Source organism: Macrotis lagotis, chromosome X, assembly GCF_037893015.1.
Source record: "Macrotis lagotis isolate mMagLag1 chromosome X, bilby.v1.9.chrom.fasta, whole genome shotgun sequence".
Lineage (NCBI taxonomy): Eukaryota > Metazoa > Chordata > Mammalia > Peramelemorphia > Peramelidae > Macrotis > Macrotis lagotis.
In genome coordinates, this window is record NC_133666.1 from 498,346,966 (window position 1) to 498,635,323 (window position 288,358).

The 288,358-nt window shown below is 33.9% G+C and overlaps 1 non-coding gene and 1 pseudogene across 1 annotated transcript; one reads left to right on the forward strand and one right to left on the reverse strand.

The window, feature by feature from the left end:
- Nucleotides 1-97,528: 97,528 nt before the first annotated feature.
- LOC141503836 (U6atac minor spliceosomal RNA) lies at nucleotides 97,529-97,656 on the reverse strand. Its single transcript, XR_012473136.1, has one exon. It is a non-coding gene; the product is annotated as a U6atac minor spliceosomal RNA (small nuclear RNA).
- Nucleotides 97,657-103,171: 5,515 nt separating this feature from the next.
- Nucleotides 103,172-224,462, forward strand: LOC141499305 (cullin-2-like; annotated as a pseudogene).
- The last annotated feature ends 63,896 nt before the right edge of the window (nucleotides 224,463-288,358 follow it).

The following is a 288,358-nucleotide window of genomic DNA, read 5'->3' on the forward strand; positions in this document are numbered from 1 at the left end:
ACTTGCTCAAGGTCACACAGCCAAGCAATTATTAAGTGTCTGAGGCTGGATTTGAACTCAAGTCCTCCTGACTCCAGCTGGTGCTCTATCCACTGTGCCACTTGGCTGCCCCTTGTCACTTATTATTGATCTCAATTTTTCTGAGTCTGTTAAATACCAGTTTGCGATTTTTATCATGTCCATTTTTGCACAAAACATTTCCTTGATATCTCTTATTTTCCTGAAGAGATTTATTGTTTCCCATTTCACTGTTATTCTTTATTCTTTGCTCTGTTCATTTAAGAAAATCTTCTTTATTTCTTTTTTATTATTTAATAATTCTTGCCAGGCAGTAATAGAGCCTGGCAAAGCACCAGAGTGCTTTGTCATTTCCTTCTTCAGTGTAGGTAAAGTATTTTGTTTTTGCCACACTTGTGTGGAAGTCATGATGTAAGACCTTTCAATTATTTTCCTTATCAAAGGGTAATGATGGAGACAGAATCATTAATTAATAATTATTAATATTATTAACTATTGTATTATATATTTAAAATATACATTATAATAATTATAGTAAAATATTAATGAATCACTCTCAGTAGTTCAGAGAGCTAGGACAACCACCTCAGATTGGCTATGAACAATGTTATCCCCATCCAGAAGAAAAACAAAACAAAACAAAGCAGAAAAGAACAAACAATCCTTCAGAATCTGATGAACACTTTATAAAAATTATCTCTTATATATCTCTTTCCCTTAATCCTAATTCCTCATACCACAAATGACTAATATATAAACATGTTTATCCAAAATATGCATATATAATGCTAGCCTTACTTCATCACTGAGGGGACAGATGTTGGAAGGGAGAGTGGAAAGAAATTTTGTAACTTGAAACTATACATGGCATATGGATGAAAATAAATAAATTAATTAATTAAAAAAAACAAAGCAATGATTCAAAATAGTTAAAAGTAAGTTGGAAGGTTAAGTTCCTACTCTTTTCTTTTAATTGGAGAGCCACATGCTGAGATAAAAACTTAGTTAGAAAATTTGGAGTCCAGTGATGTTTTCAGATACAAGATAGGCAGAGAACAATTACAAAATACATTTCTTCCACAAAATATGAGACTGAGACTAATATGTCTTCTTATCCCTTTCTGTCCCCTTATTTTTTCAGATGCAATAATGTGTTTAAAATGCTTTTCAAATCATAGAATACTATATCTTAAAATTTTACCAACAACATTTATTATTTTATTTCTCTCCTGTTGTTCAGTAGGTTTCAGTTAAATGTCATACTGATATAGGTCACTGTTTTGTTATTTTATGTTTTATATTTAATGTTCCATATATTGTTACCCTGGTAGATAAAACAGATAAATTTCTTATTTCTTAAAAAATTTTCAAACTGATTTTTTTTTTGTCTGAGGGATTTGGTCAAATGCTTTGTCAGTGATATCAGTCTGTTTCTAGCATCATTAATTTGTTTAATTTTAAAGGATTTTTTTTTTGAGATCTCCATTTGTAGTACAGAGATTAGGTTGGTTATTGAAAATTAAAGACAGCAAGTTTCTGGGAATCTCACCCATGGAGAATTTCTTTCTGCCTGGGACTTTCTTTCTTTCTCTCTCTCTTTCTTTCTTTCTTCCTTCCTTTCTCTCTCGATCGGGACTCAAAAGGCTGAAAAGAACACAGCATTCCCTCAGCCACGGACTGTTCAGATTTGGTGCTCCCCCGAATTGATGCCCATGCCAGTGTGGACACTCTGGAATGTGAATATAATGTCCAAGGTGATGAACTCTTAAAAGTAGAAGAAAAATCCCTGCAAATGATGCCCCTGGAGAATAGGGACGATTTGACGCTGGGAAAATGGATTCACATTACTGGAGGTCATCTTGGTGCTCTTGCATCTTACAGTGCTTTATAGGCTTCTGGCTTTATACGGAAGTGCTGACTTGGACTCCAGGAGCTCAATTAGAAAATTCAGGAATCCAGATCCAGTTGACATGGAAATACGCCACTAAATCTAGACACCAAGGATATTTCATCTGTCCTGCATACAGCAAATGTAATATTGCTAATTGGACTATTGCTAATTGGTCTACTACTGATGCTAAATTTTATAGAGCCCTATTACCTATGTCTGCCCTCCTAACAGGACCCTCTCCTATAACTATTCTTATCTCTTCATTGGTTAATATCTCATGTTGTATCATTCCTCTCCACTTTAAGCTCCCAACATTATGGGATAAAGTAATAAGACAAAGATTAACTGATAATTGTACTACATGGAATATAAATAACTCCACCCTTAGTATAACTATTCCCGTTAATAATCAATATTTGTTTTGTGCCAATGCTTCTGTAATAACCAATCGCGATGCTTCAGTACATTATTCATTGTTATTGCCCAAAACACCACCCACCAATCATCCTTGATCTGTTTTCATGTCCCAAAATCATGTATTAATGCTTCTATTGCTCACCACAAAATTGTAGTTCATTATAATGTGTCCTTTCCACCTTTATTGCCCTGTACTAGATTTAAAAGAGCCTGGTATTACACCCTACTTGGTGGGGCAGGAACAGGTTTGGCTATAGAAAATTCTATAGATCTTGAGATCTTGGCCAGCAGACTGCGCAGTGCTGGGCGGGATGTATCTCAAGCTTTGACAATTAATGCTAATTGGCTGCCCACTACAATCCTGCTACACCAAAATACTTTAAAATACCAAGGCCAATTCTTACAAGTTTTTAATGATAGCATTCCAGCTAATATACTGATTGATACTAATATAAGTGCCCTGTTTAATTGGACCAAATGTTCTTTGCAAAACATGTATACTTTAATACAAAAAGAGAATGCTCAAAGGTTATTACAAGAAGGAGATACTAACATTTGGGAAGTAGCATTACCCTATATGGCAAATTATTGGAAACAGATCAAGCCTGAATGAGCTCAGTGTACCTCCCTTTGGTGTAGTGGGACTGTAGTATATTATCAAGTTCATATATGGAAAATGATGTGTCAATTCTATGTGATTCCTTTTGTGTTACATGATTATTTTGCTTTACCACGTATAAATAGTAACTATATAGATCAAGACAATGTAACTCATACTTAACAGGACTGTACTTTCACTAATAAAGGCATCGTGTGTGGGATGATGACTAGGCAGATGGAGCCCTGCCTTCTCTCACACTCCTCTAACCTTTGTGACTTAACTGTCTATCCTCTTTCTAACTTTTCAATGTTATATGAAGTATCTTCTCAACACATTTGTTTAACCTCTAATAATAGTACTGATTTAGCCTCTGTCTCTCAGAAAACTCCCTTTTCTGGATGTTTTACTATCATCTCTTTCTTAAACTGGCAGGGTGATGATTTTTACTTTTCCCCCGATACAGATGTTGTTAGAAATTTGACTTGCATACCCAGATTGTTACCTCTTCCCCATACTTCTTTATCTCTACAACCTTTGATTGCTATTCTTAATCAATCTCATGTCCTGAAGAAACTATTAGAGTCCAATCAGCGCGCTTTGAATAAACATCGAATACAGACTCACATAGTTGCAGGACATTTGGTCGAGGCTTCTCATTTAGTAACTTCTGATACTAATCACCATTGCTATGATTTCCTGTTTAAATCAGCAATTGCTACTAGATATTTTAACAATTTAGCTATTCCTATATTGTTGTTAATGATTTTCTTGTTATTATTATGCATTTGTACTCATATAGTCCCATCCTCATACATTTCTCATGCCCTTAAAGCCAAATGAATAAGAAAATGAAGTTTTCTTTTAAGTAAGTTCTCTCCAGCCTGTATGAGGATGTGCCTTCCTCAGGAATTTACCCCCCCCCCCCAGGCATTCCATAGGTGATTTGGCCGCATTCCAAAGATTCCAGGAGCCAGCCACTCCTGGGAATACACAGGTAGTACTGGGGAGAACTGGCTATTCTCACAATATTGACTTTATTCAAATCTTCCGGCCCCCTATGGCATTTCCTTGAAGTCTTCAAACTGATAGACTTGTAGACTTTTCCCATATTTCTATTAAAGGAACTCAGGAATCCCTCCCAACCAAATTAGCAACTAGCCTTCTTTGTTCTCCACTGATAAATACTCTGAGGCTCCAAGCATTGATGGGAATCTCACCCATGGAGAATTTTTTTCTGCCTGGGACTTTCTTTCTCTCTCTCTCTCTCTCTCTCTCTCTCTCTCTCTCTTTCTTTCTTCCTTTCTCTCCCAATTGGGACTCAAAAGGCTGAAAAGAACACACGGGATTCCCCCAGCCACGGATTGTTCAGAGTTGGTGCTCCCCCAAATTGGTGATGTTATCTTTATCTTTTTCTTCTACTTTGATTATAGTATTACTAACCCTTTGTCTTTAATGTATTAGTTGCTGTATTGGATGTTATTGTAATCAATCTATTCCTTGTGTTGTGTAATTAAAATACTTTCATTCTCATGAAAAAAAAAGATAGCAGGATTCTGATGGATCTTTTTATTTTTCAGGTTGAATTTTTACTTTGCCATGCTAATTTTTTGCAAGTTGGAATGACGATGAAGATTTTAATGGTGGTAGTGATATGATGAAGACACTGACAATTTCTTTCTTTTAATCTTTATACTCAATGGAGTTCATAAAATAATGGTTCTACGACAAGTCACTACCCTTCTTTTTTCTTTTTTGTTTAGTGTTTGGTGAAATATTTTCTAAATGTATTAAATGATTTTTTTATTATTAAATGAAAATATTGGGTTGTAAGCTAATATTTTATACATTTATTGAAATCATCCTCATAATAAATAGTCATAAATGGGATTACCAATAACTCTTCCTCTTTTGATTTGTTTTTTCTTCTCTTAAGTCTCTATTTTGAAAAAAATAGAGTTAAATAACTTGCCCAAGGTCACATAATTGCCTAAGTGACTTGCCCAAGACACAAGATAATAAGTGTCTGCGGCCAAATTTGAACTCACAAAAGAGGAATCTTGCTGAATCTTGGTCCTCTAGCTGCTGCACCATCTAACTACCTCAAAGAGGGGAAATTACAAATTTCAATTGAAATAGTCCCACCAAATAGGGAAATGGAAAAAATGATTAAACTTATTAAGACACGATCAGTGTATTGGAGAAAGGTACAAAAAAAGGCTTATTCTCATAGTATGTATAAGAAATTTTTGGTAGAAAGTAGGAACAGAAAAGACATTTGGAAAAGATAAATAGAAATAGATCAAGTGAAAAGAAGGAGAAATAAAATGCCTGGTATAGGGGAACAAATCAAAGAATGACTAAATGCATAGGACATGTTCAAAGGCTAGAGAATAGTCCAATTTTATTATAGTATTCAATCCATAGGAAGAAGTGTTGTAGATGACCAAAACCAGTTAGAAGTTTGGAAGCTGGGGGTTGGGAATGAAGAGATGGTTACAAATTTTACATTTAACTGTGGAACAATAGGAGTCAATTTACATCTCAGAAGCAGACAATAGTCTACACCCTAACAAAATTTAACAGCATAAAAGATTACAAAATCTGTTTCCAATCACAGATCTCCCACGGTCACAATTCTCTGCATCAGAAGTAATTAAGATACAGCTGGAAAGTTAAGGTTGTACCAGATAATGGTTCTTTCCTCACCTTATTTATTATATTCTCTTTGAATTAGGTATATATTATCAAGAACCACATTTTATTGCAGCATATCATTTACCAAGTTTCAATGATACTTCGTCATGAAACTGAATCCATTTTGATTTCAAAGCCCTAGTTCACCTTACTTATTGTCCATTTCTTTTCCATTTATATATAGAAATAAGAAATCATGGTTGTTATTGAATGTGCTCCACTTGAATTTTATCTTCTATGAATTAGATGAATATGAGCTAGATATTAAAGTATCACAGAACTCCATCTCTTTCTCTTTTTCATTTTCATTGTAAAGTCATGTTTATCAGATTCATGAGATTCCAAGCAAATATTTTTTATCTTCTTAGGTATTCATCATCTCTGGATACAAGTCCATCACTTTTAGATTTGATGCTATATTCTGCAAATCAAAATGTTATTTTCAGGTGTCATCTTCATAGTTAGAAGCTAGCTTTCTAAAGCCATTGCTATTTTGGAATGCCCCAACATAAATCAGAAGTAGAGAAGAAAACATTCTCTGTGCTCTAAAATATACTTCTGAACAAAAAGTATGGTCTTCTTGTAGTGATATAATTTGTGCTTTAATCACAGAAATTGAAAGTGATGATTATATTGGCTAAGATTTTCAGGGCTCCTTTTCGAATCCTGAATTCCTGCCCTCTCTGGTGATTATGTCAACTGAACAGATAACAACCTGGGACCTTTCAGTAGGAAATGAATTGCATCCTTTTTCACTGATCACTACTTGATCTTACTGAATGGTATCTATGTATCTATCCTTGGCAAATTAATGCAAATAAATCAATAATAATAAAAAAAATCTGAGGTATTCCAGCACTAATCTCTCTAGGGCAACCCCCAATTTCCACATCTATCAATTGACAATAATAATAATAATACCCTTAAAAGAAGCAATGGGGTGACTCAGTAGATAGAGTACAGGATTAAGGATGAGGAAACACTGAGTTCAAATCCTGCTAAGAAATATACTAGCTATGTGACCTTGGAATTAACCTTTTTTTATCCTTCAACTGTAAAGTGGAGATAATGATAGCACCCATCATTATTGTGAGGATCAAATGTGATAACATTTATTATACATTTTGCAAATATTAAAATGCCTTTTAAACCTTAATGTTTTATATAAATGCTAGCTATTATGTATATATATATATATATATACATATATATGTATGTATATATATAATTTTCTTTCTTAGTAATAACAGTAGTAACAATAGCACCAACAACTCTATACTTTCCTGCATTGTTGCTGATGGAATACTAGTCCTAGGCCATGTCCTCCCCTGCCCTCGATTTAGGAAATTTTTTTTTAAATCTTGGGAAAAAAGACTTTAAATAACATTTGAACTTTAAAAAATTGCCAGGAGATATTGCTTTAAAAATAATTTATCCTCATGAAATAAAAATATTTGAAATGCAAATCTCCCATTTCACAGGAAGGACTCAAGTTTTCCAACACTTTCATTTTCTAATACCTAATCAATGTATCCTTCTAATAGAAAAGTAAACAGACCTGATTTGCAAATTAGATCTTTGAGTTTTCCAACTACAAAACAAAGATCATATGGCAATGCCAATGAATGTGAGGGTAAAATGCTCTTAAACTTTAAAATACTATGTAAGCATAAATCTGAATTTTTTCCTCTTAATAGTGTTTCCCCTGTTCTCCTACCTTTCTAAGGATAACAACATTAACCAGAATGAGAATGAAGAAATGTGTGGTCTCTTTGATGAACAGATACTAAATTATTTTATTCCATGCAAACTATTTGTCTTGTTGTGTATCTTAAACTAAATAAACATCCTAGATTTCTTCATAATCTAAAAATTTGAAATAATGAATTTAACAACTTTTTTAGATCACTGACTGTGGGAGTATTTTTTCATTTGCTTAATTATTTATTTAATAAAACTATACCCTAAAGAACAAAAGAGTTTTGATCTCTTCAGGGAAAAACAGGATTTTTGTTTGGTTGGTTTTTTCCCAGAGCAAAATTATAATCACAAAATTGTAGTGGAGGTGGAAGACAGTTATTATTTTATTATTTTTATTATTATAATTATTATTCTTAGACCTCTTGTTTTTCACTTGCATGGGAAGCAAGTTAATATTAAGCATCCTTTTTAAATCTTTACAAAATAAATTTCCTAGATCTATTAATGCCTAGTATGTCAATTAATACCATTTCTTCCACCAACTATATATATTTTTCTTTTATGTCCTTCCAGTCCAATCAATTATTCACTATCTTTAACAAAGTATATAAACTGATAGAAGAATTGTTTCAGTGAACAAATTTTGAGAAGCACGTTTTATTTTAAGACTTAAGTTTTCCACATTTTGTTGACTTCTTGATATTTCACTTTCTTAGATTTTAGAAAAGCTCTCTTTAAGTAGTTTGCATTAAAAAGTGTTTATGCCTATATATTAACAAAATTTACAAAAATTGTACAACTACCAATTTTTGATCCATTTATTAGACTCTAAATACTTCCAATATATATTACAATTAAATGAATTGATGCAAAGTGAAGTGAGCAGAACTAGGAGAATATAATATACAGTAATAGCAATATTATACAATGAAGAATTATGAATGGCTTAGCTAATCTCAGCAGTACAAGGATCCAAGACAATCCCAAAGAATTCAAGATGAAACATTTTATCTCCCTCCAGAGAAAGGACCCATATCATCTTAAAGCAAACCAAATAATTTTCTTTCTTTCTTCTTTTCCTTTTTCAAACCTTTTTTCTTTTTGTTTTTACAAGGCAATGGGATTTTCTCAGGTCACACAGCTAAGTAATGAGGTCGGACTATTACTCCACCCAACTGCCCCTCTTCAAAGTCTTCTTGTACAAAATGGCTTATATGGAAATATTTTAAAGGATTACATGTGTATCATTTATATCAGATTTCCTACCATCTCAAGGATCTAAAAAGGATTGCGCAAGTTCTTTTTGGATATCTATAAATATCTGTAATTTTAAGTTTTTCTTCATTCATAATGTTTATCTTTTTTAATTTTGGTGACTGATTTTGCTTTGTTTTTAATGTTCAAGGTCCAACACCCTGGTAACCAGTAATCCCACATGTAGCTCTGCTAGCCAGAGTAATACCTAGATGTGTGAGCTCACGGGTAGTTCCTATGCCCAGATGCATAGGAGAGGGAGGAAACTCCACTCCTACAGGGAGTATGTCATTTTAAACAGTGAAAAACCTGTTATTTCATCTAAGAAGACCTGGAAACCTAGAAATATTTCAACTCATTCATTCTTTCTTTAATTTACTATATTTTACATGGAGTGTTATGGTGATCAAATTAAATAAAGTAATTGAAACACATAGATAAAACATTATAGAAGTTTATTCTATCCACAGACTTTCAATATATATATATATATATTTAGTCACAGATGTTTGGGTGATCTCTCAAATTGGTTTCATTCATCTGGAATGATAGTTTCTCATTTCTTTTCCTAGAAGCACAAAACTATGACTATATATTTTGCCTCACTAAGACATGACAATGAAGAAAGGATTCATGAATTTTTTAGAACTCACAAAGAGAATCTCATGGCTGTTTAACTTGAAAATCAGCACTGTAGTTATTGTGCAGTCAAAAGTCAATGACACGGAAACACATTTTTCTAAAATCTAAAAAAAACTTTCCTTTTATCTTCAGCCCATGTAAATAATCTTTCAGATTGAATGTGATAGCTCTTGCATGAATACATACTTTTTGATACTTAATTTCAAAAGTGCAAGTGCATTTGGTCAACATATCTTGGTTTCTGATTGGCACAAAATATAATCTCCCTGAACAAGAAACAAACTGTCCTCTTAATCTGGTGCAGGGAATTATGCTGTGATTAGAAACAAATTTTGTTGAAAGAATAATATTGTTGGTGCCTATCTGGGAAGCTACCTGATGTTCAAAGTGACTTATTGTTAAATGTGAATTTGTCAAGATGGGAACAGCCTTAGCTTGTTCACCTTCCTTCAGCTTCTGGTTTCCAGTCTACCTGACCTTGGACTTTGATGGGTCAAGTTTACTTTGGTGTGACAGGAAATGACGTTTTGTACTCAGAGGTCACACACCTTGGGACAGTACCTAGCTTGCTTATAGGAGAATAACTGGAGTAGTGCATGCTCCCAGCCTAGGCTCCCTGGAGAATCATGGGTCTCTATGTCATATGACCAGACTAAGCCAGCACTTATGGCTCTCTCTCCTCCCCCTTCACATTCAGCTCAATCAAGTCTCCTGGTTATTTTCCTTTTTTTAACTTTCATTTTACCTCAGAAACCTGGCCTTGTTCTTTACTATTTAATCTGTCCTCAAGAAGAGCAAAGATTTTAATCTATATATTTTGCAGACTTTTATAATAAATCCTGAGCAGTTTTAAAATTCCAGAGCTGTATGTGAATTCTTTCACCTTCAAGATCTCTCAATCTTAAATTGGAGACTCCAATCCCTGGCAACAAATCTACAATACCAGACAGTGCCTGACATGTAGGAAGTATCGAAGAAACAGTTACTGAATAGAGATAAATTTAGACAAATAAAAGGTTATTAAGTTTTTCTTTTAAGTTTTACTGGGAACACTTATTCAGGAGTTATCTCATAATTGAAGATTCTTAGTTTTCAAAAAGAAATAAAAATCACTGAAGAACATAGCTTCTATAATTGGTTTTATCTGGTTGAAAAAAAGCAATACTAAAATGTGGTCAGTGGGAGAAATGTCCAAAGAATGATTCACACAGCTTATCTCGCTTCATGCCTCCTTTCCTACCTCCCTTCCTACCCTCCTCCCTCGCTACCTCCCTTTCTCCCTCTCTCCTTCCCTCCTTTCCTCCCTCCCTTCCTTCCTTCCTTCCTTCCTTCCTTCCTTCCTTCCTTCCTTCCTTCCTTCCTTCCTTCCTTCCTCTCTATTATTCTATTATCTGTTCAGTTACCTGGTTATCATGTATCTGTGTCTTTGATCTTCATGTTAAGTAGAAAATAATATTGACTCCAAATGACATTTAAAATTAAATTAGCATTGGATGCATGTAATTCTATCTGATGAAAACTTTACAAACTCCCTTTCAAATAGCCTTATTTAGTTGCTCTATAACTGAGAACATTACCTTCATATTCTTTTTGTCTATTGAATAGAAGTATGCCATGGGAAACTTTATATTTCAAGATAAACTCAGCAGGTGATACCATTCAATCATATTTATCCACACCTAAATTCTTCTCGGTACAGATTCCCAAATATATTTTTTCCAGTTTTTTTTCCTGAAAGTGATAGTCTCTCCAATTCCATTTTCTTTTCTTGCCCTACTTTCCCCTCTTCAGAACTTACACAAAATTAGAGGTTTCAAAGTAAAGTAAGTAGTTGAAAAATAAGAAGCTATTTTTTAAACTATTTTTTCTTCCTAAAGGCTGAGATTTTTTGTTTTTCTTTTAAGTTAAAACCAAGGGTATATCATTTTGAGAATTTTTTAAAATTCAGTGGTCCCTCCAAAGAGTAAAATGTTTAGAGCAAGGATGCAAAGAAAATATCTGGATTATTTTTTCAAACACTATATCCTTTTGGTCATAATATTATGACATTATAGTTGTAAACACCCTGTATTAGTTAACTAGTTAAATTTCTTGTTATTATAGAAGATAAATGTTGGTCTCAGTTAAGACAAGTGACTTGCCCAGAGTTATATAATAAATAGTATATCCATGAAGTCCCATGTCACAAATAGTCCTCTTCCCATTATCTTGACCTAATACTCAGGTTAAGGAAGTCTTGATGTAGCTCAAACCAAGGGCTCAGCATATTTGAAAGACATTCTGTTTAGTGCTATTGCTTAACTTTTCATTATAGTATTAATTTTTAAATTAATACCTGCTCATTAAAATCATATTTAAATGTTATTTAATATTTAATTTTACTCAAATAACTAATTATTGATTATATTGAATGGCAATATTTTATTAAACAATTATGATTAATTAATATAAACTATTATTCAAATATGTAATTTAATATTATTTAATATTTAAAATATTTGAATAATTCAATTTTTATATTTTAATATTTAAATAATAAATTTTAATTACTCATTTAATTCTCACTCCCTATTCTACATTTCCCAAGATAACATAATTTGAAATATTTATTAGTTTATTTTTTATTAAAAATTTATTTATTTATTTTGAATTTTACAATTTTTCCCCTGATCTCTCTTCCTTTCCCCCATCCCCCCACAAAAGGCAGTCTATTAGTCTTTACATTGTTTCCATGGTATACAGTGATCTAAGTTGAAAGTGATGAGAGAGAAATCATATCCTTAACAGGAAAACATAAAATATAAGAGATAGCAAAATTGCATAATAAGATAATGATTATTTTAAAATTGAAGGTAATAGTCTTTGTTCAAACTCCACAATTCTTTCTCTGGATACAGATTGTATTCTCCATTGCAGATATCCCCAAATTGTCACGTTGGTGGAATGAGCAAGTCCATTAAGGTTGGTTACCTTTCCCATGTTGCTGTTAGGGTGTACAATATTCTTCTGGTTCTGCTCATCTCAACCAGCATCAATTCATGCAAATCCTTCCAGGCTTCCTTAAATTCTCGGGGGAAAATTTTTGCATTCTAAAAGAAGGTATTAGAGCAAGTTTCTTCCTCTTTTTTAAATTTATTTTTTTATTTTTGTATAAATGATATTTTTATACATTACTAAACTATTTTTGTTTAAGAGCAAACATGATACCCCCTCCCTCCAAAAAATAGACCCTCATGACCAATATAGTAAAGGAAAGAGAAAAAATAAAAATAAAAATAATAAAAAATGTACTTCAGTCTGTGTTTCAACACAACCAGCTCTGTCATGGGTGGATCACATTCTTTATGATAAGTCCATCACAAAAGCTATTTCCATATTTTTTCACCATTGCAATTGCTGATCACAACTCCCTCCATTCATACCTCCTCACTACCATATACTATATTTTCTCTCTCCTTTCACTCTGTCCCTCTTCGTAAATGTGCTGTAGGGAAGCTGAGTGGCACAGTAGACTGGACACTAGCCCTGGGGCCAAGAGGCCCTGAGCCCACATACCAACCCTTAGACCCAGCAACCACCTGACCCTGTGGTCCTGGACAGGCCACGCAATCCCACCCCCTTGCAAGAAGTAAAGAAGAAAATGTGTTATATATGACCACTCTCCCCCACATTCCACCCTCTCCTCCATCACTCACATCCCCTTCTTCCCCTGTCCTATTTCTCTCCTTTTTACCCTAGATGTCTATACCCCAATGAGTATATATGCTGTTTCCTCTCTGAGCCACATCTGTTGAAAGCAAATGTTCCCTCATTCTCCCTTGTCTGCTCCCTTCCATATCATTGCAATAGCTCATTGCAATGATTTTAAAAAATCTTACTATATGAAATATCTTAGCCTATTCCACCTCTCCTTTCTCTTACTCCCATTACATTTACATTTTAGCCATTGACTCCATTTATACAATATATAATATAGTCAAATTAACCTCTCTTCTGTGCTTCATCTATAAAAGCTCCTTCTACCTGCTCTATTAAATGAGAAGTTTCTTATGAGTATTATCAGTATCATTTTTCTATGCAGGAATACATGCAGTTCTTCATCATTAAGTCCCTCATATTTTACCCTTCTCCTCTGCTTTCTATGCTTCACCTGAGTCCTGCATTTGAATATCAAACTTTCTGTTTATCTCTGGTTGTTTCAACAGGAACAATTGAATTTCCCCTGGTTCATTGAGAGCCCATCTTTTCCCCTGGAAGAGGATGTTCAGTTTTGCTGTGTAGTTGATTCTTGGTTGCATTCCAAGCCCCATGAGCCCTTAATATAGTTGCTGTTAAGTCCTGTGTGATCCTGACTACAGCTCCATGATATCTAATTTGTGTCCTTCTGGCTGCTTATAATATTTTCTCTTTGACTTGGGAGTTCTGGAACTTGGCTATAATATTCCTGGGGGTTGGGGTTTTTTTTGGATCTCTTTCGGGGGGGGGGGATTGGTGGATTCTCTCATTTTCTATTTTGCCCTCTGCTTCTAGAATATCTGGGCAATTTTCCTGTAGGAATTCTTTAAAAATTATGTCAAGGCTATTTTCCTGATCATGACTTTCAAGTATCCCAATAATTTTTAAATTATCTGACCTGAATCTGTTTTCCAGATCAGTTATTATTTCAGTGAGATGTTTCAGATTTTCTTATAATTTTTCATTCTTTTGTTGTTGAAGTATTGTATCTTGACTTCTTATAAAGTCAACAGCTTCCTTTAGCTCCATTCTAGATCTGAAGGATTTGTTTTCCTCAGGGAGCTTTCTTATCTCTTTTTCAATCTGGCCAATTCTGCTTTTTAAAGCATTTAAAGCATTCTTCTCCTCAATAACTTTTTGAACTGTTGTATTCATTTGACCTATGCTGGTTTTTAACATGTTATTTTCTTCAGCATTTGTTTTGGATCTCCTCGACTAAGTTGCTAACTTCTTTTTCATGTTTTTCTTGCATCTCTCATTTCTTTTCCCAATTTTTCTTCTATCTCCCTTACTTGATTTTCAAAATCTTTTTTGAGCTCTGTCATAGCCTGAGCCCAATTTCTGTTTTTCTTGGAGTCTTTAGATGCAGAAGCTTGTACTTCCTCATCTTCAGATTGAGTATTTTGATCCTTCTTGTGATAATAGACAATATATTTCTCAATGGTGTTCCTCTTTTTACTCTACTAATTTTACCAGCCTGTGCCTGGTTTTGGGGTGCTTCCTGAGCTTTTGAGTATTATCGGGACACCCCCCTCACAAGGATCTCAGTGTGTGAAGCTATCTTCCCTCCTGGTCTGTGAATGACTGACCGCAAGTGCCCAGCATGGGGCTGAGGTTAGGAGGGGGCACTGCTGTTCTATGGCGGACCTAGACTGTGATCAGGATCTGAATGTGGTCAGAGCCCCAGAGTCCTGTTCCAGGTACAGAGGACAGACCTTGGAAATCTCTCTCTACTCACCTACCTTTGGTAGGCTGAGCACTCAAGGCTGAGGGGCTCCTGCTTACCAGCTGTACCTGCTTCCTTTTCCTGGATCTTAGCTGCAGCTGCCACCTTTGCTCACTGAGTGCCCTGAGGTCTGGGCTTCACACACACACTCTGGCAGAGTTCCGCCTGCTGACCTTCTAAGTTGTGCCTGGTACTACCTGGGGTGTAGATCAGGAAATTGCCCCCACTGCTGTGAGCCCACTCCCAGGTGACCTGGGCCTGCCTCCGGGAGGCTAAAGTTCCTTCACTCTGGTGGGCTGTCCCTCTAACCCCATGGAGCAGAGCCTTTCTACTATTTTCCAGGTTACCTTGGGCTGGAGAATTGTCTCACTGGATTCCTCTGTGGGTTCTGTCTCTCAAAAATTTAGTTAGAGTCATAATTTTATGATTTTTTTAATATCATAGAGAGAGCACCTAGGAGAGGCTCTCCTCCTGTCGCCATCTTGGTTACACCTCTTCCTCTTTTTCTTCTTACTTTCTTTATAGAATCACTACACTGGGTAGGACTTCAGACATCATTCATCCTGTACCTAATAACTGAATAGCAACCTCAATTTAAAACTTCTTCAGAAGTGTTCATCTAGCTTCTTGATCTTCAACAAGAATAAAAGCCACTCCTTTTTGAAGTAAACCTTTGTACTTTGATAACTCTAATTGTTTTTAAATGCTTACTTAAAATAACCCCCATAATCATCTATTTAACCTATAATTTTGATCTATTTTGTCTTTTGAATTCAATAAGAAGTCTTAGCACTCCTCCAAGTGACAGCTTTCCAAATGGTTTAAGATATTCTCCTTCAGTTGTCTTTTCCAGGTTAGTACCTTAGGTCTGTCAATGAACTCACATATAATATGGCTTCCATTTCTAATTATCCTGATCACTTTCTTCTCACAGATTTTTTTTTTTAATTGGGGCAGTTAGGTGGCATAGTGGATAGAACACTGGCCCTGGAGTCAGGAGTACCTGAGTTCAAATCCAGTCTCATATACTTTATAACCCCATTGCTTTGCAAAAACTAAAAAAAAAAAAAAATGGCCATTTACCTTGTAGAAAAATGAGCCTGGGAGCAATAGATTCCAACCCCTTCCTACCCTATTTCCTCATATATATACATAATTTATTTCAATGAAGATAAACTTATTTAAACACCTACAAACACCAAAATGGCATTTAGAGATACCTAATTGCTCTCATTGGAAATTGGCCAGCAATATTAGATACTGAATCATTTCTTGAAGCTTTTTTTCACAACATAATAAAATGCAGGGAAACAGATATAAAAAGACAAATTTGTGAATATTATAATAATCATTCTTCAGTTTTAACAGTTGGTAGAAAACTTGGCACTAAAATCTTAATGTACATCTTTGGAATCATTAAAATCAAATTTGAAATACATAAACCATAAATTCTTTTTTAGTTGCATATCCCTTTAAGTGATTTATATATTTAACATAATTCAAATTTTTACAGATAGGGACTGAATCCCTTTGGTTCTTTAAATGAATTGTTGGCTACAAACTAGCTCTGCAATCTTAAATAACAGGCAGAGGTAAAAAAACGAAACAAAAAATAAATAATGAGTTCCCAAGTTACTAAACAAATGTAATTTGAAATGGCAACACAAAGTGGTGTTTATTAAATGAAAAAATTGAAAAAATATACAAAAAAAACCTTGAGTCACCTGGTCATTTCCTGGATAAATACCCAAGATTGTTTTTTTGTTTTGGGTGGATAGTAAGTAGCAGTTGTTCTTCCCTTGATAAACATCAGCACAACCTCCTTAACATAGATCAGTTAAAGTGTTATATTTGTTACCTCCTAATGTTCAAGTTACTTTTATTTCTATTATGCTTTCACAAAAGGAATACTGTTTTTCTCCTTACCACAATTTACCATGATCAAGCCAATATTAAAAGTATTTAATTAAATTTTAATTATTTAATTAAATAATAGTCAGGGATTAATTTAACTATATTACTCTACTTTTTTCAAAAGGGATGTTTACTTGCACAAAATTCTCTATAGGTTAGTATTACATTTGTCACCATTCAATTCCTTGAAAATGTAGATATCTTCCTCTCAAAAACTGCTTCAACTTCAATAGGTCAGAGTTTTCAAATTGAAAACCTGGGTTAGAGAAAGGTGGAAAGGTATGGCAAAAAATAGAGGTGATCAGAGGGTCCTAAGTATCTCATAAATATTAGGAATGAAACATTATTGGAAAGATAATAATTTGCTTTTAAGTATATTTCATTATTTTGTAATATAATAAAATGAGAGTTGTGACCTTTTAAGGAACTCCTAACTTTTTACAATATATGAAATATTTCAAAATATCTATTTAAATATTTCAATATCACTATTAGTCAAATTAGTTATAAAAGCCGGTGTTGATGATTTTCCAAAGGATTAATTCTCCTTACATCAGATTTTTCTAGGCAAAAATATTGTAAAGAAGATATTTAACAGAAGAAGAAAGAATAAAATTTGAATATCACCAAGAAAAATATTGACCTTTTCTTTGCATAGAACAAAATGTTTCAATACAAGAAAAAAATCCAATGTATTCTGTAATTACTGAAAATTATCTAAATAAATAAAGGTTATTATTTAGGGCTTCTACTTCTTCAAACAATGTTATCTCCCTCAGTGTTAGGTTTTATACTTTCCCCAGTTTCAAGGTATCGTTTATGAAATTTAACTCTGATTTAAATGTTAGATATCATGATGCATGTTTAGGATGCTACACATTTGGAATCAACAATTCAAATCTCTTCAGAAACACTAGATATGTGATGGTGGGCAAATAATCTCTCAGTCTTTTTTTCCTCTGTAACATAGAGTTAATAGTAAGGGCAAAACATACCAGTATGTTTTGGTTTCAAGGTTGTTGTGAGTATTACATAAGGTAAAGTTGATACAGAGAACCATGGGGAATATTGAAATCAATTGGAAACAAATTTTGTAAATTTTTTGTTTGCATTGTTTTTTTTAAATTTTTTTTTAGGAAGACTCAACATTTATTAAGCACCTTTAGTTGTGAAAGGTACAGTGCTGAGCACTGTACCAAGATACATAGAGTGACACAGACAAACATTCAGCCCATGAGAGGGCTTAAAGGCTAATATGGATTTATGAAACACAAACAAACGATGTAAAATGAAAAACATTCTCTACTGTTCAACATCTTGCCCAGCTGTCATTCCTACCTCTCCCTAAACATAATTTTTATCAATTTTCAATTCACAGGGATTTCAATCACTATTGATTAGTTCACAGAGAATTCAACCTTGAAATGGGAAGTCACTTCATTAATACTTTGAGAACAGGGTATGAATGAGTTTGACTAATAAATGACCAGGCAGTTCAATCATTAATATTTTTCAAACAGGGCAGCCCCTAAAAGTGATGAATTAAGTACTTTTAATTTGCTGAAAGTCTATAATAGGAATAAAATTTTCCTGTATTTTTATTAGTGATTTTTAAATTGATTTATATTCCTAATTTATCAAACTTTCAAGCTGCCTAGGAATCCAGGCTGTCAGCAACTATGTTAGCCATAGTCCTAACAACCAAGTTCTCCAGGCTCCTCCCCTAATGATCAGCTGGATTTTCTCTCTATAACATAAATCTCATTTAAGTAGATGATTAAATTACAACATTCGGTCACATCTTCAAAAACTATTCCTATGTGGGAACAGCTTCACATAGTATCAGACTTGGTTTTTTTCCTCAAGTCTTTTCCTTTCCAAGACAAAAAACACAAAAACCAAGGAATGGAATGAGATGGGTTTTTTCCCTATCAAGAAGAAAACAATGAAATTCAGAACTGGATCACTTGGCCCTTTCTCTTCTTAACTCCTCCCAGTTCAAAATGCTTAAACCTCTTCATGGCAAGCTTCCTCTTAGACCTGCAGCTGGGTTCCACACAGTCAAGCCTCAGTACAATCTTTTTGGGTTTTTTTTCCCTCCCATCTGTTCAGGAGTAATCCTAGAAGCAGAGGCTTTGCCACAAACATGGGCTGCTTCAGGAACAACATAAAGGCCACTTTTTCTGAAAACTTTCTTTTGTCTGCCCACCACAACCGCTCTGCTTCCTATGGTTTCGTCTTTTCCCCAGTTCCTTCAGGGAATCCTGGCTTTTCTCTAACTGCGTCACTTTCTGAGGCTTGCCGCACTTTTTGCACAAAGTTCTGCGGATTCAGGGACGTTCACCAAAGGACAACGCCGGCTTTCCACCAAGGCTCCTCCTGTGGCCAGGCCGCGGGGGTCCCTCGGCCGAGCGCTCAGAGACGAGCGCCCGGCCGAGGACGAGGACGAGCTGCAGAAGACGAGCGACTTCGAGGGCTGACAGCGGAACACTGTTTGCTTTGTTAAAAAAAATATTCACTTTTACTCTCTCTTACTCTGTTGAAGTACTCCTCTTGACTCAGTTTGACCTTGGCCACATTCTCTTTGGGAAGTAAAGCTAGATTACACAGGGTTGAAACAACAAACACAGGCTCAGAAACCACCCAGAATGGAATCCTTGACTCCTCCCCAAAAGGCAAACTCTCCCATGTGGGACGTGGGCAACTCCCAAGTAACCACTTATTCCCATGGACCCTGAGGGGGGATTTAAGGAGAATTAGGGCAAAACTCCCCTTCTCTCTTTTCTTTGCTGAACCTGGCAGCTGGCCTGCCAAGATTAATCAGCAATCCAATTACCTTTTCTTTACTCTTCTCTTTACTTCTCTATTAAGTTCTTTTATATTCAAACTTCTTTTAATAAATCTTTATTTTCTTTTTACACCTGCATTCCTGGACTAGTAAGTGATTTTTCAAGGGAAAATACTGAACCCAGGGTAGGAATATAATTATAAAGTACTTTGCAAGTCTCAAAATGCATCAAAATACTTTGATGACCAAGAAACCATTTTGCCTTCTTCTATAAAACACTTTAAAAATTGAATCACAATGTTTTATCTTTGTGATGTTGCTGTAAATTGTTTTAAATTTTCCTTTCTTCCTTTAAACCAAATTAAACTATTTAGTGATTTTATTTCCACCTTTCAAAATAGTGCCTCATTTTAATCATCATTTTAACATTTTATGCTTTCAATTTTGCTACTCTCTCTTCTGATTTCCATGATTTCTATTTTTAAGGGTTATTTGATCTTTTAATTTCTTTGTTATTTTTAAATTGAATCTCTACTCTATTGATATGTTCTTTCTCTTTTTTTGTTGAAAGCATTTAAAAAATATAAAAATTTCCTTAAATGTCTTTACCTGTATCTTTACAATTCTGCTCTCTTATCATACTTTTATCATTTTCTTTAATGATAGTTTTGATTATTTCTATAATTTGCTCTTTTATTCTTTCTTTATACTCAATTCATTTTGTTTTGATTAATTTTGATTTTTCCAATGTTTCTACTGAATATAATTTTTTAAATATTAGAGTTGATCAAATGTACATTTATTTTTTTCTGCATTTGTCTTCGAAGCTTTTATATCTTAATCCAAGGTCAATTTTCTGTAGGTGCAATATACATCTGAAAGGTAAGTATAATCATTTTATTTCTATTTTATATTTTCAATAGGTCTAACATATCTACTTCTAAAAAATTCTTTTGAAGGTCTTCATTTATCCTTTGCTTATTTTGGATACAATTTCTCTGGGGGAAGGGGGAAAACTGAGTTTTCCCCAATTATGATTTCACTGTCCATTTCTCCTTGCAAATCAATTTTCTTTTCCCTAAAAATTTTAGATTCTATGTCATTTAACACATTTTTAGTATTTAGATTAATTCATTATGTCTTTTAATTATATCTATTTTTGCTATTGTTTTGTCAGATTGTGAAAGCTATATATTTTTCATAGAATCACCACGCTGGAAAGGGCTTCTACTTTATCTCCAACAAAGACAAAAGCCACTCCCTTTTGAAGTAGGCCTCTGTACTTTGATAGTTGTAATTGTTTTCAAATGCTTACTTAAAATAATGTCTATATTCACCTTTATTGCCTATACCTATGATCTATTTATTCTTTGAATTCATTAACAGTTCTAATCTCTTCTCCAAGTGACAGCTCTCCAAATATTTTGAGATATTCTCCTTCAGTTGTCTTTTCCCCAGGTTAGTACCTTTAGTTTCTAGCAATGGATTCTCATTTATAATATAACCTCTACCTCTAATCATCTGAACACCTTCTTCTGGCAGATATTAAAAGAATGATCATTTCTCTTATGGGAATAATAAAGGCCAAATAAACTTATTAAACACCTGCAACCACCAAAATGGCATTTGGAGATACTTAATTGCTCTCATTGGGGACTGACAGGCTCTATTAAGTACTGAATCATTTCTTCAAGTTGTTCATAATATAATAACCCCCTGGATTCCTAGTAGTAGTTAAGTCATAGGTCGTGATTTTATTCTCATCCAAAAACAACTTGGCAAAACTATCTAGGTAAAGTTGGTCCACCATGATGTGGGACTCATCTTCTTCAACTCTTTCCCTCCACACCATGGCAGCCATCACCACTACTGCTATATTTCTACTCTATCTACTCATTTTCTTTTAATATTCAGTCAATAAGCAATTATTAAGTGCCTCAAACTGTTCCATGTACTAGATTTACAAAGAAAGATTAAACACAGTTCCTGTTCTCATGAAGCTCACAAACTAATGTGGGAGACAACAAATTAATATGCACTAACAGACTATACATATAGTGTAAGTAGGAAATAATCAACACAGAGAAGACACTAAAACACTAAATTTAAGAGGGATTAAGAAAGGCATCCTCTAAGAGATGAACTTTTAGATGTGACTTAAAGGAGTCAAGGAACTTAGAGGTAGAGATGAGGAAAGAGCATTCTTGGCATGAGACAGAGAAAATGTTCACTGCTAAGAAATAGACAGATTTGGAGGAAAGTGTGGAGTGAATCAATGTTTTGGCAAGCTAAGAAGACTAGAAAGATGCCTGTGTGGAAGGTTATGAAGGGCTTTAAATACCAAAGAATTTTTTATTTAATTCTGGAGGTGAGAGGAAACTACTGGCATTTATTTTTATATGGAGATGACATGATTGGATTGTTCTTGAGGAAAAGTTCTTTGGTAGCTAAGTGGAAGATGAACTTTTAAGATGATCAAACACAATAATAAAATCATTTCCATACCCTCTATTTAATCAGATTCCCTCTATGACTTCCCAAATCTGATAGAATGTTGAGGTGATAAATCTGTTGTCTCCTCATATAAAATGCTTATTCTCTTATGATTTCTTACCTATAGTTATCTTTATATGCTTCTTGAAACCTATTTGTGTATTCTAATTTTGCTTTTTTTTTCAGTTTTTCTTGAAAGCCTTCTATTTAATTTAAAGTTCTATTTTTTTTTTTCCTTTCCAAACTCTTTGCCTCTTTATATGACTGGTTGTTAAGTCTTTTGTGGCCCTGAACAGTGTCTCCACAGTATTTATTTCCTTCTGGTCCATTGTAGTAATTTTTACTTAGAGTTAAGATCTCCAGATTTGAGTTATAATATTATTGGGACTTTTCATTTTACATTTGACTTTAGGAATAACAAACACACTCAGTTGTGCATAGAAATCTACCTTACCTTACAAGGAAGAATAAGGGCATAGGAGAAGCCATAATAGAAGATAAAAGGGAGAGAGAGGGAGAAAGAGACAGAGACAGAGAGACAGAAAGAGACACACACACAGAGACAGAGAGAGACAGAAAGGCAGACAGAGTGAGAGAGCAAAAGAGCGAGAGCATGAGCGAGAGAGAGAGAGAGAGAGAGAGAGAGAGAGAGAGAGAGGCAGCATGGGAGAAATATGCAGTTAATAACCATAAATGTGAATGTAACTATAGCAGAAACTATTCAGTTTATTAAAAAAAATAAGCAGGATAGAAACCATGGTCCCAGACATAGCAAAAGAAAAATAGACCTAATTAAGGAGATGATCAAGGAAACTGCATATTACTAAAATATGCTGTAGGCAATTAAGTAATGTCAATCCTAAATTGATATTCACAAAATGGCATTGCATATAAATTCTTAAAGAAAAAGTTAATTGTGTTATAGGAAGAAACAATAAAAGTATACTAGTGGGGTCCTCAACAAATCATAGAAGCAATCAATAATTTCATTAAAGAGAATGAAAACAATGATACAACACACAAATATTTTATGAGATGAAGACAAAGCTGTATTTAGGGAAAATTTTATTTCTCCAAATGATTACATAAACAAAACAGAGAAAACAAAAGATTAATGAATTGGCATGCAACTAAAAACAGCCCTAGAAAAATGCCACATTCATCTCTATTTTAGCCTCAACACATTTTTTTTCCTCTTAACCCCTCTATTGAGGAGCATTTCCTTAGATTCCAAATTGAAAGAGATAGAGATCTTTGCTTCCAAAATCCTTGGAAGTTCTATGATCTTCTGATCCTTGAGGGAGTGAACATGTATTTTCCTTCTTTGTCTTTCTTGCACCTGAGCACAGAAGATCTGTGATGACTTCAAGAAAGAGAATTTACTATAGAGTTGGTTTTCTTTTTTCAACTCTCATGAACCATCTGCTATAATTTTTTGTTTTCGAAAAGGAAGTCTTTCTTTGACAGATATAAAGAAGCTATAATTATGGAGAATTAATCATCTGTTTTAAAACTAAAAGGAGGGGGCAATTAGGTGGTGCAGTAGATAGAGCACCAGCCCTGGAGTCAGGAGGACCTGCCTTCAAATCCGACCCCAGACACTTAATTACCTAGCTGTGTGGCCTTGGGAAAGCCACTTCACCCCCATTGCCTTGGGGGAAAAAACAAATTTAAAATAAATAAAATTAAAAAGAAATAATTACTTTGTGATTGTTTTCAATTACCCATGTCACTATCTTCACTCTTTAGATTGTATAGTTCATAATTTTTGCAATGTCCTAGAAGTATTCAATATTTCCTTTTAAATCAGCACTAAAGTTTATAACTTACTATACTTTTTCTTCTATTTCTCCTCCTTAAATATTGTCAAGTTTTGAGTCCTTTGCAAGCATTTAACATGAACTATCACATTTCATTAGTAGTTGAATCTGTGTAGAAGGATGTCTTTCCTGTTGTGATCAGCTATTTACTTTAAAAGATTCTTTTTTTAATAATCTGTAATAAACTTTTTTATAAACTGTAATCTTATATAAAGAATAAGAAGGAAAATTTGCTGTTGGAGGAAATAAATTATCATAAAAGAGAAATGGAATGTGAGAGCACTGGACAAAAAAAATAAAAAAAGAAACGCACTTTTCCATTTGAATATCTTGTTAAATTTCCAAAGCAGAAAGCAATATCATACTTCTTTTTAGTTTTATTTTTCACTTTTTCTTCTTAATACATTTTGTGCCAAGAAATTATATTCCTTTAGATTATAAAATATTTCACCAATTCACCACTTCCTCACATCCACTCAGGAGAAAAAATAGCTTGGAGTTATATTGCCAGATCATTTGTTGTATTGCCAAGTCATATTGTATTATTTCTATGTTGCATTAAAATGCTGAGATTACATTTATTCCATCCAAATTTATTGGATTTACCTTTTCTTTTCCTTTAATAATATCAGAATAACTATTTTATTGGCATTTTCAATTGATTCAGACAAGATTTGGAAATGATACATATCTGGGTTAGAATGACTGTCTACAATAAGTGAGAACTTTGTTTTTTAACCTTTCTAAAAGATGTCTGTAAATATCCTTAAGAAGAGGTTACATTAATTGGTTCATCAAACAATGTGGAAGATACACATAATCATGAAGGGAGAGGGCATCTATTACTGGCTAGTGCAAAAATTGATGTGATACGGTGATTTCCTTTAAGGAGTTATTAGTACAACTGTATAGTTTGAAATGTTTGAAAGTTTGAAAAGTTTGAAAATTTTGGGGGGTTCATGTCAAGAATATTGTAGACTCTTGAGAAACATCAAGCCTGATGATTTACTTCTGTTGATTCATGCTTCAAAAAATAACCGCCAATAGGTACCTGGAGAACATCTCTAGAATTAATATCCCATGGACTAGAAACTTAGGAGCAGAAATGATTTTTGTCATTTCTGGTGTTGACTCAAAGAAGGAGCTTTATAAAGACTGTATTTGGGAAGATTCATATTCCTGGACCAGGGTTTCAAATACACTAGAACTGGAATTTGGACAATGAATGGCATATATTCTATAAGAGCTTAAAATGATTGCATTTACCTGAATCTAATCGAGTGCTCTAAACTTAAAATAAAAGGGAAGGAAAGCATTTTCCTGTGCAAATATGTCAAATTAGATACTATTGAGAGTATAAAAATTAATATTTTAGAAAAAAGAGACATTATACAAGTGTATAGTATATGTTTCTTCACCATATAAGGCTTGTGTGTTTACATTGTACTGTCTAGATATAGCTCAAAGAAAGGCAATATCTCCCATTGTCCTGATTCATATCTGGTCACTGGACCCAGATGTCTCTGGAGGAGAAAGTGAGGCTGGTAAGTAAGCACAGCTCCCTTCACTCAAATTCAATTCATGTGCTTGTCATGGCATCACCTCCATGATGTTGTGAACTTCTTTGAGAATAAAGGACAAACATTATCAGCAAGGCATGAGTAGATTTGAGTAGAGTGTCCTCAAACAATCCTCTCTAAGGGACATTGATATTTGTTTTCTTGTGAAAATTTGTATTTCTGAGGCCTCAATTACAATGAAATAACCAGTGCTTCAATTACAAAAAAAAGCAGGGCTTCAATTACAGCAAAATTGGGATTTGGATGAAAGATGGAATATATCAGTACAAGAAAAGATACCTGGAGATTGATGTCAGATGCTGATCACTTTGCTTCTCTTAGATAACTTATTGAGTACAAGGTTAGAATGCTATATCTTTGTCTCTTAAATAATTGATATTTCTTTTAAAGGTTCAAGCTACACTGCTGATTACTATCCCTTAATGTGAAAGGAATGATCCAAAACTATAGAGAGCCTTTTTTTTTTCCTTCATAAAGGAATTTTCTCTGAAGAAGATCTGAAGTCTTAGGTCACCAATCTTACATTTACATGTAAAAATACTAAGACAGCTCTTTTTTTTTGAGCTATCTCTAGTTTTGTCTCTCTCACAGATATGGGCCATTGAGTAATTAATCTCCAAAATGAATCTCATGTCTTGGACTCCCTGGTCACCCAAGAAAATGTGACATAATAATATTCTTGGTTCATACTCTATTGCATAAATATGAGAGTATGGATGTTAAAAAATTATTGCAAGAACTTTTGATAGAAATCATCAATGAAGTCCTCCCTGTCACTGAGGTTTGGTGGATGTGACCTGCAACTTACATGTAACAAAAGAGATATATACTCTCCTTACATTGGGACATACTAGGCAAAATAGACTGGGAAGTATCACCATAGATCAGAAAGAAGAAATTCACAGGTGAGAACTTGGAATCAATGTGGAAAGAATTTATATGAGTATTAATAGATGAAAAATAAGAAATAATTCTTTGACAAAACCATATAATAACTATAATAACAGGAAAAAAAAGAATGGTTTCAGAAGAAGATCCCAAATCTTGGGCAAAGTAGAGCTTTCTCTTGGCTGAAAGTGTTTTGATTATAATTCCATTCTTCAAGATACTGAGAAAATGATGGATGGAAATTTTATTCTGGACATAATCTGTCTAATTAAACAGAAATTGAGGTTTTTGAAATAAAAAAAGAGAATGCTTGAAAAATAATCATTAAACTACCTGAAATTTGTGATAGATAAGGAAAGGGGAAAAACAATCTGAGCAGACTGGAGAGCAATCTAAGAACTATGCTTAAAGAGCAATAAAATTGATCATACCTTTTGAGCTAGCAATACCAATACTAGACTATATCCAAAAGAAACCACAAAAAAGTTCCACATGTTCAAAATATTTATAGCAGCTCTTTTCATAGTGGCAAAGAATTGGAAATTGAGGGGATGCCCATAAATTAGGAATGGCTGAACAAGTTATGCCATACAAATGTTATGGCATACTATTGTTCTATAATAAACCATGAATGGTCTAACTTTGGAGAAGCATGGAAAGAATTACATGAACTGATCCTGAGCAAAGGGAGCAGAACCAAGAGAACACACATTAACAACAGCATTATGAGTTGATCAACTATAATGAATGCAACTCCTCTCAGCACTTCAAGAGACCAAGGACAATGCAGGGATACTTGTTTTGGACAATGCCATCCACATCCAGAGGGCAAGAAGCCATAAAAACCACAGAATCTGAATGTATAATATGAACATTTTTTAAAAGCTTTTCTTATTTTTTCCTTCCTCTCTCATGGTTTTCTTTCTTTTCCTTTAGATCTAATTCCTCTTACACAAAGTGATTAATATTTAAATAAGTTAAGCACAGATGTACATGTACAACTTTTAACAGACTGTTCACTTCCAAGAGGAGGGGAAAGGAAAGGGAGCGTGGTAGAAAAATGCAAAACTTATAAATTTGTAAATGGATGTAATTGGAAAAATAAAATAAAAGTCAAAAAACCCTGAACAGAGTCTGAATCGTACTCTAGATTTTTAAAGAACATATTTCAAAAAGTTTAGATGAAAGAAATGAGGATACATGGTTCAAAGTTCTAATGAATTAGGAGAGAAGACTCTTTAGAAAAAAAATACTTGTACTTAATCCCATTGCCTTAATTTTTTTTTAAAAAAAGAAAAAAAATGCTTGGTGATTGTCAAAAACATAAATGATTCCAATATGAGGAAAAAGTTTAATATATTTAAAGAGACTTAAATGAAAAAAAGGTACTCATTTATCAATAGATTTTTAAAACTTTGAACAAAAATGTAAGTAAGATTTGGCAATCAAGAAAGAAGAGTAGTTTGCCTGTAAGTATAATAACATCAATAAAGCTAGGGCTGAGAAAAAAAACCTGAAAATACAGTATATGACAAAAATAAAAGGAAGGAATTTTTCTTAATACTGTTTGAGATAGAAAGATGAGAGAAAGAATATCTGAGAATGATAAAAGACAACTCACAAAAGATAAAGATACTTAACCTCTTGATTTACTTTTTTTAAATGAATTATTGGATCTAAAAAGTAAAGAACGATGAAATTGAAAAACCAAATTAAATACCCTCCTACATTTAAGTCACAAGGTCAAATGAATGCCTATATCCAAGGCTTCTGACAGACCACACCGGTATTAGTGCTCAGTCAATTTTGGTAGTGAATGTGATTCAACAGGAATGGAGAAAAGTCAATGTTAAACCAGTTCTCAAATAGAAATAAATAAGACACACTTAATTTTTAGTACAATTCAAAAAATATAAAATATAATTTTCAACATTTTCAAGTGATCCCATGATCCAGCATAATTTTATCAAGCTGTCATTCCAGACTATATATCTCATATATTTTGATGTGTGTATACATACTCTATGGTACTACTAGATATAAATATATGTCTGTGTGTATGTGTACCTATACACATAAGCATAAGCATGTATGAAGATAGATATTGGTATATATATATATATATATATATATATATATATGTATACATATATCACTCTATAGTTTTCTCCAGTTATTTAGACATAGATATATGCCTGTCTATCCAGGCAAATATCTCACAAGAATTCAGGCATATTATGTCTATATCATTTTCCTGAACAAATCTTTAACTAAATATAGATAAATACTTGGGAATGGCTAAGCAAGTTATGGTACATGAATACTATGGAATATTATTGTTCTATTGTAGAAACTGAACTCAATAGTAAAAAGCACTAAGGGTGTTGCTGGTGGGAAATAGACCATGAGGGGAAGATATAAAAAATGTTGAGGAAATGAAATGAAGAGCATTCAGTAACTGATGAAAACTGAGTTTGAAGAGTCCAAGAGAACACAAAAGGTTTCAGTATATGAGAATGAGTGAGAGATGGTTCCTTTGACAGAAATAATAAAGCCATAACCAGAAGCAGAAAGAATATTCCAGGAAAGATAGTAAGTTCAGTTAGGGAAATGCTGAATCTTCATTCTTACCTGACATTTAGACTATATCTTTGCCACATCAAAATATTTGTGCAATTCTGTTCATTTGTTTGTAAATATCTTTAAGCACCTGAGGTCAAATAGTTTGATTGTATTTTGCCTGATTTGATGTCTTATTTTCAATTATGTAATCCTTAAACTAATACCTGGTTAATTTAGTTACATCAATGAAGCAAATTATGACAACTCAGGTTAAAAAATCAATTAGTTTTTCAGCTAAACTATTCATTTTTCTTCTGTGGTTTTAACATGTAGACATGGCCACAGCCACAACAAGTCTAGTCAATAAAATTTAAATATTCAAATTCTCTGTTTTTATTAGATTTTATCTTTTCTTAGTATTCTACCTTATGTCCATGATAATCTGTTAACAAGCAATATTTATGTAGCTCTTGAGGTCAGCCCAAAACTTTCAGGTTGTATTCTCCAGATAAGATTCTTATGTATCTAAGTATGCTATGGTGTTGTAGTCATTGTAAAATTATGCCTGTCAAAGTTATACAGATGTGACTACTTTTAATGGTCAGTCAGACTACACAATTCTTTCAAGACAAAGATACTTAATGATGTGGCATAGCAAGAAATATAGCAATAAAACCCTCTTAAGCCTAGGCGATGTTATTCTACAAATGCACATGCACACACACACACACACACACACACACACACACACACACTCATACAGTCACTGGGTAATAATAGATACAAGCAGGGAATATGTATGGAGAGGTATATCCAAAGAAATTATATGTGGCCAGAGTGCATATTTTAGGGTCACAATGTAAAATAACTTACAAGATTTCCTGCTTCAACCACTCCCAATTCTTTAAGAAATACCCTGTCCTCTTCTTTTAAGAGTCTTGGAAAGAGGCATTTTATCTCCAGTAAGATAATCTTTACCACAGCTGCCAATAGAGAAGAGGATATTACCAGCAAATTATCATTGCTTAATTCACTCAACAGTTGCTAAAAAACATCTTGGAAGTTTATATTTCCTCCATACTAAATTCTAAAATCTCCTCTGTCATCCCATGTTGATAAAGAGGATGGGGAAAGGTATAAAAAAAAAAAAAGCTAACCAAGGAAAGCAAGGTCACACTCTCTCTAAATAGGCTAGCCATATTACTAAACATTTGTATTAACAAATAACCTCCCAAAGTTTTAAGCTCACTCTTATAGTAATGTTGGTTTTGACTATTTCTTTAACTAACAAAGTGAATAGAAAACAAATTTAAGCCAAAGATGTTTCTTACTTCATTCCTATTAAAATATTGCATGGCTTTATCAATTCCTTGAAACTTCTTTGAGAAGACATTAAATGATATTTTTAAGAAACATTCAATTTTCAGGCACTAAAATGAAAATTTTATTTTATAATACTATATTTTAATGACAAAGAAAAATATTGAATTTTTTCATTCTTCTTGTAATATCACTTATTACTAAATGGGCTCTATCTCCCAGGAATTCTCTTTAGGTCAATGGCCTTGAAAGATAATATGGAACAATTCACAGAGAGCTGATATCAAAGCCAAGAAACCCTGGGTTCAAGGTTTATCACTCACACATCTTGGAGGAGTAACCTTAGGTAAGTCATTTAACCTTTCATGGGCCTAAACTAAATACTAAAAGTAATAGACCAGGAAATGTTCTATATTAATTATGTAAATGTTCTAAATTAAAAATAAATTCAGATAAATATTGTGTATGGTCACCCTTAGAGGATTTGTTGCTTTAGTCAATATTCATCACATTATGAAAGGGGGTTTTTGTCCTTAGTTGCTTATGATTCCAGTTACAATTGCTAAATTTCTAAACGAACATCTAAAAAAAAGTCGGTATAAATATGGAGACACATTTGAACCAGAAAATTTTCAGGAAATAAGATACCAAATTAAAGAAAATTCAATTAGCCATTCTGAGATATTCAGCTTCCCATGATGTCTCTCTAATATCATTAGCTATTTTCTTTTGCCATGGTTCTGAGTCTGAATTGACCCTTCCCTCTGTATCTGCCCCTTCAGAGTTTATGAACTTGTAAGTTCTCTATTTAAAACTTCATTTGCAGGTCCTTGAAGCTGCATCTGAATCAGTCAATTTTAAAGCAACTTTTTACTTTAGAGAGGGAGGACTTATATTGTCCAACTATATTTAGTTATTCTCTTGAGAATATTTCCTTAAAGAAAATGGAGAATCGCCTGCTATAGTCTTCTTATTTATGTTCTGAACTTTATTAGAAATCATTCCTCAGCTAAGGTGGGGCTCAATAATTTCTGTTGGTTATGTGATTTCATTTTTTCCAAGAAGGCAGAATTTGTCCCTGAAAGGAGATCAGTCTCCTGACTCATACAGCTGAAAATCCAGAATATTGGAAAATAGCCTTTAGATATTTCCGCTTCACATATCTTTTTTTCATTCTGGAAATATTATTATAAAGAGACACATTTTGTCTTTAAAGCAACATAGGTCCCAATACTGACTAAATTTGTTTTTTAAAGGATAAAGAACTTTTGTGAAAATTTTCATATTTAATTAGGTTTTAGGAAACACTTGAGCTTGAGTTCCCCTGTAATGTAAAAAATATTAATAATAATAATAATTCCTTTTAAGGTTGCCATGTACTCTTTGGATTGTGAAATTTCATCAGTGATGCAAAATTATGTTAGTAAATTGATCAGAATAAGTTTGCTAAGGTGTTTTTGGTTACCTTGGTAATTGACATTAATCACTCTTCCAAGTGCATGTACATACATTTCATTTAAAGTAAAAAAAGCATAATAAAGAAAAGCAGGCACCTATGTTCATTAAACTATTAAATCTATTTCACACACACACTGCCAAAAAGTTGTTGATTACTGTTTCTAATTTTGTGGGGAGATAAAATGCATAAACATCTTCTTGAGCATTTAACAATCTCTATTTGAACAGAAAATCAGTTTCAGTGATAGTCCTAAAAATGAACATGCATGGCAAATTACTTTAATTCTTAGATTTTTTACAAAACAGCTGCATAATAACATTAGCAAAAGGGAATCTGATTAAAGAAATGAATACACTACCATTTCTTTTTTTAAATTTCCAGATAGTATGAACTTGAAAGAATATCATATGAATACCCGTGTTTCTCTTTTACTGAGAATTTTTTATCCAAACAAAGTTTAATGTACAGAAGTAAGTCCCAACTATTTGTGATATAGGGGACTATTCTGAGCTTTACCAAAATGCAAATTCCCTCAAATTCAATTATCTTGTCCTTGCATTTTTCCAGTAAACAGTGCAAAATTCAACTCAAGCTCTTATTCATTTAAACTCAGTGATCAAATCATTATTATCTAAAATAATGTATTAAATGCTCAAATATACATGTTTCCATGTGACTATCACAGAGGACATTCTGGATATCTCTTGCTTTTTTAGTAGAACTGAAACTTGGAGTATCATGATGGCAATATAGCTAACATTTACGTACTGTTTTATACATATATATCTCATATGTAATCATATTTATGCATTTATATTTGTGTGTGTGCATTTATGTACTACAATGTGTATTTGGGTATGCAACATATTTGTATCTATAGCTATCAATCTATTACTCTTAATGCAAACTAAAATATAAATAATTTTTTCCTTTCTTTCTTTTGGTTCTTATGCCTTACTTCTGGCCTATATAAATCTTGAAGTTCACTAAAAGCCATATGTTTGTCTTCATATATATTACCCCTAAATTAAATTTTAGCATATTTAAACCATTGTTATAATCTGTAGGGATCCTTTTGCTTACTAATCATGTCATCTAAAATGTTAGCTATCCTTTTGTAAAACTTTTTTTTTTTTATCTAACACAATGGAGTTAAGAATGACTTGCCCAAGGTAACATAGCTAGGCAACTATTATTAAGTATCTGAGGTAGGATTTGAATTCAGGTCCTCCTGACTCCAGGGCCAGTGTTCTATGTACTGTGTCAACTAGCTGCCCTACTATCCTTCTTAATTTCATGGCATCTGCCAACTTGGTAAGTATACCATCTTGCTTTATTGAAGTCATTGAAAAACATAAATAGGGCCAGAAGCACTGTGGTACAAAATACATATAAGTTGACATTTTTAAGTTGACATTAATTTTTTAATGACTCAAACCAAATTTCAATCCAACTAATTTCATTATCATTTATTTATCCATTTTTTCTACATGGATAAATGCAAGACTCCCCAAATACTTTGTTAATTGAAAAGCATAAGAAATCTATTATATTATCCTGTTCTAAACTAAGCATAAATTTATGTTAAAGTTCCATAGTTAATTTGCAGCTAAAGTAAGGGTTACCCATATCAGAAGAGCATGTAGCAAATTCACCAAATATCTATTGATAGTTTTTGCTTAACTTAGAGTAAAGGTGTTAAACATGGAAAAGATTTAGCTAAACATATGGTTTCATAACATGAAATTCTAACCTTTATACAACATAATTTCCATTTATTAATTAATTTTACTTAAGAACAGCATCTTACTCAAAATAAAGAATCATTCTCAAAAATGATGTTAGTCAGGAATGAACTAGATCTTTATCATTTTATCTCCTTTTTCCTACAATGACTCATTCTAAAATTTTGTCACAGTAAGACCACTAGACTATAATTGAAGGCTCTATAGAGGCAATATGATGGATATATATAGTGAAATGTAGTGGGAAAAGGATGAAACTTGGTGATATCTTTGAAAATGATATCTTTTGAAAATGAAGGACAAAACAATTGTGTGACGCTGAGAAAATCATCTAACCTCTCTGAGTTTTAGTTCTTCTACTTATAAAATAAGGGTTTGGCTAAAATTCATTAAATGGTACGTGACCTTTGACCCAGTTATAGCATTAATATGTCCATACCTGTGATGAGGAGTGGGGTCCCTGAATGTGGTGGCAGGAACAGTATCAGTCAGTATTTGCACTGTATGAGCCTAATAGAAGGAGTACACACTGACCTCTTTCAGTGAGAAGATGTACCAACAGCCTTACCTGTTGGATTTTTTGGGAGATTATAATCAAGATCAGCAAAACCCAATGTCTTATACACATATGTAAAGTTCATCATCCAGCCCATGGAAAATGATCCTTAAAAAAGGATTTACATCTTACTGTCTGACCGTACTATCTCTTATACTTTATGTTTCCTCCTTAAGGATATGATTTCTCTCTCATCACATTCAATTTGGATCAATGTATACCATAGAAACAATGTAAAGACTGACAAAGCCTTCTGTGGGGTGGTGGGGGAGGGAAATAAGATTGGGGGAAAATTGTAAAACTCAAAATAAATAAAATTTTTTAAGAAAAGGATCTACAAAGATTATCCTAGTGATATATAGACAAATACCAATAGGCATGTGCTTATTATATGTTTAACCCATTTTGTGAAGTATTGTGTAATCTTGCAGCTGCCTTATTTCCTCTTTCCCTGTGTTAGAGTTAAAATATGCAAATTCAGCTGATTTGTCTATAAAAATGTCTGAAATCATACATAAATTACATGTATGGAAGATCAGTGAGTATTTATATGCATTTATTTTATAATTATTTTTTTCCTTACTTTTCATAATATCAAGGGAGGCTCTGCTTCCACTAACCACACATCTCTGGCCATAAGCCAAAGTGATCAAGGCAAAAGATCCATAATTTTCAAGAAAGTTTATAGTGGTTCTTTTTATTAGTAGTAAAAAAAACCCCTAGGAATTAAGGTAGTGATCACCTTTGGGGGCTTGAGTAAACAAATGGTGGTATATAAATATAATGGTTATTGCTATGCCATAAGAAATAATGAAATGAACAACTTCAGAAGAAATTGTGAAGATCTCAACTGAAGTGGGCAGAATCAGAACAATTTGTACAATAGTAACATTATAGAGAACAAAAATTTTGAAAGATTCCACACCGGTGAAGAAAGCAATAAACTGTTTGCCAAGCAAACTAGAGATGAAACATACTACCAATACCCTGTTACAGAAATGTACTGAAAATGCAAAAAAAAAAAAAAATGATGTTTCTGAACATTACCAAATGAGGCGAGAGATTTGTTTTGCTAAAGTTTAAATATTTTTATGATGATCATTTTCATCCTTTTTTCTTTAACAAATTGTTTAAATTAGAAAGGGCTAGCTGGAAAAATATATCTTTCAAAAGCAAGCAAAGAAACAGTTTATTTTTAAAAGCATATCTAAAAAGTAAAGAAGACTGAAATAAATTGCTTTGAAGATTTTTTACAGTTCTTAAAATATAATTATTTCTTTCTCAAACACGATATTTGTTTATTCATTCAATTATATTTATCTTTTGATTAATCAATTGATCGATTGATAATTGGAAATTTTAACCATATAGATATAGTCACCTTTCTTATTCTCTGCTTTTTAAAAAAAATTTATCTTAAAGATTTTTTTCATTTTGAGTTTTACAATTTTACCTCTAATCTTACGTCCCTCCCCCCCGAAGGCAATTTGCCAATCTTTACATTGTTTCCATGGTACACATTGATCCAAATTGAATGTGATGAGAGAGAAATCATATCCTTAAGGAAGAAACATAAAGTATAAGAGATAGCAAGATCAGACAATAAGATATCATTTTTTTTATCTAAATTAAATAGTCCTTGGTCTTTGTTCAAACTCCACAGTTGTTTCCCTGGATACAGATGGTATTCTCCATTGCAGACAGTCCCAAATTGTCCCTGATTATTGCACCAATGGAATGAGCAAGTCCATCAAGGTTGATCATCGCCCCAATGTTACTGTTAGGGTGTACAGTGTTTTTCTGGTTCTGCTCATCTCACTCAGCATCAATTCATGCAAATCCCTCCAGACTTTCCTGAATTCCCATGCCTCCTCTTTTCTAATAGAGCAATTAGTGCTCCATGACATTCATATACCACAGTTTGCTAAGCCATTCTCCAATTGAAGGATTTACTTGCTTTCCAAGTCTTTGCCACCACAAACAGATTTCTATGATTATTTTTGTAGAAGTGATGTTTTTACCCTTTTTCATCATCTCTTCAGGGTATAGGCCCAGTAGTGATATTGCTGGATCAAATGGTATGCACATTTTTGTCGCCCTTTGGGCATAATTCCAAATTGCTCTCCAGAAAGGTTGGATGAGTTCACAACTTCACCAACAATGTAATAGTGTCCCAGATTTCCCACAGCACTTCCAACAATGATCATTATCCTTTCTTGTCACATTGACCAGTCTGAGAGCTGTGAGGTGGTACCTCAGAGAAGCTTTAATTTGCATTTCTGTAATAAGTGATGATTTAGAGCATTTTTTCAAATTTCTTTGGATTGCTTTGATCTCCTCATCTGTAAATTGCCTTTACATATCCTTTGCCCATTTGTCAACTGGGGAATGGCTTTATTTTTCAAATATGGCTCAGTTATCTGTATATTTTAGAAATGAGTCCTTTGTCAGAAACATTAGTTGTAAAGATTGTTTCCCAGTTTACTACATTTCTTTTGATCTTGGTTACAGTGCTTTTGTCTGTGCAAAAGTTCTTTAATTTAATGTAATCAAAATCATCTAGTTTGTATTAGTGATGTTCTCCATCTCTTTCTTAGTCATAAACTGCTTCCCTTTCCATAGATCTGACAGGTAAACTAGTCCTTAATCTTCTAGTTTGCTTATAGTATTGTTGTTTTTATGTCTAAATCCTGTATCCATTTGGATTCTATCTTGGTACAGGGTGTAAGGTGTTGGTCTAATCTTACTTTCTTCCATACTAACTTCCAATTTTCCCAGCAGTTTTTATCAAAGAAAGAGGTTTTATCCCAATAGCTGGACTCTTTGTGTTTATCAAGCAGCAAATTATTGCAATCATTTCCTGCTATTGCACCTACTCTGTTTCACTGGTCCACTACTCTATTTCTCAGCCAATACCAGACAGTTTTGATGACTGATGCTTTATAATATAATTTTAGAACAGGTAGGGCTATGCCACCTTCTTTTGCACATTTTTCCTAGGAAATTCATGACTTTTTATTTCTCCATATGAATTTTCTCACAATTTTTCTAATTCATTAAAGTAATTTTTTGGAATTTTGATTGGTAGGGCACTAAACAGGTAGTTTAGTTTTGGTGGAGTTGTCATTGTTATTGTATGAGTTCAACCTAACCATGAGTAGATGTTTGCCCAATTATTTAAATATTTAAATCTGATTTAATTTGTGTGGGAAGTGTTTTGTAATTGTTTTCAAAAAGTTTCTGAGTCTGCCTTGGCAAGTAGACTCTCAGGCATTTTATATTGTCTGAGTTTACTTTGAATGGGGTTACTCTTTCTAGCTCTTCCTGCTATATCTTGCGAGTCACATATAGTAAAGTTGAAGATTCATGTGGATTTATTTTATATCCTGCAACTTTGCTAAAATTACTAATTGTTTCCATTAGTTTTTTCGATGATTTCTTGAAATTTTCTAGGCAGACCATTATGTCATCTGTAAAGAGTGTGAGTTTTGTCTCTTCCTTCCCAATTCTAATTACTTCAATTTCTTTTTTCTTCTCTAATTGCTGAAGCTAACATTTCTAATACAATATTGAATAGTAGTGGTGATAATGGGCATCCTTATTTCACCTATGATCTTATTGGGAATGCTTCTAGCCTCTCCCCTTTGAATATAATGCTTGTTGATGGTTTCAGAGAGATGCTGCTTATTATTCTAAAGAACAGTCCATTTATTCCTACACTCTCTAGTATTTTTAGTAGGAATGGGTACTGTATTTTGTCAAAAGCTTTTTCAACATTTATTGATATAATCATATAATTGCTGATAGGTTTGTTGTTGATATAATCAATTATACTTAAACTTTTCCTAATATTGAACCAACCCTGCATTCCTGGGGAGATAGGTTTATAATTTTTCTTTCTTTGTTTTAACTCTTCCTGGTTTATGTATCAGTACCATATTGGTGTTATAGAGTTAGACAGAGTTCTGTCTTCCCCTACTTTTCCAAAGAGTTTATATTGAATTGGAACTAATTGTTCCTTAACTGTTTGGTAGACTTCTCTTGTGAGAATCAGGCCCTGGAGATTTTTTTCTTAGGGAGTTCAATGATGGTTTGTTAAATTTATTTTTATGAGATAGTGTTGTTTAGTATTTAATCTCCTCTTCATTTAGCCTAGGAAACTTATATTTTTGTAAATATTTGTCAGTTTCACTTAGATTGTTAAATTTATTGGCATATAGTTGGGCAAAATAATTCTGAAATATTACTTTAATTTCCTCCTCATTGGTGGTCAGTTCACCTTTTTCATTTATGATACTAACAATTTGATTTTCTTCTTTCTTTTTTTAATCAAATTTATCAGAGGTTTATCAATTCTATTAGTTTTTTTATAAAACAACCTCCTAGTTTTATTTATTAATTCAATAGGGTTTTTGCATTCAATTTTATTAATTTCTCCTTAAATTTTTAAAATTCCTAATTTGGTATTTAATTAGAGGTTTTTAATTTCTTCTTTCTCTAATTTTTTTAGTTGTATATTTAATCCATTGATTTCTTCTGTCTCTAATTTATTCATGTAAGCATTTAAAGATATAATTTATCCCCAGACTTCTGCTTTGAGTGACTCCCATAGGTTTTGGTATGTTGTTTCTTTATTGTCATTATCTAGGATAAAATAATTAATTATTACTATAATTTACTGTTTGTTCCACTCATTCTTTAAAATGAGATTATTCAGTTTATCATTATTATGATTATGATTATTATTCAGTTTCCAATTACTTCTGGGTCTATATCTCTCTGGCTCAATATTGCATTTGGTTTTTATTGCATTGTGATCCGAGAAAGATATATTCACTATTTCTGCCTTTCTGAATTTTATTAGGTTTTTATGCCCTAGTACATGGTCAATTTTTGTATAAGTGCCATGTACTGCAGAGAAAAATGTATAGTCCTTTCTATTCCCATTCAGTTTCCTCCATCAGTCTATCATGTCTATGTTTTCTAACAATTTATTTACCTCCTTGATTTCTTTCTTGTTTATTTTATGATTTGATTTGTCTAAATTTGAGAGTGGGAGTTTGACATCTCCCACTAGTACTGTCTTCCTGTAGTTCTTTCAGCTTCTTCTCTAATAATTTGGATGCTATTCCATTGGATGCATACATATTTAGTATTGAAATCAATTTATTACCTGTGTTACCTTTTAGGAGGATATAATTTCCTTTCTTATTCCTTATTTCTTTTAACACTATCTATTTTTTGCAGCTGCTTTGTCTGAGATAAGGATTGCGACCCCTGCTTTTTTCAGTTTAGCTGAAGCAAAATATATTTTGCTCCAACCTTTTACTTTTACTCTATATGTATCTCTTTGCTTCAAATGAGTTTCTTGTAAGCAGCATATTGACGGTTTCTATTTTTTAATCCACTCTGCTATTTGCTTATGTTTTAATGGAGATTTCATCCCATTCACATTCATAGTTATAATTACTAACCCTTTATTGCCCTCCATGCTATTTTCCCTCTGTTTGTATCCCTCCCCTTTCCCCCTTTATCTGTATTCCCCAGTATTTTATTTCTGAATACTGCTACCTTTAGTGTGTTTGCCCTCCTATATCCACCCCATCCCCTTTTTTCCCCTTTCCCTTTGTCCATTTTCCCTTTCTTTCCTTCTATTAGTTCCCCTTTTCCTCCCCCTCCTTGCCTATATCTCCCTCCCTTTTTCCCCTTTTAATACTTGAAAGGTTAGATGTTTTTTAAGTTAACTGAGTATGTGTATAAGTTAACTTTAAGCCAAGTCTGATGAGAGGAAGATTCAGGTGTTTCTCATCTCTTCCCTTCTTCCCCTCTATTACCATAGGTCTTTTGTACTTCTTAATGTAATGAGATTCACCCCCATTTAATCCCCCTACCTCCTTTGGTCTCCTTCCTGTCCCTCTTTTTAAGGTGGAAGTATTTTTAAATCATTCTGAGTCATAGAAAATTATGGGTAGCCATCACTTCTGGCTAAGTATATTCTCCGTAATAGAGTTACAATTCTTTTTTTTTTAGATTTTTGCAAGGCAAATGGGGTTAAGTGCTTGTCCAAGGCCACACAGCTAGGTAATTATTAAGTGTCTGAGGCCAGATTTGAACTCAGGTACTCCTGACACCGGGGCAAGTGCTCTATCCACTGTGCCACCTAGGCACCCCTAGAGTTACAATTCTTGAGAGTTATTACAGTCTTTCTCCCAAGTAGGCTTATAGCCAGTTTCATCGCATTGGATAGCAGGCTCATGGTTAAGTCATGAGTTTACATCACATCTGGCTAGGTGTATTCTCTCTGTTATAACTACAATTCTCAAGAGTTATGAGAATCTTTTTCCCATACTTAGATATAGCCAATTTCATCTTATTGGATAGCAGTTTTTTCCTACCCCTCGCCTTTTTTTAACCTTTCCATGTGTCTCTTGAACCTCCTACTTGATGTCCAGATTTTCTATTTAACTCTGGTCTTTTCATCAGGATTTTTTGGAATTCTTCCATTTCATTAAATTCCACATTTTCCCCTTAAAAAAGAAGGCTCAGCTTTGTTGATTGATATTGACAGTAAATTCTTGGTTGCATTCCAAGCTCCATTGCTCTTCAGAATATTTCATTCCAGGCTCTTCAATTCCTTAATTTTGATGCAGCCAGGTCTTACATAGTCCTTACTGTGGCTCCTTGGTATTTAGATAGCTCTTTTTTGGCTGCTTGCAGGATTTTCTCTTTTATCTGATAGTTCGCGAATTTGGCCACAACATTACTTAGTGTTTTCATTTTAGGATCTCTTTCCAGAGGGGATCAATCTATTCTTTCTAGAACTATTTTTCCCTCTGGTTCCATGATATCAGGGCAATTTTCTAGCATTAAATCTTGTAATATTAAGTCCAGACTTTGTTTTCTCTTCAATATTTTCAGGAAAACCAATAATTCTTAGCTTGTTCCTCCTTGATCTATTCTGGAAGTAATTTATTTTCCTGTTGAGGTATTTTATATTTTCTTCTATTTTTTATATTTTTTTGGTTTTGTTTAACAGGCTCTTGCTGTCTCATGAAGTCATTAGTTTCCACAGACTCCATTCTTTTTTTTAGAGGGGAGTTTTCTTCATTTACCTTTTGCAACTTGTTTTCCAATTGGTCAACTCTATTTTTGAAAGAGCTTTCCATTTGACCAATTGAGGTTTTGAGAGAATTATTTTCTTTTTGCATTTGCCCAATTGATGATCTGAGAGATTTAGTCTCATTTTTGTATTTTTTCCAATTGTATTTTCCAATGATTTGTTTTCTTGTTGCAAGGTGTTAATTGTCTCTCCCAAATTTTCCAATTGATTTTTAAACTTCTTCCTGATTTCTTCAAGGAAGACTTTATGTGCTGGAGACCAGATCATATTCTCCTCAGAGATTCTAGGTCTCTCTGAGTTAGGGTCATTTCCTTCCAAGAATATATATTTTTTTTTATGGATCCACCTTTCATCTGGCCTTTCTTCATTTTGCTAAGACCTTGAGTTGGGGAGGGGCTGGTTCACAGGGGTTTGGTGTTGGGATCGCTAGAGGCTTTAGGCACTGAGTGTCATATCTCCAACTGACCAGTAGGGGGGTGCTGGTTGCTTTCTTTGGAGAGTCTGTGACCTTGATTGAGGTGCTCTCCCTTGGCCTGAAGAAAGTGATTTAAGTTGTTAAATACTTTTGTCTTCAATCAGTGTTGGACTCTACCCTGAGGTGAAGTCATCCTTCTCCCTATTGTCAGCTGGGGTGGTAATTCACTGCTCACACACCTGCACCTGGCGGTGGAAGGTCTGAGTTTGTTCTGGGAAGAGGCTTCAGCAAAAATGGAGGCATGGACTCGGAGTTCTTCTGGACCACAGGAGCCCAGGGATGGTGTCTGCAGCTCTCCTGCCCCAGAACTCTCCCCCCAGCCCTGCTGGCTGGCTCTAGATAGTCAGCACCAACACCAATGCCTCTGCTACCTAGTTGAACCAAGTCCCCTTGGTTGACCAGGTTCTAGCCCTGCTGCTGATCAAGCAGTTTCTCAGGCCCTCAGGCTCCCAGACTCTAACCCTGCCTCTAATCAGGTTTTCCTCAGCTGATCTGCCCTCTGTGCCTGGACTCACCCATGACTGCAGAAGACAAATCCTGAGGTAGATGTTTTTCTCCTGGCTTTTCTTTCTGGGTTTTGTTGAGTAGATTTCTGTGAAGAGGTTTGTTTCCTATCATGTAGGGGGAAAGATCAGAAGATTTTAGAACTATGTCTGTCTTCTTTCTGCCATCTTGGCTGGAAGTCTCTGCTTTTCCCCAAAAAAATCATTGAGAGTAGCTCCTGAGTTTTTAGCTCTTATAAATATGGGGTTCAAAGATCGTTGAAGACATTTAGGTTTAATAATCCTTTCCCCGATTATCTTGGATTTTAATCTGTTCTTTTCTGTCTGGTCCAAAAATTGCTGTACTTGGTAGAACAAATAGGAACAAAAAAAGAGTGAATAGTTTCCTCTTCTCTCTACTGCCATTTATCACTTGAACATTTTTGGTGGAGAGTTCTCTAATGTATGACAATAAGGTGGCACAATAAATAGAATAGTGGACCTGAAGTCAGGACAACCCGAGTGCAAAACTGGCTTTAGTTTCTTAACTAGCCACGTGATTCTGAGCAAGTCACTTAAGGGTTATTTTCCTCAATTGTCATTAGGATGAATTGTCAAGAACTTCATGCAGTGCTTAGCACATAGTAAGCATTATGGGAATAATAATGCTAGTTATTTTAATTTTGATGTCCTTGTATTTATTATACTTCCTTTTTAATTTTTTCTCTTTAAAAATTTTATATATTTATTTTAAAAATGCTTTTCTTGTCCTGGGGAAGAGACAAGATGATGGCATAAAGCCATCATGCTCTTGGAACTTTTCCCTACAGAACATTAAATGAAGCCTCCATGCAGACATTAATGCTACAGATCCTACCAAAATTAAAGAGCAACACAAATTCTCAACTCTGGACACCATGAAGGATCTTCAGTGAAGGTTTGTTTTTTTGGGAGAAAGGAGGAAGTGGAATCCAGCTGGCTGAAATAGTGTGAAAGCCAGAAGGTGGCTTCAAACAGCAGCACAACCCAGGTCCCAGAAGTTAAATAGCTGCTCAAGTCCTAGCTCAGCTGGCCAACAGGGAAGGTCCCAACCCTGCAAACTCTGAGGCAGGGAATAAATCACTGCATAGGTAAAGCTTGGTCATAAAGGAGTAAATAAATTCTGAATAGACAATGCTTGAGTTGCATAGGTAATGTCTTGAAAGCAATATGCCAGGAACTAGATCCCAACCTCAGCCCAAAAAAACTCAGGACAATACTCTCTATACCTAGGAGTAGAACTATATTATTAAAATGAGCAAAAAAATAAAAAGAACAATAACTATAGAAAGCTACTATTCAGATAGAGATGATAAAAATGCCATCTCAGAAGAAGAAAGCAGTGATAAATTATCTACATCGGAATTCTCAAAGGAGTTTATAAATTGAATGCAAATCTGAAATCTCATGGAAGAGTTAAAAATATATTTTAAGAGCCAAATAAAACAGGAAGATGAAAAATGGAGAAAAAAAAAGAAATGAGAGCCCTGCAGGAGAGTTATAAAAAAATTGACAAAAGAAATCAACTTCTTTAAAGGAAAATTGAACAACAGGAAAAAGAATATTACTCATCAAAAAACAAAATTGACCAACTAGAGAGGGAATGCAACTCTTCAAAAAGTAACACTAACCAACTAGAAAAGAAAAAAAAACTCATTTAAAAGTAAAATTAACCAACTGAAAAAGGAAACAAAAAAGCTAACTGAGGAAAATAAAACTATAAAATTAGAATTGAATAATCAGAAACTAATTAATGTAGGTGACACCAAGATTCCATCAAACAAAATCAAAAGACAGAAGAAATTGAAGAAAAGGTAAAGTACCATTTAGGAAAAACAACTGACCTGGAAAATAGATCCAGAAGAAATAATTTAAAAAGTATTGGTCTACACAAAAGCTTTTATCAAAAGAAAAAAAGAGTCTGAACAATATCTTTCAGGAAATTATCATTGAAATATGTCTTGATATACTAGATCAAGCGGAAAAAGTAGTCCTTAAAGAATACACACACCACTTCCAAAAAGTGACCCCCATAATAAAATTCCAGAGTTCTCAAATGAAGTAGAAAATATTGAAAGTAGCCAAAATGAAGCCACTTAAATACAAAAACAAACCCCAAGCATCTTATCAGTTTCAACATTAAAGAATTGGAGGTCCTGGAATATGATTTTTCGGAGGGCATTGTAATTCAACCAAGAATTAGCTACCATACATAATTCAGTATATTCAGTCTGGGGAAAAGATTGATTTTCAGTAAAATATAGGACTTCCAAAATTTCCTGATAAAAAGACCAGAACTGAATAGACAATTCAGTCTTCAAATACAAGATAAGATTCTCAAGAAATACATAAAAATGTGGGGAAAAAAAACACTAGTCAAGAACATTATACTGTATTCATCCTTACAAGGGAAGATAACACTTGTATCTATTGAGAACTGCATTGTTTTTAGAATAGTTAAGTATTTGAAGTGATTGTACTTAGAGAATATGGGTATTAATTGAGAAATGAAGTGATGCTGATTATGAAGGTAGTATTTCCTATAGAGAGCAAGGGAAGGAGAATTCTTAGAGACTCTCTAGAAAACTAAATCCTGAAATGACCTTTCTTTATTAGATACTTTAGTTAAGGAGAGTTGTAGTACATTAGATCTAGAAGATAGGAGCATACTTAGAAGGGTTGGGCATAAATAAAATAAATAAATAATGACTTGGTCTTAAACCATACTTTTGTAAATAGGAGTTATATTAGAGTGCTAAAAAGGGACAGAGGGAGAAAGCTTACCTGATACTTTGGCTGGCAAGGATTATGGAGTAATGATTGGAGTACTATAGAGAGGCAAGGATAGATTATAATTAGTAGGACTGGACATGAATAGATTGTGAAGTGATTTTGCTTTGCTTGATTCTTTGACTCCAATTGGGGGACATGTATTTGGGGGCAGGGGTTTGGGGAGTTATAAATTGTCCATGAAATCATTTGACTTTCTATGGTACTTTGGCTCTTCTCAGCAGTTCAGAGAGTTAGGACAACTGTATTAGACTTGGCTATGGACCTTGTTATCCCCATCCAGAGGAAGAAAAGCAAAACAAAACAAAACAACACACATACACACATACACATACACAAAACACTTCAGAATCTGATGAACACTTTATAAAAATGATTTCTTAGGTATCTCTTTCCCTTGATCTTTATTCTTCATACTGAAAATAACTAATACTAAACTTTAAACATGTTTATCAAAATATGTATATATAATGCTAACCTGCCTGTTTGCGGCTAACGGGAGGGGAGTGGGAAGGGAGGGTGGAAGGAAATTTTGTAACTTGAAAATGTGCATGTGTAAATGGATGAAAATCAATCTATCAATAAATAAAACAACTACTGGGAAAACTGGAAAACTGTATGGCAAAAGCCAAGAACAACATCTCACAGCCTATACCAAATTAAGGTAAAAATGGGTATAGGATTTAAACAAAAAAGGGCGATACCATAGATCAATTAACAGATCAAGAAATACTCTTTTGGACTTTCAGCCAAATGGTAGAGAAGTCAGGCACTATCTTAAGCTCTCCTGACTTTCCTTCAAAACTAATATGAACTAGGCCTCTTAATGGATTTTGGATCCACAGAAGCCAAGTAGAAGAACCTCTACCAACAAGGTCTGTTAGAAAGGAGCATGGAATAGCCTAAGGCAGAGATTACAGAGACAGGGTAGGGATGGTGGAGTGAGGCCAGGGGACTGACCTGAGAACAGCAGGGGAAATGTTTCTGTATGTATGGTGGAATACAGACAAAGCAGTCATTAGGGGATGTATTATATCTCTAAATGCTTACATGAATAAAATAGAGAAAGAGGAAATCAATGAACTTAATATGCAACTAAAAAAGTTAGAGAAAGAACAAATCAAAAACCCACAATTAAATACCAAATTAGAAAGTCTAAAAATTAAAGAAGAAATTAATAAAATTGAAAGCAAGAAACTATTGAGCTAATAAATAAAATTGAGTTGGTTTTATGAAAAAATAACAAAAAATAGACAAAACTTTGGTTACTTTGATTAAAAAAAGAAAGAAGAAAACCAAATGACTAGTGTCAAAAATAAAAAAGGTGAGCTCACCACGAATGAGGAGAAAATTAAAGTAATAATCCACAACTATTTTGCCCAACGGTATGCCAATAAATTTGTTAATCTAAGTGAAATGGATGAATATTTACAAAAAATATAAATTGCTTAGGTTAAATGAAGAGAAAATTAAATACCTAAATAACAATATATCAGAAAAAAAAATTCAACAAATCATCAATGACATCCCTAGGAAAAAATCTCCAGGGCCAGATGGATTCACAAGTGAATTCTGTTAAACATTCATGGAACAATTGGTTTCAATTTTATACAAACATTTTGGAAAAATAAGTGAGGATGAAACCTACTTAATTCATTTTATGATACCAAAATGATGCTGAGGAGGAGTCAAAACAGAAAGAAAATTCCAAACCAATTTCTCTAATGAATATGGATGCAAGAAGATTCTTAAACAAAACATTAACAAAGTGATTACAGAAAGTTATCACCAGGATAATATAATATGACCAATCAGGATTTATTCCAGAAATGCAGAATTTCTGGCTGAAAATTAGGAAAACTCTCAGTATAATTGACTATATAAATAATAAACCTAACAGAAATCATATGATTATCTCAAAAGATGCTGAAAAAGCCTTTCTCAAAATAAAGCACCCAGTCATAATAAAAACTTTACAGATCAGAAGAACAAATGGATTGTTCCTTAAAATGATAAGTAGTATCTATCTGAAATCATCAACACGTTTTTATATGCAATGGGGATAAGTTAGAGGCATTCCCAATAAGATCAGGTGTGAAACAAGGATGCCTGTTATCACCAGTACTATTCAATACTGTATTAGAAATGTTAGCTTTGGGGTGTCTAGGTTGCATAGTGGATAGAGCACTGGCCCTGGAGTCTGGAGTGCCTGAGTTCAAAGCTAACCTCAGACACTTAATAATTACCTAGCTATGTGTCCTTGGGCAAGCCACTTAACCTTGATTGCCTTGCAAAACAAAAAAAGATTTACAAAAAGAAATGCTAGCTTCAACAATAAAAGCAATAGAGATTAAAGGAATTAGAACTGAGAAGGAAGAAGCCAAGCTCTCACTCTTTGCAGATGACATGATGCATATCTTCAGAACTGCAACAAATCATCTTATAAAACTACTGAAAACATTTAGTATCTTTAGCAGAATCACACAATATATAATAAATCCACATAAATCCTCAGCATTTCTATATATTATTAAAAGATACAGCAGCAAGAGTTAGAAAGAGAAATGTCATTTAAAGTAACTTCAGAAAACAGAAAATACTTGGGAGTCTTCCTGCCAAGTCAGACTCAGAAACTCTATGAAAACAACTATAAAACATTTTTCACACAAATGAAATCCGATCCAAATATATGGGCAAATACCAACTGCTCATGGATAGACAAAGCCAATATAATAAAAATGGCAATTCTGCCTAAATTTATTGCCATGCCAATCAAGCTTCCAAAAATTACTTTAGTGAACTAGAAAAAAATTGCAACTAAATTCATATGGAGAAACAAAAAGTCAAAAATATTTAGAGATTTAATAAAAAATGCAAAAGGAGGCAACTTAGGCTTACTATAACTAAAATTATATTATAAAGCATCAGTCACCAAAACTGTCTGGTACTGGCTAGAGTTGTGGATCAGTGGAATAGATTAAGTGCAAAAGAGACAGCAGGAAATGATCATAGTTAGTAATCTACTGTTTGATAAACCCAAAGAGTCCAGGTAGTGGGATAAGAACTCACTCTTTGATTAAAAACTGCTGGGAAAACTAGAAGATAGTATGACAGAAACTAAGATTAGACCAACATCTCATACCCTATACTAAGATAAGATCAAAATGGCTGCAGGATGTAGATGTAAAAGACAATATTATAAGTAAATTAGGAGAACAAGGAATAGTTTACCTCTCAGATCTTTAGGAAAGGGAGCAGTTTATGACCAAGGAAGAAATAGAGAACACTATAAAAAAACAAACTGGATAATTTTTTATTGCATTAAAAGAAAATTTTTTTGCACAAACAAAATGACTCTAACCAAGATCAAAAGAAATATAAATTGGGAAACAATTTTTACAACTAGTGTTTGTATAAAGGACTCATTTCTAAAATATCTAGAGAACTGAGTCAAATTTATTAAAAAAACAAGCCATTACCCAATTGATAAATGGTCAAAGGCTATACAAATTCAATTTTTAGAAGAGGAAATCAAAGCTATCTACAGTCATCTGAAAAATTGCTCTAAATCATCACTAATAAGAGAAATGCAAGTTAAAGCATCTCACAACTCTCAGATTGGCCAATATGACCAGAAAGGATAATGATCAATGCCAGAAGGGTTTTGGAAAATCTGGGACACTAATGCATGTTGAGGGAGTTGTGAACTGATCTACCCTTTCTAGAGAGCAATTTGGAATTATGCTCAAAGGACAATAAAAATGTGCAAAACCATTGATCTAGCAATACGAATCTTGGATCTATATCCTATTAAGATCATGAAAAGGGGTAAAAACCTCACAAGTACAAAAATATTCATAGCAGCTCTGTTTGTAGTGGCAAAGAATTGGAAATCAAGGTGATGTCCATCATTTGGGGAATGGCTAAGCAAATTGTGGTATATGTATGTGATGGAACACTATTGTTCTATTAGAAATCAGACAGAGTGGGATTTCAAAAAAGCTTAGAAAGAGTGGTATGAATTGATGCTGAGTGAGATGAGCAGAACCAGAAGAGCATTCATCTCCTTAACAATAATGATGGTGGTGATGATCAATTTTGATGGATTTGCTCACTCTGTCAGTGCAATAATCATGGACAGTTTGGGGGGGATCTGTGATAGAGAATACCATCTATATCAAGAGAAAGATCTGTGGAGTTTCAGTGAAGAACAAAGATTATCATGCTCAATTAGAAAAAGTTATCTTAAGCATTACATAACTTTGCTATTCCTAATATTGTCTTTCTTCCTTAAGGATATATTTTTTCTTTCAACACATTCAATATTGAACTATGCATATCATGGAAACTATGGAAAATGGAAACTATGGAAAAGACTATCAGATTGCCTTCTCTTGGGAGGAAGTGGGGGAGGGAGGGAAGCTTGGAGTGGGAAAAATTGCAAAACCTTGCATAAATGATTGGTAAAAACTACCATTAAATATAATTGGAAAATGTATATTAAAACAATTATGAGATATCATCTCACATTTATCAGATTGGTTCTGGTGACTAAAAGGAAAAATGATCAATATTGGAGTGGTTGTGGGATAATCAGGATATTAATGCACTGCTGGTGGAGTTGTGTACTGATCCAATCATTCTGGAGAGCAATCTGGAGCCATGCCCAAAGAACAATAAAACTTACCATAACCTTTGACCCACAAATGTCAATATCCATACCAATATCTATATTCAAAAGAAATAATAATATATGGGGAAATTTCTGCATGTTCAACAATATTTAGAGTAGCTTTTTTTTGTAGTGGCAAAGAATTGAAAATTGAAGGGATGCCCATCAATTGAGGAATGGCTGAACAAGTTATGATATATGACTATTATGGAGTACTATTTTTTCCTGTAAGAAGTCATGAATAATTGTACTTTAGAGAAACATGGAAAGAATTACATGGCTGATATTGAGCAAAGGGAGTAGAAAAAAGAGAACACTGTACACATTAATAACAACAAAATTGACCAACTGTAATGGATGGAACTCCTTTCATCAGTTCAGAGCTCTAGAGCAACCTCGGGAGACCTACTATGGACAAAGGCATCCACATACAGAAGAAAAAATAATAAACAAAGAAACCCCATAGAATCCAAATGGATACTATGTTCATTTTTTTAAAACTTCTCTAGTACTTGTCCTTCTTAACCAATATTTTTCCTTTTTTCTTTCTTTGATTATAATTTCTCTTTCACAAAATAACTAATTTGCACACAGGTTAAGCACAAATGTTTAACACAAGCACAACTTTTACAAAATAATTTGCTACCTAGGGGATGGGTGGGAAGGGAAGGTGATAGAAAACTGTGTAACTTATAAATTTGCAAGTGGAGGAATGTTGAAAAACTTTCATATAATGTAATTGGAATAATAAAGTAAAATATCAATAAAATATTCTTTTTTCTTTGAATTTTGAGTTACAGATTCTCTCCTCTTCTATCCCTCTCCTATCCATTTCAAAGACAAGCTATGATATCAATTTTTCATGTGAAATAATGCAAAAGAGATTTCTATATCAATCATCTTGTAAAACGAAGCAAAAAGAACAAAGGGAGAAAATTATACTTCAATTTGCACTCAGAGTAAATCAATTTTCTCTCTGGATGTAGATAGCATTTTTCATCAGGGGTCTTTTAGAATTCTTTTGAATCAGAATTGTCAAGACTTTCACAGTTGATTTATTATTTCTTTAAGTCTCATGGAGTCATTAATTCTTAAGGAATTATTTTCCTTAGTGACCCTTGTATCCCTTCTTTTCAATGAAATCTATTTGTCTTTTTATGTAGTTCTTTATTTGTGTCTCTCTCCTACCATTAGACCAATTCTGTTTTTAAGGTGTATTTTCTTCAGTATTTTTTGTGCCTCTTTTTATCAAGCTAATTTTCTTTTCCTAATTTTCTTGTGTCACTCACATTTCTTTTCTCAATTTCCTCCTCTATTATTCATCTCTTTCATTAATCCTTCCATTAATTTTTGCAGTCCTTGAGTCCATTAAACATTTTCCTTTGAGACATTGTCTGAAGCTATGTTCACATTGTTGGTTTTTTTTAATTCATGTCTTGATGTTCCATATCATCGTAGAAGTTTTTTTTTTTTTATCATCAAATCTCTTTTGTCATTTGCTCATTTTCTAAACTAATTTCTTCACTTTTCAAAGATAGTTCTTTGATTCTGCAAGTTTTCATTGTTTCCCAAGTAGTGTGATCTTGGGTGGGGAATGGTGACTACTTGCCTGGTCAGTGATCTGGTCTTTACTCAGAAAATATTCCTGATTTCCTTGACCCATAAGAACTAGAACTTTCATTGACCCTGGACCTGTAGCACAGAACTGCTTATGGGCAATAGAATTAACAATTATACCCAGTGCCAGCAAAGAGTACTTCTTGATAAGTTGTACTATCACGCTTATTGTTTCTAGGTTGAGAGTTCCCAAAGCTGTGGTTGCTTCTGTCAAAGCTGCCTCCAAAACCCAACACTGGTATTGCTTCCACTCTGAACCTGAAACCACCCTGGTGTTACAAACCTGTCTTCTGGTTCTCCTAAAATGATAAGATAATAGTCTCCCTCTGACTTTTTCCCCTCTCCATTACTCCAAAATATAATTTGTGATATTATTTTAGAGATCTTTAGAAGGGAATGTTGGGAGAGGGCTACCCTTTTTTAATATTCTTTTCAAAAATTTAGCTAATCCTTTCACTGGAAACTCTTCATTTTACCTAAGAACTGTAGTTTCTTCAAGTCAAATTCAAGTGTTTATTTTTTAAGGAGAAAAAAAGCAAAACTGCATGCTATTCTTTAATCTCAAATCAAAAATGTCTCGATATAGGCTATAGGCAACCTGTGGAAATTTGTTTATTTTTATGAATATACTTAAATATCTTCTCTAAAGGACTCAACTTTACTTATTTTATGATAATTCAGATAATGATTTTAGAAAAATTCAACAAACAGTTAATGTCCACTACATGCAAGATACTTTTAATTTTGTGAAAACAGCACACTTTATCTTATAGGAATTTTGAACTAGGAGAGACAGAACAGAATTTTTCTTTTCTCTAAAACCCTATTTTGACATGTTCAATCAATCAAAAATTATTGAGCTCTGTACTTAAGGGTATCCCCATCCTTCCAGTCAGCCCAGATATGCAATTTCAGTATAATTCTTGAATCGTCATTATCACTAAATTCACATGTCTAATTAGTTTTTACATCTTTTCATTTCTTTCTCCTGAACCTCTCTTGTATATACCTAGTTCCAGTCATTACTAATTCTTCATTAAACTTCTAACATTTCCTCCTAATTGGTCCTTCTTTCTCATCTTTCCCATTCCAATCTATCCTCCACCCAGTCAACAAAATGAATTTCCTAAACTACAGGTTTAATGATGTGTCTCACCCACATTCAATAAACTTCCATGATTCCATGATTCCCAGTTTCTCTAATTCACAATAAAATCCTTTTTTTAAATAAAAACTTACTCCATCCTTTTTTAAAAATTCCTCTTACATATTTCTCTCTGCCATATATTCTATGGGCCAATCTTGTTGAACTACCTGCTTCTTTTAGAAAATACCTCATTTCCCATGTTTATATCTTTGTCCTAAATGTCCTCTTTTCCTGGAAGGCTATGTCTGTGCAGCTTAAATGCCCTATCCTTCATAAGATTTTTCCTGTTCTCTGTAGTGCCTTCACCTCCAAGGTTACATGTCAATACGTATGTCCTGTCTTCCCCATTAGAATGTAGGAGGACAGGGGAGGCTAGGTGGCACAGTGAATAAAGCACCGGCCTGGAGTTAGGAGTATCTGGGTTCAAATCCAATCTCAGACATTTAATAATTACCTAGCTGTGTGGCCTTGGGCAAGCCACTTAACCCCCTTTGCCTTGCAAAAAACCTAGAAAAAATGTAGGAGGACAGTGACTCTTTATCTTTTGCCTTTAGGAACCCAACACTTCACATAATTCCTGGCAATACTTAATATTTATTTAATGGAACAAATATTTATTTGATGGAACCTATCAGAACTTAACCTAATGTAAGACAGAGCATGAAGAAAAATGATAATACAGTCATCAATAAAAATCAAAAAATGCAAAAATTAAATTCTTATAAAGTGTAACTTAATTCATTTTGTGTTCAAAAATAGAATTTATCTTGAATATACTAAAAGAACACACAATTTATAAAACAAATATAAAGTGCTTATTATGGATAAAATATTGTTTTGGGAACTGTAAAAGAAAGGGGAATATAAGAAACAGACTACCAGTAGCTTATAAGCTAGTTGAGAAGTTAAACGATGTAAAAAAATAAATACATTAGTGTATGTTTAGTGGGATATAGTAGAAAATGAGAATATTGAATTTAATTCAATTAAGCAAAATTTTAAGTTTATATATTTTGCAAAGCATTGTGTAACTTACTTATTCTTTTTTGATTTGATTTGATAATACCAAAGATCTGAATTTTGAATTGATAAGAGATCATTTTTGACTGAAATGATTACAGAAGTGATGTGTTTGAGCTGTCTTAAATAAATGAATTGGAATAGACTGTCCCCCAAATTACTGTGAACACCCAATTGTTGGTTTCTAAAGAAAATTGTCTTAATCACTAAGCAAACACTTTCTAAAAGCTTTCTATGTGACTACAACTGGGTATAAAAAGAAATTCAAAAGCTGTCTCTACCCTCAAGGTAACTTACATTTTAATAGTACTATGAAACTAAAGAAAGCTGATTTACTTCTTAAAAGGATAAAGTAGGAAACTTCAATATATAATTAATTTTCTTTGCTTATTGACTGAATTTAAATCATGAACTATAGAAGCATACTTCAGTTTTTACATTTAAGATTTAAATTTTAGAATTCTATTCAATGATTTGAATTTCACCACTTTTTTGGATGTGTGTCTGTGATCATATCTATCCCCTTTTCCTTCTACTATTATAAAATCAATCATGAAGATTTACTTCAAGTATGCATATGTACTTAAAAGATCATATACTTGACTGTAAATTAAGCAGTTGGTTTCCTGGTACCATGATAATACATTAAGATAAAAAATTCTGTACTCTTTCCACTTGTTTGCCCTCTTCTGTCTTACCTTTTCTCTGTCTATTCCAACTGCACTTATTCCTTAAGGTCCAATTCAAACTTTTTTTTTAAGTTTATACCATAACCTAGGCTCATTGCTTATTTCTCTGTCAACACATCTTACTATAAAATCACACATTTTGGCAGTTAAACTCACTTTGTCATGTATTGTTATATAGCATCCTCTAATGTTTCCAATTGGAATGGCTTGACTTTTCATTAAGTTTCCTTAGAACAGGAACAGTGAAAAAACTCCTTTAATTCCCAAAGGCATTCTGAGCCCCCACCCATCTCTATTTTTTTTCCAGACAAGATATATATGGGTGTGGGGGAGCAGAGGAAAGGGACTAATGGATCTTGGTCTGGGTTTTTGTGTAACTTAGCTAATAATAATAAAATAAACCAGAATCTAATTGAATAGAATAAGCAGATAAACATCTATATAATAAGGTGCACAGTGAATATATCATTTGTTTTTGGTAAATATGATGTCATGTTAATCATAGCTTATGAATTCTTCTCTAATGTTGTATCTGTCTTTTATTTCCATTTAAAATTGTGACTCATAAAAGTAAGGAGAAATAAAGCACTAAGGAAAGAATTTTTTAGAAAATTATTCGGTTGGTAAAATACAATCTTATTTAATCAGAAAAAAATTTATAAGAATGCAAAGGACAGATAAAATATGAAGCAAAGGAACTCAGAAGAGTGAATTGACATAAGTACTAAAAATTCAAAGTTGAATATCAATATATCTCAAAATAAATCTTATTCTACTAATTGAAAGAAATAAAAGGTAAAAAATGTGGTAGGTTGGAGAATTAGAAGAAAAGTTACTTAGGTAATGCAATGACTATAAATCAATAATGAAAAATTTTCATTAAAATGAAAGGAAAACCATCATAAAAAGACAAATTTTAAAATCATTTGGCATTCTAGATAATTTTTCTTTTGTGAATTGACTTTGTGATTATGTAGCAAAGTAAGAAAAATCCATTCTCTGAGACAAATCATCTTCTTTGTAACTTAGAGACTTAATCATTAACCTAGGGCACTGAAAAATTAAGTGCTTTACTCATGATTATATAAGATATAGTGGATCAGAGCAGGACCTAAACCTATGCCTTCCTGGTTCTAATTTGGACTTAATCTCCATTATGTCTTAGTCTCTCAATTAAATGGGCACCTCACAAAAGCAAGAGGTAGGTAGGTAGCAAGAATTTGTTTTTCTCCCCCACAAAGAAAAAAATCAATAGTTGAAACAATTCTATGACTACCTAACAGAGCAACAAAATGTTTTCTCTAAAGTGTAAAGGTTTCTGAAAGGACATTAAAAAATGCAGTGCTGAGTGTAGAGACTTAAATGTTTGTGTTATAGCAGAATTACTAGGAGAAATCAATTTGAAAACAACACAACTGGCACAATCGCATGAGAAATAGAATAAAAGGAAAGAGATAAAAGCTTCGTGTTTTGGGGTGGGAGTGGGTGAGATAGAGGAATGGGCAGAGAAAGAATCACTTCTCAGATAAGCGGAATTTCAGATAGGTTATAGCATGGGTCACTTGCTTCCTATTAGATACCATTGGCAAGAAAAGTAAATCCATTTCCTGCAGAGTTTCTATGGAAGCTGATTGTATATTTGAGATTCCCCTTGGGATATAATTTCTGTTTCCTCTATAAAGACAATGTGACTCCCTCCCCTAAGCTTGTCATGCCACAAACATAAAGCAGTGCTTTTGATTCACTTATCACTAAGCAAGGGAAGTCTGGTTTCTAGGCACTACTTTGTTACCATGGATTCCATGTTGAGAGCATTTCTTAGTTATTAAGTTAGAGATCCAACTTCAATTAAGATTGTATCACCATATCAAACACAGCAGTCTCCCAAGTCTAACTTTGTGCATCAGGATGTTAGATATTTACATTTTATAATCATTTTCCCTGACCTTAAATGTGGAACTTATCTTTTGAATGAGTGAGCAACAAGACAACAATAATTACTTGAACCCATTTAACTTTTTGAGATCTGCCCATTACTTTACATAAGACATTTCTTTGGAGACAGATGAAGATGATCTGGAAATAGTATCTTCCATCCATTAAACCATTTCCCTATAGCAATAGAATTATGTCTATTTTCCAAAATTCAACACAAAATATAGTCTATGTAACAGTCTTTTACTTATGACTAGCACACAGAATAAAATGTAATTTTAATAAAGATTTCTTAAGAATATTATTCAACATTTTTATAGCCCAGATTTGACAGTTCATGCCTGTAATCCCTGGTACGGGAGAGACTGAAGTTGATAGATCCCTTGAGTCCTGGGAATTCTGAGCTATTCAACTTGGTTTCAACAACAGATTTATCACCAATATAGTGAGTCCTCTTTGAGGAGATTAGATCATCAAATGGTTAATTGTGGGAATTGAGTGCACCAATGACTCCATCTTGTGATTTAGTCTGGAGCTAACATTCCCTTTCTATTCAATTATAGGTATAGTCGAACTTTTATCCTGTGAGAAAACTTTATTCAATTGAAGGAACTGAGAGAATGTCTTAACGCATTATTTGAACCTATCCTTGTGTGGCTAGGAAGCAGAACCTCCTCCTCATTTATTTAGAGATCCTTATCTAAAGACCTAGGTTATACTAATCAGAAACTCAGATCCAAAGATTGGGTTTTCTCACAATTATTAGTCTCAAACAACCCATATATCTGATCTGAAGACTGGTCCTGTATTGATCAAATATTATTAACATGTTTCCTTGAATATTCACAGACACCTCTTTTTTTCGGATTTCAGAGAATTGTGGCTGTTCATTCCTCTCTCCCTTCTACCTTGGAAAGTCCCTAATCTTCTTTTCCATTAAATTACTTTATGTTGTATCCTGGTTAATTGGTTTCTTTTAATTAATTGACCATACTTAATTCATTGTTTTTAATATATAAAAATCTATCTCCTTTTGTATTCAAGGTCCATCCCTAAGCTGAGGAAGGGGTCTGGTTCTGATTTTTTGGGGTAATTGGCATACATTGCTTGATAAAATGATATGTTCAGAAGCTCGAACTTTTGTTGCTTGTCATGTCATCTTTCATCCACCACAGAACTCAATAACTTTTGAGGTCACTCATTCTACTTTTGAAATCTAGACTCACAATGACCAGACAATTACTGTTTTCATATTCTTTGATTGTTTACAGAGGCTTGGGGGGGAGTGGGATATCTCCTTTTCTGATTTCAGGAAATTGCACCTTTTCACTTTTCCCCTTCTCAACTTGTACTTAATCTTTCCTCCAGTTAGAAAACAGATTACCTAATTTTGTATTGTTTCCTTTTAATTAATAGACTGTTTGATTAATTGATTTTAATGTATAAAATTTTGTCTCCCCCTGTAGTCAGGGTCCAACCCTGATGTCTCTAGGGCAATTGATGTGCATTGCTTAATAAATTAATATGCTGGAAAAGATCAAACCTATGTTTCCTTAGTCTTTTTATCTTTCACACTTTACACTTGGATCAGGAACCAGTGAGCTTGTGAGCTGCCTACAGAAAAGTGAGGTGTACCTAGTTGGATGCAGGAAAAAGAGATGAGAGAGAGGGAGACAGAGAGAGAGAGAGAGAGAGAGACAGGCAGGGGGAAGAGGTGGGGATAGAGCATTTTAGAACTTTCTTATTGCTTTTATATACATCACAACCTTAGTATCAATAATAAGATTAGAAGCTGTAATTATACCAACTTCACAGTTAAGGAAATTGAGGCACATGAAAGTTAACTTGACAAATGTCAGATAACAGCTAAGATTAGATAGAGCTAAGATTAAAATTTAGAGTCCCTGGATTATAGATGTCTATTATACAACACTACTTTATATATTAAAGTTAAATATTGCAAAAAAGTTTAAAGTTTTTTTCTTTATTTAATCCCTCATAAATAGTATATTATACTGGTATTCTTTTCTAGGTTTAACTAAATGGTTGTAGAGAATTCTTTTTTTCTCAAGTTTCTTAATTTTTTAATAGAGTAAATGGAAATTTCTTGATATTTCCAAAAAATTAAAAAACTGAAACTTTAGTCAATTTTAAAGATTGTTTAGTACTTTACAGATGTCTCATTTGAGATATATGAAGGTGCTCTGAAAATGGTCTCCATTCAATTGGACCATTTCTGTGCAGCAGTAGAATTGTGTCTCGCACAATATTTCTCAAAGTATTATGTAAAATTTAGACTCTGTGACTCAGTCTTTGAAATTTGTTGCTTATGTATATAACACATTGTATTTGGTCCTAAGGAAGAGACCTGATTTCAAAGATCTTAGATGAGACCTATGCTTACATACACATACACACATACTCATATATATATATATGTATATATATATATATATATACACATACATACATACCACACACATGCATACACATATACTTGGACACATACATACAATATACACCATTCAATACAGAAACACACAATACACATATACATTCATACACATACCACATGCAAACACAATATATATGTGCACATACCACACACATACACAAACACCTACAATATAAGAGAGGTAGAAATAAAATGTTCTAGGTTCTGAAGATGGAGCTATTCTCCTCACTCTCTACTCTATGTGTACTAATGTTTGCTACTCTACAGGAAAAGCAAACCAGTAACTTGAGATTTTTCTTTCATTATAATGTTTTGGAGATAGTTCAATGTAGTGGAATGAACTCTCATTTCCTGGGTCACAAGGTATGAATTCAAATCTACCTTTGATATTTGAGATCTACATGACCTTGAACAAGTTATTTAATATTTCTGAGCCTCATTTTCATTATATATAAAATGATGGGTGCACAATAGGTGACATCTTAGATCTCTTCTAGTTCTTTATGATAACAAAGATCATCTTTAAAATATAAAAACCAGGTTGTTTGTTCTGGGCAGGCAGTGAGACAAGGCAGGTTTGCCTTTTATTATTCAAATCATAAATTCTTGTCTCAATCTTTCTTTCTCTTTTTTCCCCTTTCTATAATCTCCTGCCAAATGACCAACGTCTAACTACAGGTCCTCAAAAATAGTATAAACAAAATGCCCAATATGAATTTTTGCCCTTCTAAACTGGAGAATTTTTTTCATTTGTCCTTCCTTTCTTCCTTCCTTCCCAGTACTCCTCTCTTGGTTTCCTTCTGTCTCTGTCTCTGTCTCTCTCTGTCTCTGTCTGTCTGTCTGTTTCTCTCTTTCCCTTCCTTATTCACCTCATCCTTTCTCAATAGCACTTCAAACATTCAGAAACTGGGCTAACACCACTATTAGCAAAAAAAATTAAGTTAACTGAAAGCATAAACCTACTGTTTTTCACTTCTAGTTGAGCATTAATCTATTTCCTGTATACTTATTTTAGGTAGAACTCACATAATGAATAGTCAGTGCAATTTTGCTGGTTGTAGAAGATCTTAATAAAGTTACACTGATTTAAGAAGAAGGAGTAATCAATCACTTTATAAATTGGAGGTAAACACGATATTGTTTATATGAATGGATCAAGTCCTTCTCTTTGTTCTCAAAATGGAAGATGATCATCCTTTTGGTCTCCCTGGTCTCTGTAGTCTATTAGATGGACAGGAGAGGCTTCAATAATCTTGAGGGATCACCAAAACAAAATGGTGAAACAAAATAGCCAAATGGTAGTTTTGGGGGAAGCTAGGTCGTGCAGTGGATAGTGCACTAGCCCTGGAGTCAAGAGGACCTGAGTTCAAATGCAGTTTCAAACACAATAATTGGCTACTGGGTGACCTCTGGCAAGTCATTTAACCCCATTACCTAAAATAAATTAAAAACAAAACAACTACTGCTCCTCTATCCAATTTTGATGATTTTTTTTATCCTAATCCTGTAGTTGTTACTTCATGCAGGCTATGCCCACCTATAGGAACATAACTGACAATATGCAATACTTCACATACAAGTCTTCTGTCTCACCTTTGATTTCTCTGTCTCATAGCAAACAATGCTATTTTTTTTAGGAAATCCCTTTCCTTTTCAAAATTTATCAATTTTATTTCACATTCCTTCAGCGCCCTACTCCTCAGATGGCAACTGCATTATATATACATATATGTATATGTATATATACATATATGTATATATCGATGTGTATTTTAGTAGTCATTTCCTAGAGATAATGTTTTAACTTTAAGATCTCTCCATGTGTGAAATTTCAAGTACTGTAGTTGAATTACTTTCAAATTGTGGTGGTAGAGAAGACTTTCAAGAGTCCTTTGGAGAGCAAGGAATCAATCAATATTTATAATGTTTTTAGATTTATTTAAGGCAATGGCATTAAGTGACTTGCCCAAGGTCACGCAATTAGGCAATTATTAAGGGTCTGAGGTCGGATTTGAACTCAGGCCCTCCTGATTCCAGGACTAGTGACATTGTGCCACCTGGCTGCCCTCAATCAATGTTTAAGAAAATTAATTCATACTATTCATTGGAAGATCAAATACTAAAGTTCAAACTTCAGTACTTTGGTCATATAATGATCAGAATCATTTATAAAGACCCTGATATTGGGGAAGATTGAAGGCAAAAGGGAAAGTGGATGAGAAGAATTTAATATGTCATGGGAACAATGAAAGTGAACTTCGGCAGCCTTCAGGAAACAGTAGAGGATAAAAGGGTCTGCAATAGCTCTGTTCCATGGAGTCACAAGATATGAACATATCTAAATGACTTAAAAAAATTAAAAAACCTCTTTATCTGTTATTTATTACTATTATTTATTATTTATATATATTTGTATATTCATTATTATTTATAATTTATGTCATATTATTATTATTATTATTGTTATTATTATTATTATTTACTTCTCCTTTTTGGGAGATCCTAGACATGAGCCAAAATTGTTATTTAAGTAATTTCCTCCAGGAATTATGGGTGCATATATAATGAACCAAAGAGCTAGAGGTTTAGTACATCAGTTTAGGAGTCAGGGTACCTCAAGTCTAAATCTACGTGCTCCACTAAATGTTTGAATACAGAGCTAATGAATTCACTCATTAGAGACTAAGAGGGTGAATATCTTAGGCCCTAGTTCTGGTTATTTATTGTTACAAACTGTTAAAAGCCTTGAGCATTTTTATTACTATTTCCTCCTCTCCAGTACTTGAAGAAGTGATCCTTGATATCATAACCTGCATCTTTTGCAGCAGCTTGTTCTAACCATCATCCTTACTTTTTCTTGGTAATCGTCATTCTCCTCCTATTTATTTATTTCCTTCTGTCTAAAATGTTGCCATGTCTTCAAAATCCTTAAAGGAACCTCACAAAACCCTCTTCTACCCAATAGTTGTTGCCCTTTCTCTCTTTCTTCCTCTTTTCAGCTTAATTTGAAAAAAAATGTCTACTCTCAGTGCCATCTCACTCTATATCATCTGAAATATAGTTTCTGATGTAATCATTCAATTTCAACTATTTTAATTTTTATTCCATGATAGTACAATTCATTGACATTCTAAGGCCTCATCCTTTTTGATTTCTTGATAGCATTTGACACCAATGACTACCTCCTTCCAGATACACTCTCCACTCAGAGGTTCTGAGATTCATTTTTCTCTTGGTTGTACTCTTAAGAACCTGTTCCCTTGTTGTCTAATTTGACATATTTTTATCTGTATTATAATTATTAACTGTGGCTATCCTTTAAAATTCTGTCCAGGGTTCACTTCTCATTTACTTCTGTATCATATAATTTAGTGATTTCAACTCCTATTTCTTTGAAATCCTATTTGTACAGGAGAACTTCCCCACTGGCTGGTGCCAATGACTTTAAGGCTACCTTATACCTACTCTGTATGTATCTTATATGTAAATGGTTCATGTATATAATTGTGTCCTCCATTTGTAAGTAAGCTCTATGAGAGCAAGGTTTGTTTTTGCTTTTTACTTGTATTTGCAGAGGTTAGCATATAGCTAGCACATAGTGAATGCTTCCTAATGCTTACCAGAGCAACACTTACATCCTTAGTCTGTCTCCTGAGCCCATTTTACTAACTCCTTTTTGAACTTCTTAAATGAAATATGTCTTAAAGAGAACTAATTATTTGTACCCCTAATCCACAGCTATACATGCTTTCCCCATAGGAATCTGTAACCTTTCCTGGAAGTCTCTTAACTTGTTGAGAGATATCTTTCAGTGAGGATTTAATGACTGTGGGTCAAAGATAGGAAGTAAAATAAATTTATTGGCATGCTAAGGAATCTACTTTCACTGATTGCAAATTGAATTCTTCAGACACTGAATACTTTTATTTTTTGTTTTATTTTTACACCAATACTTTTATTTTTTTTAGGGCAGTTAGGTGACACAGTGGGTAGAGTACCAGCCCTGGAGCCAGTAAACTATGAGTTCAAATCTGGCCTCAGATACTTAATAATTTCCTAGCTGTGTGACCTTGGGCAAGTCACTTAACCACAATGGCATAAGGTAAACAAATTTTTTTTTAAAAGGGAGAAATGTTGTTACTTTTTTTCTTAATTGACTCTAACTCCTCCCTTCTGTGCTTTAAATATTTTCTTATCCCCTGAAACCATTACTATAGCATCTCTCTTTTTGTCATTCCCCATCTTTTCTAGTTGAAGAAATTTTCTCTTCCATTAGAGGATGGTAACTACTCTGCAACTTAGTCTTGGTTGCTAAGAACATAGAAAGATGAAGTTTATTTAGTAAAAGTCACGTAGATTGTCTCTTTCAGAGACAAGACTTGACTCAGAGCTTCTTGTCTTACAGGCCAGAACTATCTATTATGCAAAACTACTTCTCATTCATTGCCAAAACCTTTACTAATAATTGAGGTCATTTTTTAAAACTCCCTCTTCTGACTTATTTTACATACCAAATTAATTGGACATTGTTACTCAGTCTTCTCCTTTGCTCCAATCTCTTTTTTTTTTTAGGTTTTTGCAAGGCAAATGGGGTTAAGTGGCTTGCCCAAATCCACACAGCTAAGTAATTATTGTCTGAGACCAGATTTGAACCCAGGTACTCCTGACTCCAAGGCCGGTGCTTTATCCACTATGCCACCTAGCTGCCCTTCCTTTGCTCCAATCTCAGAAAAAAAGTGCTACTTTTGTAAATGTCATAGTCTCCTCTCATCTTGTGCCCTTGATTCCATTCCATTCTTTCTCATCCTTTCTAGCAACTTATCTCTTCTCTTATCCCCTCTCTCTTTTATATTTTCAGTATTTTGTCTACTGTCTTTCCCTACTGATTATAAGTATGCTTAGATTTCCCCATCTTTAAAATCTTCACTTCATTCCATCATTTACTCAGTGACATTCTATGTCTTTCTCTTTCTTTCCAAAACAAACTGAAAAAAAATCATCTACCTTCATTTTCTTGAATTCTTACTTCTAAAGTTCATGCTATTTGGTTTCTGACTTCATCACTCAAATAAAATTATTATCCCTAATGTTACCATTCATCTCATAATCACCAGGGTTGACAGTCTTTTCTCAGTCTTCATCTTTCTTCACTTCTCTGAATACTCTCTTCTCTCTGAGTTTCTTTCAGATTGCTCTTTTTGATCTGTTCCTATACTCTTTAGACTTCTGGGGAAGAGCCAAGATGGCTAGGAAGTTCCCAGAGCTTTTCCCAAAACAAGTTTGAATGAAACCTCTTAAACAGATTCTATAGCAACACCCCCTACACCTCCAAATAGTGGAACAACTTTTCAGTGAGATATCTTGGAGGAATTTCAGGAAAAGGTTTGTCACAAGGATAAAAGAAATAGTACAAAATGGAAAATATCACTAAGGAAAATGATTGACCTGGGAAATATATCCAGGAGAGATAATTTATGAATTGTTGGTCTACTTGAAATTCAGGATCAGAAAATTAGCCTCAACAAAAGCTGCCCTATTATCCTAGAACAAGATGATAAAATAGTCCTTGAAAGAATCCATCAATCTTACCCAGAAAGAGATCCCAAAATAAAAAAAAAAATCCAAGGAATATTTTAGCAAAATTTCACTCAGTCATCTCAGCTAAATGAGAAAATAGTATAATTTACCAAAAAGAAGCAATTTAAATTAAGGGATCCACAGTTAGTATTATACAATACTTATCAGCATCAACACTGAAAGATAGGAGGAATTGTAAAATGATATTTCATAAGGCAAAGGAATTTGAATTACAACCAAGAATCAACTATCCTATAAAATTTAGCATATTTTTTCAGGGGAAAAGATGATTTTTCAATGAACTAGAAGGCTTTCAAACTTAGCTGATAAGAGGACCAGAACTGAACAGAAAATTTCATCTTCAGATATAAGATGCAAGAAATATGTAAAAAGGCAAACAAAGGGTGGGTAAATGTTGAGAACGATATTTCTCTTATGTCAATTGAAAGGAACATATTTAGACAAGGAATATGGGTATAAACTGACTGTGATGTGATGAAACTTTCATTTCTTGAGTGATTTTTATTTACATAATGCTTTCAATCATGAGGATTTTATTTCTATAGAGGGCGCTTGGAAAGAGGTTGTGGGAATGAAGTTACTACTTCATAAAGTAATGTTTATAAATCAGTCAGTTAACTGAGAATTGCACTTCTATCAGGACAGATAAAAGGAGTTGATCTTGATGGAGGTTGTGGATACAAGACAGATTTAAAACAATCAAGACAATAAAAGGATTATACTTCGAGAAAGCAAGTCATTAGAGAATAAAAACCACATGAACAGGCACAAAGTCCTATTTAAGTAGAAAGAAGGAAGGTGGAGCACTACATCTTACTCTCAACAGATTTGACCAAAAGATGGAATAATATATATTTTCAATTGGGTTTAAAAATTTATCCTACCCTACAGGGAAATAGTGGGGGGAGAAGAAAGAAAGAGGAAGAAGGTACTGATAAAAGAGTGGGTGAAAGTAAAAGTAAAGGTAAAATTGAAGTTAAAAAGGAAGGAAAGCATAAAGGATTGATAGAAAGAAGGGCTGATCAAGAGGTAGCAATCAGAATCAAGATACTGGTAAGGAGGGATAAGGGGAAAAGAAAGAGAAAAGTATAAAAAGGAAAAGATAGCAAATGGAGGGAAATATAAACTTAGTAATCATTACTAAATATGAATGGGATTTTTTTTCTTTCTCAAGGTTTTTTTGCCCCTTTGTTGTGACTCTTCTTTCACTAACATGACTAATAGGGAAATAGTTAAACAGAAACGTAGAAGTACAACTTTTATGAGATTGTTCACTGCCATGGAGAGGGGAGAGGGAAGGGAGAGTGGTAGAAAAATGTGAAACTTCGGGCAGCTAGGTGGTGCAATGGATAGAGCACCAGGACGACCTGAGTTCTAATCCTACCTCAGACACTTAATAATTACCCAGCTGTGTGACCTTGGGCAAGTTTCTTAATCCCATTGCCTTGCAAAAACAAAACAAAACAAAAAGAACATTGTACACACTAAAGGCAATATTGCAAGATGATCAATAATGATACACTTGCTCTCAGCAGTACAATAATCATTGACAATTCTAAATGACATATGATGGCAAATACCATCTACATGCAGAGAAGGAACTACTGAGTCTGAATGCAGACCAAAGCTTACCATTTAAAATTTTTAAAATTTGTTTTATGAATTATGGGGTTTCTCCCTCTCATTTTCCACTTCTTAATTATTTTTTCTTTCCCAAGATTATTAATATGGATCTATGTTTTAAAATGTTTAAATGACTAAAAGCAATAGAGTGAAAAAACAGAAAGTGATTATCTTTGTTTCACTGTCTGTTTCAGTGTTCTCTTTTGATCCCTCTTCCTCTCTATACTTTTGGCAATCTCGTCAACTCTCATGCCAGGGGTTATTTATTATCTATATCTATACCTTTATCTATTTCTATATCTATAACTATGTCCAGATATAAGCATATATGTATATATACATATATATATATATATATATATTTAGCTCATTCTCTTTCTTGACTTCTAGCCATTGTATCAATTATATCCTGTACACATTTTAAACTCAAGACATCCACAAAAGGATTCAATATTTTATTTCAAATGGTTAATAAATTTTTCAATTCCTTTTGAAGATGCTACTGATTTTCCAGTCACCCAAGTCTGAAATCTTGGAGTTTTCCATGATTCTTTCTTCTCTCTTACCTCATTCCACATTCAATTACTTACCAAGTCCTGTCAATTCTTCTCAGTAATATATTGGAAAGAGGTTGTGGGAATGAAGTTACTACTTCATAAAGTAATGTTTATAAATCAGTCAGTTAACTGAGAATTGCACTTCTATCAGGACAGCTGACTCCTTTTTAAAGATATGGCTCTTGTTCCAGCATTCAATAACTATCTCCTGGACTACTGCAATAATTTGGTTGTTTTTCCTCAAGTTACTCCCTCAGCTTTATGCACAAAACTTTCCAATTGACTATTCTAAAGTATATGTCTGATAATGTCATACCTATGCTCAAGAAATTATATAAATGAAATTCCCCATTTGAGTTTTATGGTTCTTTTGAGTTTAAATACAACTTTTATAAAGTTATTACACATTATTCTTTCTTCTTCACATATTCTACATTTCATGTTCAGCCCTGAAGTATATATATCCTCCTAACTTGCTAGTCAGAATGCCTTGCTTATTCCAAAGCTAAGTTCATTTCACTTCCCAAAGGAAGCCTATCTTCATCTGGCCTGTTACTAAATGCATTCTTTTTTTTTAAGGTTTTTGCAAGGCAAATGGGGTTAAGTGGCTTGCCCAAGGCCACACAGCTAGGTAATTATTAAGTGTCTGAGACCGGATTTGAACCCAGGTACTCCTAACTCCAAGGCCGGTGCTTTATCCACTGTGCCACCTAGCCACTAAATGCATTTTTCTTTGATGTTATTTTGCATATATTTTGCATTGAAATGTGTTTATTTATCTTCCCCTTCTCTAAGAGAGAATATAAGTTTCCTTAGAGTAAGGGTTATTTCATTTTTTTCTTTATTTTCCCATCATCTAATTGAGTGACTGGTACAACAGGTGCTTGATAGAAGTTTCTTGAATTGAATTCAGTGGAAGACTGTTTATTTCTGTACAATCCAATAAATTCCCAGAGAATTATTTTATTCAAGTGATCAGTGTTTATAATTTCCTGAGTAATTTGTATTTGAAAAGGGTTAAATTAAATTCAGAACTTTAGAAATCATTTAATTCTGCTACTTCATTTTAGATTTAAAGATATTAAGGTTCAGAGAAATGAAATAATTTGCCTAAGGCCTTTAGCTTAAAGCTTATTAATGACCCAAGAAGAACTGGAATTTACTTTTACTGACTCTCAGTTTAGTGATTTTCCCAAAACATGTATATACATATATGTGACATATATGCATACTTATTGAAGACTTAGAGAAACAAAGAGTCAAACAGATTAACACAGAAGTGTTCATGTCCAAATCCTAAGATAGGAAAATTTAAAATAAAGCTCCAAGGTCAAATTTTCTTGTTCCTTAAATGTCTTTCTATCTTTCAAAAAATGTCAATTGATAAATTATTTCCCCATGTTTCAGGAGTTCTGATCTCCTTAACTACAGAGTCCTCATAGCTGAGACAAGACAGTTATAATATGACCAGGTTAGCCTTTTTGAGTCTGAGTTTTTTAACTTCCTTTCTCTGTCTTTCCCCTTCTCTACCTTCTCTGAATGAATAACTGCCCAAATAAGACACACTATGATGCTTTCAACCTTCCTGTCAAGATTTTTTGGAATAAAAATGCTTATTGTTCCTAATCACACCTTGTCTCCAATATTGTTTTCCTAAACTGATAAGCTTTGGCATTGCTTGATGCAACTTCAAGATGTACTTTAATCTTAAAGCTTTTTTGCTCTTTCATCAGAAAGGAATTTGTGGGAATTGAAAATTTTTTACAATTTACAGGGGGATCTTTTCTCATGTCCTACTGGTTGGAAGAGAGATTTTGTTGTCTTGATGATATCATGGAAAAAAAGTGATTTATTTGACAACAATGAAAGTCAAAACCAATATGTCTCTGGATCGAAGCTTATCTTGATCTTAGAGATAAGAACATATATATTAAATTTACTTAAAAATACAAAGTTTTAAAGAAACTGTGGGATAGATGTACGTGGGGACATGTTTATATGGTCTTTGGGTACTTGGGGCACCCAGATTTGAAAACACTTCCACTGGTTTGCTTATTCACTTAATTTGATAAGACTTTTTTTTTTTATCTAGAATACTAATTGCTTTGTTTTGTCTTGGCTTGTCTGCTTTAAAGTGTAGAATGAAATGCCAGAATAAAAAACAACTCCAGAGTTTGAAGGAGAATTTCTAGAAAATAAAGGAATTTTATCACTTAATCAATAAGTATATTAAAGTATCTATTATATTCCAGGAACCACATTAGACACTGGGGATACAAATATAATGAAGGAAATAACCTTTTGTAATTTTTCTTGTAGTTATTTCACCAAATTTATTGACTTATGCATATAAATCTTCTATATGCTGATGTAAATAACAGTGTATTGAATTAATATATGAGGGACTTTTCTTTTTGGTAAGCCCAAGAGAAATAATCTGGCATGTGTCTGTCTCTATTTCTGCTTCTAGAACTTTGACTAATTACATGAAAGTCATTTAACTTCATAATGTATAATGCTATTGGGTAATACAATTGCAAAAATAAAACCTTTCATATCTCATTGTTAATTGATTGAATGGTACTGTTTTCTTATAAATTCTTTTTTCAAACTTTGAAATCTCAAGTTAGTTAAACCACTTGTACTACTATAGATTATATAGTTTATTTCTCTGTGTTATAATCATCCCCCCATGTCAGAAGGGGGAAATGCATTGAGTATCAATGTATTCTTTTTTTAATTAATATAAACAAGTGATAAGACATGCAAGGAAGCCCAGCACTAGTTAATTCAGATATAGACTTTTCTAGTTGCCACTGAAAAATGCTGAGTATAAAATGATCTCTTCTATATCAAATGACAAATGAAATCTTTTATAGAAAGGGACAGTAAAAAAGATTTCTTTTCCACCCTCATTCTCCAATTTTAAGTAACTTTTGGTTAAAGAAGATTTTTAACCATATGCCTCTACTTCCATTTCCAAAAGGAGAAAAGATAAAAGTATTACTATTTTAGGAATTGTTATAAATTAGTAGATTAACTGATCTCTTCTTTCATGTTCATAGTATTATACTGAAGTATCAGGAAAAAGCAAAACAAAAACAAAAGTAAAGATATCTTTTCTTCCCCTTAGGAAGATAGGAGGAATTCTTATCTCAGGAAATAAATAATTTGATAATACATTTTTGGATAATTTTTGGACCAATCATATGATTATAGTTTAATGAATGACTATATCATTATGGTTGGAAAATATATTAGGGTTGTAAAATATCCTAGTGAGGCCAGGAAATCTGGTCACATGGAACTGATTTCTAATGAAAAAAAAGCCAATACTTTGGAGTTTCATTAAAAATTCTAAAAAAAAATGTTAAAAATCAGTGTTTTAGCAGAATATGAATTGTATAGCAACAGGATTTACAGTACTTTTATTATATTATTATTAGTCTTATATGAATAGATTGAAGTCTAGAAATATATACTGAACTCAATCATTTATAGTAGTTGTTATAAGAGATGCAAAAATAAGTCATGAAGCTCTTTGAATTTGTATTCAAAGGATTATATCCCTACACACATAACTCTACTATAAAATAGAAACAAACAAACGTGAGTTAATATCATATCACATACTAATCCTGGATTATCTCCTCACCATCTGCATCCTATGTATATAATAAATAATTAGAAAAAAAATTATTATTTAGCATATATTGTAGCACTTATTTAATAGATCACATCTGTAAATATATCAAATACTTAGGCCATCAGTGCTGTGACTTGTCTGCTATAAAGAATAGAACAAAATATCAGGCACTAATCAACCCCAGGCATACATAATTAATCCAATAGACCTTCAGGGAGAAGGCTAGGAGAATATCTCAGGATTGAACATGATACTACTGAAGAATACATGACTAAACATATAGTTGAAGCATGATTTATGGCTTAAGGCTGATGGGCTAATAAACTAGGTGAATTTGAAAAAGTTGTCAAAAAAAAAAACTGAACCTCTAGGGCATAGATATTCCTGCCAAGTCTTGGCTTAAGGTCTAGGAAGAGTTAGCATATTCTAGGAAGAATTAACAGATATGGTGTTCCTTTGCACATATTTAAGCTGGAGAATGTTGATAATCTTGAATAAGAGTCAAAGATTATGTGAGTTTCTGGGGTAATCCTTTAACATCATTTTATAACAAACTTTTCTATGAGGGATTTCAGTGGGCCACCAATATTACCAGTTAAGAAAAAAGGAAAGCCACTTTGGTGAAACATTAGAAAATAATTCTAAGTAGTGTCGAGGAGTAATTTAAACTTGATCAAGAATGCTAAAACTTTCCACTTGCCCAGAAGCAGAGAAACTAATTTTTCTATCTGTGAGAAACATAAATTTAATTCTTAAAACCAAACATTCTGCCTTGAATTTAATGAGTTCCTTGGAGATCTGCTCCAATTATTGCTCACCTATGGTCTATGAAGCATCATGCTGGAATATTGCCAGATCAGTAAGAAACCCTGCTATTAAAAGTCAAAGGTTAATCTTTGAAAATTGTTAAACAATAATATTATTTTCTCCATTGCTAGAATTGACAGTGATGGTGATTAGGGCAATCACAAGTGTAGCATACTTACTTGGGAATTATTCTATTGGCCACATTTTTCCCTCTCTCCCAGAGCTCTAGGGCATCCTAGGCTTTGGGATATAACTTTTCTAATGTCATTTTCTAGAGTCCCCACTTTGTGTTCAGTCATTGTCAGATGCTCATAATTAGTCATTTAATGAACATTTATAAATCACCTATTATGTTCTTCTCATGGTCCTAAATGCTAAGATAACAATGAACAGTGTAAAGATAAGTCCTGCCCTCAAAAAAACTTAAAATATGACTTGGTCCTGTTTCCATCAAATAGCTATTACAAAGGGGATTATTTATTCCAAGTTATAGCAAGAAAATAATCACAAGCATCTACAAATACTTTTGGAATACACTTTTTTTTTCCTATAGAAATTTTGTTATTTCATTTTTCCAATTACATGCATAGGTATTTTTTTAACATTCATCCATCTGCAAGTTTGAGCTCCACAGTTTTCTCCCACTTTCTTTTCCTCCTACCTCCTCATAGTAGAAGGGGATACTCTTAACTCAGGTTCTTCATATCATCAGTAGCTTCAAGTTCACTTCTAGGTTTGCATAATTGTCTGCTGATACCTAGTGTCATCTTCCATCGTGCTTCTCTGCCATCATCCACAGATTACCATGTTACTGGGCTGCCCTTCTGACCTAAAACTCACAAGGTCAGAGGTTCCATCATCTCTCCCAGAATAGAAAAATCAGTTTCTGGGAACAAGGACTGAGACTTGTTTTCAAGGCCATATGGCCTCAAAGGAGAAAAGGCTCCACAATCCACCATGTTTTCTACTTTCTCTTACCTGACATTATATTAGAAGGACTTTCACTAAGTTTGTAGTGAAAGAGAGAATAGGTCAACATTGACTCATGCTTTTATGAAATTATAAATCATACAAAATAGCCAACTGAAAAGCCTCTTAGTAACCACATACTTAGTAAGGAAAAATCATATACAAAATGCCTATGCAGTCTACCCCACAGAATCTCAAAAACACTTTTATTCCATATTATCATAATTTATCCAGAACCAGAATTCCCAGCATCAATTCCATTTGAGGAGATGCTATGAGAGGCACTCTGCATATGATCCAGGGATTGTTTCCCTACAAAGTGAAGAAAACCATCTCCCTTAGATTAAAACAGTTTCAGGTACATATTGTGATCTAGCTGAACATAAACAAGAGGCTAAACTAAATTAAAAAGCAGGGTGTCAGAGGACCACCAATCTCTAATGGATTAGGGGTGACAATATCAAGTGAAGGAAGTTTACACATGCTAAGACTTGAGGAAGTGCCTTTTTTTCATTTAACCTTTCTCAAGTGTCTTGAGCATAATGGTGGTATAGTCTAAGAAAAAGAACTTTATAATCTAGACAATGTGTTTTATAAGTTGTGTTATGGTGCACAATGTGGTATACTTTATTTTGTGGTTCATAAAAATGTATTATACAGAGAATTCAAAGCCAAATTGATTTCTATTGCTTTATGTCAGAAACATCTACTTAGCTTATGATTTCTAATTCTTTATAGATCTTTATAAAATATTGACAAGAAAAAAATACATGAAATTTCCCCATTAAAGTTCTACTGAAATTATTGTTATAGATTATATTTTAATATTTTATTAAATATTAGGATTAGGTTAAAAAACCTATGTCTAATTCAGTGAGTTTTGAAGGGGATAATCATTATTCTGTGTTTTTAAAAGTGTTTCTAATGTCACTTTTATAATTCCATTTTAGCTATCCACATCCCATAATAACCCAGGAATTTTCTTTTCTAGAAGTTTCAGAATCTTATTTTGCTTTAATAATTTGATCTGCATGGCTTGGAGAATATGCATTTTGTAAACATCTTTAACTTTTAATGCTTTACTTGGCAGTTTTTTAATCTAATAAATATTATTACTTTCAGCAATTACGTTAAAAAGAATTGCATTAGATCCATTTATTAGTCAAGTATATTTCTACTAGGATAATCTTATGCTAGTTAAGCTATTTTGAATTTTTGATTCTTTACGCCAATTATCCATGGAATTAATTTATTAATTAGGGATCACCTCTTGCCTGAAATTCTAAGTTCTCATTCAATTATGGAAGCTCATATATCTTCATATTGTTTTTTAATTTCACAATATTAATTATAAATTTTCTGGACTTAGAGCATAAAAAATGGAACCATGAGGAAAGATATAATTTACTAATCATGAACTGTGATTTAAAAATAGATATATTACCCATCAAATGTCTCTTAAGGATCAGATTTTTATTCTATATATGGTTTGAAGGATATAAGAAGACTGTGAAGGCAGGAATGGGCCAAGGTACGGAAAGTTTCAAAAAGTCATAGCTGCTTGTAACACTGAGATATTTAATCTCTATCTGGGGATCCTCTAGCCAATGATCAGAGACATGACCTAAAGCCAGTTCTTGCTGACTCCAAGACTTTCAGCAACTTATATCATGATACAATAAAGGGCCTACAATAAGTTAAACCATAGTTCAAGGGCTTATAACTGATTCAATATTCAGCTATCACAAAGTATCAATAGTTTCACTTTCCTGTCCAGTAAGAAAAAACAAATATAACTGTAATGAATATAAATTGTTATGAGTTTTCCTGTGTCACCCTCTCAACTGCTTTCAATGAATAAAATAAACTATTTACATGAAACTTTTCTTCTATTGCTTATTGCATCATTTCCCCTTTTTGAACTCCTATGGCAAATAAAATGAAGAAATAATCATAGATTACTGTTCCCATGCCAAATCATATTATAAAGCTCTTAATGATAGGATTCTTTTCCTTCCCCTTTCCTTTCTTTTCTGCTTTCCTTTCTCCCTCCCTTCATTTCTTCTTTCCTTGCTTGCCTTGTCCTTTTCTTCTTTTCTGCCCTCTTGATTGCCTTTAAAATAATTCCTCATAATGCTAGGAACATAGTCAGTACTGATATAATTTTAAAAATTATAATTTTACTCAATGAGGCACTAGACTTGAAGTCAATAGATCCGAGTTTGAATCCTGCCTCAGAATAGTTCTTTGGCTCTGGGCATGTCATTTATCCCCCTTCTCAGTCTCAGTTTCTAATTCTGTAATATGGTGATAATAATAATAATAATAATAGACCTTCTAAGGTTTTTGTAAAAATCAAGTGTGACAATGCACAGCACTTCTAAACATTAAGATCAGTAGGATATCTTACTTTAATGTTATTTTACTCCTATTTAAGACATTCAGCAATAATGCAGAAAACATTTGCTAAAAATGCATGGGAGCCAATACATATCCCTGCTTTCCTCAATTGAAGACTGGGAAAGTGTGAGAGTATCATTCATTATTTAGAACCCATGAAAGTAAACCATCATGAAATTGGTGAGCAATACTAATAAAAATATTTCTCCAAGCAAATAAATTTTTCTATGATCTTCCATAAGCCCTCATGATGGACAGTATCAACAATCTTTGTTGGATTAGCTACTGTTGTGTACAAACCTTTCTTCTGCTCCAGATATTTCTCTTGGAGTTATCAGTTATCAAATATCATATCTCTTCTTCCTCAGTCCTTTATAGAGTCACAATGACCCTTAGGTAAATAATAACTTTTTGGGTAAAGGATCAGCTGATCAAGAAGGAGGAAGAGAGAGAGATTCCTTGTGATATTCACAGAACAATCTAGTTCAGTTTCTTTCAGAGTTGGATAATAGAGACAATCATGAACTCCTACAGAATTGCCTCCTTTTGCCATGTAACCAATATTTCATTCAGTTTTGATATGAGGGGTAGACACCTCATCTTGTAAATCTCAGCTGGAATAAAATCATCACCAGACCATTTGCCACATGAGAGGACCTTAATGAAATTGAAAACTTCATCTTCATTCAGAAGTTCCACTAGAGAAGGATTGACGTCAACCTGAGCTAGAAAGTCAGTGACTTTGGAATTGAATGATCCTGGTCTGTTGAGAATACTAAGAAAATATTCAGTTCATCTCTCCAGGATCATATCCTTATCATTGATCAAGGTGATTCTCCCAGCTCTGAGTAATTGCAATGCACTATAGTTCTTTGATTCATATGTAGACTTCAGGGCATCATAAAAAAATTCTATAGATTGTTATTGTCAACATAAAACTTAATTTCAACTGACTGTTTACCTATCCAAGAATCCTGAATCTCCCTAAGCTTCACTTGTACTTTATTTTTGATGGAGTTAAATATTACCTTCTTAGAAACAGTTGATCTTTCTTGATAGTAAGCCCTGTTAAGTGTTGTTAGTAGCTTCTGAATTTCCCCAGCATTTGATCAAATCAGTGTTTTGTGTTTGTAAGTGTTCTAGCTCAGATGAATAAATGCATTGTTGTACACCATATCTAAGAAAGCTACCCACTCCTCTACTCCACTGTTGCCATCTGTATGTTGGTCTAGCTTTCTCTCCAAATTAGTGATAAACTGTTCATACATGGAAAATGCTTTAATTTGTTGTCATTGAATCTTCTGGTAGCTGTCTTGCCTTCTATATGACTGTTTAGTTTAGAAAAAATAAGTCTAAGGGCTTTCTAGGGTAGAGTCAAGATGAAGCTAACATGCCTCCTAAACTTTTCCCTATCAAAGATAAATGAAGCCTCTATTCTCACATTCAAACTACAGATTCCATCAAGAAAAAGAGAAGACTCATAGAAGCTTTCAATTGTACTCATCATAGAGCATCTTCAGTGAAGTTCTCTCTCTTTGGAGGAAAAAGTAAAGTCCAGGAGATGGGAGAGCAGGAAAGCCAGCAGGAGGCTTTTAGCCATAGTGCAGTCCATGTCCCTATAGCTTAACAATAGCATAGGTCCCAGCTGCTAGAAAGAAAGCCAGCAGGGAGGACTTTAACCTCAAAGTCTGAACCCTGAGAACACCAGGTAAAAAACAGGACTAGGTTGGGAACAAACCACTATTAAGTCAGAACCTGGACATAAAGGAGGAAAAGAAACCTCTGCAAAGGCAAAGCTTGAACTGCATAGGAAACATCTTGGCCAACAATAAACCAGGGACTAGCAAAAACTAATTTGCATCCATATTCCCTTTACCCCAGGAGCCGAGCTAAAAAACAAAGATGAACAAAAAAACTTAAAGAGTGCTCACTATATAGAAAACTACTTTCAGACAAAGATGACAATTCCATGTCTGAAGAAGAAAGCAGTGAAAAATCACTCACAAGGAAAGTATCAAAACAGTCTACAAATTGGACTCAGATATAAAAACTCATTGAAGAGATTAAAAAAGAATTTAAAACCAAAAGAAGAGAGGAAGAAGGAAAAATGAAAAAAAGAAATGAAAAAATTGACCAAAGAAATAAACTCTACTAAAAATAAAAATAAGCAATAGGAAAAGGAAAAATAGAACCTAATTGAAGAAAATAAAACCCTAAAAATTAGAATTGAGAAAAACACAAACCAATGAGTCTACAAGACTACAAGATTCCATCAAACAAAATAAAAAGACTCAAAAAATTAAAGAATTTTTAGGGAAAATGAATACCCTAGAAAATAGATACAGGAAAGACAATCTATGAATCATTGGACTACTAGAATGCCTAGATCAAGAAAAGAACCTGGAATACAACATGCAGGAAATTATAATGGAAAACTGTCCAAATCTATTATAACAAGATAACAGTATGACCATTGAAAGAATCTACAAAAACCCTCCAGAAAGAAACCCCCTAATGAAAACTCCAGGAGCTGTAATAGCCAAATTCCAGAACTTTCAAATAAAGAAGAGAATATTGTAAGCAGCAAAGAAGAAAACAATTCAAATACAAAGGCAATACAATCAGACTCAAATAGGACAATGTAGCATCACAAGACCTGGAGTAGCATATTTCAGAAAGAAAATGATCTGGGATTACAACCCAGAATATACTACCTTGCAAAATTTAGCATATACTGTCAGGGAAAAAGATGGATGTTCAATGAATTAGAGGACTTCCAGAATTCTCTGACAAAGACCAGAAATGAACTGAAAATTCAATCACTAAATACAGAATTCATGAGTTGTAAAAAGAAAAAAAAGTAAATGAAAAGGGGAAGAAAAAACAAAACAAAATGAAACAAATTTTGGTCAAGACCATCAAATTCTATACAACTCTAAATGGGAAGATATAATACTTCCATTTATTTAGAACATAACTTCTGTTAGGATAATTAAAGGGTAGAATATATTTGAAGAGAATGAACCTAAGTGTTATAGGTATAATTCTGTCTTATTTCTCAGTTGATTAGGTCTAAAATGACATCACTATGTTAGAGACAAAAAGCCCTGAAGAAAAGCAGGAGGTTGACTTTAAATTTAGGTTTCTCCTTATCCTTTGATTCATTTTAATTCCATGGTGTTTAGCACCTTGTCTAATGAGGGCATCAAAAACTGCAAGGACCTGAGCCAGTGTCTCAGTAACTTACAATCATTTCTAAAGTTCTTAGGTGAGACCTCCAGAGCCTCCCAGTACTTAGAGCCCTTTAAGCATCATAAACTGCAAGGTCCTGAGTCAGTGTCTCTGTAATTTATAATCATTTGTAAGGTTCTCAGGTAATGACTCCAGAGTCTCCAGTACTTAGAGATCTTTAAGATTATTAAAGTTAATTAGGTCAGGGTTTGACTTAACCTGTGCTTCACTTAAAAAGTGGTTAAGTACCCTGGGTGTGGAGGGGGCAGCAAAGTGGGAGAGAGAATAGGCCTTGCTTCACTTAACAAAGTGTTAAATACTCTGAATGGGGAGGGGTGTAGGTAAAGTATGAAAGAAAAAAGGCCTTGCTTTACTTAACAAAGGGTTAAGTATCTTGACCCTGGGTGGGGGAGATTGAGGGAGTAAAGTGTGAGAGAAAATAAGCTTGGGGGAAGGGCACAAATAGTTCAAGAAATGATATGGCTTTGGATGATACTTTGGCTTGTGATGAGGACTGTGTGTACTTGAAAAGGGGCGTAAGGTAAAAATGATTATAATTATAATTTGATGCAATTTGAGTGAATGTTGCTTATCAAGCAATCAAGTAAACAATCTGTGATGCTATCTTGAGAACAATAGGAGCTTATCAAACAATCAAATAATCAAGCTGGGATTGATGATATCTGATTAATAATATTAGAGCTATAAATAACCCCAAGGGAAGAGGCACAAAGATTTATAATTTTAGAGGGGGAAAAAGGGAGAATGTGAATGCTGAGTAAATTCTATTTAATAGCTTTAACCTAGTGAGGGAATAAGATACATTCCCACTTGGATTTAAAAATCTGAATTAATCTACAGGAGTGAGGGGGACTGAAAGGGAAAGATAAGGGAAAAGGAAGATAAAAGAGAAGGGAAGGCATAAGTGAAAATAAACTGAAAGTTAAATTTCTAAAAGAAAAGTCAAAGGGGAAACATAGTAAAATTTTGATGAGGAAGAATAAGAGAAAAGGAAAGAGATAAACATAAATGGAGAAAGATAGCATGGAGGGGAAAACAGAATTAGTAATCTTTACTATAAATGTGAATGGGATGAAGTGTCCCATAAAAAAGGAAGCAGATAGTAGAATGGATTATTAACCATAATCTTATAATATGTTGTTGGCAAGAAACATATCTGAAGTATAAAGATACACATAGGGTGAAGGTAAAAGGTTGGAACACAATATATTATGCCTCAACTGTAATAAAAAAATATGAGGTAGCGATTCTAATCTTACAAAAATGCAATCTGCCCAGATTAACAAAAGAGGAATTAAATTATTTTAATAACCCCATTTTGGAATAAGAAATTTAAAAAATATCAGATTAAGTAAAAAGAAAAATCTTTCTCAATAAAGCGGATAAAGAAGGAAACTACATCTTCTTAAAAGGGGCCATTGGAAATGAAAGTATGTCATTATTAACATGTATGCACATGGTAGCATCGCATTCAAATTCATAGAGGAAAAGTTGAATGTATTACAAGGAGATATAAAGAGCAAAATTTTAAAAATGGAAGACCTCAATCTCCCTCTCACAGAACTAGATAAATATAACAAAAAAATAAACAAAAAGGAAGTTAAGAAGGTGAATGAAATCTTAGAAAACTTAGATATGATAGACCTCTGGAGAAAACAATGAGTATAGAAAAGAATATACTTTTTTCTTGGCAGTGCATGGCACCTACACCAACATTTATCATGTAGTAGGGATCAAAAACCTTATAATCAAATATAGAAAGGCAGAAATAATAAATACACACTTCTCATACCATGATGCAATAAAAATTACATGCAATAAAGGGTCAGGGAAAGATAAATCAAGAACCAATTGGAAATTAAAAACTTTATCTTAAATATGAGTGGATCAAATAGCAAATAATAGAAATAATCAATAATTATATGCAAGAAATTATAATAATGAGACAACATAACAAAATTTATGGGATGCAGTCAAGGCAGTTTTGAGGGGAAACTTTATACCTCTAAATGTCTATATGAATAAAATAGAGAAAGAAGAGATCAGTGAATTGAGTGTGCAGCTAAAAGAGCTAGAAAAAACATATTAAACATGCCCAATTAAGTAACAAATTAGAAATTATAAAAATCAAGGGTTAGATTAATAAAATTGAAAGCAAGAAAACCATTAATCTCATAAATAAAACAAAGAGTTGATTTTATGAAAAAGCCAATAAAATAGACAAACCTTTGGTTAATCTTTTTAAAAAAAGAAAGAAGATAACAAAATTACCAATATCAAAAATTAAAACGGTAAACTAACCACCCAAATTCACTTACTTTGCCAAACTGTATGTCAATAACTTGGATAACTTGAGTGAGTGAAATAGATGAATATTTACAAAAATGCAATCTGCCCAGATTAACAAAAGAAGAATTAAATTGTTTTAATAACCCCATTTTGGAATAAGAAATTTTAAAAAACATTAATAAACTCCTTAAGAAAAAGTCTCCAGGTCTAGATAGACTTACAAGTGAATTCTACCAAACATTTAAGCAACAATTAATTCCTATTCTACATGAACTATTTAAAAAAAAGAAAAAAGGAGTCCTGCGAAACTCCTTTTATAAGCACAAATATGGTGCTGATGTCTAAACTAGAAAGAACCAAGGCAGACAAAGAAAATTATAGAACAATCTCCCTAATGAATAATGATGCATAAATCTTAAATAAAATTTTAGCAATGAGACTACAGTGAGTCATTACCAGGATAACACATCATGATTAGTTTGGATTTATACTAGGCAGTAGTTAGGGATAGTTCAACATTAGGAAAACACTCAACATAATTAAGCATATCAATAGCAAAACCAACAAAAATCATATGATTATCTCAATAGTTGCTTAAAAAGCCTTTGATAAAATACAACATCCATTCCTATTAAAAACACTAGAAATTTTAGGAATAAATGGAGTTTTCCTTAAAATAATATACTATCTAAAACCCATCAACAATTATATATAATGGGGAAAAAAACCTCTGAGCATTTCCAATAAAATAGGGATGAAACAAGGAAGCTCATTATCACCATTACTATTCAGTGTGGTATTTGAAATGCCAGCTGTAGCAATAAGAAAAGAAAAAGAAATTGAATATGAATTGGCAATGAGGCAGAAAAACTTTCACTTTTTGCAAATGATATGATTTGTTCTTTGAGACCTTGAAACAATTAACAAATTCAGCAAAGTAGCAGGATATAAAAATAAACCCACATAAATCATCAGCATTCCACACACACACACACACACACACACACACACACACACATACATGAAGAATGAAGCCCAAGAGCAAGTGATATAAAAAGAAATTCTATTTAAAAATAGCTAAAGACAACATTAAATACTTGGGAATCAACCTCCCAAGACAAACTCAGGAACTGTATGAGCACAATTATAAAGTACTCCTCACTCAAATAAAGTCAGATATAAGTAATTGGAAAAATGTCAAATTTTTAAGTTAGGTTATGCTAATATAATAAAAATGACAATTCTAACCAAATTAAATTACTTATTCAGTGCCATACCAATCAAATTACCAAATAAATACTTTACTGAGCTAGAAAAAATAGTAACAAAATTCATCTGGAGCAAAAAAAAAAAGGCTAGAATAGCAAGAGTACTGCTGGAAAAAAAAATGGAAAGGAAGGTGGCCTAGCTCTACCGGATCTAAAACTGTACTATAAAGCAGCAATCATCAAAACTGTCTAGTACTCATTAAGAAATAGAGTAATTGCAGCAGCTAGGTGGCACAGTGGATAGAGCATCGGCCCTGGAGTCAGAAGTACCTGAGTTCAAATCCAGCCTCAGACACTTAATAATTACCTAGCTGTGTGGTCTTGGGCAAGACATTTAACCCTGTTTGACTTGCAAAAAACTAAAACACAAAGCAAAAAAATAAAGAAATAGAGTAATGGATCAGTGAATTAGGATAGTTTCAAAAGAAATTGCAGTACAGCAATCTACTATTTGGCAAACCCAGAGACATCAGTTTCTGGGATAAGAACTCACTATTTGACAAAAATTGTTGGTAAAACTGGAAAATAGTATGGCATAAGCTAGGCACAGATCCACATTTCATGCCCTACACCAAAATAAGGTCAAAATGGGAACAGGATTGAGATAAAAGAGTGATACCATAGATAAATTATTAGACCAAAAAAAAAATACTCTATCTATCTGATCTGTGGAAAGGGGGATAAATTTAAGAACAAACAAGAATTAGAGCACATTATGAACTGAAAAATGAATGATTTTGACTATATTAAATTAAAAAGGTTTTGCACCAATAAAATAAATGCTGCCAAAATTAGAAGGAAAGCAGAAAGCTGGGAAACAATCTTCACAACTAGAAGTTCTGATAAAGGTCTCATTTCTAAAATATATTGAGAATTGCATCAAATTTATGAGGTTACAAATCATTCCCAACTGATTAATGGTCAAGGGATATGAATAGCCAGTTTTCAAATGAAGAAATTAAACCTATATGTAATTATATGCAAAACAATGCTCCAAATCATTATTGATTAGAGAAATGCAAATTAAAACAACAATGATGTGTCATCTCACATTAGATTAGTCAAGATGAGAAAAACAGAAAAAGATCAATGTTGGAGAGGTTTTGGGAGGAGTGGTACATTGATGCCTTAGTGGAGTTGTGAATGGATCCAACCTTTCTGGAGAGCAATATGGAGCTATTGCCAAACAACAATAAAACTGTTTATACCCTAGGACCTAGAAATTCCAATTCTAGGTCTATATCCAGAAGAAATCATAAAAAATGAGAAAAGTCCCACATTTTCCAAAGTATTCATAGCAGATCCTTTTTTGTAGTGGCAAAGAATTGGAAATGAAGGGGTGTCCATTAATTGGGGAATGGCTAATCAAGTTATGGTACATGAATATTATGAAATACTATTGTTCTCTGAGAAACTATTATGAGATGAACAACCTCAAGGGCAGCTGCTCCTCTCAGCAGTCCAGAGAGGAAGGACAACTGTATTTGACTGGCTATGGACTATATTATCCCCATACACAGGGAGAAAAACAAGGCATACAAACACACACACACACACACACACACACGCAAACAACCCTTCCAAATCTGATGAACACTTAAAATATCTCTTACATAGCTCTTTCACTTAATCTTAATTCCTCATACTGAAAATAGCTAATTTTGTAAACATGTTTATCAAAAATATATATATATATACATACATATATATATATGTATATATATATATATATATATACTATATATGTATGTATATATATATATATAATAACTTGACTATTTGCCACTGAGGGGAAGGGAGGGTGGAAGGAAATTTTGTAACAAAAATATACATGTGCATATGGATGAAAATAATTTAAAAACTTTTTTTTAAAAAAAGAATAAATCTATGCAATTTTGGTCCAGCACTCTGCACCACATGTATCACATTCATCACTGTCCATCTCTTCTAGCAATTCAATATTTGCTGTGAGGGTTCATTCACAATGTTTTATTGCATTTAGGTCAATAGAAGACAGTGTTGATGTTGAGAAGGTAATGAAATTCAGAGGTAAGCAGTAGTAAATGATTGTTGTTTCTGTTCCTGACTCCATTCCTACAAAGGACTCCTTGCAATGCCTGTGTCTGCTTTGATATTAAAGTCACCCAGAATTGTAGATTTTTCTCTTGATTATGAGGGCCTCAGAGATTTTTATTAAATTTTTCTTTGGTCTTATCAGAAGTCATCATTGTGGTACCATGCACACTGATAATGGTAGCTTGACACTTTCCTGTAAGTGATAATCACATTGTCACAAACAGATCAGTCAGTACTTTTTGGAGTCACAGACTTGTTACCTAGATTATATTTGATTGTTAAGACTATGCCAACTTCACAGCACTTCCTTTCACTGTGGTCATTGCAGGAAAACTTGTATTCAACTCCAATTTCAATTAACTGTCCTTTTGTCAGTCATATTTCACTTAATGTTTGAATTCATTATTTACTAAGTTCTCTTGCAACAAAAGTTGTTCATTTTTCATATGTACTGAATTTCAATAGACTGAGGACATTTCATTTACCAATGGTGAGTGGAATCATTTTTAAAAAGTTTTTGTACATGTTTTGGTGTTTCAACCAAAGGTTAGGATATCCATCTACCATTTAAGCAAACTAGAGCTAGATTAGTTGAAGAAGATAATTTTTAGGGCATATTTTCTAGTCCTTTTCTCACAAAAGAAGTATGCAGTATTCTTCTAAAAAGATTCTCAGAGCAAACAACAGGAAAAGAAGAATCTGACCATAGAAAATTACTTTGGTCATATGGAGGATCAAAATGCATACTCAGAAGATGAAAAAGTCAAAGCTTATGTATCCAAAACCTCCAAGAGAAATAGAAAATGGGCTCAGCCTATGGATAAGCTCCAAAAAACTTTGAAAAGCAATTAAGAGAAGTAGAGGAAAAATTGGAATGAGAAATGAAAGCAATGCAGATAAATCATGAAAACCAAGGTAGCAGCCTGATGAAAGAAAGACAAAAATATACTGAAGAAAATACCATGTTAAAAACCAGTTTAGGCCAAATGGAAAAAGCAACACAAAAGGCAAACGAGGAGAAGAGTGCCTTAAAAAGCAGAATTGGCCAGCTGAAAAAGGAGATAAAAAAGCTTTCTGAAGAAAATAATTTTTTCAAATGTAGACTGGAACTAAAGGAAGCTGATGCCTTTGCGAGAAATCAGGAAGAAATAAAGCAATACTAAAAGAACCAAAAATTATAAGAAACTGAACCATCTCATTGGAACAACAACTGACTTCAAAAACAGACCCAGTAGAGATAATTTAAAAATTACTGTGCTACCTGAAAGTCACAACCAGGAAAAGATCCTAGACTTAATTTTTCAAGAAATAATAAAGCAAAATTGCCGTGAGATTAGAGGGCAAATTAGAAATTTAGGGAATTCACTGATCACCTCCTGAAAGAGATCCCAAAAGAAAATCTCCCAGGAATATTATAACCAAATTCCAAAACTCCCAAGTCAAGGAGAAAAATACTAAAAACTTCCAGAAACAAACAATTCAACTACCATGGCTTGTACAGTCAGGATTACACAGGATTTGGTATTGCCTACATTAAGGACTCTTAGGGCTTGGAATATGATATTTTGGAAGGCAAAAGAACTTGGATTACAAATGAAAATCACCTACCCAGCAAAAATGAACATCCTCTTTCAGGGGAAAAGGTGAACTTTCAATGAAACAGAGGACTTTCAAACTTTCTTACTGAAACAACCACAGCTGAACAGAAAGTTTCATCTGCAAGTACAAGACTCAGGATAAAGCACAGAGGGGGTGAATGAGAAGGACTAATTATGAGGAACATAATGATGTTGAACTGTTTTCATTCCTGCACGGGAATACAAACATGCAGATAACTCATATGGACCTTCTCATTTATAAGAGCAGTTAGAAGGAGAATATATAGACAAGGCACAGGAGGGAGTTGAATATAATGGCATAATTTAATAAAAATATGGAGCCAATGGGTCATAAAGAAAGTACTGGAAGGAAAGGGAAGGAGAGGAAGAAGGGGCTAAGATATTTCACATAAGAGTTAAGAAAAGGCTTTTGCAATGGAGTGGAACAGGGGAAGTTGAGGGGGGATGAGGGAGCCTTCAATCTCATCAGAAATGACTCAGAGAGGAAATAACATACACACTTAATAGGATATAGAAATATACCCTTGAGAATACTGAGAGGGAAGGGAGGAGATAAGGGGGAATGGGGGAAGGGGAGGGGGAGGGAAGGGAGAGTAGGTAATAGGAGAGGGAAGATATGGGAGAGGGTACTCAGATACAACTCACTTCTGAACAAGGACAGGGTGAGAGGAGAGAGAGAGAATAGAATAAATGAGAGTGGGGAGGAATAGAGTGGAAGGAAATACAGGTAGTAACAGCAACTGTGGGAAAAATATTGAGGCAATTCTCTGGTAGACTTATGACAAAGAAGGCACTTATCCCAGTGACAGAGCCAATGGAATTTGAACATAGACTGAAGTACACTTTTTTCCTCTCTAACTATTCTTGAGCCTCTTCTATCTTCTTGAGGGCAAGGGTGGGTTATCTTTGCTCTCACAACAAGATACCTGTAATAATATAAAAGAAATGTTTTTACATGTGAAAAAAAAGGTTGTCAGAAATACAACAGGCTACACAGTAGCTATTTCTATTGTAATAGTTCACATTCATCTACATATTCTGCTAGTGAAGTCTTCACTACTATTACTACACTACTACTACTACTGCTACTACTACTACTACTACTACTACTACTACTATCACTGCAACTATTACTATATTTGATTTGGGGCAAGTTATTCACTCTTCTTAGGCCCAAGTTTTCCCATTTATAAAATAAATTAGTTGAACTAGATTATTTTAAAGTCCCTTCCAACTTCATATCTATAATCCCAATTTAGTTAGTTGTCTTATTTTTTACTATTGGTCTCTTTATAGCTAAGAGATGATCAATATCCATATTTAATACTCTTTCAATGGCTCTAGTCCTTCTCTGCTCCCTAATTCCACTGAGAAGATTCTTTAAATGTCTCTCTCTCTCTCTCTCTCTCTCTCTCTCTCTCTCTCTCTCTCTCTCTCTCTGTGTGTGTGTGTGTGTGTAAAGAGACCCTTTTTGCCCCATATAATTAATATAGTTGTACTAGCTTGTGTTTGTGACCACACGTCCATTTCACCTTTAAAGAAAACAATGAAGATAATGAAATTTAAAATTTGTCTCAACAGCTGTTTTTCCCATCTGGAAAACATAAACAGAAAAGAAATTGTCATACAATTAAATGGGGAGTGGTTAGTTATAAATAAGAAAATGATATTTGTTGTAATCTCCCATTTAAAGAGTAATGGGAAGGGATGGAACCAAGATGATAGAGTAAAGACAGGAACTCATCTCAATTTTCCTAAAACCACTCCAAATACCTTTTTTGTTTTTTTAGGTTTTTGCAATACAAATGGGGTTAAGTGGCTTGCCCATGGCCACAAAGATAGGTTAATTATTAAGTGTATGAGACCAGATTTGAACCCAGGTACTCCTGATTCCAGGATTGGTGCTTTAACCACTGTGCCACCTAGCCGCCCCAATCCAAATACCTTCCAATAATGATTATTACCAAATTCTAGAGTGGCAGAACATACAAAAAATTGAGTGAAGCAATTTTCCAGCCCAAGACAATTTGGAAGATCCATGGGAAGAGTCTGTTGCATTGGAGTAGGAAAGGGTCCATAGCTGCACCAGAGCTAACCCATTTCAGTCATCCAGGAACAGACCTTGAGGTTTCTGGGTTCCTGGGGGTCTGTGGTAGTAGTGATGGTTTCCAGACCTCTCAGTCCAGAGATCACTAAGGACAACTTTGAAGGTCAGAGAGAAAACTCTGCCACACCAAAGTGAGAAGGGAGCCCAGTCCAGCACAGGCCTCAACATAGACCCAGGGGACAAGAAGTAGGCCTGAGGAGCTACACAGCAGAAACTCACCTGGCAGCTTCTTCCAGAGTGCTCAGCCAAGGACAGTAAGAGGGTTGGGGGATACTGCAGAGATCTCTTTGCTCTCCTTGAGAAAGGATTCTGTTGCTCTGTCCATATTCAGATCTGTGTGGAATCCCAGTCTCAGGAAGAGGAAGAGAACAAAAGAACTTACTACCTGCAGCAAATCAGGACTTTCCTCAAGGTTTCAGAGCAGAAAGGAGAGCTTGTGGTCATCCACATACCAGAGCACAAACCAGAAGAGCAGTCAAAGACTCTCATAAGATATTGAAGGAATTGAGAACCTGTAGGTCCCTACTTGGTGTCCCTAAAAAACCCTTCAAAAACCTTCAAAAGCTCAGAACAGTATGTACTCCACTCTGAAAGCAGAGTCCCACCTTCACAGAATTAAAATCAAGACATAGAATGGGGAAATGAGCAAAGAAGAGAAGAAAAAATCCAACCATAGCCAATTACTTTGACCCTATGGAGGAACAAAATATGCACTCAGAACATAACATGTTTTAACATAATTGGACTCCTTGAAAGTCATGTCAAAAGAAGAGCCTAGACTACAGTTTTCAAAAATTATCCAGTAAAACTGCCCTGATATCCTTGAAGCAGAGAGTAAAATAGAAATTGAAAGAATCCACCAATCAACTTCTGAAAGAGACTCCAAAATTATTATAGCCAAATTTCAGAATTCTCAAGTTAAGTAGAAAATATTACAAGCAGTCAGAAAGAAACAATTCGAATATCATGGAGAGACAGTCAGTATAACACAAACTTTAGCACCATCTACATTAAGTGCTCATAGGGCTTGGAATATAATATTCCAGAAGATAAAAAAGCTTGGATTGCAACCAAGAATCAACCATTCAGCAAAACTGAACATACTCTTTCAGAGGAAAACATGAACATACAATGAAATAGAGGACTTTGAAACTTTCCAGATGAAATGACCAGAGCCAAACAGAAAGATTGGTCTTCAAGCACAGGACTTATGTGAAACATAAAGAGATTGGATAGGAAGGGCAAATGATGAGGGATTTAATGATGTTGAACTGTTAGTATTCCTGCATGGGAAAATGATACTCATAAGAGCCTCCTCATTTAAGCAATAGCAACTGTGGGAAAAATATTGAAACATTTTCACTGATGGACTTATGATAAAAAATCCTATCTATCCAAAAGATAGAGCTTATGGTGTCTGAAGCATCCTTTCTTTGTCTCACTTTATTTTTCTAGAGGCTTCTCTTTCTTTGGGGGAGGATGGTTATGTTTACTTTTACAACATGACTATTGTAGTAATGGTTTTCATGGCTACACATTTTGAACCTACACCAACTAAATAGATTTATCAATGAGGGGAGTGGGGTGAGAGGAAGGGAGAGAATTTGGAAATCAACGTTTTGGAAGTAAATGTTGAAACTTGATTTTTGCAAGTAGCTGTGGAAAATAAAAATAAAATAAAGAATATGGGGAAAATGAGTTTCAGCTACTCTGCAATCTTATCTATCATCATCATCATCATCATCATCCTCTTCATCTTCATCATCTTCATTATTGTTTTGTCCTTCATTTTTTTTAGATTTTTCAAGGCAATGGGGTTAAGTGGCTTGCCCAAATCCAAATAGCTAGGTAATTATTAAGTTTCTGATGTCAGATTTGAACCCAGGTACTCCTGACTCCAAGGCCAGTGCTCTATTCACTGTGCCACCTATCCGCCCCTGTCCTTCATTTTCAAAGAGGACTAATAATATCATGGGATAATGTATTGTTTAGTGCATGAATTGAATTTAAGTGAGGCAGAGCTGCACAAAATTTTTAGCTTCAATCTCTCTCTTCCAGTTATTGAAGTCCAGTTGCAAGACCAAAATCACAATGACTGTCAGTGAGGAAAGATACAGTGGATAATCTTCACATTTCCTATGTTTGCCCAAACTCTAAGTACTCCAGAGTGTCTACTTTAGTCATCTTCATGACCACTGGAACAAATTTTTCTCATCTGGCCATTCTTCCATAAGAAGTTTTCACATGCTTGAGGTAGACACCCTCCTAACTCATTAACAAATTTGAGTCCAATCAATTACCCTCAAATTAGTTTAGCCCATCTGCCAAGATGATTAACCTAGACTTGCTACAGCTTTTTGGGACTACACATGAGAGTTGAGTGTCAGGTGGATATCAAAGTTGGATGAGTAGTCCTAGGAAGGTTTTTGGCAAGCCCTCCCACCAGAGGAGTCAGTTCTCTTTGAACTTGCCATAAACCCCATTCCAACATGCTTTCTGTTTCTATCAGTTGGTCCTTCACTCTGATTACTTCTCAGACAATCCATCTGAGCAGCTCACAAAAGTAGAAAGAAGTTAGGAATTTTAAGTGAAAGAAGTGAAGAGGAAATGCTTTCCAGGCTTTGGGGGGGGTGGGCAAGGGAGGGATAACCAATGCTGCAGCACTAAAATAGGGCATGAAATCCTGAGCTTAGGGAACAGTAAAAAATTCAATGACTCTAATAAAGTGTATGAAGAGAAGCAATGGAATATCCCTGGAGCAATGATCTGTAGGAAGACTATGGAGGGCTGTAACTGCAAGGTTGAAGACCTTGTATTTTGTTCCTTTGGCAAAAGAGAGCCTCTAAAGATTTCAAGAAAGAGAGTGACATAACTTTCTACTTTAGGAAGATAATTTTGGCAACTTTGTAGAAAAGGGCAGATTGAAAGGGGGAAATGAAGGAAAAAGAAAGTAAACAATACTTGCTAACCATCTACTACAAACCTAACACTGTGCTAAGCATTTTACAGATATTATCTCCTTTGTTCCTGACAATAACCCTCTGAAGTTATGAATTTTATTATAATCATTTTACAGTTGAGGAAACTGAGGCAAGCAAAAATTAAATGAACTACCCACTATCACTCTAGCTGCCCTAGTAAATATCTGAGGCCAAACTTGAACTCAGGTCTTCCTCACTCTAGCCTTAAAGCTCTGTCTCATAAAAAAAGAAATTAGCTGCTGGATTTGAACTTTGTGACTTGTCTCTCTTTAATTACTAGGATGTATCCCTCCAAAATATATTTGCTCTTATAAACTATCATATATATATATATATATATATATATATATATATATGATATATTATTTTGTAGGCATGAAAACAAATCACTCAAGGTTTCCCTAAATTTACTTTTAGTTCTAAAAAATATGTCTTCTTGGGGAAGTGGTAGATAAGAAAACTGGACTGAAAAAAAAAGAACACTGGACTGAGTTAGAATATCTGTATTCTGATGTTTTGGTTCAAGATCTGGCTATACCATATAACGGTGTGGCTTTGGGCAGGTCACTAAATTTCTTTGACTTTCAGTTTTCCCATCTATTGAAAATGAGCTTTCAATTTACATTACTTCTTTAGATCCCAACTTTCTACTAGATTGATACATGAAGACAGGTATATGTATTATTTAAATTTTCTATCTCAATTAATACATAATAGCAGACTACTAATACTTATTTCTTGAATTGAATAAAAGATTGATTGAGATAATGAATGAAAAATACTAAAATTAAATATTTATTGTGTTATCTCATCTTGGGGTATTTTCCACAGTATTCTTTTACTTACAATAGAGATATCTAATAAATACACATTGCATATATTTTTAAATCTTTATTTCCTTTCCCTATCCTATTACTCAATTTTGAGACAAAAAGCACTGATTAACCATGAGATTCAAAAGACTAAGGAAAATAAAGATATTTTAAAATTATATTGGAGAAAAGAAGGAACAGAATTACTGTTAGGAATGATCAAGACAATACTAAACAAGAAGGTAGAGGTACTGAATTTTTATTTTCCTTTTTTTTTTCTTTGGAAATGTGAATATTTATTAGACTAGAAAGAGTAGAATAACAACAATAAAATGAGAGAATTGAAAGTTGGTAGCCCATGATGCAAAGAATAAGAAATTACTTATCATCTCTTGGTGAACTGAAGTCACCTGGAACAGATGAAATAAATCTTTGTTTCTAAAAAAAACAAACAAAGATATGATTGCTACCAAATTTTGATCATTTTTGTAGATAGAAATTGCACTGAAGCAAAGAAGACCTTCATAAATTTTCACTTAATTTCCCCCCAAATGAAATGAAATAAAATAAAATTGAATGAAATTTATAAACTGATAAGACTGATTAGCTCTACTTATATTCCTGGAATTGTAAGAAAATGCATTATTAAAAAGGGAATAACTAGGTGGCACAGAGTCATGGGAATTAGACTCTTCTTCATGAGTTCAAATCCAACCCCATACGTTTATTAGCTATGTGACCCTAGGTATGTCAGTTAATCCTATTTGCTTCAGTTCCTCATTCATAAAATGAGATTTGGAAGAAAATAATAAACCATTCCAATATCTTTGCCAACAAAATCCAAATTGGGATCATCAAGATTCAGACATGGTTTAACAACCACAAATTTTTAGAGAACTGGATAGTGATCATTATATAATCCTTCCTTTACTGAAATCAGTCATACCAGACTGACTTTATTTTCTTAAGAGGGTTAACAAAATTTTCTATCAGAGTAAGGTTATAGGTAGAGCTTACTTAGATTTTGACAAAGAATTTTAAAAAACAGGTTAAAGCTATATTTTGCAAATGATAGAAAGGTTGGTATAGTTGATACAATGAGTAGCACAATCAGCATATATAATTTTTTGACAGTTGAGATTCTTGAAAGAAGAGGAAATGGTTAATTTTTAGTAGAGAGAGAGAAATAAAATCTTTTACTTTCATTTAATTTTATGAATTCACAAATTCAGTATGTTGAAGATATGTCTTTATAAATCCATTTAAATGAAAAAGATCTGAGGAGGAGGTTTGATGGACTGAAAATTCAAGATGAATGTACCTTGTGGCGAAGCAGTTAAAGAGATTTTATAACCTTAGGTTGTACTAAGAGACTTAGCTTCTGAAATAGAAGATTGTTATACTATACTTTGTGTTCAATACTTGATATAATATTTAGGCACTGATAAACTTGGAAGCACTCAAGGGAATGGAACTCAGAAAAGTTAAGGGTCTTCCTTAAAAACATTTCCTGTGAGATTTAGTTGAAATATACATCAAGGATTCACAAGTGAATTCTGCCAAACATTTAAAGAACAATTGGTTCCAATCCTATATAAACTCTTTGGAAATATAGGGAAAGATGGAACTCTGCCTAACTCTTTCTATGAAACCAATATGGTGCTGTTACCTAAACCAGGAAGAGTTAAAACAGAGAAAGAAAATTATAGATCTATTTCCCTGATGAATATAGATGCAAAAATCCTACATAAAATCTTAGCAAAATGACTACAACAAGTCATCACTAGGATTTATTCCAGGAATGCAGGGTTGGTTCAATATTAGGAAAACTGTTAGTATACTCAATTATATCAATAACAAACCTATCAGAAACCATACGATCATATCAATAGATGCTGAAAAAGCTTTTGACAAAATACAGCATCCATTCCTATTAAAAATACTAGAGAGTGTAGGAATAAATGGACTGTTCCTTAAAATAATTACCAGTATCTATCTGAAACCATCAACAAGCATTATACTCAATGGGGAGAGGCTAGAGGCATTCCCAATAAGATCAGGGGTTAAACAAGGGTGCCCATTATCACCACTACTATTCTATATTGTATTAGAAATGTTAGCATCAACAATTAGAGAAGAAAAAGAAATTAAAGGAATTCGAATTGGGAAGGAAGAGACAAAACTCTCACTATTCGCAGATGACATGATGGTCTACCTAGAGAATCCCAAGAAATCATCTAAAAAACTACTGGAAACAATTAGCAATTTTAGCAAAGTTGCAGGTTATAAAATAAACCCCCATAAATCCTCAACTTTCCTATATATGACTAGCAAGAAACAGCAGGAAGAGCTAGAAAGAGAAATTCCATTCAAATTAACCTCAGACAGTGTAAAATACTTGGGAGTCTATTTGCCAAGACAGACTCAGAATCTTTTTGAAAACAATTATAAAACACTTCTCACACAAATTAAATCAGATTTAAATAACTGGGCAAATATCTAGTGTTCATGGATAGGTAGAGCTAATATAATAAAAATGACAATTCTACCAAAACTAAACTATCTGTTTAGTGCCCTACCAATCAAAATTCCAAAAAATTACTTTAATGAGCTAGAAAAAAATTGTAAGTAAATTCATATGGAGAAATAAAAAGTCAAGAATTGCCAGGAGCTTAATGAAAAAAAAATGCAAATGAAGGTGGCTTAGCACTACCCGATCTAAAATTATATTATAAAGCATCAGTCATCAAAACTGTTTGGTATTGGCTAAGAAATAGAGTGGTGCACCAGTGGAATAGACTAGGTGAAAAAGCAGGAGAGGATTATGGTAATCTGCTGTTTGATAAACCCAAAGAGTCAGGCCACATGGATAAAAACTCCCTCTTTGATAAAAACTGTTGGGATAATTGGAAATTAGTATGGAAGAAACTTAGATTAGACCAACACCTCACACCCTTTACCAAGATAACATCCAAATGGTTACAGGACATAGACATAAAAAAACAATACTATAAGCAACTTAGAAGATCAAGGACTAGTCTACCTGTCAGATCTATGGAAAGGGGAACAGTTTATGACTAAGGAAGAGTTGGAGAACATCACTAAAAACCAATTAGATGATTTCGAATACATTAAATTAAAAAGTTTTTGCACAGATAAAACCAATGTAATCAAGATCAAAAGAAAAGTAGTAAATTGGGAAACAATCTTTACAACTAATGATTCTGACAAAGGATTCATTTCTAAAATATACAGAGAACTAAGTCATATTTTTAAAACAAAAAACCATTCCCCAATTGACAAATGGTCAAAGGATATGCAAAGGTAATTTACAGATGAGGAGATCAAAGCAATCCATAGCCATATGAAAAAATGCTCTAAATCATTTATTATTAGAGAAATGCAAATTAAAGCTTCGCTGAGGTACCACCTCACACCTCTCAGATTGGCCAGTATGACCAGGAAGGATAATGATCATTGTTGGAAGGGATGTGGGAAATGTGGGACACTTACACTGTTGGTGGAGCTGTGAACTCATCCAACCCTTGTGGAGATCTATTTGGAACTATGCCCAAAGGGCAACAAAAATGTGCATACCCTTTGACCCAGCAATACCACTACTGGGTCTATACCCTGAAGAGATGAGGAAAAAGGGTAAAAACATTACTTGTACAAAAAATATTTATAGCAGCCCTGTTTGTGGTGGCAAAGAATTGGAAATCCAGTAAATGTCCTTCAATTGGGGAATGGCTTAGCAAACTGTGGTATATGTATATCATGGAACACTATTGTTCTATTAGAAACCAGGAGGGATGGGATTTCAGGGAAACCTGGAAGGATTTGCATGAACTGATGCTGAGTGAGATGAGCAGAACCAGAAAAACACTGTACACCCTAACAGCAACATGGGAGTGATGTTCAACCTTGAAGGACTTGCTCATTCCATCAGCGCAACAATTGGGAAGAATTTTTGGCTGTCTGCAAAGGAGAGCACCATCTGTATCCAGATAAGGAGCTGTGGAGTTTGAACAAAGTACAAGGACTATTCCCTTTAATTCAGAAAAAAATCCCCAGATGTCTTATGGTCTGATCTGGTTACCTCTGAGAATTCTGTTCTCTTTAAGGATATGATTTCTCTCTCATCACACCCAATTTGGATCGAGGTACAACATGGAAACAAAGTAAAGACTGAAGGAGTGCTATCTGTGGGGTGGGGGTGGGGGGAGGCAAGCAAGATTGGGGGAAAACTGTAAAACTCAAATAATATATTTAATAAAAATTAAAAAAAAAGAAATATACATCAAGTTTGGAAAAAGAAAGATCCAGGGCCATCTCAACAGCTATTTTCAGATATATCAAGAGCTGTCATAAGGAGAAGCCATTTGGTTTACTTTGTTTGGTCACCAAAGACAGAACCAGGAGAAATGATTAGAAGCAATTTGTTTCAAAGAATCATGATTAGGAATGAAATTGGGAGAGAGTAGGAAGAAGAAAAATGTCCAAAAAATTAATAGTTGTGCAAAAGTAAAGTTTCTTTATGAGATAGTAGATTTCTCTTTACCTGTAATCTTTACACAAATGTTGAATGACCACTTTTCATTAAAGTGACTGGAGATTCATTTTTCAGTAAGGATTGGACTAGGTATAATAACAGTTCACCATGCCTTCCTTCAATATAATTAGAATAATTGAAATGAGCTGCATATTTTATGTAAAGACAAATTATTCTCTTGTATAGTTAGAGATTTAGCAAGGAGCTTGATAATCCTCAGTAAAATCACTAGATTTAAGATATTGAAATGAATGTTACAAAGAATAGTTTTCTTTATGTTGAATATAAGTTTTGATATTTTTGAGGGGAACTATATCCAAAGAGTGAAGAATCAAGATGCTCTGATATATTGATAATGTTTTAATCAAATTGACCAGAGGTTTAGCAATTTTATTGATTTTTCATAATACCAACTTTTGGTTTTATTTATTAATTCAATAGTGTTTTGCTTTCAATTTTATTAATTTCTCCTTTAATTTTTAGAATTTCTAATTTAGTATTTAATTGGGCATTTTTGATTTGTTCTTTCTCTAATTTTTTTTAGTTGCATGTTTAGTTCATTGATTTCCTCTTTCTCCAATTTATTCATGTAAGCATTTAGAGCTAGGATATATCCCCTGAGAGTTGCTTTGAATGAATCCCATAGGTTTTGGTATGTTGTTTCATTATTATCATTATCTAGGATAAAATGGTTAATTCTTTCTCTAATTTGTTTTTTTTAAATGAGTTTATTCAGTTTCCAGTTTGTTCTGGGTCTATATCTCCTTGGCCCAGTATTGCATATGATTTTTATTGCATTCTGATCTGAGAAAGATGTATTCACTATTTCTGCCTTTCTGCAGTTGATCATTAGGTTTTTATGTCCTAGTACATTGTCAATTTTTGTATAAGTTCCATGTACTGCAGAGAAAAAGGTATATTTCTTTCTATCCCCATTCAGTTTCTTCCATAAGTCTACCATATCTAATTTTTCTAACAATCTATTTACCTCCTTAACTTCTTTCTTGTTTATTTTATGATTTGATTTATCTAGATCTGATAGCGGGAGGTTGAGGTCTCCCACTAGTAGAGTTTTGCTGTCTATGTCTTCCTGTAGTTCTTTCAGCTTCTCCTCTAAGAATTTGGGCACTGTCCCACTGGGTGCATATATATTCAATATTGAAATGATTTTATTGTCTATGGTGCCTTTTAGGAGGATAAAGTTTCCTTCCTTATGTCTTTTAATGCTATCTATTTTTGCTGCTGCTTTGTCTGAGATAAGGATTGCTACCCCTGCTTTTTTTTTTTTACTTCAGCTGAAGCAAAATGTATTTTGCTCCAACCTTTTACCTTTACTCTATATGTATCTCTCTTCTTCAAATGAGTTTCTTGTAAGCAGCATATTTTAGGATTCTGGTTTTTAATCCGCTCTGCTATTTGCTTACGTTTTAATGGAGAGTTAATCCCATTCACATTCAAGGTTATGATTACTAATTCTTTATTGCCCTCCTTGCTATCTTCCCTCTGTTGGTATTTTTCCCGCCCTTCCCCCCCTTATCCAAATTAACCAGTATTTTGTTTCTGAATACCACCGCCTTCAGTGTGTTTGCCCTCGTATATCACACCCTCCCCTTTCTTTCCCCTTTCTCCTTTTCCCTTTTCCCTTCCCTTCTTTTTGTTATTTCCCCTTTTCCCCCCACTCACCTTCCCTTTCTCTGTCCCCCCCTCCCCTTTTCCCCTTTTAGTACTTGAAAGGTTAGATGTTTTATAAGTTAACTGAGTATGTGTAAGTTGACTTTAAGCCAAGTCTGATGAGAAGAAGATTCAGGTGTTTCTCCTCTGCTCCCTTCTTCCCCTCTATTACCGTAGGTTTTTTGTACCTCTTAGTGTAATGAGATTTACCCCCATTCAATCCCCTTCCTCCTCCCGTTTCTTTCCTGTCCCCCTTTTTAAGGAGGTAGTGTTTTTAGATCATTCTTAGTCATAGGACATTCTGAGTGTCTATCACTTCTAGGTCAGTATATTCTATCGAATAGAGTCAAAATTCCTGAGAGTTATTGGATTCTTTCTCCCAAGTGGGGTTAAATCCAGTTACATTCCATTAGATAGCAGTCTCATGGATAGGTCATGAATGTCAATCATTTCTGGCTAGGTGTATTCTCTCTGTTAGAGTTAAATTCTCAAGATTTATGAGAATCTTGCCCACCCCGCATGCTGGGATATAGCCAGTTTCAACTTACTGGATTGCATTTTTTCCCTTTTAATGCCCCCCCTTTTTTAACCTTTTCATGTGTCTTTTGAACCTCCTGTTTGATGTCCAAATTTTCCATTTAGCTCTGGTCTTTTCATCAGAAATTTTTGGAATTCTTCCATTTCGTTAAATGTCCATTGTTTTCCCTGGAAGAGAAGGCTCAGCTTTGCAGGAAAGTAGATTCCTAGCTGCATTCCAAGCTCCCTTGCTCTTCAAAATATCTCCTTCCAGGCCCTTTGATCCCTTAATGTTGATGCAGCCAGGTCCTGCATGATCCTTACTGTGCCTCCTTGATATTTAAATTGTTTCTTTCTGGCTGCTTGCAGGATTTTCTCTTTTATCTGATAGTTCTGGAATTTGGCCACAACATTACTTGGTGTTTTCATTTTAGGATGTTTTTCTGGTGGAGATTGATGTACTCTTTCAATAACTACTTTGTCCTCCAATTCCATGATATCAGGGCAATTTTCCATCACTAGATCCTGTAATAGTAAGTCCAAAAAACATGGTTAGATGCCACAGAGTAGGTGGCAATACCTTAACCTTATATGTGTTGTAAAGGCCACTAGGACCTCTTCTATCCTTATCAGGGGGAGTGCTAACCTTCTCTCCTTTCATACAACACTTGATAATGTTTTATAATGATGTTAAAACTTATTATCTGATGATGAATTTTTAAAAGTTAGCCCTCCATGTTGAGTACTTTGGCAGGATGAAAAAAGGGATGAAGATTTACTCTAATGGAATTGAACATTTTCTGTATTTTTTCAATAGAGTGCAATCTCCCCTGTAGAATTTCCTATGAAGAGAATATAAGAAAATAATTGGGATATATATATATATATATATAGATAGATAGATAGATAGATAGATACATATATATATATATATATATATATATATATGCTTGTATGAATGTTGTTTTGTTTTTTCTTTCTAGATCACTTTGCTTGTATGCATGTTGTTTTGTTTTTTCTTTCTAGATCACTTCTTTGGGTCTTCTCAAAGAAGAGGAACAAAAAAGAAGACATTTTGTGGTCATGCTCCAAATACTACTTAGAATCTAATTAAAAACTAAGTTGTAATTCACAGTAGAGAATGGATGACTTAGATAATTTTGAATATTGCACCATCAATAAAATGGTGTTTTCTCATTTTCTGCCACTTTTCCCTAAGTAAAACCTAAAGCATTTTTGTCATGTGTTCATGGTAATAGAGGGTTCTCTCCATTTTTATAACCATGAGTGACAAATGTTGATTCTGATGAGATGGGTAAAAGTGATAAGGCCATCTGGAAGCAAAAGACATGCTGAGAAAGACAAATAGTTAGACTATCTTGGTAGGATGAACAATTTGAAAGAAAGTAAAAAATAATAAAAGAGAATTAGTGATTACTATTAAATTCAGGACTCTGGGCTCAGAAAATGGGGACTAAAGTGGCTTGCAGCCCTTGTTCCACTATTTAAGTGGACAAGGTTTTCACCTTCTGTGGTAGTGTTTTCATATCTGCCAAATTAGACAATTGTGTTTCATAGTCATCAAGAAGTTTACGATTTCTGAAATCCCTTCAATTTTAATAAATAATGTATACTTTCCTAAAATATAAACAAATTTCAATGATATTACTTTTTTAACATGGTTGGTAAATAAATGAGAACAGATTTTTTATCATTTAACTTTAATAGTTTTACTGTGCATAACTCATTAAAATGAATCCTCTTCTAACTAATCTCCTCTAACATAAAAAATTATTTTTCACTTCTAACTTGTTTCACAGAAGTAAATTTGAAAATCATTGACATAAAACACAGTTGTGGTAGCAGAAATTTCACTGAACCTTGCTACTGTGAATTTTACTATTTCTGAATGTGATTAGTTTTTCTTGTCTATATAAGATGATTTTTAAACCCAATTCCTAGAAAAAGTGTCTCTTAACCTTATCTTTATTTAATATTATTGATATTCAATTAACTATAGTGAAATATCTTCTTACAGTGAAGAAGATAAATTTGCAGACTTTACTAACTGGACAGAAAACCAGGCAATTGATTAGATAAATCTCACTGGAAGCACACAGTCATGACTTTAAGATTGAAATGCTGATTTGTCATGGACTATTTATTGAAAACCCCAAAGATTCCTTCTTCAGTATAGAGAAACAAGTTGTTATTCATTTCTAGAATAGTACTGTGAAATATTCCCCTCATGATTATAGCCTTTGGGGAAGTAAAGATGCTAATAGGAGCCTATGAAAAAAAACCTTTTTGAGTTTCCTTTTTTCTGGATTCTACAGAATAGCATCCTCTATTAATATATAAAACGATTATTGACAATCTCAATGACTGTTTTTCTCCCTGCATGTCAGTCAGAGTTAAGGATTGGTTCAAAGAAATATTAGGTTTATATACATCTATATTTTTACTGGAATGTTCCTTCCTTGCTGTTTTCAAGCACACTCCTAGTTCTCGAAAATTCTTTAAAAAAATCTCAACCTGATTGTGCTATAGTTTTAAACTGTTCTCTTTTGTCCCTCTGTTTCCAAAGCTGATTACTAAAATAAACCTTTGTAAATTCCTAGCTTTCATTTTCTCCTTTCTTATTCACTTCACCCTTACATTCTGTCTCTGTACTTATTACTCAACGAGAACACTGCTCTCTCTCTGTATCTGTTTCTCTGTCTCTGTCTCTGTCTCTCTCTGTCTCTCTTTCTCTCTGCCTCTCTCTCTGTCTCTCTTTCTCTCTCTCTGTCTGTCTCTGTCTTGGTCTCTCTCTGCCACTCTCTCTCTCTGTCTCTCTGTCTCTCTTTTTCTCTCTCTCTTTCTCTCTGTATGTCTGCCTCTGCCTCTGTCTTGGTCTCTCTCTCTCTGTCTCTGTCTTGGTCTCTCTCTCTCTGCCTCTCTCTCTCCTCTCTCTCTCCTCTCTCTCTCTCTCTCTCTCTCTCTCTCTCCCCCCCCCCCCCCCCCGTTCTCTCTCTCTCTCTCTCTCTCTCTCTCTCTCTCTCTCTCTCTCTCTCCCCCTGCTTTTGTCCACCTCCCACTTCTCCTTCAGGATCTATCTGTAGCATTAAATATTGTTGACCACCAGCATTCCTATTTAGGGATTCTTAATTTCTTCTCTTTATGTTGTATCCCTTTAGCATACTGATGAATTCTATGGACCACTAATAAGAATGCTGCTTTTAAATATAAAAATTACAATGAAATCATTATATTGAAATCATTATCACAATATATTTTAAATTATATTATATATTTATTTTTAACATTTTTTCCATGTTAGTTTTAAATTCTTTCCCTCTTTCCTACCCCTCTGACACCCATCATTCAGACACAAGCAATATGGTATCAATTATTCATGTGAAATCAGGCAAAACACATATCTATTTGAATCCTATTACTAAAAATGAGAACAATAAAGAAAACATGAAAATCATACTTTAATTTTCATTCAGAGTCATTATTTCATCATTTTTTCATTATGAGTCCTTTGGAATTTTCTTGGACTATTGTATTGATGAGAAGAGGCAATTATAATATTGTAATTACTGTATAATAATTTCCTGGTTTTGCTCACTTTACTTGACATAAGTTCATTTCTGAAATCATCAGTCTCATTAGTAATAGCACAATAGTACTCCACAATCTTATGCCACAACTTGTTTAGCCATTCCTCAAATGATGAGCATCCCTTCTATTTCTGATACTTTCCCAGAACAAAATTAACTGATCTCTTTGGGGCACAAACTCCACAGTAGCAGTAGTAGTAGTAGTAGTAGTAGTAGTAGTAGTTAATTGGATAAGTTCACAATTCCTCCAAAAATTCATTAGAGTTCCTATTTTCCCTCTTTCCCTCCTAAAGTTGTCATTTCTCATAGGAATGAAATGATATCTCAGAGTTGTTTTAATTTGTATTTCTCTCATCAATACCTTTTTAGATCATTTCTTCATGATTAGAGAAAGCTTTGAATTCTTCTGAAAATGACCTGCTCATATCATTTTTTTTATTTTTGCAAGGCAATGAGGTTAAGTGATTTGCCTAAAGTCACACATCTAGGTAAACTATTAAATCTAAGGTTGGATTTGAACTCAGGACTACCCAACTCCAAGGCCTGTGCTCTATCCACTTTGTCACCCACTTGTTCTCATAACAATCTTTGGATTATTCATCAGTTGGAGAAAGATTCATATTTTTGATAAATTTGACTCAATTAGATAAATATATTATTTAGAGAAATAAGATTTTTATTAGAGAAACTTGCTGTAATTTTGGTCATCTTACTTCACTGTCTTTGGTATATTTTTAACAAAATGTATACTCCCTGTTAATCTCTTTCTATTAGATCTATTTTTGATTTTGATTTGTCAAAGATCATGATCATTACTCCAGCCTTTTTTACTTCAGTTAAAGCATAATAGATTCTAGTCCAGTCCCTTATGTTAGTTCTATATCTCTGTGTGCTTCAAGTATCTCTTGTCAACAATATATTGTTGAGTTTTAGTTTCTAATCTAATCTACTATATTTTTTCAATTATATTGGTGAACTAGTCCCATTAACATTATTATTACTGTGTTTTCTTGCCATTCTGTTTTCTTCTGTTTATGCTTCCCTTTCTTTTTTATTTCCCTCTTTAAATTTGCTTTGTTTCAAACTTTTGTCTCCCTTAATCTACCCTCACTTTTATCAGTATCACCCCCACCAACCTCTTGTCCACTTCCTCTTTTTTCCCTATTGGATAAGATAGATTTCTTTGCCTGAATGTGTGTGTGTGTGTGTGTGTGTGTGTGTGTGTGTTTGTGTGTGTGTGTGTTTGTGTGTGTGTGTGTTTGTGTGTGTGTATTCATTCTTCTTTCTTTTAACAAATTCCTATTGATTTTTATGAAAACTCTTCCCTATGCAAATATTTTATGAGAGAATATTTTCATCATTTTACCTCTCTTTTCCCCTTTTCTAAGTACATCTTTTTCAGCCCCACAATTTTTTTCTTTTTTTGTAACTCATCCTAAAATAAGTGTCTCACATCCTTGCCCCTCTCTCTCTCTACATGTATATTTTTCTCTCTGCTCTAATAATAATGATAAAATTCTTAGGAATTATAGGTATCATTTTCCCTTATAGGAATGAAACCCTATTAACCTTATTGATTCTTATGATTTTACTTTCATGTTGATTTTTCTATACTTCTCTTGAATCTTGTATTTGAAAGTCAAAATTAATTCTTGTCTTTTCATCAGGAATGTTTGAAGTTCCTCTGTTTCATCAAATATCCATTTCCCCTAAATGATTTTACTCAATTTTCCTAGATATGTGATTATTTGCGGGATAGGTGATATACCTCCTTTACCCTCCAGAAAATCTAGCCCTCCAATGCTCTAATGACAAAACTCATAAATCTTGTATGATCCTGACTGTGATTCCAAGGTACATGAATTTTTTCCTTTCTGATTGCTTACTATATTTCCTTGCTGTCTTAGGAGTTCCAGAATTTGGTTATAGCATTCCTGAGTATTTTCCTTTGAGATCTCTTTCAGGAAGTAATCAGTAAATTCTTTCAATTTCTATTTTACCTTCTGGTTCTAGGATATCAACATAGTTTTCCTTGATAATTTCTTAAAATATGATGTCTAGAATCTTTTTTTTTTTTGATTGTGACTTTTAAGTAATCTGATAGTCTGAAATTATTTCTCCTTGATATCTTTTTTCAGGTCATTTCCCCCGCAGTGAGATAGTTCACATTTCTCCTATTTTTTTCATTCTTTTGTTTTTTTTAAAAATTGCTTTTTGGTGTCTCATGGTGTTCTTAATATATGTTTGCCTGCTTCTAATTTTTAAGGAATTATTTTCTTCGGTGAGCTTTTTTCCTCTTTTTTTTCCATAAGGCCATTTCTTATCCCTTTGTAAATTCTTAAGTGAATTTTTGTGTCTCATTTGGCCTGAACTGTTTTTAAATATGCTATTTTCTTCAGTATTTTATTTTTTGCTTTTTTTTACTAATTATGTTGACTTTGTTTTCATAATTTTTAGATATAACTCCAATTTCATTTCTCTATTTTTATTCTGCCTCTTTTATTTGATTTTTAAAATTATTTTTCAGTGCTTCTAGGAATGCTTTATTTGGACCTGTGACCAATTCACATCTGGCATGGTGACCAATCCCTCTGTTCTACAGCAAGCACAAGTGCGAATGCTTCGTTCTCTCCTGGAACCAAGACCAGGGTAGCTATTCCCTTTATGACTAGCTCTTAACTCTCCTCTCTTCCCAAGTTGTAGTCCAGATCTGCTTACAGGCAATAGAATTACCAAGTACTACCAGCCACATCTAGTGCCAGCAAAGGATCCCCTTCAATATCATTCTGACCAAACTGTTTGACCCCTTTGCCACCTCTAAACTTTGAGCTTCCAGGAACACTGGGACAACACTGCTACTGTCTCACCCTTAACACTTCCCCTGATTCTACTGCTATGCTCTGGGTCAGCCTCTACCCTAAGTCATAGCATCTTTCTGTTGCACTGTTTTAAGTTAAAAAAAGTCTCCCTTTGTCTTTCTGTTAGTGCTACCATTCCCAAATTTAACTTGAGAAATTATTTTAAAATTGAAGGGGAATGTTTGAAGAGTTCAGTTAGACTACTTCCTGTACTGAACTATTTTGACTCTGCTCCTCCAATAATATATTATTGAAGTTTAAGTTTAGACTCCAAATTAAGAACACTTGCCCTAGACATTCTTTCTTTCTTAACTTATTATAGTATTCTGGTAGACCATTTATTTTTTCATTTTCTTTTGATAGGACAACTCAAATATCATCTCCTATAGGAAGGCAATTCTAATCTTCTGAACTCAAATTACTTCTGCACATTTTAAATTTGCTTTTCTGTATTCATGACTGTTCCCCAATAAAAATAATATAAGATCAGTGAGGGCAGGGTTTATTTAGTTTTTTTCCCCTTTATTCTTCATGTCTAGTATAGTTCATGGTCTAAAGCAATTTATTAATAAATGTTGGATTAATGATGAAAGTGAGTGACATTTACAGATCTCACAGACTGCTTGGTTCTAGGATGTTTTTATGCCTTGCGTTTGGGTAATGGTTAGCATTTGTTAACACCATGTGTGAAACACTCTGCTAAGTGATTTATATATACATACATATCCTGGACGAAGAGGAGGGGGGGAATAATTATAGAGTATCTACTATGTACTGAACACTATTCTAATCTTTTTTTACAGATATTATCTCATCTGATCCTCACTAAAATCCTCATAGTAGGTTGTATTTATATTTTCATTTGATAATTGAGGAAACTGAGGCAAACAGACTTATGACTTGTTTCAGTAATCTATTAATTAGTCTGAAGTTGGAACATCTGGAGAGTTGCCAATCTTAAAACTTATCAATTATAGGTAGTTATTGAAGTGTAGAAATTTAGAGAAAGTCCTTTCATATAGAGTTCATATTGCTGGCACTTAGTATCATGTTTTTCATTCTACTCTGACTATATCTACACATTGCTAGAGCTAGCTCAGTATTTGGGAGCCTCCAAAAAAAAGTGGGAGAGAAGAGTATTAGACAGACTACCAAACTGAGGATCCATAGAGCCATTGTGCTGACCTCATAGCTGTGGGCATGGACAGTCTACCAGCACCATGCCAGGAAACTGAATCACTTCCATTTAAATTGTCTTAGGGAAATTCTGAAGATTACGTGACAGGAGAAGATACCAGACAGTGATGACCTTTCTCAAAGTAAACTCTCAAGTACTCAAACATTACTACAGAGAGTGCAACATGATGGGCTGGTCATGCTGTTACATTGCTAATTGTAGCCTTACCAGAAAAGTCAATTTATGGAGAACTCACACAGTGCAAGTGCTCACAGGGGGCTCAGAAGAAGCAATACAGGGAATTCTGAAGACCTCACTTAGGAACTTTGGAATTGATTTTGCAGCATGGCAAGCACTGGCATGGTGTGCCCTCATTAGAGAGGTATGCTCTATGAGCAAGGCAGAATTGAAGCAGCTCAAAGGAGATATGAGATGTTTAAGTTTAGAGTACTCAGCCCAGATGTTTTGGACTATTTTTGTCTGACCTGTGGTAGAACATTCTGAGCTTGTATTGTCTAACATTGTAACTTTTTTCCAGTTTTCTTAAATAATGAAGAACAAGAGCCAACCAACCAACCAGCCAATGCCAAAGTTAAGTTGGTTTTTGTATAATAGCATCAGAGAGGAGTCTGTGACTTATTACTTATCATAAACCATTAGACTACAGGTTATCTGCATAATACAAGATTTCCTACTGGCAATAATGCCCTTTTTGATACATGTATATGGATAGAACACTATGATAGTATCATGTTTGACAAAGAATACTGACAGGAAAACCATGTCCATGACTCTGATGAACTAACAGAACTCATTTAAAAAAAAATGATCAAATCTTGGCAAAGGAATGGAATTCTGAGGATTCCAACTTCCTTTCATACATTTACATCATAAGCACAATGTAGGTTACATGCTGAAAAACTGGAATGAATCAAGGCAGCTAATTGTACAATTTCAATATCATTTTATTTTAAGGATTACTGCCATTTCTAGCAAAGGCTTGAAGGGAAGTAGAATAGATATTTCTAGCTTCTTCTACCCCAACTCCTTTCCAAAGTAGATTTTATCTCCCACCAGGAGAAGAAGTAGGTGTTTGGGCCTAGAGACCAAGTGATCTCTTCAGAAAGAGGTGGTGACAGGCTAGAATTGCACCCATCTTTTTTCCTTAAATGTTATTTGTCTTGTGTATGCAATTTTCAGTTTCACTGTAACTTCTTATAACTGTTATTGGGGAAGTGGAGGATTCTAAGTTTTATATCCTAGATTTGACTTCCTTTTCAGTCACACAATGAACATGTACATAAAAATGAGCCAAGAAGCCCACTTATCCAAATCAGTATCAAAAAAAAAAATCAATGAATTTGAATCCAGAAAGATGAGTCTTCCTGACTCCAGGTCTACTCTCTGTTTACTCTGCCACCCACCAATTAGTTTGAAGTAGGAGTAGCTGTTATTTAGAGAGGTATCTAGGTGGTATAATAAATGGAGTATTGGATTTGAGATTAGGAAGACAAATTCAAATCCTTTCCCAAATACTTTTTAGTTTTGTGAACCTGGCAGGCCATTTAGCTTATCTCAAGTATCAATTTCCTTATCTATAAACTGAGAGAATTGTATCTGAAGGTTGATATAGGCCCTTCCAGCTCTAAATCTTGTTCAGGGTACAGATTCAATCATTAAGCTACTTTTCCAAGATTACATATACATCATGAGACCAAGGGGCCTAATCTGGAATTCAAAATATTTCTCCTATAAGAATGGTGCTCTGTATTATATTTAATTGTTATTTTGCTTGATGCTTAAAATCAATCTGCTTCTTTTTTTTTAGGCTTTTTTTTGCAAGGCAAATGGGGTTAAGTGGCTTGTCCAAGGCCACACAGCTAGGTAATTATTAAGTGTCTGAGACCAGATTTGAACCCAGGTACTCCTGACTCCAGAGCTGGTGCTTTATCCACTGTGCCACCTAGACGCCCCTAATCTGCTTAATTCTTGAGTGATTATCTCCCATGTAATGAATTCTTTGACCATGGCAATTCACATTAACGAAGGAAGCCTATTAAATATCATTCCATTGTATTTTCTTTAGCAACAGGGATGGAGTGGAGAAAGGAGGCAAAAGGAGTTAAGAACCAGTTATATTTAAATCTAGGTAAACATGAATTTAACTGCCAACTGTAAACAGTCAGATTAACATTTTACATAGATATTGTGATAAACCAGTTTATAGATTAGTCATTTTCAGTATGAGAAATTAGGATTAAGAAATAAATATAAAATATTTTTTAAAGTGTTCAGTTTCTGAAGGGTTTTTAAATTTTTTTTTTTTTGGTTTTGTTTTGTTTTATTTTTCTTTCTCTGGATGGGGATAACATTGTCCATAACTGATCTAATAAAGTTGTCCTAGCTCTCTGAACTGCTGAGAGAAGCTGCTTGCAATAAGGTTGATCATCTCACAATGTTATTGTTAATGTATACATTGTTCTCTTGGTTCTGCTCCCTTTGGTCAGCATCAGATCCTGTAACTCATTTCATGCTTCTCTAGAGTCCCCCATTTGTGGTTTCTTAGAGAACAATAATATTCGATAGTATTCATGTACCATAACTTATTTCTAGAGATTCCCCAATTGATGGGCATTCCCTCAATTTGCCACTACAAAAAGAGCTGCTATGAATATTTTGGAACATGTGACACTTTTCCCATTTTTATGGTTTCTTCTGGATATAGACTGAGTATTGGAATTGCTGAGTCAAAGGGTATGATCAGTTTTATTGACCTTTGGGCATAGTTCCATATGGTTGGATCAGATCATAACTCCACCAGCAATGCATCTTTGACCCGATCCTTCCACAACCTCTCCAACATTGATCATTTTCCCTTTTAATCATTTTAGCCAATCTGATAGGTGTGAGGTGATACCTCAGAATAGATTTTCATTTCCATTTCTCTAATCAATAATGATTTGGAATATTTTTAATAAAATTATATATATATATATATATATATATACATATAGCATTAATTTCTTCATTTGAAAACTGTCTATTTATATCCTTCGAACATATATCAATTGGGGAATGATGTATAACCTTATAAATTTGATAAAGTTCACTATATATTTTAGAAATGAGGCCTTCATCAGGATTCCTAGTTGTGAAGATTGTTTCCCAGCTTTCTGCTTTCCTTCCAATTTTGGCACCATTGCAAAAAAGTTTTATTGGTGCAAAAACTTTTTAATTTAATATAGACAAAATCATCCATTTTTATAATTTATGATATACTCTATTTCTTGTTTATTCATAAATTTATCCACCTTTCCATAGATCTGATGGATACAGTACTTTTTATCTATTAATTAATCTATGGTGTTATCCTTTATGTTTAAATCCTGTACCCATTTTGACCTTATTTTAGTATAAGAGTGGGAAATGTAGGTCTATGCCTACATTGCCATACTACTTTCCAGTTTTTTCAACAATTTTTGTCAAATCAAGAGTTCTTATCCCAGAAGCTAATGCCTTTGGTTTGTCAAACAGTAGATAACTGTAGTTATTTGCTTCTCTTTCTTTTCAACCTATCCTAATCCACTGAAACATTTCATTTCTTAACCAGTATCAATAAGTTTTCAAGACTGCCACTTTATGATATAGTTTTAGATTTGGTAGAGCTAGGCCGCCTTCCTTTACATTTTTTTTCAACAGTTCCCTTGCTATTGTTGACCTTTTGTTGCTCCAGATAAATTTTGTTACTATTTTTTCTAGCTTGGTAAAATAGTTATTTGGTGGTTTGATTGGTATGGAACTGAATAAGTAATTTAATTGGGTAGAATTTTCAATTTTATTTTTATTACCTCACCTAACCATGAGCAATTGACATTTTCCCAATTATTTAGATCTGACTTTATCTGGGTAAGAAGTGCTTTATAATTGTATACATACAGTTTCTGGGTTGGTCTTGGGAGGTGGATTCTCAAGTATCTGATGTTGTCTACAGTTACTTTATTCATTTATTCAATTATTTGTTTGTTTGTTTGTTTATTTATTTATTTACTTTTTGCAAGGCAATCAGGTTAAGTGGCTTGCCCAAGGCCACACAGCTAGGTAATTATTATGTGTCTGAGGCCGGATTTGAACTCAGGTATTCCTGACTCCAGGGCCTGTGCTCTATCTACTGCACAACCTAGCCACCCATACAGTTACTTTAAATGAAATGTCTCTATCTCTTTCTCTTGGGCTTTGTTGTTCAAATGTAGAAATGCTTATGATTTATCCTGCTACTTTGTTAAATTTGTTAATTTTTTCAAGGAGCTTTTTTAGATAATTTTCTCAGGTTCTTTAAGTTCACTATTTCAAAGAGTGAAAGTTTTCCTTCCTCATTGCCAATTCTGATTCCTCGATTTCTGTTTCTTCTCTTATTGCTAATGCAAACATTTATAATACTATATTAAATAGTAATGGTAATAATGAAAATCCTTGTTTCACTCCTGATTTTATTAGCAATGATCTGAGTTTATCCCCATTACATATAATATTTCTTGATGGTTTTAGATAGATACTATTTATTATTTTAAAGAAAACTCCATTTATTCCTAAACTTTCTGGTGTTTTTAAGGATTTTTTCAATATCTATTGAGATAATCATATGATTTTTGTTGGTTTTGCTATTGATATTTTCAATTACATTGAATGCTTTACTGATATTGAAACATTCCTGCATACCTGGTATAAATCCTACCTAATCACAATGTATTATCCTAGTAATAACTTGCTGCAGTTTCATTATTAAAATTATAAGATTTTGACATCTATATTCACTAGGGAGATTGAGTTATAATTTTTTTTTTTGTTTTGGTTCTTCCTGGTTTAGGAATCAGCACCATGTTGGTGTCATAAAAGGAATTTGGCAGAACTCCCGTTTTTTTTTAAGTAGTTTATGTAGAATAGTAATTAATTGTCTTTAAATGTTTGGTAGAATTCACTTGCAAATTCATTTGGACTTGGAGACTTTTATTTATAGAGATCATTGATGGTTCCTTTAATTTCTTTTTATGAAATGGGGTTTTTTAAGTATTTTATTTCTTCTGTTAATCTGGGCAGTTTATAAATTTGTAAATATTCATCCATTTCACTCAGATTATCCAATTATTAGCCATTCAGCAAGTACCTCTACATTATGTCTAATTTCCTCCTCATTGCCTTATTCATTTTTGATACTGGTAATTTGGTCATCTTTTGATTTTTTAAATCATATTAACCAGAAATTTGTCTATTTTATTGGCTTTTTTTCATAAAACCAACTCTTAACTTTATTTATAAGATAAATAATTTTCTTGCTTTCAGTTTTATGTATCTTTCCCTTAATTTTTCAGGATTTGTAATTTGGTATTTAATTGAAGATCTTGAATTTGTTCTTTTTGTAGCTTTATTAGTTGCATACCCAATTCATTTATCTCATCTTTCTCGATTTTATTCATACAGGTATGTATTTGGAGATATAAAGTTTCTCCTCATAATCATCTTGGATACATACCATAAATTTTGGTATGATGTCTCAGTAGAATCATTTTCTTGGATGTAATTATTGATTATTTCTATTATTTTCTGTTTGATCTACCCATTATTTAAAATTACTTAATTTCCAATTAGTTTTTGGTTTAACTTTCCATGACCCTTTATTACATGCAATTTTTATTGAATCATGGTCTGAGAAGTTTGCATTTATTATTTCTTTCTTACTGCCCTAGTTCATGGTCAATTTTGATATAAGTGTCATGTACTGCTGGGAAAAGGTATATTTTTTTCTATACCCATTAAGTTTTCTCTAAAGGTCTATCATATCTAAGTTGTCTAAGATTTGATTCATCTTTTTAACTTCCTTCTTGTTTATTTTATGGTTAGATTTATCTAGTTCTGAGAAAGGAAGGTTGAGGTCCCTCATTATTAAAGTCTGACAGTCTGTCTCTTTGTAATTCACTGAGCTAATGATCTAGGAATTTGAATGCTACTGCATTGGATGCAAACATGTTAAGTAATGACATAACCTCATCACCAATGCTACCTTTTAAGAAGATGTAGTTTCATTCCTTATCCCCTTTAATGAGATCAATTTTTGCTTTTACTTTATCTGAGATCATAATTGCTACCCCTGTTTTTTTTTATTTTAGCTTAAGCATAATATTTTTTGCTCCATTCTTTTACCTTTACCCTGTGTGTATCTCAAATGTGTTTCTTGGATACAAAATATTGTAGGATTCTGGTTTTTTAATCCATTCTGCTACCTGCTTTCATTTTATGGGACAGTTTATCCCACTCACATTTACTGTTAAGATGACTAGTTCTGTATTTCCTTCCATGCAATCTGTCTCCTTTTATATTTTTCTCTTTCCTTTCCTCCTATTTCTCCTTACCAAATTTTTACCCTCTTTCCCTTTTAATTTTTGTTTTAAAATTTAATTTTCAGTTTATTTTCTCTTATACTTTCACCTTCCCTTTTACCAGTCCTTTCTTCCCTTATCTTTCTTTTTATTCTTTTTTTTTTTTTTTAGGTTTTTGCAAGGCAATGGGGTTAAGTGGCTTGCCCAAAGTCACACAGCTAGGTAATTATTAAGTGTCTGAGGCCAGATTTCAACTCAGGTACTCCTGACTCCAGGGCCGGTGCTCTGTCCACTGCACCACCTAGCTGCCCCCTACACCACCTAGCCACCCCCTTATCTTTCCCTTCTTCTACTCCCCCTTCCCTATTGAGTAGGATAGATTTTTAAACCCAAATGAGAATGTATCTTATTCTTTCTCTGGGCCAAATCTATTGAATCGAATTTGCTCAGTCTTCACGCCCTCCATTCTTTCCCTCTAAAATTATATATCTTTGTACCTCTTAACCTGGTGCTATTTTTCACTCAAATACTATCAATCAGGTATCAACAAACTTGGCCTGAGTAGTTGATTGCTTGATAAATTCCAAGTATTATCAAAGGACCATCACAAATAGATTGCTTGATTGTTTGATAAACAGCATTGCCTTGAAGACACCAAGTACCCTCCCCTTTTCTGTCTCTTTAGAAGAATTCATGAGTCTTGAATTACATCAAATTATAATCATTTTTTTTACCTTGCTCACTTTTCATGTACCCTCCAAGGACACAGAATCCTAATGATTCAATATTTCATCCAAAGCCAAATGATTTCATGTATTTGTTCCCCTCCTCCCAAGTTTATTTTCTCCCACACTTTCCCCCCCTTTGTACCCAGGTAGTAATCCCTTGTTAAATAAAGTAAGGATTAGTTCCAACCCTGATTTAATTAGCCTAAAGAATCTCAAAAGGCTCCAAGTACTGAGAGGTTCTGAAGGTCTCAGTGGAGAACTTTACAAATGTTTGTGAGTTATGGGAGACACTTTCAAAATCAAGGTTCTGATGCACTCATCAGAGAAGGTGCTAAGCTTTATTAGCTCAGCAGAATTAAAATGGATCAAAGGATACCTAGACTCTTAAATTTAGAATTAACAATGCTGCTTTTCATCAGGGCTTTTTGTCTCAAACATAGTGATGTCATCTAGTGATTCTTCAGTGGAGAGACAAGATGGAATTAAACCCAAATTCTCTAAGTCCAGTCTCTTCACTTATATTTAACTATCCTAGGAGAAGTAAAATTCTCAAGAGGTTAGAAGTGTTGTATCTTCACTTTTTGAGTTATATACAATTTGATGGTCTTGACTAACATTTGCTTTGATTTTTTTGTATTTGCTTTTCCTTACCCTTTTCATTTACCCTTTTTTGCATGTCTTGAGTCATGTATTTAGCTATTGAATTCTCTGTTTAGTTCTGGTCTTTGTGTCAGGAAATTCTGGAAATCCTCTATTTTGTTGAATATTCATCTTTTTCCCTGACAGTATATGCTGAATTTTGCAGGGTAGTAAATTCTTGGTTGTAATCCCATGTCTTTTGCTCTCCAAATATATGGTATTTCATGTCCTCTGATCCTTCAGTGGTGGAGCTGATAGGTGCTGCATGAATCTGACTATGTTTCCTTTGTATTTATATTGGTTTCCTTTTGGCTGCTTGCAGTATTTTCTCCTTTATTGGAGAGTCCTAGAATTTGGCTATAAACCTTTTGAAGTTTTTGTCCTGGGGTCTCTTTCTGGAGGGATTCTGTGTATTCTTCCAATGGATATATTGTCTTCTTGTTCTAGCAGATTTGGACAGTTTTCCTTGATAATTTCCTGTATGTTGCTTTCTAGGTTCCTCTTTTGATCTAGGTTTTCTCACAATATAATTATTTATTTGATTATCTCTTCTGTGTCTGTTTTCTAGGTTATTTGTTTTTCCTAAAATGTACTTAGCATTTTCTTTAATTTTTTCAATCTTTTTTATTTTGGTTGATGGGTTCTTATAATCTTGTAGGTTCATTGGTTTCTATGTGTTCAAGTCTAATTTTTCAAGTTTTATTTACTTCAATTACCTCTCATGTTTCCTTGTTAAAGGTTTTGAAATCTTTGATCAATGTTTCATAATTTTACTGTATGACTCATTGCTTTTCTCTTACTATTTTCATCTTTCTTCTTTGGTTTTTAAATTCTTTTTTAAGGTTTTCTGTGAGCTTTTGGATTTGAGTCCAATTCATAGACTCTTTTGAGACTTTCCCATGAGTGACTTTTCACTGATTTCTTCTGACATGGCACTGTTATCTTTATCTGCAAGGAAGTTTTCTATAGAGAGTGCTCTTTTAACATTTTTGCTTATCTTTGTTGTTTTAGTTCTGGTCCTGGGGTATAGGAAGTATAGATCCAAGCTTTTTATACCGGAGCTGGGGTCTGATCCCTGGCATGCTATTGGTCAAGATGTTGCCTATGCAGTCTAGGTCTTAACTTTGCAGAGGTTTATTTCCTCCTTTGTGTTCAGTTTCTGACTTAGCAATGGTTTGTTCACAACTTAGTCTTGTCTTTTGCCCTGGTGTTCCCAGAGTTCAGATTTTATTTGGGGTTCTGACCCTCCTTGCTGGCTTGCTATCTAGTTGCTGGTACTTCTGCTATTGTCAAGCTGTTGGGACCTACACTGTACTGTGGCTAAAAGCCTTCTATTGGCTTTTCTGCTCTTTCCCCTCCTGAACTTTACTTTCCCTCCCCCCCCCCCCGAGATAGACCTTCACTGAAGACCCTCCATGATATTCACCATTGAAAACTTATTTGGATCTTCTCTTTTTCTTCTTGGGATCTGTAGCTTGAAGGTCAGAGCAGAGGGAGCATATTGGCTTCACTATGCTAGAGTAGGTAGAGGAGGCAGACAGATTCATCAGGAGGCTATTGCATAATCAAGGTATGAGTTGATGAAAGTCTACAGTAGAGTAGTGGAAATATCAGAGGGGAGAAGGGATAAAACTTGGATATGAGAGATACTGAGGAATCCAGGATGATTTCTAAGTTGTGAGACTGAGGAATAGGATGATGTCATCTACTGAAACAGAGAAAGTCATGATAGGATAAGGTATGGGGAGAAAAGCAATGACTTCTGTTTTGGACATTTAGTTTAAGATGTCTAGTGGTCATCCAGTTCAAGATGTCTGAATGACAACTGGAGGTTAGCAGAGAGATTTTGGCATGAAAAGAAAATTTTGGAATTATCAGAAAAGAGATGATAATTAAATTAAAAATGAAATCACCCAATAAAGAAGGGCATAGGGAGAAAACAAGAGAATCCAGGCAGAACTCATAGAAACACCTTTGGCCAGAGGTCATGTTCTATAGAAGGACCAGTGAATGAGACAAAGAAGAGAAGAAGCAGAACCAAGAAAAAGTGGTTCTAAAATCTAGAGTAAAGAGAGTATTAAGGATCACAGAGAGATCAACAGTGTCAAAGGCTACAAAGAAATAAAGGACTATGAGATATTCAAATAATAACTGACACATTCTATATTGGAACCTTAAAGTTTTCAAATTTCATTTGACTTATCATTTGACATTTCCAAAGGTGTTAATTATTGCAGTTGTTTTTACCCTCATTTCATAAAGGAAACAACTGAAAGTTAGTGAATTCAAGTGATTTACCCTTAGTTGCAAAGCTAATTAGTTCAAGATAGCCTTCTTTGGAGCCTAACTTCCCCTGACTGCAAATCTAATACTTCATGTCCTGTTCTGCACTGCCTTGCTCCTCTAAAATGCTCTAAGCACAGTACAATACTAGAAGGTAATTACTGATGTCTAAGTGCCATCATAGATAATTTGGAGAGTCTCATTACCAGATTGCTCTGAAGGTGATACAATTTAGCAGGTGCAACAGTTTTTGAAAATCTTCTAAATTGGGGTGGCTAGGTGGCATAGTGGATAAAGCACCAGCCTTGGAGTCAGGAGTACCTGGGTTCAAATCCGGTCTCAGACAATTAATAATTACCTAGCTGTGTGGCCTTGGGCAAGCCACTTAACCCCATTTGCCTTGCCAAAAACCTAAAAAATATCTTCTAAATTTATGAACATAAACTAGTTTTTCTAGTGTTACTGGAAGCAGTATCCATCATGTCCTAAGAAAATCAGCATAAAAGATGCCAGAACATTAAATTTCTGGGACAAATTAAATTGAAAGAAAAAAGAGACGCTGAGAAGAAAACTGATTTTGGCATACAAAGTCCTGTGGGGAGAGAAAGCTTAGAAAGCTCTTTGAATTAGGATAAAGATACTAGGAAACCTCGACTTTGCTGGATTGACTGTTGTTGAAGGAAGGGGTAAATAGGGCTGGTATAGGAGGAACTCATATGAACTGTGATTGCTAAAGAGAAAAGGCATAGGTTTCTATTTTAATTATTTTAACTAGTACTATGCCCCGTTATTTCTACCTTTTAATCAAGTACATATGATGTCCTTTTGGTGGTCTCCTGAATTGGTCACTTCAACCTAAATTTAATCTCTATTTATACAGGAGTATCTGTGAGTATACTATGATGAAATTATAGCTTATTCAAGTACACAAAATTCTAAAATTATGTTCTTATATTTGTAACCTGTGCAAATCTTATATGGCAGCAATTACCCAAATATGCTTTGAGAAATACCTCATACTTCTATTTCCTATTGCTTCTAAAGTAAACTGAACAGCTCTGGAAAGTACTTTGTTTCATAAGTCAAGACATAAGTAGGTTTATTTAGAAGGCAAAGAAAAAGTAACAACAATTCAAATTTAAAAAGTTTTTTTTAGGTTTACAAAATGCTTAAAATTTTATTTCATTTACTCCTTACTATGTATCTTGTGAAGTGTTTTTACATATGAAGAAACTGAGGCATAGAGATGTTAAGTGCCTTGTCCCATGTTACACACTATAAGTATCTTCATGATATAGAATTTGAATTTAAGACTTTCTGACAATATATTTAGAACTATATTCATTTTGTCTCCTAGATGCCCCTAGCTAATTTGAAGTTCACAATAGAACTTATAGAAAATAATGAATACATATATTTTCCCCTAAAGGCTTCTGTTATTTTAAGTCTTTTCCAAATTCTAGTATGTAATAAAATTCTCTCTTCTTTTTCTCTTTCTCTCTGTCTCTCTGTCTCTTCTCTCTCTCTCTCTCTCTCTCTCTCTCTCTCTCTCTCTCTCTCTCTCTCTCTCTCTCCTGTAACCTCCTTTGTATACATATTCCTACCATGACTTTCCACTGATTCAGAAGCACTGTCTATGGTAATTCTTTGTCCATGTTCTCCATTCACCAGCCATCTGCAGAGAGTTATTCATTTGAGATGAAGTTCCCCAATGCATCCAACATATGAAACAAGTAATAGTTCCCTGATACCATTTTTCAATGTGCTTCTTCATTCATAATTCAGATGAGTACATAAGCCCTGAGAATGACAGAGAAAGACCATCATTTCTGCTTCCAACTCAGTCTTCACAATGATCTGAGAAAGTAATTCTTAGGTAGAAGGACTAAACATCCTTACCGACTGTAAACATTCTATTTAAATACCTCACTTTCACTGAACAGGCAAGCAAGTCAATCTTTCTGACTTAACAGGGCACCCTGAATGAAGAGGTGGGATGTGTCAGGCAAGTTGAAATTACCACCATTACCACCTTAACTATCATTGTTCTTCATATCCTGAGGGGAGACAGCTGAGGACCAAGAACCTTTTGAAATAACAGTGATCAACAAGCCACCAGACTAGTTTCCAGTACATACCTAGCAACTATCCTTGGAGAAATACCTGTGAAAATGGGATCTACCTTCCTCATAACCACCAGTTTTAGCTGCTGACCAATCTCTACCAACTGGCAAGTGAGCATAGTAGCCCTGGAAGTGGAAACTCTGCATAGGCCATCAATCCTGCTCCTTGAATATCCCTCACAGCCATCCTAGGACTGAGGGGATGAGGGAAGTGCTAGCACTTGAGGCTGTAGGGGACAATGAACTTTCTGGGTAAAACCCAGATCACAGATAAGGAGAAGAGGGACCATATCTCTCCACAAATCACACCACCTAAGAAGCACAAAAAAAGTTAAAGACCCCCAGACCTAACTCTGAAAACAGTAGCATGAAAAAGCCTGAAACTTGGAAAAGTGATTTATCACAACACAGGAATAGAGTCCAACTTTAACATAAGGTTCAAAGTCAAGAAATATCTTTGAAGGACTCATTATGAAAAATATTATACATATCCAGAGAGAGAAGTGATGTGAAGTCTGTATGCTAATTGAAACATTTTCTTGTTTTTTTAACTTGTGTTTTTGCAAATAGTAAATATGGAAATAGGTTTTATACAATTTCACATGTATGATTGATATTACATTTCCTGTCTTCCAAATAAATAAGGGTGATGTATATGGGAGAGAGAATTAAGAGATCAATTTTTTTAAATGAATGTTAAAAATAATTTATTTTAAAAAACTGCTTAGTGTTTTAAATTTTTGTTGTTAACTGAGCAATATTCTATCATGTGCAATTTACCTCAACTCTGGTTTCTTATTCCCCAATTCTCTCATATTATAGGGTTATGAGACAAAATTTCCTTTTGAATCTTCTTTCTGGTGCTTATATAAATTTATATGTGTTTGTATGTGTATAGTGATGTAGGGGGGAGAAGGCTGAGGGAAATTAGCTTGTATAATTTCTTACACAGTCCCTTTCTTAATTATATCCTTACCTTAGTCTTAATGACTCCCTTAGGAATAATGTCACTAATGGACCATTTTCTATACCAAAGACTCAAACCTCCTTTGATCACTGTTCATCCAAAGATTTTGAATTCCTTCTGCCATATTTGGGAACTGACAGATGTTTACATCCCTGCTGACTTGTGTCCTTCAGACTCATTTGCTCTTACCATAAAGGGAATATATTCCTTCATAGTATATGAGACAGCTACATTGCTCCATCATTAGAATTCTGGATCTGGAATCAGGAATTGTGAATTTAAAATGAGCTCAGACACTTACTAGTTGTCCCTGAGCAAGTCAGTTAATCTACATCTGCCTCAGTTTCTTCATCTCTTAAAGGGGGGTTAATCATCTATGCCTCAGGGTTTGGGGGCAGATCAAATGAGGTATTTGTAAAATACTTAGTGCAGTTTAGGGGCTCCATAACTGCTAACTTTCTTTCCTTTTCTTCCTTCAATTCATCTTGCCTTGTCTCTAGTGATGTATAGTGACCCTGAAGCAATTTCTGAGACACTCAAAACAGCTCAGTAAACAAACTGCACACATCAGCCTCAGGCATGAAACTGTGTTGTCTTGATTGGCAAGAGTAATGAGAAAGTGAATCAAAGACCTAAAAATGGGCAATTTTGAAGAGTTAAGAAGCCATGTTTCTTTTTCTTTAGTTTGAAAACTGCTTTATTTAATTTTATTTATTTTACTTTCTACAAATTCACTTTTGTCCTTGTTCAAGTAGAGAAAGATATTTTGCCACCTTCTAGTCATTGAAACCCCAGAAACTTGCTTTATAATAACCCTATAAAAAAGTGAAGATATGGCCCACAGATTAGAGAAGCGCAGTAACTACCTTCCAAAAATCCACATAATGTGCCCTTCAATTTCACTTATATCTTAGAGATAATTTACAAGGATGTCAAAATAGGTTTTTTTACTCTGAATTTGAAGAATTTAGTTCCATTAAAAATTCCCTCAAATTTCCTGAGGAAGAGTGCAGTAGGAATAATATTCACCTCTTTCAGTGAACCAAGAAACGCTATAAGCCTATACATTGCAAAGCAAAGGATAAGCTGAATTGATAGAAGCAGTTTCTTCCCACCAAGTTTCCTAAGCCAATAAAATTATAGTTGGGAGATCGGATATGTGACTTCATCTAGCATGTTCATCCTCATAATATATTTTTTCAAACATTATTTCCTTTTATTACAACATGGCAGACCAAATTGGACATCTTTCCCTCAAATGAGTCATATTTCCAAGACAAAACATTCCAATAAGATTTTTACAGTAATAACTTTGAGGATTATACCTGAAATATACTCCAGATTCTTACCACTTCCACCTCCATACATGAGTCAGATAAACTCCAAGAATTTAAAAGACTTGGTAAATACTATATTCCATCTCAGTCTCTCTGTTTTCTGGAAGAAGCCTCTGTTTGAAACTTTTCTTAACAGGTTTGTGTTCAATAAGATATAAACAAAACACATATAAATTATGAAAGCTACAGAGTTCATATATTTTCAAAAGTAATTTAGCACTTTATCTTCCCAGTGTTGTGGAAAAGTAGAAAGCAACTGCCAACTGAATAAGCTACTTCAATTGCTGATTAAATTGACTGTAAAATAACTCTACTCAGAATAAGAGGAGACATTTTATTTTATGTTCCATCTGATAAGCAAAGGATGTCATAAAATACAGAAAAATTTAAAATAAAAAGAGCTTATAAACTAGTAGGCTCCAATGATTTCAATCATTCCAGACATTTTCTTTTATTGATATTAAAGTATATTTTAAAAGGAAAAGAAGCACTATAGATCTCTTTCCTTTGTCTTGAAGTTTACCATAAAATCTACCCTTATCTTGTAATAGAAAGAAGCCCATGTGATTCTTAGAACTTCTATATCTTTTATCATCTAGGTTGTCATTCAGGCATTTCATGACACCATTCTTGGAAAAAAAATGCTAGACTGGTTTGTCATTTCCTTCTCTAACTCATTTTACAGATGAGGAAATTGAAGAAAACAGGGTTAAGTGTCACCCATCTAGTAAATATCTGAGACTGAATTTGAACTCCTGACTCCAGGTCTGGTGCTCTATCCTGTGCCACCCAGATACCTTTATCATCTACATGCTGTCCTATTAGTCCTTTAGTATAAGATACTTTACATTCTTAATTACAGTTTCTTATTATCAGGAACTGTGGTATCCTTTCTTAGCATCAAGACCATATATTTCCAGAGATCAAGGGCTCTTTCTAGTGCTTAGTTTTACTCCTACTGCTTAGCTTATGTTCCACAGAAAATGAAGACTTGTTAATTGTTTGGTTGCTGAGGAGTCAATCAGTCAATATATAGCTAATGGTCATTTATTATAAGACAACTTAGTGTCTAACAATGTACTAAGATCCACAAATGCAAAGAAAGGTAAAAGTTAGTCCCTATTTTCAAGAAGTTCACAGTCCAATGGAAGAAAATAATTATACTAATTCTTAACATAATATTGAAAGTAGAATCTTATGATCTTTTACCAAATATAAAGAAATATTTAAGAGTATTTTATAAATTTCTAACAATCTGGGTCAAGAAGTTCAAAAGAATTATAATTTTCCTAAAATAATACAAGTCCTGAAACATTTTTAATGTAGTATTTTATTTTCCCCAATTATATGCAAAAACAATTTTCAATATTCATTTTTAATATTGAGTTATGAATTCTCTCCCTCCACAACCCTCCCTGAGAAAGGAAGTGATTAGATATAGGTTATACATGTGCAGTATGCAAAATGTATTTCCATATTAGTCATGCTGTTAAAAAAAGCCTGGACAAAAATAAAAACCTAAAAAGAATAAAGAAAGTAAAAAAAGTATATTTCAGTGTGTATTCAGACTCTATCAATACTTTCTCTCTAGATGGACAGTACCTTTCATCATAAGTTCTTCAGTGTTGTCTTGACTCATTATATTGGTGATAATAGCTATCATGAATAATGAATAAGTCATTCACAGTTGATCATCATACAATATTACTATTATTGCATGCGATATTCTCCTAGTTCTACACGTTTCACTTTGCATCAGTTCAGTTACATATTTCCAGTTCTTTTTCTGAGAGAATCTTTTCTTATATAGCAATAATATTTTATCACAAAAATATATCATGAAATTTTTAGCCATTCCCCAATTCATATGCGACCCCTCAACTTCCAGTTATTTAGCAATAGTAAAAAGCCACTATAAAAAAGGTTGAATCAGTTCACAATTCCAGTAATGATTTTTCTGTTAACTCCTCCAAAAATTTCATTTTCATTTTCTATACTATTAGCCAATGTAATAGGCATGAGGTAGTACCTCAGAATTGCTTTAGTTTGCATTTCAACCATCAATATTAATTTTTGAGCATTTTTAATATGACTATAGTTAGGTTTGATTAGAACACTTCATATTTTTTGACAATTTGACAATTTTTTTAAAAAATGAATTTGACTCATTTATATATTTGATATGAAGTCTTTATCAGGGAAACTTGCTTCAAAAATTTTTTCATAATTGAGTGGTAATTGCATTTCCCTCCATCCAATTTCCCCCTGTTAATTCTATTTTCTCTCTCTCTCTCTCTCTCTCTCTCTCCTTTCACCCTGTTTCTCCTCCAAAGTGTTTTTATTATTGCCTTCCCCAATCTGTATTCCCTTATCATTTCTGTATATTTCTATGCCCAAATGCATGCATATGCTATTCCCTTTGAGTCAGTATCAACAAGAGTAATCTTTAAGTGTTCCCTTCTCCATTCCTCCATTTCCCCCTTACTGTGAAAGCTCTTTTTTGTCTTTTTTTATAATTCACCCCATTCCACTCTCCCTCTTTTCCTTTCTCACAGTGCATTCCTCTTTTTCATTCTTATGTTTTTTAGATATTATCCTATCAAATTCAACTCACACTTATGCCCTCTGTTTTACATATGCTCCTTTAACTCCCTTAATAAAGAAAATGTTCGTATGAGTTATAAGATCATCTTCCCATATAGGAATATAAACAATTTAACCTTATTAAATCTCTTGTGACTTTCCATTCCTGTTTGCCTTTTTTAGGCTTCTCTTGTATCTTGCATTTGGCAATCAGATTTTCTATTCAGTTCTGGCTTTTCATTGAGAATGCTTGAAAATTCTCTGTTTCATTGAATATCTACTTTTTTTTCCTGAATAATTATAATTTGCTGGGTGGTTATTCTTGGTTGCAATCTTATCTCCTTTGCTCTCTGTAATAATATATTCCAAAACTTCCAATCATTTAGTGTAGAAGCTGAAAAATCTTGTGTCATCTTAACTGTGGCTTCATGTTTGTTTGTTTTTTTCTGACTGCTTTAAAATTTATGAAAATTAAATAAATGAATTTATTTTAATCTTCTTCATTGCTTACCAAGAAGGATTAGATTTGGTTTGTTCAACTCAGAAACCAAAATTCTGAGAACTAGATAGAAATTATAGAGGTATATTCAGGCTTTATGTGAGGGGGGGGGAAATGGCCAAATACCAGAACCCCCAAACTAATGGGTCATTGTTTTACATAGAATATTCATCCTTGTTATACGATTTATACCTCTTAGTAGGATATGTTTCAAAAAATGATTAAATTTTTTCTATAAGCCCTATAAGAGGTTGCCTGAAATCACTTTCATCTCTAGAATTCTATGATTTTGTGCTTCTCCAGATGTAGAATCCATACCAATTAACAAGCTTTATGCTCTACCCAACTTAGAGAGACATATTGAAAAGTCCTTGAAAAATAACTTTTAAAATGATGAAAAAATAAAATATAGGATGCTAAAAAGGGTATGTTATTGTTATAGCAAAGCTCAGAAGAAGTCCTTTATCTGCTGTTTTCTACTTTTAGTCAGTATTAAGTTCCTATGTTTCCATTCAGTTAACAGATTACTTGAATCAAAATGAAGTTGAGAATACACATCTTGGATGAGACTAAGGATGTAAAAGCAATGGGATGATTCTAATTAGATAAAATTTAATAGGAAATGAGGCAAAGTTTCATACTTGGATCAAAATGAAAGCTATTGTCCTTAATTTGAGGCATAGATAGTTTAATGGGGATAGGAAATTAGTTAAGCAAACATAATTCATTAACAAATTATTATGTTATATAAAGAAATCTAATTTTTTTATTTTTTCTCTTTCTTTTTTACAAATATATAAATAACTTTCAACATTCCCTTTTTTTGTTTGAATTCCACATTTTCCCCTCTCTCCTTTCCCTCCTCCCTCCTCATGACAATGAGTAATCTGATATAAGTACAATCATTATAAACATATGTCCGTTTTAGTCATATTGTGAAAGAAAAATCAGAACAAAACAGAAAAATCATGAAGGATAAAACATACAAGAATTCTGAATCTTTTAGTGGACTATATGTTCAGTTGACAATGTGATATGGCAGGAAAAATAGTTAGCATGGTCTTAGGCCACACACATGTTTCAGTGTTGTGCTGCCATAGCTCGATAGAGACAGAGACAGTGTGAGACAGAGATATATATAGAGAGACAGAGAGACAGAGACAAGTATATATATATATATATATATATATATATATATATATATCTCATACATTATATGTTATATATTATATATCATATACTACATACTACATATTATATTACATATCATATATTATATATCATATGTTATATATTATACATTATATATTATATACTACATAGTACATATTACATATGATATATATATATAGAGAGAGAGAGAGAGAGAGAGAGAGAGAGATCAGTGATTGTGAGTAACTGACTTGGAAATTGACAAATACAAATCAAAGCTTTATTTTTTATGTAGATTAAAAAATAATGATGAAAATAATAATGGGGATTAAATTTAAAAATGTGTTGCATATATATTTTTTGTCAGCAAGGTAGTTGTTAAACACTTATCAGCTAACCCTTGCATCAGTATGTTTTTATTCTGTCCTTTTCATAATGTATCCGAAGTACAATTTACAACACAATTATTAATATCCCTGGACATTCCTCTAGAGGCCACGGCCTATCTGCAGTTGACAATTAACTATATTAACAGAGCTATTCTTGATGTGGTCATTCAAACAGTTTCAAATTCATCATTTCATTCACATTCACAAGAATAGTATAAAAGACTTTGTCAAGCCATTTGCTAACATTGCAATCATATCTCTAGGGTTTTCTAGATTGTCAATCTTTCAAAAAGTTAAATGAAGTTGTTCTAACATTACTTGATCTTGATGAAAGCATTTTGTTTGGATTAAATAACCTTTCAGATGCCATCCCTTCTAAGCTTTCATGACATGTAGCATCCCTTACTTTTTCTTCTTTTCTAATTTATTGAAAGTTTGAGTCCAATGAAGAGCACAGACTTACTTTCCCTTCTAAACATATAAGATGAAAAGTTCACAATAGAAATCTGTTTTAGAAATTCTGTGTGTATCTCTGAGCATGTGCATGTGTATACAATCTCTGAAAAATTGAACAGATTGGGATATAAGGGCTGTTTCTTATCACTCTCCTGTGAATATTCTTAGGGGAAAATGCTGATGCATTTCTTTTCTTTGTTTGAAGGACAAATATAAATACCCTTTTCTAAAATGGTAGCTCATGGGTTTTAAGATTGCTCTTGACCTGCTGTGCCAGGTCTCAATATATCTATATATAGGAGGCCTGGTGAACAGTGGGTGAGCAGGTGGGGAAAGGAATACCTGTCTCTCTCTGCCCCCTTCCTTGGAGTCAAACATCCCCTATCCCTGGAGGATCCCTCTCCATCCCTCTCTCTCTAAGGTCCAGGACTTCTGGGGCAGCACAGTTTTGTAAGTATTGAGCTGATAGCACTTCCCTGCTTCCCATCTCTACTCTGGCCTCTCCAAACAGATTTCAGCACTACACTCCTTTAAGTTTCTGAAACCAAGAGTAATGAATCATTACATTTTAATGAAACATGGAACATTGCTTTTAATGGCAACAAAAATTGTTGTCATGCTAGATTACATTAAAAGAATAACTTAGAATGATCTCTTTTCATTTTTACTTAAAACTTAAGGAACTGACAGTTTAAGATAGGAAAAGATCAGTCCAGAGAGTTCTGAAATCTCAGTAACAAGTATTGGTTATGTATCATCGATATGGGGAAGAATATTGCAAAGGGGCAGACTATATGGGCTGTTCATACAGTTATCTCAACACACAATTTATTAAGAATAAATTGATGGAAACCAACCTTCAGTATGGTATGGTGGTGTTGATATGAATGAATTATTAATGGAAATAGGAGAGCTAGAACTGGATATGTGGAGAAAATTGATGATTAAGCCACTTCTCACAATCCTCATATAAATACTACTCAAAAAATGATTACTGTGGGGAAGATTCATATCATACAGTAATCCAAGGAGTTGTTAATAAATTTTTTTTCTTATGTTAAACAGTATAAGAAAAGAATTCCCCTTAAAGTTTTATCAGGAAATTTTTGAGTTGTCTTTCTTTGACTGAAACAGGGGAGCTTCAGGTTTGTTTACAAGAATCGAATCACTCACAATTTATAGAGAATTTACTGTATAGATTAAAAGATGAATTGTGATGCCAAAAATACTTATATGCAAGTATATATATATATATATGTATATATACATATGTACATATATATATGTATATAGTGATCCATGATTATTAGCTATGAATGATGGCAGATCATTCATTTTCCTTCCATGCAGAATGTCACAATATTATACAATGGGAGAAAAGAAGTGATAGGAAAAATATGTATAATTTGCTTCCTGCTGTGTCAATTGGTTTACCTCATATGATTCAAGAACTACAGAATTGTAATCATGATGAGAGTCTTAGAGCAACTGTTAATCTTTTTTCATAAAAATATGCCAACTCAATTTAGAATTAGTTTTGGAGATATATACTCAAACTTATCAAAACTATTTTGAGTAGTGATCAACACAAAGAGCTCAAAGATATATTCAAAGCATTTGAACTGCCGACCGAGTACTATGATGATGTATTTCAAAAAAAATCATCAAAAGAAATAACTGAAAATTAAGTGGAAGACAAACTCACTAGCTTCATTACTGTTTTCAACTGTATTGATGATAAAGACGTTATTCAAAACCTTCATTTCATAGTGTTACCCAAACATTTCATTCATGGCCTATTTATGTCCTTGAATTCTGAGGAAGCCATGATTAAAACAAGCATGTGGATATGAGTTTACAAGCAAACTCCATTGAAATTATAAAGACAAGAATGTCAGTGCTGATCTCAACAACAAATTCAACAATCTTATAAAATATACAGACACTGTAATCAATTTGGGAATTACTTTTCAAATATTTATCCTATAGACTGGTGCAATAGCCTCTTGTTCACTCTCCTTCCTCTCCATTAGCCATCCCTCAGGAACTGGAAAAAAGTGTACATATTTTTGAATTATTTTACAGTCACTATTTGGGGTAAGAAAGCTTACATGGTTATATTATCTTTATACAAGTGTAGTTAAAATGGATTATTTGAACAAGAAAGGCACATCATTGGAAAGTATGAATAATTCTGCTGAATTTTCATACATTTTAATAATTCTCCCTCTCCCCCCAGATTCTATGAGGCATCTAAATTATAATTTTTCATGTTTGAAAGATGAAGTAACTCCTTTTAGGTCATTAAGTGGACTGGTCTAGGCTATTAATAAAGTAAATCCTTTCAATTAAAAAATCACTTCTTTGGTATCTGGGGGAAATTGTCAAATAATTGGGGCATCTCAAATATATATGATATGATATATGAAGAAATATGGTCTCAGAATGATAGCAAGAAACAAAAATGAAGAATTTATAGAAACAGGTAAATTCTGGTAGCAAAACAAAGTCAAAATTTTATTTTTTCAAAATATATGTAGTGATGCATAGTAAATAATGTAGATGCAAAAGAATAATGTAGACTTTGACTAGAAAAAAAATTGTGAATGAAGATGACACAAAAAGGCAATAAACTTGGGTCAAGGAAAATAGACTATGTTGGTACAAAGTTATTATGGTTAGAACTGACATTAAAAAATAACTGTAAAAATAGGAAATGGTGATTACTTTTTATTGAAATCACTCTGGGGGGGGGGGCAGAGCCAAGATGGCGACAAGAAAGCATCGAGTCTCAGGCGCTCTCTCATAAAACTCATAAGCTAAGGACTCTAACTAAAATTTCGAGAGGCAAAACCCACAGAGGGACCCAGGGAGGCAGTTCTCCTACTCAAGGTAACCTGGAAAAGAACAGAAAGGCTCTGCTCCCCATGGTCAGAGGTCAGCCCACCAGAGGGGTGGCCCACCAGAGCAAAAGAACGTCAGCCTCCTGGAGGCAGCCCCAGGGCGCTGGGAGCTGCATCTCTCACCAGTGGGGGTGTCTCCTGATATACACTCCAGGGAGCACTGGGCACAAAGTGGGGGAACAGCCAGAGGGGGACCTCTGCCTGAGCTAGCATGTGGAGTCCAGCTCTCAGGGCACACAGCTAGCAGCTTGGTCTTTCCACAGCCCAGATCCAGGAAAGAGCAGAAGGTGAGCCAGTAAGCAGGAGCCTCCAGGGCATGAGCCCATTGAACCTAAGGAGGGGAGTGAAAAGAGAGAGAGACTGCCTAGCTCTGTCCTCTGTCCCTGGAACAGGACTCTGGGGCCCTGACCACATTCAGATCCTGATTGCAGTCTAGGCCCTGCCATAGAACAGCAGGGCCCTGCCCATCTCAGCCCCCTGGCAGAGGGGAGCACTTATGGTCATTCACAGACCAGGAGGGAGGACACAGCCTCACATACTGAGACACTTGTGGGAGTGTCCCAAAAGCTCAGGAAGCACCCCAAAACCAGGCTAAGGCTGGGAAAATGAGTAAGCAGAGAAAAAAGAGGAACACCATTGAGAAATATATTGCAAATGAGCCCAAGAAGGATCAAAATGCTCAGTCTGAAGATGAGGAAGCACAAGCTCCTGCATCTAAAGACTCCAAGAAAAACAGAAATTGGGCTCAGACTATGACAGAGCTCAAAAAAGACTTTGAAAATCAGATGAGGGAGTTGGAAGAAAAACTGGGAAAAGAAAGGAGAGAGATGCAGGAAAAACATGAAAATGAAGTCAGCAGCCTAGTCAAGGAAATCCAAAAAAATGCTGAAGAAAATAGCATGCTAAAAACCAGCTTAGGTCAAATGGATAAAACAGTTCAAAAATTTATGGAGGATAAGAATGCTTTAAAAAGCAAAATTGGCCAGATGGAAAAAGAGATAAGAAAACTCTCTGAGGAGAACAAATCCTTCAGACAAAGAATAGAATTCAGGGAGATTGATGAATTTACCAGAAATCAGAATCAATACTTCAAAGCCAAAAAAATGAAAAATTAGAAGACAATGTGAAATATCTCACTGAAAAAAAAAAAACAACTGATATGGAAAACAGACTTAGGAAAGATAATTTAAAAATTATTGGAATACCTGAAAATCATGAACAGGAAAAGAGCCTTGACATCATTTTCAAAGAATTACTACAGGAAAATTGCCCTGATACTCTAGAAGCACAGGGCAAAATAGAAATGGAGAGAATCCACTGATCCCCCCGAGAAAGAGATCCCCAAAAACCAACCCCTAGAAATATTATAGCCAAGTTCCAGAACTCCCAAGTCAAAGAGAAAATATTACAAGCAGCCAGAAGGACACAGTTCAAATATCGTGGAGCAGCAGTCAGTATCACACAGGACTTGGCAGGAACTACATTGGAAGCTCATAAGGTTTAGAATATAATATACCGGAAGGCAAAAGAGCTTAGAATGCAACCAAGAATCAACTACACAGCAAGGCTGAATGTCCTCTTCCAGGGAAAAAGATGGACTTTCAATGAACCAAGGGAATTTCAAATGTTCCTGTTGGAATGGCCAGAGCTGAACAGAAGATTTGATCTTCAGATACAGGACTCAGGTGAAGCATGGAGATTAGAAGAGAATGGGAAAATATGAGGGACTTAATGATGATGAACTGCATGTATTCCTGTATAGAAAATTACACTGATAATACTCATCTGAACCTTCTCAGTTAATAGAGCAGGTAGAAGGAGCTTTTATAGTTTAAGCACAGGAAAAAGCTGAATTTGAAGATAAAATATGGTGTAAAAATGGAGTCAATTGAAAAAAGGGAAATGTGATAGGAAAAAGAAAAAAAGAGAGAGGGGGAATAGGCCAAGATATTTCATATAACAAGATTTTTCTTTATTACAATGCGCTATTGCAATGATATGGAAGGGGGAAATGCAAGGGGGAATGAGGGAATATTTGCTCTCATCAGAGGTGGCTAGGAGAGGAAACAGCATATATACTCAATGGGGTATAGGCATCTGGAGTAAGAAGGAGAGGGGAGGACAGGGGGAAGGGGGGTATATGAGTGATGGAGGAGAGGATGGACCATGGGGGAAGAGTGGTCAGATATAACACATTTTCTTTTTTACTTCTTGCAAGGGGCTGGGATTGGATGGCCTGTCCGGGACCATAGGGCCAGGTGGATGCTGGGCCTAAGGGGTGGTAGGGGTCTCAGGGCCTCTTGGCCCTAGAGCCTGGGGTCTGTCTGCTGCACCACTCAGCTACCCTACAGCAGAGTCAGAGTGAAAAGAGAGAGAAAGTACATGGTAGTGGAGAAATACAAAAGGAGGGAGTTGCAATCAACAATGGCAATGGTGGAAAAATATGGAAGTAACTTTTGCTATGGACTTATCATAAAGAATGTGATTCACCCACGACAGAGTTGTTGGTGTTGGAACAAAGACTAAAGCACATTTTTTATTATTATTATATTTGGGGGAGGTGCAGGGCAAATGGGGCTGGGTGGCCTGCCTGGGGCTGCGTAGCAGGGTGATCATTGGGTGTCTGAGGCTAGATTTGGACCCGGGTGCTCCTGGCTCAAGGGCCAATGCTCTGTCTACCACCCAGCCACCCCTACTATTATTACTATTTTATTTTATTTTGGTTTTTTTTTTCTTTTTCTTTCTTTTTTTTTTTTTTTTTTTTTGGTTTTTGCAAGGGCAGTGGGATTTGGGTGGCTTACATGTCACACGGCTGGGTGATTGTTGGGTGTATGGGGCCGGATGTGGGCTTGGGTGCTTGTGGCCCCAGGGATGGTGCTCCATCCATTGTGCCACCTGGCCATACCTACAATTATTACTATTATTTTTTTGTTTTAATTTTTTTCTCTCTCCCTTTTACTTTATCGCTCAAGCAAGTCTATATTTTTTGGGGGGTAGGGAGAATTTCGTTTAGTCTTAAACAAGAATAGTTTATTAATGTAAAAAACATTATTTGTACAAAATGAGAATAAATATTAAATTAATAAAAAATTAAAAAAAAGAAATCACTCTCTATTGTACTTTCATTTACTGTTTTTCAGGGAATGGATTTTTTTTTACTGGTGGGGGGGTAGTGTCTGAGTATTTTTTGTGGGAAGTGCATTTCTAATAAGTCCATGGAGAACTGTGGAGTTACCTACCCACTAAATTCTCTGTGTCAAGGAAGAACAAAATTAGAATTCTACAAAAAGAAGAGATTTCAGCACCCTGCAATGTTAGAAGAACGTTCCTTTTGGAGATGCCTCTCTACTAAGACATTCCACATGTGCTTTTATTCTCCCAATTAATCCTACATATTTATGGAGGATATTGTATCCAGGAAGATGAAGGAGATGTTTCAAAGCTACTATGTCATACCTACTACATCATCTTTCTAAATGTCTTTACTTTTTCCTGGTTTTATTTTCTGGTTGACTATTGAAGACAAATTCATCATCAGGGTTTTTTTCGGAATGATTTAGAAGTATAGATGCATAGAGCACCTTAAACTTGAGGGCCAGCCCAGTAACAGTTGGGAAGGTGGATAGACTTAAAAATGCTTTATAATACAATTCAGTAACAAGTTTTCAAAGGCTGCTTTTAATGTTGTCTTTACAGATCTATGTTTGCAGTGCCTTTGACATATGATTAAGTTTCTAGGCTAGACCTACCTCATTTTAGTCTCCTGGTAGTTTGTGTTATTTTTTTAAGGTTTTTTCAAGGCAATGGGGTTAAGTGGCTTGCCCAAGGCCACACAGCTAGGTAATTATTAATTGTCTGAGGTCAGATTTGAACTCAGGTACTCCTGACTCCAGGGCTGGTGCTCTATCCACTGCACCACCTAGCTGCCCCTTAGTTTATGTTGGTTTTTAGAATGAAAAGATAGTCATAGATCATTCAATAGTTTATAAAAGGAGATTTATTTCACAATGGCAGAGAAGGAAATTAAGCAATGACATACATTAAAATACTCAGAGATGTTCAGGTGAATGAAGTTCCCTTATTCATTATGATCCATGAACCAAGTATCAAAGTGAACTTGTGGTTTTATGTGGTTATTATATATTGAGATGACCCACAAAGTGATATCAATAGCCTGAACCAATCAAGTCTCAAGGTTCTAATATCTTGGAAAAAATAGTTTACTATATGGGGACATGTCTTAAGACATTGTTCCCAGTACAATTACCAGGGTATTTGTGCATGTATTTGAGCAATACTGTGTGATACCTATCTGTTATCCAGGTAATTTGTATCTGGAAAGATTAAAATGAGCTCATCTAAAGTAATAGCTAAAATTGCTCATTAAATCTGTCTAGTGGTACCTGTTTTGGGTTTTTTTTTTGACATTTGAATTCGCCATTATGGAACAAGAAGCTCCTATCAATTGAATGAAAGCAATTTTAAAAAATAATAATAATTAAGGAATTCAGAATACCTTTTAAAAGATTTATAGATGAAAATAGACTCAAATTGTTATAATTTAAACTTATAAGAATTAAAAATTATGCACAGTCCTCTGTTTAATTTAATATTATACTGCCAAAATCTGTGGGTATCAATTCAATTGTTTAAATTCCAAAAAGAATAAGGGAAGGACAAACTTCACACCAGATTCCCCTGTTAGGGAATAATTTCATTTTCTCCTCTGTTTCCACCTAAAAGAGGTAATTGCTCCAACAAAATAACTGATTTAAACTCAAGATTGCAAATGGTAATTTGCTTATTCTATTTTGAATCTCAAAGAAAATCAATGTAAAGGTATTTAATATAATTTATATTTGGAAGTGTCCTCCCTTCAGGGAACAGTTCTGTCAGTGACTTATCCATGGCATTGGTAGGGGGAATAGAGAAGATTAAAGCTTTCTCTTTGTGAATTATCAGCTCAGAAAATAGAAGATAATACAGAATACTGATAAGTTAACTATTTATTGGATAAGGAGCATGTAAAAATAAACTAAGCTAAAAAGATGCTGAACCTTCTGTATAGGTGGGCCCCCAAGACAGAGTTTCTCCAAAATATTCCAAGGACAAGCAGTGAACTATAGGTGGATGGGGGGGGAGGATTCTTCAGGTTTGTCATATCTTGGTGAGGACTTGTCCTCTTAATCTCATTCTTCCTCAGATGTGTGATGGGTGAAATCAGAAATAACTGAGGAAGCAAATGTTTGAGTTTTTGAGCATATTAGTGTCAATTCATGCCAATTGCATTACAAATTGGGTCCAAGTCACTCTGGCTTGCCACTTGTCCCTGAATATAAGAGGAGACAGTTTTCATATATCAAAAGAAAAAATTAATAGAAATAAATTAGGATAAAAATTTAGTTAATCTAATTTCTAATTAACAGAAAAATTAGGGCCATTCCAAGTTGGGAAAAGGATGAGTAGATTTCAGGATCTGGGAGGAAGGAGAGTGAACAGATGAATTTTCCTGTCTTTCAATGTCTCTCAATCCCCATGATTAGCAAGCAGGTAAAACTTGCAGGAAAATGAAACGTAAGCCTGATGGAGTCAGTTTGGTTCACGAAGTTGCTACAATTCACTCAACTGTAGCACCATAAAAAACCAAGGCACAGCCTAATGACAAGTGATAACTTAGAAAGCAACATCATATTCAAGGAGAGAAGGATCTTTGATGCCTGCAAATCTGAGGGCAGGGATCCACTATTTAAGGATAATGATTCGTCTTCTGGAATGTATTTAATTGGTGAAAAGCAGTAGCACAGCTTCCAAGAAGCACTTAAATAAAATTAATATATCATCATTTCATCAACAAGCAAGGATTATTCTTAATCACTTTTTTATTTATCTGTATATCTTTAATTTCTATCTGTTGGTTTATTGCTGTTGCTCGTATTTCTAGGGTTTCATTAAATAAAAGTTGGAAGAATGAGAATCTTTTGCTTTCCTGTCATTTTTTCTAGAAAAAGGTTCCATTGTATCCCTATTGGGTATGGTATTTGATTTTGATTTTAAATAATTCAAACAGTTGTAGTCCAGAAGTGAGGGGATCAAACTGGTGACAGTGTTATAAAAGAATAGAGATCATGTATGAGATTTTATCAAGAAAAGAGGACTTGGCAAAAACTTGAACATGATTCGTGAGTGAGAGTGGAGTTGTAATAGATAACTAGATTATAAACAACTGACTGGGAGTCTAGTGGTACTCTCAAAAGAAAAAGAGAATTTGGAGGGGATAAAGTGAAATATGATGGTGGGGAAAGAGGAGAGGGGTGGGGGGATAAGAAAGGAAATAATAATTTGTTAGTATCACTGTGCTAAGGGCTATACAAATTTTATTTCCATCTTCAAAAAAATTGAGTTCTGTTTGGGTATGTTGAATTTAGGGTAACAAAATACAGTTCAAGAAGTCCAGAAGATAATTAAAGATATGACACTAGAGGTTGAGGGAGAGGTCAGGGATGGATATGAATAGATCAGAGACTCATCAACATGGAAAGATTTAATTCATGGAAACTGAGGGATCCCACAAGTGAAATAATACAGAGGAAGAAAATAAGAGGCCCCAGGACAGAGTCTTGGGGAAAGTCCTGCAGTTAGTGGGTATGATGGTGAGGAACAGCCATCAAAAGAGATTAAGAAGGAGCAGTTAGATGGATCTAATCTTTACCACAAATCATAAATATACTCCTTTCTCTCTTTTGACTTGTCATAACCCTGGGGCAACTCCATATCACCTCACAACAGAGCTAGTGGAATAGCAGACTTGTTTGAGACAATTCTCTCCCCACTCCAGTCTTCTCTACATTGAGCTAGTTGCTCAAAGCCATGTCACACTTTTGCTGAATCTTTTCAGGATTCCTCATACACTGATAGCATCCAACTTTGATGGGTTTGGGGTTTTGTTGGCTAGTTAACAAGCCCATCTGCAGAGATGGGGTTTTTTTTGAGCTGTGGTCATTGTGCTCTGTTTCTTGATGTTTTAAAAATATTCTTGGTTTCCATTGCATAGTATCATTTACTTAGAGCTTGAAGGTGATAATGATGATAATGATTTTGTCCTTTATTCTTTTTTTTTTTTTGCAAGGCAATGGAGTTAAGTGACTTGCCCAATGCCACATAGCTAGGTAGTTATTAAATGTCTGAGGCTGGATTTGAACTCAGGTACTCCTGACTCCAGGGCTGGTGCTGCCCCTGTCCTTTATTCTTGAAGAGGACCATGACATCAGGGAAGTGATATGATGACAAGCTCATGAACTGTATTTGATTTAGGGCATTCTGTGCTAAGCCACCAATCTTACCTTCTCCTCCAGAGCCATCTGTGTTCAGTGGCCAGATAAGAATTGGGACAACTGGTAATGATTCTGGATGAAAGGTAATCAGGGTTAAATGACTTGCTCAAGGTCACACAGCTAGTGTCAAGTGTCTGAGGCTGAATTTGAACTCCAGGCATCCTGATTCTGAGGCCAGTGCTTTATTCACTGGGCCCCTTAGCTGCCCAGAGCTGAAAGTACATAAAAATACAACCTACACATTTTAAATATGAGGAATCAGAGGCATATGGAAATTAAGTTCCTTGACCAGGATCAATTAGCTAATAAGTGTCTTTGGTAGAAATTTAGAGTATGTCTTCCGGACTCAAATTTCATCTCTTTTTCCCCAGTCCGTGACATCTGTAGGCATGTAGATAGTGTATTCCATAACCCAAATTAAAACAGCCTCAGATTTTCCATGGATAAAAATTCATTCCTCATTGTCCAGTTTTCTGATGACAAATCTCCTCAAACTTGACCTAAATAAGAAAGCATTCTTCAACAGTTTTGTACTTGAACATTTTCTAGTTTGGATAGGATCTTCCATAGCTTATGGCCTAATAAGTCAAGCTTTGGTAACTCAAATTCAACCTCAATGGAACAAAGAAGTCCTGGAGTAATATTCAAATCAAGGAAAAATGGCTTATTTTCTTAAAATGAATTATTTTTAATATTTTCCCCATATGATTTCATTGTTAAAATGAAATAAAAAATCTTTTCATGATGGCAAATATCTGGAAATTGAGGAAATGTCTACTGTTTGGGGAATGACTGAATAAGTTATGATATATGAATGTAATGGAGTACCATTGTTCTGTAAGAAATCATCAGCAATTGGAGTTTGGAAAAACTGACAGGAACTGATGATGAGTAAAGTGAGCTGAATCAGGAGAACACTGTACATATTAATGGCAGTATTGTGAGATAAATTGTCTATGATAAGCATAGACAGTTTAGTGTTCAAAGACAACACTGAAAGAACTGTTATGAAAAATGACATCTACATTCAGAAAACAAAAACAAAAAATACCATAGAATCTGAATGCAAAGTAAAACATACTATATCTACCTTACAAAAATTTCTTTTATATTGTTTCTTTCATTCTCAGAGGTTCCCCCACTTAGTTTTAATTTCTCTTTCACAACATGATAAGGAAATATGTAAAGGAAAATTGTTTAAGAACAGAACAACTTTTATCAGATCATTCCCTGACATGGGGAGGGGAGGGTGAAGAAGAGGGTGGGTGGTAGAAAAATGTGGAACTTATGAATTTACAAATGGATGACTGCTGAAAAGTACCTTTGCATGTGTTTGGAAAAAATAAAATAATAATTTTAAAAATTAAATAAAAAGTATCAACAATTCTTTCATTTATGAAGATCACATGATGCAATTTTTAGAAAGTGTTTAGCACAGTGCTTGCACCATAGCAGATAGTTATAAAGTGCTTGTTTCCTTCTTTCCTTCCTTTCTTCCATCCTTCCAGTAAGTAGATAATAAAAAGACTTATAAGTATATTAGAATTGAATGTACACACACATATGTGTATATACTCTTTAAATGTTAATGTATTGTAACAGCACTTATTTGTTTACCACTTTTACTCATGTCTAGATCTTCATGATTGCATTTGGGGTTTTCTTGGCAATGATACTAGACTGGTTTTCCATTTCCTTCTCCAAATCATTTTTATAAATAAGGAACTGAGGCATATAGGGTTAAGTAACTTGCCCAGGGCCAGCAGGTTAATAAATATCTGAGGCCAAATTTGAACTGACAAAGATAAGTCTTCTTCACTCCAGGTCTGGTATTTTATCTACTGTCCCACATAGCTCTCCTCTGTCAATTTTACCTGCCATCATTATCTGCTATTACTGTTGTTCTGTGGGAAATGAAACACAAAATAAATCTCAAGGTATGATATTTGTCATTCATAAACTAATTGAAAGTTACAAGGCCTTCTAAATATCAAATACTTGGGGCAGAGAATTCTCTGTGATAATCAGAAGAAAAAGTTTATTAGAAATAAGAATAACTAAAGCAGAAAATGTCTGTAATTGCTACGTTAATAGAGCTGGTTGGTTTTTGTGTTTCAAAAAGCTTGGTCCCTAAAGCAAACATCTAGTGAAACAGAAAAGTCAATTATAGCTTCTCCTGTAGGAAATTACTAATTCATCAATTAAGAAAAAGTATCTGAGGTTTTTTTTATGTTTTTTGCTTAATCTGAGTCAAAGACTTTTTGCACGAGAGCTAAAGTTTAAGCCTCTGGATATCCTGACCTTTCTCTTCTTTTACACACACACATACACACACACACACACACACACACACACACACACACACACACACACACCTGTCAGAGACCACATTACATGGAAGAAAGGCAGTGAATTATTCCAATGGAATTCTGGTACTCCAATATTTTGACATAAGAAGATATAAGGGGCCCAAAAGCATTTGACATATATTTTGATCCTCTTTTTGTATCTTGACCACACATTCCCTAAATGTATGTCTAATCACAAGTATCCCCAATGTGTTTCAATGCTCTCTATTCTGCATATTTATTGGAATGGAAGAACCCAGGATTACGGGTGAAATGATCTATTATTACTTTTTGGTACTCTGCTGTGACTTTAAATGTCTTTTCTTTGGATATATTGTCTGACTATTAAAATAAATTAAGCAGATGGAGCTTATGACTTACAGTTTGTTTATTTGAATAATTTTTGAGAGAGAGAGACTAGGCTGAGCTAGACCCACAGAATATTTAGAACCAGGGTTAGCTGTCTAGGGGTAGGATATTTCACATTGGAGAAAAAAAAAAGTTTTACAGGACATATACTTCCAAATCTGCATATATAACCCTAGTCTCTCCTGGGCTTGCATTTCCCTTATTTTACCAAGCAGATGTGACATTCACTTCCTATGAACTTTCATTGTACTTGGTTTGTACCTCTCTAATTCACTTATAATATCCTATTAAATTGTACAATTATTTTATAAATGTCTTTTCTCCTCTATTAAACTCTAGAAGGTAGGATTCATTTATCTAGTATGCCTTCTGTATGCAGAAATAGAAGTGATTTAGGAAGAGAAAGATGAATTGAAATAGAAGGAAAGGAAATCTCCACCACATATAGAAAGAAGTGGCAATTCTTTATTGGATTTTAAAAAGAGGTGAGAATGGTACAATGGTACAATGTAGGGGAGAAAAGAATATCTGAAGAGGCAGAAGAGAATTCTCACCTGTCTCAGGATAAAGATTTTGTTAGAATAATCCTAACAGCAGAAAATGAAGAAGAAACATCACTGCACATTTGAAGCCAAGTAATTGATAGGAAGTTCTTCAGGAAGAGCAAGCAGCTGTACCCTCTACATTGAAAACTACTTGTCCTTCAGAGAATAATCTTGTGGATCCACAAGAACTGATTATTAGGAGATCATTCAAGAAGCATATGAGGAGGAATAGCTGAGTAATAGTGATTGGTTACTCCATGCTGAGGTACACTGAAGCAGCAATTTGTTGAACTGATTACAAAAGAAAATCTAAAGTTTCCTCGTGTTTCCAGGATATGATAAAGAATGTCTGAAGACCTACCAATCTAGATAGTTACTATTCACTGCTTGTGACACAAATGGTCACAAATAAACCTGCCAGAAACTACCTAGAAAGTTTTGTCAAAGATGGATCAAAAAGTATGAGAATACTCAGACAGAGCTCATGTTTGTGTTAATAATTACTGCTGATCAAAGATGAGGACTTCAAAATAGTTAGCAATTGAACATCTACTTAATATATAATATCTGAAAATATAGGCTTTTAAAAATTATATTTTATTTCTAGACCCTAGCATAAAATATAAAACTGACAGTCCAGTTTCAGATAAAGTACATCTAAAATATCATGAGAATTCAGTCCTGATTTTGCTGCCATCATCTTCCCTCATAAAATCATCTGGCATTATTCATTCTGTGTTTTTATATATACATTTTATCTCCTTGATAGCATGTAAGCTCCTTGAGGCAAAGGATTGTTCCATTTTTGTCTTTAAGGCCCCAGAAGTTGGAACAATATTTTTAAATGTTTGTTTTCAGTGTTTGACAAATTACTGCAAAAAAAATGGAAACCATTCTGTCAGAAAATAGATGTGGGTTAGAATTTGAAATCTTGTTCTGATAGATTTCAAGTAGATGAAAGATGATTTTAAAGGTAACACAATTAACAAATTAATGGACGGAGGAAGACATTTTTTCTTCAATTCTATGAATAAACAAAGATCTAATGACCAAATAAATGATAGAGGGAAGCACAGAAGATGAAATGGGCAATTTTCATTACATAAAATGAAAAATATTTTTGGGTAAGACAAATACAACTCAATTAGAATGAAAATGTTTAACTGGAAGAAAAAATATTTTGCAACAAGCATCTCTCATGAAGTTCTCATTTCAAAGATAAATAAGGGGTTAGTTCAAGTATATATTAAGAAAGACAAATGGATAATGGATAGATAACTTTCATAGAAGAAAGAAAACTATCATAGTGCTATAAAACAATAATAATAATTAGAATAATTCAAGTTAAAGAGATTTTGAAGTTCTAATTCAAACACATCAGATTTCCAAAGATGCTCAGAAAAGGAAAATAGAAAATGTTGGCAGGGCTGTGAAAAAAAATCAACCTAATGATGTACTATTAGTTCATCCATCCTAGAAAGCAATTTATAACCAATAAACTTCAAAATCTCTTCAGTGTAGATAGCCTTTTTTCCTTATTATATCATTACTAGGACCATCTCCCAAATATCAAAGAATAAGGGGGAAAGACTTCTATGTACAAAAATCTTTGAAGTTATCTTTATGAAGTAGGAAAAAATTCTCAGCTAGGGGAATTCATAAATCTTGGGATATAGTCAAAATTGTAGTATTAGAATATTATAAAATATTTTCATATCATAAGAAGTAATGAAATGTATAATTTCAATGAAATGGAAAATACCTCTATGAAATGATGTAAAAATGAATGAAAACAACATTATAAATCACTCTGAAAAAGACATAGCATATGGATAACAAGGAAAAAGCAGGACTCAAAAGAGTTAATTGTTGTGCATGTTTAAGAAACTCATTATCCAACAATATTTTATAGTCCAAAACGGAAACAAGACTTGATAATAGGGTAAAGTCAGCATTTTGCTTCTTGGTGAAGAATTATGGAAGAAGAAAAGGAAGAAGGGAAAAATTCCTGACCTAAATAAGAAGGAAGAGATTATTTAGATGACTTGGGAAAATTCAGTCTAGTGAAACACATGCAAAGTTGAATTTGGGGAAGAAATATTTGTAAAATTTTGAAATAATTAAATTTGAAAGCAAGCATTTTCCATGCCCATGTATTGATTAAATTTCTGATTTAAACCTGAAAAAAACAGTATTGAGGAAATTTAAGAGTGACAAAAGAATTAAAGTAGATTAATGGGGATAAAGGCAGATTAGGAAATAAAACAGGAAGAGGTAAACTTAAGAAAAAAAGGTGATTACTAATAAATGTAATAGTTAACCAAATTGATAAAGAAGATTGATGGATATGAAAATTGGTAAATTTCCCCTTGAGCAGTTTATATTTTTCCTTTTTTTAGATCTGATTTTATTATTGTGAAAAGTATTTGTAATTTTTTCATAAAGTTTCAGTGTTTATTTTGGCAGGTAGTCTCCTGATTCTTTTTTGTTTTCTGTATTATTTTAAATGTAATATCTCTTGATACAGGGATGTGTTGGTAGTATATAGAACTGATGATATTTTGAGTTTATTTTATATCCTGGAACTTCACTAAAGTTATTAATTGTAATTTTTGGCTGATTTTCTAGAATTTTCTAAATTTACCATCATATCACCTGCTAAGAGGGAGGGTTTTTCCCCCCTCATTGTCTATTCTAATTCCTTCATTTTTTCTTCTCTTATTCATAAATCTAACATTTCTAATACATTATTGAATATTAGTGGTGATAATGGGCATGCTTTTTTACCCCTTACATTATTGGGAATACTTCTAGCTTAACTCCATTATATTCTTGCCAATGGATTAGGCAAATACTGTTTCCCATTTTATGGAAAGCTCCATTTATTCCTATGCTTTCTAGTATTTTAATTTGAATGAGTGTTTTATTTTGTCAAAAGTTTTCAATATCTATAAAATAATCATTATTTATGTTATATTTGTTATTAATGAGATTAATTATGCTGAAAGCTTTCAGAAAATTGTACCAACCCTATATTCCTTATATAAATCCTTTATGTTCAATGTGTATTTGAAAAAGTAGGTGAAGAATGAATTCTGCCAAATTTCTTCCTTGACACCAATATGGTGCTGATGACTAACCAGGAAGAGTCAAAACAAAGAAAGATAATTATAGATTAATTTCCTTAATGAATATAATACAAATATTTTAAATACAAATATTATAATATTATAATAAAATTTTTAAATAAAATATTAACAAAGTGATTATAACAAGTTAACATTAGGATAATACACTTTGATCAATTTATATTTCTGTAATTATTCACTCATGAACTTAAATTGTCAGATTTAATGGCAAACAGTTGGATAAAATAGCATTGAATTATTGAATTATTAAATTTCCTCTACATTGGTGGTGTATTCACTCTTCATTTTTGATACTGGTAATTTGTTTTTTTTTCCTTTTTAAAAAAAATCTAATTAACTGAAGGTTTATCTGTTTTTTTGGCTTTTGCATATAATCAGATCAATTTAGTAGTTCAATAAATTTCTTACTCTAAATTTTATTACTCTCTTCTTTGAATTTTAGAATATCTAATTTGGTATTTTATTTGAGATTTTTAATTTCTTCTTTTAATAACTTTCTCAGTTACATGGTGCAATTCATTTATCTCCTCTTTCTGTATTTTATTCTTGTTAATATTTAGAGATATAAAATCTCCCTAAATAATTGCTATGACTGCATCCCACAAGTTTTGGTATACTGTCTCATTATGGTCTTTGTCTTGGATGAAGTTATTAATTATTCTATGATTTGTTTTTGGATCTATTCATTCTTTAAAATCAAGTTATTTAGTTTCCAATTGATTTTTACTTTATCTTTCCATGGTCTTCTATTACATGATTTTTATTGAATCATGAGTTGAAAAGAATTCATATTTCTGTCTTTCTGCATTTAATTGTGAGTTTTTTATGCCCTAATATAGGGTCAATTTTGTGTAGATGCCAAATACCACTGAGAAAAAAAATCTATATCTACCGTATGTTTATCTATATTCATATCTATTTATGAATGTATATATTCCTTTTTATCCGCATTTAAATTACTTCAGAGATATATCATATCTAACTTTTCTAAAATTCTATTCACTGTTTTAACTTCTTTCCTGTTTATTTTGTGGTTAGATTTATTTAATTCTAGGAGAGAGAAGTAGAGATCCCTCACTAGTATAATTTTGCTACCTATGTCTTCCTGTAATGCTTTTAGAGTACTCTGGAAAAATTTGGAAGCTATACCACTTGATGCATTTATGTTTCGAATTAATATTACTTCATTATCTTGGTAACTTTTAGGAAGATATAATTTCCTTCCTTATCCCTTTTAATGAGATCTATGTTTGCTCTTTCTTTGTCTGGAATATGGATTGCTCCCTCTCCTTTTTTCACTTCAGCTGAAGCTGTTCCAATCTTTTACCTTTAATCTGTGTGTTTCTCTGCTTCAAATGTGTTTCTTATAAAAAACCATATTGTAGGATTCTGGTTTCTAATCCACTCTGTAATCTGCCTCCTCTTTATGAGAGAGTTTATCCCATTCACACTCACCTTTATGATAACTAATTCTGTATTAATTCTCCATCCTATCATTCCTCTGTATCTTTCATATTTCACCTCATCTGTATTTTGTATCTAACCTCCATCTCCCTTAATCTTCCCTCTTTCTTTTATGAGACTCCCTCTGTTTTCTTTGCCCTTTCCTCTCCTACTTTCCCTTTTCCTTTTGCCCTCGCTTCTATAAGTTCTATCTTCCCCATTTACCCCTCTAGGGCAAGATAAATTTCTAATCTCATTTGGTTGTATATTTTATTCTGTCTTTGAGTCAAATTTGATGAAAGTAAGATTTAAGCAATTCTCACCCAATCCCTTTTCTCCCTCTATTTTAATATGTCCTTTATACCTTTTTAAGTGATATAATTTACTACATTTTGCTTCCTCTTTTCTCCTATTCCAGTAGAATCTTTTTTAATGTCTTAATTTTTATATCATTTCATCAAAATCAATTTATGCCCATACCTTCTAAGGACACTTCCTCTAAATAGAGATATACTACTCAAGAATTATGAGTATCATTCTCCCATGTAGAGTTATAACCAGTGTAATCCTATTGAATAACATTCTTTTACTTTTCCCCTGCTTAACTTTTTATGTATCACTTGAGTCTCATTTTCAAAGACTGAATTTTCTGTTTAGGTCTGGCCTTTTAATGATAAAATTTTAAAAGTCACTTTTTTTTAATTGACTGTCCATATTTTCCCCCTGAAAGAATATGCTCAGTTTTGTTGGGTAGTTGATCTTGGTTTCAGTCTAAGCTCTTTTGCACTCCAGAATATCATATTCTAAAACTTCTGATCTTTTAGTGTTGATATTGCCCAGTCCAGTATTATCCTGGTTGAGATTCTTTGATATTTGCATTGCTTCTTTCTATCACCTGCAGTCTTTTCAGTCTTTTCTACTTAACTTGGTGTTTTCCTTTTAGTCCTTGGTGTTTTCATTTTGAATCACTTTCAGGAGGTCATCGGTGAATTTTTTCAAAGATTATTTTACCCTTTGGTTTTTAGAATGTCACTGCAATTTTTCTTGATTTTTCTTAAAAGATGTTGTCCAGATTCTTTTTTTATCTTGTAGTTTTTTTTTATCAAGTAGTCCAATAATTCTTAGATTATTTCCTTGGATCTATTTTCCAGGTCAGTTGTTTTTCCATTGAGAGACTTAACATTTTCTTCTATTTTTCAATATTTTAAAATTTTTACTTAACTAATGAATCTCATAGAGTCATGAGCTTCCATTTACCCATCTATTTTTCAAGGAATTATTTTCTTCAAGTTAGCTTTTGTGTTTCCTTTTCCATTTGATCAATTCAATTTTTAAAGGACTTATTTTCTTTTTCATTTTCCTAATTGTACTTTTGAAGGAACAATTTTATTTTTCATTTGCAAAAACTTTTTTAAAGAATTTTTCTTTGTCCATTTGCCCAATTACATTTTTAAAGTATTTGTTTTCTTCAATCAGATTTTGTGTTTCCTTTTTCAAGATATTGAGTTTCTTTTGCATTAGTTTCCCAATTTTTCTGCTTGATATTTAAAATCCTTTTGGAGCTCTTCCAAGAAATTCTTTTGGGCTTGTGACCAATTCATATTCCTCTCTGGGGCTTCATATGTAATACTTTTTCTACCATCCTCTTCTGAGCTGCTATTGTGATTTTCTTATTTATTTCTATATAGCTTTCTATCATCAGAACTTTTTCTCTCACTTTTCTTACTCATTTTGAGATCTGTTCCTTGGCCTCAGGAACAACAGGAGAAAAAAAAAACCATATCTCTATGATCTTCAGTTTCTTGGTCAAAACATCATAGCTAAGAGAGTGGCTAGGTGGTGCAGTGGATAAAGCACTGACCCTGGAGTCAGGAGTACCTGGGTTCAAATCCGGTCTCAGACACTTAATAATTACCTAGCTGTGTGGCCTTGGACAAGCCATTTAACCCCATTTGCCTTGCAAAAAAAAAAAAAAACTAAAAAAACCCATCATAGCTATTGGCTTTGGTTTTTAGATTGCTCTTAAACATGTAATTTGTACCTTGATGATAAGGGTCTCCAGGTTTTCATAAATTTTTTCTTTGACTTCATCGGGGTTTTTCATGGTGGGAACATAGGCACTGATGATAGTGGCAAAGCATTTTCCTTCAAGTGGCAATCTCATTTTCATGAGCCTGTTATTCACACCTTTTGGTTGGTATTCAAGATTAATTTATTGTAAAACCTGCCCTAGCTTCACAGGACTCCCCTCCACTGTGACCACTCCAGAAAATGTATATCCGGATCTGATTTCAGTAATCTAAATTTCATTTGCCAGTCTTGTTTCCCTTAAGGTGGTTATCTGGATGTTATCTGCTGAGTTCTTTTTTGCAACTAGAGCTATTTGTCTTTCAGGTCTCTTGTGTTGTCTATGAGTGTGTGCACATTTCATGGACTTGAATCAAAGAAAAAAAAGTGTTAGAAATAAGGTCTCAAAAAACTATAAAGAGATGCAGAAAGTTTAGGAATAAACAAAAAGAAATGGATATCTCAATTCAATAAGTAAAATTTGATTTTATAGTTATCATTGAAAATTGGTGTCATGAAATCTATTACTAGGCTACAGCTCTGAATAGATGTGGCTTAATGATAAGAAACAGGGTAGATAAAGAGTTATGGAATATTATTATAAATTTAAAATTTCTATTCATAAATAAACTGAAACCCAGGAAGGGGATTTTTGGAGGTATCTAGGTGAAGTTGAGAGGAGATAGAAAAAGACAGAAAAGAAAATTTTTCATAACTGCATTATGCTACAGAGCTTCTGTACAGAAAGAGAAAATAGATGAAGAGTTTCAGAAATAGAATCCAAGTCTGACAAGATTTGTGAATAAATACAGTAATTTGCATTTCCTGCTACTAATGTTCCTTATTTCTTGACTTATCATCACCTCTGCTAATGGAGGAAGCATATGTTAAAAAAAAACAGCAATATGGACAAGTCCTCTTTGTGCCTTTTCAGATGTTTATAATGTTTGTTTGGTAAAATGTGAAGTTAGTGATTTACTTGAAGTGCTTGGATTTAATATTGATTTTTTTTCACTACCATACCTGGCCCATATTGTTGTGATTGAGATTATTGGGCTCAGTTTATTTTATTTGGATGTTAGTGGAGAAAGTGTTGAGAACATTGTGTCACAGAAAATGAAGTAAATCATAACACAAAAGTTTGAAGAACTACAAGATATGTTATGAACTAAGTCTCCAATGGTGTATTCATTTACTCAAGAAATAAACTCTGACTCATCCAGATTCACCAAATATAGCAAGTATAGCTCATTTAGTTAGACTATATAACATGTGGATAGCTAGTGAATTCTTCTGAATAAGAAACATTCTATTTACTTTTTTTGACATAGTTAGGTCCAACTTTCCCATTACTCATCTGCTTCTAAAGAGACATCTTTATTTCTGATTATTCTTGAAATATTTCCATTCATCCAAGTAATTATATTGGAAATTGAATTGATTTAACTTAAAACATATCTTACATGTAATTTGAGTGAATACCCTTCTCATTTGTATACTTTCCCTAAACATTCAACAACTGGATAGTTTTTTTTTAATTTTCCCCCTTATTCCTGAGTTTTTCTGAGATGACTAGACTTTGTGATTGTCTAACCATTTATAAACACTTCTATATAAAAGCACTAGAGGAGGGTCAAGTAAACTCTCCTCAGAACATTCAATTAAAATCTATTCAATAAAAAATATGATTACCATGGGACATTGTGCTAGGTTCTAGGGCAAAAAGGCAAAGACTAAACTGATTCTTCCATCAGAAAGCTTATTATGTTTTTGTGTTCTACAGACAAATGCATATAATGTACATACAAGTCAGAAGAAACAAAGTAATATCAAGAATGAGAGGTTACAAATAACTGAAATCAGCAAAGACCTAATATAGGTGTTCAAATCTTAAGATATTCTTTGAAGCAAGCAAAGGATTACAAGAAGAAGAGATGGAGTTCATTCCAGATATTCAGGACCCCTCATTTGAAACTGTGAATTGAATTGTCCTGATAATTGTCTTTGATTCTCAGAGAAGATCAAAACATCAGGGAGATGACGTACAAGTGAACTGGATTTAAGTGAGGAGGTTTTGTGCAAAATCATCAACATGAATATAAATCTGGATGACTGTAGATGTCCCTGGATGCAGTTAAAGACCTTGGCCTTTTAAGGCTGTCTTTCCCAGATCACAGTTTGACTGAGACAATGCCCATTCGATGATTAAGGCTAGTTAAAAGAGATGAGGAGAAGAGGCCAAGAATGACTATTTCTCTCCAAAAGATTAAACTGGGAGGGCAAGACTCTTCGAGTACAGGCAATGAAGAGTGCATGAGGAAATGAACTAAAATAAGTCTGGAAAGAAGGTGGGTATGAGGAATGTAGGGCTTTTGGTTTTCACAGAATGTAAGAGGAGAGAGATTAGCTTAATATATATATATATATATATATATATATATATATATATATATATATATATATATATATATGTATATGTATATGTATATGTACACATTAAAAAGACTGGGATCTGTCCATGTCTGTTGTGCCTACATGCAAGTATGTGAGTGTAAGACAAAAGGAAAGATCCTGAGCTGAGTGAGGTCCCCTCACCCTGTTAAGCCTCCTTACCCAGGGAGAGGTCAAAAAACTAGTTTCATCTAGTCAAGGCTTGACTAGGCTCCATGTCCTCAGCAAGGGTGCTTGCTTAATGAAGTCCATATATATATTACTATATACTCCCCTGTGCTTATCAGTATAATGACCAGGGCAGGGAAAACATAGTAGAAATTGGTATGGGGTGGTTGTTTTGATTAGATTGCAGCCCTGGGGCAGTTAGGTGGCTCAGTTGATGGATCACCTGCCCTGGAGTCAGGATGGACCTGAGTTCAAATCTGACCTTAGACATTTAATAATTACCTAACTGTGTGGCCTTGGGCAAGTCACTTTATCCCAATGCCTTAAATAAATAAATAATCTTACTGCTCCCCAATGACATCATTGAATCTAGTGCTATTAGCATTCTCTGATGTCTTCTCTAATGTTCCAGAACTATTATATGGCTCTTTAAATATGTGTTAAATACAGAAAATGAATTACTTTCTCAATTATATTTATATTGTAAAGAATGTCTCAAAAATCTTGGAACAAATTTAAGTTATTATAAATAAGCTGGGAATTAAGTCAAAATTAAGTATTATAGTTGGTCAGTTTACAATAGGATGAACCTATAGGAAACAAAGTTTAATACTTTTTGGGAATTATTGATCATTTTGGAATGAATGTTGAAACAGTCTCGTGTTTTCCTTCAACTTCCTTAGAAGTTTCTCCAGCTATAGTCTCTTATATTTGAAAAGATTTCTCTAATTCCCTAGTCCAGTACATTCCTTAGGGAAATGTAAATTGATTGCTTTGCAGAGATAAGGCCCAGTTAGTTTATGTAACATCAAATCTTTAGTGAACACAGTCATCACAATTTAGTGATCTTTCTTTTTGTTCAATAGTATGCATATAGGAAAAAAGGCAGAAAATAGTAGGGTGATTAAATCTGAAATGAGTTAGAACAAGACTGGTAATATAATTATGGAATGAGAGACTCAAGATGAGGGCCATGGAAATTTGACCATTTTTAAAAGGGGGTCAAGATGAAGTGAAGAGGAAAAAATACCTAGGCAAGGGTCAGTCTTAGGGAATATTGAAGACAATTACAACAATGGGATTCAGGAAAATTATGTAGAGAATTATGAATATAGCTTTAAGGTTGATAAAGTCTTATTGATTGTGGAGGGTTGTTTGCTCCTGAGATGCAAACTGACACCTATTGATTGTATCTTGCCTCCCCTTGACACTGTTGTACCATATCCCCATTATCTCCCTTCAACTTAACCTTGGCCTAGACCCTGGTGTGGCAGGTGTTGAAATTGGGGTTGAGCATCTTGGGACAGGAAGGACCAGTACCTAGCTTGCTATTGGAAGATTCCTGGCCCAAGGTATGAGACCACTCCTGAAGTGTGTCCCCCTTAGATTTTGAAAGGAAGACTTGTCCTGACCCCCTTAAGAATTGTGTCCTCCTTTAGACTTGGAACAGAATACTTGCCTTGCCCTCCAACTACTTACACTTATCCCTTTCAGGCAAAATAGCTTTATAGAAGGATGGTTCAAATACTAGAATGGTGTCAAGAAAAGTTTAAGGTTTTGCCTTCTCTTATGTGTATCCTGTTTTCTTTCCTTTGTCCCTTGGTACTGCCGAAGTTTTCTGATCTCTCTCAGTATGTTGTGGTTCTTACTAGAAGGGCCTCCATTTATAGTTTAATGGTAAATCCCATAAAGGGAAACTTCATGTTTAACCTATATTTTCAGTTGTTTTATTTAACCTTATGTTTAAGGTTCTTAAGTGGTGAGGTAGTAAAGAGTTTTGATAAACATAAATCTCCCTATCTTATGATTTCATAGATACTAATGATATTAAGATCATAAAATATGATTATCTTCATTATCTTCAAATGAGTCATTTAATTTTTATGTATAGAGGGCCAGCCCCTGGGAGTGATATTCAGGCATCCTTGGTGACTTTTTCCATCAAAGATATGTATGGATTATTGCTCATTGTATGTATTTGTTGGCTTTCCAGTGAACCCTGACCTGGGTAATCTGTGGCTCTAGAGGTGGTTGTAAAATATTTTTTTGATAGAGAAGCATGCAGATTTCTAAGAACAAATATTGTAAATTTGCCCAGGAACTTGTAAAACTGGATCTCCTTTAACTGGTCATTGCTGAGTAAGTTTTTGCTATAAAAAGTCTGAGCTTCCAAAGATAAAGTTAGTAGATTTTTATATCCCAATCTTGTATGTTTGGGAATGTTTTCTACTCAACCTGACTCTCATAAATTAATGTCCAGACCCACACCAGAGCTATCTTGATGGTAGTTGGTGCCTGAACAGGGACTGGTGGACAGACAGACGATGGATGGACAGATGGACCTGGAGGGGAATCAGTCTTGAAAGGAAAGAAAAGTCTGGACACCTGTGGTTCAAAAGAGCACTTATAAGGGACAGCTAGGTGGCGCAGCAGATAGAGCACTGGCCCTGGAGTCAGGAGTAAGTGAGTTAAAATCCAGCCTTGGACACTTAATAATTGCCTAGCTGTGTGGCCTTAGGCAAGCCACTTAACTCCATTTGCCTTGCAAAAACCTTAAAAAAAAGAGTGCTTGTAAAGGGACAGTAGGCAATTAAGGTAAATAATTTTTTAAAATTTTTTTCATCAGAATTAAAACAGAGAGCATTAAAATGGAACAGGGACAGTCTAAGGACAGAGGACATTATTTGAAAGTGCTAAAGCAGATAGTTAAAGAAAGAGGCTTGTTAATAACAACAAAGCAATTAGAAGAATTTATTGAATGTGTACAAAAACTTTGTCCTTGGTTTCCAGAAGAAGGAGTATTAATTATTGAAAATTAGGAAACTGGGGAAACAGATGAGTGAACATTTTAAACAGGAAGGTCAGGAGACATTTCCTATAGGAATCTTTTCATTGTGGAATATTTTAAAAATCTGTCTGACTCCACCTGGAGAGGTTCCTTTGACTCAGAGGATATTAAAAATTAATGTAGGGGGTGGCTAGGTGGTGTAGTGGAAAATGCACTGGCTTTGGAGTCAGGAGTACCTGGGTTCAAATCTGGTCTCAGACACCTAATAATTACCTAGTTGTGTCCTTGGGCAAGACACTTAACTCCATTTGCCTTGCAAAAACCTAAAAGAAAAAAAAGTTAATGTAGATGTTCAAACTATTCAGCAGGAAGATAAGAGTAAAAAAGAGTGGTGGCTTTTACCTCCAACACCACCGCCAGACCCTTGCCTGCACTGGGGTGGAAGGAGGGGTGTGGAGGCCAAGGATGATGGCCATACCTTCCCAGGAGAATCCTCCTCCAGGTTCTGGCTTTAAGAACTTATACTAGAAAGTCTCCAGGAGGCTGGGCCCCACCCCCCTCAGGCTGTCTCAGTGGCTGTTGCTCCTAGGCTCCCCCAGTCAGCTCCACTTCCTCCTGTCTTATAACCCACCTTCTGCTCCTTTACTGTCTAAAGAAGAAAATGCTAACAGAGATAAGGGGCTTATAAATGCTATTCAAAAAGCAGTGGTTAGGGGTGGCTAGGTGGAGTGGATAAAGCACTAGCCCTGGAGTAATGAGTACCTGGGTTCAAATCTGTTCTCAGACACTTAATAATTACCTAGCTGTGTGGCCTTGGGCAAGCCACTTAACCCCATTGCCTAGCAAAAATCTAAAAAAAAAAAAAGCAGTGGTTAAAAGAGAAGAGATTCCCTGGGACATGAAAGAGCTATTGTTCTCTTTTCTCAAGCTTGAGACACCTGATACAAAGATTAAAGGGATTCTTTTGAGAGAATACAATGATTTAAATTTTAAAACATTTAAAGAATTAAAATCAGCAACAAACAATAGCCCATATGTTTTAATTATGATAGAAATATTAGCTAGACAAATATTAGCCCCAGAAGATTGCTACGATAGCAAAAAACTGTTCTTACACCAGGAGATTACTTAATATGGAAAACTGATATTTTTTAGAATTGTACTAGTCCAGCTAAAAGAATTGAAGCAGCAAGGCTAAGAATAACATTTGAAATGTTCTCTAGCATTGGTTCATGGGCAGGAGTAGATAATCAAATTGGGTATAGTTTACAGGCACATGAACAAGTATGGTTAAAATTGCCTGAAAAAGAAGGAGACAATGGGTGTGAGAGATCAGACAGCTTATTTGCTCATGGCTTGCTTATTTAGATCTTGAAGTTAACTGAGAGAGGAATTAAGAAAAAGCACTAGATAAGAGAGAGAATTGTTCCATGAAGACAATTTTATTTTATTTTATAATAAATAAATAAAACATTATTTTATAAATAAAATATTTAATTATGATTTTTTATAATTATAATTTTTATAATTTATAATTATAATTTTTATAATTATAATAAAACTGTATATTTAATTATAAAAATTATGAATAAAATATTTATAATAAATAAATAAGTTAAAAAATTTTAAAAAGGGAATTTATTTGAAGATTTAGAAACAGAAAAGTGACAGTAAGTATTTGCAGATGAGAAAGGTACGTCTTAAATAAACAATCACAAAAAATGCTATTTAATTTCATAAATATAAGATAATCAGGTTCATTTTAAACTATGTAATTTGATTATTACAGAAAATAATGGGACGATTTAGGATTTAAAAATAGAAGACTCCTCCTCCCAGAAGGGGACAGGCAATATTACAATTAGACTGAGGGATTTTTGAGTGGCTGTTTGCCTTCTCAGAAGTTATAGTTATTTATAGTTAAAATTAAGAAGTGTTATATATCAAAAACCCTTGAATAAAAAGAAGCATTGTGAAAAAATGGAAGATTCTCTGCATTTTTCCTCTGGTTTCTTGGAAGATTTGTCACCTTTGGTGCTGTTATCCTTCTGTTTTTTGTCTTTGTGTAATGTTTAAAGGGACCTTCTTGTGTGGGGGCCTCTCTAGTTCTAAATGATCTGACTTCCATTTATGTATCTATGTGTGTTTGCTTTAAAATACAGGCAGAGGGAAGCTCTCAGCTCTCTCTCAGGACTGCTGTTTGCTGTGTTCTGATTAACCAATCTTCTTTCCATTCTCTCTTTTCAAAATTAGATCTTTTTTTCCAAAACTCATGATTGCGGGCAAAAAAAGAGATTTTTCTGAGAATCATGTTGTTTTTGGAGGAGAAGTGGTTCTATTATTTTTCTCTTATTTTCTATTGTCTCTTTTCTGCTCTGATACACTAATAGAATTTTACTGATTTGGCAATTTATACTTATAAAGTCCTTAGGAGAAATTGAAATTGTCTCTAAAATTATTTTTTGGATTGATCTTAATTAGCATGTTAAATATATACGTATATTTTTATATATATAATATAAAAATTATATTATATATGATAGGAATGATAAACAGTAAAGGTAAATAATTAGTGCATTAGTATGCACTCAGAATGTGAGGAATCTCCAATTCCTAGAACATCATTTTGTCAGTGAGGATAGAAAGCTCTTTTAAGTTAGAGCACTGGGAAGTTAGAATAGCACTGATACAGATAAGAAGGATTTGTAAACTTTTATATTTTGAAAAGGAAAATAATTTAAGATAATTTTGAATATGAGTTTGGAATTTATAAATCATTAAGAGAACTATAAAAAAATCTCATAATCATAAAAAGGGATTTTAGAAACATCTGGTAACAGAGTAAAGGGAATATACATTAAATTGAAATGTGTTATTTATAATTAGTAAACTTTGTATAAGAATAGATTCAGACAATCTTTTGAAACATTAAGATTGTGTTACTATAACAAACAATGGATGAATTGAAGTATCATCCATCACTTTTGTAAAGATTTGTTATAAGAAAACTGGAGAATACCTTGCCAATGAGGTTATGTTTCTAAAGTTCTTTTGGCTCAGAGAGATTGCAAAAAGCTGTGCTCTTCTACCTAGTATTTCTTAAAGGCAATATTTCTATGTAAGATCAAAGTAACTTATTTAATATCTGTTACTTAAGATGAAATTATATATGTATCCTGTAAGCCTGGCAATGGTAAAAGTGTTAAATTGGATTTTATGAAATCATATATATATATATATATATATATATATATATATATATATATATATAAAACTACATTGGATTTTTTGAAATTATTATATATATAAAATTAAATTCATAGAATCTTATTATCTTTTTGAAAATAAGAATGTATTTGAATTAGTGGAAAATAAGCTTATAAAACAGATGTAAAAGAAATTTAAGTATAACAGATATTTAGTTATAAGGGTAACTTTAAGAGAATGAGATGTTAGCATGGAAACATGTTCATGTAGGTTAATAATTTAATGTGTAGTATTAAAGAAGCAAAAATGGTAAACTTAGAAGGTCATATAAGCTATTGTAAAGTTATAGCTTAACTGCAATTATTTCCAATAATACTCAATAAATATGAGAGGCTTTGAAAAATAATTGGAAAACTGAAAATTATATAACCCATAGTTAGGTAATTTACCAATTAGCAAGATGTTGAAAAGTTACATGATCTAGTTTTATTAACATAAGCTATTTTACTGTAATGATTAATGATGTCAAAGACTGGAGTTAATGACTCATTGCTCTATAGAGGTAATGAGGTAAAATATCTAAAGTTATGACACTCTAGATTTCCTGAAATTGTTAAACAATGTGATGGACCTTATTCTAGACCTGTAGGACCAAACATAAATGCAATAAAAATATTTTTAATCAAAACAAAAGAATGAATTATATGCTCAATTAATGGTATTAAAAGAACAGATACAAACTCAACATTTTTACAGAAAGTAAATATAGTTATCATGTGGTCAGATACATAGAGACAGCATTTATTAAACTTAGCACTGATGAATAATTATGTCAACTCTTTAAAGAATTACAAGAAGTTATAAGAGATAGATATAATTTTTTTGAATACATACATTCCCATACTGGATTGTCTGGGCCCATATATGAAGGCAATCATAGAGCTGATCAATTAACCCTCCTGCTTCTTATTAAGCTAAGTAGAAGAGTAAGCTAGGCATTGTCACAAAAAATTTCACCAGAATGCTTCTTTATTAAAGAAAGAATTTAAAATCACCAGAAAGCAAGGAAGGAATATAGTAAAATCCTGTCAGCAATGCATTCCATATTTACCTAGAGGCCAAGTTTCTAATGAATTATGACAGATGGATGTGACTCATTATGCATCTTTTGAAAAAATGAAATTCATTCATGTTACTATAGATACATTTGGTTCATGTGCAATGGCAACAGCACAAATTTCAGAGGCTATATAAGGTATGATTGATCATTTATTCCATTGTTTTGCTACTGCAGGGATACCAAATCCTCAAAAACATATAATGGCCCTGGATATACCTCTATGGCATTTAAACAATTCTGCCTATATTACAATATAAAACATATTACAGGTATTCCCCATTAACCCACTGGTCAAGTTTTAGTAGAAAGAAAAACAGATCTTAAGAGATTACTGGAAGTGCAAAAGAAGGTGGGGAATAGATAGGAACAAAGGGGAAACAAAAGAGGAGAATAAATATTGCCTTGAATTGCCATGAATATTTTAACATTGAATGATACACAACACCAACATAAAGATTTTTTTTAAGGATATGCAACATGAAGTGAAGGGCATGGTCATATGGTAGGATCCTAAGGCATCAACAGTGAAAATGGCCTGGGGTCGAGGTATGCTTCTGTTTTGTCCACAGATGGAGAAACTGTCTGGGTACCAAAAAGAAACATCAGACCATGCAGACCAAATGAATCAAGTAATACAGAAAATAAATAACTTACACTTAAGAAATAGAAAAGGAAAAGATGAGAAGAGAATGCGTCATGGACTTACAGTACAATTTATGACTCATGAACAATTTGGGGACTGTAAAAGGAATTGAATATTGGACTTATGTTCAAAACCCTCCATGGGTCACTACTCTACAATGGGGAGAGAGTATGGCTGAAATTGTATTAATAGGGGAAGCTGTAAATTATTTGTGATCTAACAAAGTTCCTACTGGAGATATCAAAGAAGAGATGATGAGAAGAAAAATTAGGCATAATTTTTCAAGTTTAATATTGTGACACTTATATGGTTTTGTAAAACATGTACTGTCGAACCATGTGTTAAATTAAGTAATCATTCAACTCATCCAAATGTTTATAACATGGGAACATTTAGGACTTCAGAAATATTAGGAATTCCATTTGTAGAAATACTGAAGGTAGAAAGATACCTCCTGCAAAACCTCCTTGTTTAAATTTACATGCTTGGGATTTCAAAATTGAATGTTTCCCATCCTGGGCTGCCTGTCATAACTCAAAAGAGATGGGATAGTGGCATTGTGTTTGGAATATTAAGTATTGTAGCAGCCATTGTAGCAGCCATTTCAGTGACTATTTCTGTACAAGTAGAGAATAAAGAAAAAATGGAAGCTAAATATATTCAAGAATTATCAGAAAATGCTCAAGAGAGAATTAATGAAGATCTTTATCATTTCATTAATGCATTATAAACCTTTGTAATGAACACAAGGGATAATTGCAATGTGATTATAGATTTTCTGCTATTTGTGTTATTTCTTTAATATATAATACTTCACTTATTCCATGGAATAATATAAAAGGCTATTTAAATGGAATAAGGTATAATGACTCTATAACTATGGATATGAATCAATTATATAAAATTGTTAATGATATTGCATTGGTACCTAGATTAGAAATGGACTCAGGTATGAATAATTTGTTTGACTTTGTTAGGTTTCATCCTTTTCATTTTATGAACCTATTAGTGAGCATGTTTCCTGGTATCTTTGCATTATTATTTCTATTGTGTATCATGCCCATTTGTCTTAAACATCTTTTGTCACTGGGACAAAATATATATGTCCTAATACACCACCTAAAGCTTCAGCATGCCTAAGAAGGGGGAATCTGTAGAGGGCCAGCCCCATGAAGTGACTTTCTCCATCAGAGATATGTATGGATTATTGCTCATTGTATGGATTTGTTGGCTTTCCAGTGATCCCTGACCTGGGACAATCTGTGACTCTGGAGGTTTTTGGGAATGTTTTCTACTCGACCTGACTCTTGTAAGTTCATGTCTAGAACCACACCGGAGCTAACATGGGTGGTATTCATGTATGAATAAGAAACTCCTTGTTGAAAGAATATCTAAGTCTCTACCAGGATAATAAAATAAATATTATATAAATGATAATATTCCCAGTAGAATCCTCCATTTTCTTCATATTTCAGTCAATTTTGTGAGGTTAAACATGTGCTCTATTGAGGAATGTCATCTGTAAAAGTCTCCCTGATTTCTACTAAAGGACTTCTCTAGGTGCCAAAATTGTATAAATTCATGTGCATATTTTTCTCACAAAGATATGGTCTTTGATCTCATAATAACTGATAACATTGACTTACCACCTTAAGGTTGGCTGTGAGGTAGATACTATTATTAACTGTGTTTTACAGAGGAGGAAACTGAACAGAGACAGTATAAGTGCATTATCCAGGATCACACTGACAATATCTGAGGCAGAATTTGAATTCAGGTCATCATGACTCCAAGTCTCACATTCTATACACTAAGCCAGCAAAGTACCCCCATGATAACATGGTGAAGAATTAAAATATGAATTCAATTCAATTCAATTTCCAGTTTTAGGTGATAAGTAACTTAGGTAGCTGCAAAGTACAGAGAAAGAGATTGCTTTCAGATGGAATAAAAGAATTAGTATACTTTATTTAAAACATAATTTAATTTATAAAATTCCATTTATACTTAGCCTTTCAAGAACACATTCATTTGTATGCCACTATGAGGCAGGCATGCTAATTTGTCAACATATTCTTGGCACAATAATTATCTATTACATGGTCCCATAAATGGTTTTCAACATGAGCATTTTAATGGAGTCTCTTTTTTCTGACCACTTAGTCTATTTATAACAAAATGGAAAAGGCAGTAATCCATCAAAAAGAAGAACCACTGATTGATTTTTCTCATTATTTATAATGCGTGTACTCTGTTTATGGTGAAATGATGAGTACTAATTGGATTGCAGGCAAATTAAAAGGCAATTTCTTATTAGAATGAGAGCTATCATTTAATTTTGATGTGTCACAGTTCTATAATTGAAAAAGTAAAATCCTGTTGTGAGAGTCAGAGTAAAGCAGGAAACAAATAAATGCTGGTTTACAACTCAATTCAGTGGAGGAGGCACATTTATTCCTAGTATTCTTGAATTTATGCAGAAGTTTATAAACATCCCTTTGGGCTACCAAATTCAAATTTCAAATACATTAAAAGAATATTAGCCTATCCTACTGCAAGCAACCTCATTGAGACAATGAGCAAGTTGAAGATTCTTTAAGGGGTTCAGCCGGCTACTTAAACATTTTTTCCTTATACTTTCTATACTTACCTCCTCCTAAAAAGTCTTGCCCACTACAAGAACAAAGACACATGCACCTTTGTTTTCACTCAAACTCTACTCGCAATCTTATTTAAAATGAATAATAACTGCTTTGTTTTGTATGATTATATATTTGTTTTATTTATCAGACTATTCAAAAATTGCCTTCAGTCTCTTTTTTAGTGAGTTAGAACTGCATTTATTACTTTGAATACTCATTAATACATAGACACAAATACTTCTGCTGATTTTTCTTCATTTCACAAGTGAAAATTAGCTATTGTTTGTTATGGTTTAGTAGAAAATTTTAACATAATGGATATTGTCTGCATAACAGTGTCTTTTAATTATAGGATTCCTTTGCTGTTTCTTCTCTCTCTCTCTCTCTCTCTCTCTCTCTCTCTCTCTCTCTCTCTCTCTCTCTCTCTCTCCCTCCCTTTACCTCTCTTCTCTCCCTCCCCACCCCATTAAGAACTTGTATAACATCGAATAATAAAGGAAGATTTTATTCCAGCTTTCTCCTGACTCCATGCTCAGAATTCTACCACAGTGCAATTTTGACCATGGAGCAGAATAAAGCAAATGATGCTTAAGGTTTACAAGAAAAGATAGACACATAATAGACACAGAGCTGGAAAGTCTTAGCCATCTAACCCAACATATACCTGATCAAGAACACTTTTTAAAAAACAACTTTTTTTTCCAATTACATGTAAAGAAAAATTTCAACAATCATTTGTTGTTAGATTTTGAGTTCCATATTTTTCTGACTTGCTCTACCTCCCACCCAATGACACAGCATAATCTGAATAGATTAATCATATGTAATCATATTCAACATATTTCCATATTAGTCATGTTGTGAAAGAAGAATCAAAACAAAGGGGAAAAATAGAGGAAAAAATTAAAAAAAATAAAAATAGTGTACTTCTGTCTACATTCAGACTCCAGTTTTTTTCTCCAGATGTGGATGACATGGTCCAATACAGTCTTTTAGAACTGTCTTTGCTCATTGACTTGCAGAGAGGAGCTAAGTTTATCATAGCTGACAATCACATAATGTTGCTCTTAATATGCACCATTGTACATTCTCCTGGTTCTGCTCATTTCATTTAGCATCAGAGTTTGTGTAATACTTTCCAAGTGTTTTGGAAATCCATCTACTCAGGATTTCTTATAGAATAATAGCATTCCATCACATTCATATGTTATAATTTGCTTAGTCATTTCTCAATTGATGGACATAAATTCAATTTCCACTTCATCAGAAAAATATCTGTTATAAATAGTTTTCCATTAATATTTTTCCATTTTTATGTACTCTTTGGGGTAGAGATCTAGAAATGCTATTGCTGGACCAAAGGGTATACACAGTTTTATAGCTCAGTTGTAAAATGCTTTCTAAAATCATTGGATCAATTCATAATTTCACCAACAGAGCAATAGTGACCCAATTTGTCCACATTCCTTCTAACATTTATCATTTTCCATTTTGTCACATTGGCCTATCTGATAGATATGAGGTAGCACCTCAAAGGTGTTTAGATTTTCATTTCTATATTCAATACTACTTTAGAACATTTTCAGATAATTATGTAGCCACTGGCTTCTTGAATTCAGTTTTGCCTATGAGGAATCATTATTCAGACTTGGGAAGGCATGGGTGGAAATAAAACAAAGAATTATTAAATAGTTACAAGACAGGAAGAGAGAGAGAGAGAGAGAGAGAGAGAGAGAGAGAGAGAGAGAGAGAGAGAGAGAGAGAGAGAAAAGAACAGCCAAGCAACATTGCATTGACTGAGCCATGGTCAGAGAAGACTGGGGCCCTGATGCTGGACTCAAGCTCAGGTTTTTATGTCTTGCCTCTCATCAGAAGGCAAAAGGTAAACTCCCTTCGCCTATACTGGACCCTGCATTAGGTAGAGTGTAAAGCCCAGGGAGATCAGGTTACAAATTTTATATTAAACAATGAATCAATGATACATTAATAATGGGGAGCATCTCCGCTCAAGCAGCTTTTAAGATTACAATTGTTTCTGTTACAATCATAATTCTCTACTTCAAGTCAATTAACATCTCAAGAGTCAATTTACACCTCCATACAATTTTTTTCTGTTACATTCACAATTCTCTTCATTTTTCTGCTGCATCTATTACAGATAGCTTTAATTTCTTCATCTGAAAATTGCCCATACATGAGGAATGTATTGTATTCTTAGAAATTTGACTCAGTTCTCTATATATTTTAGAAATGAGTCTTTTATCAGAAATGCTAGCTTTAAAATTCATTTCCCAACTTTCTGCATTCTTTCTAATCTTGGTGGCATTGGTTTTATTTGTATAAAACTGTTTAAATTTAATGTAATCAGAATAATTCAATTACCCATGCATTTTATATTGTGCTCTCTCTCTCTGTTTGATCATAAGCTATTCCCCTTTTCATAGAATTGACAAAAAATTTCTTGCTCTCCTAATTGCATTATGATATCATCCTTTATGTCTAAACCTTATTTCCATTTCCACATTATCTTGGTATAAGTTGTGAGATGCTGGTCCATGCCTAGTTTCTGCCACACTATTTTCCTGATTTTCCAACAGTTTTTGTGAAATAGTTCTTAGGTCAGATGTTAGTCTTTGGGGTTTACCAACTACTGGTTGTTTTTCATCCTAATCTATTCCACTGATCCACCACTTTATTTCTTATTCAGTACCAAGTAATTTTGATGACTGCTGTTTTATAATATAGCTTTAGATTTGGGGCAGCTATATCCCTATCCTTTTCATTTTTTCCATTAATTCCCTTGATATTCTTGATCTTTTGTTCTTCCATATGACTTTTTGTAATTATTTTTTCTAATTCTATAAAATAATTTCTTGGATTAATCTGGTAGGTATGACGCATAAAAAAACAACTTAATTCAGGCAGAATTTCCATTTTATTATATTATCCCTCCCTATGCAAGAGCAATTTATATTTTTCCCATTGTTCAGATATGACTATATATATGAAAAGTGTTTTATTATATTGTTTCCAAGTTTAACCTGGCAGATAGGCTCCTAAGTAAATATTTACATTTAGTTAAATAGAATTTCTCTTTCTATCTCTTATTATATCAAGTTCTATTTATCAATATATAGAAATGCTGATGTTTATTGTGGGTATATTTTATATTCTGAAACTTTGTTAAAGTTGTTAATTCTTGCAAATAACTTTTAGATTATTATCTAGGATTCTCTAAGTATACAATTATATCATTTGCAAAGAGCGAGAGTTTTTCCCTACATGACCCATTCTAATTCCTTTAATTCCTTTTTCTTCTCTTATTGCTAAATCTAACATTTCTAATACAATATTGAATAATAATGGTGATAATAGCATTCTTGTTTCACTCTGCCTCTTTTTGGGAAGGTTTCTCCCTTATCCCTGTAACACATAGTGCTTGCTGATGGGTTTAGATAGATATGATTATTATTTTAAGAAAAACTCCATTTATCCCTATGCTTTCTAGTGTTTTTAATATGAATGGGTGCTGTATTTTGTTAAATGCTTTTTCTGCATCTATTGAGATAACTATATGACTTGTTAATAATTTTTGTTGAGCTGTCCCTGAATTCCTAGTATAAATCCTACCTCATAATAGTGTATTATCCTGGTGATAACTTACCATAATCTCTTTGTTAATATTTTCTTCAAAATTTTTTGCATCAATATTCATTAGGGATATGGAAATATGTTAAATGTACAACTTTTACATGTACAACTGATATAAGATTGATCACTGCCATCGGGGAGGGGGAAGAAAAAAATGAAAAACTTGAAAACTTGAAAAGGGATCAAATAGTTGAAAACTATATTTCCATGTAATAGGAAAAAATAAAACATAAATGATTTTAAAATTATTCATTTGTGAAATTGCTCTATAAGTTTATGTATGTATTTTGGTTCTTCATGGTTTAGGTATCAGCATCATAATGATGTCATAAAAGAAAATTGACAGAATTCTTTGAATATTTTTTCAAGTAGCTTAAATAGAATTAGAATTAGTGGTTCTTTAACTGTTTGGTAGAATTCATTTGTGAAACTGGACATTTTTTTCTTTGGGAGTTTATTGATGACTTCTTAATTTTTTTAATTGCCATTTTATTTTTTCCCCAATTTCTCAATTTTCCCAATCCCGGTTATGGAAGTTTTTCAATGTTCATCTACTTGCATATTTCTAAGTTACACATTTTTGTACTTCTCTCCCTTCCTACCCCTGCCCCCTTGGTGGCAAACTGTGTGGTTAAAGTTGAATGTGTACTTTTTTTAAAACATATTTATATTTTTCACTTCATTTATAATGAATTAGGACTAAGAGAAAAGATAGAAAAATATGGGAAAGGAAAGAGAAGCATAAAAAAGTTTTTTAAAAAGTGAACCTAGATTCTGTGGTTTTTGGCTGTTTTATTTTCCCTCTGAATGTGGATGACATTGTTTATGAGAGGTCTTCCAGATCTCTGAACTGCTGAGAGGAGCTGCATCAATCATACTTGATGAGTTCACAATGTTAATATGTGCAATGTTCTCTTGATTCTACTGCTATCAATACATGTAATTCTTTCTACCCTACTCTAAAATTCAGCAACTCATGGTTTCTTATAACAGGAGTCCTCCATAATATTCATATACAATAACTTCTTCAGTCATTCCCCAGTTGTTTGTCATTCCCTCAATTTCCAATTCTTTGTCACTACAAAAAGAGCTGCTATAAATATTTTTGAACATGTAGAACTTTCTCCATTTTTTATTATTTCTTTTGGATTTAGATCCATTATAAGATTTTCCGAGTCAAAGGGTATGATCAGTTTTATTGCTCTTCGGGTATAGTACCATATTGTGCTCCAGAATTGTTGGAGTATTTCACAACTCCCCCAACAATGCATTAATCTCCCAATCCTCCCACAACCTCTCCAACATTGATCTTTTTCCTTTTTGTCATTTTCACCTATTTTATAGGTGTATATAGCTTTAATTTCTTTGTTTGAAAACTGCCTGTTCATATCCTTTGACCCTTTTTCAATTGAGGAATGTCTTGTAACTTTATAAATTTGATTCAATCCTCTCTATATATTTTACAAATAAGAACTTTATCAGAACCACTAATTGAATTGTTTCCCAGTTTTCTGTTTTAGTTCTAATTTTGACTAAATTGGTTTATTTTAATTTAATATAGTCAAAATCATACATTTTACCATTTATAATGTACTCTATTTCTTGTTTGGTCATTAATTTCTCCCCTTTCTATAGACATGACAGATAGAGAATTTCTTGATCTCTTGGTGTGTGGTATTGCCATTTATATATAAAATCTTGTGCCCATTTTGACCTTATTTTCATATGAGATATGAGATATGAATCTATGACTGTTTTTTCCCATACTATTTTCTAGTTTTTCCAGAAGTTTTTGATCAAATAGTGAGTTCTTTTCCCAGAAGCTAATGTCTTTGGGTTTATCAAACAGTAGATTCTTATAGTCATTTACTATTGTTTCTTTTGTACCTATACTAATCCCCTAGTTCATTACTCTATTCCTTAACCAGTACCAAGCAGTTTTGATGATTGCCACTTTATAGTAAAGTTTAGCTAGTACATCTAGGCTACGTTCTTTTGCATGTTTTCATCAATTCTCTTGATATTCTTGATCGTTTTTGCTCCAGATGAATTTTGTTGCTATTTTTTCTAGCTTTGTAAAATAGTTTTTTGATAGTGGTTAGTATGGCACTGAAAAAAATGACCACTTGAGAATTGTCATTTTGATTATATTAGTTGTGTCCAAACTTGAACAATTTATGTTTTTCCAGTTGTTTAGATCTGACTTTATTTGCATGAAAATTATTTTATAATTGTACTCATCTAATTTCTAGATTTGTTTTGGGAGGTAGATCCCAAAGTATTTTGTATTATCGACAATTATTTTATTTTATTTATTTTGCAAGGCAAACAGGGTTAAGTGACTTGCCCAAGGCCACACAGCTAGGTAATTATTAAGTGTCTGAGATCAGATTTGAAACCAGGTACTCCTGACTCCGGACTGGTGCTTTATCCACTATGCCACCTAGCTGCCCCTATCTACAATTATTTTAAATGGCATTTCTCTATCTCTTGCCCTTGGGCTTTCTTGCTCACATATAAATATTGATGATTTATGTTGGTTTATTTTATATCCCGTTACTTTAATGAAGCTGTTAATTTTTTCAATTAGTTTTTAATTGATTTTCCATAGTTCTCTCTAAGATGGTTGTATCATCTGTAAAGAGGGAAAGGTTTTCCCAATTCAAATTCCTTCAAGTTCTTTTCCTTCTCATTGCTAAATCTAGCATTTCTTATTCTATATTATATAGTAGTAGTGATGAGTATCCTTGTTTCATCATTGAGTTTATCCCCATTACATATAATGTTATTTTGGTTTTAAATAAATATTGCTTATTATTTTAAGGAAAATTTCACTTATTGTTGTATTCTGTAATATTTATAATAAGAATGGATTTAGTAGTTCGGCAAAGCTTTTGGCAAAGCTTTTTCATCATCTTTTGAAACAATCAGTGATTTCTGTTGGTTTTGTTATTGATGTGTTTAATTATGTTGAGTGTTTTTTATAATATTGAACCATCCCTGTATACCTGCTATAAATCCTAATTGATTATGGTATGTTATCAAATGAATAATTTGTTGTAATCTGCTAAAATTTTATTTGAGATTTGTGAATCAATATTCATTAGAGAGATTTGTCTGTAATATTCTTTGTTTTGATTCTTCCTAATTTCAGGATCAGCACCATATTGGTGTCATAAAGGGAATTTGGCAGAACTCTTTCTCCTACTCTTTAAAAAAATAGCTTATGTAAAATTGGAATTAATTGTTTCTTAGTACATAGTATAATTAACTGATTTTTTTTCATTTTTGTAATGGATCATAATGGAATAAGGCAAGGATATTAGAAGTTGACATCCAACTTGATCTGGGTTTTTCATAATGTGAAATTCCTATATGGGGCACTTAGTGTACCATTTAGATCTATTGAATTAAGAGTAACTATCTTAAGAGTAGGAATGTATAAGGGTATTACTGGAATTCTGACATTCCACTGATTATGTGAGTGGCAAGCAATATTACATTTGGAAGTAACAATTTATCTTCTTAAATTAACAATTTTCAGTAAATACCTAATAAGTTCGTATGTCATAGTTGTTTGAAAATGTCAAAGGCAGTCCATTTCTTTGGGATTCTTCTAATTCTTATGTAGTTTCTCATTTTGTTGACCTGAAAGGTTTCTCTGCAACTTGTTCTACTTTCTGAGACCAGAATTTGATCAGATTGCATAAAACATTTAGTAAACCCTTACTATGTATTAGATACTTGGGAAAATGTTGCAAATATATCTATCTCTATCTCTATCTCTATCTCTATCTCTATCTCTATCTCTATCTCTATCTCTATCTCTATCTCTATCTCTATCTCTATCTCTGTCCCTATCTCTATCTCTATTTCTCTATCTTTCTATCATCTCTATCACTATCTCTATTTATATCTATATCCATCTCCATATCTTTCTCTCTCTCTCTCTCTCTCTCTCTCTCTCTCTCTCTCTCTCTCTCTATATATATATATATATATATATATATATATATATATATATATATATATATATATATACAAGCCAATAACCATAAATTTAAAAAAAAACGTAAGGCAATAACAGATGAAAGGGAACTAGAAAAGTGCTGTAGAAAGAAACCTGAATGAAAACAAGATAGAAATATCCAAAGTTATATTCAAGTTAAAGGAACACATCAATGGCATGGATCCTCACTCATATGTGGGTTCAGTGAAGGACTGATCAGATGCAGGTAGAGATGTTTGCAGTTGGAGAAGGCATCTGGGTCTGACAGTTGAAAATGAGCAGTTGGAGAAAATGTCTGTCTGTTCTGCCCTCAGCATGATAGCTATCATAAGGTTGGGCTGTGGTGGGAACATCTGTTATTGAACAATATTTTTAGGTGAACCTGCCCCCAATATTTAACTGCCTCAGAGGAATGTCACCAATATCTTTAGCTGGAACTTGTTGTATAACTTGAAGACCACTATAATCACCTCAAACTCATGGTTCTGAACTCAGCTGAATTAACCTCACAGTTCCTCTCTCACTATTCTTTAGAATATTTTTCTAGTATATCTTGGTAAATCTCTTTTTGTTAGCTGTCATATCTTTTTAAGTGCTTTATAGGATGTCAATGTTGAACTTAAATATCCAATCAGTCTGGTGAGCTCTGACTTGATTCACATGTTCTGATCTTCAATTCAATACACACTGGCCATACAAATCAATTTGTTTTGTAGTTCAACTTTGCAAGAAGAATTCAGGGATCAGGAAATTTATGAAGCAACAGTATGTCATCCTGAACTTAGCTGAAAAAGACTATGCCTGAGAAAAGTCCACAGTAACTATATAAAATTTAAAATATAAATTCTTTTTGCCAATATTATTTTTGCTACTGGGATATATTTGTGGTCACAAATTAAGATAGAATCTGGGGCAATTGAGAAATTGAGGATCACTGGAAGGACAAAAGATTTCAAGCTCTCTAGGATGTTAAAACTGCTCAAAATTTTTTCATAAAATATAGCAAAGTAAACAGTTCAAAAACTTTTCATTTCCCTTCTAGAGAAGCAACAATCTCTTTAGAATAGGGTGAATAACAAAATACTAGGCACAGTTGCTTAGTAGGTAGAGGGTGAGACAGAGAGAAGGAGATGAGAGAGAGAGAGAAAGAGAGAGAGAGAGAGAGAGAGAGAGAGAGAGAGAGAGAGAGAGAGAGAGAACCGACCCTAAACAGAGGTCCAGCTCAGGTTTTATAGTCTAGTCTACTAGTCTATTAACTTGGCCCTGAGGGCAAAAAGGGAAATTTCTCCTCCCTTACATGACTGGAACCAGGTAGAGAGTTGAAGACTGAAGGGAGTTGGAAATGAGGAGACAGGATGCAAATTTTACATTAAACATTGAAACAATAGAAATCAATTGACATTTAAAGAGCATCTAACAAGATTTAACAGTAGTTAAGATTACAGAATTTTGTTTCTGCTACATTCATAATTCTCTACATCATTTACCCCCTAAAATTATTCAGGATACAAATTCCTCAGGGTTCATTTGGAAATGAATGCATTGCAGTGAGAACTCCACTGAAGCATGGTCCAGTGGGTATTGGCTATCAGGACTGGCACAGATGCCTAGTATCCTACAGAGGCTATTCTTGAAGATGTACAGATGGTAACATAGAGAAGTGAAACTCAGAAAAAAATTTGAGCAAGCAAAACCAGAGAGAGATATTTTAATAGAGAAAGCTATTTAACAGTGGTCCAAAAATTAGAAAAAAAATAAGTCTATAAAGAACAAAAATTATACTTTATGATCCTAAGCCAGTAACAGAATATTTTCATAAGAACATGGGTTCCAAGATAACACAAATTCAATAATGGATGTATTTATAATGAAATCCTCAAGAATAGCATAAATAAATGTACTGAATATTCATTTTAAAACTGTAAATATCAAATAACTAATTGCAACAAAATGTTCTATCTTGACTTTAGTTATGTATGAACTTTGTTATGTATGAACAAGAATTGTAGTTGAAGAATGGATCTCTCTTTTAAAGCACTTAAAAAATAGATCAATATGTATTATACTGATATAAGTCACCATGCTGATAGTTCTTTTTCTTTAAGGGCACATCTTATGTTAAAAAAAAGACTAAGACAAAAAAACACTTGCCAATTATTTAAAACTTAGAAGACAGAGTTTTTTGGCTTATTCTTATACTTAATTATGATGCACCTGGCATGATTATGACAATTTGCTAATAAGGAGCAGAGAGGGATATGAAGACATGTTCCCTATGTATTAGATGTCCTTTACTGGCAGAGGTTCCAGACAATCCTTTTCCACAAACCAGTTTCCAGTTCTGCCAGGATTGTGCTTCCTTTAAGAGAATCCTACTGCATTTGAGGTTGAGTTTGTTCTGTCAAAAGCCACTCACTCCATCTGCAGTATTAAATCAAACCTCATAAGGTAATGGCTTCACTGATATGTTGTCTTTCTATTTTAACATATCTGATATCAGGCAGATCAGTTATCAATATATTGTAATATAGCAATTACCTACAATCAGAAGTTCAGGTGACTTGAGTGCTAAGGGAGAATCAAGAGTGTGCCAGGCTGTAATTTGGTATAAGAGATCCAGGGGAAAAAAATCTTAATTCAATTGTTGCTCATATATCTAAGAATAGTGCTATAAGTGAAATACAATAAGCAAAATTAGAGATGTAAAAATACAAAAATCCTAATTCACATTTAGAACTGAATTTTAATATATAAGCAATTTTTTTCAATGAACCCATTTAGATATTAACTATGTTTACAATAACTAAATATCACCTTAGGCTAGGAGACTGCCACAGAGGGAGATCTCAAATTATCACCATTATTTTATCTTCCTCATATTATATAGGTGCTTTTACCCCAAAACAAACAATCACAGTTTTGGGATATATGTATGTTACATATATATATATATATATATATATACACACATAGATATATGCATATCTATGTATATTTATATTGAAAATAATCCCAATTTACATTTATAACTGGAAAATTTCTATAGATATTCAAAATACAATTACTTTCAGAATTTTTTAAAACAATTAGAACATCTTAGGTCATTTTAAAATTTCAACATGTTATTAATTCTGATGTAATAAAACAATATTAAAAACAACTAGGCAATCAAGTCAATTAACACAAGCTATTACATTTTCCAAAATAATATTTCCATTATTATTTAGTAATATTTGGAATCCTAGTGGTTGTATTGGCTTTGATAATTCTCTTTCATCCTTACAAAATACTCAGATATTAATTTTAGGCAAATAGCTTCTATGTTCATAAGAGATAACCAAAAAATTTTCAATCTACAAAAGGATTTCACATAACTGATCAAGATTATTTCACATCATACTTACAGCTTCTCCCCCACCCCACATCAGCAGAAAATATTCTACAATCAGGACATATTTCCTGTTTTTCTGTTTGCAATTCACATGAGGGTACAAATCTGAATTTTTTTGGACTTCTTTAAAATTAAACATATAATTAGTAACTTACATTAAATATAAGTTTTTGATGCTAACATCTCATTCCTTTACAACACAACCAAACAACAAATAAAGAAAAGGAGAATTCCCAAGGATTCAGTCTTATGATAATTTTTTTTCAAAACCCCAATTAACTCTTATTTATGCCATGGATACTAGGCAATGTTTCAAGCTTTAAAAGTGATACATATTAACCATAATTTCTTAGACTACAAATGAAATAACAAGATTAATTTATAAATGAAGTGCTATTTTCCAGAATCCTACCAAAAAACCCCCATGGGTGGATAGCATCCCCACCGATACAAAACTTGGGGAGCATTTTATATAGAAAGAGCAAAGAATAACAAAAATTGAATTAGGTAACCAATGCGATTTCACATAGATGACATGGGTTTTACTATATTATTCTCTCATTTACTCTCTCTATTTACTTAGAATTCCTATTGATAAGAATCTCACTGAAGAGAGTGTTTATAACAATCGTATTTTCTCTTTACTCATCTAAAATATCTCTTGAGTTTTGTTGACTAGTAAGGAATTTTCGGGTGCCATCACTGAGATGACCAGATAGTATGGACACAGGCCAAGTCAACATTGTAGGAGATATGTCTTACATAACACAGTGACATTTCATAACTATTAGTTAAAGGTTGAGACTAATTTCAGATCATAAATGTATAGTTCATAAGTATTAATTCCAATTTAGAGTATTAGATTAGATAATGCATTTTCTTATATTCAAATAAAAGATGTTAAATAGATTTTACTTATAGTCATATTATATATATATACATATATTTTCCCTTCCATAAACATGTGATAAGTTACAAAAGTGATTATAAACTTTCTTCTTTTACCAACAAAATGAACTTGTGCGATTATTGACAATGTATTTAACAAATTAGATTACAGAATTTAGTACATTTTCTTCCCAAAAGAAATCAGTAATTATCCCTGATAATATAATTAATTATTATTCAATATCATAGATTCCTAGGTTCCTTCACATACAAATTAATCCCAATTATTTATTTTTCTTCCTAGTGAAACATAATATTGGGAATAGTTGTGTATGGGAGTATTGTGAATTATCTTCACCTGGTGTTCTTGAACACCATAGTCTTATCTTACCAAGTGCCATTGCAATTGGGATTGGATTAGAGACTGGATAAGTGTTTAGGCACTGGTGTTTTGGTGAATAAATGGAGCACTTGGAGATCTTGATGCAGTACTTGTCTCGTTTGTCATCCTTGTCTCCTGCCCCTCCAATGCTCACCTGGGGAAGAGTCAAGGAGTCCAGAACTGGGACTCAACATAAGAGTCTAAAAGTGGGACTCAACAACATATCAATTCCCAAATTTGTTACAGAACATCCAAATACTTTGAACTCAATGGTGATTAAATTACCCTCCAATTTAGCATTCTTCTTTTTTTTAAAAAAACACCAGATAGGGACTTTTCCTATAGAAAGTCTTCCAGTCTTTTTAAAGCCTCTTGAGTGAAGGATGTACCAAAAAAAAGAATTCAGCACTTTTTCCAGGACAAATGAAACAATAAACCAACAAATAGCTCTGTTTTTCTAAACCCAACAGAATACTTAAAATCTGGATTAATTAACACAGGTCAAACACAACTGTCAATCAATATTAGGATAACAAAAACTTAGTACACAGGTGAGCGCAAAGACTTTTTATTTCCACACTTTCAAATGCAAACACAGATTGTGCCATTTATTTTTTAATTTATTATTTACTAACGATTCAAAGGACAGTTAGCTAGTTTCTTAAAGCTTTTTTTGCAAGGCAATGGGGTTAAGTGGCCTGTCCAAGGCTTCACAGCTAGGTAATTATTAAGTGTCTGAGACCCTATTGAAACTCAAATACTCTTGACTCCAGGGCCAGTGCTCTATCTATTGCCACCTAGCTGCACCTAGTCGCACCTAGTCTTTGAAATTCTTAATTGAGTTCAAGTGTTATTAATATTACCTAGTAAGAAAGTTGACTCAAATTGGATTAACTAATTAATTTTTAATTAGTATTTCTAAATTATTTAAATACAAATGACCCAAAATAAATAGAATGACATTTAAATCAGTTAACGATAAGAAACTATTTCAGATCTGAATTATACACACAGAGGAGAGTTTAAACACATAGACACATAGACAACTCTTTGATCTAATTATGTAGTGAGACTTTAAGGAACTCTGACCCAGCTAACTTAAATCTCAAATGTAAAGACCTTTTCCCAAGTGTTCCTGGTCAGTGGAGGGATGTGAAAAGATTCACTGAAAAAACTACACAGAATTCTCTTATTTAAAAAAATATTTTAAATACACACACACACACACACACACACACACACATATACACACATATATTTATATTATTAATTTTGAATCATAGCAATTAATACCAGTCAAAAAAATTTTATAATCAATTAGATATGCATTAAGATTTTAAAATATCCAATCAGCAGTTAAAATTCCTTAATATATTTGAATGCATTATTACATTTCTTTATAAAATTCAAATCCAGTTAAAAATTAAATCTGAATTTCCTAGCATAAGTTCATTCTTTCCCTTTTTCTTCTTTTAGTCAATTGACCAAGAATCATTTCCCACTTCCCATCTCCCCTTCCCCCCCTCAAAGATGGGGTTTCCTCAGTCCGAGCTATTGAGGTTAGGGAATGGGGCTTTGTGTAGTAACCATGTGTTGAGTCTAAGGAAATGGCCTTTCACCTGGTTCCCATCTCCCCAACCCAGAAAAAAGTTATGGGGGGTTCCCCATTTCTAAGCTATGGGGTTGGACCAGGTTTTTGGGGAGATCTTAGCTATCACAACTGGTACATAAGGATAAGCTTCTGCATCCTACAAAGAGTAAGAACTCTTGTCTCCCCACCCAGTCATCCCTAGTGGGTGGGGAGTTACAGAGAGGCTTTACTCTTATTTCTCTTCTCTGAGAGAGAGAGAGAGAGACAGACAGAGAGAGAGAGAGAGAGAGAGAGAGAGACAGAGAGAGAGAGAGAGACAGACAGAAAGAGAGAGACAGAGAGACAGAGAGAGAGAGACAGAGACAGAGACAGAGACAGAGACAGAGACAGAGACAGAGACAGAGATAATGATAGAGAGAGAAGCACAGGTTGAGTCAGATAAGCAACTGTCTTCCAAGAGTGAGGGAGACTATGAAAAGTTGGCTGGTCAACTCAAACACACCACAAAACAGAGTCTTCTCAATGACTGACTCACAGGACACAGGGCCTCCCCTGCATTCCAGGAGCAAAAGGAGGGCAAATAAAGTAAAAAGGTTTTGGTTAAGTCCAATCTGATCTGATCTGGGAAAACTAGCCTAGTTCAGACTTTCTATCACCTCATATATTCTGAGCAGAGCTAGAGAGATTGATCTAGTATGATCCCATCGTGAAGTTGTCAAAATGTTGCTGCTGGGAGTTTTTGGGATCACCAATTAAAGATAGAATTTGGGGTAACCAAGAAATTGAGGGCCACTAAACAGATGAAAGCATTTGTGCTCTCTGTGATGTTGAAACTGCTCATAATTTTAATATGAAATATAGCAAAGTAAACAGGTTAAATAAACTTTTCCTTTCCCTCCCAGAGAAGCAGCAGTGACTTTAGAAGGCTAGGCACAGTTGCTTGGTAGTCAGAGGATGAGACAGAGAGGGAGATAGATAGAGAGGGGGGGGGGGGGGGGGAGAGAGAGAGAGAGAGAGAGAGAGAGAGAGAGAGAGAGAGAGAGAGAGAAGCCAAAACCTAGGTCCAACTCAGGTTTTATAGCCTTACCCCTTAACTGGGCACTGAGGGCAAAAGGGAAATCCCTCCTCCCTTAAGTTACCCAGGTAGAGGGTTGAAGACCAGGAATTGGAACTGAGGAGATAGGATTCAAATTTTATAGTAAACAATAAAACAATAGGAGTCAATTTGCATCTCAAGGGCAAAGACCTTCCACCCATTTAATAACATTTAATGGCATTTAAGATTACAGAATTTTGTTTCTGCTACATTCGTAATTCTCTACATCATTATCAATGTGATTTTGTAGACATGGTCTAGCCAAAAGTCCTCAGTATTCCTCCAGTTAATTATGTGGCTCTTTATTTGATTAAAAGAAACTTGTGACTAAATTATATAAAGTTTTTGTTTGGCAGATTTAACTAAAATATTTTATCCATTTTTTATTTATTTGAACTATGATTTGCCTTTCCATTATTATTAGATTTAGTTATTATTATATATGAATGCCTTGATTTTTGTGAATTCATTTTTTTATTGAAGCAATCAATTGTGACATCTAGCATCTTGACTGAAGATTTTGTAAATACCACTGTCAAGTATTCAGTAAATAGGGACAGTGGTATCTCCTCCTCAATTATCATTTTTCTTTAATTATTTCCTTTTGTCTTGCCATTTTGTCCTACTATCAGCTATTGCTGATCTTTCTAAAACTATATTAAATAATAGTAGGGAAAATGAAAACACTTGCTTTACTTTAGTGTTAATTGGTAACATTTCTAAGGCATCTCTGTTGTATTTAATTCTCACTTTCAATTAAATACACATGTTTATATAGATGTTCTAAACATATGTTATACATAGAAATAAATTATCCTATATATGTTACATAGAGAACTGAAAGTTTGCAAACTGTGCACTCACTAATGCTTAAATTCTTTATAAGATAAAGGTACATACAACATAGACATATGACAATGTTTATATATACCTACACATATATATTATTTGCCTATGCTCTACTTATATCATATGTTATTTATGATATACTTATCTCTATATTTTATATGAATTTTAGCATAACTAACTGTTGAAGTTTGCCGAGAACATTTTCTGTATTTATTAATGACATGGATTTCAGTATTCAAGATTTTAACATCATCAATTATGTTCATTGATTTCCTTACATTGAAACATTTTTAAATCCCTGGCATAATTCCATTTTTGTCATTATGGATAATTTCTTGGATGAACTACAACAGTCTATTTGTCAAGATTCAATTAAAAACTTTGAATCTATATTACTTAATGTATTAGATAATCCTCCTATGCCTTTCCTTTCCCTGGTTTGGGCATCAGAATAACATTTGTTTCACAAATGGAATTTGGTCAAGTATCTTTGTAAAAGGATATTTCTTTAAAATTAATACTAATCATTCCCTGAAATTTTGAGAGGATCCTCCTATGAACCCATCAGGGTCAGGAATTCTTCCTTTCACCTTTTCTTAGCTTTGTACAGATCATTTTATTTCCTTTACTAAGAATGAATTATTTAACATCTTTATTTGGTCTTCTGTTTTCTTAGACACTTTATATTTTTAGAGGTATTCCTCTAACTCTTTGTTGTACTGAATTTTGTAAGCATATAACTGCATGATACATACTAATACTTCTTTAAAAAATTTCTGAATTTGTTCTGATTTTACATTTTGTTATTTTGTTTATTTTCTTTCTTTTTGTCCTCTTTTTTTTTTTTATCAAGTTGCTTGAAGGCAGTCCCTGAGAGAAAGGAGGAAACTTTGAAATCTCCAAATTTAGTGTTACTTTATGTCTTCTTGTAACTAAATTTTTCCTTTATGAATTTAAATTATAATACTTTTGGTACATATGAATTTAATATCAATATTGATTTCTTGTGTTTGACTTCTTTCAGTATAATATAACCTTCTTGCATAAATCTATACTGGAAATCTTTTGTGTTTTTTTTCAACTATTTCTCATTTTTTATTTTTTGTCTTTGCTTTTTAATTGTATTTCTGGTACATTATGGGGTTTTGGTTGGTTTCATATCTAATATCTTAATCTCTTTTGAAAGGATTATTTAATTTTATTTAATACTAAGAGTTATAAGAAATTTATATATTCTTCTAATATTACTTTTCTGGGAATATTTACATTTTAAATTCTCTTTAAGAAAGCATCCTTTTTCTCTTCATCTGTTTGCTATATTTAAGACAACATTTTTTCACTTCCATCTTTTGTTCCTTTCCCTAGTTTTGGAATTTCATTTAACTTAATAATTCCTTTTTATTTCTTACTTTTATCTAATTATCTAATTTCTCCCCATTTTTTCTCTGTTTGAACTAAACAAAAACTTCATTCCTAATCTTCCCTTTACCTTCTTTTATATATTATATTTAAAACTTTTATCTGACTTTTTCTAAAAGAAGAATTTATTTTCCTTTAGCTCTTCATTGCTTTTTCTCCATTTATGCCCATAATAAATTCTTTAATTTTTAATTATCTTTATATTTATTCATTCCTTCTTTTGTATTTATGTTCATCATGGAATTACTCTTTTCAATAACCACTTTTGAGTCAACTCTTGTAAACAATTTCATGATTATTATTTGTTTTGAACTATTTATTATGTACATCCAATTGTGGGTTCATGGTGTCTCAGAAATTTACAAGATTTTCTCTCTCATTGGATGTAAATTAATTTTTTTCTTTTGTAAAATTTATTTAAAGATGTTTGGACTCATATTTCTGCCTCAGTAATTATCTTCCTTGATTGCTTCGATATCTTCCCTAATGATTTGACTTCTTGTGCCCAAAGTTTTTAACTGTTTTCTTACTCCTGTTATTTTTTTAATTGATTTTTCTAATTTTTTTCCTAAGGCCTATTTTATGACTTCTCCCACTTTAAAGGCAAATCCCTAGAGGGTTGAAACTCAAGGTTGTTTTCAATTTTTCCTGTTAACTTTTCAATAACACGTACATAGAGAAATTACAATGACAAAGAATATGTATGAAAGAAACAAAGAGAAACTCTTTATAACATATGTATCGGGGAAAAATTGTCCCACCAGTGCTATAGAATCATTTATGTTATCTATCTTCTTTTATAATTACAATGTAATAAATTACTTTCTGAGCACTGTTCTCTCTTCTGAATGTATCCACTGTTCTTATGGTCACTGATCTGCTCTCTGCTCCCATCTGCTGGTCTTTAACTATTCAAACTCTTCAAGACCACCTCCCACTTTCTACTGCAACCTAGAGCACTGGCCTTAGATTCAGGACAGGAGTTTGAATCCAACCTCAAACACTTGCCACTCACCAGCTGTGTGCCCTTAGGCAAGTCACTTAACCCTATCAACCTCACTTCCAGGACCATCTCCAGTCGTCCTGATTCATATCTGACCACTGGACCCAGACCGCTCTGGAGAAGACATTGAAGCTGGTGACAGCACAGCAGCCCCTCATCAACTCCAATTCATGTGCTTGTCATGACATCGCCTCCTTGATGTCCTAGTCTTCTTCAAAAAGGACAAATATTACAACCCACTGGGGTGTAGTAACTATTAAGCAGTGGTATACTGGAACAGGATTATACAGACTAACAAGAGCCTATTTTTAAATTTTCAATGTGAGAATTTATACCTCAGAAATTAACAATCAAGAAATCAGAAAGAAAACGTTAGTAATGTAGATAAACTTTAAAAATGTGTCATGAGTACAGTATTTTTAAAGAAGATTTAGTTATTAAATATTTACCAAAATTTACTTTCAACTATACTTCCTAGCAAAGGTTGTTTAGTGTACAACTTATGGCTAAAATATTCATTCTTATCCAGGCAGTAAGCAAAAAGTCAGTAGTTACCTTAGGAAGTTTAAAACTTTAATTTAGAAAATTCTACTTCACAGCTATCAGAGCCATGGACTGTTAGTCACTATCAGGAAAATCTATTCTAAGAACCCAGTAAAATAACAAAACTAGCATACTGTTACTTAGTATGAAAATTAAGATAGAAAACAAAAATTCAGGTTTGAGAGAGATGAATGACCTCTTCCAGTGATTGGTCTACATATCTTTATCACACATAGGAATTAGTGACAAAACCATTATATGTTTTGCTTTTTGCAAGGCAATGGGGTTAAGTGATTTGTCTAAGGTCACATGCCTAGGTAATTCTTGAGTGGCTGAGATTGGATTTGAACTCAGATCCTCCTGACTCCAGGGTCAGTGCTCTGTCCACTGCACTACCTAGCTTCCCCCTATATTTTGTGTGATTCTGATGGATAACTGTCCTTCATTCTCTAAGAAGACTATGGCATCGTGAAAGTGATGCCATGACAAGCACATGAATTGGATTTAGGTGAGGGGATCCTGTACTAAGTTACCAGCCTCACTTTCTCCTCCAGAGACATGTGGATTCAGTGGACAAAGATGAATCAGGACTGGAGATGGCCCTGGATGTGAAGCAACAGGGTTAAGTTACTTGTCCAAGGTCAAAGAGCTAGTAAGTGACACATATCTGAGGTTGACCATGCTTTCTTAGAATTTCAAATGCTCCCAAAATATTGTTCTCATCATAAGATGATTATAAAACAGGAAAGCAAAAACAAACAACACTTTGATTTGTCAGAGTTTAGCTCATACTTTGATCCAGACACTGAAATGAGTTGCATAAATACAAACAAATGCAAAAGACAGTTCCTGAAAAAAACATACTGTTTCTGACTGACCACTGTTTGAATATATCACTAATGTACTTGCACAGGGTCTGGTTTACACCCTTACATTGAATTGTTTTTTTTTACCTTCTATGATATCTAAATTGCTCCATCTCCTTAATTTCATTTTTCTAAGTGTATTAATGCATTTTGAAACTAGACTGGAACTCTCACATTTCAGTTATAAAACAGATAAATAAAAATGAGATTGCATTTTTGTTTGAGAAAAAATGATTTTCAATGGCTTTTCCTAGTTCTTATGCAATTAAGTGATTATGTAAATTAAAGAAGGATGCTTACATTTTTAAGCTTGATTGACTTAAAGATAAGCTAGATTTCACTGAAAAATGTTGATAAATTTAGAAAGTTATTAGATGAAATACACACTATTGATTTCATGAAGTAACATAAATTCAAAGAAAATGAATTTATTTAATAGTGACAGTTGTACTTTAATGTTGAAGCAGGAAAAAAGGAAGAAAGAAAAATTTAAAATTTGGAGATGCCAGTTTGCAAATAAGTGAAAACTGAGTTCTTACAATTTAGATTATTGAAGTTACAATATTTTTTCATCCAAAGGGCAAGTCCTGACTTTACTACTTACTGTTTATGGAAGTACAGAGAAGTAATTTAACCCATATTCAATTTTGGTATTTTGTATATAGTATGTAGAAATTGATCAGAGAGATCTCTGTTCATTTGAGCTCATCAATTCACTTGATTAAATTATAAAGTATGGATTTGTTTCCAAAAGAAAGATGCTTTGGAACATATACACACATACACTTATATGTTTATATTCTTATATACATATATATATATATATATATATATATATATATATATATATGAATTTACATGTGCTGGTATAGATAGATATATAGATATATAGATTAGATATAGATATAGGTATATATATAGATATAGATGATATAGATATAGATATAGATATATAAATATAAATATAGGTATTTTGGATAATATAGCATCTCCAGATCGGACCCTATAATTTCTGGTCTATATCAAAACTGATTAGTCCCTGAAAATCAGGAAGATATACTGGTAAGATAGGCAAATGGGGGTGGTAGATTTCTTCAGTTTTTCTCTCAGTTACAAAGTTAACTCTCAGTTTTGCTTGCTTAGGTGTGCCTGAAGTAGGAGCTGTCTTCTGTCATTCTTTCTTCTTTCCAAAGTACAAGTTAATAACTAGCCATTCTGTTAGAGAAATGGGTATTTCCACTCTTAGTAGCTACAGTGTGAATTCAAGAATTGCTGAAGTTTTGAATTGGATTTTGGTTACTTAGTGAAAGAAGATTTTTACAATACAGTGTTTCTCAGAGGAGTAGATGACAACTGCCAAGATCATTTGAAGACACAGGTCTAAGAGCTTTCATACCTTGATTAGCTCAAAATATGGACCTCATAAACTACACAGATAGAAAAGTCTATGGTGAAAATGAAGTGTGGTTTCTAAAGATCCACAATGTTATCTTCAGTTAATATAATTGGATATTTGTTGCACACTTGTGAATCTTTGCATCTTAAGCCTTTTCCTTGTTGGGAGTAGTGAGAAATTGCCTAATACATGATACCTATGCTAATATTAATGACTACCTTATATACTGAGACAGACCAAATGAGAATAAAAAAACAAGAAAATTCACCATAGCATGATCTATTTACAGTCAAAAAAATAAAAACAACCCCCCAGCATATTGCCCTGTAATCAAACTATCAATAATAGTTCATCAAAACAATTATATTGCTATTATTTCTAAAACCAAATAAGTTTTTTGTTTTATTTTGCTTTGTGTACAACCAACCCTAACTTTAGTAAAGTTAACTTTCTTGTCTAACTTTACTCCTTTTTATTTTTCTTTCCACTCTACCTTTCCTAAATATTTGTATTTCTCTTATTTTGAAACAGGAATAGAGGATCCAATTTGGATTTTCCCCCAAAACAACTATAACTTCAATCTATATTGATAATTGAAAGAGAAAATGTCAGAAATCATTTAATAAGCATAACCTATTTCAACAAATATTTTTCAATTTAATGAATGAGCAATGATCAAGTGAGCTGTGGAGAAACATACTAAAATAACTTACAAAATCTTAGAAAGCCTAATTTTTCATTTGGGAAAAATAAAATACATTTTTAGAAGCAATTAGATATAAAATTTAGTTAACTGGCATTTACTAAGTCATTTACTAGGTTCTAGACACTGTTCTAAAGCTCTAGGAAACAAAAAAAGAAGGTAAAAATATATCCTTACTTTCAAGGAGCTTACTGTTTAATGGATAAATAGACTCAGAACTGAGATAACTTGGGCTCAAGTCTCACCTCTAACCTATACTGTCTAATATGATACTGGGTAAGTCACTTAAGCATTTACTATACTAGACAATTCTCTAACTCTGTAGATTGAAGAAAGTATGGTTTGCTTTAGTAAGTGTATCTTCATTGAAAATTTCCCTATGCCAGTAAAATCCTATACTTATATACTAGACACTGGGGACAAAAACCAGAAAAAAACAAAATGGTTCCTGTTAATGAGGAAAGCTCAGTTGCAAATCATATGGCCTGAGGGATCTAAACTGGCATAGAAGCAGAGCTAATGGTAAGACCTAGGTCAGTGGAAACAGTGGCAGAGCAGATGATGACTAGACTGTACAACTTCACGAAGTGGCTTTGGTTGATGGTTCCCTGCCTATTGAGATGGTGTTTGAGGGGTGGCTAGGTGACGCAGTGGATAAAGCACCAGCCCTGGAGTCAGGAGTACCTGGGTTCAAATATGGTCTCAGATACTTAATAATTACCTAGCTGTGTGGCCTTGGGCAAGCCATTTAACCCCATTTGCCTTGCAAAAAACTAAAAAAAAAAAGAAAAGAGAAAAAAGAGAAGAGAAAGAAATGTTATTTGCAGCTCATCTTCCTTTGGGAGACCAGTCTGCTCTTGGGAAGCTTTATTCCCTAGATAAAATTTCATGTTCCCATATATTTCCTTACAGATTACCGTTTCATGGTGGCTGCTCCTTCTAGTTTCTCTCCCTTAGCTTCTAAAACACAACAATATCTAAATAAACACTTTTTTTTTGTTCCTGAAAAGAAAAGAAAACAGAAAAGAAATGATGTGCTATGTTTCTCCTCACCAAAGGAACTACAAAGGACTTGGTCAATGATAGGATTGTAAAGAAAGAAGTGAGCTTGAGGACTGGAGTGGAATTAACATTTTGAGATCCTTCCCTTGGGGATGGAAATGGTGAGTTAGAATTGAATTGGGAAGGAGAAAAATAAAAAGAGCATTAGAAGAAGGCAGCAAAGGGGAACAAAAGATTCTAGAAGGATCTGGAGCATGAGTTTGCCTGGAAGGTTAGCTGTGGGCTTTTCTGCTCAGTTTATTGTTGCCTGGTGGTATCACAAAAAAAAAAAGAAAGTTTTCATGGATTACGTTCAATTTGCTTATTAAAATTCTACCCTTCCTTTGAAGTCTAAATCAAAGGCCTCATCTATTCTTAAGACATTTGTGATATTTCAGTTTGGTAATGACCTTCTCCTTGGTCCCTACATATACCCTGTTTTTAACCTTTCTAAAAGACTTAATATTTCTGCCAGCATTTGTAGTTGAAACTTATTCTCCTATTTTAAGGTTTTTGAAGGATCAAAATGATCCTTATCTAGATTTATTTTTTTTTCTTCCAGTGCCTAACTGCCCAAAGAAGTCTTTTAAACCCCAAATTGTTACTGGGATTTGTTGGTTCATGGGGTTGAAGATAGATATTGGTATTCATACTTCTGTAATGTGGGTCTCCAGCCTTTCAGTAATATACATTCACATTCCAAATCATTCTTCTTTGGACCTTAGCAGTAAGCTGAAAGATAATAAAAGACTTTTCAGGTTCACACTAATCAAAGACATATTTTATTTAAATTCTTGTTGGGGGCGGGGGGAAGAGGCTTGGCGGTCGCTTAGAGGGGGAAACATAATCACCTTATAAGGGAATGTTACAGAACTCGGCCCCTCATTGGGTAAGAGTTCATGGGAGGGAGGACAGAGGGGATAAAAGGGTCTGCTGAGAGGTGGGGGGGGAGCGGGAATATGATCACAGAAGAATAAAGACTGATTACCCACCTCAGGCGCTCTGTCTGGTTCTTCCCCCATCAAAGAGTGGGGGCCGGGGGTACCCCGAAGACTCATCACGCGTTGGACTGGTGAGTAAGAGGACGGACTAGCATAAAGAAGCCGGCGTTGTGAATAAAAACCCGGCAAGTGGCGCCCGAACAGGGACCTGATTTTGCTAGGGAACATCTGAATCCGCTGGTCGGATTCTCCAGACAGCCTCGGTCGTTTCTGACCGGGAGGAAGGAGAGGGCGTTTACTCTCAGATATTGCCTGAGGAACATATCCCTATTGTGTTGACTATGCTTCCTTTCCCTTCCCCTTCTCCTTCTGCTCTAATCACGCTCCTTGCCGTGCTGGCCTGTCTGATTGTGCCCTGCTGCCTCCTTCTCTTTTGCCGAACGGGAACTTTCCAGTTCTGCCACCTGTTAGGATTGCAGCCTCGGCTAGTAGACAGCATGGGGGGCCGGAATAGTATTCCCGCCTTTGAGCCGGAGGAAAAAGAGGCTGTTGCAGTGCAGCTTTATAAACTCTGCGCTAAGCATGGCCGTAAATTACCTATCAAGACGTGCCGTGCTTTTGTTGAGAATATCTGGAACATCTGCCCTTGGGTGCAACATAGTGGGATCCAACCAGATAAATGGAAGGTGGTAGGGCAGCAGATGGCCTCCTATAATGACACCTGCCCGGGAAAACTGACCCCCAAGGATTTTACAGTGTATAAGATAGTGGATGCAGCCCTGCATCCCCAGAAGGTGACTTTGGCACGAACAATCAGCACTCAGGTGGGTAGCTCGTTGGCGGGATCGGATTCAGAGAGCTCAGAGGAAGAGGGAAGGCCACCCCCTCCCCTGTATCCGTGGGAGGAACTTAGAAGAAACAATGGGGGAACAAGGGGCCCCCAGGGAGAAGAAAATGCCGCATGCCCCTCCTTACCGAGACAGAATGAAAAGGGGGAGGGCGATGAATGTGGCGCACTTAGAGATTCAGGGCCGGAAGTTTCCGAGCGCGGGAAGGGAGGGGTGCAAACAGTCCTCAGGGGTGGCAGGAAGAGGAGCGTGAGTAGGTGGGACCGGGAGGCTGCTGACGAGGAGGGAGAAGTCTGCGCTGATTGGACAGCTGCCGCGCCCCAGGCTTGGCGGCCCAGCCAGGAAACAGAGGCAAAAAATCCCCCATGTTCCTTGTCCGCCCTTCAGAGATCCCCTCAAGGGCTCCGCCCATCCGGCCTACTTGCCACCAGTGCCTCCATAGCAATAGAGAAAGGGGAGGAGGTGGACTGGGATGACTGGGGCCTCTACCCGGTATTTACGGACCCCCTTACCGGAGCCCGAGACTACCGCCCTGTCCCTTTTAAGATGCTTAAGGAACTTAAGGAGGCCGTGACTAAATACGGCCCAAGCTCCCCTTATGTAAAAAGACTGATGCAAAACCTCTTTGCTACGCACCCTTGGACCCCTGCTGACTTTGACGAAATTGCAGCCGCGTGCCTAGATGCCTCCTTATATTTAGCTTTTAAGGCTCAGGCCCGCAGAGAGGCCTCTAAGCTGGCAAAATCCCGGGGTTATACTCCCCTGGATTTAGCCATTGACCTCCTGTGTGGAACTGGAGCCTATACTGACCCTGCTGTTCAGGCCCAGTATGGCCAGTTTGAGCTAGAGACTGTTAAAGAAACACATGTTGCAGCTTGGGATAAGATTGGAGCCATGAAAGGGGGGAGAGCCACACAGAAGTTGGTTGGGCTGAAGCAGAGAGCAGATCAGACACCCCTCTCATTTGTGAACGAGGTTAAAGAGACAGTGACTCGTATAATGGGAGACACCCCGGGATCTGATCTACTTATGAGACAATTGATTAAAGAGGGTCTTCGCCCCAAAGGGATCGCAGCCATTAGCAGCCTTCCCCCCGACGCTTCATTAGAAGAAATTGTTGACAAATTGCTGGACATGCCCAGCGAGGATTCAATTCAGGCCTTAGTGACTGCCATGGAGAACCGGGAGGATAGCCTCCTGACCGCCCTTCACGGTATGCAGGTGAGACCCACCTGTTTTGGGTGCGGAAAGCCAGGGCACCTCAAAGCACAGTGCAGGCAGCGGCCCCCCTCCACTTCAGTTCCGACCTGTTATTCCTGTGGAAAGCCAGGTCACATAGCCAGGTTCTGCCGATCCAAAGGGAAGTCGGGAAAAGGGAAAGGGAGCCGCGGGGCCCCCCCTGTGCTCGAAGACAGCGGCCCCATTACTGTGACTATCCCCGTGAGGGTTGACTATAGAGAAGGGACACAGCAGAGAGAGATCGGGCCTTGGGAAACCTCGATGATTCCCATTGAGCTAAATATTTTCCCAGCGCTCATCACAGGGGCTGAGAGATGTGTGGACTTAGTCACCCATACCCAGGTCATTTTTGGTCCCGGAAGTCCCACATCCGTAAGGGTCACAAACCCCCACCCCTTTCCCACCTTGGTAAAACAGGGCCAAGAGGTAGGAAAGGCGCTGCCCTTGCGGGCCCCTCCCACTCATGTGAACTGGGTCCACCCGGTCAGCTCTGGGCGACCACTGTTAACCGTCACGGTGGAAAATCAGAAGCTCGAAGGGATAATTGACACTGGAGCCGATTGCTCTGTCATAGATAGGGGACAGTGGAGGCGTGAGTGGCCACTCCTACAGAGCCCTCAAGCAGTGACGGGGGTGGGGGGCAATAGATCTGCCATGAAAGCAGCACACGCCCTACGGTGGTCAGCTTTGGAAGAATCTGGACTCTTCACCCCACTGTGCCTACCCGACCTCCCTTATGCATTATGGGGTAGAGATATCTTGAGCCAGCTTAACCTGACACTTGCCACCCCTGATAGCCTGCGGGGAAATTAATTGGGGCCACTCTAGAGATGAGCTTTTCCCCCAGAATAACATGGATTAATAAGAAACCTATTTGGGTTGAGCAGTGGCCCCTGACAAAAGAAAAGCTCATCGCCCTCACAGACATAGTAATGACCCTCCTGCACGAGAACAAAGTGGAACCGTCCCTTAGCCCGTATAACTCCCCCGTCTTTGTCATAAAAAAGAAAGGGGGGAGTTGGAGAATGTTGATTGATCTTCGGGCAGTAAATGCCAACATGGTACCCATGGGGACCCTCCAACCTGGTCTCCCTATGCCCACTGCAGTCCCGCAAGGGTGGACTATTATAGTGATTGATGTTAAAGACTGCTTCTATAGCATCCCCCTCCACCCGGAGGACAAAGAAAAATTTGCCTTTTCCCTCCCCGCGATCAATTTCCAAGCCCCCAGTAAACGTTATCAGTTCACCGTCCTACCTCAGGGAATGGCCAATAGCCCCACCCTGTGCCAGCTTTACATGGATACTCTGCTACATCCTATCTTTTTAAACAGAAAGGGGGAGTTGGCAGGTCACTGACCCATTCAGACCTGTCTCAGGTACTATTTACCATGAATTTCCTACAAGTCAGGGATGACGGCACTACAGCCGCCCAGAGAATTTTCTCCCCAAAAGGACATGCTAAGAAAGAACCAACGCTCCTGCCCTCTCCCACCAAGGCCCTACCAGGCTCTAAAGTCATGTGGAGAGATGAAGAGGGAGGTTGGCATGGCCCTGTAACGGTAAAGAACAGAAGACAGGGCCACCTGTCATTTCATCCCGAGGATAAGATAGAAGAGCCAGAAAGATGGCTCCCTGTTTACAAGATAAGAGACCTTGATTAATGCCCAAGCCTACGGGGTGAGAGGAATTTCTTTCTTTTTCAGGCCTTCTGATCATCGTAGGGATCCTTGGAGGTGCTCCATCTGAAGGAAATCCGACATGGGGAATACTCCGAGTTATTCCCTCTCCCCTTCCGGTAGCACGGAACTCCCCGATCTACCCTCGCCTGCTAGTGACCAATACATCGATGGGGCTCCCTTCTGCCTCGGTGGGGCCCCTCATGTGTGGCCACAGGGGAAGACATCGAGGATCCCATACCATGGAGGGATTGCCAGATGGCGGGAGGATACCCCCTTGAGGGTGAACAAGGACGCTGATTCTGGGAATCACCCTACTTGTTGTCTGTTTCTGCCGCCTAGCTAGGCGACAGAGGGGCTATATGCTTCTTACTCAGAAAGCCTTCATGGCCATGGAGACGGGGGGGGGGGATCCCCAAGTCTGGCTAGCCGCCATGCATGACATGTGACACCTAGGGGTAAGACGAGGTAAACCCCAAGACGGGCAACTTCTCCTGACCCAGCCACCTAAGACGGGCAAGGTCCTGGGTTGAAGGAGATGACCTAAGACAGGGTTCCTCGCCCCCGGCGGATCCCCAAGTCTGGCTAGCCGCCATGCATGACATGTGACACCTAGGGGTAAGACGAGGTAAACCCCAAGACGGGCAACTTCTCCTGACCCAGCCACCTAAGACAGGCCCTGAGGGTGTCGGGCGCCTAGGACGGGCAAGGTCCTGGGTTGAAGGAGATGACCTAAGACAGGGTTCCTCGCCCCCGGCTATCAGAGGCCAGTAGAAATGACACCGCTTAAGGCTAACCTCAGCACCGCTTAAGGTCACACCAAGTGATAACCTTGTAAAACAGAAAGGGGGAGATGTTGGGGGCGGGGGGAAGAGGCTTGGCGGTCGCTTAGAGGGGGAAACATAATCACCTTATAAGGGAATGTTACAGAACTCGGCCCCTCATTGGGTAAGAGTTCATGGGAGGGAGGACAGAGGGGATAAAAGGGTCTGCTGAGAGGTGGGGGGGAGCGGGAATGTGATCACAGAAGAATAAAGACTGATTACCCACCTCAGGCGCTCTGTCTGGTTCTTCCCCCATCAAAGAGTGGGGGCCGGGGGTACCCCGAAGACTCATCACGCGTTGGACTGGTGAGTAAGAGGACGGTCTAGCATAAAGAAGCCGGCGTTGTGAATAAAAACCCGGCAAATTCTTTTTCATTTGTATAATTAAATAAGTCAAGTATTACATATAAAAGTACAAATTAAAGAAATTATGATTTAAAATTCTAGAAAACAAGAAAGATTTTAGTTTCTATTTAGTAAATTCATAGTTCAATTATAAAATCACCAAAACAATCAGTGTTTAAGGTGGATGTAATTTAATTTTTTAAATGACAAACAAGAAATTCATATAATTTTACCCATGACTTATTGCATATTAATTTAGCAACCATACTTTTTTTCCTCCATAGAGATCACTTGCAAATTCTAATTGTTCTAAGCATGAAAATTTGGGGGGAAAACTATGTTACATGAAGACTAACTAGGGGCTCTTTAGACTGTAGAACATCATCATGTACAGATGTACATGTAGCATGATTGTACACTTATACTTGGCATACTCTTTTTGCAGACCTAGGAAAGCAAAGAAAATTTGTTAGGCAGATATGATTGCTAACTTCTCATATTTGAAGAGGTTACCATTGTTCTATGTATGGTTGGGAGGAAGAATAAGGATCAATGGCTAGAATGATTTACATGATATAGGAGAAATAAACATAGAATTTAAAAAAAAAAACAAAGGACCTAAATTGGGATCCTGACCTTGTCACTGACTGTGTGATGTTAGGTGTGTAACTTAGTTTCTCTATAACTCTAAAATAAAGAATTTAAGTGAAATAAGCTCAGAACCAAAAATGTTATAAAGTTACCTAAAGCAAGGGGGTTTTAAGCATCTTGACCTGGGCCATTTTAGTTAGAATGTGTCAAAAGTGAGGTTTTGTCAATGGTATCAATGTTTACATAGCTTTGAAGCACTGTAACCTATTGTCTCCCAAATCATATATGATGAACTTCATTGGATTCTTGGATTAATTCTTAGATTAAAAAAATTACAAGTATTAGTGAAGGAGAAGGGTTTAAATCACAAGGAAAATAAACCTACTTTATGCATAGAAATATTGTCTAATTTCATCCTCATGAAAACTCCGAGAGGTTTTTTATTCTTGATTATTATCAACATTCTCTGTAGTTGAGGGAACTGAAGAAAACTGTGGTCAAGTGACTTGTAGGATCATACAGCTAATAAGTATCTGAGGTCATATCTGAACTTGAATCTTCCGAATTCCAAGCCTATTCATTGTGTCACCAGATACTTGCAAAGGGAAACATGACTAGATACTACTTTGTCTGAAAAAGACAACATTTGTTCCAGTGGATTACAAGTACAATATTAGTCAATAATTTAAAGTGGCAATTAAGAAAATTAAGACTATCTGAAAGGCTCTAGTACTTTATAGCATTAGTTTGACAATTCAGCAATTCTGTATAAAAGGATATGAGTTTAATGTAGTATGACCTGTTCTTGATGAAGTAACAATAGATTTGTATAAAAAAATCACTTTAAATCAAGTAACATGAGTCCTTCACATGAGTCATGTTTTATAGTTAGAGTCAATTGTTATGGGATAAAATTATTATGCAATATTCCATATTCTATACCATTAAATTAATTATATTTTAAATATATCAAAGTAGACAGACTCTAAAAGGTCTGTGGTAATGCTCTGGTTTAAATGTCTCATACCTTCAAAATACATGTTTTTAAATTTATTTTTAACAATCTGTTTGTGCTTCCATATTCTTTCTTTACTCTATTGAAAAATCTAAGTTTCATTGTTTCCTAATTTTTAGACACTTAACAGGAATCTAATAAAATTGAACAGTCAAGAGTCATTTAGAACAAGAGGTATAAATTCAAGCAATATTGGGCAGGGAAATTTAGTTTCTCTTTATGTTGGAACAAAATTGAGCCCAGGGGAAACAATTTGGTATAGAGTGTTCAGAAACACTTTTGTTCCTACAAAATGGCAAGACCTTTTCCCCAAATTTGCTCATTAATTTGTTCTAATAGTTTCCTTTTTTGGTACAGCTGCCTAGTATAAAGATACTAGTATCAAAGAAATTAACTCCAAAACTCTAAACTTCAATTGTTAAAGTACACAGTTGAAAGTTCTTTCAAATGTCTCTCTGAATAGTTTTTTTCTATTTTTTTTAATTAGAAAAGATTACTTGATGATTGACTTAAAATATCCTTTAATACAAATGTGGAGAGTAGATTCAAGAATAAAGAATTTTAAACTATTTCAATGACCTAAAATGTTACTGTTAATGTTTTTATTCTAGCTACTGTACCATATCAACCATCAAAACCTAAATTTCCAGTCTACCTTAGATTTTGGGGGTGGGATTTCTTTATTAGAAACACTAGCTGGAAAAATTACTTCCTACCTAATTAATTCTAGTCTTGTTTCATTGGTTTTATTTGTGTAAAAACTTTTCAATTTATTGCAAACAAAATCATCTATTTTGCATTTTATAATGTTCTCTGTCCCTTTTTTCGTCATAAATTCTTCCACATTCCATAGGTTTGACAGATAAATAATTCATTGTTCTCTTAATTAGCTTCCCTTTATGTCTATATCCTGTATCCATTTTTATCTTATCTTGATATAGGATTCAGATATTGGTCTATGCCTAGTTTCTGTCATACTATTTTCTAGTTTTCCCAGAAGTTTTTGTCAAATAGTGAGTTCTTAGCTCAGGAGCTGGAATTTTTGGTTTATCAAACAGTAGATTTCTATACTCATTTACTGTTATTTGCTTTTATACCTAATCTGTTCCACTGATCCAACACTGTATTTCTTCCAAACAGTTCTGATGACTGTCTCTTTGGAATATAATTTGAGATCTGTTATGGGTAGGCCTCATTCCTTTTGCAATAATTCCAATAATTCCCAATAATTCCAATGATATTCTTAATATTTTGTTCAACAGATGAATTTCATTATAATTTTTATAAAGTATTTTTTTGTAATTTGATCAGTTTGACAGTGAATATGTAATTTAAATTAGGTAGGATTACCATTTTTTATAATATTAGCTTGACCTACCCATGAACATTTAACATTTTCCCAAGTGTTTAGATGTGACCTTATTTAAGTTAAAAGTATTTTCTAACTGTCTTCATATAATTTCTATCTTGGAAGGGAAACTCTCAGATATTGTATATTGTCTTCAGTTACTTTAAATAAATTTTGCTTTTGATCACTTGTTATTGGGGTTTATTGGTAATATGTGGATATGCTGATGATTTGAGTGGATTTATTTTATATCCTGCAAGATTGCTAAAGTTGTTAATTGTTTCAACAAGCTTTATAGTTGATTTTCTAGAAATATCTAAGTATACATTCATATCAACTGCAAAGAGTGAGAGTTCTGTTTCTTCATTGCCTATTTCAATTTCTTTTTCTTCTCTTGTTGCTAAAACTAGCATTTCTAACACACTATTGAATAATGGTGCTGTTATGGGCATGCTTATTTCACACCAGTCTTATTAGGAATGTTTTTAGTTTATGATTATATATAATTATTTGCTGATAGTTTTAGATACTGTTTAACATTTTAAGGACAATTCAATTTATTTCTATGCTCTTTAGTGTTTTTAATATAAAAGGACATTGCATTTTGCAAAAGCTTTTTAGCATCTATTGAGATAAACATATGATTTTTGTTAGTTTTGATTACATAGACAATTAGGCTGATTATTTTCCTAATATTGAGCTATTCCTGTATTATTGGAATAAATCCTAACTGACTTTAGTATGTTATCATAATGATAACTTAGTACAAGCCTTTGCTAATATTTTATTTAAAAATTTTGTATCAAAATCCACTAAGGAGATTATTCTATAATTTTCTTTCTGTTTTGACTCTTCCTGGTTTAGATATCAGCACTATATGAATGTCATAAAGGGAATTTGTCAGAATTTCTTCCTCTAGTTTTTTACATAATATGTAGAGATGTGGAATTAATGGCACCTTAAATTATTTGGTAGAATTAATTTATAAATCCTTCTGGGCTTGGAGATTTTTTGTTAGGGAGTTTATCGATGGTTTCTTCAATTTCTTTTTTCCTGAAATGGAGTTAAGTATTTTATTTCCTCTTCTGATAATCTGGGTAGTTTGAATTTTTGTAAATATTCATCCATTTCACTCAGTTTATCAAATTTATTGGCATACAGTTGGATAAAACAGTTCAGAATTATATTTTTAATTTAGTCTTCATTCTTTTCATTTTTGATACTGGTAATTTGCTTTTATCTTTGTTTATTTTAATCAGATTAACCAAAGTTTATCTATTTTATTAGTGTTTTTTTTAAACTAACTCTTAAGTTTATTTGTTAATTCAATAGTTTTATTACTTTCAATTATATTAATTTCACCTTTGATTTTCAAAATTTATAATGTGATATTTATTTTGGAATATTTAATTTTATTCTTTTTCTAGCTTTTTCAGTTGCATGCCCAAATTCATTGATCTCCTTTTTATCTTATTCATATAAGCATTTAGAAATATAAAATTTCCCTTAATATCTGTTTTGGCTGCATTCCAAAAGTTTTAGGTATGATGTCTCTTTGTTGTCACTGTCTTGGATTAAATTGATTATTTCTATGTTTTGTTGTTTCATCTACTCATGTTTTAGAATTAAATTATTTAGATTGCAACAAATTTTTTGTTTATTATTCAATGGCTCTTTATTACATATAATTTTATTGCATCATAATTTTATTTTTTATTTTTATTTCTTTTGCAAAGCAATGGGGTTAGGTGGCTTGCCCAAGGCCAAACAGCTAGGTAATTATTAAGTGTCTGAGGCCGGATTTGAACCCAGGTACTCCTGACTCCAAGACTGGTGCTTTATCCACTATGCCGCCTAGCCGCCCCCTGCATCATGATTTTAAAAGGATACATTTAGTATTTCTGACTTTTTGCATTTTATTGTGAGGTTTTTAATGCCTTAGTATATGATCAGTTTTTGTGTAGGTGCCACATACTGCAGAGAAAAAGATAAATTCCTTCCTCCCCATTCAGTTTTCTTCCAAAGTCAATCTTATGTAGTTTTTATAAAATTCCTCTCATTTTCTTTACTTCCTTCTTGTTTATTTTGTGGTTATATTCACCTAGTTCTGAGAGAGGGAGATTGAAGTTCCCCACCAGTATAGTTTTGCTGTCTAGGTTTCTTTGAAATTCATTTATCTTCCCTTTAAGAGTTTGGATGCTATCACACTTAGTGCATCTATAATTAATATTGATATTAATTAAAATCTTTTGGTAAATTTTAAGAAGATGTAGTTTCCTTTTTATCCCTTTTACTTAGATATATTTTTGCTTGTACTTTGGGATCAGGATTGCTATGCCTGTTTTTTTATTACTTCAGTCGAAGCATAATATATTGTGCTCTAGTCTTTTATCTTTACCCTGTATATAACTTTCTACTTCAGAAGTATTTCTTATGAAACAACATACTATAGGATTCTAGTTTTTCATTCACCCTGCTATCCATTTATGTTTTATGAGAGAATTCATCCTATTTATATTTGCACCTATGATTACTGACTCTGTATATTCCTCTATGCTCTATGCTATCTTCCTCTGTTTATTCTTTTCTCTTTCATTTCCACTTCTCTCTCCTCACCAATGTTTTACTTCTGACTCTCAAACATTCCTTATCCCTTTCCTTCTCCTTTTCTGATTTTACTTTTCTTTTTCATTTTCATTTTCACTTTACTTTTACTTTCACCCACTTTCTTTTGTCCCCTCTTCTCCTTTTCCCCCTTCTGAGTCATAGGGTAGGATTAATTTCTAAAGCCCATTAGGAATGTTTATTGTTCCCTTTATGGACCAAATTTACTGAGAGTAAGATTTACTCAGTTCTCATACACTCCTTTAATTCCCTTTACTATAATAGGTTTTTGTGCCTATTCATGTTGTGTTATTGATCCTCTAATGTTTCACCTTCTCCTAGTGTAATCCTTCTTTTCATGTCTAAATTGTTTTAAATCTGTCTTGTACCCATAACCTCTGTCAAGATATACTCATTTTATCTGACCTGATAGAAGAATAATTTTTAAGGGCTGCCTGATGGATTTATAAGTGTCATTGTGTCATAGTCACTTCATATCCACAGCTACTGTCCAAGTATATTCCATCAATTGTTCCATTAGAAATACTATTCTCAAGAGTCATAAGCATTATCAAATTATAATTAATTTATACTACACCCTCTTTCCAAGTGACCTTTATGGAAATGCAACCCTCATGAGTTAAAGTGCCATGTTAACTAATATCTCTTCATGATCCATTTATCCCCTCTTTCCCAGCACATCTTCAACTTTTCTTTTTTCTTTCCTCTTTGGTTTTTAAAATCCTTTTTTAGTTCCTCCAAGGTATTTTTGATTTTAGGACCAATTCATAATAAACTTATTTGAGACTTCAAATATAGGCATTTTTGTCGCTGCTTTCTTTTGACATGGCATTTTAATCTTCCCTAATAGAATAGTAGCTATCAAGGTTAACACTGATGTTGTTTTGCGCATTTTTATAAGCTCTTGCTCCTGGGACGGGGAGAATAGTCCCAAGCTTTTTATGCAGGGTCCTGGATCTGGTCCCTATTTTATTGCCTACCTTTGGCATTGTCTATGCAGCAGTTTTCTCCTTTTTTAGGGTAGTTCTGTTTTTCTCTTGCAGCTTAACTCAGTCCTGTCTGTGACCCAGAGTTCCCAGGACTCAAACTTTTTTTTGTCAGAGTTGGGGTTGAGACCCTTACTGCTAGATCCTTGACCTGACTTGCACTGTGGCAAAGAGCCTTCTGCTGGCTTTTCAGCTCTCCCACCTATGCTGGGCTATACTTCCCTTTTACTTAGGTGAGACAGGCCTTTACTGAACTTCTTCCATATCATGAGTTGAGAACTTGTTTCACTGTTTCGTTTTGTTTTTTTGGCATGTGTGCCTGTGTGTGTGTGTGTGTGTGTGTGTGTGTGTGTGTAATCTGTAGATTTAGGGTTTATGTAGAAATTTTATATAAAGTTGTTTTGGCAAAAGCTCTAGGACATTTCTAGTTTCACACTGCCTGAAAATCTGTAAGATACATTTCTAAACCCAATTAAATACATATGATTTCTTACTTTGAAGAAATTCAATGAGAATAAGATTCAAACAATTTTCACCCCTCCCTTCTTTCCTTCCTTTGTAATAGGTCACTTTTTGCCTTATAATGTGTTATAATTTATACTGTTCTGCCTTCCCCCTTTCCTCGTTTCCCAGGACATTATTTTCATCCCTTAATTAACTTTTAAAAATAATCACATCAAAATCAACTTAGGCTCACACCCACTGTCTGACTATATTCCTTCCAACAAAGATAAGTTCTCATGAATTATGAGTATCACCTCCTTGTTTAGGGATATGAACAGTTTAATCATATCTATATCTATATCTATATCTATATCTATATCTATATCTATCTAATCTATCTATACACATCTTTTTTCCCTTTTCTGTTTACCTTTTTATGCATCTCTTTAGTCTTATATGTGAGGACTGAATTTTCTCTTCAGCTCTCCTCTTCTCATCAGGAAAGTTTAAAAGTCCTCTCTTTTGTTGAACAGTCTTCTTTTCCCCTTGAAAAAATATACTCAATTTTTCAGGGTAATTGATTCTTGGTTGTATTCCAAGTTCTTTTGCTCTCCAGAATATCATTTACAGTTCCTTTCATCCTTTAATGTTGAATTACAAGTATTGCATGATCCTGACAATGGATCCTTGGTATTTGAATATTTTCTTTCTGACTACCTGTAGTGTTTTCTCTTTGACCTGATAATTCTGGGATTTGGCTATAATATTCCTTGGAGTTATCTTTTTAGAATCCCTTTCAGGAATTGGTGGATTCTTTCAATAACTATTTCACTCTCTGGTTCTAGGATGTAAGGTCAGCTTTCCTTAACCATATTTTGAAAGATGTTGTTCAGGCTTTTTTCTGATCATGTCTTTAGACCAATTCTTCTTCAATTATCTCTCTAGGATCTATTTTTGATGTCATTTGCTTTTCCAATGAGGTATTTTGCATTTTCTTTTTTTTTTTTTTTTGCTTAACTGATTCTTGATGTCTCATAAAATTATTAACTTCCACTTGCCCAATTCTAATTTAAGGAATTAGCTTTTGTGTTTCCTTTTCCATTTGGCAAATTTTATTTTTGAAGGAGTTCTTTTCTTTTTCAATTTTCCCAAATAAAAGTTTTAAAGAGCTTTTCACTTTGTATGTTTGGCCATTTGTATTTTTGAAGGAATTATTTTCTCCAGTCAATTTTTGTGATTTCGTTTTGAGGCTGCTTTCTAATACACATCTCTCACTTCTTTTACAGTTTTTCTACCTCATTTTTACCATCCTTTCTGAGCTCTTCCAAAAGGACATTTTGGGCTTGAGACCAATTCCTATTGCCCTCTGGAGCTTCACATGTAGGCTTTTCCCCCACAATTTCCTCTTTGTTGATATTTTTTTAATCATTCTCATTGCCATATTAGCTTTTCCTGGTGAGAATTTTTCTCTGTTTTTTACTCATGTTTAGCCTAGTTTGTGGTCTTTACAGTTGAACTCTTTTCTTGGACCACAGAAGAATGTGGACACAACCTTCTTGGTCTGGCAATCAGAGGTCTTCTCCCCATGCTTCTGCCCAATGGGGCTAGGTGTTAGCAATGTCCCTACTGTGTTGGGGTAGTTGAGCCTAGATATACCCACTGTTTTGGGGTTCTAGGGTTCTTGATTTACAATCTGTGCCAGTGTTAGAACTCTCACAAATGTCTTGCTGTGCCATTGGCTTGTTGAACCAGAACCCACAAGACTCAGGTGCTGATCTTTGGTTTGACTGAGGTCCTGCATTGGCTTCCCCACCCTCATTAACAATGGATAGCTGTCCCTTAACATAAATGGGACAAACCTTTCCTGAAGTTCCTCCAACATATCTGAAGTTGGAAAATTGCTTCATTATGTCTTTTTATGGTCTCTGTCATTCCAGAATCCATTTAGAGGCTAAATTAACATTGTTTCTGAGGGAAACTGGGAAGACCTCAGGGAAATTCCTGGTTTCTCTCTGCTATCTTGGCTCTGCCCATCAGTTCTTTTCTATTTTACAGATAAATATATAAAGACTTGAAGAAGTTAAGTGATATCTATTTATATAGAAAATTAGTGGAAGAGTCAGTTTTTGAACTCATCTCTCTTGACCACTCTTCAGATTTTCACTTAAATCGTATTAAATAATATTGATTGCTTGTTTATAGACAGTTATATATAGCTAGATATATAGAATAAAATATTATTTAGTAGAGTTTTATTTTCTTAGTCAAATTGTATTGCCTAATGATCTGAGGAGAAATATAGCATGAAAACTCTAATGGTTTCTGCAGAAAACTTTTTTAATAAATCCATATTAGATTTTGCTATGTTTCTGTTCTGTGTTCTTTAACTTGTACTTGTTTTTCTTTGTTTTTGTTTTGCAAAGCAATAGGGTTAAGTGACTTGCCCAAAGTCCCACAGCTAATAAATATCACATGTCTGAGGCTAGTTTTGAATTCAGGTCAATGTTCTATTCACTATGCCACATAACTGCTCCTAAATTGCTTATTAATACTACATCTAGGGGTGGCTAGGTGGCGCATTGGATAGAGCACTGGCCCTGGAGTCTGGAGGACCTGAGTTCAAATCTGGATCAGACACTTAATAATTACCTAGCTGTGTGGCCTTGGGCAAACCACTTAATCCCATTGCTTTTCAAAAAAAATACTACATCTATCCCTAAAACAATGAATACATTTCAATTGTTAAATAATATGACTGAAATTTTACAAATTGATGGACCAAAAGCATACACTGGAAGCATTTTCATAAAGAAAATTGTAGGTTTAAGTGTTCTGCTAAACTGAATATCACTGATCAGAGTATCCTTGAATAGTTCATCAGTCATTCAAAGGTAGTAATGACAGATTAAAAGATCAAAATTTTTTTCAGGCCATGACTGGAACTCTTCAAGATTTATAACCCAGCCTATCCCCCCAGTCTAAGCAATGATATCTGATCTTCCCTCTCTTTTTTTACAAGTCTCTGTAAGCATTTTCTGCATTGTGTTTACCCATGCAATCTCATGTTATCTAAATGGATAACATGAGATTGCATGGGTAAACACAATCAGACCTACAAGCAAATCACTTGACTTAGAAAAGTCTCCAAGGGATCTCATTTGAAATATTATTAATAATATTCCCTCTTCCTTATCATAAAAAATAAAAATAAATTCTATAGTTTTAGGTTAATAAAACTAATTTAGAGTTACAGTCACAAAATAGATGAAATCATTAGTTTTGGAAGGACTTTTTTAAGAATGAACATTTTGCTTAAAGTAACATAGATACTTTAAAAAGACTTAAAAGAGCATTTTCCTCTAATTAAAAATGACTAAAACATTATGCTTTGATAAACTAATCTTCCTCTTCAAATTGTATTTTTTCATTAAACTAGCAAAACTGAACTTTGTAGCATGAGGAGCTCTATATAGTTGTCATGCATTCTTATATCTACAATGCACTTACTTGGCCATGGGGAAGAAAAGTTTTATGTAAATCAAAATCAAAATCAAAGGTCTTTTAAAATTTCCCATCTTTTTTTATTAGTTCAACTCACTATTTGACCCTGTTATTCTTTGTAGATAGGTATTCATCTTCACATCCTTAATAAATGACTGAATAAATAGATGAACTAATAAGGATAAATTTGCTAAAGTCTTACTATGTTCCAAGCTTTGTGGAAAGCATTGGGAATATATAAAAAAGTTAGACAGTTTTTGCTTTTAGGGATCTCATATTCTAATTGAGGAAAATATCTATGCTCATACCCCCATATTTTCTGATAATTCTTCCAGAATTATTTGCCTAGAGAATTATAATGATATGATTTATCATGATACAGAGTCTCTTTTAGATGGTATTGGTAGAAATCTCTCTGTACTTTCTCCCTCTTTGTAATCCTCATTCATATATTTACATAAATCTTTCATGAACCATTGGTGAGGGACTCTATTATACTTATTATAATGCAATATTGTGAAGGTATTAATGTAGTCTGATGATTTATCATGCATTATGAATGCTTATATGATTTTTTATAAGATAGTTTGCCTTTGTTTGGCAGTATTTATTCTTGTATCTAGAACTTATTTTTCCTTTTGTTTCTAGAACACAAAATCATTTTGCTTTTCCCAATTACATGTGAAGAGAATTTTTAACATTTATATTTGCAATATTTTGAGTTTAAAACTTGTTTCCCTTTCAATCTTCCTCTCCTCTCCTCTCCTCTTCCTAAAATGTCAGGGAATTTGATATAGGTTATACAAGTCTCTCATGTTAAACATATTTCCATATCAGACGTAGTTTTTGAAAGAAAAGGCATCAAAAGAATAAAAAACACAAAAATTAATAGGGTGAAAAAGTATGCTTCAATCTGCATTTCAGAGACCATCAGTTCTTTGTATGAATGTAGATAGCATTTTCCTTCCTTAGTTTTTCTGTTCTTGGCTTGGATCATTGTATTACTGAGAAGAACTGAGTCATTTATTATTGTTCATCACACAATGTTACTGATACCATGTACAATGTTCTTCTGGTTCTGTTTATTTTACTTTATCTCAATTCAAACAAGTCTTCTTGGGTTTTTCTGAAATCTACCTGTTCATCATTTCATATTACACAATAGTACTCCATTACATTCACATACCACAGCTTGTTCTGCCATTCCCCAGCTGATGGGCATCTCCTCAACTTACAATAGTTTGCCACCTTGAAAAAGGTTTCTATAAATAGTTTTACACATGTCGTTCTTCTTTTTTGATAATCTATTTGCGATACAGATCTAGTAGTGGTATTTCTGGATAAAAGTCTGCATAGTTTGATTGTTCTTTGGGCATAGTTCCAAATTGCTCTTCAAAATGGTTGTTCACAACTCCACCAACAATGCATTAGTGCCCCTATTTTTCCACATCCTTTCCAAAATTTATCATTTCCTCTTTTTATGTTAGCAAATCTGATACATGTGAGATGATACCTTAGAGTTGTTTTAATTTGTATATTTCTAAATCAAAAGTGATTATACTTAATCCCCACATCAGGTACTTCTTCATATATACCTATAAATATTTGATTTCTTCATTTAAAAACTGCTGGTTTATATCTTATCTTGATCAATTATTCATTGAGGAATGGATTTAAATCTTATAAACTTGTCTCATTTGTCTATATTTTTGAGAAATGAGGTCTTTAACAAAGATACTTGTTGAAAAGATTGTTTTTATTTAATTCCCTCCAATTCATTTTGCATCTGTACCCGCTCTTTATATTCCTTCAAATTGTACTAACAGTGGCACAATTTTCAAGAATTATCAGTATCTTCTCACATTGGGGTGTAAACTGTTAAACTCCAATGAATCCCTTATGTTTTCTTTCCCCCTTTTTGTCATTTTAAACTTCTCTTTGTTCTTGATATTGGAGATAATTTTTTTTGCTCAATTCGGGTTTTCTCCTTACAAAATCTTGAAATCCTTTTATTTCATTGAATGATCTTTTTTTTCTTTTGAAGTATTATGTTTAATTTACTGGGTAGCTGATTCTTGGTTTTAGTTCTAGTTCCCTTGCCTTCTGTAATATTATATTCCAGGATCTTTGTTGCAGCTACTAAGACTTATATAATCCCAATTGTGGTTCCTTGACATTTAATTGTTTTTTTGGCCACTTTCAGTGTTTTTCTTTGACCTGAGAGTTCTATAATTTGGTTATAAAATTCATTTATGATTTTATTTTGGAGTCTCTTTCTTGAGATTTCCCGCATTCTTTCAGTGCTTGGTTCTAGGATATCAGGGAAGTTTTCCCTTAATAATTTCTAGTCCAGTCCTCCTTTTGATTTATGATTTTTAGGTATCCAGTGATTCTGACATTGTCTCTCCAGAAGCTATTTTCCAGTTCAGTTGTTTATTAATGAAGTATTTTATATTTTCTTCTCCTTTTTCATTCTTTTATTAAAATTGCTTGATTTTTAATGTCTTACAGTCATTAGATTCCATTTGTCCACTTCTAACTTTTGAGTTATTTTCCTCCATTAATTTTTATACTTGCTTTTCCACTTGACCATTTGTATTTTTAAGTAGTTGTTTTCTTTTTCCAAGATGTTAATTCTTTTTTCATAATTCTCTTCCATCACTCTCATTTCCTTGCTTGATTATTCTTTTACTCTTCTATTTTTTTAAGCTCCTTTTTTCATCTCTTCCATGAATTCTTTCTGGGTGTGAGTCCACAATCCATTTTTCTTTGAAGTTTTGCCCATAGGTGTTTTGACATTGACTTTTCTGAGATGTCTCTTGATCTTCCCTGTCACTATAATAACTTTCTCTGATCAGTTTTTTTTCTGTTGTTTTTTGCTCATCCTATTTTGCCCTTTTCCTTTTTTTAAAAAATGTGAGATTTATTCCTAAGGTGTCTGGGCTACTGTCTCAAACTTGTTTTGCAAGGGGCTATACTCCCTGGCTATCTATATGGTGCTTCACCGAGGTTTCCATAAGGGAACTTTCATGTTTGTTGCTTATTTTGGCGCTGCAGAAACCTCTAGATGTTTGGTAGGATTTCTTTGAGGGTGCTACTTTATGGTTGTTTATAGGTGAAGATAAGAATATTATGGTGAAATACTCTTTAATCCTACCATTTTGACTTATGGAAATGAGGGGAGCATTAACTCCATGTTACCTTGAGTGTCATATGTTTTTTCAATGTAGAAAACCAAGCTTCAAAAAGGTTATGTCTTGCTGCAGGTCACACAGACATTTATTGATAGAACTATGGTTCAAGCCAAGGTCTTCTCCCTGAATATCAAGAGCTATCCAAATTACACAACTCAATATTTAACTCTGAAACTAAACTGATGGTATTTTTTCAACTTTTAAAAACTAATCTATACAAATAAGGAATTATATGTTGAAGTATATATGAAGCCTGCCCACACGTTTTGTTTATGTTATTAATATCTATGACGCAGTTTAGCAAAATGGTTACATATTATGCTGTTACTGAGAGTAAAGGCAAAGACCCTTCTGTACTGGTATAGAAAGCATGTATGCAAGGCAGCTAAGTGACATGTGATTGGTAAATGAACCAGACGATGGAGTAGCTAATTTTTTTCCTTGCTGCATAGTTGGGGATAGCTGGAGGAAGTTATTAGCTCCAAGACTATTGCCTTTCACTAGCATAACAGAGCAGGAACAAATGAGGCACAATAATGTCTTTCTATATGTATGAAATGCAATAACTTGTTTCTAGGTTTACAGAGGCAGCATCCTCTGCCAGCTTTTTCTCCTTTCTAGATTCCTAGGGAAAATGAGATCAGATTACTGACAAGTAGGGGAAACAACATGAGATATGGTTCATTAACAGAGCAAAAAGAAAGCAGATATTGAGTTATAGGAAAAATTCACCATTTTTAAAAATGATATCATCTCTCAAAGATTCTGTTTCTTTTAGGGCATATAGCCAACGTTGGTATCCAATAAGTGGCCAAAGCACAAAAGGCATTCAAAATAAGTGACATAAGTTCAATCAAGGATTCACAAGAAATTAGAAATATATAAAGTATACATAAATATGAAGATGGAATAATTGTTTTGATCATAACTTCCTGTCTCACCTTTTTACCAAAGTCAATATAGTCTTGCAATTTGGGCTGGCAGAGGGAGAATCTACATAGTTAAAATTATAGATATTTTAGTTTAGGGGGGAAAGGAGTAGTTAAGATAAATTAAAAAAATGTTTGGAGAACACTAAACAAAAACAAAAAAAAAACCAAATAACATTTTCAGACAAACCTTTATTATGTGTTTATAATTTTGTTTATACATCAATATTGCTTACCCTCCTGTTTGTTTTATCTTTGTGAACAATGAATGAGCAAGGTAAAATGGGAAGATAAATCTTCCCACATTGTTGCTCCCCAGGCTACCAAAATAATTGTTTATTTGTTAGTTTTTTCCTAGCAGCAGTTCAGCATTTGATTTACAATATATAGCTAGTACCACAACAGTTTTTAGTCAAGTTCTCTTTTTTTGTAGCAAAAAAATAAAGTAATGTAAAACAAGCAAACTTATGTAAAGAAGTTAGATGAATATCAATAGCATCAATAACATTCAGAACTTTCAGTAAAATCTTGCCAAAACAATAGCAATGGTTTATATAACTCTTACTGAATAAATTTAGCTTTAGAGTTCTAGTGAAATGATTATCTTCAGTCCCACTACTGAATAGCATAAGACTTAAGGCCTTAATCTCATAAAATATATATTTGAATAAGTTGAGAGATTGGTTATTTTAAATTAGTACAGTATAGATTGTTTTCTAAAGGAAATACTTTTATTAATTTTAAATATATATATATATATATATACATATGTATATATATATATATATTATTAGAAGGGATAGGTACATTCCTGTGAATTTATTGATATAGGGAACTCTCAAGGAAAGATATACCCTGTCAATGCACATTGATAACTGATCCTCTTAAGAGGTTATGAGACCAGTGCAGGATAACACACTCAGAGTCAGAAGCAGGATTTGAATTCAGTTTTCCTAATGTTAAATTGTACTCTTTATCCAAGTCTAAATCATGATGCCCCTTAGAACTATGATATAGAAATTAAGAAAGTGTTTCTGATAGAGACTCTGCTGAGACTAAGTTGAATACTATGTAGGATCTACTTATATAATATTATAAACATATAAATACTTAATATTTCAAAATCCTTTAGAAGTTTTGTGCATTTTTTAGGTTTTTGCAAGGCAAATGGGTTAAGTGGCTTGCCCAAGGCCATTTTTTTCTTTTTAAAAGATGATGGTTTATTTATATTCCCTTATAATTTTGCTTTGCTTAGAAATCTGTTTAACAAACCCTCTCCTCATGTAGTGAAAACAAAATTACAACTTAGTCCTCCCTGAATTATCACAAATTTTACAATCAAGTCCTTCCTAAATTATTGTAAATTCTGAAATAGCAGTTTCTGAAATAAAATGATTTTTGAAATGCAATGCATAATGCCTAAAATCAGCTTATTCTCAGCAAGTAGGGTTATATTTTCCAATTAATGAAAGGGCACTTGGTCTTGAAATTAAATAATTTTAACTGAAGGAAAAAAATTATAATAGTCAATGGTATTATTTCCCACCCACCCCCATCTTTGTTATATATAATTTTACAATTGATCAAATAAAATGGTTTTCTTGTCATGTTTGCAGTAACTTCTGTAGCCATTTGCTTGCAGTTACTACTTTAGATGCAGAATTGTCCTTGCTATCCTGTGATTGCATTAATAAGTAATAACTTCTCAACTTACAAAACAATTGCATTTAACATAGAGTTTTGCAAATAATTAGATTTAATGATAAGCTTTCTTTTCCTGCATTTCCCCTTTACTTTATCAGCTTTTATTTTTATCATTGCTTTTGTTGCTTGAGGGGCTTTTTGTATCCATGTAATAAGATTAATTTATACTGGGAAAAAGGAAAACATATCAAAATACAATGGAAGTTAGAACACAAAGATTGTTTAAATTCAATTTAGCAAACATTTAATATATATATATTTACTGAGCTAAGTAGAAGGGATAAAAGAAAGAGTCCTTGTTCAGCCAGAGCTTATAATGCACAGAAATAAGGAAATGGAATATTTATATTAAAGTAATTGCTAATTATAAATGAGTAACATTCAATTAAAATACATTATATGTGTGAAAGGTGGGGAAAGAATAGCAACTCATCATGGTACATCAACGATTGAATTCTTGAAGGTTATATCAGATGGTAGCTGGCCATTGGTACCAAGCAGGAAGAACTTTCAGTGAAAGCCTGCACTTGTCTATTTCTGTACTCAAGACCCAGTCTAGCTAAAGTTGGATAGGTTTATCACTAGAAAGTTGATTCTTAGATGATGATATTTTTTAAACTCACATCAAGACTTTGAGCTGTCTTCTAAAGCATGGAGTCCTGAGATTTGCTTTGGACAAGGAATTGAATGACCAGGTTTTTTGAAGTATCCACCATCTATAGAGAAATCCTTAATTGTAAAAATATTGATAAGGATAAATTATCAATTAAAGACCTGGTTTTAATAATTAAGTTTTAAAGTAGCAGGCAGTACTTTAATTCCCATCACATGAAAATGAATTCTATAAAGAATAAGATATCAAATACAGGAATTGAAGTGTGGGTGATTTGATTGGTGGCACTCACACTACTTGAATTTGGGGAAGTGAATTATTCTGGGGGTTCTGATCTCAAGTGCCAGTTCAGACTATAATTAATCTATATAAATATCTTCTTATTTCTCTCTCTCAATAGCCTGAAAGTCCTAAAAAATGGACAAAAGCCAGAATGTGTATTATTTGACTTTTTTGAGATTTACAGAACATATTATATGCTTTATCACAGTTTATACTTCCAATAATTTTGTGATGTAAGGATTACAGGTATTTTATACCCATATTAAAGATGAAAGTGAATTTCAATTGTTAAGTTCCCAATCACACAGCTGGTGTCAGAGGATATTCAAATTACAGTCTATCCTGACTCTAATTTCAGTACTCTTTATACTCTACTTTATAGCTTCTAGACTCTACACAAAGTGAGTCAGAAGATGTAGATTCATATCCTGACTCTACTACTTATGTGACCTTGAATCCTATCTTAGTTGTAGTTTCTTCACTGTTTAAAATAAGAAGGCTGAAAGAAAACTCTTCCTTCTCCTACTCCACTTCTAAATCTTATTGCTGCTGAGAATTGGTGTCACCAAGGGAAGACTGAGAGGTCTTGAAAGTCAAATTTTAAAAGCGCTCAGGATTTATTAGACAAGCCTGCAAAACTGACAGATTAAAAGCTTTTCTCCTCCTGGAGAAGTAGCAAATAGCTTAAGGACAGGTTAAAGCACAAAGGACCAGACCAGGTGCAGGAAGGAAAAAGAGTGAAAAGGAAAAGGAGACCTGGCAGAGCTGAATGTGAGAGGGAAAGGAGAAACAGCCTAAGGTCTGGTTTAGTATGGTAACCTGGAATAGAATCTCATAATTCTCCAGCAGCCTAGGCGGGGATTTTTTTTCTTTTTTTTGTAGTTTTACAAGGCTATGGGGTTAAATGATTTGCTTAATGTCACATGGCTAATTATTAAGTGTCTGACTCTGGATTTGAACTCAGGTCCTTTTGATACCAGGGCCAATTCTCTACCTTAAGAACAGACAGAGATAGATTTTCATCCTTGCATGGCAAAGGTAGGCAGAGAGAGAGAGAGAGAGAGAGAGAGAGAGAGAGAGAGAGAGAGAGAGAGAGAGAGAGAGAGAAACCTTAAATGCACTTTTGTAGTGGGTTGGACAAGGGTGGTGCTTGAGGAGTGGTCTAGCACCTAGCTCAATAGGCAAACTACATGGTGGTCTTTCCTATAACAAGGTGCATGACTTCTAAGTCCAAGGTCAGGTAGACTGGAAATGAGAAGCTAGAGGAAGGGGAAGGAGCCAAAGTTGCTCTCATCTTGATGAATTAACATTCAACAATAGAGTCACTTTGAACAACAGGGAATTCCCCAGACAGGCACCGACAATATCTTTCCTTCTACAAAATTTGTTTCCGATCACTTCTCCCATGTCCACCACTCCCTGCATCACTATTATCCTATGATTCTCCACCCCATCTCTGGGAATTCTCCCTGTCTATACCCCATAACACTCCCTCCTTCACTCTTGACTACTAATCTTCATTCTTTCTTTAAATCCCAGCTAAAATCTTGCCTTCTCTTGGAAGTCATCTTCAACACTTCTTAATTCTAGTGCCTCCCTTTGATATTGATTTACTGTACATATAGGTTGCCTTGCTATATTTGTTTTATTACTGTCTTTTCCATTAGATAGCAAACTTATTGAGGGCAGGGACTATCTTTTGATTATTTTTTATCTTCCTCAGAGTTCAGAGTTAGGTATGCAATAAATACTTATTGGATGAAATTGAAAGGTAAGCATAAAGTAGAAAATTCTCATTGGCATTATAATTCTTTGACTATTCTATAAAGACCAAGTAGCATTGAGATCACTGACTACGAAATAACATAATATTCCCCACAATTTTTTCAAGATAATGGCTTATACAGATACACTTCAACTTCAAGCCCAGATTTATGTTATTTATTCCCAATTTAGCTCTATTGTCAAACAAAGAAGCTCCTCTTCACTGCATGATGGTTAACTAGAACCAATTATAGAATGTTGCCAAAATCTACATAGAAATTGCACTATCTAAATTGATCTTATTGACCATTGACCATAGGTTTCCTTGTGATTACAATACTTTAAATTTGCAGAAATTTTTGCCAAATGGATATTGCAGAAAGTATTTTTCCTCTGGCTGAAATGATAATTCTAAGTTTTATTTTGTTTTACTACCAACTCAATGAAAGGACTCAATTCATGATATATATGACTCTTTTATTTTAAAAGAAGGAACCATAACATCATATTCTCTAAAGTTATAATTTAACAAGAAAAGTGAATTTACCTCTCCCAACCATTTCTAGTAAAGTCTTCTTACCATTCACCACAGGACGTATGCCAATTTTTCCTGGGAGGAAAACATATAGGAATTCATTCTTATGTCAAATCATGAAAAGTGTTGCAAGGAGGATTTCCTAGCACTTCATAGATTTAGAGAGAACTATCTAAGAAGAAATGAGAAAAAAAGTACAATTTCTAATTCTTATTTTGATCTGGCAGGGTTAAAGGGGAGGGGCAAGAAGGGTAGCAGTGATTCACTAAAACTAGAACACATACCCAAAAAAGTCAATTGAATTCATTTCAATAAAATTTTATTATTTGCAAGGTTCTGTGCTAGCTCTGGGGGATATGAAAACTCGAACAATGGATCCTTCAAACTGAATCCTGTTAAAGACCTTAGATTAACATAGCCAAGATCTCCCACTGTATCCAGAGCCATCTCCAGGCAGCGTGATCCAAAACTTGGCCACTGGACCCAGATGGCTCCAAAGAAAAAGTGAGGTTACAACCACATTTCTAGCAAATATTTGTAGTGTTTACTGTGTCTGAAGAATTCTCTCAGTACTGTCTGGGATAAGATGCAATCTTTATCTTCAAAATATTTGCAGCCTGGGCTGCCTTCACTTTTAACCAATAGTAAAATAAGTAATTAAGGATATATTCTACAGGTTATGGTACAAAGGGCATTTCTGTCAAAAAATCAATTAGCATTTTAGTATCTACTATATGCTAGCCATTGTGCTAAGCTGTGTAAATATATAGACAAAAAATGGCACTCTGCACTCAAAGAAATTACTTCATGGGTGTGTGAATGTGGTTCTATATCTATATATACATATACATATACATATACATATACATAAAGTAACAGCAAAGTGATTTTTACAAATAGATTTTTAGGTCATCTAATAAGAAAAAAAATCAATCTCTGTTTATTCCTTACTAAAAACTCTTGGCTATCTGACCATCTCCCATAGCAGTTTCCCCTCCTCTTTTATATAACCATTTGACCTCACCAGGCTACAACTAAGTATGGAACCTTGTTATTTTTCTCCTTTGTCCAGCCAAGTACTACACTGATAGGCATATCCAGAGCTGTTGATAGAACTTCTTATACATGCACCCTCCCTCGATTCCAGTTGTCATACAATACCCTCTTTCACCCCTTGACATTTCTTCTGTCAAAACCTTGGCAGGTAGAAATGATTTTTCAAATGTCAAAGGGAAAAATATAACACTCCCAAAAATAAATAAATGAAATCTCTTAATGTCACTATTGACAGACTCAAGCTATTCACTCTCTTTTGTTTAGCTCAGACTTGTCAGAAACAGCCCACTCTTCTGCTGTGATTACCTAAGGTTATTTTCACCTGAAATTAATTTACCTTTGAAAACAAAAGTTACTAAAAGCTGGAGAATTTGTACAAAGGATTGACTAATGAGAAATGTAATTTCTTTCTTGTTTATTTATTCTTTAGGACTCAATGAACCTTGAAAAAATATTTTATTATCTATTTGATGGTTAAAAATGTTAAAATAGCAGCAGAAACTCAAAGAATTTTTTTCTGGAGGAAGAATCTCAGGCACAGAAGGGCTATGTGGTTTTATCCAAATCAATCCATTTGTCCATGATGTTATAGAGAAAAATTTGTCCCAGTCACTCTCAGCCTGCTTTTTCAGTGACTTGTGCTTTTACCCTGTCATTAAAACATACTCACTGGAATTGAAAAGGGAGAAGATAAGGGAGGAACTTACATGACTAGCTCTATTAGCCCTGAGCCTCCTTGGAGGCAATATGCTTTCCCAGCACTGATTAGCTGAGATAAAAGCAGCAAAAGAGCCGGGCTTTCATTCTAGCTCTCTTTGTCTTTCTTTGTCTATCCATCCAGAGAGAATACACCATAGGATCCTACCTGTTATATTTGATGTAGTAGGAATAAATTGGATGATAACTCAAGTCTCTCTGGGGACCTTGGGGACAAAATGATTTATATCATGAGGTTTTTCAATAATGTGGTATAGCTAACTGAACTTTGTCAACAACTATGGAGGAAAATTTGTTTCTAAGATGTTGCTGTTGATAGAACACTTTCTTTTTCAAAAAAATTTTTTTTTAAATTTTTACAGGATTCAGATAAAAGAAAGCTAGGAGTAATTTTTCAGCAATATGGATTCTAGCAAATCATTTGATAACATCAATTTAATGTGTCTAATATGAACTGACTGAAGTATACCTTTGTTTTAAGGAGCACTGGTTATATCACTTCCTTAACTGAAAAACCTTCAGTGTCTCTCTTCATTGACCATCCCAAAATAGTATAATTTCCTTAGCCTGATCTATCTCCCTGCCATTGTATCAGAAAATGAAATAGTATATATATATGTACATATATATATATATATATATGTGTATGTATGTATGTATATATACTCCACAAAAGTCAAAAAATCACACTGAACTAGTCTCTTTTTTTCCCAAGTTTGTTTCAGCTTTTCTTTATCCCAATAGCTCTGGTTTTTATTCTGTTCATTCTAACTAAAACATTTCCCTGCTTCCAATTCATAAATCAGAGCAAAATTAGTTTCTTTATAGTCCTCTCCCCTCCTATTTTAATATGACTTTTAATGCTTTATGAATTAATTTGGAGCTTATCATTGTATGTGGTACATAAATATTGGTTAAAATCTAGTTTCTGAATGGCTACTATCCAGTTTTCCAAACAGCTTTTTTTTTTTCAATAGTGAGTCCTTTCCCCACTAGTCACTAGACTACTAGGTTGGTTTGTATCTATATTTTAGGTACCCAACCTGTTTGTGTCATCAATCTCTATTTTTTAACTGGTACCCAATCTTTCCCTCATAATTTTTTTGGAGTGTAGCTTGAGATCTAGTACTGCTAGATGCTATTTCTTTGCACTATTTTTCATTATTTCCCCTTAAAATTTTTGGCATTATTTGATATACCACTGAACAAGAGAACAAGAGAAAGACCTCCAGATATTATATAGATATTATATAGAAACATATAGTGATATACCACTGGTATATCAAATTGATATACCACTGAATTAATAAATTAAGTAGTATTGAAATTAATTATATTGTTCCATAGTCCCTATGTGGATTATGTTAGGAAGTCTCTAAATTATTTCATAAATTATATAGTTATTATACAGGAATTTTTACTTATTATCTCCGTGGGAAATATTTTTTTTCCTTCTCAACTTACTGTAATGGTATTCTGCTCTGTTCCCATATTATTGATATCTGGGGCATTTCAACAGTATAAAACTGTATTACCCTCATTTTCCTCCAAGTATTGCATGATCTTCATTTATGTATGACCATCACTAATATCCAGAAATATGCAGAAATATTAATGAATTGAATGAATTTATTTTATATCCTTCAAATTTGCTTTAGTTGTTTAAATGATTTTTATTTTATTCTCTGTTGTTCTCTTTGGACAAATAGGTGGCTAAATGGATGAGTACTGGGCCTGGAGATAGGAAGGCTCATGTTAATGGCTTCAAATATGGTCTCAGATACTTAGTAGATGTGTAATCCTGAACATGTCACTTAACCCTGTTTGTCTCAGTTTTCTCATCTGTAAAATGAGCTGCAGAAGGAAATGGCAAACCATTAAAGTGTCTTTGAGAAGAAAATTACAAAAGGCCCATGAAGAGTAAGACACTGAAATGACTGAACAAAATTACTCTTTATGAACACAATCATATCAATGGCACAATGTGATTAATTTGTTCCTATGGTTAAAGCAGGCAAAATGGTATAGAGGATCAAATGTGGGGTTAAATTCTATTTCTGATACTTACTAGTTTTATGACTTTGGGTAAGTCACTTAACCTTTCTTAACTTCAGTTACCCTGTCTGAAAAATCCTAATAATAATAAAATAAATATAAAATAGAAATATAAATAGAAAATGGAAAATAATAATAGAAATAGTAATTTCAAGATTTCTTAAAAGATCAAAAATAACATATGTAAAGCACTTTGAAAAGACTTAAAGCTATTTTTATTTGTCCATGCTTATTCCATTAATTTCTTTTTCTTATTTTATCAAACAGAAATAGAGAAAATTTATAGTCTTGCTTGACCCTTATTGTAAAGGTCCCAATTTTATCCCCTTCACAGTCTCTTTCTGCCTCTACCTCCATAGAGACATAGATATAGATAAATATAAAGATATAGTAGATACAGAAACATATAGTGTGTGTATATATATATATATACATATGCATTCAGATACATATATTTATAGAAATTTTTGTATGCATACATATAGTAAAATTCCCTAAGACATAAGAGGAAGGAACTATGTGGAACTAAGTGTCTTATTATATTTTCCCTATGTTTAAAAATTACCTAATTATTGTAAGAATATTACAAAGAGTATTAGTGAAGGTCATACATCAATGAAGATTATGTAATACTTGGAAGAAAATGAGGGCAATAGTTTTATGCTGTTGAAATGTCCCAGATACAACAGAATACCATTACAGTAAGTTGAACAGGGAAAAAAAGTCCATAAAAAAATTTCCCTGATTTCATACAGTTGAGACATATGGAAAGACACATTTGGAGGATAATGGAATAAAGGATTTGTCAATGAAAACTTTTGCCAAAAAGTGATGTTGTTCAATTGTTCAGTCATGACCAACTCTTCATAATACCATTAGATCCATAATGTCTATGGGATTTTCTTGACAAAGATACTGGAATGTTTTGCCATTTTTTTCTCCAGAGGATTAAAACAAACAGAAGTTAAATGACTTACTTAAGGTCACACAGCTAGGTAGTGTCTGTAGCCAGGTTTGAACTCAGATCTTACTGACTCCATGCCTCGCATTTAATCACTGAGATACTGATTCCCTCAAGAAGTGATGCAAAAGGCATTATTAAGAAAATATATGATCAAATAAATTTAGCTATTCATGACAGATAAATAATCCAAATGTTGTTTCCTCAAACTAATGAAAGAAGAACAAGAGAAAGAATTCCAGATAATATTACAAGATTTATGGAAATCCACCAACATGTTTTCTGAAGCAACTTTTTCTACTTCATATGTACAGGACAGCTAATAACTTATTTTAACTTTTTTTGTGTGAATTTATATTTCCCTTAAAGGTCAGGTAGTCTTAAGTGATTCATTTCAGCACATTTGCTTTTTTTTCACTTGTCAGTTTTCTCCAAAAATAACAACACATTATTTATATAGTCTAGGTCTTTTCTCTGTTTGTTTCTAACATGTACTTTTCTTTAAGACTGGTTGAATTTAGAACACTCTGCTCTTCACCTGACCTATTTTTCTTATATTTAAAATTGACAATGTGATTTAAAGGTGCTAAAATTATTTAAGATATACTTTAAGGTTAGGTAACTATTACTATATATTATTTCTCTCTTCTATAACTTAACATCTAAATATGTTATTTTAAATATTTGGTCTTGTAGGTGATTTATTCCTTTACTTATTTGACTTTAGTAAATAAAACAAATAGTTGAAAACTATTTTAATTAATAGGGATACAACTAGATATGTAATTTCACTGACTGAATCTGTAATTTCATTGTTATAATGAATTAATGCAAGAGTAAACATATTTGCATCTAACAGTGTTAAGAATCCTTTTTGAGAGCTCTGTCTGACTCTTCATGTTTTCATCTGGGGTTTACTATTACTAGAATATTTTGCCACTTTCTTCTCCAGTTCATTCTATAGATAAGAAAACTGAGACTGATAAGATAAAGTCTCTTGCTCAGGGTCTAGTAAATGTTTGAGGCCAGATTTGAACCAGGAAGAATACAAAAAAGTCTTAGAAAGCTGCCTAAATCATGGAAAGAATAAGATTTTTTTAAAGTTAGAATGTCAATATGTTTCACAGGTTGTGCTTGAATGTTGTCTTGGATCTTGTTTCAACTCATTTTATGGTATGTTTTGCTGCTTACCATGCTTTAATTAATAATATTCAAATAAAGGTATATATATATATATGCATATATATATATATATATATATATATATAATACTATCTACTAAAGAAAGGAAGATTAAAAATAAATCTCGGGATAGAAAAGAGAAAAAGGAAAAATTCAGACTATAAATAAATGCATGCATACAGTTGACCATTTTCACAATTAAATTCATATTTTCTTATCTACTTACTAGAAGTATAAATATATCTATATGCATATATAAACATACACTATATATAAATAATATACTCATATAAATAATATATATTTATATAAATAACTAACAATATAAATAAATAATATATTTGTTTATAAATATCTATAATATCTATATATATATATATTTCATATATATTTACACTCCTAGGAAGTAGGTGGGAATAAAGTAATATAAATTTAATTGTGAAAACAGTTAAATTGAGGTACAACTGAATTAACTGATATATATTTTACACTATATTGTGATTTTACTCTATTGAACCTGTAATTTCATTGCTCTTATTGTTTATCCTTCATTTTCTAGGAGAAACAATGGCATCAGGAGGGTGATAACTTGACTCATGAATGAATTCGATTTAAAGGAGGTAGAGCTATGTAAAGTCATCAGACTCACTCTCCTCTCCAGAGTCATAAGTCTAGTGGAAAGACACAAATCAAACTATTTGATTATTATTATTATAAATTCATGCAAAATTGTTTTACTGATTTTTTTAACTGATAGTCCTATGAGTTGTTTTTGAGTCTTGTTTCTTTGTGACCCTTATTTGGGTCACAATACAAATAGAGTCACATTGAAGAAACTGGTTGATAGTGAAAAATTCTGATTTTTCAATCAAGTCTCCACAGAAAGACTAAAAAAATATAGGTTTCACTGGCATACATTGAAAATATTTTTATTTCAAATTCATTTTATTTTCATATAGCTGCTGAAAATTTTTCTCTTTATTTTCAGTGCTCTTAATTGGGATAATTATGAAAGTTTACTTTAGGCAGGACAAGAAGAGAAAATCAATGAAATCATAAAAATATATTATAAATACATTTCAGCTATTAAAATAGCTGAAAGATCAGTAAGAATTATATAATGCAGTCACTTAATTTTAGAATGTCAGGAAACAGACATATTCTTCATTGTAGATTACACATAGCAATTCTATAACAGATTTACTTATATATTATGACATGATCCAAGTTCAGACACTGGTATATGACATATTTAACGTGAAGAAAAAATGTTCTTTATATTGTCAAGAATATTCTTTGGAATTGTATTGGATATGCAATTCACAATACTACCTGATGACCCCAGTTTAAACAAAAGATACAGAGGAAGTGAGAGGGACCACTATACAAATATAAGAATAATCTATCAGCATGAAGGACTAGATACTCTTTAGTGGAGACTCGATAATTATCAAATGTTCAAATCTATTAGATCCTTGGAAGACTGGACACCCAAATATATGACCTCCCAATACCACCTCTGCACTATACCCTTTATACTATTTGCAATTATATCCTTGACACCCATTCCTATGTTAAGAATTAATAGAGCTAAAGTAACCCTATCTCCCTCTCCTCCCTCCCCTCCCCTATCTCTTCTGGTATTCTCTCTCTTCCTCTTCCTCCCTCTCTGTCTTTGTCTTTGTCTCTGTCTCTCTTTGTGTATGTACCCTTATCTCCCAGAGAAAATAAAGACTATTCACTATGACTTTCTAGAAAGAATCATCTATTACTACTTTCCACATCTTGTAATCACAGTACCTTGCAATCTGACTTTTGACCATATCATTCTACTAAAACTGCTTTCTCAAAGGTTACAAATAATATAATTTTGAGATTCTAGGATCCTCTGTATTTTCTTTAATCTTCATACTACTTGATCTGTTTATAACTTTTATTTTGTGAACATTCCCTTCTTCCAGAAAACTCTCTTCTTAATTGTCTTTGATGTTTTCTTCTCCCACTTACCCTTTTGCCTGCCTCACTGCTCCTCAATATCCCTTCCTGAAGCAGTACTCATCATCCACGCTCTAGGTAAAAGTGAATTTCAGGTCTTTTTACTTGTCCCTCTTCTCAGTATGTGCGATTGAAGGAACTCATTTCTTTATAATGATTCAAGAATTTGGTCTGATAAAGTAACTCCAAAATCTATCAATCCAGTCATAATTTTTATCATGAGTTCTACTGATTTTCTAATGAACCACTCCAAAAATTTTTCTCCCTCAAGAACAGAATTTGCAGGAAAATTGAGGTAGCATAATGTCCTGGGGGGAAAAGTCTGCATCTTGGCTATGATCTGAAAGAGCCTCCAGAATGTCATACTATTTATACATTTTAGGTTAGGCAGGAGTTGTAAAACACTAATTCATTCTTGAATGTATTAGATCAACTCTTGGTCTTAATGGGAGGAGGACAAGGTTTGAAATGGAAGTAGGGAGTACTCACTAAATAAAACTGTCTTCTTTAAAACCAGTCATGCTTTTTTTCTCAATTTTATTTAAAATTTTGAATTCAAAAATCTATCCCTCCCTCATTTCATTCCTACCTCCCTTCTCTGAGATATTAAGCAATCAGATATAGGCTATACATGTGCTATTATGCAAAATATTTCCATATTGTTCATTTTGTTCAAGAAGACTTGAATGAAAGAAAAAATAAAGTAACGAAATAACATGTTGCAATGTTATTTTCAATGATCAATCAATATCAGTTCTTTCTCTGCAACTGGATAGGATACTACATAATTGGTTCTTTGAGATTGTCTTGAATGATTTTTTTTTCTGAGAATAACTGAACCATTCACAGTTCATTATCAAACAATAGTGTTGTTAATGTGTACAATGTACTGGCTTTGTTCACTTCACTATGCATCAATTCATGTCTTTCCAGGTTTTTCTGAACTCATTCTGCTTGTCATTTCTTATAGCACAATAATATACCATCAAAGCCACATACCACATTTATTCAGTCATTTCCCATCTGATGGACATACCTTGGATTTTTGATATTACTAATCATCACAAAAAAGTGATGTTATTGATATTTTGTACAAGTAGGTCTTCTTCCTTAATTGAATGTCTTTGAGATTTAGCCCCGGATCAAAGGGCATGTGCAATATTTATACTCCTTTGAATATAGTCCCAAGTTTGCTCTCCAAAATGCTTTGATTAGCTCACAGCTCCTTCCAACAATGTATGTGTCCCATTTTTCCTACATCCCCTCCAACATCCAACATTTTCCTGTTTTGTCATATATTACCTGACATGATATGTATGAGGTGGTACCTACAGATTGCTTTAATTTGCATTTGTCTATTCAATATGATTTAGAGCATTTTTTTTCATACAAGTATGGATAACTTTGATTTCTTTGTTTTACAACTCCTGTTCATATCCTTTGATCATTTATCAATTAGGGACACCTTGTATTTATCTAAATTAGATTTGGTTCTCTGAATATTTGAGAAATGGGACTTTTATCAGAGATACTTGTTGCAAAATTCCCCCCTCCCCATTTTCTCCTTTTCTTATAATTTTGGTTGCATTGCTTTTGTTTGTGCAAAACTTTTTAAATTTTATATATTCAAAAGGATCTATTTTATATCATGTAATGCTCTCTATATCTTCTGTGGTCCTAAATTATTACTTATCCATAAACCTGAAAGTTAAACTTATGCTATCATTTTTATGTATAAATCATATGCTCATTTGACTGTATCTTTGTATATTGTGTGCGATATATCTGGTTTTGACCATATGGTTTGCCAGTGTTCCCAGCAGCTTTAGACAAATAATGAACTTTCTTTTCCTCCAAAGGTTTGGATATTAGGGTTTATCATATCATTATTATTAAGGTCATTTATAACATAATTTGTACCTAACTTATTCTTTTGATCCACTACTCTATTTCTTAGTGAGTACCATATAGTTTTGCTAATTACCACTTTATAATAGTTTGAGATCTGGTAAGGCAAATCCCCCTTCATTAAAATATTTTTTATTGATTCCCTTGATATCTTTGAGCTTTTATTCTTCCATATGTACTATTTTCTAGCTCTACAAAATAATTTGCTGTTTAATTGAAATTTCACTAAATGAATAAATTAGGCAAATTTTCATTTTATTATATTGACTTGACCTACCCATGATCATTTTCCAAATATTATATTATATGCAAAGAGTGATAATTTTGTTTTTTCATTACCCATTCTAATACATTTAATTTCTTTTTCTTTTTCATTTGTAAATTTAACATTTCTAGAACAATATTAAATAGTATAGGTGAAATGGTGCATTCCTGCTCCACCTCTGATTTTACTGGGAAGACTTCCAGTTTATTCTCATTCCAGATGTTTTTTGTTGATTGTTTTAGGTAAGTATTACTTACCATTTTAAGAAAAACTCCATTTATTTCTATTCTGTCTAGTGTTTTAAATAGTAAGGAGTACTATATTTCCTCAAGTAATTAATGTCTTTTGAGAAAATCATATGATTTCTCTTGATTTTGTTATAGAATTGTTCAATTATGCTAATAATAATAAATAAGCAGCCATGCATTCTTGGTATAAACCCCACCTGCTCATAGTGTATGATTTTTGTGATATATTGTTGTAAACTCTTTGCCAGTATTTCATTTAAAATATTTTCATTTGACTCCACAGAAGAAAGTGAGCCTGTTGAATTTACACAGCCCTCCCCCACTCAAATGCAATTCACTTGCATGTCATAGCATCACTTCTCTGATGTTATAATCTTCTTCAAGAGCAAAGGACAAATATCATCAAACTCAAAAGTGTCAGGCTGATGATACACAGCAGGATTATCTCCATTTTGTAAATTAGTACATAAAGTTGTATGCCAGTGTAATCCCTCAAAATCAGTGTCAGAGACAGGATTTGAACTTGAGAGAGCCCTTCCCATTGGTCACAAGGCTACCATTTCCATTATTTTACCATTATTTTTTACCTTGAAAATTTGCTTTATAGCCCATTAAAGTTGTGTCTTTGGTCAAAAAAATTTGCATCAATATCCATTAGGGAAATTGGTCTATGATTTTCTTTCTTTGTTTTGGTTTTTCCTGGTTTGTGTAAAAGTCACAGTATTTGGGTCTAAAAAAGCAATTTGTTAGAACTCCTTTGCCTATTTCCACAAATAGTTCATGATGTATTGGGATTTTTTTTCAAATGTCTGATGGAATTTGCTTATGAATCTATTTGGTCCCCTTGGATTTTTTTCTTAAGATTATTGAAGGGTTGTCAATTTATTTTTCCAAGATTGGGTTATTTAAGTAAGATATCTGCTTCTGTTTTATTAGTAAGTTCACTTCATTCACCTTTATAGCTATGATAACCAACTATGCATGTCCTTTCATATTATTTTTGATTTTTTTATCTACCTTCTATTTCACTTCACCATTTCCCTCCTCATAAGTTTTTATTTCTGGGTAATTCCTTCCCCAATAAACCCTCCTTTTTTTCGGTCCCTGCTTCCCTTCTATTATCCACATCACTTTTCTCTTTATTATAGGGTAAGATACATTTCTATAACCAACTATGTGAGTATGTTATTTGTGCTTTGAACCAATTTAATGAGAATAAGGTTTAAGCTTTGCCTGCCATGCCCCCCCCCATTTTCTTCTCCATTATAATATTTCTTCCATTTCTCTTTAATCTGGGATATTTTATCCCATTCAAACTCCTTTCTCCTTCTTGAGCACAATTTTCTTTTTCACTTCTTTATTTTTGGGGGGCCATTATTCCATCAAAATCACTTTATATTCCACCCTCTTTCTATATATCCTCCTTCTCATTGCTTTTGTGGTAATAAAGTTACAACTACACCATATGGAACATTTTTTTTAACAGTTTTGAATGTTCTGTTTTAATTTTCTTGGGCTTTTTTAAAATTTGTTTTTTGTTTTACTTTTTTATACTTCCCTCAAGTCTTGAATTTGGAGATCAAAATTTTATTCAACTCTGATCTTTCAGTTAAAAATGCTTGAAAGTCCTCAATTATGTTAAATATACCTTTTTAAAGGTTTTTTCCAAGACAAATCAGGTTAAGTGGCTTGCCCAAGGCCAAACAGCAAGGTAATTATTAATTGTCTGAGACCTGTTTGAACTCAGCTACTCCTGACTCCAGGGCTGGTGCTCTATCCACTACACCACCTAGACACCCCAATACATTTTTTTAACAGAAAGATTGTATTTAGTTTTTCTTGGTCAGTGATTCTTGTCATAATTCTAACTCATTGGCTTTCAGTATATCATATTCCAAAACTTTGGGTTCTTTAATGTGGAAACTGCCCCATCCTGTGTAATCCTGATTGTAGCTCCATGATATTTGAATTGTTTTTGACAGCTTGCAATACTTTCTCCTTGATCTGTGAGCACTGAATTAGGTTATGGTGTTCCTGGGAGTTTTCATATTGGAATATCTTTCAGATGATGATCAGATTGTTTTAATATTGATTAGAGCAGTGTATTTTGATAATTACTTAAAAGATGTTATTCAGGCTATATTTTTTAATCATGACTTTTCAGTAGTCTAATCACATTTAAAAACTGAATCATGAACTTATCTATGGTTTAATGCCACCTATTGCTATTTGAAGTTTTATGTCACTGTTCTAAAGAGCAAACTTGACCTTAAAGAAGCAATGAGACAGTGAGATGACTCAGTGGACAGAGCTCTGTTTAGGGAACAGGAAGATCTGAGTTCAAATAGAGTCTCAGATATTGTGATGTTGGTCATAAACTCTGTCTGTCTTAATTCATCCAAAAAGGAAATGGCAAACCACTACAATTTCTTTTCCAAGAAACCCTATGGACAGTACTTGCACTATGGTTCTAAGGGTCACAAATATTGAATAAAAAGGAACAATTGAATAACAAAAATGCTGAAATTGCTATTTCAAGTAGTTCTTCAGTTGATTTTCTACAATTATCTAAATAGGTTATCATAGAATCTCCATAGAAAAAAAAATTGTTTCTTTGTTGCCTTTTCTAATTTCTTCAATTTTGTTTTCTTTTCTTATTTCTAAATCTAACATTTCTAATGCAATATTGAATAATAGTGATGATAAAGGACATCCTTATTTCACCCATGGTCTTATTGGGAATGAGTCTAATTTATGCCCATTCAATATAATGTTTACTGAAAGTTTTTAGATAGATATTGCTTCTTATTTGAAGAAAAACTCCTTTTGTTCCTATGCTCTCTAGAGTTTTTAATTTGAGTGGGTACTGTATATTTTTGGAAGTTTTTTCAGTACCTAATGTGATAATCATATAATTTATATTTAGTTTGGTTGTTGATATGGACAATTATGCTGATAGTTTTCCTAATATTTAACCAACCCTGCATTCCTGGTATAAATCCTACCTGTTCCCAGTGAATTATTCTAGGGATAACTTTCTGTAATCTCTTTATCAATATTTTATTTAAAGTTTTTGCATCATTATTCACTAGGGAAATTAGTCTATAATTTCCTTTGTCTATTTTGACTTTCAGGTTTAGGTATCAGTACCATATTGGTGTCAAAGAATGGAATCTGGCAGAATTCCTTTTTCATTTATTTTTTCAAATAGTTGATGTAGAACTGTAATTAATTGTTCTTCAAGTGTTTGACGGAATCCATTTATAAATCCATATGACTCTGTAGAGGTTTTCCTAAAGATTCATTGATGACCTGAATTAATAATCTGCATTTTTGTATATGAACAGCAAAAGCCCAGTGCAAGAGATAGAAAGAGAAATTCCATTTAAAGTAACTTTAGATACTCCCAAGACAAACCCAGAAACTGTGTAAGCACAATTATAAAGCACTTCTCACCCAAATAAATTCAGATTTAGATAAGTGGAAAAGTGTCAATTGATCATGGTTAGTTTGAGATAATGTAATAAAAATGACAGTTCTAATCAAATTAAATTACTTAATCAATCAAACTACCAAATAACTATTTTACTGAACTAGAAAAAAAGTAATAAAATTCATATGGAGCAACACAAAGGTAAAGAAAAGCAAGTGAACTGTTGGAAAAAAAATGCAAAGGAAGGTGGCCCAGTTCTACTAGATCTAAAACTATACTGTAAAGAAATCATGTGGGGGATGGCTAGGTGGCGCAGTGGATAAAGCACCAGCCCTGGAGTCAGGAGTACCTGGGTTCAAATCTGGTCTCAGATACTTAATAATTACCTAGCTGTGTGTCCTTGGGCAAGCCACTTAACCCCATTGCCTTGCAAAAACTAAAAAAAAAAAGTCATCAAAACTTCCTGGTGTTGGCTAAAAAATAAAGTAATGGGGACAGAGCTAAGATGGTGGTATGAGGACAGAATTTCCCAGGAGTTTTCTTCCAAAATATTTCAAAACCTTAATATTATGACTCTAATTAAATTTTTGAGAGACAGGACCCACAGAAAGACCCAATGAGGCAGTTCTCCAGCCCAAGGTATCCTGGAAGATTGTGGTAAAGTTCCATTCCATGGGGTTGGAGAGGGTAGCAGCATACCAGGATTGCCACAGGAAAGCTCCAGTCTTTTGGGAACAGCTCCTTTCAGCAGTTCAGATAGCTAGTACAACCATATTAGACCAGCTATGGACATGCTATCACCATCCAGAGGAAGAAAAACAAAACAAAACAAAACAAACAAAAAAACACAACCCTTCAGAATCTGATGAACACTTTATAAAAATTATCTCTTATGGACCTCTTTCCTTTAATTCTAATTTCTCATACCTAAAATCACAAATCTGCAAATTGCTTTTCAATAATTTGTTCAGGGGCAGCTAGGTGGCACAGTGGATAGAGCACCAGCCTTGGAGTCAGGGGTACCCAAATTCAAATCCAGCCTCAGACACTTAATAATTGCCTACTAGCTGTGTGGCCCTGGGCAAGTAACTTAACCCCATTGCCTTGTCAAAAAAAACCAATCTAAAAATTAAAAAAAAGTAAAAAATAAATAAATAATTCATTCAATAGCATATTGTATGTTAAGAAAAAGGAGTTCATTGATGACTTGCTCAAGTATTTTTTTTTCTGAAATAGGGTTCACTATTTAATTTCCTCTTCTGTTAATCTGGGCAACTTATATTTTGTAAATATCTATTTCACTTAGATTGGCAATTTGGCAAAAGAAACATCAATTATTACTCTAATTTCTTCCTCATTAGTGGCAGTGTGAATTGAACCCTTTTATTTTTGAAACTGAAAATTTGGTTTTTTCCTTTTTTAAATCAAATTACCAAAGGTTTATCTATTTTATTATTTGTTTTCATAAAATCAACTCAATTTCATTTTATTTCTTACTTTCAATTTTAATAATCTCTCCTTTATTTACAGAATTTCTAATTTGTTATTTAATTGGGGATTTTTAATTTGGTCTTTTTTTGGTCTTTTTACTTGCATACCCAATTATTTGATCTCTCTCTATTTTATTCATGTAAGCATTTAAGGATATAAAAATTCCTCTAATAACTGATTTATTCCTAAGAAGTTTTGCTATGTTGCTTCATTATTGTCATTGCCTTGGTTGAAATTAATAATTATTTTTTTTTGGCTTTTGCAAGGCAATGGGATTAAGTGATTTTCCCAAGATCACACAATTATTATATGTCTGAGGTCAGATCTGAACTCATGTCCTCCTGACTCCAGGGCCAGTGCTCTATCCACTGTGCCACCTAACCGCCCTGAAGTTATTCATTATTTCTAGAATTTGTTGCTTGATCCACTCATTCATTAACATTAAGTTACTAAGTTTCCAATTAATATTTATTCAATCTTTTCATAGTCCTTTATTTCACATGATTTTTATTGTACCATGATCTGAAAATGATGCATTTAATATTTCTGTCTTTCTTCATACGATTGTGAGGTTTTTATGTCAAAATGCATGATCAATTTTTTGTGTAGGTGCCATGTTTCACTGAGGAAAAGGTATATTCATTTCTATTCCCATTCAGTTTATCCCAAAAGTCTATCATGTCTAAATTTTCTAAAATTCTATTTACCTCCATGACTTCCTTCTTGTTTATTTTTAGTTCTATTTACCTAATTCTGAAAGAGGGAGGTTGTGGTCTCCTACTAGTATAGTTTTACTATCTATGTCTTGATTTAAGTTCTCCTCTAAGAATCTGCATACTCTGCCATTTGGCACATCCATGATTAGTATTGATATTACTTCATTTGTACCTTCCTTATTCATTTTAATGAGATCCATTTTTGCCTTTGCTTTGTTTGAGATAAGGAATACTGTCGCTGATTTTTTCACTTCAATTCAAGCATATGTTCTGCTCCAGTTTTTTACCTTTACTCTATGTGTACCACTCTGTTTCAAATGTATTTCTTGTAAATAGCATATTGTAGAATTCTGATTTTTAATCCACTTGACTCTGTTCCATTTTATGGGAGGGTTCATTCCATTCAATTCACAGTGCTAATTACTAACTTTTTATTACCCTCCATCATATCTCCCCTCCATTCATTTGTACCTTTCTGTCTCCTTACACCCTATCCCTCCTCATAAGTGTTTTGCTTCTGAACACTGCTTACCTCAATCTGCCCTCCTTTCTATTAGCCCCTTTCTCTTTTCTTTCCCATTTTCTTTTTCCCTCGTTCCCCCCCTTCTATCAGCACCTCCTATACTCCTCCCTCCTTTTTTCCCCTCTTCAATTCCTATAGGGTAAAATAAATTTCTAAATTTAAATATTATTCCCTTTTTAAGAAAATCCAAAGAAAGTAAGATTCAATCAATTCTCACCTCTTCCCTTCTTTCCCTGTATGTTAATAGGTCCTTTGCACCTCTTCATGTGATATATAATTTACCCCATTCAGCCTCCCTCTTCCTCCTGCCCCAGTACAATTCCATTTTTTAATCACTTGTTTTTTTACATCAACTCATAAAAATTAAATTATGCCCATACCTTCTGCCTATGTATAATCCCCCTAATAGTTATGAGTATCATCCTCCCATGTAGGGACATGACCAGTTAAATTTTAATGAATAACTTCCTTTTATTTTTCCCCTGTTTACCTTTTTTTATGAATCTCTTGAGTCTCAGGTTTGAAGAACAAATTTTTCTGTTCAGTTTTGGGTTTTTTTTTTTCATAAGCAAAATATGAAAATCACCTATTTTGTTAAATGCCAATCATTTTCTCTGAAAACAATATATTCAGTTTTGCTGGGCAATTGATTCTTGGTTTGTAATCCAAGTTCCTTTATTCTCCGAAGTATCATATTAGAGGCTCTTTGATCCTTTAATGTTCATGCTGCCAGGGCTATATAATACTGACTGTGTTTACTTGGTATTTTAATTGCTCGCTTCTGACTGCCTGCAGTATTTTCCTTTTTGATCTGATAATTCTGGAATTTGTCTACAATAGTCTTTGGCATTTTTCATTTTAGGATCCCTTTCAGAATAATGGTTAATTCTTTCAAATTTACTCTCTGGTCCTAGAATATTCAGGGAAGCTTTCCTTGGTGATTTCTTAAAAGACATTGTCCAGGCTCTTTTTTTGATCATGGCTTTCAGGTAGTCCAATAATTTTTAAATTATCTCTTTAGAATCTATTTTCCAGATCAGTTATTTTTCAGTGAGGTATTTTACATTTTCTTCTTTCATTAGCTTTAACTTGTCTAATTCTAGTTTTCAAAGAACTATTTTCTTGAGTTAACTTCTGCATCTCTTTTTCTGTTTGATCAATTGTATTTTTAAATAAGTTATTACATTATTCTACTTGCCCTGCTGTATTTTTGAAGGGATTATGTTTTCTTTTTCCATTTGCCCAATTATATTTTAAAGGGTTTATTTTCTTTGGTCAAAGTTGTACTCCTTTTTACAAGATGTTGAAGTTTTCATCCATTTCTTTTCCCAATTTTTGTATTTGTAATTTTTAAAGAAGAACATTCATTTTAATTCAAAGGCTGCACTAATTTACTACAAAGTTTACTATAATTTACTACCAAAAGTTCACAAAAACTCACAGATTCTTTGGAGACAGGGAAAGATAGTGAATTTCAATAGAAATAAGATGAGGGTTGAAGAGTATGGGGAATCATGCTCCACTAGAATGATCTGGATTCCCACTGAACTACAAGCAAGCAGGGGATAAGGGATATTTGAGAGCTTGAAGGATGAGATTCCTTCAGAGTAGTCTGTCCTCCAAAGGAAGGCAAGCCACAGTAGATAGTAAAAAATAGGGTAATAGAGGCATGGTATTTTGCTCCCCCAGAATGTACTATCTTCCAAAGGCAGAGGAGAAGCGTTTACTTGATTTTAAAAATCATTTTTGAGCTCTTCCAAGAAGACTTTTTTGATTGGAGATCAATCCACATTCTCCTTTGGGGTTTCACATGTAGTTCTTTCCTGCTCTCCTTCACTGAGATGGTCTTGTGTTTTTATTTTTCTCATGGTTCCTGGCTTTTCTCTGACTTTTCTTATTCATTTTGAGCTCTGTTCCTGGACCACAGTGATGCGGTTTCAAGCTTCTTGGTTGGGAGAGCCCTGGGAAACTTTCCACATTAAGACCTCTAGAGATGTGCCCACTGGGCTGGGGCAGGCAAGAAACAAACCCTTTCCATTGTGAACATTATTGCTAATAGTGCTAGGGTCTTTCACACTGAGAAAACTGGTGACTTGCTTGGATCATACAGCCTGGCGGAGCCAGCCAAACAAGGAATCTGAGGTATCAGTGTTGGAGCACTCTCAACTTGCCTATTGTGCCACTAGCCTGCTGAGCCAGAAACTATGGCCTCTGCTGCAATCTCTGAGAGCCTCTGGTTGGCCAACTTGGCACCTCACCCATGCGGCTTTCAGCTCCACGTCATGCTACTGCTCCACCCTTCAAGATAGAACTTACCGGAAAAGGTTCCACTTTGTTCTTTTGTGAGTGTTTACATACTTAATTAAAATTTCTTCTGAGGGAAACTGGAGAGTTAAAGGAAGTACTAGGTTTCTCTCCACCATCTAGGTTGCACCACCCCCTTTCTGAGACATCTAAAAAGATTTCTGCGTTCCACTCTTTTTAATCCTCCCTCATTGATGTTACCAACATTTTTTTAAATAGAAAAAGTAACATACATACATAGGGTTTTTTTTTTAGGTCAAGTGGTCTTATGCTCTGATAAGTATAATGACCATTAATTATTTTTGAAGATCCAAAAGAAAGCATTCCACCTACTATCTGTTAGAAAGGTAATAGGCTTAGGAAACAGAATGGCATCCACAGACACACAAACACACACATATATGTGTGTGCATATATATATATATATATATATATATATATATATATATATGGACTCATCTGGTGAATGAGTTTGATTTATTTGATTATACATGTTTGCCACAAAATAATAATTTATTTCTGATATATATATATATATATATATACACCCACAAATATGCATTTATATTTATATGCAATTGGGGGGGTGTATATGTGTAAACACACACATATATGTATATATTGTATATATATATATATACATATATATAAATATACATATATAAATATACAACAATATCCATTTAAAAAGACTAGAATGGGATGGAAGGATATGTATAAAGAAACGAGAAATCACTGATGCTTGTTTCAGTACTTTCAATTTTCTCTTCTCTAGTAATAAAGTTTGGTCATGATTCTACCTTGTTGATTTTGCCTTTCACTTTTTTCACAATTCATCTTTTCTTAATTTATTTGCTTTTTAAAACATTTACTAATGTGAATTATTACAAAATTATTGATGTGCTATATTACAAAATTATAGATTATCTCTACTTCATGAGTTCTCTTGTAACAAAATGAAACATTATTATGTTTAGCTGTCTTTATCTGAAAGTGTATGCATTATTCCATGTCTGTAGCATGAAGACTATTTCTTTTAATTAACTAAAATCAATTTTTCTTCAACTGCCTTTAATCCCATTTAAAAGAAAGGAAAAAATTATCATAGCAAATTTAATCAACAAAAAATTATGTCATTTATGTATACTATATGTGGATCAGTGTATTATGTTCATGAATAACTATCTTTATATCTATTATGTGTATAAACCTGCATCCTAATTCTATCACATTGCTATTACCATCAGTTCTCTAAAATCGTGAACAGTCATTACATTTATCATATTTTGCAAATTTCAAAGATTTTCTTCAAATAAGTTGCTCCTGATTCCATTCATTTTATTCTTCATTAGTTTATAAGAATCCTTAAAATTATTCAATCATTTAATATTGGTACTATAGTATAAATGATTCTTCTGATTCTGTTTACTTCAATTTACTACATTTCATATCTCTGAGAATTCACCTATCTTCTCATTCTTTGTGTCATAATAGCACTCTATTAAGTTTATAAACTTCAATTTTGCTGTCTGGTATTCACCTTTTAAGCATCCTCATAATTTCCAGTGCTTTTTTAATCCAACACAAATAGTTACTATAAATATTTTTATATATAATGTACCTTTTCTCTTTGATATCTTTTGGATATAAAACTTATAATAATACAGTTGGGTAACAAAGCATGTATTTTTATTAACTTTCTTTAATTGCTTTCTAGAATGATTTTATCTGTTTGTAGATATTATTATTTTCCATGAATATCTGTGAACATGGAAAAAAATTTTGCTATGGGAGAATCATAAATAGGTTGACTATGGCTTATTTTTTGACTGAAAACATTGGTCAATTTGGGTCTATATGAATAAATCTGGTTGTCATTTAAGTTTTTATTTTTCTTTCTCTATTTTTAAAACTATGCTATGAGATATAGCTTATTTGTTTCCAAGACAGTATTGAAGGAATGGATGAATGGAAATAGCATGAATTAGCAGTTTAGTTAATGTAAAGCAATGTGTTGAATGCTGTGTACATAAATGGAAAAATTAAAAGTTCTGTACGTAAGTAGCACACATTCCAAAATAGGGAGACACATTAGGAGACCACAGGTGATAAATTATTGGACCTTCATAGAAGCATCTAGGTGGTGCAGTGCTGAACTTGGAGTTAGGAAAACCTGAGTTCGAATTTGACCTCAGGTTCTTAAAAACTGTGTGATGATGGACAGGTCACTTAATCTCTGTTTACTTCAGTTGTTTCCTTTGAAAATGAGGTTAATAATACCATCTACCATCTCCCAATTGACAAATGGTCAAAGGATATGAACAGGCAATTTTCAGATGAAGAAATAAAAACTATCCATAGAAATATGAATTTCTCTAAATAACTTTTAAAAAAAAAATTTCAAGGCAATTGGGTTAAGTGACTTGCCCAAGATCACATATCTAGGTCTGAAGTCACATTTGAACTCAGGTCCTCCTGACTCCAGGGTCAGTGCTCTAACTAGTGAGCCACCTAGCTGCCCCTCTAAATCACTTTTAATTGGATAAATGCAAATTAAAACAACTCTTAGATACCACCTCATATCTATCAGATTAGCTAATATGAAAAAAGCTGAAAACAATAAATTTTGGAGAGGATGTAGAAAACTGGGACACTAATAAAATGTTTGAGTTTTGAACTAATCCAAGTGTTCTGCAGAGCAACTTAGAACTTTGCTCAAATGGCAACTAAACTGTGCACACATTTTGTATACCTTTTTATCCAGTAATGCTATTAGGTCAGTATACCAAAGAGATCATAAAAAAGACAAAAGTACTTACATATGCAAATAGACATTAAGCAGCCCCTTTTGTGTTAGCAAGTTATTGGAAACTGAGGAATATCTATCAACTGGGAAATGGCTGAACAAGTTCTAGAATATAAATGTATTGGAATATTATTGTGTAATAATATATGAATAGACAGATTTTAGAAAACATCTGGGAAGACATGTATGAGTTTATGCAAAATGAATAGAACCAGGAAATTAATGTTCATAATATTTACAACATTGCATGATGATCATCAGTGAATTGCAAATTTCTCAGCAACAATCATCCAAGAAAAGTAAGACCTCAGGAAGGAAAATGCTATCTATATTGAGATAAAGAACTGATGACTCTGAATGTATATTGAAACAATTTCTTCTGTTCCTTTATTCTATCTTGTGACTATTTTTTCCTTTTTATCTATTTATTACACTACAACTGAGACTAAGATGGAAATATATTATACATGATAGGATAAATAAAAACTATATCAAAATGCTTACCTTTGTCAGGAGAGGGAGGGAAGAAAGGAAGGGAAAAAATTTGTAACAAAATCTTGTAAAAATGAATGGAAAATGTTCACAATATGTAATTATGAAAAAATAAATAATAACACCTACCTCCTGGGGTTACTGTAAAAATAAAATGATATAATATTTTTAAAGTATTTAGCACATAGCCTTTCTTGAAGTTATGTTAATAAATAAATATTTCTTTCTTTCCTTTCCTAAACTCTTTAGTAGAATGGCAATGAAGATAGCAATACATCTCTTGTAATGTTAGTTACATTATTTTCAATTATATCTGACTCTTTGTGACTTCATTTGCTGTTTTCTTGGCAGATACTAAAGCGATTTACCATTTCCTTTTGCAGCTCATTTAACTGACAAGCAAATTGAGACAAAAAGGGCTATTTGTCTAGTCCCACAACTAGTAATTGTCTGAGGTCAAATTTGAATTCACAAATATGCTTTCCTGACTCTAGGCCTAGAATTCTGTTCACTGATCCACTTAACTGCCTATTGCATGTTATTTTCATTTCTATACACACTTTATGATTTTGTTATAGATGGAATATAGATTTTATATAGATACATATACACACATATATTATTTATCTCTATATCTCTATCTCTTTTACTTCTCTGTGTTAGTGTGTTTGCATGCATGTATATTATATACATACATGCACAGATATATATATATATATATATGTATATACACACACAACATATTATATGTTTTTTTGCTGAATCATAATTAAATGAAAACATTCTTTTTCCACCTTTTCATTACCTTTTAGTTGCTGAGGAAGTGAAGACAACAGCACATATGGAGGAATTTGCTAGATTATGTGTTCATTGACATTGTTTCATTAGATATAAGCAGATGATCTGTAATAATGCTACTGTCCTCAGGTATTGGTAATATACAGAATAAGTATTTTTTACAAAGTCTGCTCTTTTATCATGGCTAAAAGGGCCAAGATGTTAGTATAATGAAAATTGAATTCTCCACTTACTGCTAAATGCATGTAGTTATATAGTAGTCTCTGGAGGTCCTGGTAGTGCCTCTTAAGTTCCACTAGATCCTACAATGAGAGCTGAGATGGAACTAGCTGGCATGCTTTTAGCAGTAATCCCAGTCCACTTTTACAAAATGGAACTGCATTCACTGTTTAGGAGAGTGCAACAGAATAGGAAACAAACCAACATGCTCTGATTAAGCATCTTCAATATGCATGGAAGCTATGATTCAAAGTTGAAATCAAAACAGTTCTCATCTTCATAGAACTTAAATTCTTCAGTTGAGGAGAGGTTTAAGATACAAATACATAAATAGTATATATATATATATATGTATATATATATATATATATATATATATATATACATATATATATATATATATACCTTCACATACACAATGAGCCAGACCTGCCTGGAAAGAAGCTAAGATTTCTAAGAAGCAGAGAAGTAAGAAAGGTCTATATTCTAGGTATAATGATAATTAATGAAAAGACAGTCAGGAAAAGGAAGGCTGGCTTGGAGAATAACTGGTTGACAAATTTGACTAAATGTAATGTGTATATAAAGGAAAATTATGCATTATAAGCTTGGAGCTGGATGATAATGGTATTGCTCCTTACTCTGAGGAACTTTATATGACAGACAAAAAGAATATTCACCTAGGATTTTAATTTATACCCTGAATTTATTAAAGTGGCTTTCTGTAGGCGAGGAGAAGTGTTACTAAAATTCAAGATGTTGCTTGCAAATTATTCTACCAAAATGGTTTTCTAATATTCCATCTCAGTATTCTTCACATATCTTCCACATATTCTTTTCTTTTCTTATCTCACAACATATTAACTATGAGTGTTTTTTTACTTGTTTTTTGCAAAGATATTGCCTGACTTGGACAGGGAAAGAAGATAACATTTTATCCTTTTCTACATTTTAAGTTTCCTTGAATTAATTTATAATTTGTCGAGTATAGTTTGAGAAATCTTACTTCTAATCATACATGCAAGGTGATTACAAAGCAACAATTTTCTTTTAATATGTTTTTAATGACATTCCTTTGCAGGAAGAAAAATGAAATCCAATCATAACATTAATCATTTCGATATACCTCACATTTTGATCTCCACAGGAAATTTTGCTATTGCAATAAATACAATCAAAATAATATTATTTATAATTCATTGTTTCTGTGAAATGTTTTGTGATGCACTAATGAAAGAGTCTTATTTGATTCTTTATTTTTTCTGTATCTTATTTCACACCCAAACTATTTTATTTGATTCTTCTAGGACACTTGAATAAGGGAGAAACGGATGTGCATATCTTTGAAATTCTGGAACAATACCCTTTGTTAAATTGAAAAAAAGCAAAATTTCCAACTCCTTGCTTCAATTTTCATGGGATAATTTTGACAATTAGGGAGAGAAGAAAAAAAGAGAAAGATACTAACTCCCTTTTTCTTATTCTTACTGGTTTTCAATGACTTATTTACTTTCCTTATTCAGTTGAATCTCCATATATTTTTTTTGCTAGTATAGGTTCCTGTAATTCTCAACAAATGAAATGATACATATTCAGCAAGTAGAGGAGGGGAGAGGAGAAGAGAGTTGTAAGAAACTTTAAAAGAATTGGGTATTGCATATAAATTCAATATTTTATGGAAGTTTGAAATTCTCCAATACTATCATGGAAATGTTTTCTTTTGAATAAAATACATGAAACCACAGGACAAATGCAAAGTCATGAATTACTAAGACTTTTAGTAAGCTATAAAGTTCAAATTTTTCAATTTTGCTTTCTCAGCATCTTTTGAATAAACCAGTAGGTAGAGAAAAGGACAGAGAGAATTCTAGGCATGAGAGATAGTGAAAATTCTTAGAGTTTGGAAATGAAGTTTCTTATTTCAGGAACATTAAAAAGGCTGGTGTCATGAAGTATATGGGAATGAGTAAGCTCGAGGAAAACTAGAAAGATAAGAAAGTGAATAGAATTGAAGACCAAACAGATTTTATATTTGAAATTTGAGGTGATAGGGAGCCCCTGGTATTTATTGTCTATAATTTTATATAGTCAGATTTGTACTTGAATTAAATCAATTTAAAAGCTGAGTTGAGGATGAATTGCATTAACAAGGATTTGGGGGCAGAGAGATCAAGTAGCAGGCCATCACATCACAATGTGATTAAGTTTTACATGAGTGATAGCAGCGTCAGAGGACACAAGGAGCTATGTACAAGAAATGTTACAAATGTAACACTGGCAAGTCTTGTCAATATATACATATATATATATATATATGAAATGGGAAGGGGTGAGAAAAAGGAATCAAGAAATCAAGAAAGGTAGGATATAAAACTGGGGACTGAGAGAATAGTGGTGCTCAACCATCATAGGGAAGTCAGGAAGAATGGAGCATTGGGGGGATAAGGAGAATATTTTTAGATACATTGAATTTAAAATGCCTAAGAAATAGCTAGTTCATGATATTGATTAGGCAGTTGAGGATAAAAGATGTAAATCATCAGAAAGGTTAGGACAAGATTAGCAGACTTGAAAGTTATCAGAATAAAGATTGTAATTAAATTAATGAGAAATAATTAAGAATTTTTTGTTTGATTTTTAAGGCTTATTTGTTTTACATTATTACAATAAACTTTTTGTGAAAGTAAACTTAAACCTCCTCCACCTCCCCCCCAAAAAGATAAAGAAACTTCAAGAGAAGTGAAGTGAGAGGAAAAAAAATTTGTACTTCAGTCTGTGTTCAGATTCCATTAGCTCTGTGTCTGGGGGTGAGTTGCTTTCTTTATCATAAATAAACCAGAGAAGTTGCTTCAATATTTCTCCCACAGTTGCTATTACTAGCTGTATTTCCCTCTATTCTAATTTACTCTTTTCTATTTCTATTTATTCTATTCTCATTCTCACCTTTCAACCTGTCCCTGCTCAGAAGTGTGTTGTATCTAAGTAGCCTCTCCCATGAGCTTCCCTCTCTTCTATCACTTACTCTCTCCCTCCCCACCCCCATACCGCTTATCCCATCCTCTCCTCTTATTTTTCTCTAGGGTAAGATAGATTTCTATACCCTATTAAGTATGTATGTTATTTCTTCACTGATCTATTTCTGATGAGAATGAAAGCTCACCCATTCCCTCTCATCTTCCCCCTTTCCACTCCATTGCAAAAGTTTTTTTCTCAACTCTTTTATGTAAAATATCTTAGACTATTCTATCTCTCCTTTCCCTTCCTCCCAGTACATTCTTTTATCATCCATTGACTCCATCTTTATACTATATTATACCATTATATTCAGTTCCCTTCTGTGCCTCATATATATGTGTGTGTGTGTGTGTGTGTGTGTGTTTGTGTGTGTATTTTATATTCTCCTTTAAACTGCTTTTATAAATGAGAAAGTTCATATGAGTTATAATTATCTTCTTCCTAGGCAAGAATACGCAGAGGTCAACATCATTAAGTTCCTATAATTAGTCTTTCTTGCCCACCCTCTCTATGCTTCACTTGAGTCCTGTACTTGGAGATCAAACTTTCTGTTCAGTTCTGGTCCTTTCAACAGGAAAGTTTGAAAGTCCCCTGTCTAATTGAAAGTCCACCTTTTCCCCTGAAAGAGGATGTTCAATTTTTCTGGGTAGTTGATTCTCAGTTGAAACCAAGCTCTTTTGCCTTCCAGAATATCATATCCCAAACCCTACAAGCCCTTAATGTAGATACAAATCCTGTATAATCGTGACTGTACAGCCAAGGTAGCTGAGTTGCTTGTTTTGGGCAGCTTGAAGTATTTTCTCTTTGACGTGGGAGTTTGGGAATTTGGCTATAATATTCCTGAAATCTCTTTCAAGAGGTTATTGGTGGATACTCTCAAGTTCTATTTGGATCTCAGAGCAATTTTGCAGCATTTTTTCTTGAAAAATGAAGCCTAGGCTCTTTTTTTTCTTAGTCATTACATTCAGGTAGCCCAAAAATTTTTTAAATTTTTTCTTATAAATCTGTTTTCTAGGGAGCCAAGATGGCAACAAGAAGGGATCGAGTCTTAGGAGCTCTCTGATAAAACTCATCAGCTAAGGACTCTAACTAAACTTTCAGGAGATAGAACCCACAAAGGGACCCAGTGAGGCAGTTCTCTTACTCAAGGTAACCTGGAAAAGAGCAGAAAGGCTCTGCTCCGTGGGATAGGAGAGGCGGCCTGCCAGAGCGGGGGCTTGCCAGAGCCAAAGAACTTCAGCCTCACGGAGGCAGCCCCAGGACGCTGGGAGTCTCAGCTCACAGCAGCAGGGGAGTCTCCTGAGCTGCACCCGGAGGAGCACTGGGCACAAAGTGGGGCAACAGCGGGGGACCTCTGCCAGAGCCAGCACGTGGAGCCCAGCCCTCAGGGCACACAGGGAGCAGCTTGGTCTTTCTGCAGCCCAGAGCTGGAAACAAAAGCAGGCCTAGGAGGTAAGCAGGGGCCCCCAGGGCATGAGCCCATTGAGCTGAGGGAGGGGAGTGAAGAGAGAGAGACTGCAGAGCTCAGTCCTCTGCCCCTGGAACAGGACTCTGGGGCTCTGACCACATTCAGATCCTGATCCCAGTCTAGGCCCCCCCTATAGAACAACAGGGCCCCCCCACCTCGGCCCCATGGCAGAGGGGGGTGCTTATGGTCATTCACAGACCAGGAGGGAGGACAGAGCCTCACACTTTGAGACCCTTGTGGGAGTGTCCCAAAAGCTCAGGAAGCACCCCCAAACCAGGCCCAGGCTGGGAAAATGAGCAAGCAGAGAAATAAAAGGAAGACTATTGAGAAATATTTTGCAAATGAGCCCAAGAAGGATCAAAATACTCAGTCTGAAGATGAGGAAGCACAAGCTCCTGCATCTAAAGACTCTAAGAAAAACAGAAATTGGGCTCAGGCTATGGACAGAAATTCAAATGAGGGAGTTGGAAGAAAAGCTGGGAAAAGAAATGAGAGAGATGCAGGAAAAACATGAAAATGAAGTCAGCAGCTTAGTCAAGGAAATCCAAAAAAATGCTGAAGAAAATAGCGCTAAAAACCAGCTTAGGTCAAATGGATAAAACAGTTCAAAAATTTATGGAGGAGAAGAATGCCTTAAAAAGCAAAATTGGCCAGATGGAAAAAGAGATAAGAAAACTCTCTGAGGAGAACAAATCCTTCAGACAAAGAATAGAATGCAGGGAGATTGATGAATTTACCAGAAATCAGGAATCAATACTTCAACCAAAGAAATGAAAAATTAGAAGACAATGTGAAATATCTCACTGAAAAAAAAAACAACTGATATGGAAAATAGACTTAGGAAAGATAATTTAAAAATTATTGGAATACCTGAAAATCATGAACAGGAAAAGAGCCTTGATGTCATTTTCAAAGAATTACTGCAGGAAAATTGCCCTGATATTCTAGAAGCACAGGGCAAAATAGAAATGGAGAGAATCCACTGAACCCCCGAGAAAGAGATCCCAAAAAACCAACCCCTAGAAATATTATAGCCAAGTTCCAGAACTCCCAAGTCAAAGAGAAAATATTATAAGCAGCCAGAAGGACACAGTTCAAATATCGTGGAGCAGCAGTCAGGATCACACAGGACTTAGCAGCAACTACATTGGAAGCTTGTAGGGTTTGGAATATAATATACCAGAAGGCAAAATTGCTTAGAATGCAACCAAGAATCAACTACACAGCAAGGCTGAATGTCCTCTTCCGGGGAAAAAGATGGACTTTCAATGAACCAAGGGAATTTCAAATGTTCCTGTTGGAATGGCCAAAGCTGAACAGAAGATTTGATCTTCAGATACAGGACTCAGGTGAAGCATGGAGATTGGAGGAGAATGGGAAAATATGAGGGACTTAATGATGATGAACTGCATGTATTCCTGTATAGAAAATTACACTGATAATACTCATCTGAACCTTCTCAGTTAATAGAGCAGGTAGAAGGAGCTTTTATAGTTGAAGCACAGGAAAAAGCTGAGTTCAAAGATAAAATATGGTGTAAAAATGGAGTCAATAGAAAAAAAAAGGAAATAGAATGCGAGCAAGAAAAAGGAGAGGGGGGACAGTCCAAGATATTTCACATAATGAGATTTTTTTATTACAATGAGCTATTGCAATGATATGGAAGGGGGGAGGCAAGGGGGAATGAGGGAACCTTTGCTCTCATCAGAGATGGCTAGGAGAGGAAACAGCATATATGCTCAGTGGGGTATAGACATCTGGAGTAAGAAGGAGGGGGGAGCAGGAAGAAGGGGTAGGGATGTGAATAAAGGAGGAGAGGATGGTCCATGGGGGGAGAGTGATCAGATATAACACATTTTATTTCTTACTTCTTGCAAGGGGTTGGGATTGGAAGGCCTGCCCAGGACCATGGGGCCAGGTGGATTCTGGGCCTAAGGGGTGGTATAGGGGCTCAGGGCTTCTTGGCCCCAGGACCAAGGATCTGTCTGCTGAGCCAGTCAACGACCCTACAGCAGAGTCATAGTGAAAGGAGAGAGAAAATAGAGTACATGGTAGTGGAGAAATAAGAAAGGAGGGAGTTGCGATCAGCAATGGCAATGGTGGAAAAATATGGAAGTAACTTTTGTGATGGACTTATCATAAATAATGAGATCCACCCATGACAGAGTTGTTGGTGTTGGAACAAAGACTCAAGCGCATTTTTTGTTATTATAATTTCGGGGAGGGTGCAGGGCAGGTGGGGCTGGATGGCCTGCCTGGGGCCACATAGAAGGGTGAACTTTGGGTGTCTGGGGCCGGATTTGGACCAAGGTGCTCCTGGCTCAAGGGCCAATGCTCTGTCTGCCACCCAGCCACCCCTACTATTATTACTATTTTATTTTATTTTAGGTCTTTTTTTTTTCTTTTTTTTGGTTTTTGCAGGGTAGTGGGGATCGGGTGGCTTGCATGTCACATGGCTGGGTGATTGTTGGGTTTACGAGGCTGGATATGGGCTCGGGTGCTCATGGCTCCAGGGCTGGTGCTTCGTCCATTGCGCCACCTGGCCATACCTACAATTATTAGTATTTTTTTTAATTTTAATTTTTTTCTCTCCCCTTTACTTTTTTCTCTCAATCAAGTCTATCTATATTCATGGGGGAGGAGGGGTATTTTGTTTACTTGTAAACAAGAATATTTTATTAATGTAAAAAAACATTTGTACAAAATGGGAATAAAAAATAAATTTAAAAAAAATCTGTTTTCTAGGTCAGTTGTTTTTCCAATGAGTTATTTCACATTTTCTTCTAATTTTTTGCCCTTTTAATATTGTTTTATTGTTTCTTGATTTCTTGCAAAGTCATCAACTTCCTTTAGCTCTATTCTACATTTGAAGGAATTATTTTCTTCAGAGAGCTTTTCATCTTCTTGTCTAGCTGATCAATTCTGCTTTTTTAAAGACATTCTTCTCCTCATTTGCATTTGGGGTTGCTTTTTTTCCATTTGACCTAAACTAGTTTTTAACATGTTATTTTCTTCATATTTTTTTGTGTATTTCTTTCACCAAGCTGCTGACTTGGTTTTCATGATTTATCTGCATCTCTCTCATTTCTCTTCCCAAATTTTCCTCTACCTCCCTTTCTTGTTTTTCAAAGTCTATTTTGTACTCTTATATTGACTGAGCCCATTTCCTATTTCTCTTGGAGGCTTTGGATACAGAAACTTCAATTTTGCCATCTTCTGAGTGTGTATTTTGATCTTCCATGTGACCAAAGTAATTTTTTCTATGGTCATTTTCTTCTTTTCCTGATGTTTACTCATTTCCTCAGCCTATGACTGATTTAGCACACTTCCAAGGTATTTTGGAGTTTGGGGGATACCCCCATAGGGTCCTTAATTCCTCCAAGGTCTTATGAGAGGCTCTGACTTCTCTCTTGCCTGGGCTGTGGGATGTGGATGACCACAGGCCCTCCCTTCTGCCCTGGAGCTTTGAGGAGAATCCCTGCTCCTCTTTGGTAGCATGGGGTCCCAGCCTACAACCTGGTTCTGAATACAGACAAACAGGAATAGGCGTGTCTTGCATCAGGGATAGGAGAGAGACCTCTGCATTTTCTCCTCACCTCCTTATTATCTGTGAGCTGAGTGGCTTAACAGCTTCCTGCCACAGGTTACAACCGCAGGGCCGATCTGAGGTTTGCACTGGCCCAGGCTCTGATCTCACTCTGCTGCAGCAGAGTTTTCTCACTATGCTCTCAAGTTATCCCTGTGATCCCTGGGTCAAGAGGTCCATAAACCACCCCTTCTGTCATGGACTCAGGTGCCCCCCAGGGACCCAGGAGTTGTTCCTGGAAGACTGGAGCAGGTTTGCTCCAGTCTGGCTGCACTGAAAACCTAACTTGCACTCAGTTTTTTTGTGGGTTCTGCCCCCTCTAAATTCTGGCTAGAATCATAATTCGATGACTTTTGGAGATTTTGGGTATGATTTTCTGGGAATTCTCTGCCCTCACGCTGCCATCTTGGCTCCACCCCAGGGAGTTGATAAAATTAACAAATTGTATAGTCCTATTGAAGGAAAAGAGGACCTAGGACAAAACTCCAGGTGATATCTATGTTTAGAGAGCATGATATAAGTAAAGATCCAATAAAGGAGATTGAGAATGAACTGTCAGACAGGTAAGAAGAGCTCTACATGAGAGTGATGTCCTGAATTCCTGGTCTGAGGAGAGGATTAACAATAGTGTCAAATGACTAGAGAAAGGTCAAGTAGAATGAAAATTAATAGAAGGCCATTGAATTTAGAGAAAAGACTATTAACTTGAAAAAAAAAGCATAAAAAATAGAATTGGCCAGTGATATAACCTGAGAGTAACTTGCAGGAAGATAACAATTTCCCCACTTCATAACCTAAATTATTCAAACATGTGGGAAAGAATTGAGATACTTCTGGGACAAAGCCAAGAAGACATACATGAAGCCAGCATACTCCAGAAGTTTCTCCTTACACAATACTATATGAAGCCTCAGGGGAATCTCACCCATGGAGAATTGATTCTGCCTGTGATTTTTCTTTCTCTCTTTTTTCTCTCTCTCCCTCTCTCTTTCTCTCTTTCCTTCTTTCTTCCTTTCTTTCCCAAACCGGGACTTAACAGAAAGGCTGGACAAGAACTTGGGATCCCCCCAGCCATGGAATGTTCAGAGTTGGTGCTCCCCCAAATTGATACCCATGCCAGTGTGGACACTCTGGAACGTTAGTATAATGCCCAAGTTGATGAACTCTTAAAAGCAGAAGAAATATCCCTGCAAATGATGCCCCTGGAGAATAGGGACGATTTGATGCTGGGAAAATGGATTCACATTACTGCAGGTCATCTTGGCGCTCTTGCATCTTACAGGCTTCTGGCTTTATACTGAAGCACAGACTTGGACTCCGGGAGCTCAACTAGCAAATTCAGGAATTCAGATCTGGTTGACATGGAAATACGCCACTAAATCTAGACAACAAGGAGATTTCATCTGTCCTGCATACAGCAAATGTAATATTGCTAATTGGACTATTGCTAATTGGTCTACTACTGATGCTAAATTTTATAGAGCCCCATTACCTATGTCTGCCCTCCTAACAGGACCTTCTCCTATAACTATTTTTATCTCTTCATTGGTTAATATCTCATTTTGTATTACTCCTCTCCACTTTATGCTCCCAACATTACGGGATAAAGTAATAAGACAAAGATTAACTGAAAATTGATCTACATGGAATAGAAATAACTCCACCCTTATTATAACTATTCCCCTTAATAATCAATATTTGTTTTGTGTCAATGCTTCTGTAATAACCAATCGCAATGCTTCAGTACATTATTCATTATTATTGCCCAAAACACCACCCACTGATCATCCTCCATCTGTTGTTCATGTCCCAAAATCATGTATTAATACCTCTATTGTTCAGCACAAAATTGTACTTCATTATAATGTGTCCTTTCCACCTTTATTGCCTTGTACTATATTTAAAAGAGCCTGGTATGACACCCTACTTGGCGGGGAAGGAACAGGTTTGGGTATAGTAAATTTTATAGATCTTGAGACCTTGGCCAGCAAACTGCGCAGTGCTGGATGGGATGTATCTCAAGCTTTGACAATTAATGCTAATTGGTTGCCCATGATGATCCTGCCACACCAAAATACTTTAAAATACCAAGGCCAATTCTTACAAGTTTTTTAATGATAGCATTCTAGCAAATATATGGATTGATGCTAATATAAGTGCCCTGTTTAGTTGGACCAAATGTTCTTTGCAAAACATGTACACTTTAATACAAAAAGAGAATGCTCAAAGGTTATTAAAAGAAGGAGATACTAACATTTGGGATGTAGCATTACCCTATATGGCAAATTATTGGAAACAGATCAAGCCTAAATGAGCTCAGTGTACTTCCCTTTGGTGTAGTGAGACTGTAGTATATTATCAAGTTCATATATGGAAAATGATGTGTCAATTCCATGTGATTCCTTTTGTGTTACATGATTATTTTGCTTTACCACATATAAATACTAACTATAAAGATCAAGACAATATAACTTATACTTTACAGGACTGTACTTTCACTAACAAAGGCATCCTGTGTGAGATGATGAATAGGTGGTTGGAGCCCTGCCTTCTCTCACACTCCTCTAACCTTTGTGACTTAACTGTTTATCCTCTTTCTGACTTTTCAATGTTATATGAAGTATCTTCTTAACACATTTGTTTAACCTCTAATAATAGTACTGATCTAGCCTCTGTCTCTCAGAAACCTCCCTTTTCTGGATGTTTTACTAACATCTCTTTTTTACACTGGCAGGGTGATGATTTTTACTTTTCCCCTGATACAGATGTTGTTAAGAATTTGACTTGGGTACCCAAATTGTTATCTCTTCCCCATACTTCTTTATCTTTACAACCTTTAATTGCTTTTCTTAATCAATCTTATGTCCTAAAGAAGCTGTTAGAGTCTGATCAGCACGCTTTGAATGAACATCCAATACAGACTCACACAGTTGTAGGACATTTAGTCGAGGCCTGTCATTTAGTAACTTCTGATACTAATCACCATTGGTATGATTTCCTGTTTAAACCAGCAACTGCTACTAGATATTTTAACTGTTTAGCTATTCCTATATTGTTGTTAATGATTTTCTTGTTATTATTATGCCTTTGTAATTTTTATATGTATATTAAAATGAAACAAATTTACAATAGGTTTACTCCTATAGTCCCATCCTCATACATTTCTCGTGACCTTAAGGCCAAATGAATAAGAAAATGAAATTTTCTTATAAGTAAGTTCTCTGGAGCCTGTATGAGGATGTACCTTCCTCAGGAATTTATCTCCCCCCCCGCTCCAGACATTCCATAGGTGATTTGGCCACATTTCAAAGACTCCAGGAGCCAGCCACTTCTTGGAATACACAGGTAGTACTGGGGAGAACTGGCTATTCTCACAGTATTGACCTTATTCAGAGTAAAATCTTCAGGCCCCCTATGGCATTTCCTTGAAGTCTTCAAACTGCTAGACTTGTAGGCTTTTCCCATATTACTGGTAAAGGAACTCTCTTGCAACTAAATTAGCATCTAGCCTTCTCTGTTCTCCACTGATAAATACTCTGAGGCTCCAAGCATTGGCGAGAATCTCACCCATGGAGAATTGATTCTGCCTGGGACTTTTCTTTCTCTCTTTCTTTCTCTCTCTCCCTCTCTCTCTTTCTCTCTTTCCTTCTTTCTTCCTTTCTTTCCCAAACCGGGACTTAACAGAAAGGATGGACAAGAACTTGGGATCCCCCCAGTCACGGACTGTTCAGAGTTGGTGCTCCCCCAAATTGGTGATGTTATCTTTATCTTTTTCTTCTACTTTGATTATAGTATTACTAACCCATTGTCTTTAATGTATTAGTTGCTGTATTGGATGTTATTGTAATCAATCTACTCCTTGTGTTGTGTAATTAAAATACTTTCATTTAAAAAAAATACTATATAAAGCCTCCACACAGACATTGAATTTACAAATCCCACCGAAAAAAGATCAAAACAAGACACATTTTAGAGGATCTTCTGTGAAGATTTGTCTCTTTCCAGGGAAAGGAGGAAATAAAGCCCAGCTAGATGAGAGAGCCAAAGAGAAGTTTTTAGTCACAGTGCAGTACACAGAGGGTCCCAATCCCAGACAAAGACTGAAGCCTGAGAACTGGGACAAAAGACAGCACTGGGTTGGGAACAAACTACCTTATAGGCAGAGCCTGGACAAGGAGTAAACAAACCTCTGCACAGGCAATGCCTGGACTACATAGACAACATTTTGGCTAGTGATGAGCCAGAAAACAGACCCCAGATGCAGCACAAATTGCTCCCTGTAGTCTAGGAACAGAGCTCAAACAATCAAAATGAGCAAAATAACAAGAGAAAGTATTAACTATAGAAAATATTAATCATAGAGATGATAAAAATGCTGCCTTAGAAGAAGAAAGCAGTGACAAATTACCTACATGGGAAGTCTCAAAGGAGTCTAGGAATTGGACTCAAATCCAAAGCCTCATAGAATTAAAAATTCTAAAAATTAAAAAAGAATTTAAAAGTCAAAGAAGAGAGGAAAAAGAAAAATGGAAAAATAAATGAGTCATGAAGGAAATTTATGAAAAATTGATGAAAGAAATCAGCTTCTTTTTTATTTTATTTTTTTAAAGTAAAATTTTTATTTATTTTGGAGTTTTACAATTTCCCCCCATTCATACTTCCCTTCCCCCCACCCCCCACAGAGGGCAAATTGTCAGTCTTTACATTGTTTCTGAGGTATACATTAATCCAAATTGAGTGGGATGAGAGAGAAATAATATCCTTAAGGAATAAACATAAAATATAAGAGATAGCAAGATCAGACAATAAGATATCAATATTTTTTTTAATTTAAGGTAATAGTCCTTGGTCTTTGTTCAAACTCCACAGTTGTTTCTCTGGATACAGATGGCACTCCTTTGCAGACAGCCCCAAATTCTCCCTGATTGTTGCACTGATGGAATGAGAGAGTCCATCAAGGTTGATCATCACCCTCATGTTGCTGTTAGGGTATACAGTGTTTTTCTGGTTCTGCTCATCTCACTAAGCATCAGTTTATGCAAATCCCTCCAGGCTTCCCTGAATTCTCATTCCTCCTGGTTTTTAATAGAACAATAGTCTTCCATGACATACATATGCCACAGTTTGCTAAACCATTCCCCAATTGAAGGACATTTACTTGATTTCCAGTTCTTTGCCACCACAGACAAGGTTGCTATGAATACTTTTGTACAAGTGATGTTTTTATGCTTTTTCATCATCTCTTCAGGGTACAGACCCAGTAGTGGTATTGCTGGATTAAAGGGTATGCACATTTTTGTTGCCCTTTGGGCATAGTTCCAAATTTCTCTCCAGAAAGGTTGAATGAGTTCACAGCTCCACCAACAGTATAATAGTATCCCAGATTTCCCACAACCCTTCCAACAATAATCATTGAAAGAATACACAGAATACCTCCAGAAAGAGATCCCAGGATAAAAACTCCAAGGACTATCATAGTCAAATTTCAGAATTCACAAATAAAGAGAAAATACTACAAACAGCCAAAAAAGACAATTTAAATATAAAGAAAACAAAATCATAATTACATAAGACTTATCAGCTTTAACATTAAAGAATCAGAGAACCTGAAATAGTATATGTTCGAGGGCAAAGGATCTTGGATTACAACCAAGAATTTACTATCCTGCAAAATTCAGCATAGTCTGTTGTGGGAAAAGATGGATGTTAAATGAAACAGAGGACTTCCAAAATTTCCTCATAAAAAGATCCAGAATAGAACAAAGAATTCAATCTTTGAATGCAAGACTCAAGAGATGCATAAAAAGGTAAATAGAAAGGGGAAAAAATGTTAGCCAAGAACATTAAATTGTATACAATCCTATAAGGGAAGATAGTACTTGTAACTCCTCAGAGCTATATTTCTCTTAGGATAGTTAAAGAGCTAAATAAAGTTGAAGAGATTATAGGGTATGGATATGGTTGGTTCTTGTCTTTCATTATTGTAGAAGACCAAAATGACATCACTACATTTGAAACAAATTGCAATGCATCTGACTATGACTGATCAGATCAATACAATTTCAGAATGATCTACCACAGATCAGGCACAAAAAGTCCAGGTGAACACCTGGAGTGTTTATTCTAAATTTATGCATCTCACATTTCCTTTGGACTACTTTAATTCTGCCATGCTCATAGAGCTCAGCACTTTCTCTGATGAGAGCACCCTTTGCTGGGTGCCTTTCAATTAATATCAAAGTTCTTAAGAGAGATCTTTAGGTCTTAGTACATAGACCACTTAGAGGTTTTATACATTTTTAAATCAGGAGTGATTTTACAATACTAGATATTTAAAGGTTTGTAGTACCATAGGGGCAGAGAGTGGAATCCCAATTAGAGGAGTTCGATGTAAAGAGATTAGGAAGTAAACTTATCATAATACATAATGTAGTTAACAAGGGTTTTAGTACCATAGCTAGGGTGCTAAAGGGCCAGTGGGAGAGAATACACCTGATACTCTGGTTGGGAAGGGCTGTAGAACCATGAATTTGCTTATAGGAAAGAAAGCAATTGGCTTTGGACTTGGTCTCCTCCATATATTTTAACCCTAACCTAAGCAGGGTAGGACTTCATGAGTTTTGAAGAACAAGAAAAATTTGGGATTTCTTTTCTCATATCAACATTAGAGTGATAGGATAACAGCATTTAGTGGCAGTGTCTTATCATAGCATCAAAATATAGACTGAATAAAGATTTGATACCCCACAGAGAGCAACAAAGAAGCAGTTTAGACTGTAAATTATGACTATGGGGAACTTTTTGAATATCTTCAAGAAGGGAAGAATTGGACATCTAAGAACTACGATCTGTGAGTTACACTTCTGTTGCATGTGGTCTCTAAGCTTCAACTACTTTCCCTTGTACTATTTATTGGTAGCAGAAGGTACTAGTCTTTTTTTGGGGGGGGTGGATGTTTTATAGCAATTATTCTTACTTAATTACTTTAGCAAATATCCCTTTCTAAAAACTATTTACTATTATTACTATTTTATTTTATTTTGGGTCTTTTTTTCCTTTTTTTTTTTTTGGTTTTTGCAGGGCAGTGGGTTTCAGGTGGCTTGCATGTCACACAGCTGGGTGATTTTTGGGTGTATGGGGCTGGATGTGGGCTTGGGTGCTCATGGCTCCAGGGCTGGTACTCCATCCATTGCGCCACCTGGTCATACCTACAATTATTACTATTATTTTTTATTTTAATTTTTTTCTCTCCCCTTTACTTTATTGCTCTAGTGAGTCTATATTTATTGGGGGAGGGGGTATTTCATTTACTCTTAAACAATATTTTATTAATGTATAAAAACATTTGTATAAAATGAAAATAAATATTAAAATATTTGTTTGCAAAAAAACTATTTGATTCTGACTGACTAAATGATAATAAACTCATAATCTTAGGAGGAAATATGCAAATGTAGATATTTATTAGAAAGACAATTCCCATACTCAGGTTTTCTGACTGGACTCCTAAGAGGATCTAGTAGTTGTTAGTTGGGTCTTGATACATAAGAATGAGAGGGACTTGAAATAAGTGATTCAGATCATGTGCAATAGATATAATAAGGCCAGGTAATGTTTTATGCAGTGACAAGGAATAAGAAATGAAGTTGATTAATAACAATTGGAGAATAAGTAAAAAAAATTTTGGCATATATATATATATATATATATATATAATGAAATTTTGTTGCTCTGGCAGAAATAATAAATATGAAGGAGGAAGAGATACATATAAAATTTGTAATAAGTGATGCAAAGTTAAAATGAATGAAGAAAATGATACAAGCAGTGGCAACAAATTAAAAAAAATAAAAAAACAATGTGGAACATTGAATAATTATAATATGTCTGTTGAAGAGATATGAGAATGCAATAGAACACCAGTAAAGAGTCATGAAGCTTTATCATGAGATCTACACTCTTTTTTATAGCTCACTTTCAATGCAACCTAACTTCTTATTATAGCCTATTCTCATCATTCACAATGGTTTTGCGCCATGAAGTCTATATAAATATTGAATTGGTGTATAATGAACTACTGCACCTAAGGGAAATGCAAATTTTGGTTGCAGCAAGTCTCTGATCATTATATTTAGTTTAACCCTTTAAAAAATCAATCTCATGTGCAGAATTTCCCATTTCTTTTTTTTTCTGGATGGTTTATTGATTGTAGAAATTCAAATTAAAACAGTTATGAGCTACTACTGCACATTTATTAGCATTGAACTCATACTCAACAGCACTATAATTCATGCATGAATAAAGTTTATTTAACATATATATTTTCTCCAACAGGCACTTTACTGCTTTCTTATGATTAGGAACACTAAACAGAACTATTCAAACTCTTCTATTATTTTGACATCTTAAAAGTTTCCCCCCCTCAGAAGTTAACCAAATCCTTCTGCTACCACATAATTATCTCTTTTTCTTTTACATGTAATATTTCATTTTTCTCCAATACATTTAAAATATTTTAACGTTTATTTAAAAAAATTATTTCCAAATTCTCTCATTCCTTCCTTCCCCTCCTGTTTATTGCGAAGACAAACAATTTGATATAGATTAGACATGTGTAGTCATATAAAATTTATTTTCTTGCTAATCATGTTGTGAAAGAAAACACAGTCCTCCTACTCCCCCAAAATCAAGAAAACTAAAGTTTAAAAATGTATGTTTTGATCTGTATTCAAATTCATGAGTCCTTTTTATGGATATGGATAGCATTTTTCACCATTAAGACTTCAGAATTTTCTTAGATAATTATATTGTTGAGAATAACTAAGTCGTTCTCAGTCATTCAGAATACAATATTGCTGTTATTATATATAGTCTTCTTCTGGTTCAACTTTTCCTTAGGTCATAGAAGTCTCTCCTTGTTTTCTGAAAGCATCTTGCTAATCATTGCTTAAAATATGAAAGCATTCTATTATAATGGAATATAATTTTATCAGCCCCTCCCCAATTGATGGATATCCTCTTAATTTATAATTCTTTGCCATCACTAAAAGATCTGCTATAAATGTTTTCACACATATAGGTCATTTTCCTTTTTTTGTGTGTGTATCTTTGAGATATAGACCTAGAAGCTTACCAGTTTAGCTCCGAACATAGCTTCAAATTGTTTTGTAGAATGCTAGAATCATCCTACCACTTTACCAAGAGTGCATTACTGTTTTAATTTCCTCATATCCCATCCAACATTTCTCATTTCCCTTTTATATTAGACACCATAATAGATGTGCACTAGGAGCTCAGAGTTGTTTCAATTAGAATTTCTATAATCAATAGTGATTTAGAGCATTTATTAATGATTGTAATTAACTTTATTTCATTTGAAAATGGCCTATTCCTATCCTTTGCCTATTTATAAATTGAGAAATGACTCCTATTTCAACAAAGTTGATTCAATTCTCCATATTTGAAAAATGAGACCTTTTTCAGAGAAACTTCCTGCAAATTTTTTTCAGCTTCTGTTGTTTTTCACTCCATTCTGTTTCTTTCTTGTTTATTATACTCTCTTTGCTTTCATTCACCCTGTCCACTTTCAAAAATATTTTGCTTTTGATTTCCAATCTAAATTCTTTTCTTTCATTTCCCACTCCCTTCCCTTAACCTCTTCTCCTTCTACTTTTTTTTGTTTGATCCATATAACTGCATTTTTGAAAATTCCTTGCATTTTCCTCGTCACTTAACTGTGATTCCTTCTTTATGCTTAAAGTCTATAATACATAGTTTAACACATGACTGTTCTTTTGATTTTTTTATGAAAATTAGTGTTTTTTCTTTTAATTAAAGGATAAACTTTTTGAGAGCAGGAATCTTGTCTTTCACTGCCACATTCCCCAAGAGGTGACACAATTACAAATACATAGTTAATTCTTAATATAAAGTGGATACTTGCTATCATGACTTATGTGTTGGTATATTTTACATTAAATAGCTTTTAAATGAAACAAAATTATTATGTAACAGGAAAAGAACAGTACACCAATGATACCAATAGCAGCAACAAAATCTGAAACAACTCCCCTATAGACAACTTATTATGAACATCTTAAGTTACATATTATTATTATTTAATATATTAAAAATGATGTTATTCCCTAATTCAGCCAACTCTCAAAGAAGTTTCTTGGGAGCACTGAGTTCTATTGTGAAGTTAAGAGAATAACTGTCTCAGAATTATACTTAGAAAGAAGCAAACCTGTCCAGACTGGGAACAACTGTGATTTTTGTTTAGTTTTCTAAGGGTAAAGCCAGCTTTCTAGTTTTCTTTAACTACCTAAACGTTTGACTTAGATCTCAACTGACTTAGGTCTCAACTAGAGAGCTTAGCTCTCTTGGAAAATGGAAACAAGGCAAAATTTCTTAGTCCCAGGAACTGACAAGTGGATTGCCTGGAAGGTATTGACCTTTACATGTAGACAGTAGACAGAGTTATATTTCCTCATGGCTAACATGGCAGTCTCTGATTTAAGGAATTCCGCAACATTCCTCCTGAAGATCCTGACACAATGCTCCATTATATCTTGCATGCAAAGAAGAGAGCAAAGTGAAAAAGTAAAAATCACAATCCTGACCCTTATGAATACTGATTCTTTTCATATTAGGGAATCACATTGATTGATGTGAACTACTTTTTTACTATATACCTTCAGCTAAATTAGAGAAGCAAACTAGTTTCAGTTATCTAGTTCCTCAGGGACAGAAACCTATGCAGTCTTCTGCCTATTAAAATAAGGAGAAAGCACATGCAAGAATAATTTCTGCCTAGCCCATAAACCATACATTTTTTAGGTTTCTTTTTTTGCAAGGCAAATGGGGTTAAGTGGCTTGCCCAAGGCCACATAGCTAGGTAATTATTATTAAGTGTCTGAGGCCGCATTTGAACTCAGGTACTCCTGACTCCCAGGCTGGTACTCTATCCACTGTGCTACCTAGTTACCTTATAAACCATACATTTTTAGTGGAAATTATGGTATTTAGAATGGAAATTTTAATCCAGGGAGTTTGAGTGATATACCCAGTGTAAAATAGTAAATGTAAGAGACAGGATTTGAATCCTTGTCTCTGGAATATCTGACCAATGCTCTTTCCAATACAGTATGCTGCCAAAACAAAGGTTTATAATATTACAATACATTACTGATAAGTGTAAAATATAAAGCTTAAAATGAGGCATAATTCTTTTAGATAATTTTCAGAAAATTAGAAGAATCTAAGTATATATATATATATATATATATATATATATATATATATATATAATTTAAGATTAAACACACACCAAAGGAAAATATTAGCAAATATCAATTATTAGAGCATCTAATCAAGTGGAAACTCATGAAGAATGAAGGAAAATTAAATAAGTACAAGCATTCTATTAGCCAGAACCATCAAATCTAGAATGCTTACTCATTTTTAAATAGATTTTCTGTGCTGCTCATTCAATAATAATTCTTTAATTTTGGCTAATCAATCAGTGTGACTAAGTATTTTGGATTAATATTTCAAGCTTTTAGACATCTCTTTATAAGAGTCCTCAATTAGTTTTATAGCAATATAATAAATTGAACATCACAATGAATGATTTTTAGGTATATTGTACATATGTATTACACTAATTAAGATTGTCTAAATCACATATTGTAGAAGAAATTATCTTTACAAAGTAGCTTTATAGACTGTTCTGCTCTTCAATAGTGAATATTTAAGTATTGTGTGTGCAATGAAGACTCTGATTAACTGGAGGAGATGAGAAATAGAGCAGCTAACTCTAGTTGAAAGAAAGGGAGAAATCTCTCTCTGTTTGTATTGTGTGTGTGTGTGTGTGTGTTAAGGAGAAATATAATAAATCTCAGAACTGGAATAATAAGAACTATAGTATAATTATAATAACAATTAGAAAAATATAAAATAATACTCTATAAGACTTGCGAAAATCATTATTGAGGAAGGGACTTAGAGAGATCAACTGAGATGTCCTAGAAGAATTGACACCTGGAAAGTACTTTAAAGTGGGAAAAGACTGAGAAAGAGGGAGATTTTCAAAACTTAAGCAACAAGGGTAAGAGGTAAGAAATTGTGTGTTGAATTTGAGAACCCCAGAGTAGTCCAGTTTAGGTGTAACAAAGATTGTGTTAGAAATATAATATGTATAAGAGAGAGGGCAGTTTAGTTTTGACCTATAAACTAACTTGAAAGACCAAAATGCAATATTGACTCAATCATTTATGTGGTAGCTTTTTATGCTTAATGTGGCATTGAGTTGACCCTGGGAACCCAAATTCTGTTCCATTAGATTGTAAGGCCCTGGCATTTTTGATTAGTCTAGAAAGGCTTTCAGTGAATTCTTAATTACAGTATGAGTATTTTCTGAGAACATTTAATTTATGTATGAAAAAGTATTGGGGATGAATTATTTGAATTTGGCAATTTATGAAACAAAAAAATCTAAAATGGTCCTTTGTCCTTCTGTGTGGACCCTTTTGGCTTCTGTGATGGTAGTGGAGGGACAAAATAGGAGTAATAGCATGCTAAGTAAGATTTATGCAATTTTTATGCGGTCAATAAAGTTTAATTCAACTGTTTTAATTCTAAATGTGAGATCTTTTCCCCGTGACCAGTGTATACCTATACTACTTGAAAATCCTTTAAATCTTGACATATAATTTGTAAATGAAACCAGAAAACAAAACAAAACAAAAAGTTGCAGCGGAATAGGAAGATGGTTTTCAAGTTCTCCCTGGAGAGGAAAAAAAAGGAAGTGGTGAATTAGTCTTTCAAATATTGAAAGGCACTAATAAATATCATGTAGTGGGATATTTGGACCTATATTATAGAATGATACATAATAAGTATTTTACAAAAAGAAAAGTTTTATGAAAATAATAGTAGCTAATTCACCCACACCTTTTTCAGGACATGAAAGAAATATTAAAGAATAATTCAATATGCGTTTCTCATTGAATTTAATTCAACCTATAATTTTGTGCTCAGTGAGTTCAATGCAAAGGGTGGTAGGCTACAATGGAAAAAAATGGGAAAAGTTGCATCAAGAATAAGAAATGAGAAGTCAAAGATGTGTAGACTTTACATAATCCATGTCTATATGAATGCATATATTATATTATTCCTTACATATTATAATTAATATAATTATATGTTATAAATTATTATGTAATTATGCTTGATATATATAACAAATACTAGCTAATTTGAATTTCATTTTATACTAAATAAAAATGTAACACCATCAAAAGAGTGCATCTGTAGATGGGGAGAAGGATAATAATCAAATGGGGGATACAGACACTTATTTAGGAACATTCATTTTTCCTCACTGGGATCATTTTTTTCCCATTTGGAAGAGGCAACTTACTATGGGAGAAGAATTATTAGGAAGTGGAAGTGTTATTAAGGCTAAAACAACAACCACAGAAGAACAACATTAAAATCAAGCCAAAATCTTTTTTGATCTCTGTCATGGCCTGAGCCCAACATCTATATTTCTTGGAGTCTTTAGCTGCAGAAGCTTGGACTCTCTCATCCTTAGATTGAGTATTTTCATCCTCTATAGGATTAAAGTAATTGTCTATGGCCATTTCTTTTTTTCTGTTAATTCATTTCCCCAGCCTGTGCCTGGTTTGGGGGTGTTTCCTGAAGTTTTGAGTGTTATTGGAACGCCCTCACAAGGACATCAATATGTGAGGCTCTGACTGCTCTCCTGGTCTCTTGAATGACTACTAATACACCCCTATCCCTGGGGCTTTGGGGGGGGTCCCTGATCTATGGGGGGGGCCCAGACTGCGACCAGGATCTGAATATGGTTAAATATCCAGAATTCTGTCCCAGGGACAGATGACAGACCTTGGCAGTCTCCCTCCACTCCCTTACTTTCTGTGAGCTGTGCCCTAAGTGCACCAGGAGTGTGCCAGGAGCCTCCTGCTGGGCATTTACATGGGCCCGCTTCTGTTTCTTGGGATTTGGGTTGCTCTGAGTGCCACAGCTGCGCTGAGGGGGGCCAGACTGGCCTGGGCTTCACTCTTGCTCTGGCAGAGGTCTCCCTGCTGATCTTCCAAGTTGTGCTTGGTGCTCCCTGGGGTGAAGGTCAGGAAACTGCTTCTGCTGCGGGAAGCAGGTGCTCCCAGGTGCCCTGGGGCTGTTTCTGGGAAGCTGAAGCTCCTTCTCTGCAGTGCACTGCCACCCCCTCCCACCCCATGGTTCCTAGGTTAACTTGGGCTGGAGAATTGCCTCATTGGATCTTTCTGTGGGTTCTGTCTCTCAAAAATTTAGTTAGAATCATGATTTTAAGGTTTTTGAAATATTTTGGAGAGAGACTGTACTCCTGCTGCTGTCTTGGCTCTGCCCCCCTTGCCCTTTCCTTTCAAAGAAGACCAAGACATCAGGGATATGATGCCATGACAAGCACATGAACTGGAATAGAATGAGGAGTGCTGTGCTAAGTCACCTGTCTCACATTCTCCTGCAGAGACATCTGGGTCCCATGGACAGATATGAATCAGGGCAACTGGAGATGACCCTAGATGCCAGACAATTAGGATTAAGTGATTTACCCAAGGTCACACAGCTAGTATGAGTCAAGTGTCTGAGAGTGGATTTTAACTCCCATCTTCCTGATTCAAGGCCAGTGATTGATCCACTGTACCACCTAGCAACCCTATTTGAATGAATGAGCAAGACACTGTACATACAGGTTGTATATTGTCTAACCAAAGATGCACATACCTTTCATAGATATATTGAAGTAAATGTATAATAGGACCTCCAGTCCTAAATACAGGTTGAAATCATATATTAATTTTTTTCATATTTTTATAAGGGAGTTAGAAGGCTCAAAGTCAATTGCTTATAGACACATGTGATAAAGTCTTAATATGCCAACAATGTGTTATACTGATTTCTTTATAAAAGACTGAATTAAGAAAGAAAAGCTTGATTTGCTGTTCAAATAATAGTGACAACTGTCAAGGTATTGTATTTTATCATAGCATAGTGTCTTTTGCATAACCTCTAAAAACCAAGATAATTCCAATTCCATTTTCATTATTTTCAATAGAGTTACTGACTTTGTCTGCTAAATTCAAATACAAATTTAATATGATTTAAGAACTGAGCAGATGACTTAAAAAGTACTAATCTCTGAGTATATCTGAGAATGGCCAAAGGGCATAAGAATTAGCCACAAAATTAGAAAAGAAAAGAATGAACATAGTTTATAAGGCTTAAAATGTCTTTTTTGAACTTGATATAGCAATGATATAATAAAAATGGGCCCTGAAAGTTATCAGGATCACATAAAGAGGACAAGACATTGTCAGTTTAAGGATAGAGATGACTTGACTATACCTTGACATTACTGTAAGATTGCCTGCAGCAGACAGAAAATTAAAAAAATGTTCATAGACAAAGAAAATTGAGAATGAGTATGTGCACTCTTGTAATTTCTATGAACTTAATACAGTGTCACTATTATTGATTGAAAATCTGGCTAAAATTTAATTATTCATTTGTCTAGAAATAAGGAATAATTGAGTGTTTGTTTAAGAGGTTTCAGACTTTTTTCTATAGCCAACAGGCAGCCTCAGCTAAAGATTATGTAGTTGCTGCTATAGTGCACCTGATAATTAGCATTTTGTGAGTGCTGAGATAGGTGATAAGACACATGTTAAAATTGGTTGAACATGCAGTCATTTCATAATAATTAACCTTGGTTTACCCTAAGGCTGGGAAAGGAATTTAGGCTTTTTTGCATAACACAGGAACAAGAAACCCCTTAATGAAGAAAAGAAGAGACTGATAAAGTGGAATTATGGAGATTGCCTATCTATATTGCATAAATTATTGGGAAAATTATTCAGTTCTGTACTTCCTTTTATCTTTGTAGATTCTATTTATGTAGAATACATTGTTCCTCAACCTAAAATAAGCACACAAAAAATTTTTAAAAATTCAACAAACATTCATTATTTCCCATTATTTGAAAAGTATTATCTGAAGTGATAGATATAAACATTAAATAGGACAAAGTTTATCCCTTCAAGAAATTTGTAATTCATTAGGGGGGATTATTTAGGAAGGTAAAATAATTGGTAATAACTAACATATATATATATATATATATACATATATATGTATATATATATATATATATACATATATATGCTTTGCAGGCATTATCATATTTGAAGCTAACAAGTAGACACTATTATTTCCATTTTACAGATGACTAACATGCAAGTCAGAGAGACTAAGTGATTTGACTAACTAGAATCACACAGCTAGAAAATATGAGGCAGGATTCCAAATCATTTCTTACTGAATCTACATCCATGATTCTTCCTCTCACATGAGTATAATATAAATAAAAATATTTTTTATTTGAAACCAACAACAAAGGAGTTTTCAAAGCAAAATATTTCTATAAGAGATTTATCAGGATGAAAATAATCTTTCCATGGGTGTAGGGAAATGGTGTATACTGTAAAGACTTCATGAAGTAAGAGGAACCTCTGCTATATTTTGTATTTTGGTTACCATTAGATAGATATAAATACACACACATATGCAAAACCATTCTATACATACTACTATTTATCAGTTCTTTCTCTGGATGCACATAACATTTTCTTTCTTATGTTCTTTGTAATTAATTTGGTTACAATAGTCAAAATGACTTAGTTGTTCTTAACACAATACTGCATGTTATTATATACAGTGTTCTTTTGGTTCTGCTCTTTTCAGGATTCATAATTTCATGCAAGTTTATCCATGTTTTTCTAATAGATTCAACTCATTATTTCTTATAGCATATTAGAATTCCATTATAATCATATACTAGGATGGAACCAAGATGGCAGAATAAAAGCAGATACTCATGCAAACCCCACCCCACTACTCCAAACATCTTTAAATAATGACTAACCAAATTCTAGAGTGGCAGAATCACAGAAAAGTTTGAGTGAAACAAATTTTCCAGCCCAAGACTAATTTGAAAGATTAGTAGGAAGAGTCTGCCACACCAGGGTGACAGTTTAGCTTAAAGAGGCCTCAGCAGCTTAGACTCAACCCCAGGTAATCAGGAGCTGGTCTCAGGAGCCACTTAATCAGCAGAAGCAGTTGCTTAGCCCACTGACCCCCAAGAGGTCAGAAGGAGATTATATTGGTTTCTTTGCTTTCACTGAGGCAGGACTCTGTTGCTTTGCCCATACTCAGATCTAAGTCACAGTCTTGAGTTCCAGTCCCAGGAAATGAAGCAGAAGTACTCAGAGCTTCTTGCCACAGCAGAGCAGAGACCCTCCTCACAGTTCTAGGAGAGAAAAGAATGCACAGAATATAGGCCATGAGAGTGTTAAAAACCTCTCCTTAGATCATAAAATCTTGAAAGAAGTGAAAACTTATAGATACCTAAAAGTATCTCACAAAACAGTTGCCAAAAATTCCCCAAAGTTAGGTGTAGTGCACTATCTACCCTGGAAGCAGGGTGCCACCTTATCATAGAGTTAAAATCAAATCTTATGATGCAGAAATGAGCAAAACAATGAAAGAAAAAATTCCAGTTCCAATCATAGACAGTTACTATGGTACTTGGAAGATCAAAATTCAGATTTGGAAGAAGAAAGCAAAGTCAAAACTCCTATATCCACTGCTTCTGAGAAAAATATGAATAGATCTCATGTCATAGAAGAACTCAAAAAAGATTTTGAAAATCAATTAAGGGAGGTAAAGGAAAAATTAGGAAGAGAAATGAGAGTGATGTGAGGAATTCACGAAAACCAAATCAGTAGCTTAGTGAATGAGATACCAAAAATACTGAAGAAAATAACATCTTAAAACTCAGACTGAGGCAAAAGGAAAAAGGAGATTGAAAAAGTCAATGAGGAGAATAATTTAAAAATCAGAATTGTCCAAATGGAAAAGGAGATAGAAAAGATCACTGAAGAAAATAATTTCTAAAAATGTAGAATTGAGCAAAGGAAATTTGATGACTTTATGAGAAATCAAGAAATAATAAAACAAAACCAAAAGAATGAAAAACTAGACCAAAAAAAGTTAACTATATCATTGAAAAACCAATTGACCTGGAAAATAGATCCAGGATAGATAATTTAAAACTTCTTGGACTACAAAAAAGAACCTAGACAAAATCTTTCAGGAAATTATCAAGGAAACTTGCCCTGTTCTAGAAGCAGAAGAAATAATTCCTTGATATTCTAGAACACAAGGGATAAAACAGAAAGTGAAAGAATCCCCCATCATGTTCTAAAAGAGGTTCCTAAATGAAAACTGCTAGGAATGGTATAGCCAGATTTCAATACTCCCGTGTCAAGGAGGCAATATTACAAGCAGTCAGAAACAATTATAATATCATGGAATCACAGTTTGGATAACACAAGATTTAGCACCTTCTACATTAATGGATTGTATAGGGCTCACAATATGATATTCTGGAAGGCAAAAGAGCCTGGCTCACATCCAAGAGCCAACTACCCAACAATATTAAACATACTCTTTCAGGGGAAAAGATGGACATTCAATAAAATAGGAGACTTTCAAACTTTCCTGATGAAATGACCAGAGGTGAACAGAAAATTTGATTTTCAAATGCAAGACTCGAGTGAAGCATAAGAAAAATAAACAGACATAAGGACTTCATGTTGAACTGCTTATAATTCTTTATGGGAAGATGATACAGATAACTCACATGATATATATATATATATATTGAATATGAAGAGTTAATTTATTGTAAAAGTGGAATTAGGGATGAGAGAGGAAGGGATAAAAGGAAAGGCGGAAGTAGAATAGGATAAGTTTTTTCACATAAAAAGGTAAGAACAAGCTTTTGCAGTGGAGTGGGAAGGGGGTAGTTGAGGGGTCATCAAAATTGACTCAGAGAGGGAAAAACCTACACACTCAATTAGGTATAGAAATCTATCTTACTCTAGAGGAAGATAAAAGGGAAAGAAGATGAGGGGGTAGGTGATAGAAAGGAGGATTATGGGACAAGGTAATCAGTTGTAAAAACTTTTGAGGAGGGACAGGGTGAAAGGAGAAATAGAATAGAGTAAATGGGGGTGGGAGGAATAAGATAGGATAACTGTGGGGGAAAAATATTCAAAGTTCCCCTGATAAAGACCTTATTTTTCCAAATATAGAGACCTGAGTCAAAAAAAAATGAGCCATTCCCCAATTGATAATGATCAAAAGATTTGAGAAGTTTTCAGATGAGATCATCAATGTTATCAGTGGTCATATTTTAAAAACATCTTAACTCACTATTAATTGGAGAATAATTCCAAATATCTTATTCCTATTGGTTATATCTTATATCCATTGGTTATTGACAGAATTGAAGCATGCAAAAGAAATGTGACATATGTAAGTTTAGAGTAACCACTCCAAGGTTCACTTGGACTATTTGTGCTTGACCTATGCTAGAGCATTCTGAGCTTATATTGGTCTGATCAGTCACTGTTGGACACACTCTAATTTGTCTCAAACATAGGGATGTCATTTTGTTCTTCTCTGATAATGAAGGATAAGAACAACTAACCAAACTTCTCATTGCATAGAGTTTAGGTTCATTATCCTAATGGGGGTCATTCTTTGGCACTAGAGGTTGAACAGGGTCGAGTCTAAGATTACAAACAATAAAACTATAGAGTGATGCTATATGTCCATTTAGTTTCTTTTGTTTGGGGCTATCAAGTGTTATAATTGAATTATTTTTAATGTGGAATTTGCTAAAATTCACAATTCCTTTCCCCTTGCAAACTTCTAATTATAGTTCCACAATCTTCCAATTATTAAGTTAATTTCTAGAATCCAAATGCAAGAGTTTGGATTTATCCTAATTATATTTCATCTTATTTGAATCATTCCAGCATTTTAAGCTGTCAATAAATTTTTGTTTATATTGTAAATATTCTGATTCTGTCATCCAAAGTATTAGCTATATTTGCGCATCTCTGTGTAATTTGCCAAAACTAAAAATATGACTTTTACTGTTTATGTCATTTTATATAAAAAAAAAGTTAAACAGCACTGAACCAAGCACAGAAGAGAAAGAAAAGGAAGATGAAGTAAGGCAAAAGGAAGGAAGGAAAGGAAGTAGTAAAAAGAAAAAAGGAATAATGAAAGGAATAATAAAAGAGAAAGAAAGGGAGGGAGGAAAAAAGGAAAGGAGGGAGGGGAAGGAAGGAAGGAAGGAGGGAGGGAGGGAGGGAGGGAGGGAGGGAAGGAAGGAAAGAAGGAAGGAAGGGAGGAAGGAAGGGAGGAAAGAAGGAAGGTAGGAAGGAAGGAAAGAAGGAAAGAAGGAAGGAGAGAAGTAGGAAAGGAGGGAAGGGAAGGAGAAAGAGAAAGGAAAATGCTATACCTAAGCCAGATGTAAAAGGTTAGAGGTTGAACAGACTGAGGATTTTGATTTTTCACCTTTATTGTCAGTAGGGTGATCAAAAAGAGAATAAACAATTGACTACCACAGGAATAGACCCTCATGGTTACAATTTTTGTTATTGTGGTTGTTATATATGATTCTTTGTGATGGCATTGGGGATTATCTTGGCAGGTATATTGTAATATTTTGTCATTTACTTCTCCATCTTCTTTTAAAGATGAGAAACTGAGGCAAAAATATTTAGGTGATTTGTCAGGTCACACAGTTAAGTACTCAAAGCATTTGTTAAATTCTTAGCTAAAATCTTTGTATGCAACATATATATATATATATATATATATATATATTATATATATATATATAATTGCAAATGATAAATGATTTGGGAGTTTTAGATCTAATGATTCTGTCAAAAAAAGAAAATCAGGATAGTTTGTGCTGATATATTCTTGTTATTACCATGATGTGGTAAGGTAGACAGAACTCTGCACCCAAGATAGGAAGTCCTGATTTCAAACCTAGCCTCTGATACTTATCAAGTATGTAACCTTGGGTGAGTTACGTACTTTGCCTCAGTTTTTTTTTTATTCAAAAGTAAGCTAGAGAAGGAAATAGTTCACCACTCCAGTATGATCGATGACTGCATTCAACATCCAATGTGACTAATTGGTTATTTTCCCTTTTTTTGTCAGAATATATTGCTTAGATAGATGAAACTTTTTGAGGTCAGAAGGAAGGGCAAAAGTTTTAAGGTTGTTATGGGAAGCTAAGGGTGTTGTTGACCCTCAGTGAAAACTAGCAATGATTAGCAAAAGATTCTTTTTTGTTGGGGACAGTCAGAGAGGGATGGAAATTGATACTCATTATCCCTTGGGGCTTAAAAGGAAATTCAAGTATTAAATGTTAGCCTTTTTTATTTCTAATCTAGATTTCATTCAAGGCCAAAAAATAGCATCAAATTTATTTTATATAATTTACACCAATTAGTAAAGATCTGGATATCCTGTAGATATTTAGAGCTTAAAAGATGCCAGAGAAAATTTTGAGTCAGACCCCTGCATTTTCCATGGGCAGGTCTGTTTATGATGCTCGTTGAAGTTAACTATATCAATATGGAGTATTTAACAGTGGTTGAAAGATAGAAATGAATAAATACTACTAGCAGGTCCTCCAATCATCTTTCTCCTCTGAGAGAAATTTTGATTACTGCCAGAAAAAGAGCACATTAGAGGCTTGAAAAATGTTTTATTAGCTTTGCTTAGAAAGATACCTGCTTAGAGTTACATCTAGTTCTTCCTAAATATTGTTAAGTCTAGGATAAATATTTTTTAGTTTCAAAATTCTCTAGTGATTGCTGTTCTTTTATTGGTAAAGGAGGGTTCCAAATCCTTGACTTACTCCTCACCAAATTCCAATTCCATAAAGGTTTTCTTTAACAAATAATAACATATGTAATAAAGAGTAGAATAGTGAGCTATGTCAGTTTCTTCCTAGTTTTTTTCTCCTTTCTGGACATGCTCTCTAAAGATAAATTAGAATCATGTTTGTTTTCTCTTGAAGCTGCAAACCAAAAGAATGTCTCCTTTTCCAAATTCTCACTAATTCTGACCTTTATTCAGACAGAGAGTATCAAGTAATTAAGCTCTGCTTATGAAGTGAGTTGTATGCAAATAGCTTGAACCTTGGGCTACACTGAAGAGAGGCTAAGTGACTTCCCAAAATAATATAATTAGTAGTAGAACTGTCAATAGCTAAACTATGCATAATAGATTTAGTTCTGGCACAAACATTAGGTGTTATCTAGTACAAATCTCTTCATTTTACCAATGAGAACACTGAGAACCAATTTAAAAAAATTTTTTCCAAAGTAAAAGGCTTATCTTTTCTCACACCAGCTGACTATAATTAAAATATTTCCTACTCCCATTTTAGTTGTTCTCCCCCCAACTATAACATGCCAGTTTCAATCAATTAACTCTTAGGAAAGTCAAGGCAGAAAACAAGATAAAGAGTACTATAGGATTTTTGAGTTCCCTATAAAGAATCCAGATCTTCCCTGCATTGTATGTTATAGTTAGAAAGCAATGTATGGTTCATGGAAATGAATTATTGTTTCTAGATATCTATTACAATAATATTTAAAGCCCGGTCTAAACAATCTTTGTAACTATCTTTGTATTTATTACTAGCTCAGCATGGAAAGAAACTTTGAGGAAAAATTTAAATATATAATTAAATGTCTTAAAACTAGTTTGAATTAGGTTTGGCATTGAAAAAAGGCTGAATTAACCTTAATTGTGATTGCTTTATTTTCTTCCTAGTTAGATTTTTAATTGCATCTTTTAAAGATACCTAGTTGATTTTGCTACTGAGTTGAGTAAAGAAGAGATAATTAGTGGTCCAAATTTTGTTAATTAATGGAAACTTCTTATTATAATGTGTAAGGAAGATTTTGTCAAATACACATATTAAATGTTTTGCCTTTTATACTAACATGTATTTTTAATTGATTTTTTAAAATTTTCTTTTTGTGATTACATAAAATGATAGCTTTACAACATTCACCATTTTCAAATTTAAGAATTCCACATTTTCTACACTTACCATTCCCTCTCCTCTTCCCATGGTTGCAAACAGTATGGTAAAAGTTGAATATGTACAATTGTGCTTAACATATTCATGTTATGAGAAAAGAATTAGAACAAAGAAGAAAGAAAAAAACCATGAGAAAGAAAGGAAAAATATAAAAGAAGTTTTTAAAAAGTGAAGAAAATATGCTTTTGTCTGTTTTCAAACTTCATGGTTTTTTTCTTGAGTTTTTTAATTTGTTCTGTTTTGTTTTTCTTTAAGCACATGGCATTATCCAGAGGAGGTCTCTTTGGATTGTCCTTGATCTCTGAACTATTGAGAGAAGATGCAACCATCATAGTTGACCATCTCACAATGTTGTTGTTGATGTGTACAGTGTTTTCCTGGTTCTGCTCATTTCACTCAGCATTAGTTCATAAAAGTCTTTTCATGTTTCTCTAAAGTCTGACAAGTCATGATTTCTTACAGAATAATAGTACTCCATATTAGTCATATATCATAACTTGTTAAGTCCTTTTCCAATTGTGCACATCCCCTCAATTTTCAATTCTTTGTCATTACAGAAAGAGCTGCTATAATATATTTTTGAACATTTGAGATTTTTTCCATTTTTTGTGATTTTAGGGAGATATAGACCCAAGATTGGTAATGTTCGGTCAGAGGGTATGATTACTTTTATTGCTCTTTGAGTTTAGTTCCAGATTGCTATCCAGAATAGCTGGATCAGTTGGCAACACTACCAAGAGTGCATTAATGTCCTCATTTTCCCACATTCTCTTCAACACTGATCATTTCCCTTTTTTGTCATCTTAACCAATCTGATAGTGGTAAAGTAGTACCTCAGAGGTGTTTTAATTTGCATTTCTCTAATCAGTAATGAGACCATTAATATATGATTATAAATAGCTTTAATTTCTTCATCTGAAAGCTGCCTGTTCATATCCTTTGTCTGTTTATCAAGTGGGTAATGAATTATAATCATATAAATTTGATTCAGTTCTCCATATATTTTAGATATGAGTCCTTCAGCAGGAATACGAACTGTGAAAATTGTTTCCCCAGGGTTTTTGCCTTCCATCCAATCTTGGCTGCATTGGTTTTATTAGTGAAAAAACTTTTAAATTTAATATAGTCAAAATCATCCATCTTATAATTTATAATATTGTCTATTTCCTGTTTGGTCATAAATTTCTCCTCTCTCCATAGATTCCACAGATAAGAGTATTTCTTATTCTCTCAGTTCTCTTTCTTGGTCTATGGTATCACCATTTAGGTCTAAATCTTGTGCCCGTTTTGACTTTATTATGGCATAAGGTAAGAAATGTGGTTCTGTGCCTAGTTTTTGCCATACTGTTTTCCAGTTTTCCCAGCAGTTTTTGTCAAATAGTGAGTTCTTAACCTAGAAGGTGGTGTCTTTGAGTTTATCCACCAGTAGAAAAGTATAATCATTTACTATTGCTTCTTTTGTACACTACCCAAATCCACTGATCTATTACTTTATTTAATAACTAGCACCGGGAACTTTTGCTGACTACAGCTTTATAATATAGTTTTAGATCGAGTACACCTAAACCACATTCCTTTGAAATTTTTTTCCCTCAGTTCTCTTGATATTAACTTTTTGTTGCTGTGTATAAATTTTGTTACTAATTTTTCCAGCTCAGTAAAATAGTTATTTGGTAATTTGATTGATATTGCACTGAATAATTAATTTAATTTGAGAAGAATTATAATTTCTGCTTTATTAACTCAACCTAACCACTAGTAATTGATGTTTTTCTAATTGTTTAGATCTGACTTTAGTTGGGTGAAAACTGTTTTGTACTTATGTTCATACAGTTTTTTGGTTTGTCTTAGGAGTAGCTTCTCAAGAACTTTAAGTTTTCTGCAACTACTTTAAATGAAATTCCTCCTTCAGTCTCTTGCCCTTGGACTTTCTGATTCATATACAGAAATGTCAATGATTTATGTGGGTATATTTTATATACTGTTACTTTGCTGAAGTAGTTAATTGTTTCAAGTAGTTATTCAGATGATTTTCTCAGGTCCTCTAAAATCTTCAGCTTGCTCCATTCTAACTTTAAAAGATTTGTTTTCTTTAATTAGTTTTGTACTTTCTTCTCCATTTGACTCTACTTTTTAAGCTATTCTTTTCTTTTTCCAATTTTTCTTCCATTTCTCACATAATTTTTAAACTCTTGAACTCTTCCATGAATTCTTTCTGGGCTTAAGATCACTTTCTGGTTTTCTTTGGGATTTTTCCCATAGGTATTTTGACATTGTTCTTTTCTGAATTTGGTACTGTAATAACTCTCCATGATTATTTTCTTTTCTTTTGTTCCTTTCTCTTTTTTTTTGACACTTCACTTTCTTTTAAATTTGATCTCTGATACATGAGTAGAATGAACATTCTCTCAAGTTTCTGATGCCAGTGGCTGCAGACCCTGGCTAATACAACATAGAGGGTTGTACTAATGTGCCCCTGAGGCCCACAGGGAATCTTTGTGTCTGGTGTGGTAGTGAATGGATCAGGTGGGGTGTAGGTGGCACTACTGGGGGCCATAGAGATCTGACCATTTACCTTGTGCAGAGTTGGAGAAGTAGTGGTGATGTCCTTTGGGTGCTGAGGCCCATTGGGGGTGATTCTGTGTTATCTTGGGACTTCAGTGAAGAACATGGAAGTCTGACCACTCGAGATGTCTGTTTTCACAGAGCTGTGCTGAAGCACGTGCTGACATCGGCCAGTTTCCTTGACTTTGCTAAGCAGCCTGGCTAAATACCAAGTTGGCTAGCACTCAGATAAGGTCTCCTTCCAGACTTCTCTTTTTGATTATTTCTATGTTCTCACTGTCCTACTCATGACTGTCAATTCATAGGCAGTCATGCTCTAGAACATTCTTGGAAATAAGCTTCTAAACTCTTCTATGTGCTACAACCACTTCCTTCTATTTATGATATATCAATTCCATATGATGCACATAAACCCTTGAGTAGTTAAGAAGAGTGGATAACTAGATTCCAGCTCATTATCATAAACATTTCTCAAACAGTAAATAAAAAGAAGAAAAAAAATTACTCCAGAAACACTTGCAAGTCTTGTTGAAGGCTATTTTTATTAACATATATTTTTCCCTCCCTTAAATATTTCTGTTAACTTCCATTTTTGCACCTTTATTTTGGGGAAATTTCTTTGTGTGACTCAAAACAAACAGAGATTCCATTTTAGATTGAATGAATTTTAGAAATTTTCTGTCTTCTAGTAATTTCTCTGTCCTGATAAGAACAATGCCAGGAGTAAAAGGATTAGTTCTGTAGACTATGTTTCAGAGACATTTGTAAAGCTGAAATAAATCCAAAGGAAAACAAAAAAGATATAAAAGAAATGAAAATTCTGATCTGTTGAAAGTGCTAGAGAAATCTATATTTCCAAATACCTAGATATATTAAATTTCTATTTTTAGTTTGTGACCATTATAGTTCAATGTTTCAATGGATCTAAAATATTATCTACAGAGGTTCTCTAACAAATGACACATATCAAAACTCACCTATGTGAACTTTGGCATCCTTTGTGAAATTTTCTGTACCTTCCCATAAAGTCCCTGAAGGAAGATCCATAGAATTAGGAAGAAGGGACTTCCTTTTGATGTCTTGATATTAACTAGGTAAAGATGCCTCAGATTATCTATAGATTTTTTTTTGTCCCTACTTTTACTTGTTCAGACCAGTTTCTTTTAAGTTAATGCATAGCTCTGACTTCATCAGTTATGCCACTTAGTGAAAACAATTCAGCATTCATAATATGTTGCAGCATAGTGTGATTGTGTTCTGTGGTTTGATGTGATTACCTATGTCTTATACAATGTCTCTCTTATGACTCAATGAGATTCATTCTGTAATGTGCAAAAATATTTAAATAAAAGAAAATTTTAGATGAGAGCAAAACTAACAACTGAAGGTAGGTAAAGGAGTACAATGTTAAAAAATTCTTTCCTAAAAGATAGCACCTGAATTGAACCTTGAAAGAAGCTAAGGATTCTAAGATGCTTTCTTCACATGTAGATCAATCTGGGCAAAGACAAAGAGATGTGGAGATAGAATGTGGACATCTGTATAAATAAGTAGGCCAGTTTGAAAGAAACATAGAGTATGTGAAAGGGAATATATAAAAGTCTTCATTAAGACATAACAAATAATGAAATAGTTTTATATTCAATAGGCAATAAGGTACCATTGAAGATTTTTTATTAGGACAATCAGATGATGAAACCCATCATTTCTGAATATTAATTTGACAGCTATATCAAAGAAAGATTAGAGAGGAAAGATACTTATAGCATGCTTTCCCAACTGTGCTTCAAACTTTCTGGGTTTTACCACTATTATCCGCCTCCTTCTTACCCAAGACCCAAGAATTTCCCATAATTCCTAGAGGTTTGTCACCTTGGAAATGTACCTGTGCCATGTCATTCCCTTCTCCCAGTGGCGAGTTCCTTTTGGAGGCTTCCATTTTGAGAACAGACCCAAGATAACCCTGCTTCTTTCCCCTTTCAATTGAGCTTCTCATTCGCCTGAGTACCTCCCACCACCCCAAGCAGATTTTTTTTACACATTTTCTTCCCTCATTTAATGCAGACCATTGAGGTCAATTTTTTGTCTTTCTTTCTTTTTGGTTATATTTTTATGCCTGGGATTTATTACAGTTCCTGGAGTCTAGTAAATCCTTTATAAATAATTATGACCTGACTATTGTCAGAGAGATAAAGTAACTACTGAAGTTTCCAGGGGAAGGAGGATGAAGGTTTAACTAAGATAGTGGCTAAGTAGAGAATAAGGAATAAATTTGAGTGATATAATGGAGATGGAAGGCATAAAAACTAGAAACTGAACGTATGTGGGGATTGAAGGAGAAGCAAAACTGTGATTCTCTGGTTCCATCCCCAGGTGGCCTGAGGAATGATGATATTCTCAGAAAAAGAATTAGGATGAAGGATGAAATGAAGAGGGGATAGAATTAATTACTTTTTGAAATATTCCATTTGGGTATCTATAAGACATATTGATATAAATATCCAGCCATGTGTCCTTATGTAACCAGAAGTTAGGAGACTCATTAGGGCTGATGTATTCTTTTGTTATAGAACTACATAACTTAACCCATGGAAGTTTTAATTAAGTGAATGACATTGTTAATAAAGTGAATGTAGAGATAAAAGTGAGGTTCAATGAAAGACCTTTGGGAACACCACAGGTAAAAACTGGATAATTATATAGTAAAGGATATTGAGAAGGAATGGTACAACAGATAGAGGAAAATTCAGAATGAATAAGGAGATAGAGAGAAAGAAAGAAAGAGAGAGAGAGAGAGACAGACAGAGAGAGAGAGAGAGACAGAGAGACAGAGAGACACAGAATGAATGAGGAGGAAGAATACTTGGCAGTGGCAAAACATGCAGAGACTTACTGAGAAATGTCCTGGAGAGATTTCAATAAACATCATGCATACCTAAGTCTTTCTCCTTTTGGGAGGAGACTTTTAATGATTTCATCAAGTCCCATAATACAATTAGATCTCCATCAATGAGATGATTTATTTAGATTTAAACTTTTCACTATTATATCTATGATTCATGGGCTGTTGGGAATGGAAATAGTGTCATATTCAATTCTGATTAAATTTTTATCATTTATGGGGCTGTGAAAGCCACCAAATTGCAAAGGGGTATGGAACTCTGACAGAATTTTGTGCTTACCCAGTCCTAGAGGCCTAGGGCTGAGATGTAGGTTCTCTAATTCTAACTATTTGCTCAAATTTTCTGCTTCTTTTAAAATTCAAACATATGGGAACAAAAGTACAGGTCCACATGCATTGTTTTACCTTTCCTGAATGGTCTGTATGAGATAGACATGGTAGAAAATAATTTGTAATGCAAAGAGATCTGAATGCTCAAAAATCCCCTCTTCAGAGCTCCAACTTTCACAAATGGGAAAGTATACATTCATGCAAAGGTATCCAAGTGTCCATGTAAACTCTCTTTTCTGGTCTTGCAATCTGTGGACAAAGGAAATGAAACCTGAGAATGCATATTGCTCTTTGGCTTTCAGAAAACTTAGAGTAGCTAACCAGTCTTTTACTTAGACTCTCAGAAGGAGCCTGAAGGACTGCCAGAAGAATTTAAACAAAATCTTTTTGGAGTTGGAGGTAGCATGATGCAATGCAAAGATATCTAGGTTTATAAGCATACCCTTTAATCCAACAATACCTATGTCTTTATCCCAAAGAGATCATATAAAAAAGAATTCCAACTTGCACAAAAATATTTATAGCGTCTCTTTTTGTGGTGTCAAAGAATTGGAAATTGAGGGGATGTCCATCAATTGGAGAATGGCTGAAACAGTGTGGTATAGGAATGGAATGAAATACTATTATTCTATAAGAAGTAATAAAAAGGTAGGCATCAGAAAAACTTGGGAAAATTTACAAGAACTGATTCTAAGTGAAGTGAGCATAGCCAGGAGAACACTGATCATGGTACCAGCAAAATTGTGTGATGATTAATTATGATAGACCTAACTCTTCTCAGCAATACAGTGATCAAAGACAATTCCCAAAGATGTGATAGAAAATCTACATGCAGAGAAAGATATATGGAGTCTGAATGCAAATCAAGCATAATATATTCATTTTTTTTTAAAAAAAGACTTTATTTATTTTGAGTTTTACAATTTTCCCCCAATCTTGCTTCCCTCCCCCCACTCCCACAGAAGGTAGTCTGTTAGTCTTTAAATTGTTTCCATGGCATACATTAATCTAAGTTGAATGTGATGAGAGAGGAATTATATACTTAAGGAAGAAAAATAAAGTATAAGAGATAGCAAAATTACATAATAACATAATGTTTTTTTTTTCTAAATTAAATGTAAAAGTCTTTGGTCTTTGTTCAAACTCCACAATTTTTTCTCTAGATACAGATGGTATTCTACATCGCAGATAGCCCAAAATTGTCCCTGATTGTTGCACTGATGGAATGAGCAATTCCATCAAGGTTGATCATCACCCCCATGTTGCTGTTAGGGTGTACAGTGTTTTTTGGTTCTGCTCATCTCACTCAGCATCAGTTCATGCAAATTCCTCCAGGCTTCCCTGAAGTCCCATCCCTCCTGGTTTCTAATAGTACAATAGTTTTCCATGACATATATATACACCACAGTTTGTTAAGCCATTCCCAATTGAAGGACATTTATTTAATTTCCATTTTTTTGATACCACAAATAGGACTGTTATGAATATTTTTTGTACAAGTGATGTTTTTACCTTTTTCATCATCACTTCAGAGTATATACCCAGTAGTGGTATTGCTGGATCAAGGCGTATGCACATTTTTGTTGCCCCTTGGATGTAATTCCAAATTGCTCTCCAGAAAGGTTAGATGAGTTCATAGCTCCACCAGTAATGTACTAGTGTCCCATATTTCCCACATCCCTTTCATCATTGATCATTGTCCTTTCTGGTCATATTGGCCAGTCTGAGAGGTATGAGGTGGTATCTCAGAGATGTTTTAATTTGTATTTCTGATAAATAATGATTTAGAGCAATTTTTCATATGACTATGGATTGCTTTGATTTGCTCATCTGTAAATTGCCTTTGAATATCATTTGACCATTTGTCAATTGTGGAATAGCTTATTTTTTTTTAAATTTGAGTCAATTCTCTGTCTATTTTAGAAATGGGTCCTTTGTCAGAAGTACTAGATGTAAAAATTTTTCCCAATTTACTACATTTCTTTTAATCTTGGTTATGGTGGTTTTGCCTATGCAAAAGCTTTTTAATTTAATGTAATCAAAATTATCTAGTTTGTATTTAATGATGTTCTCTGTCTCTTCCTTGGTCATAAAACTGCTTCCCTATCTACAGATCTGACAGGTAAACTAGTCCTTGATCTTCTAGTTTGCTTATAATAATGCTTTTTTATGTTCAAATCCTGTATCCATTTTGATCTTATCTTGATATAGGGTGTGATTTATTAGACTAATCTAAGTTTCTTCCCAACAGTTTTTTTTCCAATTTTCCCAACAGTTTTTATTGACGAGTTTTTAATCCCAATAGCTGGATTCTTTGGGCTTAACAAACAACAAATTACTATAATCACTTCCTGCTATTGAACCTAGTCTATTCCATGGATCCACCACTCTATTTCTTATCCAATGCCAGACAGTTTTGATGACTAATGATTTATGATATAATTTTAGATCTGGTAAGGCTAAACCACCTTGTTTTGCACTTTTTAAAAATTGGATCCCTGGAAATTCTTGACTTTTTATTTCTCCATATGAATTACAACATTTTCTAACATATTAAAGTAATTTTTTTGGAATTTTGATTGGTAGGGCATTAAACAGATAGTTTGTTGTTGGTAGAATTACCATTTTTATTATAGTAGCTCGATCTATCCATGAGCAGTTGATGTTTGTCCAGTTATTTAATTTGTGTGAGAAATTTTTTTAAATTGTTTTCAAAGTTTTTGAGTCTGTCTTGGTGATAAACTCCCAGGAATTTTATATTGTCTGAAGATATTTTGAATTGAATTTCTCTTTTTGGCACTTTCTGCTATATCTTGTAAGTCATATATAGCAAAGTTGAGGATTTATGAGGGTTTATTTTATATCCTATGACTTTGCTAAAGTTGATAATTATTTCTAGTAGTTTTTTAGATTATTTTTTGGAATTTGCTAGGTATACCATCATGTGATCTGTAAAGAAAGACCGAGAGTTTTGTCTCTTCATTTCCAATTCTAATTCCTTCAATATCTTTTTCTTCTCATATTGCTGAAGCTAACAATTCTAATACAATTTTGAATAGTAGTGGTGATAACAGGCATCCTTGTTTCACCCCTGATCTTATTGGAAAGCCTATCCCTGCTGCATATAATGCTTGGTGATAGTTTCAGGTAGATACTGCTTATTGTTCTAAGGAACAATCCATTTATTACTACACTCTTTAGTGTTTTTAGTAAGAATGGGTGCTATATTTTGTCACAAGCTTTTTCATCATCTATATAATCATGATTTCTGATAGATTTGTTATTGCTATAATTAATTATACTAACAGTTTTCTTAATATTGAACCAACACTACATTCTTAGGATAAATCCTACTTGGTTATAGTGTGTTTTTCTAGTGATAACTTGTTGTAATCGTTTTGCTAGGATTTTATCTAAGATTTTTTCATCTATGTTCAGCAGGGAGATAGGTCTATCATTTTCTTTCTCTGTTTTAACTCTTTTTGGTATCAGCACCATATTTGTGTTATAGAAAGAGTTAGACAGAGTTCCAACTTCTCCTATTTTTCCCAAGAGTTTATATAGAATTGGAACCAATTGTTTCTTAAATGTTTGATAGAATTCACTTTTGAATCCATCTGGCCCTGGAGATTTTTTCTTAAGGAGTTCAGTAATAGCTTGTTGAATTTCTTTTTTCTGAGATAGGGTTATTTAGATAGTTAATTTCATCTTTACTTAGCCCGGGCAACTTATATTTTTGTAAATATTCATGCATTTCACTTAGATTGTCAAATTTATTGGCATAGAGTTGGGCAAAATAACTATTGAATTATGAATTTAATTCCTCCTCATTAGTAGTGAGTACACCTTTTTAATTTATCATACTAGCAATCTGGTTTTCTTCTTTCATTTTCTTCAATCAAATTGTCCAGAGGTTTATCAATTTTATTGGTTTTTTTCATTAAACTTGGTTTTATTTATTAGTTCAATGGTTTCTTGCTTTTGATTTTGTTAATTTCCCCTTTAACTTTTTAGAATTTCTAATTTGGTATTTAATTGGGGGGTTTTTAATTTGTTCTTTCTCTAAGTGTTTTAGTTGCATATTTAGTTCATTGATTTCCTCTGTCTCTAATTTATTCATGTAAGCATTTAAAGATAAAACATATCCCTGACAGCTGCCTTGAGTGAATTCCATATATTTTGGTATGTTATTTCATTATTATCATTCTTTAGGATGAAATAATTAGTTATTTCAATAATTTGATGTTTGATCCACATATTCTTTAAAATGAGGTTATTTAGTTATCAATTATTTATGGTGACCTAATATTGCATATGATTTCTATTGCATTATGTTCTAAGAAAGATGTATTCAATGTTTCTACCTTTCTGCAATTGATCATTATAATTTTATGCCCTACATGGTCAATTTTTGTTTAAGTGCCATGTACTATAGAAAAAAACAATATATATTCCTTTCTATCCCCATTCAATTTCCTCCATAAATCTATCATATTTAGGTTTTCTAACAATATATTTACCTCCTTAACTTCCTTCTTGTTTATTTTAAGATTAGATTTATCTAAATCTGAGAGTAGGAGGTTGAGGTCTTCCACTAGTAGAGTTTTGCTGTCTATATCTTCCTGTAGCTCTTTCAACTTCTCCTCCAAGAATTTTGATGCTATACCATTGGGTGCACATATATTTAGCACTGAAATGACTTTATTATCTATGGTACCATTTAGGAGGATATAGTTTCCTTCCTTATCTCTTTTAATGCTATCTATTTTTGCAGCTGTTTTGTTCAAGATAAGGATTGCTTCCCCTGCTTTTTCTCACTTCAGTTGAAGCAAAATATATTTTGCTACAACCTTTTATCTTTATTCTATATGTATCTCTCTGCTTCTGTTTTCCCTCCTATATCAACTCCCTCCCCTTTCTTTCCCCTTTCCCTTTTCCCCTTCTTGTTTTAAATCCCCTTTTTTTTTCTCACCCTCCACATCCCCCTCTCTCCTTCCCCCCCTTTTAATACTTGAAAGGTAATTTAAGTTTCTTAACTTAACTGAGTGCATGCAATTTAAACTTAAGCCAAGATTGATGAGAGGAAGATTGAGGTGATTCTCACCTCCTTCCTTCTTTTCCTCTATTACATAGGGTTTTTGTACCTCTTAATGTAATGAGATTTAGCCCATTCAATCTCTTCCATCCTGTCTCATTACTGTCGCCCTTTTTAAGGAAGCATCATTTGAAAATCATTCTATATGAGTCACAGAAAAGTCATGAGTGTCCATCACTTCTGGCTAAGTATATTCTTTCTAATGGAGTTACAATCCTCAAGAGTTATTAGAGTCTTTCTCCCAGGTAGGGAAAGAGCCAGTTTCATCTTATAGGATAGCAGTCTCATGGATAAGTCATAGTGTCCATCACTTCTGGCTATGTATATTCTCTCTAATAGAGTTAGTATTCTCAAGAGTCATGAGAATCTCCCAGGTGGAGACATAGTCAATTTCATCTTATTGGATAGCAATTTTTTTCTTTACCTTTTTTTTTCCATTTTTACCTTTTCATGTGTCTCTTGAGCCTCCTGTTTGATGTCCATATTTTCTATTTAGCTCTGTTATTGTCATCAGGAAATGTTGGAAGTCTCCCATTTAGTTGAATGTCCATCTTTTTTTCCTTGGAAGAGAAGGTCCAGCTTTGCTAGGTAGTGGATTATTGCGTACATTCCAAACTCTCTTGCCCTTTGGAATATCTCCTTCCAGGCCCGTTGATCCCTCAATGATGATGCAGCCATGTCCTGCATAATCCTTGCTGTGACACCTTAGTATCTAATTTATTTCTTTCTGGCTGCTTGCAGGATTTTCTCTTTTATCTGATAGTTCTGGAATTTGGCCACAACATTCCTTGATGTTTTCATTTCATCCCCACTTTCCAGGGGGGATCTGTATATTCTTTCAACTCCTATTTTGTCTTCTGGTTCCATGATATCAGGGCATTTTTCCATCACTAAATCCTATAATATTAAGTCTAAGGTTTTATTTTTCTCGTCAATGTTTTCAGGAAGTCCTATAATTCTCAGATTCTCCCTTCTTGACCTTTTCTCAAGGTCAGTGGTTTTGCTGATTAGGTATTTTACATTTTCTTCTATTTTTTTATTTTTTTGGTTTTGTTTAACAGACTTTTGCTATCTCATGAAGTCATTAATTTCCACAGACTCCTTTCTTTTTTTTTTAGCAAAAAATTTTATTAATTTACCTTTTGCAACTACTTTTCCCAATTGGTCAATTCTATTATGAAAGAGTTTTCCACTTGATCAATTGAAGTTTTGAGAGAATTATTTTCTTTTTTGCATTTGTCCAGTTGTATTTTCCAATTTTTTTTTTTCTTGTTGCAAGGTGTTAATTTTCCTCTCCCAAATTTTCCAATTGATTTTTAAACTCCTTCCTGATTTCTTCAAGAAAGTCTTTTTTTGTACTGGAGACCAGATCATATTCTACTCAGAGGTTCTAGGTCTCTCTATGGTAGGGTCTTTTCTTTCTATATATTTTTCTATGGACACTCATTTCTGCTGACCTTTCTTCTTTCTCCTAAGACCTTGTTTTGAGGAGGGCTGGTTCATAGAGGTTTGATGTTGAGATCCCTAGAGGCTTTACTCATTGGGTTTAGTAACTCCAAGTGGGCTGGCCAGTAGGCTGTGTTGGTTGCTTTCTCTGGAGTGTCAGTGACCTTGATTTGAGGTCCTCTCCCTTGGCCTAAAGGGGGTGTTTGAAGCTGCTGAATACTTTTATCTTTGACCAGTTGTGGGTTTTTCCCTAGGGCAAAGTAAAAGTAATTGCTCTCCCTATTCACAACTGAGGTTGACCTGCTGATCACTCTTGAGTGGGGGGGGGGGGGGGGGGTTGGGACCAAGGGCTGTAATTTTGTTTGTTCTGGAAAGAGACTTCAACTGAAATGATGGTACGGTTTCTGAGTTTTTCCAGGCCAATAGAGCCCAGAGATCAATGTCTGCAACTCTCCTGTACTGGAACTCACCCTCCAGCCCTGCCAGCAAGCATTAGACTGTCAGTGACACAAGTAATGCCTCTGCTTCCTAGTTGGCCTATACCCCCACGACTGATCAGGCCAGTCTTGCTTGGGCTCTCAGGCTCTTATCCTGTCCTGTACTCCTGGAAGAGTCCACCCTCTGTGCCTGTGCTCACTCACGATCCTGGAAGACAAAGCTTGAAGTAGATTTTTCTTCTCCGATCTTCTCTTTCTGGGTTTTGTAGATAGGATTTCTATAAGAGATTTATTTTGGAAAAATCAGAAGACTTTAACATGGTGGCTGTCTTCTCTCTGCCATCTTGACCAGAAGTCTCTGTGTTTTCACCTTTTAATTTGTTTTTTGTTTCTTTCCTGTGGTCTTTTCATTTTGTTCTGATTCTTCTTTCACAACGTGACTAATATGGAAATATTTTTAATATGATTGTACATGCACAATCTATGTCAGATTCCTTGCTATCTGGGAGAAAGTAAAGGGAAGAAGAAAATTCTGTAATTCAAAATTTTACAAAAATCAATGCTAAAGAAATTAATGTTAAAAACTGCATATTCAATTGGAAAAATAAAAATTAAGATAAAAAACAATCTAAGGTTAGAAACAAAATACAGGTTCAAATTCTAGTTCTGTTAATTACCATCTGTGTTACCTTGAACACTTAGCCTTTCTGAGATCCAGCGTTTTTATTTGTAAAATCGGAAGGTTGGACTAGAGAGCCTTTTAGAAATCTTCTAGGTCTAATGTACATAAGCAATTGCTTTACAGAGAGAGTGAGCTGAATTGAAATTTGAGGAGAGGATTGCCAAATTCTATTTGAGAAATAATATAGAGAGACAAAATGATAATGTAGCAGTAGGTTTGTCCTTGGAGTTAGGAATATCTGTGTCCCAGTTCTATCCTAACAAACCCTGGCATTATTATTTTACCCTAGGCAAGTTATTTTACCACTCATCTCTGCCAAGACAATCCCATGGACACTATGGTCCACAAGATCAGGACAAAGTCAAGCAAAACCCAAGAACAACAACTTCTTGAATTAGAGTACAGAGTGAGACAAAGTCATTTTTTTTTAATCTAACAAATGACAAAATATTTGTTTTTTTCCCAATGGAATGAAGGGGAAAGACAACAGAGTTATGCTAATTTAAATATTAAATATTAAAATTATAGATGTGTTATTATTATTAATTGTCATTGTCTTATTAAAGACAAAGATCAGGGGTGGAGAGAGCAACAAACATGTATTGACATTCAGATACAATCACACTGTTGGTTTTCCTGGAAAAAAAATTCCTACATCTAGAGTAAGGTTTCTCAAAGTGGGAATAATCTGTAAATACTTATAATATCAAAATAAACTATCTTAGTAAAACATCAAATAAATAAGAAATATAAGTGACAAGAATATTGATCATTGAGTTCATTAAAAAAAAACCCTGCATGGTGCAATTCAAAGAGTTGGATTAGAGATAAATATCCTGGGGTCAACTCCTGCCTCTACTACTTATTGGTATCAAAAATTATGAGGTCTAGGGCAGCTAGGTGGCACAGTGGATAGAGCACTGGCCCTGAGGTTCTGAGTTCAAATCCAGACTCTGACACTGAATAATTTCCTAGCTGTATAACTTTGGGCAAGTCACTTAAACCCATTGCCATACAGAACCAAAAAATAATATCCCAAAGTCTGCTACTTATTTACTTATGTGACTGAGCAAATCACTTAACCTCTCTGGGCCTCAGTTTCTTCATCTCTATTATGAAGGGGTTAGATTGATGCACTACTAAGAAGGTCTCTTTTAGCTTTCAATCTATGATTTCATGATTCTATCATAACCAGATCCAAGTAATTTAATTAATATGTAATTTCCTTTTTCTTCAAAACACTAAAATGTTAATTACTCTTGGGAACAGAAACCTAATTTTTGAGGGTTCATAAGATATGATTGTATACTGTCCTTGGTCAACTAGATAATCTGTGATTTCTAACCACTAAAGCAGACATTATTGAGGGAACTTTGTCTTTGTCAAACATTCCCACCACCATATTTGTTTTTGCTATGACAAATTAGTCTCTATTTACTTTAGGATTGCTCTTTCTGATGCTTTGAAATCTCCCAGCAAACAGTAATGTTCCATTTGCAATGAACTGAATACAATTGTTTGAACTAATTGGGAAAATAGGAAACAAATATGGAAGAGCAAAGTCAACCCATTTACAGATAAAAGTGCTGTAAGGCTCCATCACCTTGTATTTCAGCATATCTGTAATCCCACTAAGAAAGGTACACATACTTTATCCCTTCAGTGCTACAGATCATTGTCCATCAATCCTTTTTCTCCCTGTGTAATTCATGTCCTTTTCTTCCTATAAACCTCTGTAAAGAAATTCATCCAATCTACAAAGCTTCTTTCTCTCTTTTATCATGATGAAAGCCCCAGTGGTATATTTGGACTGACAATGCCTTGTTTTTACTACATGATTTACTCATCTCTTATTATCTGTGTGAGTCAAACAAACCTACAGATGTGAATCATGGTCTTTTTTCATTGGCACCTGCTCTTTTATCACCTCTTCTTTATTATATTGAAAATAAGCATGTATAAAATATGTAAGTAGGGAAGATGGCAAAAAGTCTAATTCCACATTAAGATAAATACTATGTACATAAACACTTTTTAAATTCTACAATTGTTTGCTGTCTATAACACATTCTAAGTTCCATCAAGATTGGTCAGCTACATAAGGAAAACTGAATCAAACTGCCATAAGGCTACATATAATGAAAAGTAGTGATTCAGAAAGCAAAGTTTAAGATCCAAGATACAGGAAGACCAAGAAATTCTACTTTTCAGTAAAACTTAAAACAGAGAAAATGTTTAAATCATAGTTGCTTAAGATATATAGGCAGCCAAATAGCATAATAAATAGACACTGGACTTGGAATCAGGGAGACCTGATTTAATATATGCCTTAGATTCTTTTAGCTGTGTGGTCCAGGATAAGCCACTTAACTTCTTTTAGTCTCAGTTTCTCGATTTATAAAATGGGATTTAATTGCACCTATCACAAGATTATTATGAGGAACAAATGAAATGTTTTGAGAATATTAAAATTATAGATGTGTTATTATTATTAATTTTCATCCTAGCACTGAATATGGAGGCTTTCAGACAGTAGAGACCTAATGAATATTTGTAAAAATTATTGGCTTGCCAAACATTTATATATATTTGTTTCATTCCTATGGAAATATCATTTGACATGGACTAGTGTAATAGATTTGATAATATTTCATGGAATATTACATGATTTTTCTAATTTCTTATAGGAACATGATTGTTTTCTTTGTGTTTCTGTGTACTTGTTTAGTTAAAATAAGGAATTGGATACTTTAAGAACAGTAATTTTTTCCTTAAAATACATTTTGTTACAATTAAAATGAAGATTCACTTATTATGGATGGAAACTTACAAAAAATAAATGACAGTGTTTGATTTCAATATTTGGGGAGCTAATTTAAAAGATTAGATGAGAAAACAGGCAATTATTCACTAATATCTCCCATATTCTAATAATTTTCCATAAAAATAGTTTTGAATTTATTAGCGGAATCAATACTTCTATGCTTGATTTCCAGGAGTCTTTAAAAGATTCTGGGTTTTTTTTTTAGGTTTTTGCAAGGCAAATGGGGTTAAATGGCTTGCCCAAGGCCACACAGCTAGGTAATTATTAAGTGTCTGAGGCCGGATTTGAACTCAGGTACTCCTGACTCCAGGGTCAGTGCACTATCCACTGTGCCACCTGGATGCCCCTAAAAGATTCTGTTTTAAAAAGCTTCAAGAACAATATACATATGTCCGTTTTTGATGTAAGTTGGATATAAATACTCAGTAGAAAATGTATATCTCCAAATGAAATTTGAATGGAATAAGTTATTTTGTCATTTTCATAAAGATGTTCATTATTCTCTAAGAAATTTGATTTTAAAATTTCCATGACTTTTTATTTTAATAAGTATTTAATAAGTTTTGTACCATTTGAAATCTGCGATCATTTTACATGTTAAGTGAACTGATATATTGTACACCTCATTGACAACACACTGTCATTAAAGTATTGACTAAATAACTGAAGCAAGTCTGACCTTGGGGCATTGTCATGAAAATAGAAGAACTCTGAAGGTGGAATTAGAATCCCTAACTTTGCTGGATCTGTTCTTTACATGCTAAGAGATTGTGGGAGAAATATTTTTGAGCTTTATCTGAAGAGTAATTATGATGATATATTCAACATAGATTCTGTTGTGAACATTTTTGAAATATATATATAAAACTGACAAGCTAAAGCATAAAGCAAGTTATAGTTGTTAGCTCATAAACAGATTGAGGGAATTTAATTAATTAAACTTTCTTAATTTATATTTTTAGATCTGGAAAGAAATGTTAAAAACAACCTGGTCAGTTACCAAGTGAAAAATAAAAACCTTTGAAAAGTTAAATATTTTACCTAAAGTCACATATGTTATGAATCACAAAATCAGGATATGACTTTGAGCATGCTCTCTGACTTTGAACTAATCCCTTGAAAGAGGATGTTCAGTTTTTCCACATTACCACTATAATGACTTTTTTGGTTTATTGATTTTATATTATTACAATAATCTTGTGAGCATAAACAAAAGCCCTCCTCCACTCCACAAAGATAAAGAAATCTCAGGAATAGTGAGCAAGATAAAAATTGTACTTCAGTCTGTGTTCAGATTAAAATGACTCTGTCTCTGGGATGAGTTGCCTTCTTTACCATAAGTCTGCCAGAAAAGTTGCTTCAATATTTTTCCCACAGATGCTATTACTAGCTGCCTTTCCCTCCCCTCTATTCCTCCCCACTCTCATTTATTATATTCTCTTTCTCCTTTCACTCTTCCCCTGTTCAGAAGGGTGTTGTATCTGAGTACACTCTCCCACAATTTTCCCTGTCTTTTATCACCTACTCCCCCTTTTGCTCTCTCCATTCCCCCTTATCCCATCCTCTCCTCTCACCTTTCTCTAGGATAAAATAGATTTCTATACTCTATTAAGTGTATATGCTATTTCCTCTCAGAGTCATTTCTGATGAGAATGAAGGATCATTCATCCCCCTCACCTTCCTCCCTTCTTTTATATGAAGCATCTTAGCCCCTTCTTTCTCTCCTTTCCCTTCATCCCAGTACTTTCCTATCACCTAATGACTCCATCTTTATACCATAATATACCATAATATTCAACTCCCTCCTGTGCCTTGTCTATATATGTTCCTTCTAACTGTTCTTATAAATGAGAAGGTTCACATGAGTTATAAGTATCTTCTTCCAATGCAGGAATACAAATGGTTCAACATCATTATGCTCCTCATAATTAGCTGTTCTCATCCATTCTCTCTATGATTCACCTGAAGTCCTGTACTTGGAGATTAAACTTTCTGTTCAACTTTGGTCATTTCAATAGGAAATTTTTAAAGTTCCCTTTTCCCTTGAAAGAGGGTGTTCAGTTTTCCTGGGTAGATGATTCTTGGTTGTAATCCTAGCTCTTTTGCCTTCTACAATATCATATTCCAAACCCTGTAAGCCCTTAATGTAGACACTGCCAAATCCTGTGTAATCCTGATTGTAGAGCCATAATAGCTTTGATTCTTGTAACATTTAGTACTTTCTCTTTGACTTGGAAGTTTTTAGAATTTGGTCATACTATTTCTTGGAGTTTTTCTATTGGGATCTCTTTCAGGAGGTGATCAGTGAATTGCCTCAATTTCGATTTTACCCCCTGCTTCTAGGATCTCAGGGCAATTTTACTGTATTATTTCTTGAAAAATGAAGTCTAGGCCCATTCCTGGTCATAACTTTCAGGAAGTCCAATAATTTTTAAATCATCTTTCCTGCATCTGTTTTCAAGATCAGTTGTTTTTCCAATGAGATATTTCATATTTTCTTCTAAGTTCTGGTTATTTTGGTATAGTTTTATTTCTTCCCAATTTTTTGTAAAGTCATCATCTTCCTTTAGTTCCATTATTCATTTGAAGGAGTTATTTTCTTCAGAGAACATTTTTATCTCCTTTTCCAGTTGACCAATTTTGTTTTTAAAGGTATTCTTCTCCTTATTTGACTTTTGAGTTGCTTTTTCCATTTGACTTAAACTGGTTTTTAACATGTTATTTTCTTCAGTATTTTTTGTATTTCTTTTATCAAGTCAATGACTTGGTTTTCATGATTTGTCTGCATTGCTCTCATTTCTCCTCCCAATTTTTCCTCTGCCTCCCTTAATTACTTTTCAAAGTCTTTTTTGAACTCTTACAATGCCTGAGCCTATTTTCTATGTCTCTTGGAGGTTTTGAATACAGGAGCTTTGATTTTTCATCATTTTCTGAATATGTATCTTGATCCTTCATGGGATCAAAGTAATTTTCTATGGTCAGATTCTTCTTTTTCTGTTGTTTGCTCATTTTCTTAGTCTATGAGTGATTTACCACACTTCCAAGGTTTTGGGGGGTTTGGGGGGCACCCCACAGGGACCATAATTCCTTCAATGTCTTATGAGATGCTCTGATTGTTATCTTGCCTTTGCTTTGGTATGTGGATGACCACAGGTACTCTCCTTTGCCTTGGAACTGTGAGAATTGTGGGGACCCAGACTGTGAACTGTATCTGAGTGTGGGAGTACAACAGAGTCTTCGCCCAGGGAGAGAAGAAAGACCTCTGCAGCCTCCCTGACCCCCTTACTGTCTGTGGGCTGGAAGCTCTGGAAGTGCTGGGTGGTTTCACTGATTCCTGCTGCAGATTCTCACCACAGGGCTGTTCTGAGGCCAGTGCTCTGATACATGTTCACTTTGGTGTGGCAGAGATCTCTCACTACCTCTTCAAGCTGACCCTGGTGATCCCAAGAGGTCTGGAAACCACCTCCTCTGCCTTGGACCCAGGTACTGCATGGGCTTGTCCTGGAGGGCTGGAGCTGGTTTGTTCCTGCTGGTTGTGGGGAGTTGCAGCTCTTTCCAACCCCCAGACCCAGTGAAACAGACCTTTCTTGTGAAACTTCTAAGTTGTCTTAGACTTGGAAATTGTGTCACTTAATCTTTCTGTAGGTTCTGCCCCTCTAAATTTTGACTAGAGCCATAATTTTATGACTTTTGAAGATTTTTTGGGAACAAGTTTCCAGGAATTCCTGCCTTCATGCCCCAATCTTGACTCTACCCCCTATACTGACTTCTATTGATTAAGAAGACATATATATTTTGGTAGCATATAAATAGTTTATGTTGATTAACCTTTAGAGGAGAAATGTCACAGATCTTGTGTTTTCATCAGTTCTGGATAGTTCTGATATGGAAAATTCTCTTAATTGAGGCAGAAGGGGAGGAACTGAGATACTCATGATTAGACAACATGAATGTATCAGGAGAAGGTTTGTAACCCAGATCCCCTAGACTGTACCTAAATATAGTATATAATACTGACTTTCACAATGTTTATTGAAATTAACAAGATATGAAATAGCTTTTAACTTCAGTACCTTCAAAAAAGCAATCCCTCTTCAAAACTTTGGATATCACCTTTAAGCAGAAAAAACAGAGGGAATTAAAGACTGAGATGAAGTAGATGGATGAGGGGAGAAATTACAAAGGGAAAGCTAAAAACTCTTACAGCTACCTTATATCCAAATTCTTCAGGTCTAGGAAGATTCTGTTTAGCTATTCTTGATGGAATGTAATAGTTTTTGCAGCAGTCAATCACCAGCTGAGAATACATTACCCTGTGTTTAGCCTGGAGGAATTGGCTATAAATACCAAAAAAGGAGGACAATTACTGTTGTTAATTTCTACTAGCTCTCTCCCAAGTTGCTGGGAAACATTTTCAGAAAAATGGTTCGATGCTGATTCTACAGATGAGATTTCAAAAAATCTGATGTCTAGAGAAACCTAGTCACCTTTTAGTCATTTGACATTTTTTCTATTCAGGTTTGACTTTGCTCATTTTGTGTAACATGGGTTCCTATGGAGAGAATGGACATTTTCTGTTGACTTTCTGCTTTGTATGTCAGAATGTGGGAATGAGAAGTACTTTCTGAGCTAATTTTACAGACTATGAGATCAATGATGTTAATTGATACTAATTGTTTCCATGATAGGCAATGCCTAGTTTCTTCAGAAAAACCTGTTTGTGGACATATCAGTTATTAGAAAGAGCCCTAACATAAGAATGTTTCACAATTGATAAACAGAGATAAAAACAATGTGTTTTTCATCAGTCAATCAACTATATATATATATATATATACATATACATACACATATATGTATATATGTATACATATATATAATTTATATTTAAAATGAAAGGTTATATTTGCCCAATACAGCCAAGTTCAGATTATATATATATATTATATATATATATATATATATATATATATATATATATATATATATATATAAAATTTCAAAATCTCAAAAAGAAGCTGCTAAGATTAAGGAGTAAGAAAGACTTCTTGCAGAAGTCAGGGAGACTGGGAAGCAGGGACAATAAAAAGAGAATTCTAGGCATAGGTGGCAGTCAATGAAAACAGCTAGGAGCTAGTAGGAGATGGAGTATCATGTAGGAAGAAAAGCATCATGGAGGCCAATATTCCTACATGGACTCTTATAAGAAGACTGAGAAAGGCACAAAATGTTAAACAGATAATTTTATGTTTGATCTTGGAAGTAATAGTAGAGGGCCACTTAAATTTAGTGAATACTAGCTGATTTGGTTAGTAATGCAAATTTGGTGAAGCAATTTGACAATATAGATTGGATTGGGAACAGATGAGATAGAGAGATCAGGAAATTATTGCAATAGTCCAGGTATGAGGTGAGGAAGGCTTACAACAGAGTGAATACAGTTTCAGAAGACAAAAGAAATGTTATGAAGGTAAGTGTGATAGAACTTGATCACTGAATGAATATAGGGAACAAAAGAGACTGAAGAGTCAAGAATAACACCAAGACTTCAAGTCTAGGAATAATTATACCTTTGGCAATCATAGGGAAGGTGGAAAGAGGGAAGGGTTTAGAGGAAAAGACAAGTTCAATTTTAGATATATTGAATTTAATGTCTATAGGACATTTAGTTAAAAGATTTGTAAAAAAAAAATTGGAGAGGTAAGACTAGAAGTCAGAAAGGTTAGGACTAGAAAAGTAGATCTAAGAGTTATCTGCAGAGCAATGTTAATTGAAACCATAAGAGCTAATTTCCTAAACTATCTTTTTTCTAATTGAAATAGTATAAAAAATCCTATAGAAAAAGGAGTAAAAGACTATCAAAGGCTGCAGAGAATTTAAAAAGAATGAGGATTTTAAAAAAGGAACTAAGATTTTCAAATTAAGAGATCATTAAGAACTTTTAAGAAAGCAGTTGCAGTCAAAAAATAGGGTCAGAAGCCACGTGGCTAAGAGTGAAGATGAAAAGCCTTTTCAAACTTAGACACAAAAGGAACAAAGACACCTAAGGATATATCTAGGGCTTATGTATGGATCAAGTTGTGGGAAGGGACAGGATGTGTGTAGGCAGTAGGGAAGCTACCAGAAGAGGGAGCTCTTTGAAGATTAATGAGAAAGCTGGAATAATAAAAGGGGAAAGTTGCTTGAGAATGTGAATCATAACTACGTTTTGAAATAGGATATAATTTTTAAAATTAAAGGTTATATTTGCCCAATACAGTCAAGTTCAGATTTTAAAGAAAGGTATGGAGATGAATTCCTTGTTATGTGACAATCTGACTTTAACCATAATTAGACTGGGTACTCTAGGCTTAGGGTCAGGAGCTCAAATATGATCTCAGATATTTACTAACTATGTGACCCTGGGAAGTCATTTCTCTACCTTAGTTTCCTTATGTGCAAGATTGGGATAATAATAGTATCTGCTTCATAAGGTTGTAATGAGGATCAAATGAGATAAAATATGTAAAGCAACTTGCCAACCTTAAAACTCTATCCAGTTATTAGTATTGGTCAATCTTTGTATGGTATACTTCTGATTCCTGACTTCTGGTTTCATGTCCTAATTCAGTTACTTAATTCAATTCTAGGGAATTGTACAGTGGATAGAGCACTAGGTCTAGAGTCAGGGAGATTCATCTTCCTGAATTCAAATCTAACCTCAGACACTTATGAGCTGTGTCACCCTGGACAAGCCATTTAACTTTGTTTACCTTGGCTTTCTCATCTGAAAAATGAGATGGAAAAGGACATGTACAAACTATTCCATTGTCTTGGCCAAGAAAATCCTGAATAGGGTTATGAAGAGTGAAACACAACTGAAACAGCTGAACAACAATTACAATTCAATTTTATCCAACATATATTTATGAATCCCTAGAATGTCCTAGCACTGTGCTAAATGCTGAGAAGATAAAAATAAAAGTCATTGCTCTTATAGAACTTTGGGAAATAAGGAAACAATCTAGAGTTATATCAATAAATACAAAATCACTAGTTGTGGTGAAATAGAAGTTCAGATCTATAGACAAATGAACAATTCAAAGGAATCCCAAGAACCCAGTGGAAAGGTAGGGAAGATTGAGGAACTATGGAGGCATGGGACTGACATGGTTGAATACAGGGGGCAGGTATCCCAGACCCCTTACTCACATTCGACAGCTGAGCCCAAAGAGAAAGCTGGTAGCATTCTGTAGAAGACAGCAGGCTACTAACATTCTCAACCTGAAAGGTCTTTTACTGGATAGCCCAGCACAGTAAAAAGCTCCAAAGCTCCTTGTTTTCTTATTGTGGGTCTGTTTCTGGACAGACCAGTCCAGTGAACAAGCCACTACCTCTCTCTCTCTCTCTCTCTCTCTCTCTCTCTCTCTCTCTCTCTCTCTTTAAATTGATATTTTATTTTTCAAAATACCTGTTAGGGAGGTTTTTCACCATTCATCCATATGCATCTGTATATTTTTAGGTTACAAAATTTCCCTCCACCCTCCCTTCCTACCACCACTTCCTCCCCCCAGCGACAAACAGTCAGGTTAATATGGTACATTCATATTTGTGTTAAACATATTTACAGATTAGTCATTTTTCATGTATCTGAAGCATCAGTTGTGTCTTCATTTGAAATATGTTATTTCTTTTTCATCAGCGATTCTTCTTACCTCATGCTGAACCTTCTTTGTGGACACAAAAATTCCAATTGCCCTTGGCTCTTCAATTCGTCTCTTCAGTTCCCTCCTTAACTCAGGGCATTTTGCTGACTTTCTTCTCATGGCCTTCTTTGGCCATGGCAGTTTCAACTGAGTTTCTTCTTCCTGTAGCCAGTCTCAGATTGTTTTCTCAAGCAGGAGGAGGACCAAACTTAGGTACAGCAGCACAGTTTCCATTCATTTTTGGCAAACTGGATCACTTTGAACATGAATTCAGCACTGTACAACAATCTTTCTTGAGGCATTTCTGGGTAGAACGTGGCAAAAGATAATTTTAAATACTGGTAACAAATGTGAAGCAATGAGCACAAAGACAACAAGTGAGAAATGCAAGTAAAAATATCTACAACAATGAGCAAAAAAACAAGCATGAAAAAGTAGGAAATGCAAGCAAAAAATCTACAACCATTGTGTTGGATGCTCCCAGCTTTTAAACCCCCAATTTTTAAACAAAGGGTACATCTTATATATGGGGAAATACAATAAGTTAAGAATTATGGTACTACTTGAAAACCATTATCCATAAAAGACCCTCAATATTTTTTAAGAAATCATAAAGGAAAATTGCCCTGATATCCTTGAACCAGAGCGTAAAATAGACATTTAAAGAATCATCAATCATTTACTGAAAGGAATCCCAAAATGAAAGCACCAAAGAATATTGTAACCAAATTCCAGAATTATCAGATCAAGGAGAAAATACTGCAGATAGTTGGAAAGAAGAAATTCAGATGCCAAGGAGCCACAGTCAGTATTACACAGGACTTGGCAGAATCAATAAATAAATCAACTAATAAAGGAATGAAGGACCTGTTATAGATATTTATTACAACCAAGAATTAACTTCCAGGAAAAATGAGTATACTCCCTCAAGGGAAAAGATTGGCATTAAAAAAATAGGTGATTTTGAAATTTTACTGATGAAAAGATTAGAGTTGAACCAGAAAATTTGAACTTCATATATGAACCTTGAGAAATACTTCAAAAGGTAAACAGGAAAAGAGAAAAAGAATGATATTCAATTAGCTAAAACTGAAGGATTATGCTAATAACTTTTGAGAATTCCATCTCTATTAGAGGGAGCATATTTAGACAAAAAGTATGGGCAGAAGTTGATTTTGATGGGATGATGTAAAAAAAAAAACTAAGGCATTTAAAGAAAACAAACTAGAATGGGAAAAAGGTGGAGACATAATGGGGTAAACTACATCACATGAAGAGGTGCAAAGGACCTATTAGAGTAGAGAGAGAAAAGGGAGGGCATGAGAATTGCCTGAATCTTACTTTTATCAGATTTGGATCATAGAGGGAATAACAAGCACACTCAATTGAGTTTAGACATTTATCTTATACTACAGAGAAATAGGAGGGAGGGGGGCAGTTAAAAGGGAAGAAAGAAGAAGAAAAATAAAGGGGGTAAAGGGGAAATGGGAGGAGGCTGCTGGAAGACAGACAGATTGAGGGAGATGGTATTCAGAAGAAAAACACTAGTGAGAAGGAATAGGGTGAAAGGCAAAGAGAAGTACAAAGGAGAGGTAATAGAATGGAGTGTAATAAAGAGTTAGTAATTTTAACTGTGAATATGATGGAATAAACTCTCCCATAAGACAGAGGAAGAGTTGATTAAAAGTCAGAATTCTTTATTTACTTACAAAAAACATTTTTGAAGCAGAGGGATTCATACAGAGTAAGATTAAAAGGCTGGACCAGAATATATTATGTTTCAACTGAAGTGACAGCTGCAGGGGTAATAATCCTTATCTTAGATAAAGAAAAAGCAAAAATAGATCTCAATTAAAGGGGATAAGGAAGGAAACTACAACTTCCTAAAAGGTACCAAAAACAATGAAGTAATATAAATCCTAAATAAAAATGTACCAAATACCATACATGCAAATATTTAGAGGAGAACTAAATTAATTAGAGGAAGATATAGACAGCAAAACTGTAATAGTGGGGGACCTCAACCTGCCTCTCTCAGAATTAGATAAATCTAAACACAAAATGAACAAGAAGGAAGTTAAGGAAGTGCAGAGAATTTTATAAAACTTAGATAATAGAGACCTTTGTAGAAAACTGAATGGTTCTTACAAAAAAATTGACCATGTAACAGGGTATAAAAACCTCACAATCAAATGCAGGAAGGTAGAAATATTAAATGAATCCTTTTCAGACCATGATCTATAAAACTCTCATGTAATAAAGGGTCATGGAAAGATAGATTAAAAATCAAACAGCCTAATTTTAAAGAATGAGGGTTTCAAGCAATAAATCATAGAAATAATCAGCAATTTCATCTAAGAAAATAATAATGATGCAATATCATACCAAAACTTGTGGGATGCATCAGAGCAGTTATTAGAGGAAATTTTATGTTTACATGTATGAAATAGATTAAGAAGAGATCAATGAATTGGGCATGCAGCTAAAAAAGTTAAAGAAAGAACAAATTAAAAAATCATTAATTAAATACCAAATTAGAAATTTTGAAAATCAAAGGAGAGATTAATAAAATTGAAAGTACAAAAGTATTGCACTAATAAATAAAACAAAGAATTGGTTTTTATGAAAAAAGAACAAAGTAGATAAGCATTTGTTTAATTTGGTTTTTGAAGAAAGATGAAATTCAGATGAACAGTTTCAAAAATGAAAAGAATGAATTCACCATGAATGAAGAAGAAATTAAAGTAATAATTCAAAAGTAATTTGCTCAACTGTATGTCAATAAATCTGATCATCAAAGTGAAATTGATAGTTATAAAAATATAAATTGCCCAGATTAACAGAAGAGTAACTTAATTAGCCCCATTCAAAAAAAAAGAAAATGAAAAAATCATCAGTGAACACCTCAAGCAAAAATTTCCAGGACCAAGGGGTGGCTAGGTGGTGTAGTGGATAAAGCACTGGCCCTGGAGTCAGGAGTACCTGGGTTCAAATCTGATCTCAGACACTTAATAATTACCTAGCCGTGTGGCCTTGGGCAAGCCACTTAACCCAATTTGCCTTGCAAAAACTAAAAAAAAAATTCCAGGACCAGATGGATTTTATAAAAGAATTATACCAAATATTTAAAAAACAATTAATTGTAATTCTATAAAAAAGCTATTTGAAAAAATAACTGAAGGAGGAGTTCAGCAATATGTGTGGATGCCTGAACCAGGAAGTGTCAAAACAGAGGAAAAAAAATTTAGAACAATTTTCTTAACAAATATTGATGTAAATATTTTTAGTAAAATGCTTTCAAAGAAATTAGAGAAAGTTATTCCTTTGAACTGGAATGTAAAGAAGGGGGAAAGCATAATGGGGTAAGCTACATAACATGAAGAAGTTCACTGTGACCATTTAGGATACATATCAGGAATTCAGGGTTGGTTCAATATTAGGAAAACTATCTATATAATTGAGCATACTAATTTACAAACCAACAGAATTCATGTTTATCTCAATAGATGCTGAACCTTTTGAGAAAATACAGCACCTATTTCAATTTAAAAAATAGCATAGTAATGAATGTAGTTTTCCTTAAAATGATAAGCAGTATCTATCTAAACCCATTAGGAAGCATAACATGTAATGAGTATAAGCTAAAAGCATTTCCAATAAGATCAGGGATGAAATAAAGATATTCTTTATTATAATATTATTAAATTTTGTATTAGAAATGTTAGTTTTAGCAATAAGAGCAGAAAAAGAAATTGAAGGAATTAGAATAGGCAATGAGGAAACAAAAATTGAAGATATATAAAATCATATACTTAGAGAAGTCTAGAAAATCAGCTTTAAAACTACTTGGAAATAATTAGCAATTTTATCTAAGTTGCAGGATTTAAAAATAAACCCACACAAATCAATAGCATCTCTATATATTATCACCAAAAGCCTCTCAGCAACAGATAGAATGAGAAATTTCTTTCAAAGTAACTTTCAACAACATGAAATATTGGGAGTCTACATGCTAAAACAAATCCAGAAATTATGAACACAATTAAAAAAGTTTTCACACATATAAAGTCTGATCTAAACAATGGGAAAATGTCTTAATAGACTAAACTAATATAAAAAAAATGGCAATTATACTTATATTAAATTACTTATTCAATGCCATAACAAACTACTTATAAATTATATTACAGAGCTAGAAAAAATAGTAACAAAATTATCTAGAGGAACAAAAGGTTAAGAATATCAACAGGATTAATGAAAATTGAAAAGAAAGTTTAGCTGTGCCAAATCTAAAACTATATTTTAAAGAGACAGTCATTAAAACTTTTTGATATAGGCTAAGAAATAGTGATGGATTATTATAATAGATTAAGAACAAAAGAAATAATAGTAAATGAGTGTAGCAATCTACTGTTTGACAAAAGCAAAGATTTCAACTTCTGGGCTAAGAACTTACCATTTGACAAAAGCATGGCAGAAACTATGCATAAACCAACATCTCAAATCCCTACCAAGATGAGGTTGAAATGGGC